This window comes from Miniopterus natalensis, chromosome 4, assembly GCF_054644295.1.
Source record: "Miniopterus natalensis isolate mMinNat1 chromosome 4, mMinNat1.hap1, whole genome shotgun sequence".
Classification (NCBI taxonomy): domain Eukaryota; kingdom Metazoa; phylum Chordata; class Mammalia; order Chiroptera; family Miniopteridae; genus Miniopterus; species Miniopterus natalensis.
In genome coordinates, this window is record NC_142084.1 from 28,060,914 (window position 1) to 28,349,271 (window position 288,358).

At 36.8% G+C, this 288,358-nt stretch overlaps 1 pseudogene; it reads left to right on the forward strand.

Moving 5' to 3' along the window:
* The first annotated feature begins 37,330 nt into the window (after positions 1–37,330).
* On the forward strand, positions 37,331–233,873 carry LOC148093240 (serine/threonine-protein kinase MARK2 pseudogene; annotated as a pseudogene).
* Positions 233,874–288,358: the final 54,485 nt, after the last annotated feature.

A 288,358-nucleotide genomic window follows, 5' to 3' on the forward strand; every position in this document is an offset into this window, starting at 1 on the left:
TCGGTTGAATAAATGAGCTGATAAAATCTAAGTCTTTATCAGTATCTGGATATCAGATGTCCTTCAATCTTAGTAGTAAAAGAAAAAAAATCCTGAACTGATTGCTTGAGACTTTTGATTTCTTTGCTCAATGTTAGTACAGAATATAGCCACTTTATAGTGCACTGAAATTACTCGTGTGTTTTTCTGCATTTTGTCTTTCATTAGGCTTCTGCCTTCATAATAATAGTATGATTTTAGAACCTGACATTTTTAAAGTGCAGAAAGCTATCAATAACTTTTAATATAGTGAGTAAAACACATGGTATAGTTGCATCTTCATCTTACTTATTCATGGTGTATTTCAGCAAATAAAACTAACTTTAATGAGCCACAATTAAGTTTTTGCCTATAATCTTTTCATTTTATTTTATATTTTATTTCATTTCATAGACCTAATTGTTCCCTAGTTATAGAATGCATTATTCACTTGTGAATGAAAGGTAGTTTTACATTACTATGTGCTTTTTCTTTCTCATATTCTTTCACAATATGAAGGACTGACCTGGATTAAAAATAGAAGCAAGCATATTCCCCTATTGTTTCTTTCCCACAGTGTAAACTTTTTCTTAAACAAAGGTCACAAATTGCACCTACTCTACTTTACAGTATTCCTTTATGATCATGTTCACCATCTTATCAAATGGTGGTTCTTGCTTATTTCAGTAATTTCTTGTTGTTGTTTTTTTCTCTACGAATTTTTAAACTTTTGTCTAAACAGGTGAGGCATGCAAATTACCACTATCTCACTGGTAGCCGCTGGTCAAGAAAGGCCTCCAAAGAGAAGAGTATTGATGAAACCCAGTCTTCATGTCAAAACTCAGCTCTACCCCAGGACCTTTCCACAGACACACTCAAGTTCACCACTTTTTATGTACTATTTAAATGAGCTATCTGAGACTTTTTATTTTTTTTAAGATAAAGGAAGGGGGAGAGAGAGAGAGAGAAACATTGATGTGAGAGAGAAACAGAAACATTGATCGGTTGCCTCCTGCACTTACCCAACCAGGGATTGAAACTGCAACCTTGGTATGTACCCTTACATGGAATCGAACCTGCAACCTTTTGGTGTATGGACGATGCTCCCAGCCTGGGTGAGACCCATTTTTAATGTAACACCCATTTGATTATTTGAGAAAAGTAGCCTTAACATTACTTTGGTAGCTTCATCATTCCTGTGATCATTTTTGCCCGTCAGAACTTATGCCCATTTTGAGATCAACAAACGCTAGTTTTGTAAAGCTGTTTAATAATGAGAACAAGTTTAAATGTTATTTCCTCCTCTAATGCAAGCAGAGGTTATGTTTGTTTAGAAAGCTAACATCTGTCCAGATTATACACTCTCACCAGTGCCAGGCCAAAAAACACAGGCCCCAAACCACTTATTCCATAACTCCTTCATTTTCTGACCCATGGCTGTTATTGTAGGAACTGGATCTATTAAGAAATTGCCTCTGGTGCAGTCAGGGAGTATCCTGGCACCTTGTGCAATAATTTGCAAACAGTGGCTTGAGAGAAATGGTATGCAAAAAAAAAAATACATCCCCAACCTTGCCCTTCCTACATTGTCACAGTGAATGTTTGGATGGGCTTGCTTCCAAAAAAATACAAGAAGTATATCTGAGAGCTAGGTGAGGTTGAGAAAACATGCTTAGCAGTTGAAGATGGCATCATGGGAGGCAGTGAGGAGCGTTACCTTTGGTCTGAGGCATCAGGGACACCCGAGGTCAAATCTCAGCTTCTGTATTTAGCATGTGACCTTGAGCAAAATATCATACTCTAAAAAACTCAGCTTCTTGACCCATAAAATGAAATAACAATAGGAACTGCCTCATTAGGTTGTGATGGCTGAGAGAAGATCCTCAATAAGTACTTTTTAAAATTGTTTTTTGAACACGTTTTAATAACGAAAATGTTTATTTACTGCACATAAATGATCTAGCAAATTGCCTGACCATGTTCAATATCTTTTTGTTGTTTCTGTGATTCATTTAATTTCATTTTTTTGTTTTCATGAATCTTTACTTGGTCTTAGGACAAAATGACCAAGGTGAAGTGTGGGTCTTGTTTCAGGGACAGTCGATGCTCCACAGAAGTAGCCACTGTCACTTTAGGGATAGGAATCAGTGTCCAAGGAAGTGTCTTAGTTCATTCAGAAGATGCCCCTCAAAGTAAAAAATAGCCGGGAATAGACCCTCATTTTGATCCCTCTCCTGTGACAGTCAATCTGGAGGATGATGATGGTCCACACAAGTTTATTTCAACTGAGATCCTCTGATGGACGCTTTGGAGCACGGGACATGAACTTCCACAGAGGGTCCAGCTCCGGCTGTTTGGAGAAACCTTTCATACGACTAAGCATTTGCATGGTGTGTGTTCTGATGCCAACTTGTAGCTGTTAAACAGAATATTTAATAATATTCAGTATTTTCATAAAATATGTGACTTTATGTTTTAAAAGACATCCAAAAGTCTAAGCCACAGTCCGAAATATTCTAAGTCAAAGTCTTAGAAAATATACTAACTTGGCAAATTCTAAAGACATAGCTCTTTGAGATTGTAGGAGATATATACAGAGTTCAGAGTCTGTAAATGACAAAAGGACATTGTGATAAAATGAAAATAAGACTGAAAATGAGAATAATAATATAATAGACTGCATTTTATAAGACATAATCAACCCAAGGTTCAAATACTGAAGTTCTTCTTTAAAATATTTTTAATAAGACATGAAAAATAAAGCCTTTTTATTATTGGTAACCTAATGAGATATTTTCTTATCTTCTTAAATTATTTCTGTTACAGTTGCAAGATATATTTCTATGAAGGAGTCCCCCCCCCCCACTTAGTCCTGTGGATTCTATCAACGTTACTTGCTCAGGGTGGAAGAAGCAAAAGCTGTTGGTAGCTTCACTTACTCAAGTCACCTTCCAAGTTCATTGACAAGTCAGATGGGAATTCAGCCCAAGGACTCTGACTCCTATTCTATGTAACTGCTAGATCTTTCTTTTCTTTTTAAAATGTTTTAAAAAAAATATACTCAGACACACAAACCACGACTACCTTAATATTGTTTTATTGCTTCATTTATCTTCCCACGCTCTTCCAGCTCTTAACAATCATTCACGATATTTGGAAAATGTTTCAAAGAGAACACTTCAAAGTATTGTTTTGTGGCTGAACAAAACAATGCCTCCCTGTCTTTTCTTCCTGGGCTATCTTTGACAAAAGTGCTCAAAGATGTATATTCGCACACATAGTAACCTTTACATTCGTAAACCCTCATTCATTCTTCTTTTTTCATGAAAACATTTAAATTTACCTAAACAAGAAGGAAGACTTTTTCTCTGTCTTTAGGATTCATCTATAACAAAAAGGGAAGGAAGACTAAAGATTTAAAATAATGCGACGGTAAAAACATATTTTCTTTTCATAAAAACTTGACTTCAGCCAAGCTTTAAGGACATAAGACAGAGGAGTGCATCACTGTTACTACTTATGAGATCATCTGAAGGCAACACATACACATACTAAATGTACACGCTGGTAGTTTTCAGACTTTTATTTTTGAACTATACTCTCTATGAAACAAAGCTGGCGGATGCCAAAAAGAAGCGAAGTATATGACATATCAATAGGATATTACAACAGCACAGGAAAGGAGAGAGAATGTTAGAGTCAGTTGAGAGTGCTACGGGATTTGAATACTCAGAATGGATTTATGAAGGTCAAAGGGTTGTCAGGGCTGGAGATAAAACAGATTTGGTTTGTCTGACAAAATTTTTTCATTTACTGACAATATAGACACATTGGATGTGAGGGTAAGAACAGAAGGAGAGATATAAAGGCTTACCGATTACAGGACTTTCTTGGGTGGGGGCTCTTTTCAATAAAGTTCTGCCCTTATGTTAATCAGATCCACGTGGAAATACTCAAGACGCAGAGTCACTAAAATGGTCTGCTTTGACTTCCATTCCATGTAAAAATTTCCATTCTCCATGTGATCCATACCATTATTTTCTCTTCTCTACTGACTTGCTGAAGGAAGAGATAATATTCATAAATTACATCCTTATTATCTGATGATTCTTTTCTGCACTGCTTCAGAAGGCTTCAGTCTAATTAACATATTAAATCATAAACAAATAGAGAGGCAAATGCAATGGGAATATGAATTATGGGATGTACTTGGAGAGAGAAAAATTTCAGATTAGATATATCTGTTTTTTGACACTTTAGGCATGCATTTTGGAAAAGTAAAGAGTTATAAGTATAAAATGTAATTTGTTATACATTTTATTTATATACTGTAAGGTTCAACCAAATTGGATTGGGAGGGATAGTCTTACTTGAGAAGGTTGCGTCGGTCTCTCATCCATTCATTTCTCCAACAAACGTTACTGGGACACCTAATATGCTTTAGGTAATGGTCTAGATCCTTGGAGTGAAAGAGGAATTGATTCTCATAAAGCATTTATTCTAGTGGAAGAGGCTGGTAATAAGCAAATTCAAACTTATAATATCTTGTAGTGATCAATGCTATTAAGAAAGGGGTCACATATATGGTGACGGAAGGAGATTTGACTTTGGATGTTGGACAAGCAATGCAATATACAGATGATGTATTATAGAATTGTACACTTGAAACCATTAACCAATGTCACCCCAATAAATTTAATTTATAAAAGAATAGTGAGGTAGGCTCAGGAATAGAGAGAATGGCGCTGGAAGAGGTATGTTAGATGGAAAGGTCAGGCAAGGCCTCTCTGAGGAAGGACTGTTTCAGGAGAGATATGCATGAAGTGAGGAAGGAGCCGTTGAAATATTTAATGGAAGAGTAATCTAAGTACAGGAAAGAAGACTTCAAAAGCATTAAATTGGGGACAAGTTGGCACATTTGAGAAACAAGGAGCTTGGTGTGGTTGGTGCTGAGTGAGAAAAGGAGAGAGTGGAAGAAAAGAAGATGGGAGGAGTAGCCCTGGTGAAAGGTCCAGCAGGATCTATATGCGAGTAAGGCGACTCTTGCATCTGCAGTAAGACAGGAAGCCCCTAGATGTGTTGAGAAAAGTGACAAGCACTCCTAGTGGAATGGAGGCAATGGGGAGGGGTCAGTATGGATGCTGCACACACAGTAGATCTGCATCACAGCTTACGAACCCCAAGCTTAGAGAATTCAAATCTTTTATAATTAGCAGCAAAAAATAAATCCGCCTTTTTCTGTGAAGGAAGGTGCTATCTTTATTATCCTGGACAGTAAAGAAATCTTCCACCCACCTGGGAGAGAGTCACAGTCTTTATTTCCAAAGCTGTGTACTATGCAAATCTTCTGAAAAGATATTATATAGTATATGCAAATATTATATTATATATGTTATATTATATATAATATGATATTTATTATAGAATTACATAGTATATGCAAATATTCTATGCAGAATATTTATGTGCAGAATATTTTTCCCTGAAAAGATAAAGACAAAAGCAGCCACTACCTCTGTTCACACAATATCCAGCAACATGAAGATCATGGAGAACTGCCTCCTAACAAACTCAGGCTTTGGAACTCAACTACTACACCTCTGCTACCTTTCACCTCTGTGATCCTGTGTAAGTTAATGAACCTCTATACCCCTCAGCTCCCTCGATGTAAAATAATAGTACTATTAAGAATTGAACTTGTTGAAGCATCAGAAAAGTGGCAGAATCAAGCTAAATGTTTTAAATATATTAGCTAGTATTATAATTGTGATACATTCATACATCTAAATTCTCTTCATCCATTATAAATTCTATGGCATGATATCCAAGTTATATTTTAAGTGGAAAAACAAAAGCAAAGTGCAAAGCATACAGAGCATTTGTATAAAATAAAAATAATACATAAATATATGTAATACATACCTACAGAACCATGTACATATGTGCATATTTCTTGACTCTCACTAGAAGGATACTCAAGGACTGGTAATCAAGGCTGTCTCCAACGAGAAGGGCTCATGGTGAAGGAAGAGGGTAGAAAGAAATCATACTTTTCTTTCTGTACTCTTTGGTAACTTTTGAACATTGTATTATGTGATGGTATTAAATATTTCAAAAAGTGAATAAACTATACCTGAAGTAAAAAATGTGCTTGCTTATGAGGGAAAATCAATTACTTATATGTTAAGATTTATGGTAAAATAGATATCTGTTATTTAATTTATTTATTTATCCTCACCTGAGGACATGCAGAGAGAGAGAGAGACAAAGAGAGAGAGAGAAGAGAGAGAGACAAGGGAAGGAACCTGAAATCCAAGTATGTGCCCTAACCAACAACCCTTAGGTGCATAGGACAACAGTCAACAAACTGAGCCACTCTGGCTGGACTAGATATCTGTTATTTTAAAACACTCTTATTTTTAATAATGTAGAGTTTTAAATTGACTGTACACAATTTTGAATAAATCTTAAACATCAGGAATATCCAAACCAAAACTGCAATGAGATATCACCTCACACTTATTAGAATAGCTATTTTTAAAAGATAAGAGATAACAAGTGTTGGTGAGGATATGGAGATAAGGGAACCCTTGTGTAGTATTGGTGGGAGTGTAAATTGACACAGCCAATATGTAAAACAGTATGGAGGCTCCTCAAAATAATTATAAATAGAACTACCATATAATCCAGCAATCCCACTTCTGCATATATATCTGAAGGAGATCAAATCACTATTTTGAAGAGATAGCTGCACCCACATGTTCATTGCAGCATTATTTACAATAACCAAGAAATAGAAACAACCTAAGTGTCCATCAGTGGATGAATGGATAAAGAAAATATGACACACACACACACACTGAAACATTATTCAGGCATAAAAAGTAAGGAAATCCTGTCATTCATGACAGCATGGATGAACCCTGAAGGCATTATGCTAAGTGAAATAAGCCAAACAGAGAAAGACAAATACTGTATGATTTCACTTATATGTTGACTAAAAAAGCCAAATTCATAGAAACAGAGAGTAGAATGGTGGTTTCCAGGGGTTGGGAATTGGGAGAAATCAGGAGATGTTGATCAAAGGGTACAAAATGATATAAGATAAATAAGCTCTGGAAATCTAATATACAGCATGGTGACTATACTTAATACTATACTTGAAAGTTGCTAAGAGAGTAAAGTTTAAATGTTCTCACAACAACAAGAAAGGGGTGCGGTAATAGATGTGTTAACTAACCTTACTATGTTAATCATTCTATAATATATATGTGTATCAAATGATCACGTTGTACATCTTCAAGTTACACAATGTTATATGTTAATTATATCTCATTAAAGCTGTGATAAAACGATGATCTTAGATATTGGTACAGGTAAAGAGTAGGATCACAACTGGGGCTGTGTGTTTGGTAGTTTCCAGTGAGATGAACTTGGCTGAATTGATTCAGTGTTTTGGGGTTCTTGTGGATTTAACTTATTAAGCTTCCTTTGAAATTTCAGTCTTGTCCTAACTGCAAAATCTATATGCCAAACAAAACCAGAACCTTTTCTAAGGGTTTATTGAATTTTCTATGTACTTGTGAAGGTTTGTGGTTTTTATCATCGAACCACAAAAAAAAACAAAAAACAGGATTAATACATGTGGGCCATCCAGTGATGGTGAAAACTTCACATTAATTATGGATGAAAGGCTGAGCAGAGCCAAACAAGTTCAGATTAAGTTTGGCAAATTTATTGTTATTTTCCAGAAAACTAGCCAAGTAAAATGTGGGAGAATACCCATCTTCTCTCCCTTTACCACCACATGTTTCCCTTTGCATCTATTGTGACATTGAGATTTTGGCTATTTTGCTCTGGATTTATGGGAATTGGAAAGGAGGCTAATAGGCAGTAAACTCTTGGGCTCTCTTTGTAGACATTCATTCCTAGTGAAGTTCACATTTTGAAATATGCTCTTCCTGATATCTGTCTCTTGTACTAAATCTCACCCTTACAATGTCCCAGATCTTGTGATATGATTTGCTCTGAGAAAAATACTGCTGTTGCCAGATAGCCAAGAACCCTTAATACTGATCTACTACTTCTTAATAGTCACTGCTTGTTCTAAAATATTGCAAAAATATATTTTATTATATTGCAACTTTTAAAAAAAAATCCTCACCTGAGAATATTTTTTCCATTGCTTTTCAGAGAGAGTGGAAGGAAGAGAGAGAAAAACGCCGATGTGAGAGAGACACATCGATTGGTTGCCTCCCGCAGGTGCCCCAACCAGGGCTGGGGATCAAGCCTGCAACCCAGGTATGTGCCCTTGGCCAGAATTGAACCTGGGACCCTTCAGTACATGGGCCAACACTCCAACCACTGAGCCAAACCGTCTAGGGCATACTGCAACTTTTTAATAGACCGAATATCATCTAGAGGTCAGTCTTTAACACCTACACAATGAGATCTATGAATATTGACACTTGAAAACTTGAGTTCAAATCTGGATTTTCACCCCTTTACCTGCTGTGCAGGCTGCCCCTTTGCGAGCATCACTTCTTTTAAAAAACAAAAAGAGCTTATAATAGAATACATATGCACGTTAGAGACGTGGGAGGGAAAAGATCGCACATTCAGTAGGCTTGAAGGAAGAGAATTTAATGAAGGCACCTGTGGGTGGGGTTAAAAGGAAACCAGCCAGGGAGTGAAAAAGCCCAGGTTGGCACCAGCAGAAAGCCACTGCTCTCTTTACACCTGGGGAGGCGAGGGGGGCATGGCTACTGGAAGCCCCAAGAACTGAAGCTGTAGATAAAGGTTGGCCTGTAGGAGCTGAAGAGAGACAATACTATGTGTAAAACGTGAAGGGAAAATCTAACATGGACTCATCTAAGAATTACTTGTAAAGTGAGTTAACTAAATAATCACAGATGGAAAGAGTAAATTTTGTAAAGCTATTGACAGTTGGAAACTGGTGATAATAATAACATTTTTCATTAAAAGGAAAACATAAAAGGAATATTCCCTGGGATTTGTTAAAATATTATAAAATTAAAATTTACAAAAAGTATGATATGACAAACCAATGGAAAAGAATTGATTATTCTGAAACAAAATTAAATGATTAAAAGTAGTTGCCATATGATAAAAACACATACTCACCAAAAAAACCAACCAAACAAACAAACAAAACACTGGGGGGAAATGGATTACTCAATACATTTTGATTAGAGAATTGGTCAACAGTTTGGGGGGGAAAATAGATGCTTATTCCATAATATACACTAGAATAAATAAATGTTAAAGGCAATACAGTAAAGGGTTGGAAACACTGAATTCTGTAAAACCAAAAGAAAAAATATTTATACTGTATAATTGATCTGATCTATATTTGCTATATTTTCATGATGTAAGGTGTCTAAGCACTTTCTAGTTCTCATAATAATCTATTATCCCTTGAGTTATTTAGAAATATATCCTTTCCTTATAATTTTAATGTGATTTTTAAAAATTACCCATTTTTGTTTCTACCTTACTTATGTTCAGGCAGAGAATATGTTTGTATATTAGGCATTTTAAAAAAACTAATTGAAACTTGCTTCATAGACTAGTGAGGGTTAATGTTTACAAATGCTGCCTGCGTGCTTGAAAGGTCTATTCTCCATTGGTAAGGAGAAATGTTTGTTATGCATACTGTTTCAGTAGTTTTAAATTGAGAGGCAAGTTTTTAAAAGATAGTTAGGTAAGAATTAAATTTTGGCATCTTCATTTGTTTAAGCCTATGTTTCAGGGATCTCTTTTACTCAGGCCAAATTAACTTCTTAATTCAAACATTATCTTCTTTTTTCCCCTCTGGGGTTCCTTGTAAATACTGACAGAGTTGTGTTAAAATCTCTTAGTAAGGTGGGAGATCAGTTAATTTCTTCTTGAATGTCTGCCTTCAAGATGTATAGAGTAAATATACTGTATATTTATATATAAATATATATATAGAGAGAGTATATATAAATTTCTACACACCTTGAGGGAATAAAATTTAGAATAGTTTAGCTTCCTGATGAATTGTACCTTTTTTTTATGTAATGAACTTTATTGCTAGTCATAGTTTTTTTTTCTTAAAGTTTTTGTCTTAAATTTTATTTCTTTAAAATAGCTACATGCCCAGCCAGGCATGGCTCAGTAGTTGAGCATTGGCCTAGGATACAGGCAGATCATGGTTCGATTCCCGGTCAGGGCACTTGCTGGGTTGTGGGCTCGATCCCCAGTCGGGGGCGTGCAGGAGGCAGCCGATCAATGACTCTTATCATTGATGTTTCTCTCTCTCTCTCCCTGTCCCTTCCTCTCTCTGAAATCAATAAAGATATATTAAAAATAAACAAATTAAATTAAAATAAAATAAAATAGCTACATAGACTAATAGACTCTTTGTTGTTGATAAGATGTGACTATGTTTTTTCCTTCTTTTACTTTCCACATTTTAGGTACATATATTTTAAATCTCTAAAATTTCTTTAAATTGTATTGAAAAGGATATATAGCCTAATTTTTTTAAAAAGGGTTATTCTGAAAGACATTTTTATGTTTGAACTGCAAAGCTTAGTTTGTTTCCATTTACTGTGATTATTTATGTAGTTGAATGTATTACTCCATTCTTTAGTTTCCATGTGTCTCACTATGTCCATGACTGCTTTTTGCCCCTTGCAGCCTCTTGAGTAATGTATTTTGTTTTCCTCATTTTAATTCTACTTCCTCATAAGTTTAGAAGTTATTCACTTCCTTTCTGTTTTAGTTATTGCCCTTTGTGGCAGATTGTATTACTTTTAAATAATTCTCATCACTCTTTCTTTACCAGTTCTTGCGGAATGCCTGCTTTTGGATTATATACCCTCCATGAACGTCGGTGTTCAATATATGACTTGCTAAATAGCAACTTCAATAGCCAAGGTGTGTATTTGGTAATTCTTTTTTCCTTCTGGCCCATCGTAAGTAAGGAGCCGCTCCTTCAGCCTTGATTTGGAAAGAAGCAGATGTGGAACAAAGACATACTCAAGCCATGAAAGATATAAATGAGAGAGAACTAATTCTTTGCTGTCCTAGTTTGTCACTGCTGTGTATTTTCGTGTAACCTGACTGATCCAGTTTATAAAATTTAACAAATATTATTAACACAGTCTAAAGCTGATCAACATCCATACCATTCTCCCAAACAATACAAGAATCTTAGAATAATTCACATGCTATTTTTGATTTACTTTAGTTAATCTTTTTTTTGATCCTCAAAAGAGAAATGGTTATTTTACATGATCAAAATTTGTTTAGATTTACCCACTTACTTAATATTTTATCTTCTCATTGCTGCCTCTAGCATTGTTTTCCTGCTTTCTCAAGTACATCATCTATGTTCTAGAGTCTAGAAGTTCCTTTGGAGAAGGTCTGTGGTAGTAAGTGTGCACCATTTTTGTTTCTTTTTTTAAAATATATTTTTATCGATTTCAAAGAGAGGAAGGGAGAGGGGAAGAAGGAGAGATAGAAATATCAATGATGAGAGTCATTGACCAGCTGCCTCCTGCACGCCCCCAACCGGGGACCCAGCCCTCAACAGGGGCCTGTGCCCTTACCAGGAATCGAACCGCTATCTCCTGGACCCTGGGTCGATGCTCAACTGCTGAGCCACGCCCAGCAGGGCTTTTTGTTTCTTTGAGTACGTCTTTCTATCACTTTCGCCCTGACAAATAGTTCCACTATACACATAATTCCAGTTTCACAGTTATTCTATCTTGTACATTTACAATGTCCCACAGAAGGTTTTACTGCTGTCTGTTGAGGAGTCAGCAGTTAGTCCAATACATGTTCCCTAGCAGCTGAGCTCTCTTTTCAACCCCAGTTGCCTTTAAGTTCTACTCTGTTTTGCTTCTGATATTTGACTCTGATATGTTTGGGTGCACTCTATTTATTGTTTGGAGTCATGTGCCTCTTGACTCTGAGAATACAAGTGTTCCATAATTCCTGGAAAATTATCAACCATTAAGTCGGAGGGGAGATTGTCTTTTAATTTGAAAATAATATAAGCAGCATCTAGCTCACTGTTCTATATGTAATATATAATAATGAAAGGAAAATAAACAGCTTTAAGCTGTGATGAATAACAGAGATGATCAGTGTTAAGCATGAGGATTTACTTCTATAAAGGCACATCCGAGAGAGCAGCCCTTGTAAAGACTGTCTCTCTAATGAAAGGCAATAGTGAGGCTCAAAAGGCAAAAGCCACCAAGTTTACAAGCTAAGGTGATGGACCATTAGGCAAGTCCTCGCTTTGTTTCAGAAGTGGTTGGTTATATGAGAGCTTGGTTTGGTGCATTGTTGAGCTTGATTCGATTGTTGCTTTGAGAGGATACAGTCTCAGTTTTGCCATCAGATGTTTTTTGTTATTGTTGTTTCTGATCAATTTTCCAGGAAGCAGTAGAGCCCTGACTACTTGAGCTCTACACCCTCTAGGCTAAAGGCCATTTCAAAAGGCTACACATGCTCAAGGCTCAGTGGAAATGTTATCAATGAGAGTAAAACCTCCTGATTCTGTTTTATCCATTCTCTGTCAAATAAAGTATACGATGCTGATTCTGGACCACAGATGATGACCTGCTGGGCAGGAGCTGCATTGACCTTGGTGAATCACAAATGTAGAGACAAGGACATCATCATCTTCAGTATAGTGAGAGTTGATAATTCTAGGGAGAAACAGGGAAAGCAAACCCTATGGAACTTAAAAGTATTTATGTTTGTTCGAGGGAAGAAGATGAGGGTAATGTAAGCCCATATTATTACATTCTTGAGAAAAATGCAAATGAAGAATGGATGACAATAAAATCACCAGTTTTCTTGTGCTTTTTGGCCAAGTTGGCACTGGATTGTTTCCATATTAAAGAAGAAAAGCTAAAGTGCAGAGAGTTAAAGATCCTGCTACTTATTGGCACAAGTGACAATAGCAAATCTATACATTTTCTTTACTAGGTGAATACATGATTGGGTAAAACTTAAATAGCTGTGCACAAAATATCCTGTAATATTAACAAAATAATGTAATTCTGAGTGCATTTGAGAGATGTGGAATTATGTTTTGTTAGTTACTGTAAGTATTTGCTGTAATTCACAGAATCAAAGTTGCATAAATAAATTTCACTCATTGCTGACTTTGGGAAAAAAAAGCAACCCCTCCAAATTAAAAATGTATAGTTTTTTAGGGTATTCTCTCCCTCACGCAACCCTGCTGAATGATTTGAGAGATGGTAACATTTAAGGAAAGTCTAGTTTTTGCCTTTGAGAAATGTCAGAAGTGTAGGCATTTTTTTAAAGAATGGTGTGAATCTGCTTTAGGTCAATAGAGTGCATTTGATTAGAGGGCAAAGAAATAAAAAAACAAAAACAGCCTTTAGAGAGCTTTCCTAGAGTGTTGACTACCCATACTAATCGTCAACACCTCACTGCACACCATTGCCTGGAAAGAAAAACATCCCTCTCTTTCATTTTTCTTCCTTTAAAAGGCCAAACATGCTGTCTTTGGATAGATTTCAATCCTGCTTTAATTCATTAAAAAGTGAAACAAAATCAGCATTTACATCCTTGACAGCTGGCAGGTTTTATGTGTTCTTACTACTCCTGCCAAGTAGCAAAGGTTTCATTCAACTCAGTCACGGATCCTTGGAGAGCTGCAAGTGTGGGGCCCATCAAAAAACGGTGGTAACAATGGCACGGGGACCTGCAGGCCTGGGAGTATTATGCCCATGCACCGGTGTGTAGGAAGTCATAACTTTTTAAAACTTCAAAAAGAAACTACAACAAAAGCTTCGAGATGGTTCAGATCATGGGGAGTATCTGTGCCACCTGAGGTAGAAATGTATCCAAATGTTGTTTACCTTTAATATACTTTCTAGATATCTAAAGGAAAAATTATATTTTTAAGAGAACATGCATAGTAAAAGGAACTTGGGAATTTAATTATCTTCCATTAAAAAATAGAACAGGGAAACTTGTATTGGGTAAATGAAAATAAAACAGGATTGGGAACATAGCAGAATTCTTGGTATTTAAGACACATTTGCTTTGATAAAAAAAAATTGCACTAATTTTCTGTGAGAATGGGGCTGTATTATCAGTAGAGTGTGGATAAGAGAATAAATTTGAGTTTCTTTACATTATTTACTTGTGAAAATAAAAACTGAATTAAAAAACATGCCCATAAGAAAAGACTAGTTGTAAATTAATTAATTATGGTAACGTTTAGATTTCTTTTTCTCTCACTGTAATTTTCTGATGGCTTGAACAGCATCTTGGTTAATTACAATTATCAGTAGCTTTGCTGTGAGAGAGAGATAATACAGGAACACAGTAACTGTTACTTGCATTTCTTAATCAACATTAATTTACACAGACACCACGTGATACTAAAAGAGGCCACGTAGCCTAGTGTTTAAGGATCTACTTTTGAAGTCTGATTTCCAAAATTTCTATCCTGATATTACCTTAGCAGATGTGTGACTTTAGGCCAATTACTTAATCTCTCTAAGCTTCAATATCTTTATTTATAAATGGGAATAAAATAACAGTATCTACTTCACAGTGTGAAGATCAAATAAGGTAATGGTATATAGTGTTTAACCAAGTTACATACATTATAAGCACATTATAAGCATTAAAATGTTAATAATAATTTTTTACCATAATCTAAGGTATATATTTAATTTACTAGTTTCCAGAAGTACCAGCTAAAATAATATATTCAAGTGCTACATTTTAAAGTAGGAGTTTGTCACCCTTGGCCATCAAGGTTAAATGATTTCTAAACTAGAGCTGGATGCCACTGCTTAGCTTTGTTCTTAGTGTATTAGAGTAGAATTAGAATTTTAATTTAGATCCCTAATTGTGGTTTATACTTAAGACTTTTTAACTAAAGGAACTGGGGTAGAAATAACCCTAGAATCAAAGAGCATATGCTCTGCTTATCTTTTAATTTTTGCATTTATATTTTAACACCTAATTTTTAAAAATCAGTGTGTGTGTGTGTGTGTGCGCGCGCGCGCGTATACTCAGCCTATAAGGACAATATCACCACCATTACCAAGGGCATCTGGAAGAGATCCATAGCCACTTTCATAACTGAATTTCAATCCAGCCCAGGAGTATTGCCAAATTATTATGGCTAGCTTTATTAAATTAAACAACAGCTTTAGGCATAAGAAACTATTTACCAATCTTCACTATATTATAAAAAATAGTGTTTTGTCAATCATAGACTGTTTCTATTACTTGACTGGGTCAGTTTCATGTTGTTTCAGTTAGCTATTTTTACATGCCTGTTATTTTCTTATCTTCAGTAGGAGGAATGGCTCAGAGAGGCAACTACAGCCCAGAAAGAGGACTATTTTTGGCTCTAAAACAAAAACACCAGAGGCACTGACTTTTCCAAAATGTAATCATTATGGCATGTGTTCAGCCTCCGGTTGTTTCATTTATTAAGCCAACAAATTCTTAAAACAACAACTTGCTTTTAGAAAAACATCTTGTTGCTTTTTGCCTTGCAAGATACTTTTTTTTTTGCAGATGGTTAAAACAAATTGAATCTGTGGGCTGGTGTCTGCCACTAAAATTAATTTGCAGAAAAACAATGAAGTGACTTCTGGTTGTTAATAATTTTGTGTTCTTATCTCAGTGTGAGAAGATGAGGGACCTATTTTGTTTCCAACCCCTCTATAATGAGAAGTTTAATGGGTAATGAGCTTTGTAATATATATTTTAGATAGCAGGCAAGACCAAGAAACCTTTATCTAGAGATCTGTGAGGCTGCACTTCGTAAGTACTGAAGTTTCTGGACTGACATCAATTTACAAACTTCGACGCACGTGGAAGATATTGGGAAGACAGAGCCACAGAAGATGCCATCGCAACTCTCTTTTGTGAATTGATAAATGTCCCTAATAAATTTAGCTACAATTTTTAAGTCCACTGTTTTATTGGTATGCATTCTTTAAACAAAAGGGACTTGCCATGATAAAAACTTTGGTTCAAAGAAAGATATTTCCACCATCTCAAAGGCAAAATATTTAGTGGTGAAATCTTATTTTATGAAGATATCTTATTACTATATCTTTGTAACAGCACCATTTTTAATAAGTTGTTAAGGTACAATTTTGCAAAATTTAAAACACAACTCTCATACAACTATAAAGTAAACACCTGTCAACAATTTTATTCAACTTATTAGCAAGGGAACCAGTTTGATGATAAGACTGGTTCCAAGAGCCTTTGTGAAGCTGAGTATCTAAAACAACTGAATACAGGACGGTCTGAACAAGATGGCAAGGTCAGACACAGTGCCCACTAATCTCCTAGAGGTCACTCACCCCCAAAAAACTTCCCTAATCTTTGGGGTTATCTTTTATTTTGGATACAATTAGAATTAGTGTGAAAGAATGGGAAGTTCTCTGCTCCATGTAGTCTTAGAAAGAGCTATTCTGATACAGATCAAAGGAAAAAAGGGCCACCACGTTGGAATGGCACTTTAGTTTACAGATAGCTAAGAGATTAAAGGCCCTTTACCTTGTAAAAGATTATTGATTAATTAATTTATTAATTAAATGTCTTTCTTTCCTTGACATTAGAGTGGTAAGTGGACAGACCATTCTTAGAAATAGGACATACTCTTCAACTCCAAATCCCTTAGAAGGTAAAGCTGAAAACAGGAGAAAGACTGGGAAGAAAGAAATAGACCTGTAAAAATGTCTTTGCTAGTATTAGTTTATGGATCAAAATATAAATCTAAGTCCTCCAAAGCCCAGAAGGGCTTTCATGTAACATTAAGAGAAGTAATTCCAGGGACCAAAAATCAAATCACTTAAACAAGCTCAGCTTGAATTATGTGGTAGTAGTTCTTTGTTGTATCTTTGACCAGAATAAGTTAATAATTAATTTCAGAGTAATGTTGTTATTAAATACAAATAACACTAATAGTGAGCACCAGATTTGTGTGGGTATGCATTGGTTTTAACTATTTCTGTATTTCATCTTAGATTCATAAAACTGTCATGTCTAGGTGTCTGATATTTTTAAGAAAGAAGTTCTTATAAAAAATTGGATTCATTTTTCCACAAATTGCATAAAAAGTTGATGATTTTGTAGCTCTTTGAGTTAGCTATTAATAATGCTTTTGAAAATCAGTTATGTCTCAAGAGTTCTATTCTTGGTAAAATAACCCAATAAAAGCTGAATGTGCATAAAGAAAATATAACACTGAAATTTTTAAATTCTGAAATGTTTTTCTAACAGAAATGCTAGCAAACTCATTTTCATTAACACTGTGTGTGATGTATGTTTAATCCCCAAGGTAATATGTTCCTGTCCTATTGGATGATCTGGTTTGGAAAATTGCAAATCTGCTATAAGTTCAGAATTATGTGATATAACCCTATATTGATTTTCTAGGGCTGTCATAACGAAGAACCACAGACTGGGTGAATTCAACAACAATGATTTATTATCTCACAATTTTGGAAGCTACAAGTCTGAGATCATGATGCCAGCAGGTCTAGTTTCTTCTGAGGCCTCTCTGTTTGGCTTATAGATGGTTGTCTTCTTCTTTTGTCTTCAGAGGGTCTTCCTTCTATACATGTATGTATCCTAATTTCCTCTTCTTACAAGGACACCAGTTATATCAGATTAGGGTCTACCTTAATGACCTCACTTCAAATTAGCTACCTTTTAAAAGATATGTGAGATGATAGAAAATATTGGTCTCTGCCCCTGTTCTTGGCACAGGGCTCCTGAAACCCTTGTAATGTCCTGGGTGGTAGGAGTGTGTTTTGCTCTAATGAGGTGACTGGATGGGATCCTGGATGAGGGCTGGTGACTGGAAAGATCAAGCCATGATTAGAAGCTTGGAATTTTCAACCCAGTCCCCCATTCTACTGACAAAGTTGAAGAGCTGGAAATGGAGTTAATGATCAATCATGGCTATGTGATGAAGAATACATAAAAACCTCAACAGTACCAGGTTTGGAGAGCTTCCAGGGAGATGAACACATTCATATACTGGGAGGGTGACACATCCCAATGCCACGGGGACAGGTGCTCCTGCCCTTTGGACCCTCCCAGACCTCACCCTATGTATATCTTCATCTGGCTGCTCATCTGTATCCCTTGTCATATCTTTTAATAAACTGGAAATGGAAGTAAGTATTTCTCTGAGATCTGTGATTCACTATAGAACATTAACTGAACCCAAGGAGGGGAGTCACAAGAACCTCTCATTTGCAGCCACATCAGATAGAAGTTGTGGGTAAACCTAATACTTGTGATTGACATCTGAAGTGGGGGACAATCTCATGAAATTGAGCCCTTAACCTGTGGGATTTGATGCTATCTCCAGGTATAAAATGTCAGAATTAAGTTAAATTGTAGGGTACCTAGCTGGTGTCAGAGAATTGCTTGGTGGTGGAAAACTCTCGCACTTGGTGTCAGAGTGTTATGAGTATAATAGTAGCATAAGAATAAAGGAGAAACAAGACAAGAGGGAGAACTCAGGAGAAAAACACTGGTTTGGTTTTTTTCCTACTCAAGAGACTATCTACAAATATAGTCACATTCTGAGCAACTGGAATTTAGGGCTTCAACATATGAATTTGGGAGGGTACACAATTCAGCCCATAACAGACCTCAAATGTGCCCAACAGCACATTTCAATCTTAAACAGTTCTAATTGAATCAGATTTGGCAAGGAATAACCCAATTCATATTTCCAGACATCTAAAAATGTTTAAATACGTATCACATGTGTTCTGCATCACCTTCTGTCCCTGGTATATGGCAGTTTTAATTATCACTCCTTTGATTTCCAATATTGCTCCATCTAGTTCCACTATTAGCTCTAATAAAGAAGTTAAAAATCACCCTTGCTAATGACTCTCTGTTAAGAATTTAATCACTGAACTTGTACTAAGATTATTTTGAATATTTTTAATCCAAATATACTGAAACATAAAAATCAGTGAATGTTGACAAAATGCCAATTTTTATATGTTTTTTTTCTGACTTTTGTGGTGAGAGACAATAGGGGATAATGAATTTCCAGGGGAAAAATAGAACTCTCACTCTGATAAATACAGGGTACAGAAATCTACCCTTTAAGAAGGTATATAAAACCATAAGTGGTCTAACTGTACTGAAGAGACTCAACTTGGTGGAGTATAACAAACATGAGATTATTTTATGTTTTAACCATTACCACCTTCAAAGTTTTGGAATAAAATCTCTATTCTCTGATGGATAACATTTTGGACAAATTTGATAACTTCTTAGGTAATTTCAATAATCAAAAATTTTGCCTATTCCAATTTATAATGTCAGTATTTTTTGATAAACTGATTTTCTTTCCCCCTGTAGCCAGCAACAAAGAAACCCTAAGTATCCCATAATCTAAAGTGAGTCTCAGACACACTGAGGACTCTCTTCCCCCACCCTCCCTTCTGCTGGCTGGGTCTGAGATGAGGAGGAAGCCTGGTTGGCTCTTTACTCCCTTCCCTGATCCTCACCTTCAAGCACAGGCATATTTGTGCAGAGCACAACTAGTTACCTGCTATTTGGCTCCTTCTGCCTCCTGCTAAATTTCTGTTTCCTCTTGTCTACGGTCAGGGAAGAAGGAGTTCAAAAAAAGGGCATGTCATTCATGTCTTTTCATGCCAAAATGTTGGATCTCTCCTAGGGAGAATGTGTGAGTTCAGAGAACACAGCAAGAAACCCCCCTTAGACACACACACACACACACACACACACACACACACACACACACACACAATATATACAGTCAAGGAAGATCAAGCCTCAGCTAAATCCCTTTCAACTCCTCTCAGCACCTGCCCCTGCTGGTAGATCCATTTGTTCTCTCTTCTTTCTTTGACCCTAGCCAGCATCCTTCTTACTGGGGTTCAGGTAAGGTGGTTAAAGTCCATCTGCCTTCTATAGTATTTGCCCAATGTATGGAAAACTCATGCTTTTTTGCCACGAAAATGGTGGGAGTGGACAGCATTCTACTTCTGCCCCCTTTCTCCTTCCTGAGGTCAGTCTACTCTTATTATTCGTCTTCTAGAGAGGTGTAGGGAAGATGATGAGATTCTTCTGGAGTACCCCCTCGGTTTGGTGGTGTGACCTCCCCCACAGGCTGACACAATCTCCCAAGGCTTCTTACAGATGATAGTCATATAAATGAAGAAAGGGGGGAAAGGAGGTTGATATGCTTGACTGGTAGTCCTAGAAAAGGGATATTAAGTAGTGGCTTTCTTTCTATTATAGAATACTTAGAAAATTTTGTGTCCGGTTTGTGGGTCTAGTTTCCAATTCAGGGCACTTAACATCCTGTGATTGTAGTAAAAGATTCATCTACCTGGAAAGCAACTGCAGTGGAGATGGCCAACCTGCAAGACATTTGATTCTGACCAACTGCTTTGGGATTTCCTTGGAAATCTAACTTTTTAAACAATGGAAAACAAAGCTGAAGAGTGATCCCTCAAAGTATAGTTTCTCAATTAGGAGTTCTAAATATAAGCTTATTTGTAAGGCAGATCTACAGAGATCTACACTGATTTTCATGACACATAGAACTCTGGGCTTATATCCCTGCTTCTTAAATGTGATTTGTGTAATATTAGAAGTCTCTCTATCTATGAAGTTTTGATTTCTCTATACTCAGAATGATAAGAATTCTTGTCTATATGATATTATTTCTAGAATAAAAAAAGACCAAATGGATATATAGCTACAAAATGCTAAGAAATGTGAAAGAGTATTGGTGGTGTTTTTTTTGCTCCCTACCTATTTCAAAACTCATATGTGTATAAAATGGACTCTGCAGAGAAGATAGCTTTGGAAGAAATACAAAGACACCCAACTGCAGTCTTTTTTCTCATAGAGGAGCTGGAAACAGGAATCATGATGACCAATCACATAGACCCTGAACAGGAGAGGAGCTGACTCCTTCGATGGCCCTCACACTGCCTGATGTAAGCATGGGGAGCAGCCACTTCCCTCTGAGCTGGTGCTGAGATTTGATCAGGGAGGTTTTCTGCAGGAGGTAGTACTCAGAATTAGAAACTTGTAATTGCCTTCTCACTCCCAATAGTGTCATCCTGGTCAAGTTACCACAAGTAAGTGAGCATAATGGTATTACTACATTGGGTGGATAAAAAACTTGTAATATGCTGGTGCACAGTATTGTCTGAACTATTACACATTACTAGCTCTTGTACCAACATTATCTGAAGTGCTTTACATGCATGATATCATTTATGTAGTTCTAAGTGTTTTATATACATTATGTGTATTGCATGCCTACATGTACTATATACTTTTTAAGCTAAGTAATAGTTGTAAGGAGGGCTTGAAAAAGCAACATTTGTCTAGTTCTCTGTAAAACTTCTGTACTTTCAATCATGCAGATGGAAAGCCTGGCAACCTCAGGACAGTAAGCAGAGGGGTGGAAGGGCTGCAGACCACAGAACCAGGGTTTTCCTTCTGGCCACATAATTACTGGCATCTGCAGGCACAGTCTTTTGTGTGGGTTTCCTTGGACATACGCTGCATTACTAGTTAACTGATTCCTTTTCAATATTATTCTGCTGGACATGAAGATTGCTCATTTCACTCCCAGTATCTAGTTTCAAGATCAAGGAACCACAATCTCATGGCCAGGATGGAAGATATACTAGCTGTCTCTGAACAGATTATATAAGAATGCCTCTTGATAAACTTCTTTTTAATCTTATATTTATTATATAGTAGACCCTAAAAAGATACTAGACATAACTAAGACCTATGTTTTTCAGGGCACTCTGCAGAACCTAAATATATGTTATGAGAAAAAAAAAAAAGTCCCATGGTCAAAATTATTTGGAAAATATTGGTATATATAAATTAAACAAAATTCTTTAGTAAAACCCTCTTAAAAATCTGTAATATGCCTTCTACATCTACAGGGATGAAACAACACTGAGTTCCCTTCTCACTCACACTTAGTGTGATGTTGGTCAAGTTGCTTCAGTGAATTAGCAAACTGATACTCCTACCTTGGGTAGATGAGAAAACTTGCAATATGTTGGTGCACAATATTATCTTCATGATATGTCCATATTACAGAAAATATAATGTGTGTCTACTTGCCCAAGAACGCTTTTTCACAGAGATTTTCTTGGAAATACTCCATGGAACATACTTTGGGAAATAATTACCTAAGTCTATCATCCTCATTTCTTCAGATGAGGAGACTGAGGTCCAGAAAGATGACCCTGAAAGCACCTGGAGTCCTAATATGAATTTGCATGAAATTTCCCCTTATACTTCCCCTTCCCTCACCACATCAAAATAAACCTCCAGGTGTCCTACATTGCGAGTAGGAGGGCCAGTCCATGCATTGTCTTTTTAAAGTTAACCACAATCTCTCATGGCCCCAATTTTTCGTTATCTCTTCACAGTGGTTAGAAAATCACATTGCAGTGTTTTTGCCTGATGTTTTATTTCTAAACTTAATATAGATGCTATCTACTCTGTAGATAGAAGCCTTTTATTTATTTCTAAATTCACCCATCTGGCACCCGGCCTCAAAATTAATTTGTAAAAGCCTTCTATGAATCTAAGAAATAGAATACCTTCTGAATGTCATTTGGTTTAGTTTAGCTAAATCATAGATTGATGGTTGGGGGTGGGAGGTAGGGTAGAGCATATCTAATAATCAGACTCAACCAGTCCTGCTTAAAGGGATTATTTGGTCTGAATTAGCAGTGTCTGTTACAAAGAGTTCACAGGCTCCTATCACTTGTGAAGCCCAACACCCAGTTTGCTTCTTTATCTAAGTATAACTCCTCATCGCTACTGTTTCCCTTTGTGTGTGTACGTGTTTCTCACATCCTTGACTTTCAGGGAGTAAGACTAACAGAGAGACCAGGAAACAAATATTACACACAATTTATTTCTCCTCTATCTAACATCCTCAAAATATTATCCAAATTATTCTGATACTGAAATGATATCATGATTCTTCGTCTATGGAGAGTTCTCCAGAAAGAACAAAAAATCCTTAAACTCCAGAGACTTCCTGGAAGTTTGTGCCTTAAGCCAATGCACGTGTTTAAGTACCATATTCTCTTGCAGGAACTCTTTCTGGTTACTTTTTCATATTATTTCATTCATCACAATTATCTTGAGAAATGGACAATCTGTATCTGTGACTTTGACAGTATTTCTAAGTTGTGTTAAATCTGATACTTAGCTTTACATCTCCAGGAATAGGCTTCAACATTGCCCTCTGATTACCAACAAACCTGTTCTTGTTTTAATATTTGCTTTTTTTTTTTTTTAAGCTTATTGATTGATTGATTTTGAGAGAGAGAGAGAGAGAGAGAGACATTGATTTGTTGTTCCACTGGGCTTACCGGGAAGACACTCTAACCAACGGAGCTACTCGCCAGGGCTAAATCTGTTGATTTAACAGTTCTATCATTCTTTTCTCACTCAGCTTTTCATTTAATTTTTTTCAATACAGTTGACATTCAATATTATACTCATTTCAGGTTTAACATTTAAAAATTTTTAATTACTATTTTCACTTCCTCCTTTTTCATTATCTTAAGATCTTAATTCTGCCTTCCTAGAATTCCTTTCCTGGACCTCTAGGTTTGGTAGCCATTTGGAGACTGTCAGCCCACATGATCTGAATTTAAGGACTAGAGCCTGCTTGTATAGTTCTGATTGTTCAGAACAGGTAAGCTCCTTTTCTTAAGTGCATGATTCACATACAACATTTTAGTTTTTATACTAAATTGTTTTAAATGTGATATAAATTAATTTTGTTAAGCTATTAAGTCATAAAATTTGTAGAAGAGATAAATTGGACAAGTGTACACATTATATATAGATACATGGCAAATTTTTATAATATAATTTCTTGATATAGATCAGTGATTCCCAGGTTGGGGTGAATTTACCCCAAGGTGATATTTGACAATTTCTACAGATATTTTGGGTTTTCTGATTGGGGAGATACTATTGGCATCTAGTAGAGAGAGGACAGTGATGCTGCTAAATATCCTACAGTGCCTACAGTGCCCTACCACAAAGAATTACCTATCCCCAAAAGTCAATAGTGTCTCTGTTGAGAAATTGTGATTTAGGTAATGAAAGTGCATTGTGAGTTACCTAAATACAGTGGAACGTTTGTTAACATATTACCTTTCTAAATTATACTCAACAGATGAATGGGAAGCCATGGAAGACTAGCATAGCTTGCAAAAGACTTGAATCTTAACTATCAACTAAAGTTTATCTCAAATGTCTAAAATTATATTCTAGAATAGCAAAGGTTAATGGGAATAAAGTAATCTTTCTCTCACTTTTTATTTATATTTTCTTATGCAATCTTTGTTCTTTGACATTTCCTACTTCCTTCAGAATGAGATGGTTTGGCCTTTTGTCTATGACTCATTTGTTCTTAGACATCATTTTTTATTTAAAAGCAGTTTCAACCCTTCCAACCTCAAGCCAATTGTATTGGCAGGTCTTTCCAATGCCTTTAGATAATCCTTGGTACAGACAGCATATTTTCTTTTATGCTGTCTTAAATCCCGGGTTGTAAAGTCCCTATAAATGAATGTTTTCCTTGTGGTGGGAAAATGTCTTATTTAAAAATTGTTTAATAGCCTGCCACTGTCAAAGTATAACATTTAGACACTCAGCCAAGATATTTGTGTTGATGCTAATTCCCTTCTGCTTTTTATAGCTCATGCAGAACTCTCATACAGTTAATATTTTAGTTGTACACTATGGTTCTTCAAGTGAAGCAATTCTTGGAAACAACATGATATCATGAGTCTGTTAAAGCTATTAAGTCATGGCAGCTAGAGTGGAAATGAATACAACAAAAACAATTTATATAGGAATATGTTTCTCAGTGGATCAGTTTCAATATTGCTCCCTGTGGCTGAGTCAAGTTTATCCTAAAGGCCAATGTTTCAGCCATCATCCTCATGAGCATAAATAACACAGTGATGACAGAAGTTGTATTTCCTTCAGTTTTAGGTTTAATATAAGTGCATATCTGAAACTTACTTAACAATAAATAATGCTATAAGAGAAGTTGGGAGGGCTAATATTATGTACCATTATCTCCCAGGAGGTCATTCTCATTTCTTGCTTTTTTCTTCTGGTGATTTCGAATCTTGAGGAAGCTCCTGTCATTCTGGAACACAAGTTTTAGCATAAAATCTAAAGCCTGGTTCTATAATGACTGATGTAACCATGCTGTTCTGCTCTCCAGATGGCTGTGCAGTGCCCTCATGTCCTGTCTGGAGTGCTCAAAGGCTTCGTGAACCACTGAAGCTATTAATGTCTCATGAAGCCAACTGCCCTTTCTACTCCCTGTTCGAATAGTTGCCCAGCTGTCTACTAGATCCTCACCTTTCTTTCCAATGTGCGAACTCCTCAGTTTGTGAGGCATACACAACCTCTTGCACATAGAAGACAGAGGCCCAGAACACTCAGATACTTTTTAAAACCTGGGTGGAATTCAATTTACTCTGTTATAAAAATGCAATTTTACAGCATATATCTGCGTTGATCATAGTGTGGTTTGGAGTGTCAGCAGGGTAAAAAGGGGTTGAGGAGTGATGATAACAAGGAACTTATAACTTTTCAACAAGAGCTTACTGAGGCAGCATGCCGGGCAGAAGGGCGAAGCGTGTTTATTTTGTGATATTTTTTCTTACATGAAGGAAAGAGAAAACTATGATTAAAAGCACTGGCCAGCAGAAGCAGAAGGGAAAGAATGGAGTCAGTTGATCAGAAACTAACTTTAGATGGTCACAAAAAGAATAAGTAGAAAAGCATTAACCTTACTCAAATAGTGCATTTTGAAGTCACCTAATACTTGCCCAATAAAATAACATGCTAACAAGGTGCCCTTGCACATGATTTTTATTATTAGCAGTAATAAGTCATAAAAACTTCTTTATCTGGTTTCATTATTTTCATGACTCATAGAAAAAGTCAGCCAACTGTAATAATCATTAAAAAAGGACATTATCTGTCTTAAATTTTTAATTTTCACTGTAAGCATAAAATACATTGTCATTTATCAACCTTTTAATGTAGAAGAATTTTCCGTGTCCTGAGTAGCTATGTCCTCTATGTGTTCTTCTTGAATCATGAGGATGATGATGATGATCATCTTCTAAGCTATATTCTGGTTACCACAGCTCCCCAAACTGGAGGAAATTGTCAAATCCTGTCCTTCAGCAAAACTCTAAAATATACCCAGATATCAACCACTTCTCAAACCTTCATCTCCAACTCTTTAATCCAAAAAGGATGAGCCTCCTAACTAGCTAGTTTACCTTCAAATTCCCTAACAGAGACTTTGCTAGCATAACCATTTCATCAACTTTTGTTCTGTTTATTTGTTTGTTTGCTTTTGAATAAAAATTACTACTGGCAGAATATGAGAAGGTAGAGGAAGATGTTTACATTATATTCATGTTCAATTTTTAAACTTTCATTTAAACTAATTAAATCGTGTTTGGAAACCTACTGATTTTTCACTATACTTTATTCACAGTTAGCTAGTTTTATACGACAGCTTACTCATCTATATTCATCACCTCCTTACATATTAGTAACATTTGAAAATTAACAGGTCTAGATGGAACACTTATCTGTGTGTGTGTTTAATAGGGATCATGTAGGAAAGATACAATCTTTATATTCACAAATATAAAAGACACAAAAAGAAAAAATACATAAGTTTATAACAAGTAAAAATATCTAAATGTATGCCAATTAAAATCAAAGTTGCTGCTAAATAAACATGAAAGGCTGGTTTCTAAAGACTCTGAAAGAGAATCCAGCATGGAAGAAGAAGGGCTCTGGCTTATGACAACAACTGGGTACCATCAGAGCTGAGCAAGGTTTCAGGCTAAAATTGAGCTATTGGTGGAATTCCTTCTGACTAATCCCCCTGGCAATACATGGATATTGGAATAAAAGGAATCATATAAGTTAACATCATTTCTACATCAATTCTATATCATAGAATGGAAGTCTTCTTGTAGCTGTCCTTGGATGGGAACATGAGACAGACAGGCTCCTGAAAGAATGGTGTCTGTCCTTTGACAAGGGATTCATATCCAAACAATATAAAGAATGTATACAACTCAACACCAAACAAAAAACAGTCCAATTAAAAAATTGGCAGGCGACCTGAACAGACATTTCTCTCAAGAAGACATACAAATAGCCAACAGATACATGAAAAGATGCTCAACATTGCTATTAGGAAAACGCAGATCAAAACTGCAATGAGATCCCACCTCACACCTGTTAGAATGGCCATTATCAGTAAGACAAGCAATAACAAGTGCTGGAGAGGCTGGAGAGAAAACAGGAACCCTCATTCACTGCTGGTGAGAATGCAAACTCGCACAGCCGCTGTGGAAAACAGTATGGAGGCTCCTCAAAAAATTAAGAACAGAGCTACCACATGACCCAGCAACCTTTCTTCTGGGTTATCTACCCCAAATTTTTGAAAACATTTATTCACAAAGATACATGAACCCTTTGTTTGCTGCAGCATTCTTCACAGTGGCCAAGACACGGAAATAACTGATGTCCTTCGGTAGATGATTTGGGTAAAGGAGATGTGGTACGTATATCCAATGGAACACTACTCAGTCACAAGAAAGGATGAAATGCTGCTATTTGAGACAACATGGATGGATCTTGAGAAAATCATGCTAAGCAAACTAAGTCAAACAGGAAAAAGTCAAGAACCATATGACTTCACTCATATGTGGGATATAAAACTGAAAGCAACAAATGAACAAACAAAACACACAGACAATCGGGTAGTCACCAGAGGGGAAGGGGGTAGAAGGAGGGTGAAGAGAGTGAAGAGGGTCTAACGTATGGTAATGAAAGGAGAACAGACTTTGGGTCATGGGCACGCAATGCACTAAACAGATGATGTATCATAGAATTGTACACTTGAAACCTATATAATTTTATCAACCAATGTCATCCCACTAAATTTAATTAAAATAAATGGGTAAAAAAAATGGTGTCTGTCATTTGATACTAATGGAACAAGCTGAGTGTCTCTAAAGATTATGAGGATGCTGCCTGCCACTGAGTCTCAATGAAGACAATCAAGCTCACTAAGAGGTAGAACTGACTGTGACACTTGGTTAGTGGATGTTGTTTTAAGAACCAGGATAGACAGATTTGTAATTAGAAACAGTACCACAAGTTCTGGGGGGCACAGCCAACTACAGAAAACCTGCTCACCTTAGGAACAAAACTGTTTTCAATTAATCAATCTCTTCTTATATGAAAGATTTAAATTTTTTTTCCTTTTTTTAGAGAGAGGAAGTTGGGGGGAGAGGGAGAGAGAGATGAGAGAGAAACATTGATTCTGCTTCTCCCACGTGCCCCAACCTGGGATCAAACCTGCCACCTAAGTATGTGCCCTGACTGGGAATCGGACCTGCCACCCTTAGGTGCGCAGGACAAAAGCTCCAACCAACTGAGCCACACCGGCCAGGGCTGAAACGTTTAATTATTTTACAAAGATTTAATTTGCAGTATTACTGCCACTACTATTACATTTTAAAATATTTAGTGTGAGCTAAGTACTGTTATATTATTGTATACATGCCATTTAGCAATCCACTGAGTTAGGTACCATTATTGTTCCCATTTTGCAGATAAAGAAACGGAGGCTCATAGCTTTTGAGTGATTAGTGCCAGGACCCACGGAAAGGGAATGGTATGGCAGAGATTGATCCAGAGCTCCTGCTCTCATATGACTGTGGCCCTGCAATATCATATTATTTGACAGAATGCGCTCTGGAAGTAAGCTGCTGAGATTCAAATGTTGGCTAAAACTTTTACGGTGTAACCTGGAAAAACTACTTAACCTCTATTATGAACCCTGTTTCCAGAAACATAAAATCGGATTAAAAAACGACTTGCTTTATAGAGCTTCGTAATGCTTAAATAACACAATAAATTTGAAGTGCTTAGAAGAGTCCTTGACATTAAATTATCATTCACTGAGTATTAGCTATTCCTCCCTCAACCCCCACGCCCCACACCACAGGGTTTGTCCTTTAGCCTTCAAGCATGATATTGAGTGGGTGGCTCAATTAGGTCACTTTTATAACCCCCTCTAATCCTGAAATGATATCACAACACTCTCATACCTGTGTTTTTAGATGTCATTCCCTTCTCTTCTTAATGGCATCAATTTCATTTCCTACCAGCTTTCTTGAGATTTTTATCTGATACTGTGAAATGAACTCCTCCTTTTGTCTTTTGTTTTGTTTTACATATTGAAATCTACTTTTACAAACATTTATGGAATTTTTACTTTTTACCAAAAAACATTTTCATATAAGTAAGCTCATATTCTTAATTAACTTTTAAGGTCCTTGAGTCGGATCCATATGGTGGGCTGCCTCTCATTTCACTGAGCACTATTCTGTTTCTGGGAACATGGCTATCACTCAAAAGATATTCATTAAAATTGGTGATTTTGACAAAAAGAAATGACGGTTGATTTTTCTCTAGAAAAGAGATTATCACATTTTATGGGTTAAAAATAAAGAAAAAATATATATTTAGAGAAAAACCATAAGCACAACTTTAAATAATCTTTAGTTATTCATAAGAGGAATATTGTCATTTTTTTCTTTTTCTTTAAATTTAAAAAGAGTACTTTAAAAAGTGTTGTAGATGGTTGTCATTGTTTTTTGTTTGAATGGCTCCATTGAAGATCATGCTGAAAATGCTACTAATCCATATCCATTAAAATCATTTTCTATGAGTTATTTTGATAAATGTTAATGAAAACATGCAGAGTCTCCTGTCACATCTATTAATTAGGAAATAATCGAACATTTATGGCTTGTGCCTTTTTGAGTTTAATTAGATAGTAAATCATTTCCTAATTAGTGTTTCTCAGAGTATAACAGCTATGTGATTACATTAAAACAGTAATGAGTAATTTATTTTAAATTATTTATGTGGTGAGGGGAAAAATACACTTGCAGCTTGAAATAGATTTTTCAGCACCATACACCAATTTAGTAGTAAAAAGCTATGTAGAAAAAATTTGACTTTGGGTTTATCAAGTTCTAATTCAGGATTTTTCAAATTATATTTAATCACCTGTAGATCATTAAATTAAAAAGCAATATGATGGAGGCATTTATCTTGTCATTTTTATTTTTTAATATTTTAAGATATAAAAGGGTCCTTATTACTCTTTAGTTGTGAGATTACTCAGATGGTTCTGAGTAATTTATTAGTCTTGTATCTCTCCTATTTATTATTTTCTAGTAACAATTCTTTTCTAGAATTATAATTATAGGAATGTGAGTTTTGCTTAGTAAGGCAATAAAGCATCATATTTTTCATCTTTTTATCTTTTGTTGTTTTTTAAGGATCATCCTAATTCATTCTCTTTGTTCACATTTCCTTATTTTCACTTTTGGACCATTGTTTCATATTTTTGGTTAAAATTTTTCTTTAATTTACTCAATGTAAGGATTTTAAATTTTAACTCTTTTTTCTATCACAGCTATTTATTTTTAAAGGCAAGAAACCAAAACGTATCTAGAAGTATGAATGTCAAACTTAAAAGTAAAGCTTCATTTGAAATGTATGTTTTATTATATAGTAATAATTTAATTTCCCTTTAATATGTAAAAAACAAAATAAAGCACTAGATAATATATATTTTATTTTTAAAATTAGCACCTGAGCTTTAACGGAGTATAAAAAATTTAATTGTGTATATAAACTTGTTCAATCATTTTCTTTCTGCCAGATTTATAAATGTCTTAGGACATTTCATTAGATATTGTGGTCATAAGCTTTAAAGCTTTATTGACCCACTGTATGCTGCCTATTCTACTAAAATTCAATGAGAAAATCTTGGGATTTAACAATGAGAGAAGTGATGCATATAGAGCAATTAAAACTGTAAAATGAAACTTTCAACAGAATGAAAAAGCAACCTAATGAGTGGGAGAAAATATTTGCAAATCATATATCTGATAAGGGATTAATATCCAAAATATAGAAATAACTTATACAACTTAGTAGCAAAAATCCGATTAAAAAATGGGCAGATGATCTGAAAAAACAGTTTTCTGAAGAAGACATACAGATGGCCAACAGGTACATGAAAGTATGCACAATATCACTAATAACCAGTGAAGTGTAAATCAAAACCTCAGTGAGATATCACTTCATACCAGTTAGAATGGCTGTTACAAAAAAGATAAGAGGTAACAAGTGTTGACAAGAATGTGCAGAAATGGAAACCCTGGTTCATTGCTGAGGGGAATATAAATTGGTGCAGCCAGTGTGGAAAACAGTATGGAGGTTCCTCAAAAAATTATAAATAGAACTACCATATAATCCAGCAATCTAACTTCTGGGTATGTATCTGAAAGAAATGAAACCACTATTTTGGAGAGAGAGCTGCACTCATATGTTCACTGCAGCATTATTTACAATCGCCGTGATACAGATACAACCTACGTGTCCACCAAAGGATGAATGAATAAACAAATAGTGATTTGATATTTATATTTATATATTTAATTTATATAATGGAATGCTATTCAGCTATAAAAAGAATGAACTCCTGCCATTTGTGACATGGATGGACCTTGGAGGCATGATATTAAGTGAAACAAGCCTGACAAAGAAAAATATCGTATGATCTCACTTATATGTGGAATGAAAAAAAAAAGAGAAAAAGAGAAAAAAAGAAAACAATTAAGTTCATAGAAACAGAGAACAGATTAATGGTCACCAGAGGCAGGGCATGGAGTTCGGTGAAATGGGTAAAGGGTACAAACTTCCAGTATACAATAAATAAGTCATGGGGATATAATGAACAGCATGGTGACTGTAGCTAACAAAACTGTATTGCATATTTGAAAGTTGCTAAGAGTACATCTTAAAAGTTCTCAGCACAAGAAAAAAATTATGTAATTATGTACAATGATGGATGTTAATTAGATTTATTGTGGTAATTATTTTGCAATGTATACAAATATTGAATCATTATGTTGTACACCTGAAACTAATATAATGTTGTATGTCAATTATACCTCAATAGAAAAAAACATTACAAAAATTTTCCAAGAAATGTCAAGAACAAGTCATGTTTTAATGTTAAAAAGCAACCTTTTTTCTTTCAAGCTGAAAACATTGCTCTCCTGTTTCGGTGCATACATGTTTTTGACAGCACACTAAAAATGTTCCCTCCTTCTTCCCCCTGCCCGCAAACTCCCCCTTTTTGCTACCAATTTTCTATGCAATTTAGAAAGAGATTGATGCTTGAGGAAGAAACAATAATGCCTTTTGACTTTCTTTTAGGAAGACACTTCTCACTCCATGCAAAACAGGAACTAGAAAGGGTAATCTGAACGGAGATTCCCTCTTCATATGAAACTTCTCCATTTCCCTTTTGAGACCAAGCCCTATTCAAAAGACACTTTGAAATGATGAGAATAGCATTGGCCAAGGAGTATGGTTCTTATGTCATGAATGCCCAGTCAACCACTTCGCTCTACCATAGTGTTATTGAAAAAAGGAAAATGGCTATTTTGCTCCCCCTACAGAGAAAGAATCCTGGGAGAATAGCAACATTTGACTGCCCACTCTTCAACGCTTGGACAGCCATCAATCATGGTGTTTTCAGCGTACAGACCATCTTCCAAAATGCAACAATGCAGACCTTGAACAATCTCTTCAGCAAGTCAGGACCTCAGGAAGGTGGAGAGGCAGAACTCTCAAAGAAGTCTCCCTTGGGAAAGAAGCAGCATGCTTTATTTTTTTCTCGCACATTTTTCCTTGTATGAGAAACCTGCTGAAGGGGAACGCGATCTTATTTCCAGCAGTCTGTCCATGCCAACTCTCTCATTCAACTTCTCGGTCTCATATCCATAATCACACGATCCTCCCTGACAATGATTGTGTCAGCGCGCTCTACATCCTTCCTCAAAGTTGTTACAGGTCAAGCTCGAATTCCCCTTTTGAACTTTGTAATTCTCAAAACAGTCATCCGGATGCTTCCTTAGCAGTAGCTAGGGTTTGATGGATGCATCTCCCTCAGCTCTTATTTCTCCAATTGCTAAATTGTCTGTCTTTCACTATGGTCCTGTGGATTGAGGATTATACTTGTTTTGATCAATTCATGTCCCTCCAACAATAATTTATTCTGGGGGGAAAATGGTTTGCTACTTTTAGACTTAGCCCCTTTGATTCTGTATATAAATTGACCTAAAACATTATTCTGAGGAATCATGCTGTCAGGCTATTTAGTTTGACTCCTCTTTGTCATGTTGGATCTTTTCTATTGTTTCCATAAACAATGGGAGATGAAAACGCTAATGATTTGAAATAGTTTCACTTGAACTTAGATGCCAATCACTCAAAATCCTATTCTTTGCTACAGAGTAAGAGCAAATTGCCTGAAGGACTGTGAAAGAAGGCTAGGGATTCCTGGACACTAGGGGAGGCATTTGGACTTAAGAGGAAGAAAAATTGTGTTCTATTCCCACCTACTCCAGGAGAGGCCCTCTGGAGCCCCTGGATGTTTTAAGGATGCTGTAGTTGGCCCTGAAACTTTCCTACTGTTGCTATTACTCACAAGCACAGGCCAGGGCAGGGATTTCCATTTTTCAATTCCAACCCCACAAAAACAGAATAAACATGTCATGCTAAGGGCACAAGTAGTTGTTTCCTTGGCTGAGGGGTTTGTGTATTACTGTGAGTTAATCAATCTGAGATCTTATGTAAAAACATAAAAACTAATTTGATATTGTTTTTGCTTAATTTTCATATTCAAATAAAGCTCAAGTTGAAAGAGTATTTGGTAGAGAGAATAAATAAGGTAAATTACACTTTTACTTGATTTCCCCCTAAACGGAACGCCCTAGGATGTGTGCATATGTGTGTCTGTCTCCAGGGTATAAGAAAGAGAAGTAATGTAATGTAGCGGTTGTTCTAAGAGGCTGATTTTATGTTTGTGTGAAAGGAAACTGAAGGAAATTATGAAATTCCTTTCCCAGGAGATCTTTAATAGTTTCATGGGTGCAACTGCTGGGATCTTAATGACAAATTCTGCCTGCAGGCAGGGTAATGGATTTTGAAGACCTCTCATGGAATTTTATGTCCCCAAGAGTATGTGTAATTGAGTTCAGGAGTTGAAAGGAATTAGGATTCAAGAAGTATATTCCCTTCAGGTAAGTTAGTTTTCTGACCTCGGATTTGAATTTCTTCATCTGTAAAGTTGGTGTTAGATCAATGATTCTTAACAATTTTTTATTGTCTAACACTGTCCGGGGTGGTGAAGGGGAAGGGGGAGGTCACAACTCTTCTAAAGCCCATCCATTAATTCTCTGGAGTCCATGGGCCTTACCTTAAATACTAAAATTAGTGATTTTTAGGGTTGCATACCATAGTATGATTCCTATATTTAAAACATTTTGAGTGTATTAAAACATGACTGGGACACTTCTGTTCTTAGGAAAGTGATAATCTTGTATGGAAGACAATGTGCACAGATAGAAAAGAGAGAATAACTGCATTTGGTGGGCTCGTCGTGGGCTTCGATGCTCACTGTGCCGGGAGTGGGAGAGACTGAAAGCAGCCGAGTAGACTCAACTCAAGGAAAAACTGTTCTAGGTCGAGGCAAGAAGCACAGGAAAATAAACGGCCAGAAACTCCCGACCGTTTACTGTCAGAAACATCAGACACTTTTTTTTTTTTAACCTAAGGGAAACTTTATTTAGTCTTCTTTTTAAAGCAATGGGGTTTAAAAATGAGTTGAGGTTAAGAGAGAAGAAAGAACATGGTACCTAAGAGTGAGACAGACAGACAGACTGTTATAGAAATAGATTTGTGTGTGTATTAGTCAGGAAGATAAGTTTGATGTATGTATTAGACTTGACATAAGTAACTCCATTTTGTGTGACTGAGTGTAACTGTGAGGCCTGCTGCCACGGTAAGATTAACACTTTGTAGCCCCGGCCTCCAACCAGGCCCCGCGCTCTGTAGGACCCCATAGGACACACTGAAGACGCACCACAACCTTCGACTCAACTGTTAAAAGCAGGGGCTTTTCGGCCACATCCTTGGACGCTTGTCTGCCCTCCACAGACTTGGTCCCCAGCTCGGGGAAGCTGCGCCTGCCTTGCTCTCCCTGCACCTCTCTGCAGTGACCCACCCCAGACCTCCTGAGTGTCTCTCGGCGGATCCTCCGGGGGGCCTGCTGGTGCCGAGAACCATCGGGAACTGGTAAATCAACCCTGTGGGATTTGCTTTATGTACGTGTCTGTCTCCCTTCTTGAACTTGAGTTATTGGCTGGGTCTCATTGAACCAAAGTGTCTCTCACCCTCAGGTGGTATAGCCCCGTATTGGGAGTTAGACCACCTGCGTTTAGGTCTGCAGAGGAACTGGGACAGACACAGAGGGGCCGGCTGCAGGCCAGCCCTTCTCCAGCGGGAACCGGCGGCCCGGAGGCGGTTTCTCTAGCTGTCTGCTCGGGGTCCTCTCCGGCCGTGGGGTGGCCTCCGCTCCCTCGCTGGGCTGGCTCGGGACCAGGCGGCCTCCGCGGCCACCTCGGAGTCGGCTCCGCTCCGGGGGCTCAGGCCCGGCTGTGCGGCCTCCGCGCGCGGCCTGGGGCCATCCCTGGGCGGCGGGCTCATCCGCCGCCTCCGTCTGTTTCTCAAACCGCTTCACCGGGTCCGAGAAGCATCTCCGCCTGGAGGTCAGGTCCGCGGGTAGCTGGTCCTTTGCCCTCAGGACCGTCGGGTCGCGGCTTCCTCAGGCGGCTCCGCTCCGTGACCGGCCTTCCCTGCCTCCGGCTTCTTCCCGAGCCCCACGCCCCTGCTCTCCAGCCGCCGGCGGTCTTTGAGGGGTTCGCCGCTGGCCCGGGGCCCGCTCTGCGGCTGAGCTGGGCCGCGCGGCGCCCTCAGCGAGGCCCCCGCCCGGCACAGGCCGGCGCGGCCCGCTCCACGTCCGGTCGCATCCGGTCACCTGTGCGCCGCGCTCAGGGGGCTCCGGGCTTCCCCTCCCTGGGCCTGGGCAGCGCTTCAGGAGCGGGGCCCCAGCCTGTGTCAGGACTTATCCTCAGGGCGCCCCTTGAATGGGGGTCCCCACTGCTCCATTTAACCCTTGTCACGGTACGGACTCAGCCTCGCTGGGTCCCCGGCTACAGGCGCGCTGAGGAGGGGGAGGCCCCTCGGGAGGAGGAGGCCGCGAAGCAGGAGGAGGCCCCTCGGGAGGAGGAGGAGGCCGCGAAGCAGGGGGAGGCCCCTCGGGAGGAGGAGGAGGCCGCGAAGCAGGGGGAGGCCCCTCGGGAGGAGGAGGAGGCCGCGAAGCAGGGGGAGGCCCCTCGGGAGGAGGAGGAGGCCGCGAAGCAGGGGGAGGCCGCGGAGGACAAGGTGCCGCTGCACCCCAGAATTCGCTGTGCCCCACTCCGCCACCCCGCGGTCCCGTCGCCTGGGACCTGCACCACTGGAGTGTCATCGCTGCCGCCATAAGTGCCACCCGCTCAGAGGTGAGTCCTCCGCGGCCACAGGCCCAGCGGCCTGCCCTGGCGCCGGTCGGGGATTTCTGGGTCTCCTTGAGGGAGGTCGAGGCCGTTCTCTCCCGGTTTCCTTGGTGGGGCGGCGGGCCGCTGCCGGCGCCGTCAGAGAAGCCACATTCCAGCGCCCAGGCCGGCCCCTCAGAGTCGGAAGTTGCGCCATTGGCCCTTCCTAGGACGTGGCCCCTCCGCACCCCCGACGGGCTCCCGGCCGCGTGCTCGGGGCCGGGTTTGCCAGGGGCCTGCTCTGCGAGGCACGTTTTGGCCGTCAAAGCGACAAGTCCCAGCAATGCAGAAAGGGAGCCAGCTGTGCAATTTCCTGGAAGACACCCCCCCCCCCCAGGAGGGTTAATTTAATTGCAGTTAATTTAATTGCAAGGTAACTAGCCAGCGCGTGAGGATGGGGCCTGCTTTTGGACAAGATAATTCTGAATAGACAGGAAAAAGAGTGGAGATGATATACTACGTAGAAATCTTTCTCAGTCAGGGGAAAAGGGCAGCAATGGCGGCCTACCGGGCGGTGGTTTTGCCTGCGGAGTCAGGGAACCCTGTTGGTCTCAAACATTATTGCAAACTGTGGGAGAAATAAAGAGATGCGTTAGAGAAAGCACACAGGTATTAATCAACATAAGGGCGGTATGCCCGTAATTGAGAATTGTGGCAAGAGCCCTCAAGATGATGACGACTTTAGGTGCGGGTGACTCACTGGCGGCGTGACGGCCTGGCCTCAGCTTTGGGACGGTGAGGGCCGCAGTGTGGGTGTGTTAACCGGGCTTTCCAGGAGTGAGCTCTTGAAGTAACGGACCACAGGGAGAAGGCTGAGATGGTTCAAGACGGATTTAAGAAACATGTCCATCACAACACGGATGTTTTACTTGACTTTAGTGCTGCTCTCACACATTCATTTAGAATTTTAGTGTTTAAATTTTCTTCCCTGTAAGACACATTGTTTTCCTCGAATTAAAGCTGGTTATTTAGTTAGCTATTATGTTCCTTCTAACTAAGGTCTTGGAAAAATAGTCATACTCGTTGTAATGGGAATCCCTTCAATTTGTAGTAGTCTGCAAAGTACAAATAAATTAAGTTTTTGTTTTATAGTGAAAGCATTAAGCTACATAAAATGTTATTAGGAGAAACACTACCGGTCCTTAAAGCCACAGAGTTAATTTTTTATATTTATTTATTTTTCACATCGATTGTAAACTGGTGCAAATCCTGCCATATGATAGTTATGTCTAGTTTCTGGTATAAATTGAATATAGTTTTGGGACCAAGGACATACTTCAGGAGATAGCAATTCTGTTCATGTTTGTGTTGAAAATATTCCCATTGATAGAAATATATCTATAATAAAATAACAACATGTCTCTCAAAAACCTATTCTTCAGTGTCTTGAGGACAGACTTCAGCAAGTGTTGTTTATCATGAGATTACCTGTGATAAATACACTCCAATGGGTAGAATTTTCTAAGTGTTTAGATTCTTTTCTCACTATTCCAAGGCATTTTTGACATCTTCATTTTTTTTTTTTTTTTTAAGTACAGATCACTGTTGAGATTAGGTTTTATTAAAAACAGCCAGGGAAACAAATTAGAACCACTTCCAGCTGCTTGTGCTTGCTTATTGAATTCAGACTCTGGTAAATGCATGTGTGCATTGATAAATGAACTCATTCTAAGATTATGTTTCTCCCTATTTGGTGTAGTTCCCTGAGAAGCTATTCCCATATATTTCCTTTAGTGTGTGTGTGTGACACAAAATTAGAAAACCTGGCAGCATTTTTGGATGTATAAGTCCTCCCCTCTCAGATTTGACTTTTAATTGGCCCTCAGGACATTGTGGAAACTGACTATAGTTAGAGGTCTGGATGGGCATGGGTCTTTGGCTAGAGTTTATGTATTAAATTGGGTACCAGATTTCAAAGGAGAGACCAGAACTCCAGAATGCTAGAAGCCAAGGAATGGGGCAGAGACCTAATTTGCTGATGCAAGGAGGGAAAGCTTATCTTGATTGGCTGCATGACTCGATGATAATCCAAAGATGTCATCTTGAGAGGTATTTGGTTGTTTGATAACAAGGTCCCTAAATCCGCATCAGTCAGTGGCACTCTAAGATCAAAACTGATCTGTGTAAACTCTAATCTTGGCTTCTTTCCCATTTTTCAAGTCCTTCCTCAGATGTCACCTTCTCTCTGAGACCATCCCTGCCATCTTATTTCATATGTACATACCCCTACCCAGAACTTTATATTCCCCAAAGCACATGTTGTATCTATCCATTTTAATGTAATAGGATCTCCTGGAAACAGAGAAGTTGAATATCCCTAAGGATGGACCTAACACAGGCCCAGCACTAATGAGGCATTCTTCAAGGACGCACAATTTAAGGCAGGGGTGGGGAACATCTGGCCCACTCATGAGCTGTGAAAGGCCCGTGAAATCATTTGGTCTGGCCCTGCCAAGGCAACTGCAGGTGGGACTCAAAATTCAGTAAATATAGGAGCTTTCTTCATAGCCAAGTTTTAAATTGATAACTTTGTATGGCCCTTGAGTGATGTTATAAATATCCAAATGGCCCTTGGCAGAGAAAAGGTTCCCCACCATGGTTTAAGGGGACACTAAATAACTCAGTAGTCAAGATAGAAAATATTTTAATGCAATAATTGCAAAACATCGTTAATGCAAAATAATACATGCTAAATAAAATATGTGAATATTAGAAGTTCAGAGCAAGAGAAGTTTTCCCACCTGGTCCTGGCTGTTCATGCTACTTATGTCTTGGGGAATTGATGTTACTAATGCATCTGATAAAGATCTGCATGGAGTTTGCCACAAACCCTGTTAGGAGGATAGCAGCGGAAGCTCTGGGTTTTAAGAGCAAAAGCCACTAATTTTTTTGTCAATTATTGTATCTCTCTGTCTCTGAATTTTGGCAATGTCCATCTCTCCCAGTTTAGAGATGGAAATGCCATATACAGGCTTTTCCAGCTTTATTTGCAGCTAGTATTGTATGCACAACTAGGATATATCAATCAGATATTCTCACCCCAGGCTTTAATATAGGATCTAAGCATTGAAAGAAGTAGGTGCCATGCACAGTTTATTTTGCTGTGGGAAGAAGGAACTCTTTAGTTTCCAGGGCCAACAGTAGCTGAAGCTCTAGTGATAAGGTCTGCTCACAGACGGCAGCAGTGGTGACTTTACTGGACAATTCTGAATTATGATGTCAATTCTGAATACATGCATAGCCTCCAAACCTAGTTCTTTGGCCTTCCTGAAAGTTGTATGAGCTACCCTTGTACTTTAATTTCTTGTTTCTGATTAAATTATCAAAAGATTATTTCTGTTACTCACAGTTAAGAGCCTTGACTTATACACCATTGATTGAGTACTGCCAGATGAAGAATAAGTGTAAGTTTTAACCTTTGATAAAGTAGTTTGGCCTATTAAGAGAAAATATATTTACTTTTCCCCCTTAAATTATGCCTGGAAACTTAGGCATTTAACTTATCTTCCTCCTTTCTGTCCATAGTGACTTGTACATGTAATTTGAATTGCATAAATACTGTTGGCTGAATGAACAAGAATGTGACTCATGCCATTAAGTAAAATCACCTTTTAAAATATATCCTAGATCCTTAACTTACCACCTATTCTGTATAAACAAATAAGGAGTAGTGAGTATTTGAGCAAAGTTAGAGTGGTAGCCAGTGTTATAGCACTGAGAAAGTAACCAAGTAACCCAAGACAAGTGGGCATGTATATAAAATAAAAGAAATATATTTCCCTTAGAGGAACAAACCATATATTCAAGTATAGTCTGGACTCTAGGATATCTTTTGAAGCAATAACCAAAGTTCTACAGCATTGAGTCTGAGAAATTCACAATTGTCCCATGTGCACTAAGCATGAGGAAGCTTTGCAAACACCTGGGATTAGTCCCCTCTGGGTCAGGCTCCCTTTCCTTCTACCTGCCTCTAGCAGGTTCCTGTGGGCTTTCTTGATTGTTAAATCTTCCTGGCTTGGCTTTCTGAGTATGGTGTGATTAAAAGGGATAGATGCTAAGAGGAATAAAGGGCAATGGCAGGGTTGTTGGTGGCAAAGGCAAGTTCCTCAGTGGTGAATGAATCTGTGTGTCTGCTGCATTGGTGGCATGTACATTTTGCAATGAGTGAGAAAGCTGCTTGGGGAGTATCCTGAAAATCTTAATGAAGACAGACTATATTGATTTCTGTTTGCTCCTTCATGTTTAGCTGTGGGTTTCAATAGCAACAAAACTTTCTGAGGCTGTGGAAACTGGTTAGTGAAGCTGCTGATCAGGTGCTCCAAGGGAAACAAGCACAAACCTAGTTAATGGTTTCATGTAGCTTCTAACTAAATGTGTTTCTCCTTCAGCATCCTGTTCCTTTACAGGGAATGAAACACCATAGTGCCATGTTATCGATGAGTGTTATCCCCCCCCCCCCTCCCCGGGGAAGAAGAAACTAAAGTTCTGTTAATGCAGCCAGTACCTCAGCAGACTCTGAGCTTTGGAGAAGTGGGAAGGACTTTTAGCCAGCAGTTTTAAGAGCAAAGTGATACACTGCGAGGACAATAACACAAGTGACACATTCAGAGGTGATAAATGTGTCTTTTTGGAAACTCAACCCAAAAAGTAATAGCCCTGGGAGTGGCTCCTACCTACTTCTGACAGAAAAGGCTTTTCCCTTGGATCTACAAATGGCTATCTTCAATCAGCCGTGGTTACTTTTGGCAATGTTTCTGCAGTTGCCACCCCACACCACCCCATCTCCTCAATGACATCAGGTCAACAGCAATACAGGATAATCATTGGAATTCAGAGCTGGCATCAGAGCTGGTAGATCTCCTTGTGTATCCTCTTATCCTTGCCAAAACAATCACATTAGTCCTGTTAACAGCTTGCCAAATCAGCCAGCCTAGTAAACTCTGCTGTCTTAGAAAGGAAATCTAGACATTCATATTGGTTCATATTGTTTTTCCTCCCTCAGTGTGATCTTGGGAACTTTGCCAGGGAGGGTCTGTCTGATGGCTGTCCTCTGATGATGCCATGTGAAGTTTCTAATAAGCTGACATTTCCTGTTGCTCAGCTGCCATGTCTGAAGGCCAAACCAAACAGTGTTTGGACTCTTTGGATCCCAGACTATGTTTTTGTCTCTTTCTCTTCCTTCTCCTGACCCAGTCCTCAGCTCTGTCAACCCTCTGTTTCTCCATCTAGCCTGGGTAGATGTGCAGTACAAAGGTCAGATGGCAGGCACTGCTTTCCTACCAGACTGAACCTGTTGAAAAACCCTTGAGAGTAGAGCCGCCTAGGCTATGATGCTGGGTGGAAACATTGGCTGGAAGGCTTTTCTGTGAGACGGAGGGGCCACTTTCTGAGAAGACAAATGGGAGCATGTCAGTTGGTTAGAGAAAGAGGCAAAAAACTTTTCTGTTTCAAAGATCTTGTGATTATTAATTGAAACATATGAGTAAAGAATAAAAATACTGAAATTAAGAAAGTAAAAGTTGGGGGTAGGAAATTAAGAGGGAAGTTGCCAGCTCAACTGGCCTAAACTCTCATTTGCAGTGTCTCTTACTATATCACAATCAATGGTAGGTTATATCTTCAGACCTAAAAATGAGAGCCCTGTAGAATAATTTTAGAGTTTGAATTTGTTTCTTAAGAATGTGGGTTAATTCATACTAATAAGGCTGTTGAGTTGACTGCCCACCTCCAGAGTGGGCAAATGGCACCTCTGGAGTTGGGCAGGTATGTATGACCTGCACAGCTCTCTGAAGCAGCCTAGTACATGGACACTCTAGGGTCAAGCTGTTAGTATCTTATGTGATATTGACATCACAGGAAAATATTTTGCTCTGTGTGTGGTGGGGCTTGAAATGAGATGATATGTAAAATATAGGGAGAATCTAGGATATGATTTTCATCCAAGATTTTGATGGTAACATACCTACTGTATAATATCTTAGCCAAGGTATCATGACCCTAAAATGTAAGCAACTATTTATCATTTTTCCTCAATACTTTTCACCAAAATACCCCTACATAGGGATATTCAGATTCTTCTAATTCCCTTATTTTGTTTCCTCTATGTTAGTGCTTTCCCAAATGTCAGGAAATGTATTTATTGTTATTGCAGTGAGAAATCAGTATTTTTCTTGAGGATGACCATTTTCTCAGAACTAATAGATCTGACTCCCTCCTCTGTGTGGCTTCATCAGGAAATTTGGGCAGTTTTCTCTAAATTCATAATCTAGTCTGCAGTGGTTCTTCTTTATCTTTTTCTTGTATTGGTTTTGATGGAGTAGCAAACCAAAATGCCTAAAGGGTCCAAGCAAGTATCATAAATTAGCGAAGGAAGTAATCTACAGATAAAAACCATTCAATTCTCAGCATTGGGGTTTGTAAACAGTAGGCAGGGGCAATAGCGAGGGATTCATATTTGGGGAAATATTCTACTCTGACTTCAGAAAGGTATATGGTTAAAAGAATTTAATGGAGAACCCCTTCAAGGAATCTAATCAAAACCAGTTTTGTTCTTGCTTTTAGAAAATGTTTTCTTAGTTCTTACTCAATTTGCATTATACAAATTTATTCTCACTGGTTTTCTTATGTGCATGTTACACTACTGGCCTTTCAAGGCCTTTACATGAACATCTATCCTTTCACCAGGCACTTTACAATGGTAGAAGTACCCATTGGATGGCTGATAAATTACTTAAGCTTGCTCTCTTCTCTAAATAATATTACCTAGAAAATGGGGATTTCAGAACTCATTAACATTTAGGTACTCTTCTAATATAAGTATGAAATCTGTAATCACAGGGATTTTGTTACTTATTTGTTCTCACTGATATAAAATGAAGGTGAATAAGTATAAAAATTAAAGAAATACTTTTGCTTGGGCCATATACAGGGTGGGACAAAAATAGGTTTATAGTTGTGAGTATGTGAAACACAGAGTTTATTCTTGTATTATTATTTATTAATTATTGTATTATTTTCCATACAAATAAGTATAAACCTACTTTTGCCCCACTCTGTGTAATATGATATTACTGAGCTAATCAGAATATATATCATGGCACTTTTGTCACTGTTTATCTTCCTTTGTATTAAAATATGAAATGATATGTCAATAAATAATCAGTGTGGTATTTTCAAGTGAGGAATGTGGAAATCTAAAATCATTGTGTATAGAAAATGCATAAGTAAGTACACTGAACTGGAGCTGGTCAACTTGAGATTAATAAACGTGCAATAAGTGTAAAAACTGAAAAAAGTTATTAAGTAAAATTATACTTTTATCTAAGGTGTTTAAGAGGAAGAAATCTTTATGTGATTATACCCTTTTTTGGGGAAGAGTGAATTCCTGGGAGTTGTCAATGGCTCACCTTACCACAAAAATATCTTTAATGAATAATAATATATTTATTTCTATTTCAAGTACTAAACTTTAAAAATGTATCAGAAGTATTCAGCCTGAAAATGACTAGATAGAGCATAAAAAGTCAGATATAAATAGTGAGAAATTTTGAAGAAGACTTAGCAGCAAGTAAGGATCAAATACTACTTGTTGCGTAAATCATGTTTCATTTGTAGAACTTTGTGAAACACTCTGAAACTCACCTGGTTTCAGTTTCAAATAAACCTGAAACTCAGGGAGGTTCAACAAAAGCGTTGCCAAGTTTCATGAACTTTCATCAAATGTGGGCTTATTTTAGTGTTGTTGTTTTTTAAGTTGGGCTAGTCAATAGTTTTTACCATGTTTAGACTAGATTTCTTTAAAAATGAAAACTTGCAGATGATAGCCAAAGGAAGCTAAAATGCAAACAATCTTATGCTTTTTATCAATATAATCTAGTGAAATCTTTAAAAAAAAATTTCCACTTAAAAAAAAAAATTTAAGTCACTTTTGGCAGAGCAAAAATACCTTAGTTTGCTACTCTGTCTTTTCTGTGTAGAAATCTCACCAGAATTAATAATATCAATGATCCTACCTTTTGTGAAAAATCAATAGGCATGCACATAAGTGCATTTATAGAGCAATGCTATCAATATTTATTATTCAGTTACTTTTTATAATGTGTTACAACTGTTGTATATCATTTAATCCCCACTACAGTTCTCTGTGGTAGGTCCTTGTACAGACAAAAATAAGGTTCAGAAGAGATTAAATAATTTGTCCAATGTCATGCCCCTAATAAATTGCAGAACAAAAAGTTTAACCCAGAGAAAATAACAGAAACAAAACTCTCAACCACTATAATATTGTGGCAGTCACTGCTAGCTACCTACTCCAAATCTATTCTCTCCTTTTTTTCTGAGATTTCGGCAATAATGGCTGAACAGAAAAATAGAAGGAGCTTGGGTGTTTGATAATTTCATTGTTCTATATAGCAGCCTAGTTCTTCCTACTTCTAGATTTCTTATTACCCAAGAAAAGTAAATGCCTTTTCTTATCCAAACTCCATTGTATTAATTTCTAAAGGAGCTAATGATACTGCTTCTCACATTGACCTGTCATAATTATAGGTGTAGAAAAGACAGTCACTCAATGTCCAACACAAAATCTGAATGTATTATTTGCTAAATCAGGCAGTGTTATGTTATACTTTTAAGGCATAGTCTTTCTAAGAAAGAGAGCTGGATCTTACATATAGGCTTGGGAAGCATGATGGACTGATGGACTTTCAGAAGCAGGAGTATTTAGAGACTGGCTAATTATTTAGCTACAAAAATGATTATTTCAGTGAGACTATGGCTGATTAGTTGATTTGTAGAAATATACTTACTTCAGTGATGCTGCCCCAATTTGGCTGACTTTAGAAACAACCAGTTGTCACTGATTAGCTGGCTTTTAGAGGCATGGATACAGAAGTGAGTTTTCATTCATTTGATGGAATATTTAAAAATGTAGTTCTGGTGGTCACTTGTTGCTATGGCAAACATATTTCTTTTTCTTTTTTTATGTTTTTATTGATTTTTAGAGAGAGAGGGAGAGGGATAGAAAGATAGAAACATTGATGAGAGAGAAACATCATCGATTGGCTACCTCCTGCATGCCCCCCACTGGGGATCAAGCCCAAAATGGGGGGGCATGTGTCCTGATTGGAAATGGAACCAGTGACCTCTTGGTTCATGGATCAATGTTCAACTACCGAGCCACACCAGCTGGGCAGGACAGAGATTTCTTATTGTCAATAAGACTGGTTCAGATTGGAGGAAGAGCACCTAGAAGTCACAGTAGTCCTGGAGTTCCTAGACTAGATTTGCGGCATATTTATTCTTATATTTTGAACTTATACCAAAGGCATCCATGTTGTTTTTGTTTGTTTTGTTTTGTTTTTCAGAATGTAAACTACTCTGCACTTTATACTGTTAATGTAAAAAATCATGCTGTTATGTGAATAGATAACTGAAGTGAAAAGAAGCTTTAAAAATGTTTTTTAAGCCCAGCCGGGCTTGGCTCATTGACCTAGGATCCAGGAGATCTCAGCTCTGTTCCCTGTCAGGGCTCATGCTGGGGTTTCGGGCTGGATGCCCAGGGTGTGTGTGCAGGAGGCAGCCGATCAATGACCCTCTCATCATTGATATTTCTATCTTTCTCTCTTCCTCTCTCTGAAATCAATAAAGATATATTTAAAAAAAACCAAATACGTTTTTTAAAAAAACTGGTTTCCAACCAATTGAATTACTTTTATTAAAAAAATAAAATCTCAGATGTTTCTCAATCTCTAACTTACCTAATATATTTTTTGAAAGCTTCAAAAATAAAATGTTTATAGATTATTTGGTCTTAGGATAGAATAAATAAGGAACTGTGATATGCAATGCAAATGGAAATTTGAGATATTTAAGATGATTCAAAAGAGGAAATAAATCAGTCATTAATTTTAGCTCTAATATACAGTTGTTTCTAACGTGAGCAACATATATACTTATTTTCACTTAAATTTATCAATATATAAGCAGTAATTATATAATAATCCATATTTTTAGAATAATTAAATTTAGTGTACAAAATTAACCTAGAAGAAACAATTTTCCACAATATACTTTAGTATAGGATTTCAATTTATGGCTTATTTTTGTCCTTGGAGGTCACTTTGGTATGTATATTGCTTTTAGAAAGAGGAATTTCAAATTGAATAAAATCATTGTTTGAATTTTTAATAAAAGCAAGCATACAGTGTAACATATCAATTTTCTTAGAATAATAAAAGAAGTAAATATTAGGTAAAAATTTAGGTGTATAATCACTAATAATGGCAATACTTCTACATTTGGAAGCATTAAAATATTAATTTAATTGCTAATTAAACAGTCTGAATGCAACATGTTACTTTGTTTCTTTGCTGTGCTATGTCACACTGCTTCTTAAACTAAGTTAACTTAATGAGCAGCCCAGTCATATAAGGTTGTCCACTTACTTTGGTCCTCTGAAATGGATATGTATATTTTTAGGTCAGATGTTCCATTTTCATCCAAATTTCTTCTACTTCAGTTGTAGATAAAGATCATTGTTAATAGCGAAACACTATGAGAATGGCTATAATACAACATGGAGAAAAGCAGAGTGCTAGCATCCCTTGACTCTCCCTGAATAAATATTTGATTAAGTGTGACAGTTGATGGAAACTAGTATTGAAGAGGAAGGAAACTGATTCCTTCATTACATAATTTATTAATTGAAGGCATAAATTGTTTATTGACAGTCTGGTGTTCATAATAAAGATGCCCCAGGCTTGAGTACTATCTACATGGTACATAAAATTTGTCATAATTACAAAAATATTTAATAAGCAATTAATAATTTTGTTCAAATTCAGTTTTCTAATTAAGGTATAGGCAAACAACTGAAATAATGCATAGATTTATATCTTACATAAAAAATTACTAGTTAAAAAAAGTGTTGCTTTGATTTATACTCACTACACTTTTTGGGCAGCATTCATAGATAGGAGGTATATAAGGACATGTGCCGTTTTGAAATCCTGTCCTGTTTTCATTTATCTTTCAATTCCACATAACAAATGGGAATATTTAAGAATATCATATACAGATTTGAATGATTTTAAAATTATTTATTCAAAAAAATTTCTTGGCTTTTTAAAGACGGCATACATAATTTTTTTTAATCCTCACCCAAGGATATTTTTCCCATTGCTTTACAGAGTGTGGAATGGGGTGGGGGAAAGAGAGACATGCAGACAGACAGACATCCATGTGAGAGAGACATATCAATTGGTTGCCTCCTGCACATCAACCTGGGCTGGGGATTGAGCCTGCAAACAAGGTGCCTGCTCTTGGATGGAACTGAACCTCCGATCCTTCAGTCCATGTACAGATGTTCTAACCACTGAGCCAAGGACAAACTTTTACACTGTTAGAACAGCAGACTTTTGTGACTACCTCCAGTTTTAAAACTTGAACATTATGTTAATAACTGTATTGTTGGAACTTTTTCTACTACTGTGAAGATTTAGGATAGGAAGTATATTAAATGGTTAATAAACCATCCATCAGTGGAGCAACTATAGAAATTCACAGCTGCCTGAACATGAGTTCAGTAAGGTTTATAATAAGAAAATTATAGTTATTTACTCAGGAAATGAAACTAGCCAAGTGGCAGGATAGCTCTCAGAAACAGATGCATCGCTTCAATCTGCTATTTATTGCATGTGTGTTTCATTTATCATGGTTTCCTGGTCCCTTTGTAGTTCAACCCTGACAACTGTAAATCAACAGAAAAGATGAGACACCATGGTAAATCAAAGTGAAGAACAATTACTTAAATAAGTGGAAAACACACATGGTATTGTGGTTACCAATAATTTGTATAGCATTTAACAGGAAAATAGTACAGCCTCTGATTGTGCCAAGAGTATCAACAATAGCATTTTTAAAATCATAAGACCATTTAATTAGTTGGCATAAATAAATAGGAGAGTGATTAATGTATGGAAATTATCAATTGCCTTGTGCCTATTACTAAGACTTTTTAAATGAAATTCCTTAATCTTTAAAGCTATTTCTCATTCATTCACTTAATCAGTTCCTGGTTTTGGTTGAAACTTCATCTTTTACTGGTCAGTCCTATCACAGTAATCTTGAGTTTCATTTGGAACCCTATGCTTGGCTAGAGCATTCATCAAAGCTAAAAACATTCTGTTCTTGACACTGATTCAATTGCTTAACCTCTACCCTGGAGGATTTGTATTAAATATAACACTTTTGTGCACTGTGAAATTTCTCTTTGTTTAAACAACACTTGAAGCATATCCTGTATGTAATACACTAAAGGTAAATGGTGGTCAATCATGTGTTCCTGAAGGCTGTAGGTCTGTCAGTCTTCAACTTAATCACAGTTAGTATCTGTACTTCTTTTTATTTTTCTACAAGAGAAGTATTTTGAGCACAGTGCTGGCTCAGTAAAGCTACAGGATGTACTGTGTGGCTTATTTCTCAATTAAGTATGTTGAATACCAGTCAAAACTAAAAAAAAAGTTTCAAATTCTATTATAAAGCATCTTCCCTTTAAGTCCTGAGTTTTATAGCACTAAAATAAGACTTAATAAAAACTCTTTTGACCTGTCATGAGTATCTAACACATATCCTCCTTCCAGGATTTTCCATGTTATTTGACAGGCTTTTTTATACTTTATTTGAGAAATATAATAAGCTTTACAATAGTGCATTTGAAATGAAATCAGTGCAAACACTTGTCTATATAAACTTGACAAGTTCAATTCACTGGAAAAGCTGAAATGTCAACAAGGTCTTGGTCAGAAGGTTATAACATTTCCCTGCTTTAACTATTATTATTATTATTTTATCTCTCTTAGCAACAGATTATGGTTTGTTTAAGCTAAAGAATTCTTTAGGAGGTTGACATCGAGATGATTTAGAGCATAATACGGCTTGTGCTTGTTAAACTACAAAGAATTAATCCCACTAGATTTCACAAATAGCACCTGCTCAAGCCTGCTAGAGTTGTCTGTCTACATGGAATGCATCAGAGCAAAATTTGGCAGGACCGACAGACTGAATTATCAAAAACTCAGAGTGTTTGCTCTAAAAGAAGCCTGCTCTCTTTTTACCAAATGGGCATTTGCTTGGAAATTAACCCTGCATTAGCCAATTTCAAGTGACTAAGTAATCACATGATTTTAAACATTAACATTGTAAGACATACAATGAATAGTATTACTTGTTCTGAGTATCTTAAAATATCTTTTAAGAGGGACATGGAATCTTCTAGAGTAACTATGGATACAAAAATAACAAGTGTATCATTGGGTATAAAAAGTATTAGTCAACTTGGATATAAGAAATTTTGCAGGTTCAGTAAGTAGCTTTTTCTATTACATGTAGTAGATTGGCCTTTCCTCTGTGCAAATTCTCTTGTGTCTCTTCTTATAAGGGCACTAATCCCAACATGATGGCTGCATCCTCATGACTTTATCTACCTCCCAAGGACCCATTTCAAATTACCATTATAATGGTGATTAGAGCTTCAGTGTGAGAATTTGTAGGAGACAAAGGTTTAGTGTGAGAATTTGTAGGAGACAAAGGTTTAGTTCATAATAGTGCATATGTATATATTTAATAGAAATATACAGATTAGAAATACTTAACTTAGCAATGAGAATAGGGCTTTCAAAATATACTAATCTTCATGGTGTTTAATTAAAAATCAGAATGTTTGAACATTTTTCTTATATCATTCATATTTCTTATTATATAAGTGCCAATATTTTTCTCTAGAGTAAATACTGTCTCCTTCTCCTTGAATTTCTTTCACTAACAAATACTCATAGTAATTTTGTAAGGCAAATGATCCAGTTACTGTTAATACTAGAATCAAATATTTTACACGAAAAAGTATATTTTTCTATAGCTTATTATTCCCTGTTTTGTTTCTAGACTCAGAAAAAAATTAAGTGTTATTATTCAAGAATGGCAGATAATATTTGAATTTTCATTTTATTCACTCCTCCTTATGAAAGAGAGGTTAGAAAAGGTGTTGAAACCTTTGCTCGAAATACTATGTAAAGTCTGCATTCTTTGTCACACAGTGTAATTAGTATGTAAAATATGTTGGGAGTGAGCACCTCTAATATGTCAAGCTGCTTTCTGGTGATTTAGTGAACCATATAGTAAAAAGTTTCATTTTTATGTGAGAGGGAAAGTTTTCAGTGCTTTTAATGTTAAACATAAAGATGATTTGCTAACTTGTGGCATAAAAAATCATGTGTCAAATTATATTATGCCAAGTCCATTATCAAATAAAAGATCTTAAAAGTGTAAAAATAGCAATATTATCATAGCAACAGCTTTTTTGGCTTATTTTATATAAAGGTTGTTTATTAGTTATCAGAATCAAGTTTGTTTTAATATTTGTAATTTATGTAATTCCATATACTTGAACTATGGCACATATTTAGGACATTATCAACTTGTGCATAAGACAAGTTGTGGATTCCTGAAAAACAAAACAAAGAAATGCATAAAAAGTAGTCCCAACATGAAAGCACATACTTGCAATATATTACTAATAGGTAAGTACAACCAATCAGGAAATACCTGAGGATATAGATATAATTATTCATGCTATCCAAGAACTCAAATATATTTAAGAGAAGAAATAACTTGGATACAACATTACTACTTTATAAGAAAAAAATTTGTTGATATATAATTCATATACCATGAAACTCACCATTTTGAAGTGTGCAATTCAGAGGTTTGTTTTTAGTATGTTCACACACTTGTGCAACCATTTCTGTCATCTATTTCTAGGACATTTTGTCTGTCATAAATGAGACTCCATATCCATTAGTAGTCACTTCCATTTCCTTCATATATCTGAGATTATCCACTCTCAGGAGCCAAAAAGAGAAATGAACATAGAAAATAAATGGAGTTTAAGAGATCTGTGGAAGGCTGTCAACTGGACCAACATGTATATAATCAGAGTACAGTGGTAAAGGAAAAGAGCAGAAAGAATGTTTGAAAAAATAGTGTCCAGAAACATCCCTTATTGATGAAATATGTAAATCTACACATACGAAGAAGCTCAAAGAACTCCAGGCAAGATAAATTCAGATAGTTCCTCACTGGGATACATTATACTCCAATTGTTGAAAGCCAAAGTGACTGCATCATTTTACTTTCCTACCAGCAATGTATGAGTGTTCTGATTTCTCTACATCCTCACTAATACTTGTTAGTGTCCCTCTTTTTTATTATAGCCATCCTAGTGAGTTTAGAGTGATATCTCATTTAAAACCTTTTTTCATTTCTTTAATGACTAATGATGTTGAACATTTTTGATGTACTAATTAAGTAAACTTCTTAAACTGGCATTTAGAGCCAAACATATCAGTCTTTGATCTAGCTGATGTGAAGATAATTTAAGTAACATTCAATGAGACAGATTTATTTAGCTGCCAAATAGAGTCGAGGATAATTCTTATACCTATCCTGCTGGCCAAGCTGGGCCTTAAACAACTCTGTCCTCATATGAGGACAAGTTGATGGATAACCCCCCCCAAAAAAACTTGCCTGGAGTCTATGAAGAAATCCTACAGAAGAAAGGAAAAGAAACATCAACCAAAGATTCCAAGGGGAAGTATATATTTCTGGAAAAAAGAATTTACTCCAGAGACCAGTACAACATTTCAGAAGCTGTTCTGCATTTTCAGGATGATATAAAAGGGCCTGGGCTCTATAAAGTAAGACTAGGAAACTATAATCTGAGTATCAGTTGGAATGAAAATGTGAAGAAAATGAAGATAATAAATGTAAACATTTTAAGAGTAACAGAATTAAAATCTCCATTTGAGGTAATAAAAAAATGGCACCTCAGGAAATTAGTAAGTGGGAGAACAAACATAAGAAACTTTTCTTGAATTGATTGGAAAGTGAAAAAGATGCAAAATAAGGTAGTTCTGTGGAATCTGAGGAAAGAAACTGGAATCAACAGAAAAATTATAGGCATGGCTAATGCGAAAACTTAGACAACCTTTAAACAACAGTTCAGATGATCCTAACAGATCTCTAGGTCATCACTGAGAATTTTAGTTCCTGGCTTACTATCATTCTCTTCAGTACTACTTCTCTCTTGATTCTTGATTCTTAGAAATTGTAATATTAACATAAATGATATTTCTTATACCCTGGCCTCTAAGTTGCTTATAACTGTCCACTCTAATATTCATAAACCATGATGTAAAATTGCCTAAGTCTGTGGCCTCAGATTTGGGAATCTCACTCTCTGACTTCTCCCTGCCTTGTTCTGGCTCACTCTCTCTAGGATGTATAGGTACAACTCTGCTTCTCCAACAATCTACACTCCATGGGCCTGCTTACATTTTTTCTTCCCTTCTTAGGTATTCACTTTCTTCCTCCTCTGCTTATCTTCTAGTATTAATTATTGTTATCACTCTCCCCACACACCATCAACTCCTGATTCCCCTAAGCTTTTGTCACATTTGCATGGCAAGACCTTTGTTAAATCTAACTCTCTGCTATACCTGTTCAATAGATTGGTTATCATAAGATGTGAAACCATGCTATTGGCCTCAGTTTAAAAGTCATGATACAGAATTGGATTGCCCATAAAGCTATTTTACTATCCTGGCTCTTTCAGTCTTCTAATTGGCCTGAGGACCATTTTATACTTTTCTTCTCAAATCTCCAATAGAGCCTCCACATCTTCAGTTTTAGTTGACCTTAGTACACATTTGACTAAAAAATAAAAATTGAAGTAATCACATGCCCCACCAGCAAATCTTCACACCAACCTGCATTTGCATGTGCTCTGCTTTCCTCCTCTTATAACATATAAACTATTATTCCCATTTAAGACCATCTCCCCACTTGTACAATAGATTCTATTCCCTCTAACTTATTTTAGGTCTATTTCCCAGCAATTTTTCTGTTTCTTATCATTTTCTGCACCCTGATTTTCCCATCTTAGTCAAATCATTCTCACCTGAATACAAATATGTAGTACTTTCCATTTTTAAAACATTCTTTTGTCTCTCCAGCCTACTTTAGCTACCACCCCAGTTATCTGCTTACCTTTACAATAATGTTCTTTGGAAGGGATTTCTATACTCATTTCTCGAATTTTCATGCTCTCTCTCTTTTTTTAATCCTCACCTGAGGATATTTTTTCCATTGCTTTTCAGAGAGAGTAGAAGGGAGAGAGAGAAACATCAGTGTGACAGAGACACATCAATTGGTTGCCTCCCTCACACCCTCCAACTGGGGCCAGGGATTGAGCCTGCAGCCAGGTACATGCCCTTGACTGGAATCGAACTTGAGACCCTTCAGTCTGTGGGCTATGCTCTAACCACTGAGTAAAACCAGCTAGGGCTAGATCAGGTAACTTTAGATCAGGACCTTTGGTCAGGAAAAGACTAGGCAATATTATACATCCACATGCAAAAGAAGTCTCTAAAATTATTTTAAAGGAGAGAAAGAGAGGAGAGAAAAAGATATACATTGATTTGGTTTTCCGCTTATTTATGCATTCATTGGTTGTTTCTTACATGTGCCCTGACCAGAGATCAAACCTGCAACCTTGGTGTAGCAGGATGACACTTTAACCAACTGAGCTACTTGGCCAGGGTCACCCTATGATTTTTTAAAATGCTAGCCAAAATTCTAAGAGCATGAAGAACTTTAGGCCAAAACATGAAATCAGTACTTTAAAAAAATGAAAGCAAACAAAAAAAAAAAAAAAGGAAAGAAAAATCCCCTAAACTTCCACAATTTGAAAAAATATTGACTTGGCCTTCCTTAAGTGCTGTCTTGACCTAAAGTACATCCTGTGACTCATATTCCAATTACTATTACAGTCTTTCTGGTCCAAATTGCTGGGAGGAAGGGAAGTACTGTTATAGGCACTTAAAGTGATGAAATAACCTAGTGTGCAGAACCTTATAAAAGCTGCACCCTGAAAAAGTTGCGTTGTTTCTCATTTTTTTGTTCCTGTTTCACTTTATGATCCCTTCTTGAAAGGAAGGTACTGTCTCTATTTGAAAAAAGATCTAAGAAATAATATTACCAGTGTTGAGGATGTGTTACAGTTGTGTTCCATATACTCATCATGAAGCTGGTTTCGTTTTTTAATGCATTTGTACTAGGTCCTTATTCAAAATGCTCTACATTAACTTCTTGCAAGAAGATAACTGTTATGTCCCTTACTTGCAGAAGACTCAACATTAGTGGATTCAGCAGTTATTTTCTAAGGCTGTTCCTTGCATTAGGCCTGCCACTGGGAAGAAAGCAATATGAGTATGTTGGGTGGAATTTGGAGCTATCCATAGGTAGCAAGACCACATCAACTTTAAAATGCCTTTTGTGAAAAAGAAAAGATGGAAAACTTGATGAGATAAATGTTCACAGAAATGTTTCCAGCCATTTTCAATTTTAGGCAGTCCTTATGATAATCACTTAATTGATAGGTTACAGGTATTACAACATGGATTCTCCCTAGCCCTGTTTTTCTTATTTTTATATTGTAGGTGTGCCTGGTTTTAAGAATTCTGACTGAAAATTATCACAAAAATCACAAAACAAACAAGGAAAGATCTTTATTTTAATAAGAGTTCTTTAAATACATTTATGCATTTAAATATTCAACTTTTAAAAGTTTAATTATATGCAGTTGTTTAGCAAGGTGGTTTTTGCATGGCTCAGTGTGAACCTTAATCCTTTAAACTGGATCTCTTCCATAGTGGTAGCTTGTAGTTAGGTATTTTAAATGAATATTTTCAAAGCATTGTTTCATTTCTTTTTCAGAGCAACTCTTCTGTTACTAGGAAACACTAATTATTCTCTTTTAAACATTATCTTGAATATTTTTTCCATAGTTCTATTAGTTTATTTCTAACTGATTTCATTAAGTCACCAAGAGGCTGTCTGGGATGGATTATTTTATCAAGCAGCAATATGTGGGTTACCACTAATAAAATGATCTTTGGAGTAGAGATAATACTGAACCAGGAGTACAGGTTACCATTTTTGTTTTCAGTGGTGGAGGTCTACTTTAAATTGGGAGTTTGTAGAAATTGAGGAATCAGGAAAGTATATATATGGCTTTTAGCAGTTTTTGTGTGAACTCTCACAGCTTTCTTCAGTGTGGAGGCAGATTCTGTAACTGCTGATCTGTTTTCAAACAAGCGTTTGCAGTCCAAGGAGAGAAGAGAAGCAGATCAAGGATTAGTTGCTGCTATGCTCATGAGTTTTTACAGGCTTATTCTAGACAGGGATATATGCAGTTTCTCTTTTGTCTGAATCAGAACCATCTTGGTCATAACCTTTGTTAGCCAGGTAACAGTAAAGAGGATCTGATTATCTTATTTATTTTTTACAAGTGTAAACGCAACAAAATATAAACTAGTTTGAGTTTATTATTTTAAAAAATCCTAAAGATACATATTTTACATTTGTACAAATAGAATTTCCTTGCCAACATCTCTGGGGGTACTTCTAACTACTGGTAAGACTTTTAATAAACAGTTTTTAAGGGGAAACCACACACAATTTTGCAGGATTTGTGCTGCCTCGCAGAAACTATTCTGCTTTTAGATTCTGAGCCATGCCAGCCCCAGAATGTTCATTCCAGCATGAGAGGGCTGTCATCAAGCATGCTGAGTAAATAAAGGCTAGTTCATTTGCTGTAATAATAGAAAATTTCCTATTATTCTGGCCTTAACAAGGGTGAAATTTTCTCTAAATACATTCAGTGTGCACAGACCTGGAAGTACTATCTCTTCTTAGAAACGAGCTGGAGGCAGGCCAGTGTACACTGGGGGCTAGAATGTCTATAACTAAGAATTTAGGGAATTTAGAAAGAACAGGAAAGTTGGGTGGATGGGACTATAAACACCATTGTTTTTACACACACCAGTGTAGAAAGTGATGATACTTTAACCTCCTAAGCTATACATGAAAATCACTCCATTTGTGAGCAGATGAGAGGGATTTTGTTACACCTTGCCAGTTTGTAATCAAAATGATCTCCCCCAACATAATTGGTGTTTATTATAGATGACTCATGTAAGTTATGATAAAAAGTTATGGCAGACATTGGATCTCTGACTTCTTTGGGACTAAGCGTTAACTGTTTAAACAAGACTCAGCAACTTCAAGTGTAGCTCTTAAGATTTAAGTAGGCCATTGGCCAGGTTGTGAAACTCAGCAGAGCAGCATGTACTTTTTCCTTCCACTTCTTATTTTGTTTTCTTTTCCTTGTTACTACTTTAAATCATTCCATGTCACAGCTTGTTAAGGGTTTCAGGCTAGTTGGTAGGTGTTATATAAATTTAAAAGATTGATGTCTACCCACAGAAGCTTGTCCAAATAACTCCAAAAAGATCATGGTATTCATTAGCTGTCAGCTGTTTGTGTATATATACAGTACTCTGTTGGCTGTAGACCTAAAAGTGTTTGTTTATTTTTAAAAAATTTTTTTATTGATTTATTTTGGGGGAGAGGGAGAGAGAGAGAGAGAGTGAGAGAGTGTGTGTGTGTGTGTGTGAAAGAGAGAGAGATACAGAGACAGAGAGAGAGGCATCAGTTTGTTGTTCCACTTACTGATGCATTCATTGGTCAATTTTTGTATGTGCCCTGACCAGGGATCAAAGCAGAAACCTTGGTGTATGGAGACGATGTGCTAACCAACTGAGCTACCTGGCCAGGGCTAAAAGCATTTATTTTTAATTGATTATTTCTTCCCAGTAATTGTATTCATCTTAGAGGAAGCATTTTGCACTTTAAAATGATATATGCTGGACTTTCTTGTTAATGAATCATGGAAACTGGTCTGCTTTATTTTTATCATGATTTGTTTTCTGACATTGACGGTATTGATAACGAACATTTGTCAGCTAACTCAGTGTGTCAGGCTCTTTCTGAGTGTTTTACACTTTATCAGATTATTTTATGCTCCTTCATCAGGAGTACAGACACTGTCCCTGTGTGCAGCTCTGGAAATGGAGGTGCAGAGAGGCTTGGTAGCCAGTCATTCTGCTAGTAAGTGCTCGTGCCCTGAATGAAACTCATAGAGTGCTCAGTCACGTTCAGGAGGTAACACTCAACTACTTAGAGATATTCTATAGCTATTCCAAGTTTGATTTGATTAAAATACTGGATTATGTGTTGGTAAAAGAGAAAGACCATTAAATCTGTGATAATGACAAATAATAATTACATATTTTCTGCCAGGTATCTTCTAAGTGTTTTATACATATTGCTAATTTAGTTTCCACAGTCCTATGAGATAGGTTCTATTAATATCTCCATTTTACAAAGGAGAAATGAGGCACAGTAAAGTTAAATAACTTGCCCAAAATCACACAGCTAATAAATGGCAGAGCTGGAACTTAGCCAGGCAATTGGCTTGAGTCTGTTGTTTTGACCACTATGCTATATGTTTCTCAAAAGCCACAGAGGCTCTATATCCTCATTTCGAAATTGGGGCTTTCATCCACACTTCTGTATTTACTGCCATTAGCATTTTTTTGTAATGTTAGTGGCTGTGTTTTTATTTTTATATTTCTAGTTTTGATAAAGTCTTTGTCATCTATTAAGCAATCAATAAATATCTAAGTAAACAATATCCATGATATATGTAATATTAGATTGTCAAAAGAGTGTTTATGCATTGAGAAAAATAGCTCTTAAACTGGTGCTGCAGTGAATTATCTAAAATTCTTGTCAAGGAAAATTACTGAATGGCTATATTGCATGTTGGTTTGTTTTTTTTAATGACCCACTTTCTAGTTCTCCTCTTGCTTGTTGTACCTGGATTTTGTATCCTTTTGGGCAGGAAGTATTTAGGAATTCCACTGCCATTGTGAAATCTGGCTGAACCACAGGATCAGAAAATTAGCAGCATCCACCACAGGACACTGACACCAAATGGCAAGTTCAAAAGAAATCCCTTCTCCAGCAAATTGTTTTTGCTTTCGTAATAAATACTTCTCCACTTCCTTTTAAGGGATAACTTTAAAAGCAGAAATTTGAAAATTTCATAAGCTTCATTGTATCAACTTTTTCTAAATAAATTATTTTAGATTGTAAGCAGTGAGAAAGCTTTAGTAAGGCCAGTTTTAAAGACCTAAGACTTTAAGATAGTTTAGATAAGTTTTGAATAAGTGGCCAAATGTTCTGTTCCAGAATTCTGAGCCTGTTAGCAAGGATAATATTATTTAGCTCTTAGATAATTCATTGTAGATAGTAACCATTAATCATTGGTATCCCACCGAGTACTATACAAGTTTTAAGATGATTCGTTTATAAAGGAAAAGATTGAAGTTGAGAGGTGAAGAGAGTATTCAAGGTCATAACATGGATTATTGCTTGAGCCAGAATTTGACCTGTAGCTTTTCCGACTCTTTATCCCTATCATATTCCACAAGCCATGATCTTACTTTTGTGCCAATATTTTTTTAATGTAATTAACCTGAATACACAAAGTCTATTAAACTCTTCTTTCAATGCTCAGATTGTTTATAGGAGACAGTGGAAAGGAGTTATCAGACCTAGGAAGGATTTTTTACTAAAATATTTACTGACTGTAGAATCTTAGGCAAATTTACAATTTTTTCTTGATATTTTCTTTAATATTCTTATCTGTAAAATAAGACTAATATTTTTACCTCATGGGGATTTCTGAGAGTTAAATATAATAATATGTAGATAATTATTGGTAACTGCCATTTTTGTGTGTCTGCTATATGTAAGTCATTTTTGTTCAAATTCTCAGCAGCCAATTTATTTTTAATCTGATTTTATGGATATATTCATTTATTCATTAAATATTTTATTGGATGCCTAGCCATGTATGCTGTCCCATATAATAACAAGCAAAACAAATTTCCTGGTCTCAAAGAGCTCAAAATCTTTGGAGGTGGTGGTGCTTAAAATAGCTAAGGAACTAACTAAATAAATAATTAAAATGTGAGGTATAAATTCCATATGACATAAGTTGAGGGATAAATTCCATGAAGACAAATAAAGCCAGTAAGAGTAAAGGGGAGAGATTTGGATGAGGTTTCATTTTATAGAGGGTGGTGAAAGAAGTTTACATGTAAACATATTTGAGGAGAGATACCAGGCTTTTGTGAGAAATGGCCTTGTGATATTGGGGGTGGGTGCTTTCTAGGTAGAGGAAGCAGAAAATGCAAGATTCCTGGCCTGCTTAGCTTTTTCACCAAGGAAGCCAGTGTGGCTGAAATGAAGCTAGCAAGGAAGGGTAGAGGGATAGCAGATTGTAGATCATGTAGAACTTTTGTAGGTTACGAGATGGATTTTGGATTTCACTCTTAAGACTTAATGACTTTAGAAGGTTTTAAGCAAAAGGGTGACATGATTTGATTTATATTTTTGAAGGCAAAAGCAAGAAGACAGTGTAGAAAGCCATTGCAGTTGAAACATGGTGGCCTGAAATAGAGTGTCAGCAGTGGAGGTCAGATTCAAAATATATTTTGCCATGACCAACTTATAATAAAAGGTCAGTGGATAAGGTTAGAAATGAAAGTATAGATTTTAAACATGTCAACATGTAGATACATTTAAAGTCATGGGATAGATGTGATCTAATACGGAGGAGACATAGAGGGGGAAGCCCTGGAATACTGCAGCTCACCAAGGGGATAGGAAGAAAACCAGCCAAGGAGACTGAGAAGAAGGACACACAAGGTTAGAGCAGGACAAGTGAAGTAATATTATCAGTTGTATCAAATACTGCTGAACAGATGGATAAAATGAGTGATATTTGACCATGTGATTACTCAACATGGTGGTCACATGATGGAGATGTGTAGACTAAAGCCTGGTGGTCTCTCATGTTAACAACTGCATTAGCCTTCACTTTTTCTGTCTCAAATACATTTGCCATTTTGCAGTCAGAATGACTTTTCTAAACATAAATCTAATATTTCTGCTGCTTTAAAAATCCCAGTTACTTTGTATCTTTTTCAGCATAATTATGGAAAGCCTTAAACTGTTTTCTAAAGCTCAACTATATGGGATTCAGTCACACTGTATTGATTTTATTTATTTATTTATTTATTTATTTATTTATTTATTTATTTATTTATTTATTTATTTCTCCCTGCCCCAGGATCTTTGGACAGGAGGGTCCCAATTTCCTTTCCCTTTTCTTCTAGTTACTTCAGATATTAGTCCAATGCTATTCTTTTAATGAATCCTTTCCTGGACACTATGCTAAAAATCCCTTAATACAAACTTGAATAGGACTTTTTTGCACTCCCTCAGAATATTTTACAGGGTTGAAATTTTACATTGTTGTGTGATCATGTAATTAATGAGTGTCTTCCCTAATTGATCTAAAGCTCCATGAGGGCAAGAACTCAGCATGAGTACTTTTCTTAACATGTATCTCCAGCACTAATGCCACAGTGCAATCTAGTTACTCCATAAATATTTGTTAAGTGAGTAAACAAATTCAGCCCAAGTTTTATGATTCTTTTATATCTGGGGATTATATAACTTCTCTTAGAATTCTGAAGATAGTGGCTCTTTGATGGTTCTATAAACATTTACTGTAATTATCTACTAAAACTCCACATTCTAATTGCACTGGTACAATTAAAAATATCTTAGAGAATAACAAACATCCAGCCTTGCCTTCTTCCTAATTGTAAAGTAAAATATTAGAAAGTTATTCAAGAAAAGTGAGTCCTCATGAATGCTAACTTTAGACACAAGCATTGATAATGTGCACAATATATGACTTCTACACAGCTGGGCTAATTGTTAGGGAGCAGAAAGTTTAGGTAAGAACTTAGCTTTCTCAGGATTGCTCCCATTGCTAATCTATCCCCAAGGCTAGCCTTACACTAGGATTCTCTTCTGTTAGATTGTTTTTCATTAATTAAACTTTCTATTTAACAGAAAGGAAATGTGAGGCATTTAAATAGACATACTTGTTAAATATATTGTTTTAGATTAATATAGCACTTTTTTTGTGAAATCCTTTAAGTGCTTTTCAGTTTATGTAAGTATTCATATTATAATCTTCATTTTAAAGAACCAAGTGCCTTGTCAGAAAAGTAACAATAAAACCAAATTATAAAAAGAGGACACTAATACTTATCTAGTATTGTGTATTCAGGTAGACCAGTTTCCTCTAGAAAATAACTATCTGTGATGTTTACCCTTCTCAACCCCATTTTCTTAAGGTTCTCTGCAGAATTTGCTGGGAAGTCAGAGTATTAAATTGTGCTGCAGAATATGTAAGAAGCAGAATCAAAGTATTAGGCAGCTTGCTAGAGTTAAACATACACATTAAAAAACAAAAGTTTGTTTAGTCTTTTCAGTAAATCTTTGTGGGTATTAATTCATTTGATCTTTTACTCATAAATATCATATCTTGTTTGGGGGTTGGGGAAAAGGGAGAAGGAATTCAAATACTTGAGGCAAACTTCTCAGAGTATGTTCCAGGAGAAACCACATACTTCAGGCTACTCAGAAACAGAAAGAATTTGCACTGAATCTGCTACAAAAGAATTTGTTAAAGTAATCACCTTTACTGTTCAGTGATTTCCATAGCAACCACAGATGACTCATACAAAATCAGGTTTTAATGAAAGGAACAGTCAGTTTGCTGTGCCAGATTTTTATGTATCCCTATCTTCTTTCCTGGTATAATTAAAGCCAGATACTGGGTATAACTATGCCTATTGACTATTTAATAAGCATTTCATATGTTATTTCATTTAGCCCATCCAGTAGCCACTACTGTCTTCATTATATGGATCAGGAAAGATTAAGAGAGTTTAAGTAATATGACCAACCTGATACCACAGTAATTGTTAAATTTTGGATTCCAGATTTGCCTAACTCCCAAGTTTTTAATTTTTTCCAGTATTTCATGCTGAAGAAAGCCCCTCTGAGAAGAGGTGTGTTTTTGGTTTGTTTTTTTTTTTTCTGATTATTTTAGTTTAAATGTCACATTTTTTTTCAAGTCACAGTGGAACTAGAATATATATTTTACAAAACAGGATGTATCTAATCTGGGAACTGGGGGTCTTTGGTGATCATTTTCTTATTATCTGTCATCATATTGACTGGTAACCATGAAGTGACATGTGGAATCCAGAGCCCCTACATATGGTTGTTTCTCTTGTGTCTTGCTCAGGGGCACCTAACCAGGTGGGCATGATGAGCTAAAATCCAGGGAACACTCCCCTTGCCATGCTCTGTGTCCTGTCTGGGAACCTTCTGCCTCAGGCCAGAAGAAAGGAAAGGGGACTTTTTCTAATTGGTCTGCACAGACGGGGCAGCTTTTTTGTAATTTTTCCCATTTGTGCCAGAGGAAAGAGCCCCTTCTAGTTTACAGTATGACCTGCCATTTTTAGCAGCAACTTCAGTATAACCTGATACTTTCTTGCATATCAGCATCCTTAAGAGTATGGGATGTTGTGCCAATATGAATCCCCTTGTTTGTGGGGACTCCATGAAATTGGAAAAAACTCATTGACAAGCAGCCAGAAGGTGATAACAAAGGCCAGCAAAGGATAAAGAAGAATTCTCAATAATCTGAAGTCATTATGAGTATACTTCATCATATATTAGGAAGATAAAGCTACAGGTTCTGATATTACAATCAATGAGAATTTCATTAGGTTTTAGATGTTTCATAATGAGAAGCACTCAAAATTACTTTAAAACTCATGCACCTAAGTTTCTTCCAAGGGACCATTTAAATCAATGACTTGAGTTTTGGTGGAAACATATTTTATATCAAGTCATTCTTTAGAGGAAATCAATATAAAAGATGAGTATGCTCCCCAAATAAAGATACTCTATAGCTTAATATATTGGTTATCTGTCCTATTATTAGATATCTGTTAATTTTTCAAAGCGAAACATAAAGCAATGCAGGATGTCAAATTTGTTTTGCAATTTTTTCTAGGCTTTTATTCTATTTTAGAAATCATCAGAAATGCTTATTAGACAAACTGAGGCCTTTTTGTTTGTTTTGAGGTTTTATTATTATTAGTGTCTTTAGTTTGTTACAAAGCAAGAGAAATGAAGGGTTTAAGGAGATAAAACCTAATAATGTAGAGCATGAGTTAGTTGCTTCTTCAATATAGTTATATTTTTCTCATCAGATGACCAAATTTTGATTTCCTGGAAGTGGGTACTTAAGACTGTTTTGAGGAAGAAATTATTCCTTTGAGTGACTCCTGCTTTTGATGCCCTGTCCAGCCTTAGTCTACCATAAAGGAAATAGTGAGGATCATAAACTTGGTGAAGTTTGCTACAAATAACTGATCTTTTCCATGGTGGTACTTTGTTACCTGTGCTGTGTTTTGTGTTTTTCTTTAAGCTAAAATAATATGCCATTGAAAGTTTCGGATAATTTCTGCTGACTCAAGTTCATGGCAATATAAATCATATGTCATAAAGCAAACACATAAATGGCATTCAAAGGGGAAATTGAAGTGATTTCAGAAGCTCATGATAGTCATACTTCCACCAATAGTCTTCAAAGCTTTCACTATTTGACAGGCATCATGAACGTTTGCAGCTACACTTTTTAAAATCAATTGCCTTTGAAGGATTTTCAGAATTCTGAGCCAGTACTAAATGCCAAGGAAATAAACATGGTGGAGGAAATAATGACAGAAAATGCCCTAGGCTGGCAAGGAAGAAAGCCACACAAGTTCAGGAAGCACAGAGGATTCCAAACAATAGGGACCTACTCCAAGACACATCATAATTAAAATGGCAGATGTCAAGGACAAAGAGAAAATATTAAGGGCTGCAAGAGAGAGTCAAGCAGTGACCTACAAGGGAACCCCCATAAGGCTGACAGCTGATTTCTCAACAGAAACTCTTCAGGCCAGAAGGGAGTGGCATGAAGTTCTCAAAGTAATGAAAAGCAAGCACATGCAACCAAGATTACTTTATCCAGCAAGGCTATCATTTAAAATTGAAGGTGAAATGAAGAGCTTCCCTGACAAAAAAAAGGCTAAAGGAGTTCAGTACCACCAAACCAGCACTTCAAGAAATGCTAAAAGGACTGCTTTAAGAAAAAGAAGGAATAGTGAGAGAAAGGTACATCAGCATAAAGGGGGAAAATGGCATTAAATAAGTTGATATCAATAGTAACCTTAAATGTAAATGGAATAAATGGTCCAATCAAAAGACATAGGGTAGCTGAATGGATAAGAAAACAGGACCCAAATATATGCCATCTACAAGAGACCGACCTGAGAGCAAAAGACTCACACAGGCTAAAAGTGAAGGGATGGAGTAAAATATTCCATGCAAATGGAAAGGAAAAGAAAGCTGTAGTAACAATTCTTATTTCTGACAAAATAGACTTCAAAATAAAGACCATAACAAGAGACAAAGATGGTCACTGCATAATACTAAAGGGATCAATCCAACAGGAGGAAATAACCCTTATAAACATTTCTGCACCCAATATAGGAGCACCTAAATATATAAAAAATTTCTTGGGGGACTTTAAAGGGGAGATTGACAGCAACACAATGATAGCGGGCGTCTTTAACACCCCACTGTCAGCATTGGACAGATCATCAAGACAAAAAATCAACAGGGAAACACAGACCTTAAATGACTCCCTAGACCTAATGGATTTAATTGACATTTACAGAGCATTTTATCCCAAAGCAGCAGAATACACATTCTTCTCAAGTGCACATGGAACATTTCGAAAATAGACCACATATTAGGGCACAAGGCAAGTCTCTACAAATACAAGAAGACTGAAATCATATCAAGCATCTTCTTGGATCACAATGCCATGAAACTAGAAATCAACCACTATAAAAAAAACTCAAAAATATTCAAACATGTGGAGGCTAAATAGCATGTTATTAAACAATGAATGGGTTACCAATGAGATCAAGGAAGAAATCAAACACTTCATGGAAAATAATGAAAATGAACAGACAACAACCCAAAATCTATGGGACAGGGCGAAAACACTCTTGAGAGGAAAATTCATAGCATTACAGGTGTATCTCAAGAAACAAGAAAAAGATCTAATGCACCATCTAACACAACAACTAAAAGAACTAGAACGAGAACAACAAGAAAAGCCCCGAGGAAGTAGAAGGAAGGAAATAATAAAAATTAGAGCAGAAATTAATGACATAGGGACTAAAAAAAAAAATACAAAAAAATCAATGAAATCAAGAGCTGGTTCTTTGAAAAGATAAATAAGATTGATGCATCTTTAGCCAGACTCACTAAGAAACAAAGAGAGAGAACCCAAATAAGTAAAATCAGAAATGAAAAAGGCGATATAACAACTGACCCAACAGAAATACAAAGGATTGTAAGAAAATACTATGAGCAACCAAATTGCACAACATGGGGGAAATGGACAAATTCCTAGAAGCATACAACCTTCCAAAACTGAATCAAGAAGAGGCAGAAAACTTGAATAGGCCGATAACAACTAATGAAATTGAAGCAGTAATCAAAAAACTCCCAGCAAACAAAAGCCCTAGACCAGATGGATTTATAGGCGAGTTTTACCGAACGTTCAAAGAAGAATTAACACCTATTCTATTCAAACTATTCCAGAAAATTCAAGAGGAGGGAAAACTCCCAAACTCTTTTTATGAGGCCAACATCATCCTAATCCCCAAACCAGATAAAGACACTACAAAGAAAGAAAATTACAGGCCAATATCCCTGATGAACATAGATGCTAAAATCCTCACTAAAATACTAGCAAACTGGATCCAGCAATACATTAAAAAGATTATACGTCATGACCAAGTGGGATTTATTCTGGGGATGCAAGGCTGGTATGACATCTGCAAATCAATAAATGTGCTACATCACATAAACAAAATGAAGGACAAAAATCATATGATCATATCAGTAGACACAGAAAAAGCATTCGATAAAATCCAGTACCCATTTCTGATAAAAACTCTCAGCAAAGTGGGAATAGAGGGATCATACCTCAACATAATAAAGGCCATATATGACAGCCAACTTCATACTCAGTGGGCAGAAACTAAAACCATTTCCATTAAAAACAGGAACAAGACAGGGATGTCCACTTTCACCACTCTTATTCAACGTAGTACTGGAAGTCCTAGCCACAGCCATCAGACAGGAAGAAAACATAAAAGGTATCCAAATTGGAAAGGAGAAAGTAAAAATGTCATTATTTGCAGATGACATGATATCGTCCTTAGAAAACCCTAAAAAATCCATCAAAGTACTACTAGATTTGATAAATGAATTTGGCAAGGTAGCTGGATACAAAATCAACATCCGGAAATCAATGGCATTCTTATATACCAACAATGAATTTTCAGAGAGAGAAACTAATAAAACAATACCATTTACCATTGCAACTGAAAAAATAAGATACCTAGGAATAAACCAAAGACCTATACTCGGAAAACTACATGACACTGAGAAAAGAAATAGAGGAAGATTTAAACAAGTGGAAGAATATACCATGCTCATGGATTGGAAGAATTAATATCATTAAAATGTCCATACTACCCAAAGCAATTGATAAATTCAATGCAATTCCTATTAAAATACCAACAGCATATTTCACAGACCTAGGACAAATATTTCAAAAATTTATATGGAACTGAAAAAGACCCCTAATAGCTGCAGCCATCTTGAGAAAAACCAACAGAGTGGGAAGGATCACATTACCGGATTTCAAACTGTATTACAAAGCCATTGTAATCAAAACAGCCTGGTATTGGTACAACAACAGGCATATAGATCAGTGGAACAGAACAGAGACCCCAGAAATAGACCCACGCCATTATGGTCAGTTAATATTTGACAAAGGAGGCAAGAGCATCCAGTGGAGTAAAGACAGTCTCTTCAATAAGTGGTGCTGGGAAAATTGGACAGATACATGCAAAAAAATGAAACTAGACCACCAACTTTCACCGTACACAAAAATAAACTCAAAATGGTTAAAAGACTTGAATGTAAGTCATGAAATCATAAAAATTCTGGAAGAAAACATACGCAATAAAGTCACAGACATCCCATGTAGTGGAATTTTCACTGATACATCTCCTAGGGCAAGAAAAACAAAAGAAAAAATAAACATATGGGACTACATCAAACTAAAAAGCTTCTACACAGCAAAAGAAAACAGCCTCGAAATACAAAGGAACCCCACGGTGTGAGAAAACATATTTGCCAAGGATGTATCTGATAAGGGGCTAATTTCCAAAGTGTACAAAGAACTCATAGCACTCAGCAAGAGGAAGACAAACAACCCAATTAAGAAATGGGCAAAGGACCTGAATAGATGCTTCTCCAAAGAGGACACACAGATGGCCAAGAGACACATGAGAAAATGCTCAATGTCGCTAATCATCAGAGAGATGCAAATTAAAACCACAATGAGGTACAACTTCACACCTGTAAGAATGGCTGCCATCAACAAAGCAACAAACAACTCCTGCTGGCGAGGATGTGGAGAAAAGGGAACCCTAGTACACTGCTGGTGGGAAAGCAGACTGGTGCCACCACTGTGGAAAACAGTATGGAAGTTCCTCAAAAAATTAAAAATGGATCTGCCTTTTGACCCAGTGTATCCACTCCTAGGAATGTATCCTAAGAATCCTGAAACACTAATCAGAAAGAATATATGTACCCCTAGGTTCATAGCAGCACAGTTTACAATAGCTAAGATCTGGAAACAGCCCAAGTGCCTATCAGTAGATGAGTGCATAAAAAAGCTCTGGGAACCTGGCCAAGCTTGGCTCAGTGGTTGAGCATCGACCTAGGATCCAGGCGATCGGGGTTCGATTCTCGGTCAGGGCATATGCCTGGGTTGTGGGCTCAACCCCCAGTCAGGGGCATGCAGGAGGCAGCCAATCAATGACTCTGTCATCATTGATGTTTCTGCCTCTTTCTCTCCCTCTCCTTTCCTCTCTCTGAAATCAATAAAGATATATTAAAAAAAAAAAAAAGCTATGCGACATGTATACCATACAATACTATGCAGCTGTAAAGAAGAGGGATCTTATACTCTTTGGGACAGTATGGATGGACCTGGAGAAAATTATGCTAAGTGAAATAAGCCTGGCAGAGAAAGAAAAACATCACATGATTTCGCTTATATGTGGAATCTAAAGAACTTAATAAACATGAACAGAATAGATTCAATGAATGGAAGCATAGATCAGATTGACGAATGTCAGAGGGATGGAGGAGGGTGGGTGGGTGGAGCGGAAGAGAGTAACCAAAGAATTTATATGCATATATGCATATATATGTACAACCCAAGGACACGGACAATGGTGGGGAGAAGGTTTGGAGAGAGGGATGGGATGGGGTGGAACAGATCATTGGGTAGAAAAAGGGACATCTGTAATATTTTAAACAAAAATAAAATTTAAAAAAATAAATAAAAATAAATGCCAAGGAAATAAATTAAGCAAAGAAAAATTGGACACACACAACTCCAAATCTTTGGGACACAATGAAAACAGTCTTGAGAGGAAAATTCATAGCACTACAGGGCTACCTCAAAAAACAAGAAAAACTTCTAATAGACTCTCTAACCCTACAACTTAAAGACTTAGAAAGAGAACAAGAAAAACCCAGAGTAAGTAGAAGGAAGGAAATAATAAAGATCAGAGCAGTAATAAATGACATAGAGACTAAAGAAACAATACAAAAGATCAATGAAACCAAGAACTGGTTCTTTGAAAAGATAAACAAGATTTATGAACCTTTAGCCAGACATCAAGAAACAGAGAGAGAGGGCCCAAATAAACAAAAGTAGAAATGAAAGAGGTGAAGTAACAACTGACCCAACAGAACACAAAGGACTGTAAGAAAATACTATGAACAACTATATGCCACTAATCTGGACAACTTGGATGAAATGGAAAAATTCCTAGAAAAATGCAACCTTCCAAAACTCAGCTGGGAAGAGTTAGACAACCTCAGTAGGCCTATAACTGCTGATGAAGTTGAAGCAGTAATCAAAAACCTCCCAACACACAATAACCCTGGTCTGGACAGCTTCACAGGGGAGTTTTATCAAACATTCAAAGAAGAACTAACACTTATTCTCCTGAAACTATTCCAAAAATTCCAAGAGAAAGGAACATTTCCAAGCTCTTTTTACCAGGCCAGTATCATCCTAATCCCAAAACCAGATAAAGACATGACAAAGAAACAATTACAGGCCAATCTCCCTGATAAACAAGGATGCTAAAATCCTAAACAAAATATTAGCAAATTGGATCCAGCAATATATTAAAAAGATTATACACCATGACCAGTTGGGATTCATTCCAGGGATTCAAGGCTGATACAACATCTGCAAATCAATAAATGTGATATATCACATAAACAAATTGAAAGACAAAAATCACATATCATATTAATAGTCACAGAAAAAGCATTCGATAAAATCCAGTACCCATTTTTGATAAAAATTCCAGCAAAGTGGGACTAAAGGGATCATACCTCAACATAATAAAAGCCATATATGACAAACCTACAGCCAACATCATACTCAATGGGCAAAAACTAAAAGCATTTCCCCTAAGAACAGGAAAGGGTAGTACTGGAAGTCATAGCCACAGCAATCAGATAAGAAGAAAACATAAAAGGCATCCAAATTGGAAAGGAGGAAATAAAACTGTCATTATTTGCAGATGACATGATATTGTACATAGAGAATCCTAAAGACTCCACTAAAGAACTGGATTTAATAAATGAATTCTGCAAGGTAGCAGGATACAAAATTAACACCCAGAAATCGATGGCATTTTAATACACCAATAATGTACTCTCAGAGAAAGTAAAAAAATAATCCAATTTACCATTGCAACTAAAAAATTAAGATACTTAGGAATAAACTTAACCAAGAAGGTAAAAGACCTGTACTCAGAAAATTACAGGACCTTGCAAAAAGAGAGAGGAAGAATAAACACGTAAGTGGAAGAATATACCCTGTTCATGAATTGGAAGAATTAACATAATTGAAATGTCCATACTCTCCAAAGCAATCTATAAATTCAATGCAATCCCTGTTAAAATACCAACAACATATTTCACAGTTCTAGAACAAACACTTCACAAATTTATATGGAACCAAAAAGGACCTTGAATAGCCACGGAAATCTTGAGAAAGAAGAACAAAGTTGGAGGAATCACAATACTAGATACCAAGTTATACTACAAAGCCACTGCAATCAAAACAGCCTGGTACTGGCACAAGAACAGGCATATAGATCAGTGGAACGAACAGAGAACTCAGAAATAGAGCCAAGCCTTTATGCTCAATTAATATTTGACAAAGAGACAAGAGCATACAATGGAGTAAAGACAGTCTCTTCAATAAATGGTGTTGGGAAAGTTGGACAGGTACATGTAAAAAAATGAAACTAGACTAGACCACAAACTTACACCATACACCAGAGTAAACTCACAATGGATAAAAGACTTAAATGTAAGATGTGAAACCATAAAAATTCTAGAAGAAAACATAGGCAGCAATATCTCAGACATCTCTCATAGCAATATGTTTGCTGATACATCTCCTAGGGCAAGAGAAACAAAGGAGAAAATAAACAAATGGGACTACATAAAAATAAAAGGCTCCCGCACAGCAAAAGAAACCATCAACAAAATGAAAAGGGAGCCCATTGTATGGGAGAACATATTTGCCAATGATACATCTGATAAAGGGTTAATATCCAAAATATATAAGGAACTCATACAACTTAACAAAAGGAAGACAATTCAATTAAAAAATGGGCGGAGGACCTAAGTAGACACTTCTCCAAAGAGGACATACAGATGGCCAAGAGACATATGAAAAAATGCTCAAAGTCACTAATCATCAGAGAGATGCAAATTAAAATCACAGTGAGATACCATCTCACACTTGTCAGAATTGCTACCATCAACAAATCAACAATGAACATATGCTGGTGAGGATGTGGAGAAAAGGGAAGCCTAGTACACTGCTAGTGGGAATGCAGACTGGTGCAACCACTATGGAAAACAGTGTGGAGTTTCCTCAGATTAAAAATGGAACTGCCATTTGACCCAGTGATCCCACTTCTAGGAATATAGCCTAAGGAACCTGAAACACCAATCAGAAAGAACTTATGCACCCGTATGTTTATAGCAGCACAATTTACAATAGCTAATATCTGGCAACAGCCCAAGTGCCCATCAGTAGATGAGTGGATAAAAAGCGGTGGCACATTTACACCATGGAGTATTATGCAGCTGTAAGAAAGAAGGATCTCTGACCCTTTGAAACAGCATGGAGGGACCTGGAGAGTATTATGCTAAGTGAAATAAGCCAGTCAGAGAATGACCAGTACCACATGATCTCACTCATATGTGGAATGTAATAAACAAAATAAAATGATGAACAAAATAGATCCAGAGACATAGAAGCATGGAACAGACTGAGGGATCTCAGAGGGAAGGCAGGTAGTGGGTGGGGAGAAATTAATCAAAGAACTTACATGTTTATAAGCATAACCCATGGACACAGACATTGGTATAGGGAAGGGCTGGGGATGGGGTGGATGTGGGGTAGAGGGGATCAATGAGGGGAAAAGGGGGACATCTGCAATACTTTCAACAATAAATATAAATTTAAAAACAGAAAAGAAAAAATGGACAGACTCCCAGGAAAAGTTTCCTAATTGTGAAAACTATTAAAATGTGGAATAAATATTTTCCCAGGGAGAGGATGGATGCCCATATCTGAGGCTTTAAACAATAGGGCTAGACCAGCTTTTAGAGGAGAATTGAGGGCCGAATTCATTACTGGCAAGGAAATGAGCTGGATGACATAATGGGGTTTTTCCCCTCTCCCACACTAATGCTGCTTTGATGTTTTCATTTAAGTGGTAACTTAGTTTCAAAAGCAGATATTTGAATGTTGGGAGTGGACTCAGGTTTCAGTGAAAACCTCACCAGAGAAAGTCAGGGATGAAGGCCACCGTTGATCATGTATTGGACTTACTCTTATATTTGATCATGGAAGACCATTGGACAGCCACCTAATGCATTTTCTGGCACACATCTATTGTAGTTAGACTTCTTTATCTGTATGTCTGTCTTGCTTAGTCTGGACTTCTGCTTATCAAAAGAATACAAATATTGTTCTGACGTTGTTGTTAACCATGGTGTATGCAGCTGTACCCTTTGCATTCATATGAAACTGCCAGCATTCTGTTCTTCCTGCCTGCTCAGTGCATACCTATAAATCCAATGTAGCTGGGTTGAAGGAGCATGCAAGGAGCTCTTCATCATTAAAAATGTGATGAGAGAGATTGAGGTAGATTTGAATTGTCACCATCCATCAAAGCCAGTGAAAAAGCAGCTTCCAGGTGTTACAGTGGGCTCTATTTGATGGTGCTCTTTTCCTCCTTTCATCAGGTACCCAGTGAGAGGAAGTGTAAAGGCTTTGCACATGTAACATTCCCACAATGAATCTCAAGTGAGTGAGTAAAAATGTTGTAAATGAGATTTTATTGAATGTAAAGGCCTATCCTCTGTTTCTAAAAATTGTTTATTTTAATCTCAGTGCTCTTGAGCTTTGTAGCCCCCTTATTTGATTTGTTGTCTTAGGCCAGCTGTAGGTTATGCAGGGGTTCCCAACATTCAGGTTCCCTTATCCTTTTTTGAGTAGATATAAGAATGAAATAGTATTAAGTCGCAAACCTCAGTGTACTTTGTCTTAATTATTCAATAATTAGAATTAGGATTTTAGCAAAAACAGAAGATATTTTTGGCTAGCCCATGTAAAATGAACAAAAAAAGGCTTTTATAATTGAATCATCTATAAAGATATATTATTGTTTGCTTTTTTCCCCCCCGTGAGAATCCTAACATGTGTTTGTTTCTACTGTTACTTGTAACTCAATAGAAACCCAGTAATATACATGAAAAATCTCTGGAATTTTTGAGATGAGCAACTGTTTATCTCATATTCCCTTTCTTACAGTTCCAGGATCAGAATATCTATCACAGAGCAATACAAATAACTGCTAGCACCTAACATATGCCTTTATATGAAGAAATAAACAACAGTCTAGATACAACATGGCTCTCTAGTTGGGAGTAAGGAGAAATATGTAAAACCCTTTATAAAGTCTCAGCTCTCCCAGATCTTTTCATCGTACCACTAAGAATTTCATAACCCACAGACCAAATATAAAATGTGTTGTGTGTTTTTTTCTGGGATGAGTGTTACTCCAGAGTTTGACTTTAAGCCCAGATTATTTCAGACTCCGGTAGATCTGGTAATCTGCCTTTGGGGCAAGAACCAGCCAAAATACTTTTTCTTGTCAACAGGGTTGAAGTTTAGGATAGGAATGTAAATATGTTCAGATAAACTGAGGAAAAAATAAATCATATTGATGAGATGGAATATGGAGCTGCTAGACAGACAAAATGTAAAGACAGATGCTGAGGAAGGATGCAACAGGAAAAAAATACAGATTATTCGGGACAGGGTGGACTTGGAGGAGCTCTCAAGTTATACATTACTTAGAGAAATTATTGCAGTATCTTTACATAATAGAAAAAGGAGCTTATCTGTGTTAAGAAAGACCTGAGTTGAAATCCTGATGCTGTCTCTCACTGGTTGTAGGACATTAGGTTACTTCTGTGCTCCAACCCTCCAATTCTGCACCTATAAATTGAAAATTTTGAGTTCAACACCCCAGCCTATGTTAGCTGTAGACCAACCTTATGGGTTGTAATTAAAAGAGTCAGTGGTGAGTAATACAATGAGACCATTCGTGTTGGAGCATACCCTTTGGTATGAGTCTTATTAGTAATTTCATGAGAGCATAGAATGTGAATAGCATAGTCATGGACTGTAAGGGTGAGACTCAGGATATAAGGCAAGATCCTGACTTTCAAATAGGAACCTGAATGTTGTTTATTTGATTAAACTGGTGTATAGAAAACATTAGCTTCAGTATTATGAGCTCTAATATATAGAAAACAGAATTATAAAGAAATATATTTTGGACTGAATTAGGGAAATACTAAAATGGTGGATTAATAATGTCTTCCAGGACAGTTTCATTTGACAAATGCAATGAAAATTGGCAGTTATGAGACTTTTCTGAGTTAAAAACATCTAAGTTTTCTCCTTAATATATTATTTATGACATTTTTTTCAGCTGATCTTCCAAGCCAGGAAATGTTTATAACATAATTAATTATTATAAAAGGTGGAAATAGGATAGGGTATCCTCACTCATTTTCCAAGCAAGAGATTTCTCAACTGTGTATACCTGTATGCATATAAGTATAGAAACTAGCAAATTAAAATTTTTGTAAATGTCTAGATGTCCCTAGCTTTCAGGAATTTTCAAATGTATCAGTTACCTCATTGAGTTTGAACCAGGTGTCTCAGTTCCAGTGACTTCGCCCTCATTTCCTCCCTGAAGTGCTTTAGGCACGACTGTCCTGCCAGAATGAGGACAGGATGTTACGAATGATGTTCCCCTACAGAGGGGCCATGGTCTGTTTTCTAAGTTAGCTGTTTTGAGAGCTTTAGTAGCATGGACATAAGCTCTAAGAGATATGTTTTGATTATACCTTAATTGTGGTTCTACGGCATCTTCTTTTAGGACTTGGCTCTGATGCAGTTTCAGTGTAAGTTAGGATGAACACAGGGCTTTTTCAAGATAAAACTTGACATTTGTTGTAGTGACACTGAGGTAGGGTTTGTTACATTCCCTTTCCAACTCATAGTCTCAACAATTCTTTTGAAAATTCTCTGGCCTCCTTTCTTTAGTTAGAAACATTTTCCAGCTGGAAGATATATACAGTAACTTTGTGTGTCATTCTGCTGGTTTCTAAACATAATAGTCAGGCCAATGTCTATGATACAGTTTATTTAGTCTTTTTCTTTGAATCTGTATTTTGTTTTGTGCCTGTCTTGCTTCCTAGGTCAGTGGAACAAAAAATGTCCTGGCCAACTGCCATCTGGTCAAACAGCTGCTTTTGGCTTTGGGAACCTGTAAGTGGAACTGAGCAGTAAAAATGGAGCTTACAGCTCCTAACACTTGAACACTGCTTTTGCTCTCAGTAGGTCAGATGAGCCTTAAATGAGGAAAACCAAGTTGAATGCCTTTAATTTTTACATTCCTTATCTGTACTTATATGGCTGCTCCATTAGATACTGTGATGCAGCTCTCCTTAAAATTATTATTACTTTTTGGCATTTTGTAACTTTCTTGTGCCTGACTTATTGATGATTCTTCTTGGGGTTCTCCTAACCTGTCCTCTAAAATGTGCTATAGTCTGCACTTATCCTTCTTTTTTGGTCTCCTATTTAGCTTTGTGCTCTATGTTTTAAGCCAGGGGTTCTCAAACTGGAAGTTACTAGCTTTCAAATATCAGAATCACTTATGAGACGTTATAAATATGGATGTCTGGGCTACTGCTCTGAAAAATCTGGTCAGTTTGGGAGTGGAGACCAGTAACTACGTTTTAAAAATACTTCACAGGTGATTTTTATGTGCTTTAGGTTTGAGAATCACTGCCATCATGAATTACCTTCCAGCCAAATAGGCCAGTGACTTCAGTCTTTATTCTGACTTCTGACTTCAGACTCACCATTCAAGTCTTCTAAAAATCATCTTCACATGAATTATCTATAGTTATTTCAAATTCAGTGTACTCATCAAATTCAGCACACACAACGCGTATGATTCTACCCTATCCCTTCCGTTCATTGTCTATCTCTTCTTTTCCTCCTCTCATAATGCCACCCCCTGGGCCAAGTGCACAGCCTTATTCGTTCGCAGATCCTTACTTTCTTCATTCCTGTTCTTTCCCGTACCTGTGGAATTTTACATGTCAACTTGCATGAGCCACGATGCCCACATATGTGGCCAAACATTATTCTGGTTGTTTCTGCGACACTGCTTTTGGAAGAGATTAACATCAGAATTGGTGAACTTTGAATAAAGCAAATTACCTTCCTAATATTGGTGGCCCTCATTCAATCAGTTGAAAACCTGAATAGAACAAAAAGAATGACCTTCCCCTTGGCAAGGGACAGTTTTATCAGGCAGCCTTTGGACTTGAACTATGACATTGGCTCTTCCCTTGGTCTCTACACTGCTGACCCACTCTGCAGATTTTAGACTTGCCAGCCTCTGTAATCACATGAACCAATTCCTTAAAATAAACCCATATATATCTAATTGACTATTTCTCTAGAGCATCCTGACTAGTATACAAACTAATACACGAACCTGCAAGTACAAAAACTGCAGATCTTTTAAATCTCTATCTTCCTTCCATTTCCATGGTTTCTTCTTAAATTTAGCCTCCATTAACTTTTGCCTGGGATGACCCTCACTGTTTCAGTCTCACTTCCATCCATTGATTTTCCACAGGGCCTTAAACATCATCTTTCTAAATCAGTAAGTCTGTTTATGTTGTTACCCTATTACTTAGAAACCTTGGGTGTTTCACTGTTGCTTTATGAAGGATTAAATTCTAAATCCTTTGCACACAAGGCATTTTATTTCATTTCACATCTATGTTTAAGCATTAGCCCTACTCATTTCCCAACCTCTCTCATCCTGTCCCAAAACACACACACACACACACACACACACACACACACAACTATTTTACACAACCTTTTTATTATCCATCCTGCAACATATAAAAAACATTACATTTCCTTTTATTTCCAAGCCAACCATTTTGCTTTCTTGGGGCGCCAGACATATGAATGGTTTAGCTGTGTTTTATTTATCATTTATTTGGTTACAATGAAAACGTAGAGGAACCTCTCAGTTCTCTGTTCACAGCTGTGATTATAGAAGAATGAAGATCTGAAGCAATGACATTTATAGAACTGTAAGTCACATTCCATTTTCAGAGCCTGAAAAATTGTCAAGATTAAGAAGCTTGATGAAGAGATGTTCATTACTTTTACATGGACATTTGTTTACTTGGTCTACTTAAGTTATCACAAAACTTCTGGGGGTTTCCTAATGGGTCACTCAGATGACTTTATGCTCACACATCACTTTGAGAAAGCAAAGGTTAACAACAGGTGTTACTGATGTGCTACTGATGTGCAGGCTGAAAATGCAATCTTATTTATTTGGAAATCTTTAACTTCTCAAAAAATATGTGAAAAGCTCCCATCTACCCCATCCCAAATGGTTCTGAGCTCCAATTTTGTTTTATTTTAGGACTGTGTATGTTATTGGGATTTATGAGTGTTGCTTCTCTGAAAGAATGGCATATCTTTCAGCTCTAAGTGTGGACTTTAATGGAAAGAGTGTGCTTTTATGGAATAAAACCTCTCTGAAGCCTTGCCTAAGGCTGTTTTCAAACCAGAAACTCCACATTCTGTCTGGAAAATCACTAACAGAGAATCAGACAGAAAGGGAGCAAATCTGTTTTTTAAATTTGCTTTCTGAAACTTCCTGTGCAACTTTTTTGCTAGGAGTCTTATTTCATGGTAGTGGTAGAATATCAGTGATTTGCATTTGGGAAGTTATCCTGTGTTATTTATATCCCACCTCCCTAAGTTATGTGTTAAACAGCTGCATTCTACATAACCATGAAAAGATCTGTCAAAAAGCAAAACCTTTTTACAGATAAAGACTTATAAAACTGCAGTCAAACCTTATTTACCCAGTGAAAGTCATGAGGTGGCTGATGTTCTGAAACAATGCATATTTCTAAATATTTGATATTCATAAGCCTACTAAAATTTCATGAGATGTACCTTTCAAATTAAGCTTAAATTAGGTAATTAAATCTAGCTGCTATTCCCTGACTACAACAGTGGAGAGGTAAGGGAGAAGCTTTGGGTTGTACTGAATTGCTTAACTGATGCAACATGCTATACCTACAGATAACTGAGACACGAGTGTTCGTCAAAGATCTTATTCAGTGTACAATATTTTTAGTTCAAGGAAATTCTGTTTACTCTATACATTCATATCTATTTACTGAGAATTTTAAAATCTTATATTGGTCACAAATCTCCCTTACAGCTAGTTACCCCAGTAAGTTATCAGCCATCTCTGTTCTATTCAGGGAATGACAAGTTCAACAACTCATAAACCTGACCATTCCCATGAAAAATAACTTATCCTCAGAACCTATTGTCACATTAGGTTAACTTATGGTATACAAGTCTAAAGAATATTTATTCACAATCTTAGTTAAATATTAATAATTGGTTGAATTAGGTACAGCTTTTATTTTTACATTATAATGTAACTGACCCATCATATTTGTTGAATGAGTTGAATGAATTTATATAATTATTCAACATAAATATTTTACATCAGTGACAGTTTCTTGTACTCTGTCTCCCATTAATTTGTACATCAAGGGGTAAGAAATGATCTATTTATAAGAATTTAATGGAAATATATGCATTGCCTTTATATTTCTCTACCTCTTACATGTAAACCATGAAATATTTTGGTTGGGTATTTATTTTTTTATTGTTGACACTATTATAGATGTCCCCATTTTGAAAGTTTTTAAAATGTTCATTATAAATGCTTAAGAATCAAGAACCAACCCTATTTATTCATCGTTCATATTACTAGTTGTACATTTTTATGGCAGAGAACTGTAATTTCATCAATGCTTATCATTTCAACTCTCTAGAATGAATTATTTTTAATTATTTAAACATTATTCATAAGCCCACCTGTTCTAGTACATTTGAAAAGGATGTACACTTGAAAAAAATGATGTCTCATAGGTGCATCCAGGGAAATGCTACCCCTGTGAAAGTATTGACTCTCTGGAATTTACCTTTTGCTCACTTACTCACATCTGTATGTTGCTCAATTAATGCCTGCTGCATTGATTTGAATCTCTCAGTTCAACCCTACAGAGAGACATTTCTCCCAGTAATACCAAGTGATGTGTATGTTCTGGAAATTAAATATATTCTATATCTTGTAGTTCATTTTATTGCATTAGTAATAGATGATGTTTTACTCTGTATTTTCTTAGATGTATGGATTTTCATTTCCAATTGTCTATTCTTAAGGCAATTTTGTCCATATGGGTGGCAGGAGTAAGACAACTAATTGACACCTAGTAGTCAAGTTTTTGTGAGAAGATGTTGGACATAAATGATCAAGCAACTTTCCCCCTCTTTCTTGCCTATTTCTCCCTCTGTAAGACTCACAGTCATCATCTTATCCTCAAGCTTCAGATCACTTTTCTTTCAGTGAAGAATTTCCTGATCCATGCAAGTAGAATTATCCATCTAATTTTTGTTTCACCACTAAACTTAAAGAGTAGCCTCATTTTTATACATTTTACTTTTTGTTTGGAAGATTGAAAAAAGAGGACATTCATGAAGTTCTGATATATGCTAATTTCTAGAATCTACTGATATTCCTGAAAAACTGCCTTTAATAGAGTCCTTAATGCCTGTTGAGGCGAAGAAAACCAAAGCATTGCTTCTAAATGCTGAAGGAAGGAGGGAAATGGGGGAGAGGTGCTTGCAGAGAGGGGACAGGATGCAGAGCAGTAGGCCGAGGCTGTCCTAATGGGTAGGATGGATTAGCACCATGTCTGGTACACATATTTGGATGGCCAATCTCTTAAGTAGACATGATGGGGTTAACTTTGTACAAATACTATTACACAATAAATAATTGTAGCTCTAAGTAATAGAATTTCATAAAAAAGTTGCTGTGGAAGGATTCACTCGTTTGTGGACAAGTTCAGGAAAGAAAGAACCTCAGCTTCTCTATCCAGGGTTTTTCAAAGACTACAAAGGTCATAAATAAGTTTGAAAACATGCAGAACGTTAGAGCTCTTTAGATCAGACTAGAGAGCATTACAGTGAGACATGAACTTTTGTTGCTTTCCATACTGGTTGAAGATACTAAGTAGATATTAAGAATGGCAGTGCTTAAAGTGTGGCTTGAATCCCAAAATATATTCCCTTTTTTGGGTCTTTGTTCAGGAGTTTCCTGTGTGTAATCAGTGTACTTCCTACTTTTTAAAATATGTTAAGACAGTGTCCTTGTCTGATTTCAACAATCTGTCTCACACAATTAATAGTAATTTTTATTTCCTACTGCAGAGCCATGGATTACTTTTCCATATCAGTCTCTAATTGAACTGGACATTAAAAACTGATTCTTCTTAAGCCACACAGAACAACGTTGAGAGTTGTTTTGCAGCAAAGCAGCAGTGGTGTTGACTTTATTTATTGTTAAACCACCTTAATGTAAAATTCAGTACAGTCAGTTTCATAAAAATCAGGGCAAGAGCTGCAGACAGACTGTTTGATTCACTCCTGACCACAGGAAATGGACATGCATTTTCAATTCCAACTAAGCATTTTACATCTGCGTGTTATGGTCTTTCCAAAAACCTGACAGAAATGTCATCAATGAGACTAAGAAGAAAATATTTCTGACAGACTTTTTCTTTGGCTTTCCTGGTATTCCATTTGCCAAATTTAGAAAGAAATCTTGCTGTCTTGTGCTCTCCAAACATTTAGGTGTTTTTTTTTGTTTTTGTTTTTTTAAAGAGGAAATCTGGGATCAGTGGCAGAAGATAGGATTGCAAAGTGAGCCGCTGTAATAATCAGCACCAAGTAATAACATATTCCTGGCCATCACCATTACCCAGGGTACCGACTTGGCTCTCATATAATAAGAGAAGTGAAGGGAAAGGTCTTTAACAATATCTAAAATTCCCTTAACTACTTGACATTTAAAATGTCAAGTCTCTATATTTCAGGGCAGAAGTTTAAATTATATATATATATTTATTTTAACTCAGGATACAGTATTGAAAAATTGCTCTTCATCTTAATGAAATGGATCTGGTCCTTTTTAAAAAGGAAACTTGGGTTTCCTGTTATATACTGTGTCTAGGCTCTTTGGGTAAAGTTATTTATTAGTGTAACCACATAGCCACATAGGTGCATTACCAGCAGCCCCTGCCATCAGGCAGCTGCCACACAGCTATTAAGTTTCAGAGCTAGAATGTGAACCCAAGTCTGATTTAACTTTTGACTCTTTCTGCATGATGACTATACTATACTGACCCGAAGGAAAAGGTGAAATAGAGTGCCAAGTTGCACTGTGAGTATTAAATGGCCTATCAACTGAGTCTCCCACATCTCCTCTGTCACACTCCCCATTCACCCAGCCTCCTCATCTATTCATTACTCTGACGCAAAGAATAGGCTTATAAATAGGCACATCAAATTAATTCACCCCTCTGTTTATTTTATAATTGTTTAATATGAATATTTACCACCTACAGAGTGTACTACAAGGAGTAATGCAGACATTAAAAATGATTTGGAAATGCTGGGCAAGTACAGAGCACTCTGAAAGCACAAAGGAAATCCCTTCTACTATGCATCGAGGGGTGGGGCAGGGTGGGAGGTAGATCAGTGCTGCTGAATGAGTTCTAAAGAACAGGAAGGAGTTAGCCAGGTAAAGAAGAAGAAGAAAGGCATAAACATGGGATAGTAAAATAGCACATTGTACCTTTGATAAAGAATATGTAGTGCACCATTTATTATACAGGATAAGAGTTTGAACTGAGAGGTGAGCTGGAGCTTTGTCAATTGTACAGGGATTTTGAATTTTTACCTTGAGGTGATTAATGAGTTTGGTGTGAGAACTTGCCCTTAACTATTCTAAAATATGTGTATGTATCAGCGCCAAAACTATCCTTAAACTATTATGTGAGCCCAACGGTCCATATGTCTTATTCCTGCATTACTTGCGCCATTCCCCTCCTGATGGGACAGAGGGAGAGATAAAGAACAGGTGAATGTAACATCGTTAGTGTTTCAGGTCTAGGCAGACAGCCCTTGGGGGCATGTCTTTCTCGGAAGAAGAATGAATAACAGTTCTCACCTTGAGAACAGGAATTGTGTCGGGTAGCATCATATGAGTCTTTCACTATAAAGAAGGCTTATAATGTGTAAAAATATTAAAAATCAGCCTCAACCTGCTAGATGGTTCCATGGCCCATTTTTATCACCCTTACTTGAACTCTGGTGGCAATAAAATTTCCAATGTAGGGCAGAAATTTCTAGTGATGACCATATATACTGTTGAGAAAACAACACATACATTTTAGGTAAACACACAAAAAGAAGTGAGAAACTTGGAAATATGTAGTGAAATTACATATGCCCTTACCCTTTGATCCAGAAATCTCTCCTCTAAGAATCCAGCTGCAGTAGAGGCTTCTCATTAAATCTAGACCAGCTAGATGAATCATTATCCCAGACTGGAAGAAAACTTCTAACACATTGAGGGGTATAGCTGTGATTTCCATTATTTTAAATGGAGGGGTATAATGATCATATTTGCTTTTTTAGGTGAAATGTTTTAACAGAAGTATGGAAGTAAGAGAGAGTTAGTTTTAGATTAGGGTCAACAGAACTTATCTGTAAAGGGCCAAATAGGGTGACATAAGGTCACTATCACAACTACTCACTTGTGTTGTGTTGTGAAAGCTGACATTTACAATAAGTAAATGATTGCTGTATTTTGCCCATAAGCTGATTCAGAAGAAGGGACAGCAGTTTGCCTCAGTGAGAGATTGTGTTGGAATGAACAATATTGGCAGCCATGGGAGTGAAAAGAAATGGCACACATAGGTGGCTGAATCAAAATGAGTTGGTAATTTATTGATATGGGCTATAAGGGAGAGAAAGGAGCCAAGGATAACAGCCATGATTTTTATTTGGAAAGTTTGGAAGATCAGTGATATTGTGAATCAATGCAAGGTATGCATAAGGAATAGTTGGTTTTGTTAGGGAATATGTTGGACAGGTTAAATTTGAAGTATCTGTGGGGCATACTAAAATTACATAATTTCACTAACAATTGATAATTGTGACGATTTTCATATATTTAAATTATGTAGTTAAATGTATCAAATTAAAAATGAAAAAATCTATCAATATAGAAATCGTTTATATTGGCAAGAGATTTTAGATTGTTAGATGATGTTGCGTACATTAAAAGTGTTTATATAACATTATTCTCATATAGCGATATGACATGAGGAGGAGAGGGTTACACAACTGATTCAAACTGACTGAGAATTATCACTCAAATTGGGACAGGCTGAAAAAGTGGTCCAAGAGACCAAAAGTGACTATAGCCAGAAAAGGAAATGTGGAAGAAAAATGTCTATATATATGAGTGAAGGGAAATAAGATCCCTTTCCTCCACTCTAAATTCACCAAGTTTTATGTACATTATTTTCAAACTTCACAGTTGATGTTATTTTTTGCACTTATATTTTGTTGATGATAAAATTTTGGAGGGTTTAAGTAACTTCTGTGAGTTCTCAAGGCATGTAAGTATAGTGAAGCAGAGATTGAAACTCTCTGATGGAGCCCAAGGTGTGCACTCCTCACCGGAACCACACTGCCGTACTATGACCACCAACCCTCTCTGTCCATCCTGAGGAAAGAACTGAGGGCTGCCTTTATGTGACCCTTAGGTCTTTAACAACTTCAGAAAACTAGGTACTGTAGAAGATCAAATTGAGTACTTGAAACAGGATCAGTGAAGGCAGGCAGCTGGGGCTCATCTGTAGGAGTTCCCTGACCAGCATCAGATTTCAGGTCCTAACAAGACAAATCCAACATTCAAGCAATTCCTCTGTTTCCTATTCCAAGTAAATGTTGCCTCACTCTCATCTTTAATTTCCATCTTGCCCCTATAACCAGCTTCCACTTCCACCTTGCTTTCTAAAGCTCAGTGACCTATTGCTGAGTAATCCTCATGGTCTATAAAAATGTATTTCTCAGTGATACTTGATATTGTTTACTTCTTCTTTGAAGTCTTCTGGATTTCTTACAAATGACATTTACTCCTGTCTTCCAGGGGATTGCTCTTACCTCCTTTCCTGACATATTTTTTCCATTTAGCTATCAAAATGGGGCATCCTGTGAAACCAGGCTCAACCACCTCATTTCTGATATTTTCCACCTTGGTCTCTAATGATCCATGCATTCTTATATGCTCCAAAATCCTCCCCCCAGCCACCCCCACTATGGAGTTTGCTCCAGAGTGGCACATTTGTTCAATTATTGAACACACTTGCACATAATTAGCACTCAGAGTCCATAGTCTACATTAGGGTTCACTCTTGGTGGTGTAGACTCTGTGGGTTTTGACAAATATATCATGACATTTATCGAACATTGTAGCATTCTACAGACTAGTTTCTCTGCCGTAGAAATCTTCTGCCTATTCATGCCTCCCTCTTCCTTAACCTGGCAACCACTAATCATTGTACTGTTTCCATAACTTTGCCTTTCCCAGAATGTTATAGTAGTTAGAAACATACAATATGTAGCCTTTCATATTGGCTTCTTTCACTTAGAATTATGCATTTAAGGTTCCTCCACATCTTTTCACTGCTTGATAGCTCATTTCTTTTTAGTGCTGCATAATATTCTCTTCTCCAGATGTATCACAGTTTATATACTCGTTCACCTCCTGGATATCTCGGTTGCTTCCAAGTTTTGTTAACCATGAACAAAGCTGCTGTAAGTGTGTGTAAGTTTTGTGTGGGCATTAGTTTCCAGTACCAAGGTATGTGATTGCTGTATCATATCAGAGTATGTTCAATTCTTTTTAAACTGCCAAGCTGTCTTACAAAGTGAGCATTGGACATGTTTCTTTAAAATTTCAGTCATTGTCATAATGATTCATTGTTGTTATCTTAGCCTACAATATCCTCAAAGTAGAAAATATTTAATATCCTCCAGTATATAAAGGGTAATATAATAGAAATCATTCCTTTTCTCCACTATATCTATGTACCCTAGGAGGCTTAATGATCAGCCCCTTCTTTTTATTTAAGAAAAACTTAATAGAGGATGAAATTTTAAAAAACTACCAGATTTGGCTGGCTCCCTCCCTGCCTCCCTGCCTCCCTCCCTCCTTTTCTTCCTTACCTGAAGATATTTTTTCTGTTGCTTTTTCAGAGAGAATGGAAGGGAGAGAAAGAGAGAGAAAGGGAGGAGGGAGAGGAGGAGAGAGAGATGTGAGAAAGAGATACCTATGTGAGAGGGACACATCAACTGGTTGCCTCCCACACGTGGCCTGCTGCTGAGGTACCTGCCCTTGGCCAGAATCGAACCTGGGACCCTTTAGTCCAAGGGCTGATGCTCTAGCCACTGAGTCAAACCCGCTAGGGCCAGGTTTGGCTTTGTCATAGTCTCCTCAGCAGAGCTGTAGAGGTGATGAGCAGGAATATTCTGTGTAAATGGCTAAGGGTTAGCTATTCATTTTCACAGGTAATTTATTAAGTATATTTATTGAAGGGGAATTTATATTGACAAAGAAGAGGCCTTATAGAATAGTCATTCTATATAGTCCTGGAAAAAATTATTGAATGTGGCAAATATTTGTTTTTTTTCCTTTTAGATACTGAAATGTATCCCTACATCAGCTGAAGGCAGAGAATGGTTAGACATTCCATTTAATATCTGCATTTATGTGTTTCAAGCTGTGTTTCCAGTTTTAGTGTTTTATATTAAATTAGGAATACAATGGTAAAGTTTATTTCTCATTTCTAATTTGATTTAACTGTTTGTGGTGATAGTAGTGATAATACTCACAATGGCATTAATTTCAAAGAAAATAACTACTCAAGTTCTTCCCATGTTTCTCTAAAAGAAAAATGGCATAGATCCATGTTACAGATTCAGTATAAAGTTCATCCTCAGCTCTGCCATTCATTAAAACACATCTCATTTTCAAAGTCACATTTCATCAACAAATTTAACTTGTTTAACAGCATGCCCAATTCTATCATGCACAGCCATTGTATAGTATAGTCAATTTACATTTAAACATAAATTAATTTTACAAGGATAACTAAAATTTCCCTGTCATTAGAGGCAGATGTAAATTGAGGCAATTGAATCAAAGAGAAAGGAGACACTGGTCTTGTGGCTGTACCATCCCCTTGTCTCCAATAACCCTTCTAACCCTGTTTCATTGGCTTTGAATAATCAAGCTTCAGCATCATGATTGAATTATGATAGTGTTTACTCAGTGCCTATTAAGAATACTAAGAATGAGCGGGTACGGATTTTTTTTAATCTAGTAAAAATATTTATTGAACATGTAGGAAATTGTGCAAGTTCACTGGTAAAAGATCACCAGTGATCAAAATGAGAAAGGATTCCTGTTTTGAGTAGATACATCAAATTTCCAACAGAGGAGAAGAATTGCTATGATATAGAATAAGGGACCAATTCTAAGGATTAGATCTTGCATGGACTTCTTAACAAATTCCCACATTTATCTTCTTCTTGCTGTCTCTGATTGCCTCTAAATAGAGTGACTTGAAGGAGATGCTTGTACCATTGGCCTTGGGGAGGCACATGTACATGCTTTAGGACTTGAGAAGTTAAAGGAGTTGAGGGCCTGGCTGGCTGCTACCCCATGTCAACAAGATGAGCCAACAGATCAGCAACAGCATGTGTGAGGTACAACAGTGCTTGGCCCAACACCAATTTTCAAAGAAAATATGACTTCTGCTTAATTTCTGTCTTCCACATCTTAGACAAATTTTTCTGATGGCCAACTTTAATCTGGACACATTCAGGGAAGGAGATTCTGTGCAGTGTATTTCTAGCTTCGTTGATGTCCTAGAGCACAAAGCCACTACAATGTTTATGTAGTTTGGGGGATATATTAGTAATCAAATAAGCACATAGACATGTAAAAGTGTAACTGGTACAGTATAATGGAAAAGAGGTCCAAAGTGCCCTGAGATAAAAGGAGTTGATTAGTAAGCTAAGTTTAAAAAAGAAAAGGCTTGAACTCGCAACAGAATGACGAGAAAGCTTTTAATAAGCAAATTTAGAGATGAAGAAGCTTTTCAAAAAGTGGGAAGAGTAGGTACAAATGCCTGAGGGAAGATCCACAGCACGTGCCTGAATCTATAGGTAGGATTTAATCTGGACTTCTAAATGTTAAGTTCTGTATAACTACATGTAAATATAGTTACAGACATACATCTATGCATGAGACATATATAAATATTTACAGAAAGATTGAAATCATTCGATTTATAAATAAATTGAAAAGTAGATACACAGTATATACAATGAAAACAACAAATGAGCTGATTTTTGTAAATGTTTAAGTTATTTTAAATTAAGGTTATTTGCTGATCCTTAACCTTTAGAAGCTTGCAATCAATCAACTAACAAAAAGTAAGTCTATCAGAACAAAGCAAATATGTAATAAAATATTTCAGTTCACTCATTTATTTAAAAGTTATTTGCCTGTCTACAAAGTACCAGGTTATTGTGGCAAGAGCTGAGGAAGCAGATATAGTAAAGTATATATCTAGCCAATTGATTCAGAGTTTAAAGTAGAAAGATATATGGAAGTATACACTACAGTATGTTGAAGTTATGTATAAGATAACAGCAGGAGTAGATTTAATAGCAAGGGAATACTATTTAGGAATGATTTAAAGAATGAATTGTTTAGCAGCTGAGCAATCATTAAAGAGTTTCAAGACAAAATGAACTCCACATGCAAATATACTAACGAGTGAATGAACACATTTATTTAGTCCAGAGAATTCTGTGCAGCATGATATTGTTGGAATACAAAGAATGAGTGGAAACAGGCTTGTACAGAGAGAGAACAGGAAGGATCTAATAGAAAAAGCTCATACATATGTTAAGAAATTAAAACTCTTTACTAGAACTAAGAGTGACTAATAAACTTTGACCAGGAAATAAAAATGATTAGATTTGCATGTAAAAAAAAATCACTAAACAGAACTATTTAAATGAGATTAAAGGTGGACAATACCAATATAACAATGGTTCTATCAAGGCTGCTTCTTGATTTCTTACTCTCCAGTCCAATCCTGTAAAAAGATTGGGCTGGATTCTTGCTTCCCTCTCTTGTACATTTTTCCAGTCAACTCAGTTAAGGTCACTTAGTCTTAAGAGTATTGATATTTCTCAAATTTGTAGTATGTAGGTCTAGTTCTCTTCATTTTTTCAGTAAGTTTCTACATTGTGTTCAGCCTAATGCTAGGTGCAGCACACAATGTGGAAGAAAAAATTGAAAAACAAAAAAAAAAATAGCTATGATATGAAGGAAAAAAATAGACTTAAATGACAAATGGAATCTAATATGTAAACTGCAGGATGAGAAAGAGAGAGCCTTGAGAGAAGTGAGAATGACAGTATTTCAGAACCACAACAACAAAATGCACAAATATCCTGTTGCAGTCCAGTTACTAAGAGACTAATGATGCTTCCATTGTGAAGCTAGAAAGGCAGAGCTAAGTCATGCTAAAGAGATGGATTAGATTCTATATACAAGAGGAGCCTTGGCCTGCTGGCTCAGCTGGTTGGAGTGTAGTCCCATGCACTGAAAGGTTGCCGTTTCTATTCTTTGTCAGGGCATATACCTAGGTTGCAGGTTGGATCCCCAGTGGGGGCCATGTACGGGAGGCAACAGTGTTTTTCTTTCTCCCCCTCCCCCTCTCTCCAAATATATATATAATACACACACACACACACACATGTATTCACAAGGGGAAGCCATTGAATTGTTATATTTTTTCATGTAAATAAAATATAGTGGGAGAATTTAAGTTAATGGCTGGTATTTCTACAGCTAAACAACAAATCAGCTTTGTTATTCTTCCCTTTAGATGGAATTTTTGAGAGAAGTGTCTCCTCTGTTTTCTTTCTCCAGCTCAAGAACTTGCACTTTTGGATTTCCCTTTATAGTCAGTCTCCTGTTTATATAGTCAGTAATTAGGTAGTTGAAAAACACGAGCTTTAGACCCCTTCATTTCCATAATCTTTATTAATGAGGTCATACTATGCAACATGAATTATGCTGGATTCCAGGGATGAAGCATTAAATAAACAGAAACCATCCTTGTCCTCAGTGAGCATATTGATTCACATGATGAATGCATATGGACCATGGTACATGTTTTTTCTTTTTGCAAGCTGTGTCTTTAGGCAAGTTGTCTATTGGCTTCATACATAAATATGGGTATTATGATATTTAACTCATAGAAGAATAGAGAATCGGTGTAGTATACATAAAGTACCTAACAGATCCTGTGAAGCAAAGTGTGCACTAAGTAAATATTTCATTAAAATACTTGCTATTGTTAAATACTTGTTTCATACATCTTTAGTGAGTATATAGACTTTAGCCATAATATTAAGTGGCACTGATGTCTCATCCCTCAGCAATTAATAAGTGTGTGTGTGTGTGTGTGTGTGTTGGGAAAAAAGGTGGAAAACTTACCCATTTAGTTTGTGTCACAAAGAGAAAAATAAATATCCCTTAATCATGAGTTCCTGTCTTCAAAATCAGTATGTGTGGTGGATAGACGCTCTAGGTTTGAATCCTGGCTTTTACCATTGACTAGCTTTGGAAATGTATTCAGATTACTTAACTGTTCTTGTTCCAGTTTATCATGTGTAGAAAGAGGATAATGCCTATCTCTTAGGGAGGTTGAAAAAATTAAATTATATAATACATGCAAAGTGCTTAGAGTAGGGCCTGATCTATGCTAAGTACTCAGTCCTCTTATTCCTATTCCTCTAGGATTTTAGTACTGCCTTGTTTTTATTATTTATTACCTGAGACCTGGAGATATACAAAAATTGTATGGAGCCTTTGATGTAGAATGTTAAGAATATATAAAAAAATGTACAAACAAACAAAAAACCAAAACACGTCCTGAGTAAAGACAGATTGTTTCATTGCCATGGGGAAAGACATTAACAGCCAGGTTTTCTACCTGTCTAATAAACCAGTGATGATTCCATAGCCATGGTAACAGCTGAAACTCAGAATTGGATTTAAATCTGTTTAATGGAACAATGACAACTAGCTTTAGTGAATCTACCCCTGAAGGCCAATCAATTAGTAATAACCCCATGCCTTGAAAGTCACCCAGTTGGCAGTCAACTCACTCCAGTGATCATGCTTCTAAGAATGACATTGAACCAATACTGCCTCTGTAACCTACCCAAAATATGAATCTGTAACCAACACAAGGTATGATTCTAAGGCTGATGTAGACCACTCTTGTTCCTGTACAAGAACCGCCTGAAGCAATCTTCTTCCCAAAGCTCTATATAAAATTAGCAGTTTGCATTGCTCAGTGAAGCTATATCCTATCAACATAGCTCTCTTTTACTTAAATCAGCAACAAATCCAGCTCTTTTTTAAGGTTTTGAGTGGGAGTCTCATTCTTTTATAATTATATAATTTTATACAAAATAGTTTTGAAGAACCTGGCTTGACACAGGGTAACCTATGATCTTTAGACCAACAAATATACCCAGTGCCCTTGTACACAGATTTCATTTCTCCTTCAGATTTGCTGCCCAAGTGCAGCTGTTTCAGTAATGGTCTTGTAATATCTAATCTCTTACCAGAATTCAAATTGTCTCAAGTGGCCAAATTTGTGGACTTCTCTAGAGTATAATAACTTGTTCTTTTGAAAGATGGGTAAATATATAAATACTGATAGGTGTTTTATTTAGAGACTATTTTATGACTCTGAAAGGCTATGGCCAAAAGTAGAAAAAAGATTTGCTAGCCAAAGTTACTGACATCAAGGTAGAACCACATTCAAAAAGAAAGAAATACCAATAATAAAGAGATCACTGCTCTAAACTTCCTGCTCTGATTAAGGAGCTTATGTAAGAAACTCTTACAGAACAAAATACAGTTCCCTGGGGAGATTCAAGAATTCCATCATAGGTTCACAGACTTGGCCCCAAAATTTAAAAAGATACAATGGTAATAATATGGATATAAGTATATAATAAAAATATCTGGCCAAACCAAAATGTTTGCCTAGTACCATTAGATAACCTCAAAAGAACGGTTTATAAAATTCTCTTGAGACAGTCCAACACAGTAAACTCTTAATTGTCTGGTTAACTTAGTATTTTTAGAGTAGCATGATCACTAAGTTAACTAAAACAAGTTCCACTTGGGAAATATGAAGCTTAGGAAATAGTTTTGAAGACTCATTAAATATCAATGCAATATGAGGACTTATACTTTTTTGGTAATGGAATTAAAGGTACTATACTTGGCCTCCTGCCATACATAACCAATGGACAAAATATATAAAACAATGGTATTATGATAATAAACAATGTGATGAATAGGACTGTGGTCCTTGGTAGAAGATGGAACATAAAATGCAAGATGTTCTCCCTGTATTTCTTGCTTGGGGCCCCCATAAGCCATTGTGTAGTGAGGGGCAGCTCAAGCAGAGCACAGCAGTCTCACTGGGTTGAGGAGACAGATTAGAGGTTAGGGAGGTTGTAGTAGTGGTAGTTTATACAGTAGAGTCACAGAGACCATAGGTAGTTATGGAAAAAGAGAGTTCAAAAAATCTGTATGGGTTCCCCTTAAGGCTTTAGCTGAATTCTCAGCTGCATATTCGTAGGGTGAGACACCATGAGTCCAGGCAGAAAAAAATGAATATCAGAGTAAGAACAACAACAGTAAGTGCAGCAATTTCCACAGCTTCCAAAGGGTTGGGTCATGATTGAGTTTGACATGGTCAGAATAGAAAGAGCTAAACACCCAGGGCATTCATTAGAGACCCCCAAAAGATGACAATTTGGTGTTAAATTAAAATGGCTAAATTAGTACTAGAGTAACAGGTATTCTAGACCTGCCCTAATAAGGCTTTAAAACAAGTCTGAAAAGGGTCAAATAGATCCACAAGTAACATAATTGCCTGCTAAAACAAAGTTGGAAAAGTATATCATATGAAAACTCAAATATACAGAAAGGAGTAAAAAATTATAAAATAGTAAATATAACAAGAGTTTTATTTTTTAATTTTGTTATGAAACAGCTGTAAAAAGCAAAAATAAATGCAGTGTATTAAGTTTATAAATTTTGTGGATGTAATGACAGTGTCAGCATAAAGAAAAGGAGATAGTTTATGAATATGGTAGACAGTTTCCACATTATAGGTGAAAGATTAAAATATTATTTGAAGACAAACTGTAACAACTTAACAATGCATATTTTAGACTCTAGACTAATCACTTAGATAATAGGACATTATGGTTAATGATCCAATAATGAAGATAAAATGGAATAAAAAAATAGTCCTAAAGTAAGGATAAAAAGAAAACAAAAGGAACAACGAATAAATAGGAAATGTAGAAGAGAAGTAACAGAATGGTATACATAAATCCAATCATATCAATAATTATGTTAAGTATAAATGGTTGAAAATATAAGACCCAACTATATACTGTTTGTAAGAAACATATTTTAAATATAATGACTTAATTGATAGAACAAGACTGAAAATCAGTGAAGATATTAAAGACCTGAGCAATACTATAAAACAACTTGACCTGGTTGAAATTTACAAAATATTCAATTCAACAACAGAGGGATACATGTGCTTTTTAACTACATCTGGAACATTTACCAAGATAGACCATTTACCAAAATAGTGCATCTGGAACATTTACCAAGGATCAAGCAGGCTCTCTTTTTAATGCAGGGGCATAAAAAAAAATCTCAGTATTTAAATAATACTGAGTATATTTTTATACCAAGATAACATTTAATTTGAAAGTGATAAAGGAAAACTTACTCAAATATTTTGACATTGAACAAATACCTGTTTTAACTTCTGACCTAACCATGTCTCTTAAAAGTAACAAATGAATAGGAAATATTTTGAAATGCATGATATTTAATATACAATGAAACAGAATCTGTGATATAAATTAATGGTATCGTTAATTGCTTTTGGTAGAAAAACCTCATAAAATTAAAGACTAAGGTTACAACTTAAATAATGAGAAAAAAAAAAGGGCAAATAAAACCCAAAGTCAAATACAGAAAATAATAAAGAAAAGAGTAGCAATCAATTAACTAAAAATTAGAGAATCTATAGAGAAAATAACCCCAAAGTAGTTCTTTACAAAGATCAGTAAAATTGATAAACCCCTAGGTAGACTGATTATGAGGAATGAAACAGTGAAACTACAGATTCAACAGGCATTAAAAAATAGTGAATATATTATCGTCACTCTTCAGAAGGAGGAGGACTTGCTGCTATACAATATTTTGTTGAGATGTCAAGACTGATTGCCACACTTGCCAAGAAGATATGAACATTTTTATTACTTACATAATGAGACTTTTGGGGGAGAGAAGGACAGGAACCCAAGCTACCTGAAGGTGGTTTGAGAGAGCAGGGAAAGGAGATTGACTTAGGCTTTTTATTATGGTTATGGGATGGGGTTTGGATGAGGGTTCTCTTGTGTAGGCAAAGGCTCTTAGGGTTTAAAACTCCCGTTGGTGTTAAAGGAAGGAGCATGCAGGCTCTTCTGTTGGCTTTCCCAGACATGAGGCAGAAGGGAGAGACAGACTGCTGAGGTTTAAAAGCTGTCAGCACTCAAATATCAAAACAGAATCACACTTTTTATTATAGAATATTATGAACAAATTTATGCCAATAAATGCTATAACTTAGAGTAGACAAATGAAAGATTCAAATAATCAAAACTTACAAAGAAGCAATAGAAAGCCTGAACAATAGTGTGTATATGTATATATAGGCAATCAAATTCTTCTTACAAAGAAAGTCAGCTTCACTGTTGAATTCTATCAGATACTTCAGGAAGAAAGAGTACCATTCTTAGGCAAACTTGTTTAAAAACAAAGGAGAAGAAAATGCTTACCAGTCATTTTTGAGGCCAGAATTCCCATGATTCCAGAAACAGACTGACACATTACAAGAAAACAAATTGCACATCTCATGAACCATAGACACAAAATCATCAACAATATTTTAGCAAAATAAATTAAATACTATTTAAAAAATACTAATAAAATACTATGACAAAGTATGCATATTTCGTTTAAGAAACCAATCAGTATATCCTCTGACTGGGTGGCTCAGCTGGTTGAAGCTTCATTCCATCACTGAAAGGTTGTGGGTTCAATTCCGTCAGGGCACAAACCTAGGTTGCAGGGTTGATCCTCAGTCTGGGTGTGTACGGGAGGCAACCAATCAATGCTCCTCCCTCCCTCCCTCCCTCCCTCCCTCCCTCCCTCCCTCCCTCCCTCCCTCCCTCCCTCCCTCCCTCCCTCCCTCCCTCTCCCCTCCACCCCGTTTCTTCTCTCTCTAAAAATCAATAAAAACATATCCTCTGGTGAGGATTAAAAAAATCAGTCCTGCCCGGCCGGGCGTGGCTCAGTGGTTGAGCATCGACCTGGGATCCAGGCAATCGGGGTTCAATTCCCTGTCAGGGCACATGCCCGGGTTGCGGGCTCGAGCAATGACTCTCTCATCATTGATGTTTCTATCTCTCTCTCTCCCTCTCCTTCCCTCTCTCTGAAATCAATAAAGATATATTTAAAAAAAAAAAATCAATCCTATAATTCTTCATATTACAGAATAAAGGAGAAAACTATGATCATTTCAGTAGATGGAGAGAAAGCATTTGCCAGCTTTCAAAATCCAATTATGATAAGAATTCTTAGGAAACTGGTAATAAAGGGAGCTTCCTAAATGTAATAAAAATCATCTGCCAGAAATTTACAGCTAATAGCATATTTCCTGGAGAAGTACTGAATATTTTCTCCTAAACTCAAGAGTAAGAAGAGGTTGCTCACCCTTATCACTTTGGTTCAACATTGTACTAGAGGTCTTAGCCAGGGTAGTGTAACAAGGAAAAGAAACAATACTAAAAGAAATTTAAAAGGAAAAGTAACCTGTCTTGATATCTACACATTGAAAATCCTAAGAAATATATTTAAAAGCTTTCAGAAATAAGAAGTGAATTTAGTACCGTCAAATAATACAAGGTCAATACAGAACAAATTGTATTTTGTTAAGTATGGATATTGTTAACTATTCATGAATGAAACATAAGTTAAGTAAATGTGCCCCTTTAATTACATTAAAAGATGAAATATTTAGAATAATTTAATAAAATATGTTCAAGATCTGTACATTGCAATCTAAAATACCTTAGTTGAGATAAATTAAAAAGGTCTGTATATAGAAAGAGAGATATCATGTTTATTGATTAGATGACTCAATGTTATTAAGATATTAGTTCCCCTCAAACTAATCTACAGATCTAACAAAATCCCAATTTAAATTCTACCAGGCTTTAAAAACAACAACAAAACTTACAGGTTGATTTTAAATTTATAAGGAACAGAGCTTAAAATAACCAAAATAATGTTGAAAACCAAGAAGGTTGGAGGATTTACACTAGCTGCTTTCAAAATTCCAATAAAGAAGGGTTTCTCAACCTGGACACTTGTGACATTTTGGGCTAGATAATTCCTGTGAGGAACTCTCCTGTGCATGTAGGGTGGTAGTGGCATCCTTGGCCTCTATATAATAGATCCCCCACCCCCTACAGTTGGGACAACTAGAGATGCTTCCAGACATTGCCAACTGTCCCCTGCAGCCTAAATCACCCCAGTTAATGCAAAGTTAAGGCAGTGTGGTTTTAAATAAGGGATAAAAATAAAGATACTTAAAACAAAATAGATAGTGCAGAAAGTTAGGCCATCAGAGTTTATTGAATATTTTTTCAAGGTGTCAAATTAATTGAAGGGAAAAGGATAACCTTTTTAACAAATGATTCCAAAATAACTAGATACCCATATGGAGAAAATACACTTCAACTTTTACTTCATAGCCTACACAAACATGAATTCAAAATAGCTCACATTCCTAAATGTAGTACCTGAAGAAAACATAGGACAAAATATTCATGACAGTCGAATAAGCAAATGTTTTTTAGATCCAATCACTAAGGTGCATACCAAATCAGAAAAACTTCCTAAGTTGTAGTTCATTAAAATTAATGATTTGTGTTATTTTATTTATTTTTAATATAGCTTTATTGATTTCAGAGAGAGGAAAGGAGGGAGAGAGAGACAGATAGATCGAGCCCACAACCCAGGCATGTGCCCTGACTGGGAATCGAACCTCGATCACCTGGATCCTAGGTCCATGCTCAACTGCTGAGCCATGCCCGGCCGGGCAATAATTTGTTTTATTTTAAAGACACTGTTAAGGAAATGAGAAAGCATGCCACAGACTTGGAGAAAATAGTCCGGATACTTACAGGTGACCTAGAACTTGTATCAAGATCATATTTTAAAAATCACAATATTTATGAGTATATATAAAGAATATGTAAAGAACTTACAGTTGAATAAAAAGATAAGTAGCCCCAATTTTTAAAAAGGCAAATGCTTTGAACTTCATAATAGAAACTAACCAAATGGTCAGAATAAAAAGAATGTTTACTATCACTCAAGGAATGACTAATTATAAATACAATAAAATGCCACTATACACATGCTAAAATGGCTCAGATCCAAATGACTGATAATACCAAGTGTCCATGGTTATGTGGGGCAAATGGAATTCTAGTGCATTGTTGGTGGAAAGTAGTACAAGTACTTAGAGAAGCAATTGGACAGTTTCTGATAAAGTTAATGAACATCTTCCATAGGATTCAGTGATTGTATTGCAGGTATTCACCCACAGGTATGAAAATATATATCCAACCAAAGAGTTGTACTGAATATTCTTGGCAGCTTGATTCATAATCGCCCAAACTGAAACAACTCAAATGTTCAACAACATGGGAATGGATGAACACATTGTGTATGTTCATATAAAGGAATATTCCTCAACCATAAATAGGAACAAACTTATACATAATATACCATGTACAAATCTCAAAAACATTGTTTAGCAAAATAAACCAATCACAGGAGTGTGTATATTGCATGATTTCATTTATATGAAAGTCCAGTACTGTAAATGTACTTGTAAAGGGGCACATAAGAACATTTGGGGGTGATAAAGATGTTCTACAACTTCATTTGGATGTTTCTTACTTGGGTGAATACATTTATTGAATCATGTCCTTGTAGATTTTATTGTAAGTAAATTGTATCTCAATAAAGCTATAAAACAAAGAATTAAATGGGAACAAAAATAAATTATTTTTCAAAATTTATATGCAATACATCTTTATAGAGTTTACTTCTCTGGGTTGTAGCCTTAAAATAATTTTTTTGTTCTGTCATTTCTGATTCTTCACAGATTATACCAAAAAAAGGAAAAACTTTTTTTTTCTTTTAATTCTGAGCTGGAGGCATGCTTATTTTGAATTGTAAGCACTGTGTAGGCATTTATATATCTCTTTTAATAATACCAACATTCTCATTTACTTTTTTGATGAAAAGAGCCAATTTCATTGTTCTCATTGTAATTCAAACAATTTGATTTCTTTACACAGGAACTCAGTCCTGATTGAGTTCCACAACAGTAAGTTACATATCTGTATTCTTTTAATTTTTGTTTTTATTTTACTTTATTATTTTTATAAATATATTTTTATTGATATCAGAGAGAGGATGAGAGAGAGATAGAAACATACATGATGAGAGAGAGTCATTGATAGGCTGCCTGCTGCATGTCCCCTACTGGGGACTGAGTCGTCCACCCAGGCATGTGCCCTGACTGAGAATCAAACCGTGACCTTTTGGTTCAGAGGTAGACACTCAACCACTGAGCCACGCCGGCCAGGCTAATTTTTGTTTTTAATCAACTGTTTTTTAAAATGCTACATCAAAATATTTATTTTAATCATAGGTCATTTATAATTACGATGCACACACACACACACACACACACACACACACACACACACACACACACACACACACACAAAGGGTATTCCAAAAAATGTATACACACATTTTGAATAATTATAAAGGCAGTGTTTATTAAAATACAATTTATTTTAATTTAAAAGTTTTCAGCTGTTAAAATGTGTATACATTTTGTGGGACACTATATATTTATATGTGAATTTTTAAATAAAATCTAAATAAGAAATATGTAATAATTATGCGGAAGCAACCTGTGCAGAGCTTGTACTGGAATTCTCTTTTCATTGCTAGAGTTCTACTGCCCTCTGCTGATCCCTACATTCTGTATTGATGGGGAAAGGGAATCTATAGGAACCATGTTACTCTTTGCAAATAAATGCATGAAAACTGAATACAAAAAGAGTAATACTTCTGAATTTTCCCCATCAGTTGATCCGCTATTCTCTGGTTTATCATATCCACTAAAGGAGAAACATGAATCTGTATCGAGTTCAAATTGCATCAGCTGCGGCCTTTGAAAATATGAGGTGACCTTAGAAATTAGATACCTTCTCATTTTATTGAAATCACATTTGAGTCTCCCAAAATTGAAGTGAGTTTATTCAATTAAAGTTAAGTCAGTAGTGAATCCAGGAATAAAATATAAAGTTTGTCTTTATTCAAATGAAGTTTAGCCAAGCTTCTGCTAAATGCGTTATCACACATGGTCCAAATTATTTGCAAAAACCAAAGAGCAGGCAGTGTTATGAGAAATACTTGAATGTAGCAATTTTTTTTAGGTACCCTTAACACTGTATACTGAGGTTTCCTTCTTCCTCCCCTCCCCTCCCCTCCCCTTCTTTTCCCTTTGAGTATCAGAACACTGATTACTGAAGATACTGTTTATAACTGATGTGGATAAAGGTAAAGAGCCTGGACTTTGGCATGAAATGCATATTTTAATCCCATTTCTAACATTAATACACATTATTCTTAGGCAGTTGAAACCTCAATGGTTTCATCAGTAAATTGGAGATGTAAATAATGGCATGATGTCATCAGGGATTGTATTACATAAAATTGTGAGCACTCAATTACATTCATTTAAAAAATAAATATAACAAATTGCATTTGTGCTAGAACTTAAAGTGATAATGTATACAATGGGCTTAGAAAATACTCAGTATACACAGAATTCCATAAAATACAGGTAGTGTTATTACTCCTACTGTGTGGTAATTTTATTCCAAAATATTATACTTATTTCTTATTATGTATTATGGCTGGCCTAACATTTTATATTTAGTATATTTCATAAACTTTCTCCCAAAGCCAAAGTGAAAGCTGTGAAATTTGTAGGTGATAAGATTTAAGGGTATTGAGAACTTTCTCCAGATTAAAATTAGTGCTTCCATCAGTCATATCAATAGTGGATAAAAGTTTTAGTGTATCTTTGGATGAAATACTGACAATTTCATTTTAATGCCAACTTTTACTTGGGAGGAGGAATGCACAAAACTATTATTATCTATTGATGTATTATAGATATGAACCAAGAAAACTAAGGAAAGAAAGGCAGGGAGCAGGGAAGGAATTGGGTACTATATTGCAGCGATGGGTGTGCAGATCCCATCAAGACCTTGGGCTGTAGGTGTGCTCTTTGCTATTGGGGTTTGCTTCTAATAACTTCAGCTGAGATAGTGAGGAAAAAAATATGTTTGTATGCTTGTTATCTACATATCTATAAATATTTATATAGGTAACCATCTGTATCTATATTATTCTAAACATGAGCTCTCTTACTCATGTCTCAAAGTCTAATCCATAGTTACATGGATTATTTTAGTTCCCTTAGCCCCCATTTATCTGTAAACTCTCTCTTCAACAGTGAGAAATCTGGCTCCCACCATCTGCCATTCACTTATTAATCATTCATTTCCAGTATGCATGCATACCAGTACCAGAGTCGTCAACCTGTATTACCATGGGAACAGCTTTATCAACTAGAGTGTAGTGTTTTATGTCCATGCCCTTTTGCCTTAAGTCTTACAGACTCCGTTCATTTCCAGAGTTTCTTAGGTCAGCACCTTTTTCTCTGTTCCCTTCAGTGAGGTTGTTTCATACATTTGTGATACAGTTATATTTTTGCAGTGTAGATCCCATTGTGGGCTCCCCAAACCCCTAAATAATTTCTTTTTAAAAATTTTACAGACATTAAATTTCAGTTTTTATGCTATAAATTTCTGTGGGTTTTGATAAATGCATAATGTCATGTACTCACCACTATGATATCCTACAGAATAATTTCACCACCCCCGAAATCCCCTGTGTTTCACCTTTCAACCCTTCTCAGAACCCCTGGCAACCCCTGACCTTCTATAGCTTTGCTTTTTCCAAAATGTCTATTTGGACATACAGTATATAGCCTTTCCAGACTTTTACTTCTTTCACTTAGCAATGTTTTTATCCTTTGGCTAAATTAACTTTGCACCACTGGTTCTCAATTGGGGTGATTTAGATTGCAGGGGACAGTTGGCAATGCCTGGAAGCTTCTCTGGTTGTCTCAACTGTAGGGGGTGGGGAATTTACTATATAGAGGCCAAGGATGCTGTTACCACCCTACATGCACAGGAAAGTTCCTCACAGGAAAGAATTATCTAGCGCAAAATGTCATAAGTGTCCAGGTTGAGAAACCCTTCTTTATAGGAATTTTTAAAAGGAATTAGGGTAAATTCTCCAACCATGTTAGTTTTCAACATCATTTTGGCTCTTTCCATTCCCTTGTAAATTTAAAATCAATTTGTATGTTTTAAAAAATGCCTGGTAGGATTTAAATTGAGATTTTGTTAAATCTGTAGATGAGTTTGAAGGGAATTGACATCTTGATAACATGATATATCTCTTTCTATATATAGACCTCTTTAATTAATCTCAACTAAGGTATTTTAGCTTGCAATGTATAAGTCTTGAACATATTTTACTAAATTTCACTAAATATTTTATCTTTTTCATGCTATTAGAAGGGCACACTTATGTGACTCGCATTTCATTCATGAATAGTTAACAACATTCATACTTAACAAAATCAATTTGTTCTGTATTGACCTTGCATTATCTGACTTACTAAATTTACTTCTTATATGTAAAAGCTTATAAATATGCACTGAATATGGCACACATTTTTTCTACTCAAATTCCATAGGCCAGAAGTTAGTCACATTTAGGTCAAAGTTGAGAATTGTACTATTTGGTTGTGTAGATTTGTGTCCAGCTAAAACTATATTATTGTAGAAGACAGAGAAAAAGCATATGGGTAGACTGTTAGTGGTGTGCCATGGTCACCCTCTCTGATCATGGAAATAGTCATATTTATTCTTCTTTTCACTCATTCACTGTTTCTCAAGGAACAATCACAAATCCTAGCCAGATAGCTCATGCTATGTTACTTGGGTAATATTCAGAATTCTCCATCAGGACTGAATATGTATTGAACAGTGTATAAAATGACAGGCAATTACCACAGTCCTTGCCTTCCATACTCAGTAGTGAATACAAAATAGGATAGCTGCAAGTTCCAGTTTTGGGAAAGGACAAATGGAAAAAACACAGTCATAACAGTAATGAGATCCTGGGAAGCAGAAATTGTGAAGATTTCCTGTGGAGCCAGGAGAAAGGTTTTGGGTTAGTACCTGTTTCTACTCTCTTGGAAGAACCTCCTTTTCCACTGTCCTTCATAAGAGCTGGGGATCCTTGCTTGTCCATTATCATCTCTATTCACATATAAAGTTTACGCTGGGGTGTATGCATACTAAAGTATGTAAGATAAAATAAGTGTGCCCTTTTAATAGCACGAAAAACATGAAATATTTAGTATAATTTAGTAAAGTATGTTCAAGACATATATTGTAAGCTAAAATGCCTTAGTTGAGATAATTTAAAGAGGTCTATATATAAAGAAAGGTCATGTTCATTGATTAGAAGACTCAAGGTTACTAAGATATCAATTCCCCTCAAACCAATCTACAGACAAAATCTCAATTTAAGTCCTATTAGGCTTTTTTTTTTTTAATTTTTAATTTACAATATGCACAATCTCTTTTTTGCAGGTTGGAGGTGCAGGGATTTCTTTAGAATAAAGTAACTATAAGCTTTTGTAATATAGGCTTCCAATATCTTTATCAATTCAAGTACCTCAAAACCAGTCTATTTGGTTGCATTCAGTTTCATGTGAATTAACTACAGTCAAGGATCTTGTCCAGTCATAGATCTTCAACTTGACCAAATCCTTTTTAGTTACTAACCTCTGCTGCTGGCCCATCTTTTCCCCTCTATTTAATCACAACTACCTAGAGGTTATCTGAAACAGTGGATTGGAAAACAATACTTTCAGTCTAATCTGATCTGGGTGGGTTCCATTGTCTGGCCAAGATCACTGAAGTCAGACAGAAGACCCCCTAAAAAGCCTCAGGCTAAATCTTATCTCATGTTTAGGGTTAGCAGTCTTGGTTTTCTAACATTATGGGGGTCAAAATAGCTTGCCTTTCCTCACGGTTTATTTAGATTGCAGCTTCAGGCAAAGAGAGTCTCCTTTATATGAACATATTTTCCACCATCTCTGTTTGAAACTCATTAGAGTTTTTCTGTTTCTTGTCTAAATGCTATAAACTATCAACCAACATACACGAATATTCTGAATTTTTCTGATGAATTCACTAAAGTATGAACTCTACTGACATTTGCTTTTCTTTCTGCATTATCAGTGGTAACAGTTTTAACAAATTTGGTTAATGGTCATAACATAATAAGGATAACTGGATTTCTATTCAGCAGTTTCTGTATTCTCAACACCTGTTGCTTGCCTGCTAAGCCAGTTGAACACATTCTTGTGCAAATCTTTGCTTTAATTAGACATCAAAGACAATGACTTACGAAAAAGAGATAGGCATTTATTTCCTTCTCATATAATGGTTTAGATGTAGGCAGTTTATCCTGGGTGAGTAGACATCTCTGTCATTCTCAGCAAGGGGCTTCTGTTACTGGGTTTGAGGCAGCTTCTCTGGTTCTCACCAACTTCCAGCCAGTAGGAAAGGAAAGAAACAACAGAGTGCACTTACAACTGTTTCAAGGGCAAGATTCAAAAGTAGCACATATCTCTTTTGTCCATATCCTATTGGCCAGAGTTTAGTCACATTGTTACTGGCATTGGGGTTCTTGGGTTCCCTAAGATAGAAATAAAGAGGAAACCCCAAAGAAATTTCCAGACAGATTTTATTAAGCTTGTGCTCAAGCACAAGAGAGACAGTCCTGAGAGAAACAAGGTTTCAGGCTGCTCCCTGACCAGCTTGAGGGAGAGATTTTTATTGGCTAGGGAGGGGGGCTCATGCAAATTTTGAGTGAAGCATGGAATTTCCACCTTGGGGCTGATGAAGCAAGTGGTTTAAAAGGAGATAAAATTCTGCATTTTTTTGGACAGGTAGTGGGGGTTCGGGAGCTTGTGACATTCTTGTAGCGGGCATTTATCCTGTGTTTCTTCTGGCCATTTGGTGTCCTTGCAGTCCTGAGGCCAGGTCCCCATGTTGTCTCAGCATTACTGCAGCTGGCCACAAAGAAGGCTGAGGAATTTGTTTCTCAGTGGAGTGGACAAGTGCAGAGTTATATCTCTGAGCTTAACCAAAAGCATTCCATAGGGAGGAACCATGGCATATGTAAAAAATAAGTACTGGTGCCAGGAAGCTCTGGTTTGATGCCAGGCATTTCACTTAGATAAAAGTAAACTGTAAGGATTCCTCTCCACTAAATCCTCTAAGGAAAATTTGTATCACAGCTCCTAGATTGGGTAACCAGAAATATTAGCCTATCCTGGCCTCTAAAACCCTTTATTGGATCAGGCTGATAAGATTGCTGTTTTTAGAAATGGCAAATTGAAACAAACTTAACAGGGTTAACCAAGCAAATTCTCTCTCTCCCAATGAAAAATAGAGAATATGCAAGAGTATGATGATGTAGAGAAACCATGTCTGCAGATAGGACTGAACTGATGAAAGGGGCAAAGACAAGAGACCATGCATACCATGGAGAGAGGATGGATGATGCCCAATCTCCAGTTTTCATGAGTCCTGTCTCTATTCTGGGCTTTGTTCCCATGAGATTCCTCTATATCATGCAACGTACATGTGGGTTTTTTTCTTGAGCAATTTAATTTTCTTATCAGCAAATATTCTCTGATTCAAGAGGCACAGTCTAACACAGAAAAAAGTACAGATAAATATTTTAGTTCAGGTACCTAATGCAGTGCCATCAGACGGAACAATTTATCTCAGAAAATCAGAGAAGCTTGTCCTTGAAGGTGAGTGAGACTTTATCAATTGGCATAGAAAAGTCAAGAGGGCCACAGAGTAGGGTGGAATTTTTCGGGTGAGAGCATATTTTTAGAGAAGAAAGTAATTCCCTGTGTTCTGAGTTTTATCTGTTCCATAAATGTCAGCAAACACTGAGAAGTCTATCTTTTTAAAACTCAGAATTTGGTATAGCATGACTTTCAGATTTTTGTCCCAAGGTATTTAGTTACTGGAAGTATCAGAAATGTATTTATTAATATATAGTACAGTGCCAGTATGATGATGAAGGAGGGGATACATGGATATATGTAAAGTTCTACAAGTCCCTAGTCTTTCTAATTTTATTTTGTTTTATGTTAGGTGGGGTATTGTATAGGAAGAAAGAAAACAATATCCTTGGTTTTCCCTAAAAAAGTCCTCTCTGAATTTATTCTAGATGTTTGACCATGTTACTACTTACAGAACAGTGTGGGAAATAATGTATACATTTAAAAATCTGTTTTATGATATTTGTGGTTTGTTTTCCTTAATTAGTAAGAAGAGGATATTCATGTTGGAAATCAGAATAACTTCTGCTTCAAGCAGACAAATATCATTAATTTGCAGGCTGAAGTCAATGAATATCCAATATGACAGACCAGGTGGCCAGATCCCGGGATAAGTTTTAAAAGTACACAAAGTAATATGTGCCTTCCCATCTGGCAGGCTGAAGGACTTGGAAGAGGTGCCAAAGTGGTTATTGGCTTATTGTTAGCCAGAGATCATGGCTGTTTAATGTACCGTATTAACTACAGTTATGTTCAGCTTGATTGTCTTCAAAGACACAACTTGAAACATTAACATGATAATTAAATCTCAGTTTCTGATAACTACTGGGGAAATAGGTTTGTTGCTTAAATACAAAAGAAAATGTGAACATGTTTCAACTTCTTCAAAGTTTGCTTTCAAAAAGATACTTGTTTTTAACCTGGAAAGATGCTGTAAGACTTTTCTTCTGAGCTTCTTGCTAATATATGCAATCACCTACTTAACACCTCCACTTGTCTCTTTCACGTAACATATTTAAAACTGCACTTTTGATCTTACCCACAGCTGATCCAGTGTTTTCCTCATTAATCTCAGTAAACGGTTCCTCCGTGTTCCTACATACATAAGCCAGAAGTCTGCAAATGATCCTTGACACTGGCCTCTCTCTTATATACACATCCTTTCCAACTCCAAAAGCTTGTCTATTTTACCTACAATGCATTTTTCACATTTCTGCACTTTTTTCCTTGTTCATTGCCACCATTTTACTCTAAGCTTTACTTCTTTCCTGGATGAGTGAAATAACTTCCTAATTCTTCCTACTTTTATTCTTGCCAGTCTCAGTCCGATGTATACACAGTTGTCAGAGTATTTTTAAAATGTTTTTGGATCATTTTTATCTCTTACTCAAAGTTTTTGAGTGTCCTCTCATTTCATTAGGACAGAAGACAAAATTCTTTGTCCTGTGTCTTCTGTTCTTACGTACTTCTGGAGACTCTTACTATGCTGCCCCCCTTCCACTCAGTGGTAAACTTAGAGGTCGAGGAGAGTGATGGGAACTTAAGAGCATATCTTGAACAAATTGTTTATAACCAGAACTCCTTTGAAATTCACACCATCAACCTTTCATATCTTCAGCACCTCCCCATTACGGACATTCATAGACTTCCAGTCACTTTGCTATATCAACTGAGAATTTTGGTACTGGCTGTTTTTGGTATTTTTCTGTTTTGGTTTTTATCCTTGGGAAATATAAGTATCCTTGTGGATTTTCCATACACTGTTTTCATATTTCTTGACTTTATAAACACTAATAAATATTATGGGTTTTTCAATTTACTAACTTGTAGCCATAGCTATTTGGTAAAATTTTATCATTTATAATTTTCTCGTGCATTAAATTTTTTTTGTTGTTAATCCTCACCTGAGGATATTTTTTGCATTGCTTTTTTCTTTTTAGAGAGAGTTAGGAGGGAGGGAGGAGAGACAGAGAGAGAAACATCGATATGAAAGAGACACATCGATTGGTTGCTTCCCCTACGTGCCCTGACTGGGGCCAAGATGGAACCTACAACCCAGGTACGTGCCCTTGACCTGGAATTGAACTCACTGTTTGGTGCACGGACTGACGCTCTATTGAGCACTACTGGCCAGGGCTCATGCCTTAAATTTAAAATTTAAATATCCCCATATTCCTTTCTGATATTTCATGCCAGTCCTTCTTTTATTCCTGTTTTATATATCTCGTTAAGTTTTCCAGTTTATAATGCCTCCATTTCTCCTGCTGTTTTAAGCCCCGTTTTAAGATCCTCTTTGCTCACCAACACTGAATCTCATTTACAAAGCTTAAAAACTTCACAGAGACCTTCAGTATTTTGGTAGAAAACAAAAATGTGGACACACATTTCTTCTCTGTTAAGCTTAAACCCTTGGCATGTTACTTGATACTGGCTTATTCCACAGTTTAGCTACTTCTCTTCTCTGCTTGGGCTGCTTATTGCAACAAGGAGAAAATTACCACTAAGAATCTTGGTTTAAACCCTAAGCCAGCCTTGTCCAGTCACTCCTTTCAAGGACCATTCTATACAATCATGATTTTCTTCAGTTTTCCTACCTTTTTCATCTCCTGACTCTCAAAAATAGTATTTTTTTTTCTTTACACTTGTAGAGCCTTGCAAAAAAATTGGCATATAGTAGAGAATCATGAAAATTGTTTGATTTAGTAATTCTCAACCCTGGGTGTGAATTAGAATCATCTGGGAGCTTTTAAAAATACTCATGTCAGGATCCTGTCCCAGAGCAAGTAAATGAAACTATGAGGATGGTGCTCTGAGGATGGGTGTTCTGAAGAAACTCCCAAGTTCTAATGTGCAGCAAGAATTTTTAAAAGCATTGGCCACTGAATACCTCATTGAAACCAGCGCCTTCTGACTGTGAGAGTATGTAAATGACAGTGGCAGACTGCTGTTTAGATATCCATGTTATCCAGCATCCAAGGCTTTGTGAACTACCCAATACTGTAGGTCAGCGACTTTCAACCATTTTCATCTCATGGCACACATAAACTCATTACTGAAATTCTGCGGCACACCAAAAAATATGTTTTTTGCCTCTCTAACAAAAAATAGGTGTAATTTTGACTCATTCACACTGGATGGTTATTGTTGGGCTGGCTGTTTGACAATTGTCTTATCTGACAATTTAAGGGAAAAGAGGTCAGTGCCCCTGACTAAATATTCAGGTATTGCATGTTTTAAAAATTCTTGCAGCACACCAGTGTGCCATGGCATGCCGGGTGAAAATTGCTGCTCTAGGTGAATTAGCATGTTCTCCATAGAGAAATGGTGCTGCATACACACATCTAGTAGTTGATCATCAAAGTGACATCTATAAAACTGCTGAGAAATGCCTTTTCTATTTCTTCCCTGAGGCTTCAGGAAGCCCCACTTACATATTCCTTGAATAAACCTGTTGAAGGTGGGCAGATTGGCAGGCAGATTCTCTTAAATGCTGGTGTTTGAACTTGGCCTAGGCAAGCACTTCTTGTAATTTACTTTCAACTTGGCTGAAAGAAGGTGATTTTATGCCTGGGCTAGGGATGAAGGGAGCTTCTGTTTCCCTCTGGGGACTTACGAAGGATGAGAACATTTTTAGTGTGTGCTTTTTGCCCCCTTCCTTTGAAAATAAATAAAACCACATTGTGTTGTCTCTCCACTCAGTTCAGGTGCACCTCAGTTAAGGCAAGTAGAGCCAGGTAAGCAGTGTGTGCCCCATTCATCCTCTTGCCTGAGGCTTGGAATAAAAGGTGTTACAAAAAGCTTGCTTCCTTTCAGATAACCTATCAATGGCATGCAAATAGAGACTGAAGTTTACTGTAATATTCTTAAATTCATCACAGCTACCTCACATTTTCACATCTTCAGTAGAGAATTAAATCTTAGTTTACTGAGACTTCAGATAAATAATCCGGGCATTTTGTCTAAATTATATACTGCTTTAAAAATTCCCAGTGCTTGGTAAATCAGTGTGTACCAAATATCACAAAGAAACGTAGGAAAATATGAAGAGAGGGTCACTATTTTACCCATCAATATTGAAAGCATTTTAAGGGAATTGTCTAAGGAAAAAAAAGTCATCCTGCTTACCAAATGAAACTTACCAATTTTTATTTTGACTGCTTGTACAGTTCCAGTAGCTAAAAGCAAATTTTATAGAATTTTTTTTATGAAGTAAGAGAATGGCTTTTTGGCTTTTTTCTTATTGTTTAACATATCAGGTTACATTTTGAACTAAAAATGTTATAAACTATTTGAAAATGCCTGAGAACAGTCATGTGTAAGTAAAACCACAGACAGAATATAATTCTACTGCTCAGAAAGGGCACCTTAATATAAATTTCTCCAAACAATTTATTAAATGTGTTGAATAATACTTAATACATATTGTTATGTTAAATAATGTTTAATAAATATTATTGTATTGAATAACATTCAGATATTTTATTTGATATACAATATATATTTCAATTTTATTGATATTGTATTTGATATATATTTATATAAATATTCACATATTTTACAATTATTTAATATTTAAAGTGAACTGATTTTGCTATCATTTCATTTGCTAAATATGTACACATTTCTGAGTATGATGCGTAGTGCATAATAGACTACAAGAAAATATTTTGGATTGACTCTTTAATATCATTAATATAATCTGTGTTTTTGCCTTATAATGTTTTCAATAGTAATTTTTATTTCGGCTTTGCCTTTATATTTTAATTATTATCTATAGTAAAATGGGATGGAAAGATCATTAAGTAAAATTTATAGGTTCGTTAGCAATTAATTTCTGAATTTATACTTTCTATACCTTTTACTTTTTATTCCTACCTGGAAGAATTTTTATGACTATGAATTTTAAAGTGGTAGGGGAAATATGTAAGTAAAAAAAGAAACTCTAATGAGGAAGTGAACTAGTGAAAAAAGAAGGAAATATTTAAGAAAGGGCCTAGAGTGGTAAGCTCTAACTAATTGAAGTATTTTATCTTTTGGTGTTTTGATTTATTTAGTTAGTTACACACTTAATTTAAAAGAAATTTTGTTTCATGATTTTCAGTAAGTGATAATTATATGTTGAAGTAACACTAGGAATGCCACAGTGTGTCAAACATTTTGAAAAGAAGAGAAGGGCTGGGACCACTACCTTGAGCCTCAGTGCATGTCAGCTTCCTCAGTTGGTGGGTAGAGTTTGTGTGTGGTACATGTGAATGAGGTGTGTGGGCTGGGTTCTGGTTCAAACTTAAGGTTACCTCTAGGATATGAGGTTATGCTCCATAGACAGGCCTTAATGGGGTTTTCTGTGTTGGTTCACTTAATTTGGGAAGTTGAAAGTCTACTAAGGATCCTCTGCACCTAACCTTTTTCTGTGATAAGGGTACATAGTATAGTGACTGTGTGGGGTTTGTTAGGTAGATGGACCTCAGAGGTGGTCCTTGTTCCTCAGATGGTATGAGAATATTTTTTCACTAGTCTGAAAGTACTGTGCATATGGCACTGAGATCTTGAGAACCTAAAGAGAGGCCATGTGGCCAGGTAAGGGGGATGCTACAGCAAATTGAGTAAAACAGGACTGAGGGCTAGAGAGAAAGTGTGCACCTCAGCCAATGCAGAACACAGGGTGGCTCAAGTCCTCCCCTGCAGACCTGGTGGTCGTCTCTACAAAAGGATCCTAGAATTTATAGGGAGTGAGGGAGATTCTTAATGGAAAGAAATCAAGTTTCTGATATCTTAGAGAACTGAATGACATTTTCACAATAAGACTAAATGTGGCCCTGGCTTGTGTTGCTCAGTTGGTTCAATTCCTAGTCAGGGCACATACTCAGGTTGCAGGGTGAGTATGGGAGGCAACAGATCAATGTTTCTCTCTCACATCGATGTTTCTCTCTCTCCCTTTCCCTTCCTCTCTCTCTCTAAAATCAATTAAAACACACACACATATCCTTGGGTGATGATTAGAATAAAATTTTAAAAAATAACAATAAGGCTAAATGTGAACTTAGAAAGTTGCATGAGTAACAACAAAAAAAAAACACAAAGCAAAATTTGTTTCACATCTACATATGCAGAATGTTTTTTTTGCATCTGCTGCTGGCTTTCCCAGTCTTCCAGAAATGTCATCACTGGTTAGTGATAAAAAGGATCTGGCAAGTTCATCTCAATCCAGTCAGCACCCATCTATTAAACCAGATATACTAGGGTTGGTTGTCTGATCATAACACTCTTTTTTCCTTTCCTCCTACAATGGCCTATCTTACTCCTTACAACAGACTTATATCTTTTATCTGACATTCTGTTGATATCCACTCCTTTTCTACTTCTCAATATGTCTCTTCTTATTATATTCTTGAAACTGCAATTCAGTGGTATTAAGATGCTAAGAGAGAAGGGAATCAGATCACTTGGATGCTTTTAGCTTTGGTAACTGAATACCTGAATCAACCAGCACATGCATTAAGAAATCTCTTAGCTTATCAGCTTGACATCAGGGTAGGACAGGTTCAGAGTTGGGTGATTTGTTTGCTCACCTGTGTCATCTGGTACCAGCCACTGTCTTCTCCACTATGCATGCAGTTATTAGGTACCAGTGCTGGTCTTCTACCTCATGGTTATAAAATGGTGTCAAAGAGCAATTATAAGTGAGAGTGTCCTCCTGTGATTCACTCTTAAAAGAAAAAAATCTAAACATATCTTTTTTTTTCACTTTGATCTGGTGCCGCGATTTTTAACCAGTGTGCCACGTGTGGCAGGCACACTGATGTGTGCTGCAAGAAATTTTAAAACATGTAATACTGACTGTTTAGTCAGGGGCACTGACTGACTTCTTTTCCCTTAGATAGTCAAGTAAAAAAAAAAAAAAAAAAATGACAAGAGCTAACACAACAATCACCATCCAGTGCAAATGAATCAAAATTATACCTATTTTTTTGTCAGATCGACAAGAAATCTATGTTTTTTTGGTGTGCCGCAGAATTTTAGTAATTAGTTTGTGTGTGCCGTGAGATGAAAAAGTTTGAAAATCACTGATCTGGAATATACATTTTCATTCATGAGATAGTCCAAGTTTAAAAAAAAAAGAATTATTTTGACTAAGAATCAGGGGAAGTACAATGGATGTGGGAAATTAGTTGCAATGATCACCTTAGTGGCACTATTTGTGATTCCCCCTAGGCAGACACTTGAGGATATTGCTGATGGCATATTTCCACTTCACCATAAAGTTGAGGAATTAGCTCAGCAATTTCAAAGAAATATGTGTGTGTGTGTGTGTGTGTGTGTGTGTGTGTGTGTGTGTGTATTTCTTTTCTCTTCAGGTGATCCATAGAGAAGTATACTTCTTTATTAATTTATCCGTTCAATATGTTTGCTTCTAGTACTCTTACCTAAGTGTAGTGGGTAGCATAGAGCTCATACTGTTTACTGAATAGGAATTAAAGTCATAAATTTTGTCCTTGGTAGAACCTATATCTCAATATCAATTATTAATATTATCTAATGTTTGAGAAGAAAATAGAACAAAGTTTTAAAGATCTGTATTTTAATTTCTCATCTGACAGTCCCTCATAATTGCCTGGATTGAGGTTTATTTCAAGTATCTAAAATTACTACATGATTTTACTAAATTTTGGGGGTGTTCTTTTCTTAATTCTCTAATCAGAAAACATAGTTTTAAAACAAAATGTGACTAGGTTATTATTTCCTTATTAATGGAGAATAAGGATAATAAGAATATCTACATAATGTTTAAAACTAAAATAGTATATAATTAAAAATTTTCTGTATCACTTATAAATGACTTAGAGAATGAAGTCTTACTACTCAAAACATAAACCATTTTATTTCTAACTAAATCCATTCTAACTAAATGTCAATGGTATTTAAAGCCTATGAAAGAGTGAATACTATTCCCACAATTAAAAGTAGAATAAAGTATTTCTGTTTCAAATAGTTATCATTGTTATTTATGTGATTAAGTTACAAAGATGGAAAGTTATCTTGAAAATTCCCAGGAGGCAGCAACACCTGAGCAAGTTATTTAAATTTGATACCCAAGTGTTTTAAAAATAAATCCCTAGTCATCACTTTAAAGCTGCTTAGATCAGTTCTCCTTTTCATCTAGAGTTCACTGGAAATCAAAGAAAGGAGGGTCTGACTGGTGGACTTTGAACATTTTCCATACACTTTTATTGTTAATGTATACCTCTGGGACAAATCCCACAAGAGCATCTTCAGATTTAGGTCATTTAAAAATAATGTAATCAGCTCCCTTCTCTTTATGCAACCCTGTCCCCCAACCCACTAATCTCTATAAGCACTATTTATACTCATGCCTTTGCTTGTTATAACTTCTCCATCACCTCTTACATTCATTCTGTAACTTATAATCAATCTCACTGAAGAAACAGTCCACGTACAAGTCTTGTTCCCATCTCTTCATATTTTATTCACAACCTAGCAAAATATTTCTACCTCCTTCACACTATTGAAATTTCTCCCACTAAATCGCCAGAGCCTAATTGTCAAATATAGTGGTTGTTTCTTTGTTTTTATTTAACATTTTTGATATTACATTGCTACTTAAAATATAATTTCCTCTTTCTTTGACTTCATGACGCCATCTTCTCAGGTTTTTCCTCTAATTTCTCCGAAAACCTCCTTCAAGTTATTACCCTCTAGTCAACCTAATGGACAAAACCATTAAATGTTGGATTAGGAACCTAAAGTCTAATATTTTCAAAAATTCATCTTATTTTTCAACCCTGCATTCTATCCTAATATATTGCTTTCTGCTTCTTGGTTCTGTGTCCAGTTCTTAAAGTCAGAATACAGGAAGCCAAACCTGGTTCTTTACTATAGTTAATACTTCATCATGCCTTCTTATTCCCTAAATATTTCTTGATAAGTACCAAATTCAAAAATTATTACTTATTATTGGACTATTAAAATTACCATTATACTTGTTTTTGTCTTCAGTCTCATTTTCTATACTCTGTTTTGCAAATTTACCCATTTAAAAATGGGATTTCATTTTCTTATGTTGAAATAATTATTTATATGTTCCTTTATTAGACCTAAGTGTTATGAATATTATCTTCCTACTAATGGCTTATGTTTCATTTTCTTAATGATGTCTTTGAAAGACACCATTTTTTAAATTGTGCTTTTTGTTGTCTAAGAGGTTATCTCCACCAGAGCCTCAAAAATGTTCTATTTTCTTATATAAGTTTTATAGTTTTAGTTTGTTACATTTAAGTCTGTGATCTGCTCTGACATCATTTCAGTGTGTGTTATGAAGTAAGGGTGTGGGTCTACTCATGAGCTTTCTGTTTGTTCCATGGTACTATGTAGTTACCATTTCACCAATCACAACCATCTTAACTTCAGCTTTATAGTAAGCTTTGAAATCAGGTAGAGAAAATCCTTACTTTGTTCTTTTAAATTGTTGCTTTGTTGCCCTGGCCAGAGTGGCTCAGTTGATTGGAGTGTTGTCCTGTACACCTGAAGGTTGCAGGTTTGAGTCCCTGGTCAGGGCACATGCCAAGTTGTGGGTTGGCCCATGTGGGAGGCAGCCGATTGATGTTTCTCTCTTGCTCTCTATCCCTCCTTCTTTCTCTGAAGTCAATAAAAGCATATCCTCGCGTGAAGATTAAAAAAATGTTGCTTTGTTCTTCTAGTTTCTTTGCATTTCCTTATAAATGTACCATTTACTAACAATGTCAACAAAAATAGGACTGTTTTGTATTTTTTCTGGTATTGCATTAAATCTATAGGTCAGTTTTGGAAGAACTGCCTTAGCAGTATTCAGTGTTTTTGACCTACAGATATGATATATCTCTCCATTTATTTAGGACTTCTTAATTTTCTCTCAGTTATGTTTTTTAGTTTTTAAAAGTGAGTTTCTATAAATAGCTTCTAAATATAATATCCAGCACACAACGATAACCAAACACATGGGGAGACAAGAAAAATAAAGCAAGAGCCAGGAGAATAGGCAGAACCGTAGAGTTTTGCAGAGGCAATATTTGATAAGACAATTAGGGAATGCTTTTTTCTTTTTAAAAAATATGTCTTTATTGATTTCAGAGAGAGAAAAGGAGAGGGAGAGAGAGAGAGAGAAACATCAATGATGAGAGCCATTGTGCGACTGCCTCCCGCTGGGAATTGAGACCACAACCCAGGCATGTGCCCTGACTGAGAATCCAACCACGATCTCCTGGATCATAGGTCAATGCTCAACTGCTGAGCTACGCCGGCCGGGCAGGAATACTCTTTTCAGTACAGTTCCTAGAGACTACAGATAATGGCACTATCAGATACACAGTCTGTAAGAACTATACTTTATGTGTTCAAAGAAGAATAATTCAGGCTTGAAAATTTCACCAGATATTTGGAAACTATAAAAGGTGATATAGCAGATTGGAAGCTGAACCAAACACAAATTCTGGAACTAAACTTGCAACAACCATATTTAAAATACAGCCCGGCGGGTGTGGCCAAGTGGTTGAGCGTCAACCCATGAACCAGAAGGTCATGGTTCGATTCCTGGTCAGGGCACATGCCCAGGTTGCAGGCTCGATCCCCAGTGGGGGGCATGCAGAAAGCAGCAGATCAATGATTCTCTCTCATTATTGATGTTTCTATCTCTCTCTCTCCCTCTCTCTGAAATCAATAAAAACATACTTTTAACATAATAATAACTAATAATAATAAAAAGTAGCCATAATCCCAAAATAAAGTGGGATAATTACTACAGGTAAAAGACAAAAATTACCTAGTTGGATTAAAAAGTCCTAACTAGGTCTCCTCGCCCTCTTGCACAGGAATATAAAATATGTAAAACAGTTAAAACTTAAGGACAGAGAAAGCTTGAAAATCAAAGATTGAAAACACTATCAAACACTATAAAGGAGAAAAATCAAAGTAGTTATATTAATTTAAGACAAAATAGATTTTAAAGTATAGAACATCACTGTATGGTGCTAATAAAGTGAGTTCAGGGGTTAGATATAACTATTCTAATTTCATTTGCACCTAACACATGACCTCAAAATATAAAGTAAAAATAGATCTAAGAGGAGGATTAGACAAATCTTAAATCAGAGTAGACTCTTTTAATAAACTTTGTAATTGATGGAACAATCATACAAAGTACAACAGAGGATATAGGAAGCTTGAGCATTACAATGAACACATTTGGATTAATGCACATTGTAAGTATATACCTTTGACTAGAGAAGATACACTTTTTTCAGGTGCACAGAAGCATTGAAAAATTGACCATATATGGGGGTATAAAGCACATTTAAATAAATTTTTTAAGTTGAAATCATGCAAAATATGTCTTCTGATTACAGTAGTAGTATGCCAAAAAACAATAACAGGAAGATTACTAGAAATTCCAACATTTTTAAAAATTAGGAAATATATTTTTAAATGACCAATTATAAAGAAAGAAATAACAAACGAAATGAGAAAATAATTTGAACCAAAAATTATATTTAAATATTACATTTCAGTACTTGTGGGATGCAGCCAAAGCCAGGTTTTTAGAAAAAGTGTATATTCTTAACTGCATACATTAGAAAAGAAGAAACACTAATAATTAATAATCTAAGCATTTATCTCAAGGAGTCAGAAAAACAATAGCAACTTGAACTCAGAGAAAGTAAAAAGGAGAAAATAATTAAGGTAAAAGCAGAAAAAAATTCCACTGGACAACATATGTACCATAGAGAAGAAAGTAAAACAAACTATTTTCTTTGAATAAAGTAATAACAGTGGTAAATTTCTGATAATACAGATTCAGAAATGAGAATAGACACAAATCACCAATATTATGATTTTTAAAAAAGAGAGTTCTTTTAATCCTTATGATGAAAAAGATGATAAGATTACATAAATAATTTTATAGCAACAAATTTCAAATTTTAGATAAAATGGCAAAGTTCTTAGAGAAGTATTTCTTTTTTTTCTTTTTTTTTGTTATCCTCACCTGAAGATATTTTTTCCATTGTTTTTTCAGAGAGAATGGAAGGGAGACAACGAGGGAGAGGGGGAGAGGGAGAGAGCAAGAGAGAGAGAGGAAGAAGCATCGATGTGAGAGAGAGACATCAATTGATTGTCTCCCCCACTAGCCCTGACCCGGGCCAGGGACTGAGCCTGCAACTGACGTATGTGCCCTTGGCCAGAATCAAACCCAGGACCTTTCAGTCCAAGGGCCGATGCTCTAGCCACTGAGCCAAACCGGCTAGAGTGAGAAGTATTTCTTACTCCATTTAATTTTCTAGCATAATAGAAGTAAAAAGTCTAAGAAGTCTTATAACTACTAAGAGACTGAATTTGTAATTAAAATATTCCCATAGGTAACCTCCAAGCCCAGGTAGTCTTCCAAGGAGTCCTACTAAATATTTAAGAAAGAATTGCCAATTTTACACAAATCTTCCAGAGAATTATGTATATTTAGCATAACCTAGATACCAAATCTGACATGGTATAATTAAGTTAAACATTGTTACAGAGTTAGTAAATAACTAAGGAATGATTCATTCTCAAGTTTTTCTGGTTCCGAAGCTCTTAATTTCATTGCTGTACTGTCTCCCATAGACTATATAGTGTTGATCCGTGGAGAAATATACAGATGAAACTACATGTGCTTAATCCCTCATGTTTCACAGCTAAAGTCAAACTGGCTAAGTGGCTTTGTGCTTCTTAAGAGCAGCAGCTTCACTGTTTCCTACTAAGTTAATAACTCTTTCAACACTAAAATCCATGCCAAAATGAAACCACACACCTGGGACAACTTGAGGTCTAGGGGAGGGTCATGGGAAGGAAACTACTACTTTCATGGGCTTTTGCTCAAAACATCTTATCTCAGGTACATTAGCAGCAGGAATCATTAATGATGAAAACTGTCCTCTCTAGATATGTCCAGCTGCCATTCATATGTACCCATCACTCAACAATTAGTCTCTCTAGGGAAGTGACTTCTCTGGTCTGACTGGAATGCTCTACTCTGTCATTACATGTTCCAAATTCTGAAGTGCTGACATTGTTCAGATGTGATCATTTGGGCTGACATAAGCACTTTCCACTACTTGTAAACTTTTAAGCAGAAATAATGCATTTGAGGTGTGTGGGATTTTTCTCACTGTAATTTTTTTGTCTTGCTCTGGAAAGGAAAGCAGTGTCTCTCATTTTTAAAAATTTATCTTTATTGTTGAAAGCATAACAGATGTCCCTTTTTTCCTCCCATTGACTGTCTCTACCCTGCACACCCCTTTGCCACATTATTGTCTGTGTCTATGGGTTATGAATATATGCATATAAGTTCTTTGGTTATTCTCTTCCCACCCCCCTCCAACCCCCTTCTCTCTGAGATCCCTCAGTCTGATCCATGCTTCTATGTCTCTGGATTTATTTTGTTCATCCATGTATTTTGTTCATTAGATTCCACATATGAGTGAGATCATGTGGTACTTGTCTTTCTCTGACTGGCTTATTTCACTTAACATAATACTCTCCAGATCCCTCCATGCTGTTTCAAAGAGTAAGAGATCCCATTTTTTACAGCTGCATAGTATTTCATGATGTAAGTGTCCCACAGCTTTTTTATTCACTTATCTACTGACGGGCACTTGGTCTGTTTCCAGATCTTAGCTCTTGTAAATAGTGTGCTGTGCACATAGGGGTACATATAATCTTTCTGACTGGTGTTTCGGGATTCTTAGATATATTCCTAGAACTGGGATCACTGCGTCAAATGGCAGTTCCATTTTTAATTTATTGAGGAAATTCCATGCTGTTTTCCATTGTGACTGCACCAGTCTGCATTCCCACCAGCAGTATGCTAGGGTTCCCCTTTCTCCACATCCTCACCAGCACTTGTAGTTTGTTGATTTGTTGATGGGAGCCATTCTGACAGTTGTGAGGTGATACCTCATTTTCATTTTAATTTTCCTTTCTCTGATGGTTAGTGACTTTGAGCATTTTTTCATATGTCTCTTGGCCATCTGTATGTCCTCTTTGGAGAAGTGTCTATTTAGGTCCTTTGCCCACTTTTTAATTGGATTGTTTGTCTTCTTTTTGTTAAATTGTATGAGTTCCTTATATATTTTGGATATTAAACCCTTATCAGATATGTTGTTGGCAGATATGTTCTCCCATACAGTGGGCTCCCTTTTCGCTTTGTTGATGGTTTCTTTTGCTGTGCAGAAGCTTTTTATTTTGATGCAATCCCATTTCTTTATTTTTTCCTTTGTTTCTCTTACCCTAGGAGATGTACCGGCAAACATATTGCTATGAGAGATGTCTGAGATTTTGCTGCCTATGGCTTTTTCTAGGATTTTTATGGTTTCATGACTTACATTTAAGTCTTTTATCCATTTTGAGTTTATTCTTGTATATGGTGTAAGTTGGTGGTCTAGTTTCTTTCTCTGCATGTACCTGTCCAAGTTCCCCAGCACCATTTATTGAAGAGACTGTTTTTATTCCATTGTATGCTCTTGCCTTCTTTGCCAAATATTAATTGAACGTAATGGCTTGGGTAGATTTTTCGGTCCTCTGTTCAGTTCCATTGATACCTGTTGTGCCAGTACCAGGCTGTCTTTTTTTTTTTTTTTTTTTTAAATATCTTTATTGATTTCAGAGAGGAAAGGAGAGGGAGAGAGAGTGATAGAAACATCAATGATGAGAGTGATGAGAGGGTCATTGATCAAGCTTGCAACCAGGCATGTGCCCTGACCGGGAATCGAACCCCAATCGCCTGGATCCTAGGTCGATGCTCAATCGCTGAGCCATGCCCGGCTGGGCCAGGCTGTCTTTTAAAAAAGATGTCTCAAGTCTCTGTGGAGTGGGGAAGCAGAGGAGAGGAAAGAAAGTTGAAAGTAGAGTAGAAGTTAATTTTGTCTCACCGGAGAAGGGGAAGTGGAATGACTAATGTATTAGTGAAGGTGAGTGGCTCTGTGAACACATTTTACATATTATTAGAAGAAGAAAAAAATTAGTTACCAAAGTGAGAAAATGTAGCACCTCTTCACAATAGCTGAGAATATTTCTCATGATCACATCATGCTTCTCTTTGCAGCCTCATCTCCTGCAGCTACCTAAGTTCTATTTAATGTTTCAAATTCATGGAAACAGGGTGTTTCTAACTACCATGTCATTGCTCACAGTTCTCTGTCCCTCTGAACTTCAGCCTTTTCTCCTGCACTCACTAGGCTAGTGTCTGCTTATACTCCAGGTTTAGCTCAGATAGCTCAGCCTTTCTTGACTGCCTCACGATGGGTTTGGTATCCTCCTTGTATTCTGGAAGTTATTGTCTTCACTCTTCCTGCAGTGAGTTTAATGTTTAGTTTAAGGGTCTCTGCTTTGGGATATTATTTATCTTTGCACCTTAACTTGTGGCACCGAGCCTTAGACACACTGTCTACCCAGTAAATATTTGTTAAATTAGTGAATTACTTGCATGACGAAAAGCAATTCTTTTACTTTTCTGGGTACTCATTTTCTTATCTGACATGAAAAGGTCATATAATATCATTTCTAACTTGTCCTTCACCAAAAAATGTCTATTTCTCAGAGTGGAGGTTCTGGTGTGGGCTTCTTACTTAGTTTGATATTGGAAGGAGTCCATCAGTATAAAACTTCACATCAGAAAAGAAAAGAAAAGAAAAAGAAAAGAAAAGAAAAGAAATGAAATGAAATGAAATGAAATAATAAAATAAAATAAAATAATAAAATAAAATAAAATAATAAAATAAAATATAAAAAATAAAAAATAAAATAATAAAATAAAATTATAAAATATAAAATAAAATAAAATAATAAAATAATAAAATGAAATAATAAAATAAAATAGGGAGTGATTTACAATTCTAGACCTCACACTCACTGGAGTGACCCATAAATGGAGACTTTAATAAGTGTGTCCCAAATATTGTAGCTCTCCTGCATCTTTTTGTCAGTAATTGTTTGTGTTATTTTTTAGTATCTTTTTTTGTGTATATGGCTCTATAACTGTGATCTAGTTTTACTTTAATGGAAAACAAAGTCGAGAGGATTTTATAAGCCATATTTTCTTATTTTATGTTAGATTTTATGGTTTTGCGTAAACCCATTATAAAACTGGAATTTAAAAAATCAAAAGCTCCTAAAGTTTCTGAGGTTTTGCCTAGATACCTATTGACACAGGATTTCATTAAATGAAGCTACAATTAAAGACAAAAGCTCTCTGTTTGTTTTTAGAAATTTATACCTAAAGGGAAGATACATCCATATTAAGGTTCAGATTAGATTTGAGTAAATCCTTTGAAAATATTTCTTCAAAAATTAACTTATGTTTTAATACATTTCTACTCCAAAGGAATTGAGTTTCTTACAAACTCATAGTTGTGAAACCAACTCTTCATGAAGCATGAAGAGCTATGCTTTTAATCTTAAGAAATAAATGAGTATAAGGAAAACAGCTTACCGTACCGTTGTTACTTCACCATGGTTACCTCAACAGTATCTTTGGGGGAATGGTACCAGTAAAATCATGAACTAGATGTTTGGTGTCTGACATTGCCAGCCAAAGTGTCCTACCTTGGGCTCTATTTAAATAATAACTGTACCATCAATGCTCTATTTCACTTTGGTGGCAGGGAGGAAAAAACAGTGGATGAAGATTCTGAATATTCCAATATGGCTGCGTTAATTTTTCCCATGTAGATTGGAGCAAGAAGTATAGACACAAGAGCTGGTAGATTCTCAGGAAATGTGTTAAGATGGTGAAATGTGATGGAAAAGTAGGCATTTCACTCCATTGGTAATGGTGATTAGAAGGGACTTCAGGCGGCGAACTCATCACATCTAACGCCTGTCCAGAAGTAGACCAGTGAACTAGCTGCAGTTGATTGCCGGCAAGGAGAAGGGACTGCATGCTCCGTTTACTAGTTAACACCTAGAATTCATTCCATGCATTAGGTAATAGAAGCCCAATGAACTAGGAAATTTTTTCAAACAATGAAGAAATGAGCAGGACAAGAAAATACCTATTAGTTATAGCTAGAATATTTAAATTTAATTTCTCAGGCTAATTTCCATGTAGTTTGCTTTTAAATTAGTTACATTTGAAAATTTTAAAGACCTGTATAACCAGATGATATAGACACTTCAGCCCTTTTCAGAAGCAGGTGTCTTATCTTCCAGTTTGATTTTTCAAATAGGAAACCTTGTTATTTAAAATATCAAACTATCCAATAAACCAAAATAGTAATTTCCTAAGAATAAGACGGAAACACTTTGTAGCAGATTATTCACATTGTCAGACACAGAAATGCTTTTCACAAGCCACTCTCTACTCTCAGAAGTAAACATAGTTACCATGAAAAAGATATGTAAAACACCCTGTTATACTCTGCTTGAGTTGTTATAACAAATTACCATGGAATGGGTGGCTTAAACAACATTTATTTTTCACAGTGCTGGAGGTGGGAAAATCCAAGATCAAGGTGCAGGCAGATTTAACCGACAGAGCTCTCTTCCTGTTTGCAGATAGCTATCTTCTCACTGAATGTTCACATGGCTCTAGTCTCTTTCTCTTCTTATAAAACTAATCCCATCATGAGAGCTCCACCCTCATGATTTAATTATGTCCCTAAGGCCCCATCTCCAAATACCATCATGTTGGGGATTAGAGTTTCAACAGATGAATTTTGGGGCAACACAAACACAGCCTATAAGAGGTATTTCATTATTATAGGTGCCAAATGTTCTAAAAAATATTTGAGAACTATTTTTTTTCAAATGCAGAACATGTTTGATATGTGAAAATAATACAGGCTAAAAATTTCTTGAATCTCCAAATTTTCTAATGTCTCAACTGAATAAAATTTACTTTATTAAATGCAGTAAGTATAACTCAAAATTATAAACTATCCATTGTGATTTTTTAAAATCCATTCTGATCTTAATTAGAGTTAATGCCCACCAGACTCCAGATGGTAGGAGGGCATCTAGTTTTACTCACTAAAAAAAAAAAGTACTGCACCTCAGTCCATCCACAGCCAGAGGTTCATATTTACACATCGTGGACCTATGCACTCACCTCCAGTATTCCAACTGTGAATGAGAAATCTTCAAAATACTGGGCTGCACTGTGTTTCTATATCATGAAAGAAGTCATTTACATTCTGGGATAGATGCCTGCACGAAACCCCCTACATTCAGTGGTGTTCTCCCACAAAAGGAAACGTCTTACGATTCTTGGATTTTTCAGCACATGTTTGGGAGAGGAGAGAGGCTCAACCGCACCTCTTTAAATACTCACCCCATGGTACTTTCCTGCCTAAGAGTTAGACACTAATGGGAGCTAGTACAAACTGTTGGCTCTGAAGTGTGGTGGTGAAAGGTGTGTAACTCCCCCACTCCCAGAGGCCTCTCTTCCCTCTTCTGGTCTCCTTTTTTTCCAGCCCCCAGGCTCATTCCTCTGTATTTGCAGATGTAGGAAATGAAGGAGCAGTGAATTTGGCCCATAAATCAGCTATTAGGACTTGGGCTGGTGCTGACTGCAAACAAACAGGCTGGGGGAAGCCTTAGGGTCAGAAGTTCAAAACCACAAAAGACCCCAAATGTCATGTAGTCCAAACTGTCCTGTTAAAAACCAGAAAAGTGGAGTTCAAATAAGGTTAAGCGCATATCTAAGACCACACAAATTGTAGTAGCAGAGCAGGTCTAGAACACCTTCTCCCTGTATTTTATGGGATGAGGTTTATCCAGAGCTTTGTGCCAGGAGAGTTTTACTCAGATTTCTGCAAGGTCACAGCTCTAGAGGGCCGACAAGTAAGTCCAACGTCCAGTGTTACTGGTTTGGCCAGCTGATCGTTCTTTGAGCAACTATTTATTGAGTGTTTTACAGGGAGTTCCTTTTAGCTGCTACTTCACTGACTTTTGAAGTATGACACCAAAGTTTTGCCAAAGGAGCCAAGTGGGGAGTCGGGATTGGTGGCAGCAATTTATTTAGCAATTTCATTGCTCCGCAAATAAATCGAGAGCAAAGGAATGATGTGTCAACATTTTGGGGCACACATTTATATATAAATATTTTGAAATACATGTTGAGTAGGATTAAAAGTGTTTTTTTCCCTTTTTTTTTTCTTTCAACATTTTAAGTGTGGATATCTAGCCAATATATTTATACTTTAAAATGGCAAAAGAGCTATATGATTCATTTACATTTTAATTGGTCAACATTTATTTGCAAAATGTCAATTTCTTGATCAACTTGTAAACAAAGTAAAACAGAGTGAAGGATGTAATTTTTTTCATTAAACTTATGGGAGTTAAAAACTAAAACCCCTTTATAAAGGAACATGTATTCAGAGCACATAATGTCTCCTTATTGAGAAATATGTCCGGAAGCTCAAATAAGAAGATTGTCTAGCTACAGGAACAACAAAGAGTGAGAACAGGCTACTGTAATGTCTGTTTGTTTAAATGATGTATGTGAATATGCTCAAGATTTGCAGACAAGGAAAACACAGAAAAAAATGGGAAGAAACGACGTAGTTTGATGACTCTGGCATCAGTTTAAAGCACACAAAGTAAAAGAAGCGTTTACTCACATCAGAGGAGGAAGTCATCAGAAGCCACTCTGAGTGCTCTGACTCAGGAGAGAAACTTTCCCACACTCACATCCTTTGACCTTTACCTTGTGGCAAGCAAAACCCCAAATCTGGGAGGATTGGTGAGCTTAAGCCTTCAGAACTTTGGACACTGAGCCAAAATATCTAAAAGCTTGCCCAGCTGGGCAGGAGCATTTGTTAAGCAGATTTCCGTACAAGATTTCCTGATCTTTGTGAGAATTTTCTTTATTTTTTAGTGTCAGGTCACTGCAGTGTCTCTTACCAGATTATCAGAGAGATGACTCTTGCTTGTCATCAAGGTCTCTGCTAAAGTGGTTGACTTCCTTAGGACATCCCTTAACTACTTTATGTAAAGTAACAATGCCTATCCCCACCAATCCCTCTTTATCTCTTGCCCCAGTTTATTTTGTATAATATTTATTACCATAAACATGATTTTTCCTTTTATTTATTTACTTACTACTGTTTGTTTCTCCCTCTTTAGTGAATAGTCCATAAAATCAGCAACTTATTCTATCCTGTGAGCTAGTGAAAAATTAACATGTAGAAGATGAACAATAATTTTTAAAAATCATGAATAAATAAATAAATCATAAGAGAGACCTTGATTGAAAATCACTTAGTACTTGGACTAGGTCTTGGCACATAGTAAATAATCAGTAAATAGTTTAAAAATTAATATTTTCATAACTTTTCACATCATTGTCCTTATATTTAAGTGAATAATACTATTAAAAGTTAATAAATACAACCAAAATTATACTCATTACCTTAAAAATATCTGTGAAGTAGATATTATAATTTTAATTTTATGTGTTGAGGAAACTGAGGTTCAGTTCTCATCATAACATGCTTATCACATTCAGCACAAATGAGTATAATTCATATCAGAATGTTGTGGAATAAATACAGTTATAAAGGTCCAAATGAGAGTGAGACCACATCTTACCAAGGTATTGTGCAACCAGCATCACTAGGGGAGTTGGAGGGAATAAATAGGGCAGGATAACATTGGAGAGAAAAACATTGGGAGTATTCAAGGAAGAGTGAAGGGTCAATTTGGTGGAACTAGCATGCACGTTGAGAAACAGAGGTGAGGCTGGAAGAGTAATCGACATACATGTTAGAGGGCCTAAATGTTTAGTTGACAAGAACATACGTAGCTATGGAGAAAATCAGAGCCCTATGAACTTTTTATACAGTGAAATGACATAATTCAAACTATTCCTTAGAAGCATTTAGAAGATAAACAAAGGTAGCATATTCATAGTGGATTAGAAAGGGAGAGTTTGGAAATAATCTGAAAGAGAGGGACTAGAAGTTAGAGGTCTCACAAATTTCCGTTAATAAGTGTGAGTTATACTTACACTTACTGTAAATAATGGAGATTTACAGTTAGGCCACCATTTTGGGAAACATCCTATTTGGCCTCAGAAAAAGTGTTCCATGACCTAAATTAAATTACTTAGGTACTTCTCGTACTCTAGCACCAGCGTTGTCTTATCTGGTTTCCGTTTCTGAAATGTGCTACCTTGAACCCTCATACTTAGGGTTTCAACACTGGGTCATCCTTTTGAACCAGAACATCCTTCCTGCATCCCAGCATTTTCCCTTGGCTGCACCTCGGACTCCTTACTATCCATAAGCTTTTCCATATCAGTCCCCATGGAAGAGGCTGAGTCAGGCAGAATCACTTCTGAGGGAACTTGAAGTAGAATAATTTAGAGGGACTAAGAGAACATAGACCAGCTCATAAAACAGGAGTTTGCCTAGTAAGAGTTTACCAGCAATTACTAACTTGATGGTTATCAAAACTTTATCATCTATCAGAATCACTGAAAGGGCTTGTTAAAACAGATTGCTGGGTGCCATCCCCCATTGTTTCTGATTTTACTCAGTGATGGGACTGATGCTGCTTCTCTGGGGACCATGTTTTAAGAAAACCATTTCTCTTAACAGAAGTCTGACCTATATCTTCAAAGCTTGCTTTTATTGGTGTCTTTTGGATTTAGTAGTGGAGAACTCAAAGGTTCATATTGTTTTTCAGTGACTATAGATGGCATGAATGGACAAATTCTCAGCCAAAAGCTATATTGAATAAGAATTCATGGTCTTTTAGGAAATATGTTTCTTTACTGTTCATACTTTCAAGAGGTAATAAGGTTAATTCTTGAGTGTCCTTTCTAAATAAAAATTTAACTGTGGCTAGTATCTAGGAATAAGAAGCATATTCATGAGTTAAAATTGTGATTATCATTACATATTCAAAGCTTTCTTAGGTTAAAAGGAACTGTATTTTATGAGTGGTAGCAATGAAAATGTCAGTTGAGGCTTTATTACTACTTTATAACTAAGACTTGAATCTAAGATGTTATTGGCATTCAAATAGCTTACTTTTATTCATGAACAATGATGATTTTATTCATACGAGCTCCAAAATGAATAATTTTCACATTATAAAGGTGAACACAACTATGAATAATCCATCAGTAATCATTCTTTCCTGCTGTGCATGGTGGGATGATTTTTCAGATTGATTCAGACAACATTGGTTTTTGTATATAAAGAGAAAAATATTGAGAAGAGAGCAGTGATAATCAGTTCTTAGTTTCAAAACAGAAAAGTAACCCTGAAGTTTCCCAATACTATCCCCAAAAAGCTCACTGTATGTCATACAATATTTAGGACAATTTTATGTTAGATTATAAGCACTAGTGTATTTTCAACATGTTTTAATTGTCAATTACATTTGTTACTCTAGATCCTTAGTCCATACAGGCTGCTATAACAAAATACTACTGACTGGGTAGTTTATCAACAACAGGAATTTGTTTCTCACAGTTCTGGAGGCTGGAAGTTCAAACTCAGAATGCCAGCATAGTTTGGTGAGGGCCCTCTGCATTGTGTCCTCCCCGGTGGGAGGGGTTAGGGATCTATGTGGGACCTGTTTCATAAGAACACTAATCCCACTCATGAGGGCCTCCTGACTGAATTACCTTCCAAGTACCATCACATTGGGTATTGGGTTTTCAACTTATGAATTTGGGGGGGACACACACATTCAAGCCATATCACCCACTATACACAGTGCACTTTAGGAATTGTGATCATACACACACTTGTCAAATACACTTGTCTGGGCCCTTCTTAATTGTATTTTTTATGCATGTGACTGTGCTTATACTTAACTCAGATTGCAAATATGGCTGCATTCATGATCTAACACACTTAAAATGTCCTGGTCCAATCATAAATGACAGATCATAGGACAAAGGCTCCTTGTATAACTTCCCCCATCATTAAATATTAAAAGTGAACTTACAGGCTAACTGGTAATGGGTGCCTTGAATGTTTAATATAAGTAGATAAGTTAAACAACACCTAATTATCTATCAGTTCATGAGAGTGATAAATATTTCCAGGGTAGTTGTTGAGTTACTTACATATATTAAGTAAAATCATTTGTTTTTACCAATGAAACCTATCAACTAATCAGAGAACTAAAACCCCAGATTTGCTAGTTTGAAATTAAAACTATAAGCTATTATTTCAGACTATTAAAAAGATATCTTCATTAATATTTATATAGCTATTATATATATATGTGTGTGTGTGTGTGTGTGTGTGTGTGTGCATGCATGCATAGCCATGTACACATATACATGTCTCTCTCTGTAGGGATAGATATCGATACATTTCTGCCCTTGTGTAATTTCGTCCCCTTGCATATAGATGGGACCCATGACTTGCTTCTGACAAACAAAATAAGGCAAAAGTGATGGAATGTATGTGACTACACACATAATTATGTTACATAAGATTGTAGCACTTGTCAGACTAGAGTCTCTGTCGCTGGCTTTGAGGAAGGAACATTCCATGAGGCAAGAAACTGCTAGTGGCTTCTAGGAGCTCAAAGGGGTTTCCAGCAAACAGCCAGCAAAAAGTTGAAATTGCTAGTCTTATAATAAAAAAGGAGTGAACTCTGCTAGCAACCTGAGTGAATTTAGAAGCAAATCCCCAGTAGTCCTCAGGTGAGAGCCCAGCCCCAGGCAACACCTTGATTGCAACTGAGCCATTGTGATCAATGTCCTGCATCCACTATAGCTTGGAACCAGCTAACACATGCCCAGGCTCCTGACACATAGAAACTACAAGATAACAAATATGTAAGGTTTTAAGTTGTTATATTTGTGGAAATATTGTTATGCAGCAACAGGTAACTCATACAACTTTTGGTACCTGGAAGTGCGATGCTGTGGAACAAACTAAACTAAAAACTGTAGGAGTTGTTTTGGAACCAGCTGGGTGGAGGCTGGATGGATTTTTAGAAGCCTGATAGAAAAAGTCTAAATGTCCTAGTAAAGACTGTTAGAAGAAATCTGGACTTTAAGGATGGTGTTTGTAAGAACAGTTCGAATATATATTTTCTAATCTGTGACATCAGGATTAGTACCTTCATTTAAAGACTCTGTCATGAAGTAAACAATGGAGACTGTTCATTATTGACGTGTCTTTTTTTCAAGGATGACTAAAACGTTCCTTCTAGTTCAAGAATGATTAAAAAGTACAGCTTTCTGCCCTTGGACAAGGCATACCACCTTAAGCTGAAGTTAGCTTCTCACCTGTAAAGCGAAGCCGTGGTTAGTGGAAGTTGTGACTTTCAGATGGTTCTGGCAGCTGATTTCTCTTTGCAAATGACTGGTGCAGAGTGCAGTAAGTATTGAGAAAGCATTGGGCAACATATCCCTGCCCACTGAGTTCCTTTCAACCTATTCCATGGCCCGAAGGACACTCCTTGGAAACCAGATTAGTAGTGGTTGAGAAACTTTTAAACTGTGTGATTCAAAGTCAGGTGAAATGTCAACTAACTCATTAATGTCTGGAGTCAGAGGACACATACACACACACACCTATGTGTGGATCATTGAATACCTGAGTCAAATGGTCATGGAAAATTAAGTTTGTTAGCTGATTTACCCCAACCTGCAGCAGCTTGAGGAAGCACAGGAGTTAAGAACAAATGACAATTCACAGTGGTTCTGAACCTCAGACGTCAGTCAAGACCTAAATTCTTACCTTAAAAATTTGATCAACAATTTTGGCAAAAACACTTTTTTCTAGGTCTAGAATATGAATCTTGTTACCACATTATGTACCTGGAAGAAATTCCGACAGGTTTATGTGTGACAGTAAGGTCACATATAAAGAGGGGTGTCTATAATTATGTGCTTTGTAGTCAGCTGCTTCCTTTAGGCAGTCTACCCTCAAAATCAATCAAGAAACTCCTCAGGGAGCCGCTTGCTCTCATAACTACTAACTTTCTAATTATGGAATTAAATTATTTTATTATATTGCTGTCAACTCCACTTAAAAAAAATCCCTTCTAAGTCAGAGGGAAAAGCCGTAGAGCTGGGACCAGTACATGCTCATACAAGCCTTGCTTCATAGTTGGTGGACAGGAAAATACCACTCCTGAAACTCTTTGTGCTCTCACCACTACCCTGTCATTTATGTTGATGAGGTCACAGCTAGGCACTTAGTGTGAATTCTATCATCTATCCTCTTAGTTACACTATATGAAACCATTGTTATACATATTTTACACAAGAGGAAACTAAGTCTCAGAGAAAGAAAGTCACATAGCTAGTATGTTACAGAGCTAAGTTTTTTATTAATCACAGTGAAGAAAGCAACAACTAGAAAACGGAAAAAGCAGCTGTGTGCGTGTGTGTTTGTGTGTGCACGCATACACGCGTGTTGTATCTGTGAGTGAGACTTTGGCTGGTTTGATTTATATAATTCCTATGGCTAGGTAAGAGTCTTACTACACTGCATCACATATTCTACTGAAGCTTGAGTTTCAGCCTCCTCGGGTTTATAAGACTGTCTCCTGTAACCAGATTTGGCATTTTTATTTTAAGTATGTTTTTATTGATTTTTAGAGAGAAAGGAAGAGAGAGGGATAGAGATAGAAACATGGACAAGAGAGAAACATCATGGATTGCTGCCTCCTGCGTGCCCCTTACTTGGGATCCAGCCCGCCACCCAGGCATGTGCCCTGACAGGGAATAGAACCATGACCTCTTGGTTCCTGGGTTGACACTCAACCACTGAGTCACACTGGCTGGGCCAGATTTGACATTTTTGTTAATTGATCCTCTAAAGCCAGGGTCAGCAAACTGTAAGTTTTCTGGGAACATAACCATGCCTATTTGTTGAGGTATTGTCTGTGGTGGGTTTTTTACCACAACAACAATGTTGAGCACAAAGACTAAATATTTACTATTTGTTTCTTTACCAAAAAATTATGCCCACCAGCACTCCAGTGGTGGTATTTGTATTTTTCTTGCCATCCTACTCTGGTGTAGTGATTGTGTCTTTATTGGTCTTATCCCTTGAGCTGATTTTAAGTTGCTGGTAGTTACTCTGTATACTTACATATGTGTCCTTTTCAATATCTTCCACAGAACAATAAATATTTGTTGAACTGAGTTAAATTGAATCATCAAAATCTTACAATTTTGCATGTAATCAGGCCCTCCCATATTTTGGGCACAATATTTAAAATGCCTATAGAGCACATGCAGTCACCTTTGGTGGTATTTTGTGTTCTCTATTCAGTCAAATTATTTTATTTTTTAATTTTTAATTTCTATGGCAGTTATTGCAAGCTAACCACTTTAACTCTTACTTTGCCTCACACAGTGTAGAATGGTTGGGAAATGGCCACCCAGACCCTTTGCTGTTGGTATGGCCACATGACAAGGTCTTGCCACTAAATATTTCCACGGCAAGCACTTTTTAAGAAGTTGATATACTCTGTCTTTTCCATTCTGCCACCAGGGTTCACTGGCTCTCTTGGCCATAGGGGGATGGCCCAATTACAGATAGAAAGTGCATGGCCAGGATATTTGCACTGGCTGGCTACACAGGTGAGAATAGTCCTTAGTATATTTATCCTGTGACCCTGGGAGGTTTATTGGTATATTGTTTCAGAACCTAAGCTGCATGACTGAATAATATTTCATAGGCAACTGCTTTTACTTCATTTTTTCCCTGGCAACAATTGGCTGTCCTTTGCGGTAAAACATTCATTAACTCATTAACAGGTCAGAGTTTTTTCCCTTCAAATGACATCAATGTCTCTGGGCTAATGTAAGACTCACATGAGATCTATACAGGAGAAGCAGAGCAGAAGTACTTACAACCCCAAAGATGTGGCTTAATGAATTATCTGCTGCGAGACAGCGCCCTACAGCCCCCAGTGCTCACACGTTACCCAGGACAGCTACTTGTGTACATCTCTCTGTGTGGATATGTATTTGAGTCTGTTGGGCCTCCCCTGAATCCCCAGTAACAGTAGTAGGCCCAGCATCAGGCCGATGGGCACATTTTTTGCCTCTTAGATCTTTTGCTTTCCTTAGTTTCCTTAACCATGAGTGTGTTTAAGTCACATGCTATGACAACGTAATGACGGAAACAGCAAATCCAGTTAAACAAGTTTGCTTTTTCATATGATAGGTGCTATCTACTTATAATATTTTGGCACAAATGATTTATCTTATTTTTACAAAATTAATCAGTTTAAGTCTTTTTCCCCCATTGGCAAAAATAGAATCCTTCTGTATATGCCAAATGATTTTCATTTAACCTGTATTTAATAAGAGACATTCAAATGTGTTTTTTCTTTTGTTTTTTTTTTTAGCTGCAGAACTTTTTTGTTTAAATGAAGAAGTCTCCCAGTATGAGTAAGGGATCAATGTCCATATACTGTGGTTGAAATGGGAGAGCACGAGTAGACTCAGACCTTTTCCCCACTGTCTGTGCAGAGGCCCCACAAAGGCCCGGAGAACCCCAGGTTTATCCACTGGAGTAGAGACTTAAATCAAATCAGTGAAATTTCTATAGGACAGTTGCATATATTTCTTTGGTTTAATATATAGTGTTATACATTTTAAAAAGGAAACACTGGTAGGGTTTATTAAAAAGAAACTGCTTTTAGTTTTAGAAACTTCAAAAAATTTGAGTATCATTTACCAGAAATCCCCAACCTTTATTCACCTTGCCATTGCTTATAGATATAATCAAGACATTTCATTTTGCAGTACTTAACCTTTTTAAAAGCTTTATTTCTAAAAATCCAAATAATTCCTTTAGTCATTGAGGAGAACAAAGTTCTGCTGAACGGTGATCTGATCCAGCAATAGCATTATCCTCTACACATATTAGTTTGGCACATTCTTTACTTTTGAGTAGAAACAGAAATGAAAGTGCTTATAACCATTTCTGAGTTAAAATTATTTAAGTTTATTAAAGCTTCTTTGTCAGTAATATAAAACAGGCACATCTAGAGGAATAGTACTGTATTTCTCATTGACCTTATCACCATTTTTATATCATAAAATATTCATTTTATATAACTTATTTAATTATGTATATGTGCTTATAATCATAAAGGAAATCTTAGCAAGGTACGTGGTTATAGCATGTATTCAGTAAAGGATCAATTTTTCTGTCTTTGTTTATAATAACAGATAATCAGAAGTCTAGAATTTGAAAATAAATTGAGCAGTATAATATTCTGTACCCATAAGAAATCCTTAGTCCTTTAGGGGCCCTTTTCACGGAAATAAAAATGGAAGACTACTTTGCCATCTAGTGGCCGCACTCAGAAATGGAAAAGTTTTTATTGTTTCAAATAGTTGCATTAAATTTTAACAAAATGCTGAATTTTTCTTAAGCAGAGCAACACTTGCTTTCTTTATTGCTTTTGGCAGACATTTTGAGAATTTATTAACATATTAAATAAGGTAATTTTTAAAAAGTAGTTTGGTAAAAATGGGATTTAAGAATTCCAGGATAACTAAAAAGTGTGCAGTGCTGAATGAATGTTTTCAAATACAGAATATCACAAAGTGAGAGCAAGAGAGAAAAAGGAAGGAAGGAGAGAGAAATTGATCTCTTTACTGAATTGTTTAAAAGGGGGAACAAATTAAAAAAGAAGCATTGTTTAGTAAAATTCTAAAGCTTGAACCAGAAGTCCCATGGGCTCAAGGAATAATTCTTTAACATATGGAAAGTTTGGCAAAGGGGAAAATGTCTTTTGGAAGAAGCTGTCTGGGAGGAGGGAGAGAGCAGGGCTGATGGAGAACAGCTGCTGAAGGGAAGCGCTGCTGTGCAATGAATTCTGCAGCCCTGCAGCTGGATAGCATAGCACGCTGGTGGCTGTTTTCCCTCAGTCACCTGAGTTACTGCTTTGTGGTGGGAGAGAGACCCAGAGAGAAAAGTATAATTAAAGGAGAACTTTCGATAAACTGGATATACCCTGTGCATTATCTTGTTAAATGAAATAGTATGCTAGAAAAGAAGACTGTCTAATCACTTCATGTTACACCAATGGAGAGTCATTCTCTGAGTGTTTAAACCCTGTGCCAGCTGCCAAATCAGTCCTTGCTAGGCCTGTCACTTGGGCAGTTTTCAAGGGGCCTCATAGGGCTATACTGTCATGAAGAATGAAGAGATTATTAGGAGAATCAAGCAGTTGGGCATTTTAAAACTTTTGCTAGCGAAACTCATGGTACTAGTAATTATCAGCACATTAGAACAGTTTGCAGTGTGTCAGATAGGAAAGGAGTTCCCCTGTAGTGAGGCAAAGAGGCAAGGGGAGGACCCCTTAGTTTGGGACAGTATTCTTGGGCTGGCCTGCAGTGAGGACACAACTTATTTAGGATTAGTGTCCAAGTCTTAGAAGGGGGTGATAATAATTAGGGAATAAAATAAAATTGGAAGTCCTAGAGTTGGTATATGGAATGAAGAGGACATTTTTTGAGATATAACAGGAAGATGTCCTACTGGTAGGAAAGGGGTACCACCTATCACCTTGCTTTCTCTTATTTATAGCCTTTTGCAAGGAAAAAAAAGTATTTCATGGAGCAGGCAAGATGGAAGAATTTTACAGTAGCACATGGATTTGGGGCCTACAAGTGTGTTGTTTATATAGTGGTGGGGATCTAGATGTCTTGAGCTAGAGGCTTCCAGCTACCTGTGAACTAGAAAGGCAGCCCTGTGGGTAAGCCTGAAGCTGGCAAGCACAGTGGGAGCCCAGAAACCTGTGGTGTTATAGCAGTGTGGCTCCCAGTGTTGTTTTCTACTGCTGGGCCCGATATGGATAGCTGAGCTATGCTGAGCTGTCAGCTTTTCTCTTTCAGAAACTTAAGAGTTGGGATCACTTCCAGCTTGGATCTGAGGCTTTAAGAGGCTGAACCTCCAACATCTAAACTAGGGAACTGTGCTTAGTTTATGGTTTGGCATGTGGACAGAGGAACAGGAAAAGCCAGTCTGCAGAGAAGCAGCAGAGATGAGAGATATTAACAGAAATATTTGAAAAGTTTTATATTATTTGTTCAGTTTGTTTCTATGTCCTAGCCGTATTTCTGCCCTTGAATTTAATTAGATGCCTCTGCGTCCATGTAATGGGACCATCAAGAACCCGCAGGACAGCGCAGCCCAGCCTGTGTGGCTCAGTTGGTTGAGCGTCGTCCAGTGCACTAGGAGGTTGTGAATTCCATTCCCAGTCAGGGCAATATGCCTGGGTTGTGGGCTTGATCCCCAGTAGGGGGTGACAGGAGGCAGCCAATCGATGTTTCCCTCTCATCAAAGTTTCTACCTCTCTTTCCCTTTCCCTTCCTCTCTCTGAAATGAATAAAAACATAGAAGAAGAAAAAAAAGACCCTGCTGCACAGTTCAGAATGAGTGACCTGATCCTGGTCTATGTTTCTGCCTTTGGAGAACTTTCTAACTCTTTGTGATTCTAACCCTCACACTCGCCTTGTGTTTATTTGTTGTATAGAGGAGCCCTGATACTAATGCTTATGGGTTCTCCTGGGAGCTCTTGGCTGGGCCCCCAATCTAGAAGAAGGGCCTGGTGAATAAAGGTGTGATGGTGGGTGGGTGGAGGGAATGCAGTCAGTATCCCAAAGGAAATAATGTCTTCCTGGAATCTGATGCTTGAGTGGGACTACCCAAAAGAATTGATAGAGACTCTGCTAGTTAAAGGGCCCAGCCCAGAGAAGAGAGATTACTGTGTGCTTCAAATAAATGAAAGATTTCCATACTGACAGGGAGACAAAAATAAGGAAAGAGCGAAAAGGAATAAGGCATGAGACAGCCAGTCCTTAATATGGAGGGTCCAAAGAAATGGAGATGGCCCTGGAGGTGGGGCAGAGCAGATGCCAGGTGGAGGGGATTTATGAGGTAGGGAAGGGCAGGGGATATTTGTAATACTTTCAACAATAAAGCTAAAGGAAAAAAAATAAAGGACTCTTACCTTCAAGGCAATGGTAAGGCCTTGAAAACAGCAAGTACTTTCTTTGTGTTATGAACAATTGCTCTTGCTGCAGAATGAATGTAGGGGAGCAGTTAGGAATCTGCTAAAAGGTGGGGGCTCTGCTGATGAAGAGAAATGGAGTGATTCTTAAAAGGTTTATAGGAGATGGGAGTGATGACAGACCTGATGGGAGAGTGAAGAAGAGGGAGTTGCCAGGGGTAAGCTCCAGGCTGAGCTACTCTGTGCACAATAGGATCGGTTCTGGAAGAGCAACTTTATATGTCAGGCTGAAGGTGGTAATGGGGTGGCTTATTGACTAAAGGACAGGTTGCGTGCAGGTTTGAGTATGAGGTGCTGAGGGGCTTCTGAAAGGGAAATGAGATGAACAGGAGGAATATAGAGGCATGTGACTGGACCATCCATGGTGAAGTGGGTGTGTCTCCCACTGGCAAAATTGTGTTGTTTGTGTTTTTCATCTGGAGAGCAGAGCACTGAACCTGGACAAATGCTTGTTCACTTCAGAAAGGGCTTTCAAATGCAAGAGTAGAAATGCAGAAGTATCAGATACACACCAGAGAAAATATTCACTTTATGAATGACTTTTCCCCAGGCTGTGCCTCAAAATATAATTCAGAAACTTCAGACATGATGAACAGAAGAGTTTTACACAGAGTGATCTTGCATTGACAGGAAAGATACACAACCTTGCCCTTTATAAGCCATGGAAGGCTGCCTTCAATGTTTACACATTGATTCCCCTAACAAGGCCAGGAGAAATGGCTCCGTATTGTCATTTTAGGTAGTCATGTTCATATAAAAGAACATATCTGTTACCCATAGTATGTATTTTAACATAGCCATTTAACTGTGCAAATAGCCACACCAAAGTGCTGATATAAAATTAATGTTTTTTAGTTTACTGAAACATTTGCCCATTTCCAGATGTCTCTGTATGTTCAACTTGACTGTCCAAAGTATGCAAATCTATGTATTTATTCTCCATGCTGGGAGAAACGTTGGCCTGGGGAAAAGTGAGGGAGTGGTTCAGAAAGAAGAATTTCCTTAATAACTTCCCATTATTGAGAAAGATTGTTCAATTTTGAGTTTTCCTTTTGAGTATTTTTAATTCAAATTTTAGAAATTTAAATTACTTTAAGTCTGCAATGGATCATCACAAATATTGCTGGCTGATATGGCTCAGTGGTTGAACCAGGACGTCACCGGTTCCGTTCTGTCAGGGCACGTGCCTGGGTTGCTGGCTCCATCCCCAGTAGGGGGCAGCATGCAGGAGGCAACCTATCCATGTGTTGCTTGCACATAGATGTTTCTATCCCTCTCTCTTTCTCTGTTTCTAAAAAATCAATAAAAACATATTAAAATATATATATATGTATATATAAACTGTTATCATTATAGCAATTTAAGTGGCCTGAAGGCATGCCTGCTGTTTATCTTTTAAGTGACAGGCATATAGGGAGGAACTTGGTTTCCATTTATTTAATGCTTTTCATACTTTGATACTCCAGAGGTAAAAAAACAAATTTCTCTTGACATGAAACCTGATTCTGAGAACTCTCTCTGTAGGTACCATGTTTACATTGCTTTATCTCAGGCTTCATATGCCTGTGAAAAAATCAGGTGTGAACGTTGATGCTTCTGTGTGTCACAGTCTTTCCAGTTGAAACTCAGGGAACAAAGAGAGGAGGGAACTAATGTTTATGAAACTTACTATATTCCAGCGACTTTTGTATCTCGAGTTTATTACAGCAGTCCATTTAGCAAGGGGTTTCTAACCCTGTTATAGAGAAGAAGAGTGACTCTCAGAAGGGACATTTGCCTATTTCACACTGCTATGGAAAGTGTAGAAACAAAAGGTTGATCTTTCTGCCTCAACATTCATGCCACTTCCACTCTGCCAGAGGTTTCCAAGTTGGTTCCATGGAGTCCAGGGACATGGGGAAGTGCCCTGGGGCCACCTTGCTCGTAGAATGTGGGGAAGGAAGGCTGCTTGACTAGGTCTTGGTTCTCTGTGTTGATTTCAAGCAGAGCAATTCTGCTTTTAGTTGTCCCACTTATTGGATTCATTAAAATTAGTACTGAGGAAAATGGCTTCTACTACTTAAAACTATTCATAAAGTATTGCACCATAAAGTTAAAGTTCTGAGAAAGGCAGTGGATGATAAAACTAGAGTCATAAGGTAAAGATAACATCAGTTCTGGGTATAGTAATTTGCACATATCACCATTTATATTTAAAATTATTTGTTTTTTTTCTCCAGTGTTCACTGGCAAATCACTTTCCTATCTGTGTTTTTAAGGTGAATATATAGGATTCTGGAATACTGAAGGAGCTTTCTAGATATGTTGGAGAAAGATAATAGATAAAGACAGCTGTGGAGTGTAGATGTAGATGAAATGGAGCCACTTCCCAGAAAAAGATCCGAAAATTACAGGCCAACTAACTGTGGTTCAGAGTAGGGAATGCTTTGAATCCTGATTCTGATTCATGATTCTGATTGGGGACAATTCCTGCTTTAACCTAACTTTTAATATTTTAAAAGCTTTATTTAGGTACAGTAGTCCCCCCACTTATCCACAGTTTCATTCTTTGTGGTTTCAGTTACCCGAGGTCAGCCACAGTCCAAAAATGCTAATTGGAAAATTCCAGAAATAAGCAATTCACAAGTTTTAAATTGCACACTGTTCTGAGTGGTGTGATAAAATCTTGTACCCCATGCTGCGTTCCACCCAGGATGTGAATCATCTGTCCAGCATCCTCTCTGTGTAGATGCTCCTCCACCATTAGTCACTAAGTAGCCATCTGGGTCATCAGGTTGACCCATGTGGTATCGCAGTACTTGTGTTCAAGTCATTCTTGTTTTACTTAATCATGGCCTCAAAGCGCAAGAGCAGTGATGATGGCAATTTTAAAAAAAAATTATCTTTATTGTTGTAAGTATTAGAGATGTCCCCTTTTCTCCCCATTAATCCCTTCTAACCTGCCCCCACCCCCTGTCCCAGGCCTTCACCGAACTATTGTCTGTATCCATGGGTGATGCTGACGATTTGGATACGCCAGAGAGACCTGTGAAGTGTATGTATTGATGTGGACCAAAGTTTTGCCTTTTGGGATACTGATTTTAAGCTGGTTATTAAGAAACAAAAGACTCAAAGAACCTTGACCCTCCTCCCTTTCCTGCCTAAGAGATTCAGATGGAAAGGCCTGATTTAGGAAGAAAATCTTAGGATGTTCTCCTTAGCTTAATTTGAATTGAGTATGGTGGATAGGAAGGCGCCAAGCAGGGGCCTGGTAGCTGGATTACCTTCTGTGTCCCACTGAAGCAAGAATGTACCTGCCACGTATATTCCACTCTGCCTCAACTATCTGTAAATTGCTTCCTTTGAAATCCCATCATTGCCCCTCCCTTTGTCCTTTGTCCAAAAAGACCTATTTACCCAGTTTTGCCTCTTTGAATTTTCATGCTTATGTGAATTCCCCGTGCACAGGTATTAAAATTTGATTTTCTTCTATTAATCTGTCTCTGATTATTAGCCCAGCCAGAAGATCTTAAGAAGGTGAGAGCAAAAGTATTAGTTTTTTAGCCTCCACAGTATGTATAGGAAAAAACATAGTATATATAAGGTTTGGTATCCACCAGAGGTTTTGGAACGTGTCCCTCATGGAAAAGGGGGGAAGACCATATTATTTACTTGATGTTTTGTTATCCCAACTCTACTTCCAAGGAAACTGCTTCCTTTACATCCGCTGCAGAGGGATGCAGCCCAATTATTTCATGAGAAAAATATGATCAGTTTGCTTTGTGGTTTCTGGAACAACAGCATCACTCACCTGGGGGCTTTTTATAAATGCAGATATTCACACTCCACCCATAGACCTACCCACTGGAAACTGTGGGTGGGGCCAGCAGCCTGTGTTCTAATGAGCCCCCAGGTGCTCCTGATGCACCGCAGAGTCTGAGAACCCTGCAGGGGGAGCTGGCCTCTGAGCAGGCTATAGCTCACCTGGATACTGGCCCTGAGAGGGTGGCATCTCCACTCTTGCCACACTTGCCCCTGAGGTGATGATGAGCACAGCTATAGCTTCCTGCATGGGTATGAGAAAACTGGAAATCAACCAGCCGTTAGCAGAAAGAGGCAGAGAAGACGCTTAAAGAGAAGTAAAGACCAAGAGTTAGTAGAGTCACTTCACCTGCATGCTGTGAAAATCCCTGTAGATGAAGGGGTGAGTTTTGTGTTCCTCACTTCCACACATATTCTTACAATAAGCTTCCATTATGTGAGGCACCTCACAACCTACATAGTTTAAAGCATTTCGACTCATGCATTTAGAATCTACCTAGATGGAAGAAAATATATAGTAATTGAGCCAAGCAGATGGAGAAGGGGCAAAGATGCAGTCTTCATTTCTACTCCGAGAAATTAATGATGTTATGTACAGAAAGGTCAGATGAACAAGCTGTCGGATAAAAGGTCTCTTTTGGTACAAATGCCTTCAGCAGAGCAGGTGACCATTGTTACAAGTATTAATACTAACATGTACTAATAAATAATATGTATTGTACACCCCTTGTGCTGGAAGCTGTTGTCTGTACATACATACGTATATAATATCTGGCTTCACATAATAACTCAGACATGTTTGTACTGTTACTGTATTTGTCTTATAGATTTACAGATAATAACATTAAGGTGGAGATAATTTAATTACTTTGCCGAAGGACACGCACGTAACCTGTTACTGAGGGAGGATTTGCAACCTGACGCCAGAGCCTGTACTATCAACTGCAATGCTGTATTGCTCCTTGATGGAAGTTATTAAAATTAATACTCTAGGTTTAAGCATCTATAAATTGCATGTTTGTCTCTATGGCAACCATATTCAAAGCTATGTGTTGGACCCGTTTGAAATCACCATTAACCATGAGAACCACATGGCTCCTGTGTGTCCCACCAGGCATGTGCCTGTGATTATATTGTACATATGACTCTTAAAACCTCCATCACATGAATGCTCAATTCTGGGAGGTCTACTTTTAGTTCATATATGAATCGTTTACATTTGATTTCCTAGTGGTAATCCTGAGCAAAGAGAGGGGAAGGGGAGAAAGTAGGTACTGTCCTCCCCTTTCTAGATCATGAATGGATTCAGAAGTTTTATTGAGGAATAGTGTGAAACCTTGGGAGTCTTTCCTGAAAGGTCTGGGGAAGGCCCTTACCCCGTAAAGACAGGGAGCCATCTCCTGAGTGGATCTGAGAAAGGCATGCCCATCCTAAGCCACATGTGATCAATGCTTTTATGTATTTTTTGTTTATTTTATTATTTTTTAAAATATATCTTTATTGATTTCAGAGAGAGGAAAGGAGAGGGAGAGGGAGATAGAAACATCAGTGATGAGAGAGTCATTGATCGGCTGCCTCCTACACATCCCCAACTGGGGATTGAGCCTGCAACCCGGGCATGTGTCCTGACCAGGAATCAAACCCCGATTACCTGGGTCCTAGGTCGATGCTCAACCACTGAGCCACGGCCGGCCGGGCAGCTTTTATGTATTTTTTTAACACACAGGTGAATTCAAGAGAGAAAAATATATATGAATGTTAATTTTATGTTTTAACTCAAGATTAAAATGGCACAGTGTACACAGAAACTCAGTGGTAAGGCAGGGGCTAGGGGCTGAGTCCTTTTTTTCTTACTGTAGTCGTCACTGATCACCTGTGATACATCAGGTACTACACCTCTACAGAGGATGCAGAAAAACTATCTGCCTCCTCCCATCATTATCCAGGCTTTTACTGATGTGGTTTAGTGCCATTGCTCCACTGGGTTGGCCAGCGAGCAGCTCTGTGCAGGGTGGGCAGCCGTAGAACCACCAGGGCTCTGGAAGTGTAGATTTCCTACACTCTCTTCCTTCTCAGAGCCACATGGCAAGAGCTTGATGACTCCTGCCACCTGGAAGCCCTGCTAGACTGTATACCTCCATTCAGTTCTGGAAAAGTGTGAGGAAGGAGTGTCCTCACTAGAAGTGATGCCCTCCACCTATCCCTGACCTCTACCCTTGGTTGCCCTAGAATGCTCTTTCCATCAATCTATCTCTTTAGTATGAGCTAAAAGTCTGATTTTATTCTAGTCGTAGTCAGAAAAGCTAGGGGGTGTGTTTGTGTGTCTGTCTGTGTGCACTCACAGGCACATGTATATGGGTTTATGAATGAGTGGAAGGGATATCTGTGGGGTGGGGTTGGGAGTGAAGCAATTTAAAGTACAAATGAAAGGAACTGAGGATGAATGTCTGGTTCCTGGCTCAAGATGTTTCTCAGACGGTGTGTAGTGTTTAGAAGCCTCCCTGACACGGCAGGTCACCCGCAGTTTCCTAACATTCTGATCCAGTAGAAATGGGGTGTGCTTTCTCAGTAGGCTGCTGAGTCTGAATCCCTAATTATCCTTTTATTTGTCTGATGAGTAAAATGATCATTTCAAAAACCCTAATTGGCATTTAACAAGTCCCTATTTAATCTAAATGTGAGCCTCATGTAATCACAACTTTTCATATTAAAAAAAAGATATTCTGATGAAATTCGGTGTCTCAAAGAGCAACCAGTTGCAAATAAAAAGCTAGAGAGCTCATAAAGCTGTGATCGTGAGATCACTCTTTGTATAATTTATATTACGGAAGCATTAATTTTTTTCTACATAATATTAGATAGTATGCAGAGTGGTTAGTGGACACCATTTTTAGAAAATGCTATCATATGCATCTCTCTATTTCTGTTTTAAAAAATGATCTAATTTTCTTCCCATTTAACATAAATCAAATAAAAGCATGAAGTTAAGCACGATAGTAAGGTTATATAATTAGAAAAATATGGGAACTACAACTCTAGTGAATAATATTTCTTTAACTATGACAGTTATTATTCTATATTTTAATTAAAACAATTTAAGTAAAAACAATAATGCCATGTAGAACAAGCCAAATGTTAGATTTAAAACCCTGATATCAACTGAGGGAAATGCCACTAGGTGGAGCCCATGGTTTCTAAAAGCTAGAATGTCTCCTCTCAAGCAGTCCTGGGTATAAGTGTTTTCTGCTCTCTTGTTAGGGATGGTGATTAGGCTGATACATCAGACACTCATTTGGCTACTACAATTAGGAAATGGGACTTTGAGGTTGGGCTAATCCATTTTTCTTTTTGTATGAGTGCATAAAAGAATGCAAGTACAGTCACCCCATATCTGGAAATTAACAGTATCTTAAACAGACTTTCTGGAAAAGAATAATCAATAACTTGATAATCTTACAGCAAAGATAATTATGGAGCAGATTTGTTAAAATACAGTTTTCTCTTATTAGTGGGCATCAAATGTCCACTTTAAAAAGAGTTAAAGGTAATTATAACAAGAATATACTATAAAATGTGTAAGTCAGTCATATAGCAAGTAAAAGAAACTCATTTAAAAACTACTTAGATTGCCTTCATCAAGCAGTTGCAACCTGTTCAGTACATTCTGTGAAAACATGTAAATTTGGTATAACTCTAACAGTATACATCTATTCTAAGAGGACAAGTGAATAGCTTTCCGCAGTGATGGTGCAGGTAAGCCCATTAAAAAAGATAAAAATTTTTAAAGGTTTATTGAGGTATAATTGCCACAGACTATATATATTTAAATTGTTTTCTTGCATGCACACACACACACACACACACACACACACACACACACTACAATAGAGCACCAAAGCATTACCACCACAAAAACTGTGAATGTACTGTTCTACATTGAAAGTTTCCTTGTGTTCCTTTGTATCCCTCCTTTTCTCCTTCCCTGCTGTCCCCTCTACTCAGAGAGTCACTGATCTGTTTTCTGTTACTATAAATTAGTTTGCATTGTTTACATGGATTTTGGAGGTGGGGTGTCTGGCTTCTTTCACTCAGAACTGTTTTGCGGTTCGTCCACGTTGTTGCAGGTATCAGCAGTTCCTTTGTGGTTATTGCTGAGTAGTATTCCAAGGTTTGGATATACTGCAGTATGTTTAGTCATTCATCTGCTGGTGGGCACTGTTTTCCCCCCTCAGTTTGGAGTTATTACAAATGAAGCTTCTATGATCATTGATGTTCCAACTTTTAAAAAAAACCCTCACCCTAGAATATTTCCTCCATTGCTTTTCAGAGAGTGTGTGTGTCGGGGGAGAGAGTGAGAGAGAGAGGTGAAGCAGAGAGAGTCTGAGGGCCAATGCTCGAACCACAGCCAAATGGGCTAGCGCTTATGTCCCAATTTTGTGTGGACATGTATATCTTTTGATTGAGTGGAATGGTCACCTGGTAGGTATCTGTTTAACTTACATTAAACTGCCAAGCGGTTTTCCAAAATTGTCATGCTATTCCTCCTTTTATATGTAATAAAGCACATATCTCTATTTTATGAATATTAATAAAAGCAATTAACATTACAAGTTACTTAAGTTAGGGGGTAAAAAGATGCCCTGGCCTTTCTTTTGTTTAATACTGCACAATCATGACCCTGGCCAGTGTGGCTCAGTTGGTTGGGTGTCGTCTGGTGCATTGAAAGGTTGCTGGTTCGATTTCCAGTCAGGGCACATGTCTGAGTTTTAGGCTCGATCACTGGTATGGGACATGCAGGAGGCCCCCAATTGATGTTCAACTCACACATTGATGTTTATCTCTCTCTCTCTCACTGTCCCTTCCTCTGTCTCTAAAAATTAATTTTAAAAAATCTTAAAAGAAAATACTGCATTACCCTGTACTCCATATTGAATTTGTCTCCTGTGTACTGTGGAGGGGCAGAAATAAATCCATCATCACTACCTTTAAAATACTTGAGTACTACAAATAACTTAAACTGTCATTGGACAATTTATGGGAAAGATGAAAAAGCAAATAAGATTTTTGTTTCACCAAAATGCAAACATGATGAAACACCCTAGAATTGTAAGCAGTTTGTGTAGCCTCATAATTTTATCACTTTTAGTTGAATACACATCTCAAAAAAAATTAGAGCAGTTTCTGTTTCAATGTTCCATCCTAAATTCAGGCCATGTGTTTATATTCCATATTGAAAAAAAATCAATTACTGCATTTCCAGCAGAAAATTTTCTCACAGAACTTCTCAGCATATTAACTTCTCCAGTAATGAGAGATCTTGTCGTGCTTGTAGCCTGTCATGGTCTTTACTCAAGTAAGTCAGTCTAGCCACACTGTAAGTTGCACTTAATTATCTTTTGGAAAAAAAATAGCTTTATGTTTTTAAACAAATGAAAGTACACTGTAAGAAAGAAGGTATCAGTTAAATATTTTGAAAGTATTCCATTATTAGCAGTTGTGTGACCTTATATCAACTACGTAATTGTCTTTTGGCATCTGTGACATGAGGATAATGCTTTTGTATACAGTACATCTTTTTTGAGGATTGAGAAAATTAAAACACATAAAGTATTTAGAAAGTACTAGTCATATAGTAAGTATTCAGTAAAATTAGTTTTTATTATTTTTAAAGTTCTCCAAATATATAAGATAGTAGTACACAAGTTTGTATTGAGAAAAACAAAAACATATACAAAGATACCCTTCCTTTCTTTCCTATCTCTTGATTCCTATAAAGAGCATCCCTGTGCTAACCTTAAAATAGTCAGATCTTCTATACGTCTCGAGATTCCCACTGACTAGAACAGTTTCTCAGATTCTCAGAGAACTTTTATGGTTTTTGTTTTTTTTTATGATTTCCTAAGTCAAATGTGATTCCTGACCCACTGTGATTGGTTTGTTCAGTATGCTGCTTTGGTAATTTTTGAAACATAAAGATTATGTAAAATTAACTACATTTAAATTTATTTAATTTAGGATTTACTTAAATGTGTGACTATGTATTACTTTGGCTAGAAAGATGTTCAATACTTTTTCAAAGGCAGAATAAGCCCATGTGTAATAAATTTCTTTCGGTTTCAAACCTATTGAAATGATGGATAAAATTTTGAAGTCCTGCCCGGCCGGGCGTGGCTCAGCAGCTGAGTGTCAACCTAGGATCCAGGCGATGGGGGTCTGATTCCCGGACAGGGCACATGCCCCGGTTGTGGGCTCAATCAATGACTCTCTCATCATTGACGTTTCTGTCTCTCTCCCTCTCCTTTCCTCTCTCTGAAGTCAATAAAGATATGCTTAAAAAAATTTTTTTTTGAAGTCCTAATAATGAAACAAATGAGTTAAAATATTCAAAACAAATGGAAACTCTCTGTGGCCTAAGAACAGATGGGAATTGTAAATAGTTTGTGTTGCCAGGAAAACCCTGTGGTGAGGTGGGCCTCAGTCTGTGTGCCACACAACGCTCATTCTAGCGAGACTCGGGGGCTAGGACCTCAGGCTGGAAGGGGTGTGAGGAGAGGAGGCACCTCACCTGGTGAGAGCCGCTGCAGCCGGGCTCCCTGATCAAAGCTCCTGGGCCAGAAGAATAGCAAGTCCTACAGTTTTTAAAATATAAAGTAACCCAGTGTTAGTATATCATTTTCGTAACTACAGTTGAGTGCCATTGTAAGATGATGTCAGAACAAAGTGAACACCCAAGTGAAGACCATTCCATATTGTGAGAAAGGCAGCCGAGTATGCTGGTGCAGACCACAGACTGGGGAGTCAGACGGTCAGGGTGGAATCCCAGCCCTGCCAGCTCTAATGTGTGACTACTCCCGGCCTCAGTTTCCTCCTCTGTAATATATGACTAATGACAGTGACTACAGCATAGGATTGTTTGTATGAAATAGGGGTGTGCTTACTTAGAATTCAGCAGGTAGCAAAAACTACATAAGGTTTGTTGTTACTAGTGAGAAGTGTGCTCACCCTATAATGTGAAGTGAATCATCATGAAATACTTATTTTTCTACTATCATATTCAATTTTAAATGTCCTCCTTCCAAGTGTTTCTTAGACTTCTTTTCTTACTTTGAACACATATGTGAAGTGCTGACCCTAGATTGAAGTTTCAGCAAATGTAGAACCTGACCTTTCACTGTTAGGTGAGGAAGTTCGTGCATAGCTCTTTACCTTTGGAAAATCTGTTTCTCTTGGATGAAATTCATTAGCCCAGCAAATTGTGAGGCAATGAGAGTGTAAATCCCTGTGTGGGAATTTTTTTCTCCCTAAAACTTGCTTTGCCTATATTCTATATTCTCATGCTTAAGGCAAATCTTAAAAACTTTAGGGAATCTTGGTCAGAAGGGCATAATTGTTGGGTAAAGGGATTGGCCAAAATTCAAGATCTCTTGCATTTTTCTATTTCCCCCCCATACTCCCCTGGCCCTAACCCACCCCACTGTTAACAAGTTTTAAAGCAGTTTAAGCAGTCATTAAATCTTGCTGGGAAATTTTGGGGCCATTCTAAGTCTACAAAAGAAGTTCAGAGCAGGGAACCACTGAACATTTTCTGGCTGACAGAATTCATTGTTTTTGGTCCTGAGCATAAGCTTGGCACAGGAGGAGAAGGTGGGAGGTTCCTCGTCCCTCCATGCTTGAGAATTCATATTCCCTGAAGTGAAGAGAGAAGAGAGCAATATATGACGGCGAGAGTATGAAAGTGCATTCTTTTATGAAATGCTAGTTATAGTTCAAGGATATGTTTTGTGGGTTTTGTTTCAGTATTTTCAAATGGGTCCTGAAAAGTACAGTTTTATTCTAATGATGCACATATGTTTGCACTTGGTATATTGAAAAGATTATTAAGAACATTTGGTTTAAGGGATTGGGGCCTTCAGAAAGACAGTGAGAAGTCCAAGTGGACATTGGATAATTTTATTACGTACTTCAATGAATAAATCTTATTTATGTGAGTTTCACAAGATAGTTAAAAGTACACAAAGCCTTCCCAAGTGCATTTTCTCAAGATTTCTTGAGATCAAATTCCCAATAGCATTTGCTACATTAATGTCCCTTTTCAAGCCAATTTGCCAGGTGTTTCAACTGTTTTTTAGGAAGTCTAATTCACGTGGGGATGTGTGTGAACTCTTCTTTAGCTCTTTCTGTTTAAGATGTGCTAGGATTTGTTTATTTATTATTTCCCCCATTGTTTTTATTGGGATTCTAATAATGTATTTTGGAAAATGAATGTGTCTGGTTTTTCTTCCACAAGCAAATCCTGTTTATGGGTAATTTCTGAGTCATTTTCTCCCATTATCAATAAAGTATATTTTAACATGAGATGGAACAATGGAATAAACTTTTTCCAGAAAATAATTTAGCAGAGTGAATCTTGTTGATCTAAAGTTCAGATTTTTAATTTTTTAATAGTTTATCAGATGATAACTACTTTGTATTTAACTATTAGGCCTTTCAGTAGATATGATAATCCCTAAATATTATTAAAATATTTTCAATATTAAGCAAAATGTACTGATTACTAAGCATCAAGTAATTTCTGAAAGCAGAAGAAACTTATTTCAAGTGTTGGGAAGTTTTTACAACTAACAATAAAAGTGCTTACAACTAAAGATGGAAAGAACGTTTGTCTGAGTGGAGTGATATTCTTGGATTCGAAGTCACAATCACTTTTCCCAGCTGTTTAAATAACTGGCAAAGAACTTAGTGCAGGGTTTAGATAAAAAGAACAAAACATTTATCAAAAGCCTACTATGTCCCAGGCACTGCCAGTTTATACTAGCTCAGTTAATGCCTCTAAATCGTTACATGGCTTGTAAATTATTGTTTCACTGACAACTGTTATGTCCTCTCCTTTTTATTAACTTTGCACTTGCCAAGTCCACTGTCTTCTCTCCATTTTCCTCAGTGTTATTCAAAGACATCATGGTCTTTTCTCCACATTCATGACATCTCAGTTAGCAGCCATTTTCTTCTTCTGGCCTCATCTTAGATGACTTCAGTGTCAATAGTTATCAGACGCTTACTGTTGTTATAAGTACATGACTGCTTGATAGTAAACTCAACTCCATCTCCCAAACCACATCCTTATGCTTGTTATCATCTCTGGAAAAAAGAGAACTGGAAGTTTTACTATGTGCCCACAGCAGGGGTGTGCCGGTTAAGTGTTTAACCAGCTCTCTGGGGGGGGGGGGGGTGTTCATTTGTAACTGCTGCTGATCATCATGGTGTGGCTGATTTCAGTTACCATCGTGATTTCCTTGAATATAGACTTGGGAAGAAATGCTCACACCAGTGTTCTTCAGCTGGGACTAGCAGCTCCTGCACACCACTGGATTACAGATTCATATTTCTATGTTCCTCATGCTTTTTCCCCATGGTTTTCAAACCTCAAGTCTCTTCACTGTTGCTCTCTTTTCTCAGTTGATCATCCTGACTGTCTTGTCTTCTGTATTAAAGCTTATTGGCAATCACTTTATACACAACTCCCAAAAGAATCAAATTCTCCAGACTTTCCCTTTGTACTCTGCATGCCCATCAAAGCTAACCCAGGGTCACCAAGGTCTTATTTCCCCCCAAGTGGCCTACTCCTTTCCCCTGGCAGTAAAGAAGTCTGCAGAAAATCATGTATCTAAACATTAAGATTGTATCTTAATGCACAGCCTCTAAATTCTGGTGAGTCTTTAGTGCTTTTATCATTCCTTTCAGTTATTTTGATCAATTCCCTCAATTACCACCCAACAGTTCTTTCAACCCATTGCCACCCTCTTTAGGTCTATTGCTTTAGATCCATCCTTTGAGCAAAATCCCTCTCCAAGAATGTAGAGCTCATGAATGATGTTTTGTACACTCCTCTCAGCTTTACTTTTGTTCCTACTCACCCCTCCCTACTTTCCGTATGCTGTTTTGAGAAAGAAACACCCCTCTTTCTTTCCAAAACTTAGTCTTTGCCTTTGCTCTTGTGAGGGAATCCCATCTGCGTGCTTTACGTGCCTTATTCACCATGACTCCAACTTCCGCATAATACTTTTCCTTCTCTCATCCTCTTTCCTAAAACCGATGGAAACATTCCCTGCCTTGAAACCAAAGCAAACAAAATCCTTTCCGCAATGTTTTTTTACACAAAATCATCAAATGTCCCTTCCTTCTTTTATTGCCAATCTATAAAGGATTTTTGTACCTTGGATTTTTATTTCCCACATCACCCACTCTTTCCTTCATTCATTGGAACGTAACTCCTATGGGTTTGCAGGACCATAAGCTTCAGCAAGGCTAACAGTATGTCTCATCCTTATCATTTTGCAATATGCTAGGCAATCAATAAATAGTCGATGAATAAATATATGCTATCACCACTCCTGACACTGCCCTCACTTAGGTAATCAATGAATGACTTCTTGTAACTGTCAAAATAACCTTAAAAAAACAACAAACAAACATTTGTATGGTTTTCTGCAGCATATGAGACCCTTCTGAAACCTTTTTCTTCTTAAAACCCTTTTCTTTCTTAATTTCCATGTTCATGTTTTCTCAGTGTCCTTCTGAGTACCTTTTATTTTCCTTTGGGAACTTTTTTCCTACCTGCTTGATAAAGTTTGATGAACTCCAGTGCCCTTTTCTTTCTCAGTTTTATCTTTTCAGTCTGTGGTTTGCTCTTGGCACATATGAAGAATCCATATGTATTAGCTTGTCTATTCATCAATGACACAATCTATATTTTCAAAGCTACATCAGTTAGTATAGTCTGATATTGATATAAGGATTGACAAATAGATCAATGGAACAGAATAAAGAATACATAAATAGATTCACCTATGCAAGGTCAAATAATATTTTACAAAGGCACCCATGCAATTCAGTGGGCAATCTTTTTAAGAAATGATGCTGAATCAACTGTATAATTATATGAAAAAAAATCATTAACCTTGACTCCTACATTAGAACATACAAAATATTAACTCCAGAGAGATTTTAAACATAAAAGGAAAGGCAAATTCTTCTTAAGCAAAATTTTTAAATTATTAAACATAAAAAATTAACTGGGCTTTATACAAATTAAAGACACTTGCTTATCAGAATATATCATTAAGAAACTGAACATGTCTACAGACTATGAGGAAATATTCTCAATATATATTCAAGAAAGGACTCCTACAAATCAATAATAATTAAAAAACAATAACAGTGCCTAAAAGACTTAGATTATTTCAAAAATACAATACATAAATGGCCAATAAGCATATGAAAAGATCATCAGCATCATTAGTCATAATAAATGCAAATTAAAATCATAATGAGCTATTGCTGTACACCCAGTAGAATGGCTAAAATAAAAAAGATAAACACTAAATACTAGATATTGGAGAGGATACAAAGCAACTAATCTTCTCATTCATTGTTTTTCTGAATGTAATATGATACAGTCACTTTGAAAAATATATTGGCAGCTACTTATAAAGTTGAATACGATCCTATATTATAATGTAATAATTCTAGTTACCTACTCAAAAAGAATGAAAATATTTGTCCCTTGAAAAAAATTTGTGTAAGAATATTCACTGCAACTTTACTTAAGATAGCAAGTTTCAGAAACAACCTAAATATCCATCAAGAGGAAAATTAGAAGCTTGGACGTTTAGCTCTATTCCCATTCTCCAGAGAAGAGGCAGGGACTGGAAATGGAGTTAGTGATGGATCATGCCTATGTGATGAAGCCTCCATAAAAATCCCAAAAGTACAGGGTTTGGAGAGCTTCCAGTTGGATGAACACGTGGAATTGAAGAAGGGGAACCTCCCTTTTGTAGCTAATTGGCCAGAAGCACAGGTGACAACCTAGACTTTCAATCAGTACCTGAAGTGGTGGGGAGCAGTCATGTGGGACTGATACTTCTACAGGTAGATAGGATCAGAATTGAGTTAAGTTGTAGAACATCCAGCTGGTGTCACAGAATTGCTTGGTGTAAGTAGAACCTCCAAACATCTGGTTTCAATGTTGTGAGTGTGGCAGTGGTGAGAGAGTAAAGGAAAGACACAAGATAAACCCTGAGTTTTTTTCTTCTCAGTAATAGAATGTATTGCTATTACTTTGGAAAAAAAAACCTGTTACCTGTTAGATCAATTAAGAATAAAAAAAGTTTTAATTTTTACTTCCAGTTATTCTTTCTTTCAGTGCTCTTTCTTTCTTTATGTAGCTGCATGTTTCTGACCTATATCACTTCCCTTCTTACTGAACTTCTTTTGACATTTCTTGCAAGGCAGTTCTACTGGCAACAAATTCCCTCAATTTTTGTTTGAGAAAATCTTTATTTCTTGCTTATTGTTGAAGGAGGATTTTGCAGCATGCAGAATTCTAGGGTAATATTTTTTTCTATTAACATCGTAAAATATTTCACTACACTCTCATATTGCGTGCATAATTTCGGAGAAGTAGAATGTAATTCTTACATTTGTTCCTCTATAGATAAGGTGTTTTCCCCCTCTGGTTTCTTTCAAGAATTTATCTTTGATTTTTTCAGTTTGATTGTAATATAACTAGGTATAGCTTTTTGGCATTTGTCCTGCTTGTTCTCTGAGCTTCCTGGAGCTGTGGTTTGGTGTCTGACATTACTTTGGGGAAATTCTTAGTGACTATTGTTTCAAATATTTCTTCTGTCCCTTTCTCTCTCCTACCTCTGGTATTCCTTTCATGCTTATTTTATACCTTTTGTAGTTGTCCCACAGTTTTTGGATATTCTATTTATTTTATTCCATCTTTTTTCTCTTTGTTGTTCTTCACTTTTGGAGATTACTATGAACATAATTTCATGCTCAGAGATTATGTCCTTGACCACTTTCAGTCCACTAATAACCCCACCAAAGGCATTCTTCATTTCTGTCTGTTTTTTTTTACCTTTATCATTCTTTTTTATTATTTCTTAGTTTTTCATCTCTGTGCTTACATTGCTCTTTTATTTCTTTTTTATTGAATAAGAGTCACATGGAACATGGTGTTTGTTTAAGGTGTACAGCATGTTATCTTGATACAAATATATGTTGTAATATGATTGCCACTGTAGCCTAACTTATGTAATTAGAGTACAATGTTATTGTCTGCATTCATTATACTGTGCCCATCTGTTCTTGTATGCTGTCTACTTTATTCATTAGCATCATTAGCATATTAATCACAGTGGCTTTAAACTCTAGTCTGACAATTTCAACATCCTTGCCATATCTGAGTCTGGTTCTAATGCTTCCTTTGTCTCTTCAAATTGTGTTTTTTGCCTTTTAGTATGCTTTGTAATTTCTTGTTGAATGTTCTACATAGTGTACTAGGTAAATGGAACTCTGTTGAATGGGACTTTAGTGATGTGCTGGTAAGATGTGGAGGGAAGGGAAGCGTTCTGTTGTCCTGTGATTATGTCTCAGTCTTTTAATGAGCCAGTGCCTCTGTTCTGTGAACTTTACAAATGTTTATCAGGTTTCTCCCCCTCCTCCCTTAGGTAGGACAAGATAGCTATAGGGGGCTAGGGTTGGTTATCTTCTTTCCCTGATGTGGAAGATTAGAGTGGACTAAGTTGGGTATTTCACTTTACCCAGGTTGGTTAGGCTCTGGTGAAATAGTTTCTCTGAGGGCTGACCTTATTAAGAAAAACCAATACTCTGGAATACGTATTTCAAAAATGGTTACATTTTGTCTCCCCCTGCTGGAAGCACAAGGGCATTTTCCTCTGATCTTCACTGTGAGAAAAGTGTAGAGCTCCTAGAGGTAAAACTCAGAAAAGCATCTGTGCCATCCTACTACTGGGCCCCCTGGAGTTTGTAGCACTCAGACTTGTCAACACTGAGTCTCCAGTACTTATAAATTACAATTTAGGTTTTTCTACCTTGTTACTGGTTCCTACAAAGGTTTCTCCTCACAAGTTTCTGCTTCAGTTAAGTTGTGATTCTCTGTACTCACCTGTCTCTCTAATTTGAGGGGCAGTGGTTTGTACTGTGACTTCACATCTCTAACACATTTTAAATGAGTTGTTTGTTTTTCAGTTTGCTAATTGTTAGGATGGAGTGAAGACTTCCAAGCTTCTTACATGCTGGATTGGACACTGGAAGAACAAATTCCATTTTTATATAACTGAATTGATATGAGAGTCAGTGAATTTGCTTAACTTGGAAGGACCTAATTTTCAAACTGATATATTAGTTTCCTATTTCTGCTGTAACAGTTTCCCACAAAGGTAGTGGCTTAAAAAAAAAACAAATATATTATCATTTAGAGGTCAGAAGTCAGTAATGGGGCTTACTATGATAAAGTCTAGATGTTGGCAGATTTGCATTCCTTCTGGAGGCCGAGGTGGAGTTCTTTTTCCTTCCTCTTTTCAGCTTCTAGCAGCTGCCTGCATTCCTTGGCTTGTGACCTTATTTTTCCATCTTCAAAGCTACCAATGTTGGTCTGTCTTTGTTAAGTTGCCATCTCTCTGGTTCTCTCAGATGATTTTCTCTTCTACTTTTAACAACCCTTGTGATTACATTGGACTCACTAAGATAATTCAATATCATTTATTTTAATGTCAAATGGTCAGCAACCTTAATTCTATCTAGAACTTTCATTCCCCTTTGACAAATAATATGCATATTCACAGGTTCCAGAGTTTGAGATGTAGACACCTTGGAGTGAGGGCATCATCCTGTCTGCCACACCTGGTGCTCTTGCTTTAAAGGCAGATGGAAGGAGGATGAAGCAGTTTTCTCAGTGTGCATGAAAATATTAAAGGAAAATTATTTGGTTGGGGGAGGCTAGGGTCAGTATTTGAAAATGTGTAAGTATTTTTGGAACAACTTGGGTATATGAATTTACTATTTCAAATATGAATTTTATGATATTTAAATATAACTCAAGTATTTCTACTGAAAATTTAGCGCCCAAAATGAGATGTGCCGTTAAATGTAAAATGTACACTATATTATATATACTGTATTACAAAGACTTGGTATAAAAGAATAATGTGAATTGTTTTATTGTAATGTTATATTAATTGTATTTTGAAATTATTGGACATTTATTGGAGTAAATAAAACATATTGTTAAAGTTAATTTTATTGGTGTCTTTTAACTTTTTCTATTGTAGTTACTAAGAAGGTATATATGCAGCTTGCCTTGTAGTTCTACTGAACAGAATTGATATAGAATTATCACAGTTACATATTTTTTTATATTATTACTAGATCCTCCGCATACTAATTCCACATATAACAGTAAGAGAGCAGGGATGAAGATTGGCTGCAGTGTATTAATGTGCAGGGCACAGCTGGCACACTACTGTTGGCTGCTCTTAAGGAAGGGATGTTAGAAACAGAGTACAAGTACTCAAGTCCACTCCATGTGCCAGTTATTGCCTCTTGGCAGCTGGAATCCATATCTGTTATCTATAATATTTCCTTTACATTGCATAGATTGGAAGGTTAGAAAGTAAATTTTCTGGACTTCTTGGCCACAGGGCTTATGACCGTGATTGAGATTCTGCCAATGAGATGCAACAGTGTGATTTTTTTGAAGGTGCCATTCCCTTTCTTGTGTCGATGGTTTTGGCGGAGGCCATACTCTACGTTCCCTAATTGCCAACTTTCTGGATAGTGGTAGCCATTAAGTTGGTAGCAGTTCCCTGTCATTTCCTGATTTCTGGATGGCAACTGTGGTGCTATTACCTCTGATCTCCCTATGTTTAGCTTTTCCATAAAGGTCATAAGCATTTAATGCTCTGTATAAAGGACTTCTTTGTTAAAATGCCTAGAACGGTTTATATTTCATGCTAAATGCTCCAATACTTCTCTTTTTTTGGATGAGAAAAGGGCTTTCTAGATTTGATTCAAGCTAGAAAAAGAGTCCATGACAGGAGTTGTTAGCTGAGGTATTCTCAATTAGATGTTATTATATTTTTTAAATATTACACTTAGCTAGTATGTTGATGCCAGTTCTCAACATGTTGATTCTGATTTCTGGACCTCAAGGAAATAAAAGATAACATTTACTCACTCAGTTTGTATCTGAAAGGCTCTAAAGTTTTTTTTTGTTTTTGTTTTTGAAGAAAAAATTACATTATTAAAGCTGTTCTTGTATTTCATAGAGCAACTATTGAAGTGTAGAGTTCAGAACCTTAAAGGAGATGGTTGCAATGGTTCTGATAAATTATCACAAGGATTTAAACTAATGTGAAAAAATGTGAATAAAAAGGAAGGACTGGAGCTGAGTGAAATTTTGTAAAATAAATAAATAAATAAATTTTTAATTGATGGAAATTGGGGCTTACTAAGCATGAGTCATTGAGGGAGGGCCAACGTTGAGCCCAAGTTTCCAGGATTCATATTTGGTCAGATGGCAGGTAGGTCAGCAGGAGCAAGAAGAGTGAGAGTGTTTCCACAATTCAGGAGTGGCTTTTATAATGAACTAAGTTTATGGTTGGTTGAGTTTGAGATTCTTATGGAATATTCAATTAGAGATTCTTGGCAGGAGCTGAGAGAGAACACGGAGAACAGAGATGAGTTGATCCTGAGGATCATGTGATTCTGAAGAAGAGTAGGCTTGTAAAAATAAGGGAGTATGGCCAAGGAAAATCTTAGTGTTTTATTTATATTTTTGAATCCAGGTAAACAAACTTAAAAAGGAGGCAGAGAGAACAGTTAGAAAGACAAGAGAATAGGAAATGGATGATCAGATGTTAAAAACAGATTGGGAAAATTTTAAAAGTCAGATAAAACCAAGAGTTGGTGACGACATGGATCAGCAGGAACTACAGATGGGAATATATATTTTACCACCACTTTAGAAAAAATATTACATTACTTAGTAAAGTTGAACATGTACCTTCATGGTCCCATAATTCCACTTCTTTATATATTCTTAAAACACTAAAGACATATGTTTCCAACATTGTTGTAATATTGTAGATATAGCAGCATAGTTTATGATGGCAAAAATCTGGAATCCACTCAACCTTTAACTGTATAAATAAATAAATTGTGCAATACTTACACACAGGAATTATTAAACTTAAGTGAAAATTTTAATGTTATATGACCAATATGGATGATTCTCAATACTAACAGAGAAAACAGGTAGCCACAAAAATAATTCATATGATTCTGCTTTATAAAATTTAAAAATGGCAAAACTAAACAATATATTATTTAGAGATGCATATATATTTAATCAAATTGTTTTTAAGTAGGTGACAAATTTTAGAACTGCTTTAACAATTTTGGTAATATGCACTAGACATATTTTAATTCAAATATATGTAACCTGTGAAGACATTTCAGATATGTAAAGACCCAGAAACCTTGCCCCATGTACTCATTCTTAGGAAATGATTAGAGGAAGTAGTAATGTAATCCAAGATAGATAAAGACATAAGATCCAGGAATGGGTGGATCAACCCAAGAGAATGGTGAAGAGAAAGAAGACTTAGTATAAATGACTGGGAGTTGAGTAAATCTTTAAAACAACCAGAGCAGTTTTTAGCTTAGGGAGGAAGGACAGACACCAGGAAAATAGGAGATTTAGTAAATAGTTAAGTGAGAGAGGTTTCTTAATGATTAGGCAGTGGTTTCAGAGAGAGAGCGAGAGCGAGAGGGAGGAGAGAGAGAGAAGGAGAGGGAGAAAGAGAAGGAGAGGGAGAAGGGGAAGGAGAGAGGAAGGAGGAGGGAGGGTGAGGAGAGAGCAGAGAAGAGAGAAGGAGAGAAAGACAAGTGAAAAAGGGAATTACTGATTAAAGGACAAGTTTATAAAAATAAAAATGGAATCATAGTACAATGCTTGGCTCTGTAGTCAACAATAATGTACAGTTATGATGATATAAATACTGATTGTTTAACTCAGCAAATCAATAGTTATTTAATTATATTGGGGGGTAGGGGAAGTGAGGTTGAAGAGAGAGCTGTATCTCCATCTGGCCTAACAAGGAGTCAGTAGATGAAAGCAAAATTGTTACTTACTAAATACCGATGTAAGGGTATTATTTAGAAATGTGGAAACAGTTACCTGAAGAATCATTTAAAATTATTTCCTCTGGGGAAATTGAGAGATGGGAAGACATAGAGTTTGTGAACATACTTTATTATAAGCCTTTTGGTTCATTAGAAAAATAACTTTGTGTACCAATTTTTGATATTTAAGAAAATTAACTAAAATAAATAAAAGTTGCCCCAATCATAAATTTTTGACTTTATTTCTATTCTGTAAAATCCCACTAATGTAGATTGATCTGTTTGGTAAATAAATGGTATCTATCCTTAAAAATTTACAAGACAGGCATATAAGACAGAATCACAAATAGTGATTTTTTAAAGTGAAATTCACTTTTCCATGGGCTACCAATTTAGAGAACACTCTACTATCCAAGGCTCAGGTCTGCATTAAATATTCCATATAGATGAAGTAAGTGGATGGTAGAACTCCAAAGATATTTCTTAATGAGAGATCTAAGCTTGAATGTTCATTATCTGCCAGAAAAGAGCTACTTTCTTTGAAATCCTCCTTCTTCCACCCTGGTCTCCTTTACAAAAGTATTTCTTTTCCATACAGTTTTTCCATACACTCTTGGTAGTGTGTTGGATTAAATGCTTTAAATGGTTACATTTACTGTTGTTGGTTTGTTGTCATGGTTACAGAAGCAGCAACTACAGCAGGCAGTTAAACTGACTTCATGATATGCCTTTGCTACAAGACCAAAGTTCTAATTTTCCAGTTGTACTTGGATCTGAAATTTGGCTTCACATGCATTCAGTCCATCCCAGGACAAAGTGAAGCCAAGTTTTCATTGTGTATTAAATGGTCCAGTGGTTGACACCCATTTTTCAAACATGGCACACACTTTATGGACTGGAAAATAATAGTACAGTAATAAAACTGTAGGATTTATTTAGATTTTTTCTTCTTTTTTCCTTATTTTATCCCAAACTCTTTTCTTTAGAATTTTGATTTTCCATAGTTTTTCAGTTGCTATCTTTTATTCAATAATGAAAACAAAGATATCTTAAGCTCTGGAAAGGAAAGGTCAGAGATAAGCACTAATCAATCTCTGGTAATTCTTTCCATTTACTTTGTTTGCTCTCTTTTTAAGTTTCTCATCATGAGTCCCTGTTTTTTAAATGAGTTCCATTGACCTTATACAAAGAACTGCTGTTCCTTAACCACAGAAGCTCTGGACATGAGGTAGACAGTTCTGAAGTTGACATAAGGAACTACATCTCCTAAAAAGGTGGTATTGCCATTTCCTATTCCAAGACTTACACACTAATTCTAGTCTCATCTTAGAGGTAACTGCTTGCTACCCTCTAACAGGAAAAGTTGGTTAAACTGTTAAAAATTAAAATACAATTTTCTGTTATGAGAGTAGAGTACAACTAGATCAATTTAGCTTATCTGTTTATACCTACTAGGTGTCAATTTGAATTTGTGACAACAAGGGACCCAAAGTTACTTGAAGCAGTGTATATATGTTCATCACTGTCATGATTGAGTTTCATTGGAAGCAAAATCAGTACATATGCCTGCTAAATTATTTGGTATTTTCACAAAGAAAATAAAACATGTTGCAATTTTTTTATTTTTTTTATTCATGCTTACCAGTAATGTTGGGTTGAAAGCAATAGAGTGATGAGTTTTCTTGAAGATTTGGCTTAGTCATACTAGGTTTTGTCTGATATTTTTTGGGAATATCAGCACTCACGAATGACAAGCAGATGTGTGCTTGTGTATCACACTCAATATTGGAATCCATTTCGGAATTAACACTGCTTCCAAGCTTAAATTGGATGGACATTACAGTCTTAAGTTGAACAACCCCTGTTGAATGAGATGGGGCTGAAGAATAGTGTCATTGCCAGAATGGGGAGGAGTGAGGGAGCCATAGCCATGGTCACCCCTACTCTTTCTCATTAGTTCTATAAGCAGTGGTTAAATTGGACATAGGTCATTAACTTAAAATGCAACATATTAACCAACGAAACTCATCATCTCATGGAGGCATATTTCTCTTTCATTGTTCCTTTCACTGCAAAAGGGACCACCATCCCACAAGTAGTCAGTCTTGAAACCTGGAAGTAATTCTTGATTTTAATTCTCCCTTATATTCTACATCTAATCATTCATCAAATTGGTTTTCCTACCTCAAAATATGTCTGAAATAATATTATTCCTTCTTACGACATCATTACTGAAGTCCAAAGAATTATTACTGTGGAAGGCTTCTAATTACTGTTTCCATGTTTATGCTTGTCCTCACTAATCCATTCTTAACCCAGAAACCAGAGGAATCTGTGGAAATAACAAATCTAATCTTTTCTTTCTATTCTTTAAGCTGTGTAGCAGTTTCACACTGTCTTAAAATATCCAAAATCCGTACAAAACTATACACAGTATTGTCTGTATAGTTTCAGCCTTATCTCATGTCACTTTACCTTTGTCCTTTGTAGTATAAGACATCTGAACCTCTTTCAGATATCAAGCATTATTTACAGAACCTACTGGTTCTGAGATTTTTTGCACGGGAATAAATTCGTACAGGGTGGTATTATGCCTTCTTCTCACCCTATTCCTCATCTTTTTGTGTTAGTTTAAGAGTTAATTACTTATGAAAAACTTCCTCATCCCTGGGCAAGTTTAAATCCCCTTGTTTTAACCTAGTGCCTTGGACCCTGAACCTCTTCTTTCCTGACCTACCTCACACTTTAATTTCCGTACTTCAGTCTCCACACTCTAAACCCCATGTCTACAGAGACTTTATCTATCTTGTTCATATTTGGCCTCTTTATTTCTACTATAAATCCTAGAAGCTGGATAAATATTGATTTAATCAAAATGAATGAAATACACCAGAATGATAAAAAATGTGTAGTAGCAGCTTTTAAAATACTCAGGTCTAGAGATTTCAAAGCAATGGCCAGAAGTGTGGAAGGCACTGTGGGGGCAGTCTGCCTTCCTTTTATCAAAGGCCCTGCTATGTTCTGAAATCTTTCCTAGGCTTCTTGGTATACTCTAGAAAATCCTATATACTAAAACAGAAATGATTAAATAATGCAAATAGAAATACCCTGAAGAATAAACCATAGCATGCTCTGATACTTTTGTCTTCCTTTAAAGATGTGAGGATCTGAGAGAATATATAAAACCCAATCCCTTCCTGTGGTTTTAAGAAAATCCTGAGAACAAAATACATATAACCCTCAGCACATATTTGTAGTCACTCCAAAGTAAATGTTTCTACTATACCTTATGGAAAAAGTGGTTTTGTGACTCTATGCTTTTGAAAATGAGCTAGATTTATTTTCAAAGACAACTTCATTGAGAAATATATATATATATATACTTTAGAAGCAGCATCTTTCTCAAATTCTGTACCCTGGACTAGTATTTTCCTTGAGATGTTTGTAAGTACAAAAAAGGAAACTCTACATCTTTGGGGGATGTGTGGGTTACATTGCACTGTATCATACTTTTAAAAAATTTGAACAACATAGATTAACCTAGATTTTCTGGGGTTTCATTTGTATATTTTTAATGCCTATTAAAATCTAATTCACTCCAAAACCAGCTGGCAAAATTGTAGTGTGATGGGAAAGAGAATGAGTTCTAAACAAACCAGCTTATTAGTCTCTTTCATTCCTCAAATAACCTGCCATCTAGCTTTAGTCATTTATAAAATGACAATAATCACACCTATTGCTTAGTAGTGTAATGAGAGTTTAATGAGATGAGTATACTAGATGAGTATACCAGATTTTCTACTCAAAAAACCCTTATTTGTTCTTCTAAGCTCCAAACCACAGGAGAAAAATTGTTACAAAGCATTTTATATGAAAAATACATAGCAACATTTAGTAATTAATATTTCTTCAAAAGGGAAATTTAATAATTTATATTATTGTAATTGCGATATTTTGTAAATCATTGAATTGCTATGATTTTTACCCCGGGGTAACTTCAAAGTGAAGGTTCCATACAAACTCTGGCTGTTGCCATCAAACATCATATAGCAGAATAGCAAGCAGTCCCAGGCATGTGCGCAAAGAGAAGCTAGCTGGCACTGCAGTCAGAGTTTGGGGGATGCATTTACAGACTAACAAAGCCACTGTGGAAACAGTTACTCTGAACACTCTTTTACATTTACATCACTCTCAGCAGGTCTGCAAATCATAAATGGACTTCAGAGAATGAAAAGTCAGGAATTAGATCAGGTAGAAAATGGGTTTCGAGACAAGTCTAGGTATGGAACTGGAAATGACTGAATTTTTAATTCCTTTTCAAAGTTGTGCCTGCACAGGAACCTGACCTTTATTCCCTCATTACTCCCTGCCCCTCACCCAGTAGCCATCACTTGTGTTTGGTAAAGGAAAATTCAAGCTAAGAGAAAGACTCAAACACAGCAGAGTAAACACAGCATCCTCCACCTAAAGAGTCTCACCTTAGAGAGAACAAGTGATTTTTCCCTAAGAGAACTGTTATCAAATATCTGATAGTTCACAGGCTCTGACTCTAATGAGCCTGACTGGACACAGAAATTATCTGCAGGAGTCTCAGTTATTTAAAGTTTCAATGATTTACCCACGTCCTTTTTTGCTGAATTTATGTTTAAGAAAGAAAAGTCAATGCATAATTTCTCTCTCTTTTTAAAAGGAAAGAAAATAATAATAAAATTTAAGGCTTTGAAAATACATTGTTTAGTCTGGTTAATTTCTAAGATTCACAGATCTGATTACATGTATGTATCTCCATGGCTTCTCAAAGTATAGAACAGTAAATCAGCAAATTGTGAAGATTGTGTATATATAGATATTTGGAATGGGTTTAGAGCCTTTCATTTGATATTAAGGGGAGAGGACACTTGAGGCACAGGAAACATATCCCTGTACCAAGTGTGTTGGAGAAGCAGTTCAGCTGGGCAATGGAATGCTTCAGCTTCTAAAGTTCACATTTGTCTTTAAGAAAGAATCACAAACAACTTAATTTATCTAAACTATATTTCATTTTATGTATTGATTTTTGGTATATGACAGACTCTTATTATTGGGCTAAGTGTAGGATGCTTTTATAATTTTTAAATTTATTCACATATTTAATTACTAATTTAATTATATAATGAATCCCTATGAAACTACTGACCAAACCAGCACTAGAGCCTTATAAATAACTTACTTCAAAGGGCTCCTCTGCTATGCCATTTCTCTATCTTCTCCACTCCCATTATTTATAATATCCAAAAAGTGGGAATAATTAAAATGTTTATTAACTGATGAATAGATAAATAAAATGTTGTTTTATCTATACAATGGAATTTTATTCAGTTCTGTAAAGTAACAAATTGCTGATGCATTGTGCAACATGGATGAACCTTGAAGACATTATGGTAAGTGAAAGAAGCCAGTCACAATGGACAGTGATGGTGAAAGTGTGTGGTTTCTTTTGGGGAGTAATAAACTGTCTTAAGATCACCTGTGCTGATAGATACATGATCCTGTGAATAACTAAAGTCATTGAATCATATATTTTAGAAGTGTGTATTTTATGATATGTAATTTTATCTGAATAAAAATGTCAAAAAATAAAGCAACAGGATAAAATAGCTGTGACTGTTTACCACTCTGTGTGAGAAAACGTTCTAAGATTTTTACCATAGGACTGAGATGGGAGCTGGTTCATTCAGGAAAAGAGAAACTTTCCAGGTATTTCAAATGAAATGGATTTAATATAGGGAGTTGGGTGCACATAAAACTGTTGGAAAGACTAAAGAGGAAAGTGTGAGGCATCTATCATTAGCTTTTAGGTCACAGATGCAGCTGTGGTCCAGAAACTCAGAAAGTTGCTGCCACTAGGGGTCAGGAAAATGCAGAAAATGATGGCCAGCAGCTCAGCTGCCCCCACACTCCCCAAGTAGATGATTGGCAAATGAATAGGTTCCAGCTGTCCTTGTAAGAACTCAGTCTGCCAGAGCCTGTGTATCTCTCACCTCTGGCAAAGGAAAATTGAGTTCTATCGTCTGTCTTTCACATTACATACAAGCTCATTTCATTGGCAGAAAATAACAAATAAATAAATAAATAAATAAATAAATAAATAAATAAATAAATAAATAAATAAAAATAAGGCATTTGTCTAAAGGCCAGCATAGCACAGATGCCAGTGGAACTGTAAATGGTAATTTAATTCCAAATTGAACTGAGGCTTTATTCATCTGAGTTATTCACAACCTCATCAGAGGAGTTTAGAGGCTAATTTTTCTGGAACACAAAAGCCCTAGCTACAATCTACGAATGCCTTGCTCTCATCTTAGAAGAACAAATTTAAATGTCATTAATTTTCCCTGATGATTCAGTTAATGCCAAACAAGTATCCACACTATTCTCAAATCTGTTAGTCATGATTTGCTGTTGTGTTAAGTGGTGTTAGCACCTGCAATAAACTATTCTTTTACTTCCTTTGGATGCTGGGGGGTGTTTGTGTCCCAGCTGCCATCTGGCAGCCATTGCTAAGCCAGTGGCCCCTTTTCTTTTCTCCAATTAGTCATCATAGGGAAGTTCAGTGTTCATATGAATGAGTGTTCATTGCACAAATGAATGAAAAGGAGCTGACTTTGCTCAAAGTCAAAGATATGAAAATAGATGAGATTACTTCCAGAAGAACTGAATAGGATGTAAGAGAAGCTTTAGCTTTACACATAACTTCCCAACTTTCACATAATCACCAAACATTCATGTGTGCAGTTTTATTTCCATTGGCTTTAAGTAATTAATTGGCTCTGAGTCACTTGATTTCTATTTATTTCTTTCCTTCAGTTCCTCATCCCTGTGCCCTCTGACCTTCCTTTTTTATGTGTCTCCTTCCTACTTGGGCATGTTTTCCTTGCCTGTGTGTTTCTAATCTTTAGTAAGTGGATGCTTTTCTCAATAGGATGCTTTTTAGTATTTCCCTGACATTGTTTGACTTCCTATCCAGAGTGTCAGCTTGCATCCTTGTAGCTCATATGCACAATAGAATATACTCTTGGGTGATGTGGAAAGGAAACTCTTGTTTGGTAGGCAGAGCATAAATTCCAGGGTGGTATGGAGGTTAACTAACTGGTGCAGCTTTTGATCCTACCTGTTTATGCCAGAAGGATCATAAGACAAAAGTGAGTGAGGCAGAAGGAAAATCAGAGTGGGCTCTGTTTATGAAGAGGTGTTAATTAATGGTTTTCCCCAAGTAGAGACTGGCATACAGAGCTTTTGATCTTGGCAGATCCTAAGAGTAGGATTGTGAATTAAAGTTTCAGGTTGTAAGCACCCTAACAACAAGGGCTACATCTGTGCATCTGGCTTTGCACAGCGTAGGGTCATGCTTGGGTGGTCACTTAGTAATAACCAGTGACTGCTGCAGTAAAGGGCTTCCAGTTGACTTTAAGACTATAACTGCTGAGGCCAGTATCTGCGATGCTTAGATGATACCCGAGGTTTCTCTTTCTCAGCCTGGGAATAGATGATACTGCCTTTATTTATGTAACAGTTCATTTATGAGATTAACATTGATAAGAATGAGTCCCAGTGAACAAAGTTTTAAAGGTAATAAAGAACACCGAGAAGTCATATGGGGAAGGAAATTAAAGTAATATTATGAGAAAAGATTTTCCAGTTTCTATTAGTTTCTAGAGTAGTTTCTAGTCTAGTCTTCCAACCCTAATTTATTTGTTCATTGCCACATACTGTATTTCATATGTACTTGCCAGTCTCCCCTGCAAAACTGTAAATGACTTGAAGCTGGAAGACTAGATTCATATGCCATGAGATTGACTAGAGAATTTTGACTAGACTGTGTTAAACACAGCCTATGCTAAATGCTAGTCATGGAGCCACGGCAAAGAGCAGAACAGTGACAGGAATTTTGGATAGGTAGTACACATAGTTCAGGCAGGGATTTGGCAAAAGGTAAATCCATAGGAAAGAGGTCCCAGTTTCTTTATTTTCTTCTATCTTCTCACTCTTACGTGCTTCACCTTAACTTCCAATACACTGAACTCTTGAACATAGGTCTTGAAGAATAGATGGGATTTTAATGGGCAGAAACAAAGATGGGGATGTTTTCAGAGGGGAAAACCTGAACAAATGTGGATTATCATTGGCAAAGTAGACTAGAATGGTGAAGGATATTAGAATATGTCACCCCAAAATATGCCTCACACAAAAATTATTTTGAGCTGAAGACAATTAAGCAGCAGCAAATGCAGGTAAAGCTGTCTCTACCCTTTCCTTTTCTGCCTAAAGGCAGGATGTAATTTCCTTCTTCTGGAGACAGACTTAGCAGCCCAGAGGTCCCAAAGGAATCTGTGAACAAACCTTCCTCTCTTAGTTCCCTCCCATATGTTTACCTTCCCACAGTTTGCTCCCTTGGAAGCTTAAAACTGCTTTTATTTCTCTTGTCATTCTCTACAAATTTATTCTTTGTTGAAGATGCTATACAAGCCAGAGTTATGGTTGCCACTTTGAGTTACTTTTGTCAAGATTTCTCCCATGTGATGTATGTGGCACACATTAATAAGCTGTTTGTTTTTGTCTTGTTAATCTGTTGTTGTTGTTGCTAAAAGTCCCAGGTAAAAACCTAGAATGAGTAAAGTTTTGCCTTCCGTACAATGGTCAGAATGCAAGGTATGTAAGAAGAGAAAGAGGTGTAGCCTTGGCAAGGTGGTTTTGGACTGTGTTGTGCATGGGAAGGGCGTGGTAGGGTAGATGTTAAATTCTCAATTGAGGAGCTTAAACTTAATTCAGTATGTAATGAGGAGCCACTAAAGGTTTTAATTGTAGGGAAGTGACTTGATATAAGTTGTGCTTTATGAAGTTTACTCTGGCAGCAGTGTTTACTTATGTCCATTTATTAGCCAGTTATTTTAATAATAAAGAAATATACATTAAATGCTGTGACAGATAAAGAGGATGACATGATAAACCTTCTGCTTTAATGAGACTGCAGTTTAAAGAGCCATCGCAAAATGTATGCTACAGCTCTGCTGCCCAATACAAGTAATATCCTAACTGTATGGAAGGAATTGAGAGGGGGGATAAACTGCTCAGGCCATTTGAAAGACCAATTAGGAGGCTAAAAGAAGAGGCCAAGCAAGAGGAATTTGAAAATTTAAACCAAACAACCTGTAGTCAGAATGGAGAGTGCAAAGAGAAGAGAAGCTGTGAAAGTAAACCCAGGAGGCGTGGCCACTGTTTTGATTGGTGGGGTTATGGAAAGAAGAGTCAAAATAATTGATGTTTTGAAGCCTGTATGAACAGGGTTCATCCATTCATTCTCTCAGTAATTTGGCACATTTTTATATGATCGTAGCCACCTGCCAGCATTATTTTAGTTGATAGGAGAAGGGGATGAATAAACTAGTCCTCACGGGGAAATAATGTGAACAGAGAAATAGTGCTGTATGATCAAAACTGAAAACTAGGAGGAAAGGTTGACTGCAGAAGATTTCACTTATTGTATAATATTTTGAGTTTGAGGAGCTGGTGAACTGTGAGTTTAGGCAGAGAAGAGAGCCAGCAAAATAGGCTGTTATTTGATCAGTGTGAACGGTTCAATCATGAGGCTACATGGGTGCATTAAAGGAGAAGGCACAGAAAGGCCCAAACGGGTTAGCACAGGATCTCAGGAAGCATCTCTACTTAGGAAATGAAACACTGAATAAGAGTCAATGAAGGAGACAAAATGAGGGATGAAAAATTTGAAAACAAAAAAATGAAACAATCAGAGAGCTCATGTTGTTTAATTCGACATCGACTGTGAGAATATAGACGGACAGTCATGGCAGCTATAGGAGAGTAGTTGGTGCAGAACCAGATTGTAAACCAGCCTAGGGTGTTAAAGGAACTAGAGACTTGATAAGACCTTGAGAGAGAGGTAAATTATCAGAAAGTTGTTTTAAGACTAAAAGTCATAAATGGTTACAAGTAGAGCAATAAGAAGTTTTAGAGCCAAGGAGGAGAAAGCAAAGAGAGAAAACAGCTCTTCAGTCAAGGAGCAAATGTGAGGGGCGTGAGGCCGAGCGCACACAGAGCCTGTGCGAGGGAGATGGGAGTCCCTTGCACAGCAGCACATCCAGAGTGCAGAGAGAGGTGGTGATCTCAAGTTCCGGAGCGGTGATGTGAAAGCTGAGGAGACTGCCATCGAATAATCCTGACATTCCTAATAGTTCAGAGGGAGAATGTTGTTCTGATTTGGAAGGTGTTGGGATAAGTTTCTAAATATGAAGAATGAAGACAATTTGGGGAAAAAAAAGAAAATAAAATTATAATTCACCAAGAGATGAATCAAATAATTACTCACCAGCCTAAAGGCTCAGTTGAAACTAGAGAGCATTTATCTGGAATAGGCCAATATGTATGGTTTTATGATTTCCTGTAATAAGCAGTGGCTGCCTGGTGGCAGAGAAAAAGGTCTGGGAGATCCCAACTCCCTTTTCTCATATTCTACCAGTCTTGCTACTGGCAGGGACTAGGGCAATCCATCTGGTGTCAGATGAGAGACAAAGGGTTTTTCTCTTCATGTTCTCCATGGTTTGTTTTGCCGCTTTGATGAAAAGAAGCTGTACGCCAAAGTGAAGAAAGCGAAGCCACCAAAACTGTAAGCCCACTCATCTGTCACTGACAGCGTTTCAGACTTATTCAGCCCAGTTGTCACGCTGGTGAGTGGGGATAGTATTGCCAGAAACCTGAGGAGAAAAGTTCTCAGAAAGTTAAACCAAGTGGGAGTCATTCATTTTCCAAAACATGGAGTGAAATATCTCTCCAAGAGCAGTAGGAGGTCACAACCTTTAGAAACTCTCTCTATTGCATGGCAAGAGCCACTTTTCTAACTCACCCCTGGGGAGCTTGGAAGACATGATGCCAGTCAATGCTGGTTGCTCCTAAAGATATTTCCAGCTCTAGCTTTCTGTTGATTTGCATAATATAAAGATGTTGAGCTTTGATATGCATGATTGTGCCTCGGATTTTAGGCTCAGCTCAGAACTCACCTGGGAACAGGATGAATATCGTCTTTGTCAGAGATGAATGAGTCAAAAATATATAATTCATATAATGACTTAGTTAAGCAGTCCAACAAAATAGGGTTTTTAAAAAAACTTTAACAGATACAATTATGACAACATAAGCCTGAAGGGAGGCACGTAGTCATTGTAATCTATCCACTTAAAATTAGGAGAAACCTCTCAACGAGAATTTTTTAACTATTATAGTCTCCACTTTCGCAATTAATTTTGCTAATGCTCAATTCCTAAGTGAGGCAATATCATTCAAGCTCAGTTCTGTTCTTTCCCAAGCAAAGGGGCTGTTGAAAGGGTGCCGTACTAAAGCAAAGATAGGGCCCCTTTGTGCCTTTTGATGGAGTGAGACAGAATGGCATCAGATTGGGGCTAACTTTAAGCACTATCGCTGCTACATGAGGAGATAAAACAGAAAGCAGTCAGTGTCTCTGAGTTGTTTTGAAGCAGAAGCCTGCACTTGAGCAAGGAATATTTGTAACTGGAACCTCCTGCAGTCTGAACTAAGAACTGCCTTTGGCTGTGAGTAATGAATTCTGTGCCTGAGGTCTGTGTTGTTGCTTCTGTTATCCAATATCTTGGTTCCAAGGCATATGCTGTTGGACTTGGGCACATTTCTAAAAGAATAGTATAGTATAAATTTCTAGAACTGATGGAAACAAGAACAATGAAGGACTGCAGTATGCAGTAGTCTCAACCACCTCCTCAGAAGGGAGGAAAGGGAGCCATCTAATATGTATTAATGACTTTTTATGTATCCAGCTCTTTCTAATATATCATTATAACTTTGCAACTTAAGTATGCTAAGCTCATTTTTAAAATAATGAAACTAAGGCTGTTCAAGAGTCTTGCTCAGTCACACAGCGGGAAGTAGGAAATGCAGTAATTGAACTTGTCGAATTTTTTCTTAGTTTGCCTCAAAGTATGGATGTTAGACCAGGAGCAGTGGCATCCACTTAGCCATTCATTCATTGATTCATTTGTTCAACAAGTATTATACGTATAGAGTACCTAGCACTGACAACAGAGAGACAAAAAGATGAAGACAAATTATCTGACATTAGAAAAATAGGGTAGGCATGCATGAAATAGCTATGTAACACCATGAGGCAATATCCAGTAATTGACAGAATGTAGAATTCAGAGAACTAACTCCTCAAGATTTTGGATGAGAAAGAGATGATGAGATTGTCATGGTTAAACTCCTGGAAAATCCAGGACTCTAGCATGATTTGGAGAGAAGAAAAATATAAAAAGGTGGTGGTGATGCTGGGGTGGTAGTGGGTGTTCAAGGTGGGTAAAAGCCTAGAAAAATACTTTTGATAACTTCCAGAGCAATATCCTGTTTCTTAGATAAGGAAATTGGCACCATGTTTCCAGTGTTCATAGTAGGCAGCTGAAGTATAAAGAGTCTTAGAGTCAGAGTGAGGAGACATTTGGCAAACCCTCCACTTCTTTGTTTGTTGGTACTTGTTGACAAAATCGCTTAAATGATTAAAGGAAATAATCCCTGTCAGGGTTTCCCAGTCTGTCTTTTATGCATGTGCTACCAAAAAGAAAAGTTCTGTTTTCAAGTAAATTTGGAGAACAGTGGGTTAAATTATGTGACTAAGAGATTGTGACTCTCTTAGGAGAGAAATCAGTATGCGCTATACCCCAAACTTATGTGCTTTGGAATTCCTTTATTTGAGGAGACTCTTGTTAACATTTCCTAGGACAAGCATTTCAGAGAGTACAGTCCAAAAATATAGTGATCTATATGATAGTGTCTGGTCACAGAGTAGAGTTCATTAAATCTTAATTTCATTGGATTTTATGCAGACCAGTTATGGTTTATCTTAGATTTCCACGTATCATCATGGAAATGGCACAGTGATATGAACACAAGGCCAGCTATTCTAAAGTCCCACAACTACAGCTCAGCCTTCGCTTTCTCTATATCTTAAAACTTTTGCCAACTTAAATTTTGCGTAAAATGCATCTGTTTCTGAAAGTATTAAGCCTTTTGACATTCTGAAGCCTGAAAGATGTAATGAAATTGCTAAAAACGTATTTCATGACTATTATAATTGATACATATAACCTATCTAGGTTTCATATGCAATAAGTAAATATTACATAGAAAAATTATATACATATGTAAATATATTTTCACATACATACAATATGTTTTACATAGAGAGCCATCTCCAATTGAGTAATGTGATTGGTGGACATAAATAGGACAGGAGTTGTGTATTGTATTTAGTAGTCAACAAATAATTTTCATTCCCACTCTGTGTCAGACACTGGGCAGGCAAGTTTGAAAAACATGAAAGAATATATTCCCACAAGGTATTCATAAGCAAGTATAGGACAGTGATGCCCATGTGTAATAAGTGCTAAGAGAAGGACAAGTGTCTCATGATTATCAAAGGAGGAAGCAATTCTGATGGGGAGGCAAAACAATGGAAAGTTCCATCAAGAAGGCGATTCTCGCCCTGCCACGCGTGGCTCAGCTGTTAAGCATCGACCTAGGATCCAGGCCATCGGGGTTCGATTCCCGGTCAGGGCACATGTCCGGGTTGCAGGCTAGGCAGCTGATCAATGACTCTCTCATCATTGATGTTTCTCTCTCTCTCTTCCTGTCCCTCTCCTTTCCTCTCTCTGAAATCAATAAAGATATTTAAAAAAAAAAAAAAGGGCGATTCTCAAGCTGGGGCTTGAAGGATTATGTGTTCAAGGAAATAAAAAGGGGGGTTTCAGGGAGAAAAATAATAATTTGTAAAAAATACAAAGGTGTCAAAGTTCAAGTTCAGTACAGGAAGAAACAAATCATTGCATTGAGAGAAGAGAATGGGAATAGGAGCAGCAGGAGACTGGGTTGGGCTTTAATGTTGAAGCGAGATTGCAGAGATTATTAGTGACGGGGGAGGAATTAATCCCTTTATTGTGAAGAATATAGGTTGGTATCAGAAAGATTTGGAACAAGGAAAATCTTTATTTTAGAAACATATTTCTGACATCTCATGGAAAAATATATTCTAGGTGAATCAAATATTCCAATATAAAGAATAATACAGTAAAGTATCTATCTATAGAACCCTTAAAATATACTGGGCACATCACAGTATATAATCTGTCCCAGGTACTTCATAGATAATATCTCCTTAAATACTCTCACAAGAGATAGGCATTCTCTTTCCCTTTTTAGACATAGAGTAATGAGCTTAAACTCACATCTTAAAATTACAGAGCAGAATTCAAATCCAAATTTGTGTAAGTCAGTGCTCTTAACAACTCTTCTGTACTACCACCCATTAAAATTACTAAAATAAGTAATAATAAAATAAGTAAAAGGAAATACGGTGAAAGTTTCTTTTGGACTCTTGAGGATTAAAAAGAGACTTTCTAACCATCATATCAAAGTCAGAAAGGAAAATGATTTAGAAAAAAAAGATAAGTTTGATCACATAAACATTAACACCTTCTATATAGAAGAACTATAAACAAGGTAGGAATACAGACAACTAGGAAAACAACTTCCATGACAAAAAAAATTATCTGATGATATATCAATATCAAGCATTTTTAAAAATAAATAAGAAAAATGTGAACTCCCCTAATGGGAAAAGGGCACAGACAACTAGCTTATAGAAGGAGGAATACTATTGGGACTATAGGAATAGACAGGGTGTGAGGGAATCAACACACTCATGTAAAATAGGTTGGGGTGTCACTTTGCACCATCTTTCTGGAGGAAAGTTTGACAGCATGAATCATAATATAAAATGTGTGGTCTTTGACCCAGTCATTTTAAGATATTTAAAAAATAAATAACAGGGTACAGTTGGACAAGTAGAGGCAAAATAATTAAATGGGTTGGGAGAAAAGAGACTTTGTAAGATTAAATCAAAGCCTTATGACTCTGAGAGATCAATCCCATTCAAATGATTTTCTTTTCTTTGAAATGTATTGAGTATCTCTGTGGCCTTTGGTGTTCTTCTGAAATATAACAAGTCTCCAGGGAGAGACAATGGGTATTATAGAGGGCAGTGAGCTGATGAGGGACCTTTGTAAATTTGGCTTGGAGACATGGAATTCAAAGTCATGGCCCCCTTTTCAAATGGGATATGTTACACTATCATAGAACACTAAAAATGTTGAAGACTAAGGATTGTAAAACTGCATGCATTTAAAAGAAAACATTCTCACCTACATTCAAGCTTATTAACCCAAGGTCAGAACTTTGAAATTCAGATTATTGGGTGCATTGGTTTGAATTTTATTATTTAAGGTTATGGGCATTGAGTCTATTAGTATGAACTTGTTCATTCAATACCAGATACTTGGCACTTAATTTCCTAGGTCCAGCACCCAAGCTGCTGATTGAGTAGATATTAGCGTAGCTGGGTCACCTAGATGTTATTGTGAAATTTCAAAATTCTCTCGTCTTTTCTTGAAGACACAACTAAATAAAAAGAGAAGCCAAGAGATCAAAAGTATTTGAACTTGAAAGGGACTAGAGTTTATAACCCCTATGGTGAAGGAGGTTGTGTACCAAAGACATTTAAATAACTGGAAATGTTTCATTCCCTTAAAATGCTATCTCAGTTGTTAAAAAAATAAACACAATGAACATTTCTCTGTAATTTAACATCCTCTTACTGGATCTCTTAACATAACTTTCTCATTCATTTGAATTTCTGCCAGTCACTGTCTTTGGTTCCTTATTATCTTTTCTACTGAACTAGGAGAAACTTCTAATCTTTGCTTTTCTCCAAGAAATGCTAATGCTGCACATTAATTATGTTTCCTTTGTATGGAAGATAGGAAGCAAGGAGCCTGCAGTAAACACTTCTAATTAAAGCTTTACTCCAACAGATAGGAAGCAGCCCTTTCCTGACTATATACCCGGGACAACGTTTATCCATATAGGCTGGTTACTGAAATCTCATCCAGAATCTGCTATAGATGCTGACTTCCTACCTGAATCTCAGATACGATGTTGGGTTTAGACATTTAGATCCAGCCACTACCGAACTGTGTTTGGAAGACAAAAATTAAAATGATAAAATATTAATAAGACCAATGTGTAATATCTTATGTTTTCCTTCAGTATTGATATTTCAATTCTACGATGTCCATTTCAAACAAAACAGTTATATTAGTCAAGGATTACTTCATGGAAACATGATTTAGCTGCTTCTTAATACCAACTACTAACACAGAGCATCAATCCAGATCAGAATCTTAAGAGTTAATTTTGAGAGGTGATGGGGCTGGTTCATTTAAGCTCACCAGCACATGTGGTCAGCTGCCAGGTGACCCTCCTGTTTCTCCTCTTCTTTTCTCCAAATCGCCTTTCACTGGGAGACCCTGTCACTACCAGCTAAATGCCACCACCTTTGCCATCTTTACTAGGCATCATCATTTTTTCTAATAGCATCTGCCATCCAATACTTATTTCCTTCTTCTGTATATGAGCTTGTCTTTGAATCTTTATAACCTTTTTCAGCTTTTATTTCACAGAGGAAATAGTTTCTCTAATTTCACAGAGAATGTGGCAGTTAAAAATGTAATCTATTTCATGGAGGAATTCCTCTTGTTTCCTTCTATTTCCTGCCTCTCATGGTTGTTATTTTTCTTTGCTTCTTGATATATTTTTTTCTTGGCACATCTATTTGTAGGTCCCAGCATTAATGTTTTCTGGCTATTCTGATTATGATGCATGGGAGCTTTATTTCAGGACCACATATTCACTGGCAAAGAGCTGGTCTAGTAGAAAGCTGGAAAATAGACCTCTTGTCTCAGAACACTTCCTCCCTAACTTTACTCTGCAATTTGGAGCAGATTTCTTAGTGCAAGTACATAGATGGATGCCTGGCTTGCAGTAAAGCCCAGGATGCTACAAGTGCTTCATGGGGGGATTTAGTAGTTACTTTCTTTCAGAAACTTTGTAGATTGTTCTCATGTACAATCCCTCCTTTATCCTTCCTCACTAATAGTCTGCTTTGTGCAAAATACTTGTTTGAGTGAATGAATAAACAATGATCCCTTGAGGACAGCAGTTGGATATATTTCTTCCAGACTGGTTCTCTACTACATTTCTCCCAGTCCTTCAGTCTTCATCTGGTTATTTTCTAACATAAGGAAGCACTATAACCTACCCCTACCCAATGTAGAAGTTTTAAATCCCATGTGGTTCAAGTTTAAAACAAAACTTAAAAGAACATGGAGCTACAGCATCATCAAGCACAGGGGAAGCGTTATTTGCCAAGATTTCTACCATTTTGACCGTCTTTTTGGATTTAGGTTTTTAAATGAGCTTCATGAGGCTTTTCTGGGGTCTGGGTTCACTTAGTCCACCAATAAGCATACTAATAATCTAGATCACTAACCTGAAACTTTGAATTTTAATTATATTAATGATTGCTAACATTTATTGAGAGCTTACTATATGCCAGGCACCTGGCAAGTGCTTTATGTGGATTATTTTTATTTAATGCTCACAACAACCCATGAGTAGGCATAACATGGAAAACTGAAATAAATGTCAGAGCTAATAAGTGCTGAAGAGCATGATTCCTACCCAGGCAGTCTGATTAAAGAGAGCACCACAGGAACCCTCATAGTGTGGTACCTTAAAATGTTAAAAAGAAGCAGATTGGCCTTTTCAGTGTTAAGTAACAAATTGTTTTAACAATACCTTGCATAAACTTGTACTAATTTCCCATGCCCACAGTCATTTGTTTAGAGCCCTTTGTTTATGCTTATTAAATTAATTATTATCCCTTTATTAAATTATTTATAAAGCAGTATTTAGACATACCCATCCATCTAGTTGCTAGTTCAATATACATACTCAGGAATAAATGTAACCATTAAATAATCTTTTCTCAATGCTCATTTTTACATCAAGGGAAGTACAGGCAGATAATACAAACAAATCCTTCTTCCTGAACCCCACATTTAATTTGGTTTACTAGTGTAGTCAGGGAATCACATACCTGGGTGCAGTTGAACTCAGAACTACATGGAAAGCAGTGTATCAGGTGCTATGAGAGAAGGAAGCTCTGATATGACTGTCACTGGTGGACTCATTCAATCTAGAAAGATAGGCACATAGACACGGACACACATATGACCCATTGTATTCTGGCACTGAGACTCTCAGGTGTACTTCACGCTGGGAAGGTTCACTGGTGAAGGAAAGGACTTGTGCTTCTGGGAGTTGTATCAGGAAACGTTTTACAGGGGGTGACTTGAGCTGGAATCTGAAGGATGAATAAGAGTATAAAAAGTACAAAGGAAAAATTATTCTAAGACCCATTAGAAAATTTGTCCTTAAACGAGTTAGATTTGCCTACCAAAAAAAAAATAAAAAAATGCCTCTATACGTAGCCACCTTGAGAAAAGTCAGATAAAACATGATTCAAAAATTAATTTATGAATTTTATGAAGAATTTGTTTTTTTATCTGCTCTGAACATTTCTATATTTTCTTTTGATAGAACTTAATTTGAAATGGAAATTAGTGATTCAGAGCACATAGTCTATAACCAGAGGGAGATGGCTTATTGCAATCCTGGCTCTGCTTCTTAGTAGTAATGGGTGAGGTTAAATAAATAACTCTGAACACTGTTGGCATTTTTGGCATTTCACAATGTGTATGAGTATGTGTATTTAATTAGATTACTATTTACCTAGAAGATTTTTTAAATCCTCAAAATAGGGAAATCTTTCTAACCCTACTATGGATAGCAAAGTCTTCAAAAAGTACTTAACATAAGAATGAATGGATGGATGAATGAGTGCATAAATGAACAGAGGGAGAGAAGGAGTGCGTGAATGTGGCAGTATTTGAATTCTGCCCGGTATCCTCCTCAGAAGCTGAAAGCTCCTCTTGGAGTGTTTCTGTAGAGTACAATCAATAATTTATGTTTCGGTCAGTACATATTTCTGTGCTATGAAGACATAATGTTATTCTGATGTTATGAGGATATTTGGACGGATGATCAGAACTACACAAATGTCCTGTTCCATCTGTCCTCTTTTCGAACTCCCTGGGGTTTCACTATAGTTCAATTGTATATATAGAATAATTATATGAACATTTCCTAAAACTTTATATGAATTTAAAAGTAAATTTAAAAGAAAGCAGTGAATGAAAATGAAAGGTGACATTTTGGGACAAAATTAGCTAACATTTTAAAGTGGCATATATCAAAAAAGTGGCATCAACATTAGGACATAGAATCCTGGCAAAAAAATTATTTTCCCCCAAGGAAAAAGCAGAGAATTGCTTTGTGGAGAACATAACTGATACCTGAAAATAATCCTAAAACATTATATTACAACGTTCCCCAAGGAACATTGAAATATTTGGATTTAGTTGTATAACTTTAATGAAGAGGTTACTTCCCTAATTGTGTGTATTGCTTTTATATATTTTTTAAATCCTTACCCAAGGAGTGAGGATATTTTTTCCATTGATTTTAGAGGGAGGGAAGGGAGAGGGAGAAGGAGAGAGAGAGAGAGAGAGAGAAACATTGATGCAACAGGGACACATAGATTGGTTGCCTGTCACACATGCCCCAACATGGGGGCAGAGTTCCGACCTGTAACCCAGGTACGGGCCCTTGACTTGACCAGGAATCAAACCATAGGCCCTCCAGTGCCCAGGCCAGTGCTCTAACCACTTAACCACACTGGCCAGGGCTATATTACCTTAAAAAAAAAAAAATCTTAGATTCCCCTACACACCTCTCTTAATCATGCCGAAAGGAATGAAGTTTAGAATATTCTATGCTACACCAGACAGAAAAATAATAGGAAGGGTATTGACAGGAATGATAGGAAATGGGATTTATACTGAGTATAAGGATGCTTGTAAGAGGACGATTAGAGCAACTATGGGTTCATTTAAGAAGAAAGTAACAGAAGAATTAAGGATTTATGAAAGTTAACCAAATTGAAAGAGTGAAGAATTAGATAAAGTATTTGTAAAGGGGGTGCTGAGTTTAGGAGTGATGAAAGTAGGTTAAGACTTAGGTGGTTATAGAACATTATTTGTTTAATGGGGGTCAAATGTGAAGCCCTGTAAGAAAAGGTCAAGAGTTTTGAGTGTATCTAAGAATCAGGGCTGAAAACAAACTTGCCAAAATGAGAGTAGAAAACAAACTGGATCATTAGTGTTAAGTTTTGCCTAAGATATTCAGTGACCAAGCTAAGCCATGAAATTAACTTATTTGTATAGCATGGGTTCAAAACTTAATAGTGTCTTAGCTGAGTATATTTTGCTACCTAAGAGCACATGCTATGCTGATGACATTTACAACCCTGGGTAATGTATGTGACTATGTCAGTGCTGTATAAGAAGCAATAGTGAATGAGTTCTTAGCAAGGGTAGCATCTTCTACATGCTTTATTTGTAGTATTGCATTTCATCCTCATTACAAATCTATGCAGCAGCACGATTATGTCCCCATTTTGCAGATAAAAACTGAGGAACCAAGAGTAAAACAACCATCCTACGTGACCCAGTGAGTTATTTACAGAGCAAGTTCAATTCCAGGCTGCAGGATTTTAACCTTTAGCACAGTGTTTCATAGGGGTCCCTTGCTAAGGCTAACTCAGAGGTTCTGCTAATTCTCCTTTCATTTTTATGGAATAAGAGATTGCCCTTTGTATATAATGACACTTATTTGTGCACTTGGGCAAATCTGAACTTGAGACTTTCCATGTTTCCTTTCTGAGATAATGCCACCAACTACCCAGTGCCCAGAGCTTGAGAAGCAGCAGTCTTTGTAGATATTTACCTGTAAAATTTTCACATTCTATCAATTACCAAACCCTATATACATCATTTTAGATCTTCTGAATCTATCCACTTCTCTGTTTCTGCTGCTTCAAACTTTGTTCTCACTTGGATTTCTGCAGTAGCTTTTCTGTTTGTTTTTCCTAATTCTTTCTCACCCAACCCCAACATATTATCCACTTTGCAAATGGAGAAATATTTTCAAAATATTGACTTAATGATATATCTCTCTGTTTAAAATCTTTAAATAACTTCTCATGACTTGTTACAAAGACCAGCTTCTCCAGCAATAGTTAGAATAAACTATTTTAGCAAAGATCCTGCCAACTCAGTGACTTAAAGATGAAGTTTATTCCTCTCCCATATAACAGCCCAGGTTGGCCGAGGATCTTCTGGGAGCAGTCATTCAGAGTGGTGCAACCACCTTTATGACATAGCTTCCAAATGCATCTTGCTCTCATCATTGGAGCCCACAAAATGGGGGGTGAGCATATGGAGAAAGCACACCCACTGTCCTAAAACCCTATTTAGGATATAGTGACATTATTTCTACTTGCATTCCATTGGAGAGAAACTCGTTATGTGATCACACTTAATGCAAAGGACACTGGGAAATGTAGTCTCTGGCTGAGCAGCTACACTCTGTTACCCTGGAAAGGAGAGCAAATTGTAGCTCTCTCTTGCCCACCTTTTCCCCAGCTTCATTCTCTACCATCACCCACCTCATTCTCTACTCCAGCCACAAGTTTACATTTGTACATGAGTCCGTTATCTGTGCCGGATTATCTCCTATTCATACTACAGGTGTCAGGTCAAATATTCATCGTCCAGGGAAGCCTTCCATTCCTCGCCTTCAGACTACATCAGTTTAGTGGATTTCTTATAGTTTGACCAATACATGACTCATGTTCCTTTCTCTCGTAGCACTTATCACAGTTTTAATCTTTCTGTTATGTGCATGATTGTTTATTTAGTATATTTCTTTGTTACTAGATTTTAGCTCCTCATAAGCAAGAACCCTGTTGACTTTTGCACACCACTGTATTTCTGCCTAGCAACTGCAACTTACTATTTCAGTACTGTTTTTGAAGTTTCCCTTAGTAGTTTTGTCATATGGCATTGTGTTATTCTTTTTCTTACATTAAATTATCTTTTACCTCTACTTATTCAATAAATATATGTTATTCTACATTGGGTACATGGAGGGTAAGTGTGATGAGAAATGGAAAAACGTGATCCTTGATCCAAAAGTTTTTATTTTGTAGTTGGTGAAAATGCACAAAAAGTCCTTAAATTTAAGACAAAAGAAGAGAGGATTAAATATAATCCTATGTTGCAGAGTAGCATAGGATTAAGTACAGAATGAGTAATACTGTTATAACATGTTCCATAATCTCAGAAGGTCAGATGTGTGAGGGCTGCTGTGCTGATGGAAATCTTCCTGGAGAAAGAAGGGAATGGAGCTCGACCTTCACCTGTAGCTGCAGGAGCAGTGCCCAGACATTTTGAACAGATGTGGGTCTTCAGAGGCACCAGCCAAACACCAAACCTGGAGCCAAGCTGGTCTGATATTTCCCATAAATTCTTATGGATCAGGAAAGTCCTTAGGGAACATCCTCTGACCTGTGACCTCTTCTTGGGTGATGCTCAGCATTTGGACTGGAGACAGGAACTACCAATTGTTCTGGAATGTGCCCAATGAATTACATGTAGAATGGTTGGTGTTCTGTGCTGTTTAGCCCAGAGGCACCAACTATCTTGGCCTTAGTGGAATATAAAATCTTCAAAGTTTAATGGGGATTTTATAGTTTGGCCAGAGTCTGAAGCTCAAAGGAACTTTCATCAATATAAAAATGCCTGAAAATTTTTAGACTTTGTAGGAAGATTTGTGGCCACTGAAGTTGCTAGAGGGTAAGACCCAAAATATTCAACATACAGATGGTGAAAATACAGTCATGCTCATAAGCACAAGGGTGCACCCAAAGGATGAGAAGAAGTAAGTTCTCATCCTGTCAAACCAAGATTTAGCAAATGCATAACTAATTGTGCCTCTTAATAAAGGCTAATCCTGACATAACTTGGTTGGTCACCCTACATTCATCCCCCTGACTCCCCTTTATCTTTCCTGCTAGATTCTGCCTCCCAGATTAGAGGCTGAAAATGCCAAGCACTGCCCACTGGGAAAGCTTGACATGACATGTGACTAGTGCTGACCAACTAGTACTAGAGTGTAGGGAGGCTTTGGGGAAAGCTTTTCTTAGAACAAAAACAGAGCCGTACAAGGCATCAATTCTTTTTCCTTCACTGGAGAGGCCATGTCTGCCTGTGATCATGAGGGGTGATAATGCCAGCACACCGAATATGGCAGGGAATTCAGATAAAAAATGATGATGAAATCAGTGGGCCAAGGATCCATCATCAGGCTGTCCAGCCCCATCTGGCACCCTCTTAATGTGAGATCATAATTGCCCTAATAATTTATGCCACTTTTACTTGGGTGTCCTATTACCTGCAGACCAAAGCATGATACCTGATTATCTAATCAAATGAGAAATCAAATTCAGTTATATAAAAATAAAAGTTAGCATGAGGATGAAAGTGAGGATTTTAAATCTATTTTATGAAACATTTATTTCATATTAATGTGCTTATACATAAGTTAAATCTATCCAGGAAGTACAATGCCAAAACGTCAGAGACTGACAAATACCAATTATAGTTTTGTCATGTATCTGAGCAACTGAAGTAAATATTCCTGTCAAATTTCAGATTCCAGGATTCCAGAGTTAGTCAGTTTTATTCATGAAATACACTAAAATATCCTTGTCAGTCCTTGGGAAATTTAGTTGAAATGTCCTGCCTCTTTATGTTGAATGTAGAAATTTGGCCTCCACAAAACTGGCAAGAAAGTGTCCTGACTACGAAATCTATCAATAACAATGAAGTGAGCCAACCAGTCATGTGCCTTCTTTATGACAATATCCTTATAAATCATATTCTTTATACAATTTGAAAAGGAATCACAAGGACAAATGCCAGTTCAGGTTGCAGGGCCATATAAGGGCCAGTTCAAGAGAGAAACCCTGAAGTTTCAGCTTCAAGCTTTAGGCTCCAACTCTGATCATCAGTTTTGAATTAAAAAACCTATCAAATGCTTCCGTTTAATTCTTTAGATATTAACAGCGAAATTCACATCTTGGGCTCCAGTCTCCAACACAAGAATAAACATTAGCCTTAAAACCTGATCTGCAGGAAAAGGCTGTTAGGTGAAAGAGCCTCAAGGCAATCTTTTCTTTTTCTAAAACTCTGGGCCCTGTAATTTTTCTTCCTACAATGTCTTCTGTCTGAAGTTTAGTCATAAAATCCATTCCCGACAGAGGAGAGAAATGAGGACATAATGGTGTGATCCATGCTTCCTGCCAAGGTCACTAGGTAGGTGATGGAGGCGCTTTGTACCCTGCTGGTTATTGGATTACAGTCTCTGTTTCTGCCCGCATCCACCCAGGAGCCCAGGGCCCTGCCTTTATTTCATGACCTTTGTGTTTACGCTGTTTCTCCCTCTGTGCTGTGCTTTCCTCTGCACTATCAAATATTTCTAATTCCTATCCACAGCCTCTGTGCTTCCTGCCAACTCCCAGAGGCTATCAGGACACTCCTGGCTTCTTTGGCTCTGCAAGCCACACTTCCTGCTCAGCTTTTAACTCTTTCTACATAATATATATGCAGTTACTATGTCACAACCTATGCTGTCTCTTCTAAAGTTGAAAAGCTTTGAAACCATGAGCCATTTATTCTTTCTCTTAACTACCCAAAGCATTTCTTTTGTCACGCAACATCTCTTAACTCATTTAGAGCTGGCCTACTGTCAGTATTTTTCCAATACTATTCATTTCAACGTAGGAAGTTTTCAAGAAGACAGGGCTTTACCTGCTTGTATACTCAAACCTGATGTTTTATTCATTTGGGATGGACTTTTAAAACTGAGTTAATGAGGTTTTTAAAAGTGATTTCAATAATTGTTTTCCTCTTTGCTCCCCTAGAATCTCATTCACTTACCATGCTGCTTGAATTACTGTTTCTTCCTCTCTCGCTCCATTAGAGTGTCCTTTCTTTAACACTTTTATTTTTTTATTTGTTAATTGTAGTTGACATGCAAAATTATATTAGTTTCAGGTGTACAACCCTCCTTTCTGTTCTCTGTATCTATGAGTTTGTTTCTGTTTCATTTTGTTTGTTCATTTGTTTTGTTCTTAGTTTTTAGATTCCACATCTGAGTGGAATCACATGGTATTTGTTTTTCTCTGTCCGACTTATTTCACATACCATAGTATTCTTTAGGTCCATCCATGTTATCACAAATGGCAAGATTTCATTCTTTCTTATAGCTGAGTAATATTTCATATATATACATGTGAAATATAGCTGTGTAATAGCTACATTTCATAGCTGTGTAATCTTTAGCTGTTACTTCTCTGAGCTTCAGTTTTCTCATTAGGAAAATGGAAAATGTGATGATCTGAACTAGTTGTTGAGAGGGTTAATGGTACTGAAATATGTAAAGCACCTGGACGTGGTAGATGATAGATTAGTATCAATTCTCTACTTTTCACCTCTTCATTCCATCTTTTCATGGAGGCTTTTTAAAAAAAAAAAAAAAGCCAGACAGACAACTAACTATAAATACCAGAACTTGATTTTAAAATGGAAAAGGAAAGCTATATTTAAATAATCTATTCCAAATGACTTATTTGTCTGTAGTTAACTTAGGATATTAAGATTATTTATAATATCATATTGGTATTTCATAGGTAAAAAGTGAAATGTATATGTTTATATGTGCATTAAGGTATTATTTCTATTTACAAAGGAATCTGTAAAGCTGAGTAAATTACTTAGTGAAACCAAGGGGGGAATGCACTTTACTTGCATTGGGTGGATGGTTCAGGCAACCAGATTTGTGTGTCATCAGAACAGGTGGTATCTGATGTCATAACTTTGAAGTTCTAGGAAGCCTAGATATTATAAAACAATTTTTGCTCTACATTATTGTTTTAAAGTTTAGCACAGATAATTCCTGTTTTGCTTGTGACAAATGCTATGGATTGACTATTTCAAAGCCATTTGCAGCCTCTTTCTTATCTTCTCTCCTGGAGAAGCTCCAAAGCTAGAGTTCAAACATTTGTGTTCCCACATTTACTCATAGTTATGGATGGCCACGTGACCCAGCTTCATACAAAAAAGATTAACTGGAAGTCACTGGGATTACCTGCTGAGAAACCTTTAAAAGGGGGCATTTATGAAGGGCACTATCCTTTGGCTCTTCTCTTCCCGCTTCTTGCTTTCACCTGGAAAGCAGATGTGAGCTTGTTGAAGCAGAGGCCATCTCTCAACTTTGAGACAACATCTGTGAGGCCCTGCCTGTACATGCTGAGAATAACTGAAGAGAAAAAATGAGCGAGTTCCCTGGAGCACTGCAATACTAATTCCTGACTTCTGGGTTTCCGAGATAAATGACCTCTATTTGTCTAAATCACTGAACAAACATTTGGCTGCTTAAATCTGAATTCAATCCTGATATAAGTTTCTACTTGAACAAGAAGGCAGAAAATGATTTAAAGATTTTTTTGTCGGTTTTATCAAGGGAGGTACGTAACTAGTACCATTCTAGAGGCATCAACATAAAGTCAATTTACTACATAAGTGGATGATTAGAGCATTAGGACTTGCTTCTCTTCCAGATCTGGTTGAGAAAGACTGCACTAAACACTTGCCATATGAAATACTGTCTCTAGACCAAACAGCAGAGGCATCACCTAGGATTCCAGAATCCCCCTCCACCTACAGCAAAGTCTGCATTTTATCTTATCATCCTGGATGATTCATATGTACATAAAGTTTTTTAAGTGAGAGACAAATTGTGATAAATGTGAGATGAGAGGACCATTCCTTCTTTAAAAAAACCTTTATATCTCTATTTCTTGGTACAACGTCTCCATAGAACATAATAAGCCCAACCAAATATTTGATGAGTGAAAATTAACACTAGTTCAGTGTCAATCATTAAATTTCATTATAGATTTGATGATCAGGAATCTAACCATTATTTGCAAAGCAGAGCTTATGGCTATGAGGAAACAAGTAATGGAACAGACATGACATAAAACAGGAAAAGTGGATGAAAAGTTATGAAACTTAGAATGACATAAAGAATAGGCTCTAGAACACTGACATTAAAAGTTTTAAAGAATATGGGCCGCTTCTACCAGGAAGACTTAAGATAAAAAACTAAGAGGTAAGTCATGGAGAGATGCCCTTACCAACATTCACTTTTTGTTTGTTTGTTTGCCTGGAACCATCTTGATTTATCCACTCTAGGTCAGTGATTTTCCTCTGTGGCAGGATGATGGGCCACTTTGCATTCCTGAGGAAAGCTACGAATGTTTTTCAAGGAAAATTCACTTATATACACACACAAACGTGTTTTATACAGTTTCAGGAAGTGCACAGACTCCCTAAAGTCTATTTATCAAAGGTACAGTGGGCTTCAGAAAGGGAGTCCTTCATGGAGTTTGACTTTCTTACATTATCAGTTGGGTAGAACAATGGTCTATTAATTCTAGAAATGGTTCAGAAAAATATATTGAGGTTACCTCCTTACATATCCTAAGTCCCAAATTATTTTTCATTTTAACTTTTGACTGAATGGAGACATGATCCTTCTACTAGATTCTTCCAGTGTTTTTCTTCAGGCCTTTTCTGGCTAATGTGTAAGCCAAGGCCGTGTAAGAGATGAACTTGTAGATAGGCTTAGTTATTGGACTGAGGAACAGTTGGACTCAGGCTCAGATGAAGTGTATCCATCTTCAGATCATACACAAAGATCTGTTAGGGACTTCTTTTTACTATTAGTGAATATGATGTTAGTGAATATGATGTGTTTAATTGTGTTCCCTCGAGAAATATATTGAAGTCCCTCACAATGGGACTTTATTTGTAAATAGGGTTGGATGTGTAATTAGTTAAGATGAAGCCATACTGGAGTAGGATGGGTCCTTAATTCACTGTGACTAGTGTCTTTATAAGAAACACAGAGGTAGACATCGAAGGGGAGAACCTCACATGACAATGAGACCAGAAATTTCAATTAGCTGCAAACAGCTGCAAGCCAAGGAATACCTGGGGTAGGCTACCAGAATCTGGAAGAGTCAAGCAGGGTCCTCTCCTAGAGGTTCAGGAGGGAGCATGGCCCTGCCAAAACCTTAATTTCTGACTTCTACCCTCTAGAACTATAAGAGAATAAATTTCTGTTGTTTTAAGCCATTCCAAGTTTTGGAAATTCTTACAGAAACACTAGGAAACCAATAAAATAGGAAAACCAAATCCTAAATGACAGTAATGTACCTCAAAATGTCTGCCATGATTATTAAGAAAAGCATTTATTCAGCAAGTGTCCCTTCATTGTCATTTTGTGTAAGATAGTTCTGGGATATAAAAGTAAGTACGCCAAAGGTTCTATGTTTAATTTATTAATCATGAGCCTGCTGGCTGTCCCATTAAACATCCTTTAAAGTATGTCTTCTCAAGGGTTTCAATGAGGTCAGAACCACCCTTCATTATTATGGCTGTTATATTCCACATATAAGTGAGATCATGTGATACTTGTCTTTCTCTGTCTGGCTTATTTAGTAGATCCAGAGACATGGAAGCATGGAACAGATGGACAAATCTCAGAGGGAAGAGAGGTAGGGGTGGGGGTGGGAAGAGACTAACCAAAGAACTTATGTGCATATATGCATAACCCATGGACACAGACAATAGTGCAATAGGCTTGGGGATGTGTGTGGGTGGAGGTGGTCAAGGTGGGAAAAGGGGGACGTCTGTAATACTTTCAGCAATGAAGATAAAAAAGCCACACTCTTCATACATACACATATGCAAGTGCATACCTACCATTATTGTAGTAGTCTTATTCTTAGAGAAAATAGAGCCTAATTTTTATTTAAAAGTCAATTAGCCAGTCTGGGTTTTAATTTTTTCATCAATAGAATGGACATAAAATATTAAACATCAAAGTTTTATCTGAGTTCTAAATTTCTGTCAGGTAATAGAGCATAATTGATTGGCAAGTCATTTGCTAGGGTATCATCTAAAATGGACTGCAGATGTTTAACACAAAGAAGAGATAATTCAGGGGGAAAACAGCTCTTTTCAAATAACTAAAGAGTAAATTGGAAGAGTCACTTTTGCATGAGGCTTCCAATGATAGATATGGGGACTGGTAGAGAGAATTGGACTCAATATATGGGACAAGCTGTTAATGATTTTAGCTTAAACAATATATTCTGACCCTTAAATTAACAAATTGTTATAAGACTTGTTCACTTTGAATGTAGACAGTGCTGTATATCAATTATAATTTTTAAAACTGGGGGAAAAGTAAACATTTAAGATCATAAAAAGAAATATTCATCTGGACAGTCATTTGCCAAGTTGGTATGAAGGCATTTCAAACATTCCCAAGTTGGCTGGTTGTTTCCTGGACCATGTTTTCCAAACACCTCAGGATCCAGAAATGTGTATTGGAAAGATCAGTCTGGAGGTAGAAGGCAGTGCAAATCCTGTACCTGTCCCTTAATAACTATGAAAACTTAATTCCTGAATCTTATCTTAATGCCTGTAAAATACAGATATTAATACCTACACTAAAAAATTGTTCTGAATTGCGAGTAAAATAATGTATATAAAGTAGCTAGTCACTAGTCAGCATGTAAAAGATGCTGGGTCTTTTCCTTGATCTGTAATTGTATGTATTTATATTGGCTACTGTTTACTGTGTTGAGTATAAAAATAAACTCCTAAATGTGGCAAGAGACCAATATTAAAGAATATTTTTAAGAAAGTTATTTAGAAAGACAAGTAACACATGTTAATATTACATAATTCTCCAACAGCAAAAAGGAGACGGTCAGAACCAACTACTCACATCTTTTAAGAGCCCAATGCCTCTAAGCCACTAATTTGAGGTAACCCTGGAAAAATCACAGAACTCTCTGACCTCAAACTGTAAAATGGAAAGGATAACACTTACTGTGACACACCTTTCTTACAAGATTATTGCTATGATTAAATAAGATAAAGTATACAATTTTGTAATATATATGCATAGTAGCCTTGACTCTGTTTAATGACAAAGCCATAGTGAGACACTATTTTGTTGCAGGTAAATACTTTTCAACTATAGATGCTATAATTGGAAGAATGTAAGGTGTTCTGAAAAATCTAACAATGATCAGCTCAAGTAAGTTATTTTTATCTATTAAAGCCAAAGATAGCTAGTGACCTTTTTCTACTGCATAGAAGACATTGATAAGATGAGCAGCTCTGGGCAACAAAATGTAATGCTATTCAAGGATATAGTAGCTTCTGCAACTCTTGCAGTGCAAATATCTGGGCAGTAGCAAATGGAAACCAAATAGTAAGAGCAAGAAAAACATTTGCATAATATATGTTCTCCTGAACTTTGAGGATATGTGAAGGCATTGAACCAACTGCAAGAGATTTCAAGTACAAAACAAGGAATTACAGTCTCATGTGGATGGCCGGGGACAAGTGTGAGGTGTAGTTTAATAGGGCACATAGAAACAGACTAAAAGTGGGAGAGACAGAATCAAGGTAAGGAGAAAAGAGTCCCTGGCCTTAGTCAGGGGCCTATCCACAAGTGATACATTTATTTAATCAGTTTCTAAATAAAAAGGAATTGGTTGTAAATATTAGAAATGCAGGTAGAGGTGTGTATGGATTGTGTGTGTGTGTGCAAGCATGCACATTCTTTGTATCACTGGTTCTTAGCCCCATCTAATATTGCTAGAAATCCTGTTCCTACAGCCTTCTGATATTTCCAGGATGTCCCAGGAATGTTTCACTGAACTATACATGAAAAGTCTTCATCTGATTCGTCACCCATTTTTTTCCTGCCCTCTAGAGAAGGCCACTCTTTTCCAGGTCATACTGTGTCTTCTGGCTCTGTTTTCACATGTGCTGGGTATTCCCGCTAATCCTGCTTGCCTTTCTACCTCTACTGCGCAAAATAGCCCCTCCTGGCTGTTACCATGTCCATAGTTGAGCCTCCTCAGGTAATGCCACCCCCATTCCTGTTGGGAGGCCTTGGCACAAGAGCAGTACTAACAGTTCCTCTGCATCTAAAGTGTCGTTTTCAAGGTGGCAAGACAACACTGCTCTCCAGAACCTCCATGTGATAATGTTGTACCATGTTCTGTGTAAGAGCACAGAGAATGTCTCTACCTCCGCCTTTTCCCTCAAAGAACAGAATGATGCAATTCACCAAGTTTGGTTTAGTTCACTTAATGTAACTGAAATGATATGTGTACGTCATAAATAAATCAAGGAGACATCACATAAATTAGGCTCCAATGTGGTGTTGATGTTTTAACGCTAGGAATCACTAAGTAATATAATAGTGTCATATTACTCCCCATATTTATTCCTAACATCATAAACCATGAAAATAAAGTTTATAGTCAGTTCAGAAGCTTTTAATCAATTCAGACCCCATTTCCTAGTGCCACTGGGAGCAGCTGCACCAGCTGTTTAGCAGTTGCAGAGAATTTGACACACTCTGAAGTCACCATGGAATGCTCCATAGCCTTTGGAAATGCATAGCAAAGCCTAAGGAATAAAGATTGTAACCAGCCAAGCTGGACCAAATCAGAGAAGGTCTGTTTGAGAGGCTATGCAAGTACAATTATTTTTAAAAATTTCAAATATGAGTAGCTGGAATATTTAAGATTTAATTTCATATATATATACCACACATGCTAATGATACCATTTTTAATGATTTATTGTGAAATTTTTGAACATAGAGAAAATTTGAAATAATTTTACAGTGAATATCTGTATATCTACCACTTACATTTAACATTTTACTATACTAGCTTTATTACATATCTGTCCAACTATTCATCATTCTATCAGCCCACCAATTTATCTTATTTCCTATATAGTTTTGATAATTTCTTAAATCTACGTAATATGGAAGTGCACAGTTTAGAAGAGTCTAATGTAATTTTTCAGAACATGATTGTTAGTTCCTAATCTGAGAATCATGGGTATTTAACATGGGAAGAGAACTTTAAAGTTACTTTATTATAAGTACCTTGTTTTTTAGCTACAGAAATTTAAAAAAGGCATACTGATTTTAAGAGCACTTAACTAATTAGTGACTAAGTCAAGATTATATTCCTTACTCTTTGTTTTACAAAAGCATGTACTTGGATAGTAAAAGAAAGTTATGAGGTGTTAGTAAGATAAGGAGAATCATTGAAGTGTTCTCTGTTAGAAAACTGAAGTGACTTTAAGTTAATAGACCAATACATAGTTGAATTAGCAGTGAGATTTTAGAAGGAAGTAGAGTTAAGTGAGTTAAGAGGTGAACATCTATGAAAATCCTCCAACTGTGTGATCAGAAGAAAAAAGTCTGCTAAAAACACTCTAATTCTAGTATGTCTTGTGCGTGAGCCCAGTTTCTAAAGTTATGGAATGTCATGGGGATGAAGAATTAAAGGCTGAGTATTGGAAGCAGGGAATTTGAGTGGGAGACAGAGAGCATTGCTGCTTAAATCCAGTTTGACAAACTCACAGACTGTCATAAGAAGCACAGTTTAAAGATCACAGAAGTAATATGTGGCTTAAACGCCCTCTTGAATAAGAGATCCATTGCTGGAGGGGTACTTACAACTGACTTTCATATTACACACCATTAGTCTGTGTCGTTTCCAGGCATGTGCTTACATTTGAGTCCCAACTCTGTTCAGAGAACGAATGTGTAACAGTTTAATCTTTGTTACTTTTATGTTTCCATGTTTGACATAAAATTGTAAAGAAAATTTGAAATCAGTGAGTGAACAATGTTAGAAAATTATTAAAATTTAGAAAATGTAAAGTTATTTGCATTTCAGTTCATACTTCGAAGTCGACAAGGCAGAAAACGCAGGTTTCCTCTCTTTTTTTCTTTCTTCCTCTCACATCTTTTAAAACTTATCATCTCCAGGACTATTTCCTCAGACTCCAGCTGAGAGACTAATATGTTTTCCCTGACACAACAGTTTTACTAATTTAGAGCACTTAAGAACTTACTGGGAAATGTTTTAAATTTAGCTTCTTCAGCCCTACCCTAAAAGAGTCCAGTCTTCTATATTTTTAACAAACTCCCCAAATAGTTCTTCAGGTAATCAGTAATTAAACACTACTGGTATAAAGAATTCCACATTAGAAGTCGAGAGCTCTGTCTTCTAATTCTGGTCTCATAATAATTATCAATTTATTGAGTGACCCTGCATATATGTCCCTGACCTCTGGAATTTATTCCCTGTGTATGCAGTAGATGCCAGACCCACCTAGGGGGATAAACCAAATTTTATTTCTATCGAGTGGAGCTCTTCTCTGGCACTACAATCAATACAATAAAAATGATCTTGTAGGACATTTGCAAGATTTAAAAAAGTCATGTATTTTAGGAACCTAATATAATATCTAATATTATATTAGTAGTGCTCAATAAATGATGGTTATTATTATAATTATAAAAATAATTAATATTATTAAGAAACAGGCATTAAACTCATTTGCTATTCAAGACTGGCCCTATAAAAGAGTGATTAAAGTATGGGTCATCCTCTAAATCTCCATTGATCATAGTTTTATCAGATTACTCACTCAGTTTAGGGTACCATAAATGAGGTGCATGTGGTCTATGTAGAAAAAGCAAAAGATAGCAAAGAAAATGTTTGGGTCAGTAGGCACGGGAGAAAGAGCACAGGAAATGAATACATTTAGCCTCAAAAAGATAAGATGACGGGTCTGTTCATTTCTTTGGTTCTCAATTTCCTCATCTTCAAAGTTGAACTAAAGATTCCTGTTGTCAGAAATGATTGCAATCAGATTCTGCCATGTACTAGTTGTACAAATTTGGCCCAACTAATTTACCTCTCTGAGACTTAATTCCTTAATTGTAAAACATGGGTAATGCTGGGGAATACCTCATAGACAGTGGGAATTCTCGATGCATGATACACCCTTAGCACTCAGTGAATATTAGCTAGTGCCATGGACTCATCTGTTAGTTCCCTAGGACTGCCATAACAAAGTACCACCAACTGGATTGCTTACAACAGACGTTTATGGTCTCATAGTTCTGAAGACTGAAGTCTGAAATCAAGGTGTCAGCTGGGCCCTTTCCCCTCTGAAACCTGAAGGGGAATCCTTCCTTCTTTTTTTCTAGCTTCTTGTGGTTTGCCAGCAACCTTTGCCATTTCTTGGCTTGCTTGTAGCTGCACAGCTCCCATCCCTGCCTTTGCCATCACATGGAGTTCTCCCTTTGTGTCTCTGTCTCCACATGGCCATCTTCTTATGAGGACATCAGTCATGCTACATTGAGGGCCCACTCTGCTCCAGTATGTTTCCATTTAAACTGATTATATCTGCAACCACTCTAGTTCCAAGGAAGGTCACTTTTCCGGTACTAGAGGTTAGGACTTCAACATACCCATAACAATGCATCACTCTCTACTAGGGTTGCGATGAGCACTGCATGAGATAAAACAGAGGCGAGCACTCCGTACGTAAAAATATAAATGTTATCAATAGGTGTGCTTTTTAAAATATATAAAAGCCTTTAGATAGATGAGTAGAAAGTTTTGGAATGAGAAGGAATACCAAATGGAAACACATTTAAACCTAATCCAAAGTGCTTTAAGAGCACTTGATGTTTCTGAAATGACAGAATGTACCCTATAGCTTTCTTCTACTTTGGAAATACCTTGTGGAATGCTGGAGTGGAGATGAGCAGTATGAGGAGATTATGTTGGTCTAGAAAGAGCAAGTAAAACTATAATATTTCAAACTATAAAGTTCATATCTTATTCTACTAACTGCATGTAACAACTAATGAATAATAATGTTTTAGAGGTATATACTGTTTATATCTAATTAGTAGTATAAACAAAATTTATTTTATACTGCAAAGGGTAATAGCACTTCTTCTCTCTCTCTTCTATAAAAATGGGAAAAGTGGTATGAAAATCCCTGCCCGTAAATCCATTGTTAGTAAATAAAAAGGCTGAATTCAAGCCTATCATTTTGAATGAAAACCTGACTGTTTTGCTTCACTTGTTCATCTGTTTTTATTTTTGTTGTTGTTTTGTTCTATTAATTACACACTGATAGTACTAAAAGTTCAGTAGTAGCAACAACAGAGAATATGACCAAGACCCTTAGTGTTGTCTATTGATCAGAACTCCACATGGGAATCTAAGATGATGTATTTGTCATTTCCTTTCTGAACATAAATGTTTTGTAACATTTTTCTGTTCTTACTACATTTTCTAAATCAATATCCAGTTATTAATATATTTATTAATATATATTGATATATATTAATATCGTTATTAATATATATTTTTATAAGGATATATTAATATCCTTATAAGAAAAGGAAATTATTCTGTGATAACAATTAGTTCCATTTTAATATGGGACATATATATATATATATATATATATAAAATATTTTATGTATATACACATATATATGCATATTTATGGAAAGCACTAATTATTTTATTTATGTGCAGCATCCAATTATATATGACTTTGCATTTATTCGAATCCAAACTTAAACTCAAAGGGATACAAGCTGAAATTAGTAAATGTCAGGTGCAGGTAAAGGAAACAGCATATCAACTTAATTCTGCTTGTTCCACTGCATCCCTGGTGAACACTCAACTAGATTTATACCATGATTTTCCTGTAGTGGGCTGACTTACAAAAGATCTTTCCTATACCAAAACAAAAAAATTATGTTCACCTTGGGAAAACATCAAGATCTGTCTCCAGAAGCTATTTCCAGCTGGCCTTCCCTAACCAAATCCCAGTGATAGGACCAAAGACATGTGTTATATGCTAAGATGTAGCAGAAGTCCAAACGTTCAAAGTAACATCTGCAGAAAAATTACAAGCCAACAGAAAACATGTTCATTGTTATTGAAATTTTCTGCTTTTGAATTTTTCTGCTTTAATGTGTATTCTTTATTCATAACCTTTCCAAGGCATTTTCTTTTGGGACTCAAAAGGATGGCTCATATTCCATTTTTTTATTCTCATAAATTATTCTTTAGTTGTCAAAGTCTGAAGTTGTACAATGATGCTTGATTTCCTTTTACACCCACTCACTGAAACCCCTAGTTCCAAAAGGGAACAGCTGGAAAATTTATACACTACACATTTCCCCCATTCCTAAAGAATTGGTTACTGAAACACGGATTGGATTTCTTAAGGCCCATATCTTTGACTACGTGTATGTGATTCAGATAAATACACTTGGCTAAAATGTCAGAGATTAAAGAACATGACTCGGGGAGTCTTAGCTTAGAAGAAATGGGTCAGTTCCTTGGATTTAGTCAATTGTCCTGTCTTCAGATGGGCTTCACCAGTGTTATTCCATCTCCAGTGTTATTCCATCTGACTCACTTTATCTATTTATTTTTTAAAGTTTATTGGGGTGACACTGGTTAACAAAATTCCACAGGTTTCAGGTGCACGATTCTACAACACATCACCTGTGCACTGCATTGTGTGCTCACCCCAAGGCAGGCCTCCGTCCGTCACTGTTTATATTCCTAACCCTCTTCCACTGTACCACCCAGCCCCCCCCCCCCAGCATCTGTCAGCCTGCTCTCTCTCTCTGAGTCTGTCTCGATTTTGCTTGTTAGTTCATATTGTTCATTAGATTCCACATATGAGTGAAATGGTTTTTCACATGGTTTTTTCTCTGACTGGCTTATTTCACTTTAGTTAATTCAACAAGTGTGGACTTTCTGCTCACTGGTTACCAGGAGCTATGGTGACTGCAAAGGTACTACAAGTCATGGTTTCCGTCTTAGGAAACTTAAGATCTCGATAACGGATACTTTCAAGAGTCAAAATGTAAATATCTTGAAATAAACAAACAACAACAACAACAAAAATCCCAATTGTAACCCCTATGTCAAAATGCATGGTACAGAAAATCAATGTCAAAGGAAGACTGATGTTCCCTACTTCTAATCTAAAACTTTAGTGGTCTAAGTGTATTTTTTTATGATCTAAAGCAATCAATAAAACATGTTCTATATAATTCATTAGCTATCTTTACTTAAAAATGCTTCCTTAGCTAAATATTTAATTTATAGACCTATTACAGAAAAAATTTCAGTGTCGAATAATTGGACCAAAAGAACCATTTTAACCCTACATTGAAAAACAAAAAGGATATTTTTCTGCACTTCATACACATGTGTAATGTGTAGGGTGAAAGGAAGAACATAGGCAGGGCTAAATGAGCTCTTCTTGAGTCTGTGATATCTATAGTTTTAAGGCTTTCTGCTGGGTTTTCACTTCTCACTCTAAGAGGACAAGCCTGAGATACAAACCATCTATTTCTTCAACCACATGTTGGCATGTCAGTAATTTAGACTCCTGATTCCTGATGTAAGGGGACTGGTAGAAGTAGATTTGGGAAGTAGCAAGGAAGCCAATTGGTGTCTGGCTGGTTTTTAAAATGAGAGTCTTGCATTTCCTTTCAAAATATCTACAAACTTTAGATATCTGTTTAGTTTTGCCATCTTTAATGTTCTGCTTCATCTATCCTCAATCAAGCCCAAAGTCAGCCTTTTCTATTGTGGTTGGTTCCTGTCAGGTAAGAATGTCAAGTAAGATTGGGATGATCTCTAGAAATCCCATCTCCTTTTTTCATACACACACACACACCCTTTATATGCAAGAGATGACTTTAAAACTTAATTTTTCAGTTTCTCTCCTAATCATTCCTAAAACCTTCCCTAAAGAAAAGAGCTGATACGTTCACTCCCAATAAGATATTAGTGACTGAAAAATCCAAATTCTTTACTGTCCCATCATTAAACTCAAGTTATGCTGCTTTGATACAGGAACCTTGTCTGTTTTACTCACTGCTTTATCTTCAGTGTCTAGGGCAATGAATGGCATTTAATATATGCTCAACAAATGTTTGTTGAATGAATACATGCATTAAAGATAAACTCTTCAACCAAAAGAATTGAACAACTGCAGGCCTCAGGGGAAGTATTTAATTTTTATCTTTTTGTTGTTCCTGAAATACTTCTCTCAAGGCCGCTTCTGATTCTACATAGGGCCATACATTTAGTGTCCTTTTCTGCCAGTGCCTGCCTCCACTCTCCCACAATGATGTTAAAGAGTGGAAATGTTCACCTCTCCCTTGAATCTCTGTGCAGACATTAGAAAGCCTTCTGGGAATACTAGACATGCAGTAGGTGAGGTGAGTTTTAGCAAACACTGAACTGCTAATCCTCTGAGCTCCCTGCCCCACCAAGCCTTGCATCTGCTGAGAATTAGACCCTTAAGCTGCACAGAAGAAACCTCTGTGGGCTTCATGGGATTGACAGAATAAAAGCAACTCTGGGAGCACCTGTATAGTCTTCTAAGTAACTAATTGCACTGCAGAGCAGCACTGAAACGGAGAATGTGGGATTTAAAAATTTGCTTGCTTGTTTGTTTTTCCCAGTGGCTCGTGACTCCAGTGTTGCAGGAGCCTAAAGGAAGGAAATGTTAAGAAACCTTAGTGCCCATCCCCCCAGGTTGTATGAGGACCTTTACCATGGTTGTGTAAGTAGCAGTCAACAGTCATGGGACTGGCAGGCACTGACAAAGCTGTCCTTTATTTCTATCCTCACTTCTGGGGTGGAATTGCCCCACCTGCCCCACTGCAGGACCTCTGAGAAACAAAGATACTGACACCTAAGTTCGGTGTCTTCCAGATCAGATGACAGCCATGTAAACCAAATTGCTTTCCATAACAACTTCTGCTCTTGAGTGTCTATGTATACTTATCCAAAGAGTTAAGCCTCCCACCCAAGCTAGCCCTTAGTCAGGCTCTGGAAATCCCTCCCCCTTCCCTGCTTTGTCTGAGAATTGATAGCAGCTTTTAAATACAACCATTTCACACACACGGAGAGCCTTGAAGTCCTTGGGTGTCTTCGTCCGCTTTTATCAAGGGGAACCCAGCATGTTTGTAAACATAAGGCCTGGAAAGAAGATTCAGGCAAGGACAGCGCGCCTTGGCCCACTGATTTCCTGTTTGTCTCTGACCCAATGTTGCCCTGGCAACTAATGGGGGAATAGTGTCTGAGAGAACAGCATTCCTTTTCCTTAGTGTAAGTCCGGATTTGGCAAGTAAAATACAGTCTTTTAACTGCCTTCTTAATTGCAGAGAGTTCTTCTGTCCCTGTTATTTTCTTCATTCTCTTCCCTCCATTTTCAGAAAAGGAGGAACCGAGCTGGATGGGGATGGGGATGGGGATGGGGATGGGGATGGGGATGGGGATGGGGATGGGGATGGGGATGGGAGAGAGGGAGACAGAAAAGAGAGAGAGAGAAAAGGAGGGAGGGAAGGAGGGAATGAGAGAGTGAGAGAGGTTTGTTTCAGTATTTTGATCTGCTGAGGACTATAATGCATTGAGTTTTTACAGGAGAAACTTGAAAAAGATCACATAGTATTTGCAGATCTGTAATAAATGATATTCACTTCCATATCATAAAAGGTGGCACAGCTGCACAGGTCAGTGTACCTTGCAAGACTTTTATTTATCATATAGACACACCCATCACATAAATCCATTCATTCATCCACTAGACACGTGCTGTGTAGGAAGCACTGTATTGGATGTGCACGTTCTTATTTTATCCCCTTTGAAGTAGAGTGTAACTCACATGGAAACAGAACTCTGAAGAGGTGAGCTCACTTGCCCTTGTTCACATTCTGGCAGGTTCAGGGCCTGTTCTGTTTGAATCCGGTTGGTCTCCACGCTGTGCATTCTCTTCATGTTGAGATGCCTAGTGTCTGAAGTAGTGCAGAGATGCAATGACAGAGATTTTGAGGGGAGTAAGCCAAAATAAGGAGATTATCACTGACAAGTACTTAACTGTCTTGTTCACTGTTCTTTTAATGAGCAGCAGGCAAAAAAAGAAAGAAATTAGTCAGAGACTGGTGATTAATAATGACCTTTTGGAATCTAGCACATTGTTAGTACAAAGAAAGAATAATTAGTAAAATAATCATCTGACCCATTTTTATGTTTATGTTCATACCACAAAAACAATGAGCAAAATCTTATTTGGAGTAGTGATTTTCAGGTCATTAACACTTTATATTTTCCATCTCATGGAAGCCATAATTTAGTAAATGGCAGCCAAAAAGATTTCACCTACATACCATTTTCCTCTTAGTATATGTAATCTCTTTGTCAGAAATCCTCAAACACTAATTGCCTTATATATTCAGACCTTTGATAACTGCTCTTGGTACTTTTTTTTTTACACCATCTCAGGATTACCTTCATATTCTGAAAAGAGTTTGTATTTCTCATTAGGCTAGCTAAATGCTTAAACATTTTATTACACAACTGACCATTTGTTCCACAACCTTAGCTGTTGGTTATACCTTTTAAATATTAAATTTAATTGAAAATTTAGTTTGGGGGACTTAGAATCTGCTAAACTTAAAAAACATGATTGTTCATAATTTTTTTCTTAATATAATTAACATTACCATTTATACTTTATATTGCTACAATACATATATTACTAAAATCAACTCACATCATTAATTACTTATTATATAACCAAAAACTGCCTGTCAGGTTATATTTTAATTTCTACCCATATTAGTACTCTAAATTTTACATAAATCTGTAGTTTCATTGGTATAAATCTGTAGTTTCATTGGTTTGCTAAATTTAGCAGAGACAAATTTACCATAATTTAGCCTTCCACTTAAACAGACTCTTTCTCTGAAGGAGTCCTAGAAATGCTCACAAGGTCCTAATAATTTTTGAGAAATTTGCAATGGTGAGGCATGTTAACTGTAATTGATTAAGACTGCTGTCTCCATCCCGACCTCCCCCTGTGGCAGCCATGTTGGAGCAGCCACAAACATGTTTAAACTCTGGCTACAGAGGATACTTTGAGTTTGGGTTGAGTGGGACACATTTATGTGGTTCATGGTCACTTTAGCGTATAGGTAAGCAATTGCTAGCTGTCCAGATGCAGGTACGGCTTCCAGGAATCCTTTCAATGCTCCTTGTCTCATAGGGATAGAATCAGATATCCTCTGATTGTTGTCAGTTCAAAGAGCATGTGACTACAGTGTATAACATAAAGTACTCTCTGAAAGACATTGGATAGTGGTTTTCTCCTATATTTGACAGCAGTCCTGTAGAACATTATTAGTAATGATGTGTGGAGCTAAGAGAAAATGTCTAAACTATTGAAAAAAAGAGTTGTTTTCATTTATGCTAAAGCAAAGATTAAATTATCTTCCTAATCTCTCTAGAGAAAATATCACAAAATTATTATAATATAAAAGAGTACCCAAAAAAATATTAAGGACAGACAATAAATTAATAAAACTATTATACTTTTTCTGGCATTTTGGTGCTGCTTATATTTGTAATCTTGGAAAAATTTGGAGTTTAATGCTATTCTTCTTTATTTCAAATAAATATTTATGTATAGCTAATTTTGTACTTGCAATTTCATATTATTTTTCCTTTAGGGGTCCCCAGTTGTGTAAGCTTTCATAATAACAAAACTTAGATTCAACCCTGCATGACAGGAAACCAAAATAATTCAACTTATTTACTAAGAAGATGGCATATTTCAAATTAAATTCAGTTACCAAAAATAAAGTTTTGTTTGAATTTTCCCCTCTTTATTTTAATTAGATTTTATCAAGATGAAGAACATTTAAATAGTTGCTCTCCATATGGCAATATTGTTATGTTGATTCATAGCCTGGCAAACTAAATCTAAGCAAATGGTCTAGAAATTTGTGAGGACTGTTTTAAATGATGTCAATGAATTAGATTGCCTACCTTCTCTTCCTTCTAGTCTCTGGTTATGTACTTTGCTAAGTGAGAAAAAAGAGACAAGTTATCTATCTCAAATAGTATACAATAATATGTAGCATATATTTTAAATTAGGACAGGCTTCCAATTTCCCTGTGGTTTAGCTTAAAAAAATATAATGTGGGACCATTGATACCACACCTCACAGGGAAGCTCTGAAGGTTACTAACAATACCAGTAACAAGGCCTTGGAAGAAAAGTGGCCCCTAAGAGTGAGGTGGTATTATACATGATGTATCCTAAGCAAATTGGATTGTTCCAGAAAGGCTGTAAGCCCTTGGTTTCATGAATAATCCTTTCAAAGCAAAGAGATAAACCCTGGAAGTGAAATTACAGCTTGATGAAATGCTTGAAATGACCAAATTTGGAATTCAGACCATTGCCTTCAGAGAGATGGAACAGCTACAACTACCATTTCTTATACCTGTCCAGAATAATGTCTTATTATTCTGTCCATTCTTCATAAGTTGGAGCTTACTGGGCTAAGCAACTTTTTACATAACTTTTGCAGGCATAATATGGTGGCTGCCACCAGATAAAAGTGGGTACTGAATACGTTTTCTTGCACCACTGGTAACAGCCTTGCATTTTTAGTCATTTCTATTTCTTCCCTACCCACTCAATTTCTTTATTAAAATGATGTAACACAGCAGTTAACATTGGAAACATTTACTCATATTACTTATATATTATAAAATGATGATACTGAGAAAAAATTTCAAAGAAGTAAAAATTTTTAATGCACTTTATTTCTTACCAGCCATTGCAAATTTAAATCTTGCTCTAACTCATTCAGGGCATTTTCCTAAATTTAAATTCATTCGCAGACACACTTTGGACTCCCACCATTAGTACTTCGGTGCTTTAGAACAGTCTTGATAGAAACAGCATTCATGGAAAGCTCTCTCTAAATGTATCTGAGAAGTTTTAACTACCACTAACAACTAATCAGAGACATGGCATTAAGTTGCCTACTTGGGACTTTTGATTAGCTCTTACCTCACCTAACTTGGGTTTCCAATTTTTCACAACTTTCTGCTACATGTGGCCTCAGGTAGAAAAGACATGCCCACTTCAGTACGTAAATCTTTTCAGGAGGCAACAACACACTCCAGATTTACCCAAAACTAGCAGAGGGTCTCTTGCTGGCGAGGTGCTTGTTTCCCCTAATTTCTCTACATTTCTAAGAGATTCTTGTCATTTAAAATGACCAACAAGCTTAAAAGCTAATATACACCAAAATGCTTTCTTTCATAAGTTTTTCAGGTTTCTGCTGTTTCAAAACTATTCCTTTCTCTCTGGCACCAACTTATTTCTTTAAGGCATCTTAGATTTTTATCATAGCCTTTACTTTAAAATGACTTGAACAGCATACTAAATTTTTAAAAAGTTTATTGAAGTTTTCTCTCTTAACTGAAGAGCCCATAGTCTAAACAAAAACTCAAATACAAAGCTCCCTTGGTCACCAGAAAAAAATATGTTGCTGGAAATTGTTTAAATTCTACTTATAATGAGACCCATTCCCAACTAAATATAATGAGCATTACTATGGATATTCTGTTATAAAATAGATTTTTTTTTTTTTGGTCTTCCCTGGTACTTATTGTTTTGCCAGCTCTTGGTAAGAGAAACAAAGCTATACATATGGATATAATTTGCTTTGATGCAAATTTCTCTTCTGTTATTTCCCTCACCTCCTGTCTGCAGGTAGCTTTATGGAGCATCCTTGACACTGTTAACTCCGTTTCTCCAAATAAATAGGGTCATTTACTCTGGTTCTGCTCCAATAGCTTGAAAAGTCCCCATTAAAGACCCAGGTATCTTCCTAATTAAAGCAAATACTGAATTTTTAAAGGCCCTTTAGAAAATCCCTCTGATGTGTGACACCGCAGGCAAATCAGCAAAGGGGGTTTCTGCCTAAGCTACCTTGAACTACAAAGGCATTTCTTAGAATGTGAGCCACGCATTTAACTGGTGTAACTTTTCCAAGGAATTCCAGAAGTAACCCTCAGCATCTTGAGGAGGAAAATGATCTTTTACTTATATGAAAAAATCAAAATAGATAAATAAAACCTTATCTTAATTATCCCTGGAAGCTTACGGTACAATATTGTGTTGTACAAAAATCCAGTTTCAAAAGAAAACCCATCCTTAATTGGAAGAAACCTTAGTGTGGATATTGAAAATGGTCTATCCTAAAACTCTCAAAGGGGCACCAACTCAACTGTACTTTTTTATTGATTCAAATTGCCATGACCTCCTGCATGATCCTGGTTATGTTCCCTTCGCAGAGCCAGCCAATTGCTTTTGAATCACCTCCTCCCTTAAGGTGACCATGAATAGTGCCAGACATATATTTCTCTTCAGGATGTTAACAAAAATTCCAGATTCAAAATATGTGCAAGATTTGCCTGCTTTGGAGTTTTTCCTGCAGGCCAGGCCTTGATTACTTTTGCTCTAGCAGTCACAGCCCTACTTAACCTAGAGAGGAGGCGAACGTTCACGTACCATCCCCACACCCTCCTCCCGGCTCACTGTCCTGAGCTGCTCCTTGCACCTCCCCAGCCTTTAGACTCCCACACAGCTGTCTTTTGAACATGAGGACTTGGTTGGAAAAATCTTCAACTGCTCTCAATTTCATATAGAAAAAAGTTCAAAATTCTCAGACTGATGTGCAAATTCTGAATTGGTTTGCCTCTTTCCTGACTGGATCTGTCTCTCAATGTTCTGTTCTTCTCCTGGTACCTAGTACCCTACCCTGCTCTCTCCCACCCTTGCCGCTTGACTCAAGCTGATCTTATAGCCTAAAAGGCCTTTTATTCCATAGATACCCTTCAGGTATCAGTTCATATAATACCTTTCCCAAGTCTCCTTCTCAAATACCTCTACACACAAAAAATCTTTCTCTCCTTCACCTCATATAGCATTTATAAATGTCATGCATTCAGAAAACCTATTGTACGGTGCCTTATGTGGTGGTGTAAACGTATTTCTGTCTTCTGCCCTGTATCACAATCTAGAACACAGAGACTTCTATATCTTAACCATAGCTATAAGATCTTCTAAGACTTTCTTCCAGTACTTACTCATCCAAGGCCTAAAAAAGAGCTTTGTATATAGAATTTAAAAAATATTTGCTACTTAGTTGAATTATCAATGCACAGCTCCTTCTGATGGTAGTTTTTCTATGTATAGATAAAATTTAGGATATATAAGGGATAATTTGATTCGTAAAAAGCACATCTGTGAATAAATATGCTTGGCAAATTTTTTTACTCTCTTCTGATTCCCTTTAAAGTATAAAAGTTTCCTCCCCCAAATGTAGAAGATCTGATAGCTGGGGATGCATTGTACTGATATACTTAAATGCCATTTCTCTTCCATTTTTCTTTATTTCAGAATAATTAAAATAATTGTGACCAAAAAATGCAAACACAGGAGATACCAAAATAAAGAAGATATAAGGGGAAATGCCTTCAGTTCAGTCTGCTGTGGCAAAGCACCATAGACTAGGTGGCTTATAAATAACAGACATTTATTTATCACAGTTCTGGGGACGAGAAGTGTGACATCAGAGTGCCAGCATGGTCAAGCTCTGGTGAGGGCCCTCTTACTATTGTAAACTCTGATTTTTTGTCATTCTCACATGGCAGAGAGCAGGGAGGGGAAGCAAATCCTCCATGGCTCCTGTGGGCACTAACCTGTCAATGAGGGCTCCATCCAATCCTGATTACTTCCCAAAGGTCCCGCCACACAAATTAAGTCTGTCCCCACTTTTATCCCCCATTCCTCCTTCCTAGGGACAGTCTTACCACTTTCTAATGTTTCCTTATCTTCAAGGTCATTTCAAGGACTAACTTTTTTTCTATATTTGTCTTGATAACTGATGTTTTTAGACCCCGTGCAACCAATGACTGCTAGAAAGCAGGAATATTAACTTTCTTAGGGAGCACATGGAGATCACTAGAGGGTAGTCGTCTTAGCTTTTCTGCTTCCTTGAGTTCTTAAATTGTGGTCGGGACTGAGTCCTGCACGCTGCCTGGTATCTGATTAAAATAAGACCTCTGATATCAGAGAAAATGATGAACAGAGAGTTCTGGCACGGGAAACATTTCACACTTCCCCCGGACACTTGGGACTTGCAGTGAGTTATGGCACCTCATCTCTGGGGATTTGACGATACCACCCACTTTAAACAATATCCTTCTCTCCCTTCATAGCACAGGGCTACAATGTAGGACATCACTGTCTTGTCTGAAAAACAGCAGTGATTACTGGGATCAGCTCTGCTTTGTTACAGAATTTACATGAAAGGCTTTAAATATTTAAATTCAGATACAATGGAGGGCTTCTTATAATCACCACATCTGGTTAATAATCATCTAAGAAATGTTGATGACAAAATACATAAAGCCTCTTACTGTTATAATAGTTTATTCTTCTAAATAGTTTGCACAAGAGCACTTCATGGAAAGGAATCAAGACTTTACTTTGAAAGAATAAAGAGAGACTTGAACTTCTTGGTTCTATGAGCTGGCAAAACAAGACATTTAGATACATTCTCCTTCAGCAAGAACTAGGACATTTTGGGGAGAAATCACTTCCTTGAGAATAAGATCAATTTGCAACACTTCAGACTGAATGTAACACTGCAAACGCTGCAAATTTGCCACAAGCAAGGGATCTTTCTCCACATACTTTGGACTATCTTTTATCCATAGTCTGAATGGTGTGCCAAGCATTTATTCAGTATCATTAAATTGATAAATGGTCTTCAAGATATTTTCCATAGTCATTCTGTAAATTCTGCTGAAATAGCCTTTCCCAGAATATACAGCTATGAAAGGTGTTGGAATGCCAGTCAAATTTTAAGATGTAATAAAAAAAAGTTACACACATTTCAAGCTATAATTCTATCTGCCAAAGATAATATCTTTTTACCTTTTCTTTTGGATTTCTTAGTTGTCTTTGCTGAAAGATACATGTATTAAAGCTGTAAAAAACATAATAAACTCAAATCAGAGTGGGGGTATAATGGAATTATGCTTTAAATTTAATAATTGACTGCTCTTCACAGAGTTACCATGGCAAACTACAGAAGCCAGAAAGCTATATTTTTCTATTGTGTTTTGCTGTATTTCCTCCAGTGCAACCTGATTTTTATCAATAGGGTGTTGACATCATTTCCTTTCTAAGTGGTCATTGTTTAACTCTGGTGGAGAGGTACAGGAAGAGTGCAACATATTTATTTATATAAAAGGCTCTAGTCAGGAACACATTTTCTTGGGCACTTTATTTCCCCATTGTCACATGTGAGGTTCTTATGAAAAGATAATTACGGTGTTTTACATCTGACACAAAAGCATGGCTATTTGTTTCTGTTCACGGAGCATTTGTTTACTCTGCGTCACTTTTGATAGACATTGTTTATTTTGAATATTACTCTTTATTCTCCCATAAAATTCAGAAAGATATTTGGACATTAGGATCCCCTGAAATGAAAAAATATAAAAGAAAAACAAAATTCAAATACATTCATAATGTTTAGTGAAGATTGAGTTGTCTTCTGTAATTCAACAGTCTATTCTTAGCATAAATCCAGCTAAAATGGAAAGGATTAAACTCTGAGTTGATCAAAAGATTGGAGGAGGCCTGGGGTTTCAGCTTGACTTAGACGCTGAGTTAGCAGCTAGAATGGAATAATAATGAGAAAGTATATGATTCCCTGAAGTACACGTTAATCCCCTTTTTTCTCTTTTTCAGAAATGGGGTTTGGAAAATAAGGGCAAAATATGATCGTTTGGATCAGCCCAGAGGTTATTTTTCCTATCTTTAATGATAGTGTTGTGTGAGGCATTTCCTTGGGCATTAGTGAGCCTGAGTTTGTTTCATGTAATAATGATGGTAAACGTTTATTGATGCCTACCATGTTCTAATCACTCAAGTACTTCACTTCATCAGTCACTTTACCCTCATAACAAGCCATATCACAGGACAAGGGGCACTGAGTTTCGCCTAAGATCATGCAGCTTGTAGGTCTTAGGGCTGGGATTTCAACCCCGGCAGCCTGACTTCAGAGCCTGCGCTCTTAAAAACTTGCCTAATATGAGACACTACATACCAAGCAGACTTGTTCTCAATTACTGAAAATATGCTTAGGAGAATATAATACAAGCATAGATGTACTCTCATTCCCACTACTACCTCTTCCTTTAAGAAAACAAAATATTTATCTCCAGGGTTACAAGCTTTAGAGACAAGGAGGTGAATCACATAGAGATTTTTCTCCCCTCCATCTCAAAGTCTGGTGATGGAGGGACTACTCTATATAGTTACTTATTGGATTGGGTTGTTTTTAAAACAGTAACTGTGAGTTCACCTAAGATAATAAGTTGAAATAAATTCAAGAATAATTCTTAAATAACTTTATATGTGGCTGACATGAAAATCTTACTTTTATGCAGTAAGCATAAGTGGTGTCCATATAAGATTGCATAATGATGGCTTATTCATATTATTCCTTAAAGAAAAGGTCTATGCCATTTCATCAGGCAAACTGTAATAGCTGACTAACAGGTGGATGGCCATTTTAATCCCCATAGCATCCTAATGAACTTTTCCTTCAGCTCATAGTCTTGATGGCACCATGGGTACTGACAAAGTAGCCCTATTGTGTGAAAAGCATTGTAATGGAATCGGGGGGGGGGGGTTGTGGGAAAACAAAACATAGGCTGGACGATCATGAGGTATTACTATACCGCTTCTCACCTTACAAGCACTGGGAATTTACACTGTGCCCTTATCTGTCAAAATATGGATACATGTCTCTTATCTCGTGGAGTACTTTAAGGACTAAATGAGATGTTATGTAATGCACTTGGTAGTATAGGCAGCCAGCACCGTGTCTGTCAGAGCATGGGCTCCGGTGGCCACGTCTCTTTTGCTCAGCCCCCAGATCTTTCAATATTTATGGCAGCCATGTGGCTGGCTTAGTAGAGTCTCTACGAAGAATACCGGATTCGGCCGGCTATTCCTGGCTTCTGGGGCACATGGTCAAAGGTCCTGTTGGGTGTTTTCTGCACAGATACTGCGTTTATAAGGAGAGCATTTCAAAAGGTTCAGTTAAAGAACTCACGCCAGAGATATCCTGACCTAAGCTCCCCAGCTCATCCTTCTCCTTGTCCGTCGCCACTGAAATCTGCTTTAGAGGTTTCAAACTTCTCATGCCACTGCAGACCCAGAGAGTGAGCCTGTTTCTCTCAGGACCCGGTGTGTGGCGCAGGTGTGCTCACTTCCAAATCATTGTTCTTCTGGCAACATGCATCTGGCAGTATTTGCACGATTGCACACAGCTAAGCAGACCTGATTCACATGTAAGGAAATAGCACAACCACTTTGAACAATCATTCGTATATATATGCACATACACACATATATTTACTGTAGGTTTGCCTTGGGGAGAATTTCAGAGGATTTCTAAGGCACTTCATTGAGCATAACTTTTAAAAATCATCTGGAGACATTTCTCTCATCTCCTGGGTTTAGTTTCTATGACAGGAGCAAAGATTGTGCCTGACCACTAGCCACAAGTTCCAGGCACATGGCCTCTCAGTGCTCTTCTCTTCTACCGCTTCATCTACTCATCATCTACTCATTCATTACTCACAACTGTCTCCTTCCTCTTACTGGGAAATACCATCTCTCCCTGACCCCAATGCTCTTATAGCAAGGAACAGCCAGCCCTCTGTAATTAGGGGCATAGTGTGCTTAGGGGCATCATCTTGTTATGTAGACGTATATTTATGGTTATTATATAATACAACTCTCTCCTACAAGCTCTTAAATATTAAAATGAAAAATAAAACGAGTCAAGTATGTATTTTCGCAGGCAAAAGTCAGGGAAACTCCCCTCACTGACCTGGAGCCACTAAAACCCCACCTGAGCCATTGCTGACAATGAAGTGAAACAGCACAGAGGGCACAGGGTGTAGTCGGGGTCACCAGGGCGTGGCTGGCCACGAGTCAGTACAACTTACTGCATTTCCTCCTTATTTTTTGTTGGTCTTTTTACTCCTTTGTTTCCTCTACTACAGAGATTTTCAACTTTTTTCATCTCATGGCACATATAAACTAATTACTAAAATTCTGTGCACACCAAAATGTATATATTTTTGCCGATCTGACAAAAAAATTAGGTATAATTTTGGTCCATTCACTGGACAGCCATTATTGTGTTGGCTGTTGTAATTCTATTTAACAACCTAAAGAAAAGAGGCCAGTGCCCCTGATAGTCAGGTATTGCATGTTTTACAATTTTCTGTGGCACACCAGTTGAAAATCGCTGCTCTCTTGATTGATTGTGAGATCCTTGGTTGTCTCCCAGGCCTGGTGTTTTACCTAGTGTTTAATGGCCACTAGATAAATGTTCAGAAAAGAATAAATGGATGAACAAAAGCAGAGGTCTATGGAAACTAATTTCTTTTGTGGATAGTACATGGAGAGCAAAAGGAGAAAGAATTGCCCAGGTTTGTAACCCACTAGCCCAAGATGATGGCAGAAGTCTGAGTTGAGTCCTCCCTCTGGATTCCACCTACTCCTGCCCCTTTAAAATCCGTGCTGGGACTGCAGTCCCAGCACAGCCACCTCAATTCATGTCTGAGAACATCTAGGAGACCTTCCTTTGTGGTCTGTTGTTAAGAGTCCAAGGAGGCTAGCAGACCCCATCTGCATGGCTCAGGGCTATAACCCCCTTTGCTGGGCTCTCAGCTGTGAGGACACAGGCTGGGTGGGGAGCCATCATGCCCTCTCTTCTCAGGTGCATGTTCCCTGGAAAGAATGCCAGGTTTCCATCATCTCTCCTGTGAATAAATAGCTCATCTACATGCACATCATACAATGTCAAAAGGCGCACGATTCTGAGTCTCCCACACCTGATCTTCCCCTCTACCTCCACTATCGCCAACTAACACAGGCTCTTTCTTCACACTGAGAGCTGCCAGCTGTGCTTCCCAGCCAGACAGCTGAGGGACGGTGAGAGCTGATTGACAAGATGTGCTGTGGCTGGAGCACCTAGATTGTAAATCCAGTTTTGAAATCACAAAGATGCTTTAATACCATAAACAAACACTATAAACTTTTTAAGAATTCCATCTCCCTTATCTGATTGAGACTGATCCAGGTTATCTCAACAGCTCAAGGGCAATGCATTTTAAATGAAACAAGAGGCAAATCTAGATACCTTATGTAAGCACAAGAAGAGAATTGGAAGGAAAAAAAACATTTGAATGCCTTATCTCACATACAGTCCCTAGAAAAAAGTGTTATTCTCAAAGAAAAATTTTAGGTGACAGAGTAGCCAGTTGATAATTGTGGCTTTTCATAATTTATGTACCAAATTTTGGCTTTAAAAATGCAATGAAATAAATTTTATTGTAAAATTAAGTATAGTTTGAGTCAAGATAAACAGATAAAATTGTGCTCAAAATTGCCTTCCACTGACATCAGAATAAAAATGATATTGAACATTGAATAAACTAATTTGAATTTATAGCATTTCACTTCCAAAAAAGTGTTTTCCTTTTATAGATGAAGTACTAACAGCTGCATATTTCACTGTGATAGACACTGATGCAATTTCAAGGGTTTCTCACCTGGATGCATAGCAGACATGCCTGGCCCATGGAATTCCAAAGAAACAGGTTTTGTGTCTCCCTTATTTTTTCCTAGTCTAAAGTTAATGCTACATTTTATACAAGGGCAGTGGTTCAAAAAATTAACAATTACATACGTTAAAAAAAACAACTGTATGGTAGAATGAAGTGCATCATATAGTCATTATTGAAAAGACAGAATCTAAAAGTCAAGAATTTTTAATTCTAACATAATCATATTTTAATGCAGACCTGCTATGATTCATGGACATTTAGATAGTATATCACTTTCCTAATAAAGTTATAAATCATCAAGTGGACCGCATAAAGAAAACCTATCTAGTTGAAAGAAGAGTTAATAAATCCAAAGGTATTTTTTAAATGTCGATTCAGAGAAATTGTGATCACTTTACATTTGCTAATGCTCATTGGTAGCAGAGGTCATTGTAAGAGCAACTCTGAGCTATACTCAGTGATATGAGTAAGAAGGAAGACAGTTGATCTGCAGTGTAGCTCACTGAGCATTTTAGAGAACTGCTGGTCTCTGGTGCAATACCAAAGTGAGTGGTACAGTCTTGAATAAAATTCACAGAAATAGTCTCAGGAAGTTACGTTGCCTACAAATTCTTAACATAGTATAAAGCACTCCAAAGTACTAAATAACATCTAAGAAATGTGTATATAACATGAGCTCTGTCTATCCAGGAGTCTAAACTTGACCTACCTAATCAGTGCCATAATTCTTTCATTTGATGATAGTTACTTTTCACATTAACTTAATTATTTGCTCTCATCTTCAGGTCTTTTCATCTCTCCTTGTAAGACAGTCTCCCAAACTCATATCCCTGTTTTATTGTGCTTAAGTTAAGTAACTTTATTTACTGTCTAACTATATGACATTCAATGATGCAGTAACTCTCTGGACCAGTATTCCTTTAGGCCACTGCCATAAAACATCAATTGGCTGTTCTATAGCTTCCTGGCAATGTTACTCTTCATCATGATACCCTAGGTGGTACAAGAATATTAATATTTTCATTCCTTCTCCAGCAATATTTTTATTCAGAATGTGTCCTGTTATACTACATCATTGAATATCATACACTTTGTTTAAACTACCCTAGATGTGTTATTCATCAAGGTAGTTACCAAAATGAAAAAATCGTACACTGCAATATTTTTTTTTCAGTCCTTACCTGAGGATATGTTTATTGTTTTTAAAGAGAGGAAGGGGAAGAGAGAGAGAGACAGACAGTCAGAAAGAGAGAAAGAAACATCGATATGAGAGAGAAACATCGATCATTTGCCTCTTGTATGCACTCTGACCGGGAATTGAACTTGCAACCTTCTGGTTGGAGATGATACTCCAACTGACTGAGCCACCTGGCCAGGGTAGTACACTGCAATATTTTGTTATTATTAATAATCATTAAATTCAAAAGTTTCAATTCCTTTTTTTTTTTCTGTTTCCAGTTTATTTCCCACGGAACAATGAGAGCGATCCTCTCTTTTCAGGGTTTTTTCCTTTGTTCCAGAACCATCATGTTCCTCTCATGGGAACTGCTAACTCTGTTTAGTTTCGGCAGTCACAAAATATGTTCCCAGGACCCATGGCCCGTGTACACTGTGAAGTGTCTGCAATTCCCAGCTCAGAAGAAGGCTGCATGCTAACAAGCAGATGCATACAGCTGGCTTTGTAAAAGACTTGGCAAAGTTCGCTCTTTGTTCAGCTTTCTTATGATTAATCCTTACAGGATTTTTCAGAATGTTTTACACTGACCTTATTTTTACAATAACATTTAAATTGAGAAGAAAAGAAATTAAATACATACACATGTTACAAATACAAAAATTATGTTCCAGGGCTTTTTCTTTTTTTTTTTTTAACTTGGGCCATCAAAACCTCAGTGTCACCATTTCTAGAATTAAATATTGCAGATGCTACTTTTAACAGATCGAGTATAATGAGGCATTAAGAAATGTCAGAAATGTTTATTAAAACAAGTGCTCAGTTAATGGAACAAAAAGCAAAAAGTTGATTTGATTTTGGCAGACCAGCTAGACAATATGTGAAAAGGGAAAAAAGCAAACTTTGCAAAGTTTCGATTCGACTCTATACAAAAAGACTAACATGTAACTTTAAATATTATTTTGCTCTAATTTTGTGCTACATCATCAGAAAAATAGCTTTTACTTAAGGATTTATAATCTAATTGGTCATAGCTCAAAGAGACAGAAGGGGGGAAAGAAGGAGAGGAGAAAAGCAAGGAAGGAAAAAAGAAGAGTTAAGTTCAACTAATGTTAAAGTTAATATCTCTAGCAAACACATATGAATATCATATAAAGGCTAAATCCAACAATATTATATATAAATGTATCTATGTGTATGTATGCACACATATAAATGTATATATATACATACATATCTGTATGTATGTATGTGTATAAAATTTTATAAGCAAAAAATATCTTTGGAACAATCATAAATTTATTGTTTTCATTTTTAAGTTATATATATGTGCAATTAAAAACGAGGTTCAATATTCAAAATTAGTCCATGGTATAATTTTTGTCAAAATTATACACAGGAGTTTGAGTCAATTGATTCTACACAATTTTTTATGAAAAAATATTCCATTGAGAAGTTATTCACTAGGAAGGCAACTAAATGGTCATCATTTATAGCAAGCTAGTAGTGTGACAGTTAAAAATTTTCAAAACTATGATCAGGAATATAGTTAGAAAAAAGTAATACATAAGACAGTAAAAGTTAAAGTCACAGGTTCAGCTCAAATGACCTCTCCCCTAAAAGACCCACATTAACAGACTGACCTGCTTCCTCTAAACAAGCATGGCAGTTGGCCTGTACCTCTGCTAGGACACCTGAATCTTCTGGCTCACACTGTAACTATTTATATAACCTCACATGGCTTATGGCCCAATCTTCCAAACAGTCTCTCCTCCTCCGATTGTGTTCCTCTTTAATATGGTGGTTCTCACAATTGTGTGGTGTGCCGAAGTCAGGAAACCATTTACTGGTGAGTCCCCATCTCCACAGTTTTTGTTTCAGTAGTCTGCAGTGGGTCAGGTCCAAGAATTTTCATTTCTAGCAATTTCCCAGGTAATACTCACTCTCCTGGTCTTGAAATATTTGGAGAGCTACTGGTCTAATCTTTTCTCTACCAAGGAGACAGAGAAGGTTTTAAAAACAAGCACCCAAGAGTTCTAATATAAATAGTCTCCACTACCAGGTGCTTCCATTCACACTGCACTTCTCTGCTGCACCCATTTCTTACCAGTCCCCTCCGTCAGGCTCAGAGACACTCAGATTAAACTGTGTTTGAGATTCTTAAATGTAATAAGCTTTCTCTCTCTTCAGGACCTTTATGTATCTTCTTCCTGGAATACTCATTTTTTTCACTACCTGGTTTACTTGTACTCATGTTTCAGATATCAGATATTTCTTCTTTCAGGAAGCCTTTCTGTCTCCATTGGAGGTGTGGTTTCTATGCATTCCATGGTACTTACTCTCTTCCTGTTTTAGCCAAGCAATCCTACATAGCTCCTAACTCAATTATAGAGTCTTTGATGGACAGAGGCTGCATTTGTTGAGTTCACTGCTATCTATACAGGACTTAATATGTACCATCTGCTCAATAAACATTAGTGGAATGAGTGGATAATTTAATGAGTGGATGCCCTGGCCAGCCTATCAGACCGTAAGCTTATAGAATACAGAACTGGGTGTCTGAATCTCTGTCTTGTTCATAGCATCCAGAATAGTTCGTTGCATGTGGTAAGCACTGCATAGTGGTGATTTCACTAAGAGAAGAGATGGATGGATGTCGGAAGGAATGGAGAAAGGTTAGCAGGTGGATGGAAGGGGGAAGCATGGAAATAAGACACACAGTCAAATACCTAGAAGTAGGTACAGGATTTGAAAAAGCTAAATGGAATCTTCTTACAGTTACTGAAACAAATGAACAAACTCTCTGACAGAGATTCACTGAAGCTGGCCCTTTAAAGGAAAGCCATGACATGTATGTATCACGGAGAATTGAAACATACATTTTTGAGGGGTATTCCATCATCTGAAAGTTCAAGATTACAAAGCATTAAACCTTACTAGGAAAGTATCCCTGGAAGATGGGGAGGGAGAGATGTTCCCAACAGAAATAACATCCATATTAATGGAGGAAATGGCGGTATCGCATGACATTTATGTAAGTAAATGCCTAACACAGAATATTCAGATGTTGGCTTCAGCTGTAGCTGCCATCTGGTGGGTCACAGTGTGGGAAAAATGAGAGCAGTGACACAGGGGAATAAATGATGGGCCTGGGAACTGTAAAATCAGAACTCTGTTCTTGATTTTAGCTGCCGAATTGCTATATGAGCTTGAACATGCTGAGTACTTTATTTTCGTCATCAATGAAGTGAGGTTAATAAAATCTTCAATAAGACAACTCAGGGATAAACAAATATTGGTGAAAGCTGAAAGCCCTCTGGACATAATACTATTCGGAGGAAATCTCAAATAGTCCTTTAAAAATATAATAGTTTGTTTCTCCCTAGTCCCAGTTTTTCCCTGTATTCAAGTATGGCTAAACTTCCTGCTATTTTGAGGTTTAATGGAGTCTTGTGTTTCACATAAAACTGTGTTTCCCGAGCTGCTGAGTACAGTGATTATTCTTGCCTTCTGTGAGGAATTCTGCAGATAACAGAAATAATTGGAATTGAGCAGCTGCTAGCTTTCTCATTTTTTTTAAACAATTATGAATGGTTTCATTTTGTGTATTATTTGCTGTTTTTACATTCTCTTTTCCTGCAGCCTAGAACTAAAGACTTTCTGTTATAAAGCTGTAGAGATTCATAATGTAATTAAGGAGCCCCAGAACTTGTAGTTGGCCCAACCTCCCGCAAAGATGGCAGAAAGAAATCATTGAGCAGGAAAGACAGCTTAAGCCAGCAACCATCTCCAAAAATGCAGTACAAAAATGAGGGGAAAGGAAGCCTGGAGAAAAATATTTAGCACACAGGAAAGACAGCCCAAGCCTCAGAGGGGACTGAGCAACAGAAGCAGGCAGAGGCAGCTGATAACATTAATAACCTGAGCTTTCCCATAAACTTCCATCATCTGTATGATTGTCTTAGGCTCCTTGGCGACCTAGCTGGTGAGTCTTGCAGAACATTTACTCTACCTGGCAGAGCTTCTCAGCTGTGACTCTGCTCATGTGGTTCCCACAGCCTGGCATGCCGTTTCTTTCCATTTCCTTTCCCCAGTTTCTTCAGCACCTCGATGGAGATGTCTCAGACCCTTCCCAGGTGAAAATATCTGTTCTGTCCTCATGTCTATAATCGAACAAAAACCTCATGGTATCAAGATTATTTTATCTCTCCAGCCTTATCTGAGCTTCTTGAGAACAGGGATTTCCTTCTCCTTCATGTCTGCACTGTTAGTTCCCTGCCCGGTGTTTCTGCTACATAGTAGGTACTTTATAAATGTTGGGTGGCCTCTCAGCCTTTGGATAGGAGGCCGTTTTTAAAGAGACAGAAATGTGTGACTCATTGCCACCCGACATCATCTAGGGCCACCATCATTACCCAACATAAGACGAAGCACATTTCCGTTTTATTAGGAGCATCCTCTGTATTTATGGAAGCTTGCATACTGCCTCCTTCAGATTCATAAGTAGCTGTTCTCTCCTCATATTACTACAAAGTCAAAGCAATAAAAGCATTTCACGTCACACACTTGGCATTAGATTAGCTCAGTGAGAACATTTTCCATATAAAGATCAATGAAGAAAAATCCAGAGCAATTACTAATTAAATGGAGAGAAAATGTTTTTCTGATTCAGAGCCAATTGATCATTTTTATTGGCAAGATGTTCCAGCATCTCCCTCCACCAAAGTGCCCTGATTTTCAGGGAACTAAAGATGTTCAATTTTTAGAAAGAGCTGGGGTACCCTAATCTAACAGATGAATTTAGGGCAGGGACATGTCTAGTATTTGACTAGTATAGTGCTTTGCTTAGAGTAGTAGGCATTCAACAGACCTTTAAAAATATAAGATCTGAAGACGATAAATGTTTAAAAAAAATCTGTTTTCTCTGTGCTAAAATAGCTTGGGTGATTTCAAATTGATGCTACCAGATACATTCATCCTCCAGCCAAATCACTAATGGCAGTGCACCATGCCAGATGCTGAATGGTAGAAATTATGATGCTATTTGTGAAATGATACCCACCAAATAACACCCTCATTTTTAGGAATAACTAAGTAAACAATAACATAGGCAACTTTACCAAAATTACATCCTATTACAATTTGTCGACAGAAAAGTATAGCTGAGATTTTATTTTCCAGATTTTTCCTACTTTATCATCTCAAAATGCTTTCCATCCTATGCCCGATGCTATCAGGGCCTTAAGGTCTCTTTTAGGTAATGATGAGCAATAGTTTAACTAGATGTCAGCTAACGTCTAAATGAGTTTGTTATCTCTTCCGGGTGTATCTAGAGAAATTCAAATTTCACCAAAACATTTTTAAAGACTCAGTCATGCCTACCCATGTTGGCACTGGTTTCATAGAAAGGTGCTTACTTCATCACGAAGGAGTAGAATGTGCAAGGACAGGTTGGGTTCTGTGGTTGAGGAATGCCTGGAAAGCACATGAGTAGAATGGAGCATCTATATATAAGAGCCATTTTGGTTCTACATCAAGGCCAATGATGAAGATAGTCATCTGCAAATGTTCTTGATCATTCCACACATGGCCAAACTCTGAATGTCTCCTCCAGTTGTTTGCACACACGAGAACTTATATCTTGGAAGGTGATGAATTTGGTACCTAAAGAAATCTATATCTTTGTGTACAATTAATAGTACTAAAATTAGGGGCTGTGAAGCATAAAACAGAACACATGCTCTGAACTTTTGTAAAAAGCATGTATCTCCATGATAAGAACAATTAAAAATCAAATCAAAATAAATACTATTATAATGAATATTCATTATCTTAATATTTATTGAAAAATATTGGACTTTTGACTGGCTGGCGTGGCTCAGCAGTTGAGCATCCACCTAGGATCTAGAAGACTGGGGTTTGATTTCTGGTCAGGGCATATGCCCTTATTGTGGGCTTGATCCCCAGTATGGAACATGCAGGAAGCAGCTGATCAATGACTCTCTCATCATTGATGTTTGATTTCTATGTCTCTCTCTCCCTTTCCCCCCACTCTCTGAAATCAATAAAGATATATTTTTTAAAAAAAAATAAAAGTATTAGACTTTTTCCTAATTATTAAATGATATATTCTAATTTAGAAAATTTTGAAAATACACATAATACTAGGAAGAAAATAGCACTCACTAAGAAATAACCACCGTTAACATTATGTTGTGTGTTATGCTTGCCTTTTTCCTGGTGTAATGAAGCTTCTTACAAAAATTATATATCATACACGCTGCTTAATTCATATAATCTCATATCATATGATACACAGACATGAACAAATATAGCCATAGTCATGTAATTAAATAGTCCTCTATGATGTGATTTGAAGCAAAATAATAAATAGACTTTTTTGTTTAATCTCCATGGAGGGCCATTTAACTGGGTTCCATTTTCCTCTATTATAAACAATGCTATGTAGAACATCTTGTTAAATATTTTCCCTCATTCTTAATTAGCTTCTTAAGGAAAATTTTCAGGACTATAACTTTGGGAGGCCCAGGAAGTGCATACCTTTAAAGATTTTGGTAAATACTGCTAGTTTTCTCTCCAAAAAAGAGGAATGATATGCTCTGTTTTCAGTTTAGGGCTTTCATTTCACTGTTCTTTTTTTCCTTATTTGTGTTTACATTGCATTTAAAATTACCTTTGTTTTTCTTGTTTGTGAGTTGCAAGAAATGGTAGGGAGTTTAAACTTGTTCATGGTATTTAGGTGCTCAGCAAACCTACTCTCCACATATTTGTTAGCTAACTCAAATGAATTCACTTAAAAAATTTTAATCTTAATATGCAAAAGGAAACATAATTAATTTAATTGTAATGTACTGAATATTTGTGCCATTGACATGATTTTATGTATCTATGGCATTTTTGTATTTCTTTTTTTGGAAATTCCTGGGCTGCCCTTTGCCTGTTCATCTATTGGTGCATTCATTTTTTCTTTTTACTGGTTGACAAAGCTTCTGTATATTAATTTTCCTACCCTCTATCCAATAATCATTTTTATTGATTTTCCATTTTCTTTTTAATTATCTTTACAGTATTTTTATGAAAATACAAAATAAAAACAACTTGTTGCTGAGTAATATGCAACTTCCCCATTAATTTTGCTAACATGTATTATTATATACTAGCCATACTTGGTTCCATTTCTGGACTTTATGATCTGTTTTATTTTTGTTTTTATAGTACTATAAAATGGTATCATTTTCTGTTTGTTTATAGAATAGTACTAATCTGCTCTAATGATTTTTAGATTTATCATGTTTTATTATCAGTACGTTTTCCTCACCTTATTACATACTTTAAAAAGTTTGGTTTTCTTGTTCATTATTATTTCAAATAAACTTTTCAATAATTTTATAAAGACCACCATCACCTAAGTCATGTTAAAATGTTGATTTGGATTGTATTAAAGTATGAAATAGTTTAAACAGATTTGATATTTATATAATATAGTCAATCTTTATTTCTGATAAGGCATTATGTTTTTTAGTTTATTCACATAAACTTTTATATCATTTAATAAAGTTTTCAGTCTAGGATTTTTGTAGATTTCAACCAAAGTTTATTATGTGGCATTTCTAGCATAAGACCGAAATAATCTGTGCAGATGCTCAGGATTGTTAACAAAATTAACTACTTCTGATACTGTGAATATGTCGCTGTAAATCCTTTTAATATTTTTGCTAATACCCAACAAGAATTCAAGAGCTACTGGCAAGTCTAATGTGGTTATCACATGTGAAATCCACGTATACAAAAAGGCCATGGAAAGTCCCCTCTTTATAAAAACACTTTTTAAAAGTCATTGAAAAACGACTTGTAGATAAATGTTACATTTTTAATAAAAATTATTTACTTGACAAACATCATTACCAGCCGTTAGGGTTGGTGATGATGCATAAATGTGGATAAGGGCATAACTCTGGATGAGTGTCTAAGGTAAGGGAAGGAGAGAGAAGAACAAGTCAGTGTCTCAGGCACGCGTGCTTAATGCTGTATAGAAGCAAAAGGAAATAATGAGAGTACAGAGGTGGGCTCCCAGGTTAGCCAGATAAGCTAATTTAACCCTTTAAATGTTCTAAGTAGTCCAGACTATTTGGAAAATACTCAATTTACAACAAGAACTGACAAACATAATGTTGCTATCTCAATAAATTTTTTAAAAGAGAGAAAAATTTAATAAGTGGTAAGTAGGATTTTCAGTTTACTTTGGAATCTAATATGCACGGAAATGCTGTTTCAATTAGACCCAAATATGAGAGAATTAGGAAGAAATATATTTGAAGATTTGTGATATCCACTGTACCAAAATTCACAGGAAGGTAGGATTTTACTTTCATTGCTAACCTTGTGATTAGGTTTATCAGTCATAATTAACATCAAAGTTTGACTTACAAATATAACGACGAGAAATGGAGAGGAAAAGGAGGAGGTAGCACTTATCAATTAAGGCAACTGGCCAAACAGAGGAAAGGGAAGATGGGAAAAGATTAATGAGGGATATGTCTGTACTATGAACAATTGCAAAAAAAGAAAGACGTGCCCATTTCTCTCTCTCTGTCTGTCTGTCTGTCTGTCTCTCTCTCTCTCTGTACACACACACACACACACACACACACACACACACACACATGCACTGTCCTCAAACTGGTTGTCTATTAATATTAATAACCCTTTCAATCTAAAGTTTATAAGTGTTTTCACTCATAGATCCTTCATTCTGCCTTTAACTTAGTAAGTAAATATTATTATGACTATTTTAAAAATTTAAAAAGTCAGATTCAAAACAATGTGGCATTGCACATCCAAAGCCCCTTACCTAATAATGGTGGAGTCGGGTCTCAGATCCAGACCTGTGCTCCCAAGTCCGTTGGTTTCTCATCACCTCACAGCAGCCTGCAGTTCTGGAGAACGAGTCTGCAGGTGATAGAAGAACTACATGAGCTTTTAAACTCAGTAAGCCTATTGACCTTTCTCCTGAAGTTAATATTGCTTTACATATTTATAGTGCCTGCTTATATTTTGCACTTAATATTCAAATAACTCCTCAGCACACAATAAAATCTCAAGTGATATGCCATGCTGCTCATTCCACTTTGTACACAGCTAGCTTTGCTTCAGCACCCTGTGAAAAACTAAATTTATTTCAAGGAAAGTATTGCCTAATTGCTGAAATTATTGTAGTATTGATTATTGCCTGATCAGAAAGATACAATTCTTTTGAGAACAGAAATATTTTGACTGTCATTTTGGTCTTCTGATTGATTCCACAGCGTCATAGAAAAAGACTTTAAACTTATTGAAGATAAGGGCCAGATGGAACATTTTGTTCAAATTTCTATCTCTAGTGTGTGGCTCCATACCTGGCACAAAGTAAACACTCCCTAGTTGTTGAATGGGTGGGTATATTAATTAATGACTGATAGAGATCAACAGATAATAATCAAATTATTTTTGCTATTGTAGCTATAAAACATTAGCTATAGTCTGCTCAGAATGGCATTACTCTTTTCTGTGATTATATCCTCTGCACATAAGACAAAAATCCCTGACGTATGGTGAAGTGCTGAGGGAACCCAGAATTTAGGTCTCATTTCCTGACATTTTCACAGGATAAAAAAGTTTTAAGCAACAGCTTTTTCCTTCCTATCTCACTTGGGTTTGGGGGCTTGCTAACTTAAGGTGAATTACTGTTTGTCATAGAAATCTTCCCCAGTTTATACTTCAGTTCAGCACAGGCATAGTATGGCAGAGCCTTAAAGAATCTGCTGCCTAAATCCTCACCCCACTGTCCTAATGCCCTGGTGATTTTAAAATTTATTTTATTGTTGAGAGTACTATAGCTGTCTCCCATTTCCCCCATTTGCCCCCCTCTCCGCACCTCCCACCCCACCCCAAGCCTTCACCTGTCCATGGTTTGTGTGCAAGGGCTATGCACATATACGTCCTTTGGTTAACCTCTTTCCACCCTTCTTGGCTTTCTTTAACTGCCCCATGGCTAAATTGAAAACAAAATATCACAAAACTCTGCCCTGCACTCTATTTTCTCTTTACAATTTCTTTTCTTGCTACCTCGATGCCTATTTTCTTCATCTTTACCAGTAAAAACTGATGAAGAGTCAAAATGATAAAATAAATGAGATTTGCTTTCCTTCTCCATAAACTGCTGGACATTGGGAAATTAGTGTTTGTTGAGTCATGTGATCATAGCTTTGGGAAGCTATAGCTTAGAAATAAATCACTTCTCTAAATGTAATGTGAGGAGATTCTACCCAGAGACGAAATGCCACTCTCAGAACAGCAGAGAGCATGAGGGTGTCTGGGTGAAATCTGTTCAGAATCCTAATGTGTCTGAAAAGCCCGTGTTATTCAGCACCCAAGTGGGTGGCTAACCTGGAAGAAGGATTAAAGCCCGCATTCGAAGCTCTCAGAAATCACCTTCTGGATTTGTCATTGTTGAAAACATTTTCTTTCCAAGCTGTAGTTTGAAAAAGAGGTGGCAAAGAACAAGAAGTACACCATAAATCAAAGCTACAAGCAGGGCGCAAGCTAGAGTCAGGCCATTGTGATAAGAATTTCCCAGCAAAAACCCAGTTTATCAGAATTCAAAGGGACAAATGCAGTCATTACTATGAGCACTTAAAGACAAAATCCTTCTGATTTCTAGATTAGTGCTCTCACTCAGAATCAGACCTATGTGAGAATAAACATCATAACACTCCCAGGAACTCCATTCACATTGTGATGCATGAATAATCCATGAGGGGAAAGAGGTTGGAACTTTGCATCTCAGTGAAGAGCAAAAGTTCTTGTCTGTTTAATCTAAATCCTGTCACTTGCTGAAGGAAATTAACAGAAGCAATTTTCTTCATGTCTACCTACCCCAAAACATAGGAAAACACAACAGTTAAAAAATGAAAGATAGCAAAATCTGCATTTTCTCTCAAATAAATAGAAAAACTGCCACATGCTGCCTGCAGGTTTAGTTTTTATCAAGGGCAGTAAGAACTCCGGGCAGCCTGAGTGGGCAGCAGAGATTCCAGCAACCCTTGACCATGGTCAGAACACAGTTATAGCATTGAAGGTGGAAGGCCACACACAGTAAGTTAGAGAGGGCCTTGGGGACCTGTCTTTCTGTCTGTACCCTGTAATCACCTGTGAAGAGAGACTAATGGAGCCTCCCACTGTTAGACCTGAGCTCTATACACAATACTCTTCTAAACCAGAGACTAGCAAACAGTTTCTGTAAAGAGCCAGATAGTACATTTAGGCTTTGCAACCCAACTAACAGATAGCAGATAACTCTTCTACATAATTTTCTTTCATATATTTGAAACCAGAAGTATATAGCCTTCTTGTTTTCCATGAATCTTCTCTGGGGTAATTATTCCCTGTTTATTTAGGTGTTCGTCTTTTAATATGGCTTCTCTGCCGACCCTTTACCTTCCCCATCACTCTCTCTGGGTAATTGTTAATTTCCCTAGCAAATGTAGAACCCAGAACTGAAATTGTTAATAAGGATAAAACTAAGATTAGGGGTCAACAGATTTTTTTAATACATGGCCAGAGAGTCAATATTTGAGGCTTTGAGGTCCATAAATTTCTGTTGCAATACTCAGTTCTGTTGTAGCATGAAAGCAGCCATAGACAATACGTAAATAAATGAGCATGGCTGTGTTTCAGTAAAACTTGATTTACAAAAACAGACAATGGGTTTTAGTTTGCTAATTCCTTCATTAAATATATGCTTTCAGTCAAGTAAAACTCTTAGATATTTTTTCATATCATGCTTCTAAGTTATAGACATCCATTATTTCTTTCAAAAGAGTTTATTTTTATTCTCATTAAAATATTGTGTGATTAGATTTAGCCCATGCATCTAATGTACCACAGTTGTTTGGATTCTGACTCCATTAGTTATTACAAGTAAAGGCTCCTCTTTTCCACATCCTGCATATCAATAAATCTGTCCTTTCTTTATTCTAATGCAAATTATTGGTAAAAATGTTGAATGGGACAGGACCAAGGAAAGAATCTTTTGCAGTGAAACTCCAAGTTAACAGAAATACATTAATAAATATTTTTTGGGAACCTTTTCTTCAATCAGATATTATGAATTAATTTTACCCCCAGCCCATATTTTCACATCATAATAATAAGTAACTGTCAAATATCTTAATGAACTACAATAACAGTATCTGTATTACTTTTCTGATATTGTAGTTTATTAATGGAACAAAAGGATCTAAATTGAAGCTTTCTTTGTAACTCAATATGAAGTTTCTCAGTAGTCCAGTATGTAAGTTTTTCAGTTTTTCTCACCTATTTAAGGCAAAACTAAGCGCAATGTTTGAAATTTCAAGAAGTCAAATTGCAGCTTATACAGTGAACGAGTTTCTAACATATATATAGGATTGGAATGGATTGTGTCAGAGGAAATGGCTTTTCCACTCGAATGTGTTTAGAAGATGAAAGATAATATTTGAGTATGACTTAGAGAGATTCATGAATCAAATAAACAGTGGAACAGATGACAAACAAGATCATGTCTTTGTCTGAGAGTCATTAATCTAAAAATTTGTTCAGCCAAATAATTATCAAGGACTTATCAAGAAAACAGCCTCTTGTTTCTCTACTGGTGTCTTCTAGCTGGAAGGAAGGTTGAATACACTGCAGATAGCTGCAGCTCATACCTGGCTTTCATTACCAATCCTTTCCATCTACAGCTCCTGAGATTCACTGGCAATGGCCCCAGAAGACAGGATATAGGATGAGATTGAGTTTCTGATAATCTGAAAGTCATGAAATATTTATTTTTGCACAGGAAAAGAGGAAGTGGAATAATTCTTTTACTACTCTTATTAGAAATGTAGCCTTTTAAATTATGCCCTTATTCTAATAGGATTAGTCCTCAAGGATACCAGGTAATCATTCTTTCTACTTCATTTAGAATATTTCCCTGATTATAATTTGTTTCAAGGATATTGCACTATTTTAATTAGTACCACAATTGTCTGAGTTGTGTGTAACATTAAAATGTAAAAGGTTGGCTTATGATTACGTATAAAAATCTAACTTAGACAATTATTTCTCAAAGCCTTTTCATCAAATTCCATTCATTGAGTGAAACGTTTTTTCTAAAATCAAAATAAATAAAAAATAGTCATCTATGCCCTGAAATTATGACAGCATTCAAAATTAACATAGTAACATGACTGAAATGCAATCATGAATATAGTTTTATCAGAATTTCTAATAAAAAATCCCTTTTCTTCAATTACTTGTCTTGTTGAGGATAGCTATTCTAACAGGTGTGAGGTGCTATCTCCTTGTCTTGATTTGCATTTCCCTAATAGCTAGTGAAGTTGAGCATCTTTTCATATGTCTGATGAATGTCTTCTTCAGAGAAACATCTGTTCAGGTTTTCTGCCCATTTTTTAAATTGAATTGCTGGGTTTTGTTGTTGTTGGGCTGTATGAATTCTTTCTTTATTTTGGATATTAACCCCTCATCGGAGGTGTTGTTTGCAAGTATCTTCTCCCATTAGGTCAGTTGCCTTTTTGTTTTGTTGATGGGTTTATTTTGCAGAACTTTTCAGTTTGATATGGTCCCTATTCATTTATTTTTGCTTTTGCTTCCCTTGCCTTTGAGATCAAATTTATAAAATTCCCTCTAAGACCAAGGTTCATAAGTTTGATACCTATGTTTTATTTTGATGTCTTTTTATAGCACCTCTGGCTTTATTTCCCACCCCTCCTTCACCCCAAGCAACCACTAATCTGTACTCCATTTCTATAATTTTTCATCTTAAGAATGTTACATAAATGGAATCATACAGTAGGTAATCTTTTTGAGATTTTTTTCACCTGACATAATTTCTCTGGATATTTATCCAGGTTGTTACATGTATCAGTAGCCCATGGAACATGTATCAGTGTTCATGTTGCATGTATGTTTTTGTGTTGCTGTGTAGTATTTTCGTAGTATTCTACATTATGCATGTCCTACAGCTTGTTAACTCATAAGAATAGTGTCCTTAAGATCCAACCATATTATCACATATGGCTTCATGATATATTTTCAAATCAGGAAGTATGGTACCTCCAGCTATGTTTTTATCTCATAATTGATTTGGCTATTGGGGTCTTTTGTAGTGCCATACAAATTTTAGAATTATTTTTCCCATTTCTTTAAGAAATGTCTTTGGAATTAGGAGGGAGGGGTTCAGGGGGGAGGGATTTTCTGTATATAAAATCATGTAATTTGCAAACTGAGATAATTTCCTTCTTCCTTTCCAATTTGGATGATTTTATTTCTTTTTCTTGTTTAATTGCTCAGGTTAAGGCTTCCACTACTGTGTTAAATAGCAGTGGCGAGATTAGGGAACTTTGCCTTGTTCCTGATTCTAGAGGAAAGCTTTCAGTTTTTACCATTGAGTATGATGTTAGCTATTGTCTTTTTATATACGGCCTTTATTATGTTGAGGTATTTTCTTTCTATTCCTAGTTTCATAAGAGTTTTTTTTTATCAAGAGAGGGTGTTGAATTTTGTCAAATATGCTACCTACATCTATTTAGATAACCGTGATTTTTATTCTTTATTCTGTTGAAGTGGTGTGTTATATTAATTGATACTTGTATATTGAACCATCATTGCATTACAGGGATAAATTTCACTTGGTCATGGTGTATGATCCGTTAAAAATGCTGTTGTATTCAATTTTGCTAGTATGCAAATGATAGTATTTGGCACTGTTATGTCTTCTTGAAGAATTGGCCCCTTTGTACCATTTATCATTATGCAGTGCCCTTCTTTATACCTGATAACCTTCCTTTCTTTGAAGTCTGCTCTTTCTGAAATTGATATAGCTACTACCACTTTCCTTTGACTAGTGTTAGCATGGTATTTTCTCCAACCATTTACCTTTTTCTATATAAGTCTTTATATTTAAAGTGAGTTTCTTGTATATAACATATAGTTGGGTCTTGTTTTTTTGATCTACTCTGACAATCTGTGTTTTTTAATTGCTGCATTTAGACCATTTATATTCAAATTATTATTAACAGAGTTGGATTAATATCTACAATATATTTTACTGTTTTCTATTTCTTACCCTTGTTCTTTGTTCCTATTTTTGTTTTCTGATGTTTTTCTGCTTTGTGTGGTTTTAATTGAGCATTATGTAATTCCATTTTCTCTCCTTTCTTAACATCTCAGTTATACTATTTTACTTTTTAAAGCCATTGCCCTAGAATTTACAATATACATTTACAGCTAATCCAAGTCCACTTTCAAATTACACTGTACAACTTCATGAGTAGTATGAGTCCCTAAAAATAACAAAATAATCTCAGTTCCTCCCTCCTGCTACTTGTATCACTGCTATCATTAATTTAACATATATAAGTATACATAAGCATATATACACACATAAGATACATACATAAACATACATAATTGAATACATTGTTTTTTGGTATTATTTTAAACTGTTACCTGTTACATCAATTAAGAATACATCTCGTAGAGCAAGAGAAAGGAAAAAATAAACATATGGGACTATATCAAACTAAAAAGCTTCTGCACAGCAAAAGAAAACAGCCTCAAAATACAAAGGAACCCCATGGTCTGGGAAAACATATTTGCCAAGGATGAATCTGATAAGGGGCTAATTTCCAAAGTGTACAAAGAACTCATAGCACTCAGCAAGAGGAAGACAAATAACCGAATTAAGAAATGGGCAAAGGACTTAAATAGACAGTTCTCCAAAGAGGACATACAGGTGGCCAAGAGACACATGAGAAAATCCTCGACGTCGCTAATCATCAGAGAGATGCAAATTAAAACCAAAATGAGGTATCACTTCACACCTGTCAGAATGGCTGCCATCAATAAATCAACAAACAACATGTGTGGGGAGGGTGTGGAGAAAGGGGAACCCTAGTACACTGCTGGTGGGAATGCAGACTGGTGCAACCACTATGGAAAACAGTATGGAGGTTCCTCAAAAAATTAAAAATGGAGCTGCCGTTCGACCCAGTGATTCCACTCCTAGGAATGTGTCCTAAGAATCCTGAAACATTCATCAGAAAGGATATATGCACCCCTGTGTTCATAGCAGCACAGTTTACAATAGCTAAGATCTGGAAACAGCCCAAGTGCCCATCAGTAGATGAGTGGATAAAAAAGCTGTGGGACATTTACACCATGGAATACTACGCAGCTGTAAAGAAGGATCTCATACCCTTTGGGACAGTATGGATGGACCTGGAGAATATTATGCTAAGTGAAATAAGCCAGGCAGCAAAAGACAAATATCACATGATCTCGCTTATACGTGGAACCTAAAGAACTTAATAAACTGATGAACAGAATAGATTCAATGACATGGAAGCATAGATGAGACTGATGAATGTCAGAGGGATGGAGGAGGGCGGGTGGGTGGAGGGGGAGAGAGTAACCAAAGAATTTATGTGCATACATACACAACCCAAGGACATGGACAATGGTGGGGAGAGGGACTGGGGAGGGGGAAGGAACAGGGTGGAACGGGTCATTGGGGAGAAAAAGGGACATCTGTAATATTTTAAACAATAATAAAACTTAAAAAAAAAAGAATAAGGAAAACTGTTATTTACTTTCACTTATTCCTTCTTTGACACTTTTCCTTACTTTACATAGATCTAAGTTTCTAACCTTTATTTTCCTTCTTTCTAAAAATCTTAACATTTCTTATAAGACAGGTCCCTCAGGTTTTGTTTGCCTAACAAAGTATTTCTTTTTCCTTCATTTTGAAGGATAATTTCATAGAGTATAGAATTCTAGTTTGATGGTTTTCTCTCAACACTTTAAATATTTCATTTCACTCTTTTCTTGCTTACATGGTTTCTGAAGAGAAGTGTAATGTAATACTTGTCTCTGTTCCTCTATAGGTAAGGTGTGTTTTTTCCTCTGGCTTTTTCAGGATTTTTTTCTTTATCTTTGATTTTCTGTAATTCAAAAATGATATGCTGAGGTGAGGTATTTTTGGACTTTATTCTGCTTGTTGTCCCTTGAGCTTTCTGGATCTTTTGGTTGGTTTCTGACATTAATTTGGGGGAAATTCTGTCACTATTGTTTCAAATATTTATTCTGTTCCTTTCTTTTGCTTCTGGTACTCCCATTATATATATGTTACACCTTTTATAGTTGTCCCAAAGTCCTTGGGGGATAGCTTTTTTTAGCTTTTATTCTCTTTGCTTTCCCGGATTCTATTGATATGTCTTATAGCTCAGAGAATTCTTCCTCACCCATGTCCTGACTACTAATAAACCCATCAGAGGTTCTTCACTTCTGTTACAGTGTTATTGGGTTTTTTTCTTTTTGTTTTTTTCCCTTGACTGTGCTTTTGGTATCATATCCAAAAATTTATTTTTTGAATTCAGTGTCATGAAGCTTTTCCCCTATGTTCTCTTCTAGCAGTTTTATAGTTTCAGGTCTTATGTTTAGATTTTTAATCTATTTTGAATACATTTTTGCATATGGTGTAATGTTAGGATCCAGATTCATTCTTTTGCACATGGATATCCAGGTTTTCCATCACCATTTGTTCAAGAGACTGTCTTCTTCCTATTGAGTGGTCTTGGTACCCTTTTTGAAGATCATTTGACATATTTATGATGATTTCTTTTGGGGAATCTCTATTCTATTTTATTGGCTTATATGTCTATCTGTGCCAGAACCACACTGTTTTCATTAATATAACTTTGTAATGTATTTTGAAATCAGAAAGTGTGAGACTTCCAAATTTTTATTTTATTTTTTTTTTGGCTGTTTGAGGTCTTTTGTTTTTAAGTGCAGCTTTTCTTTTTTCAGAGTAGAGAGACTGGAAGCTGCTTTCATGAAAAGCAGACTGGTTAAATAAGAGGAAGAGGTGCACCCTATGGGTGCTGTGATTCAGTGGAATATGAAAGTGTAGGAATCTACTGGGACAAAAACGGTCAATGCCACTTTAATAAATTCTGCTTCACATATCAGCCTTGGACCTTATGTGTATGAGCTTTTCCTCTGGTTTTTAACTATATGCATTAAAGGGTGTTTTCTCTTTTTCAATTTAGGGATGGTAAGGACTCCATGCTGGATACACAGGCTATACCAAAACTGCTTAAACTTTGGCAGATTTCAATGGGTAATTTGTCCACTGACTTATAAAATGTGTTCTTGCAATATGGTATGCTCTAGGCATGCAGTGGTGGTCACAGTGGTGGCTAATCACACCCAAACCCTGACTTCAAAAGACTTGATTCAGCCTTAGCAAGTTTGGCTCAATGGTTACGACATCGGGCCACAGACTGAAGGATCTTGGGTTCTGTTCCAGCCAAGTGCGTGTACTTCTATTGCAGGCTCAATCCCCAGCCCCAGTCGGGGCACATGTGGGAGGCAACCAATCGATGTGTCTCTCTCATATCAATGTTTCTCTCCTCTCTCTGAAAAGCAATGGAAAAAATGTCCTCGGGCGAGGATTAAAAAAAAAAGACTTGATTCAGCAGCTTTTATGAACATGGACACAGCCTAACATGTGTCACTGTAAGAGACAATTCCACATTTGCCTCTTCAGCTATAGAATGTAATTTCCTCATTTTACAAGGGAATATTCTTTGGTAAGTTTTCATTAAGGTGAAGGGACACTTCCTAATTTTCTGTATAGGAAATTTAAGTACTTTAGGTATGAACTGAGAACAAAACACATGCCATTCTATATTATAACTTTCAACAAGAAGTTTTACTTTAATTGAAATATTTTTTTCCATCCTCTAAAGTCATGAAAGAACCTCTTAAGCTCTGTGTAAGTAGTGTGAGCTGAGCTGTTTGCTGGGAGTGGAAGGAGAACAGACCTGAAGCCACTGTCTGCTGTATGGAAGAAGGGGCTAAACTGCACCAGACCTGCTTTTAAGTCATAGTTGGCTTGAAAATTTGTACTTACTGGAAAATTCTCTGCCTTGGGGTTGCAACTAAATAGATGAAGAAATTTGTTTTATCTAGAGGATATTCATCACCTAGACACAAGGAGTGCTAGTAACCCAGGCAAGCTGAGGCATTAAAGAAAAGGAAGCACCCATCCCCAGCCCCTCCTACAAGCTGCAGACACCAACCCTAACAAATCTGTTTAAACCATCCTGGCCAGACCGGATACCCCCACAGAGCCCAGTTCCATGGGGGAAGGGAAAGCAGCTCAGAACAAGTACATTCAAGGAGTGAGTCCCAAAACAGACCCAACCTCTAGACTGCTTGGAGAGCTGCCCTGGAGGACTTCAGCCGGTTCCCCAGGACCAGGCAGGGACAGCAGCTCACGTTGGCCTGGATCAGAGAACTGCCTGGGAGGCCCAGGATCCACACAAGGGGCCATATCCAACAACATGGGAGCAAAATCCAGTGAGCTCCACAAATAGCAGATCCAAAGGTGTTTTTTGTTTGTTTTTGTTTGCTTTGATTTTTCTCTTTCTTCTCTCCCCCCCCCCACAAATTTTCTCATTTCTATCTTTCATTTTAGTCTATTTTTTTTCTCATTCTCTTTATCTTTAAAAAATTTTTACTTTTAATTCAACTTTTTTCTTCTTTCCTTTGCTCTTTTTCCATTTTTCATTTTCTATTCTATATTTTATTTTATTCAGTGTTACTACTTTTTAAGATTATTATTATTTCATTTATTTTTTTCTATCTTTTATTTTTTATACTCACCCTATTTCTGGTCTCTTCCTTCTTTGTTTTTATACTCTCATTTTTTGTTTGTTTGCTTTATTTCTCCTCTAAGTCTCTTGGTCTTGTGTCTTCTAGTATTCTGTGTGTGTGTGTTTATGCGCATGTATTATTTGTTTGTTTTTTAGTCTTTTTGTTGTGACTGTTGCTTTTATTATTGTTGTGGTTTTTTTCCCTGTTGTTTTTGGTTTTGCCTGGTTTTTGTCTTATTTTGTTCTATCAGCACCTGTATAACAGTTGGCATGATGTGGTTGGGGTTGAGGCTAACAGTCAACAAGCCTGAGGTCTGAGCCGACTCACCAATGGGACAACAACAAGCAACACCCAGATACAACAGGAGAGCCCACGCAAGGGTCATTCCTAGAACACCCAGCTCAGGAGATCAAGGAGACTACACTTCTGGGTCCTACAAGAAGGCCACCACACCAAGACTGGGAGGCAGAGCAATCTTGTTGGATACACAGAAACAAACACAAAGAAACGGTAAAATGGCGAAACAAAGAAACAGCCCCCCCCCCCAAAAAAAACAGGACAAATCTGCAGAAAAAGAGCTAAATGAAATGGAGGCAAGCAATTTATCAGGTATACAGTTCAAGTAATGGTTATAAAGGTGTTCAAACAACTTAATGAGAACTACAAGTAACTTAGTGGAAACTACATCAGCATGAAAATACATATAGAAACCACGAATAAGAACCTATCAAAACCCTGGCTGGCATGGCTCAGTGGTTTGAGCATTGGCCCACACGTTGAAGTGTCATGGTTTCCATTCCTGGTCAAGAGCATGTACCTGGGTTGCAGGTTCCAACCCCAGCCCATGTCGGGGTGCATTCAGGAGGCAACCAATTGATGACTCTCACATTGTTGTTTCTCTCTCTTACTCTCTCCCCCTCTCCCTTTTCTACCACTCTATCTAAACATCAATAGAAAAATACCCTCAGGTGAGGATTTACAAAAAAAGAATTGGAAATGAAGAATGACATAGCTGAAATAAAGAATACCCTGGAGGGAATCAAAAGTAGATTAGAAGAAGCTGAAGCTCCAATCAGCAAAATAGAAGACAAGGTAAAAAAAGTCAATTAGAGAAAGAGAAAGAAAATTACTTAAAAAGCATGAGGACAGCCAGCCGGCATGGCTCAGTTCAGCGGTGAGGATTGACCTATGATCCAGGAGATCATGGTTCGATTCCCAGTCAAGGCGCATGCCCAGCTTGCAGGCTCCATCCCCAGTAGGGAGCGTGCAGGAGACAGCCGATCAATGACTCTCATCGTTGATGTTTCTCTCTCTCTCTCCCTCTCCCTTCCTCTCTCTAAAAAAGCAATAAAAAAATTTTAAAAAAAAGCATGAGGACAATGTAAGGCAACTGTAAGACAACATGAAATGGAGCAACGTCTGTATCACAGATGGTAACAGAGGAAGAAAGTCAGCAAGGGGTAGAGAACTTGTTTGAAAAAATATAGACAGAAAACTTCCCTAATCTGGTGAAGGAAAATGTCATACAAGTTCAGGCAGCACAGAGAGTCCCAATCAAAATGAACAGAAAGAGAACCACAGTAAGTTACATCATAATTAAAGTGGACAACATTAAAGACAAAGAGAATTTTAAGGGCAGCAAGAGAGAGAGAGTTACTTACAAGGGAGCTCCCATAAGGCTGTCAGCTGATTTCTCAACAGAAATAATACATACCAGAAGGGAATGGCATGCATTAGTCAAAGTAATGAAAAGCAAGGATCTGAAATCAAGACTACTCTATCTGGCAAGGATATCATTCAAAATTGAAGGTGAAATAAGAAGCTTCCAAAGTTGTGGTTTCAATTCCTGTCAGGGCATATACAGGAGTCAACCAATGAATGCATAAATAAGTGGAACAACAAATCAATGTGTGTGTATCTTTGTCTACCCACCGTTTTCCCTCTAACTCTAAAATAATAAAAATTTAAAAAATAAAATGTATAAATACCTTGCAGCTTCATTGCAAATCCAAATTCATTGCATCCTTTGGAAAGTCCCACTGGAAGGGTGAATCTTCTTTAATCTTTACAGCAAGGCTCCTACCAGTCAGCCTTTACTCAGCCTCACCAAACACCTAGACTTCAGCCCTTCTCTTTCCTATTTTATCTGCCCACAAACCTGAGTGAGGACAGAACATGAATTTTTAAAATATTTTTTTATGAATCATTTGATTAAGTAGTTGGCCATATTTTCTTTTATTTCCCTAAACTCTTCTATTAATCCAATGAACAAATATTTATTAAACACTTATTTTGTTTCCACTCAATGTGCTAGACATAAGAAACACTATAGTCATGCTCCTCCCTTCATGAGAAGGACAGATAGTAACAAGACTCAGATACACTGTGGTCAGTACTATGAAGATGACAAACGTGATGGGCTGGGTGAGGTGGTTAGGAATGGATGGATCAGGAAGCGCTCTCTAAGCAGGTGATATTTGAACTGAGAACCTGGAGCATGAGAAGAGTCAAACTTTTCATTTTTATTTATTTATGTTTTGGGGCATTTTACAGATTTTTTATTTCTTATAAAGTAAATCTCAGTCTTTAATATCCCACATAAACAAAAAGCTCTTTAAGGTTTTTAAATATTTTTTTTCAGAGTAAAAAGGACATGAGACCAAACAATGAGAAAACCACTGTGGTTTAACCCCAGCCCTGATTGGTCCATTTCTTGCTATGATGTCCTCGTAAGGCGCCATTGTGATGGGATGACAAACCACTCCTATAAAAGGTCCTGGCTGGGCTGAGGTTTTTTCCCGTTATAGCCCAGGAAGCTGATTGGTAGTGACCTGTTGGAGTTGGACTCTTTTGCTTATTTTCTTGTTTTATTTTCATTGTTTCTTCTTTATTTTTATTTTGTTAATTTTTCTGTTTTAATTTTATTTGTCTTCTTTTATATTTTCTTTTTATTTTGTTATTTTTATTTTGTTGGGTTTTTTTTCATTTTGTTATTTTTATTTTGTTTTCTTCTTTATTTTTTTTTGAGTCACAATGTCTGATGACTTTGCAGCCCTCTCTGCCAACCAGGAGTACCATATCGGTATTACAGCCTCCTGCACACCACTGGCAAGGGATCCTTTGCCGAGGTGAGGTTGGCCCGGCACACTTTGACCGGCACTGAGGTGGCTGTGAAAGTTATGAGGCAGCGAGGCTCCTCTAGACTTCGAGAAGTCCAGTGTCTCAAGGAGTTAAATCACCCAAACATCCTAAAGTTGTTTGAGGTGATTACCACTGAGAACAAGCTGTATCTGTTCATGGAGCACGTGAGTGGAGGGGACTTACTTGCTTACTTGGAGAACTGTGGCCCCATGGCGGAGGAGGAAGCCCGAGGTATGTTCCGGCAGCTGCTCTCAGCAGTGCAGTACTGCCACCAGAGGAGCATCGCCCACAGGGACCTCAAGCCCGAGAACATTCTTGTAGACTGTTACATGAATGTTAAGTTAGCCGACTTTGGGCTCGTTAGGCAATCTGCAGATGATAAACTGTGCACCTTCTGTGGCACCGTCTCCTATATGGCCCCAGAGATCTTGGACCACAAACTCTGTGATGGGCGGAAGGCTGATATCTGGAGCATGGGGGCAGTTCTCTATGAGATACTGATGGGGAAAGCGCCATTTGAGTGGGGACACATTTGAAGAGGAGAAGAAGCAGATATTGAGTGGGCACTTCCTTGTTCCATACTTTTTGTCTCTAGACTGTCAGAAAATTTTAACAAAATTAATGACACTTGATCCCAGCCAAAGACCAAGCCTGGAAGATATAAGGAAGGACCCCTGGGTTAGCATTGGCCAGGTGGAGGAACTGAGGCCGTACATTGGGCCCCCCCTGGGTGACTTGGACCCTCAGATTACTGAAAAAATGAAGAATCTGGGGTTTGAGCAGCAGGAGATACAAGAGTCAGTAACAGAAAGAAAGTATAATAATAATATGGGTACATATCTAATCCTAGATAGTATGAAAAACAAGATGGTGGGCCACAGGATCAGAGTAAGGCCCTGCCACTGTACTGACCTCAACATCAGTCTTCCCCCAACCCTGGGTGTTCAGACATCAGGGCGGAAGACAGAATACCCTGCCAGACACCTAGGCAGCAAGGAGGTGAGGATGCCCACTCCCCCAGGCACCCTGAAATCCAGGATGCCCACTCCCCCGAACAGCCTGAAATCCAGGAATACCATTCCTCCAGCCAGCTTGGAGGTAATTCCTTCAAGAAGCATGGAAGCAAGGAAGCCCATTCCCTCAGCTAGCGTGAAGGTGAGGACTACCACGCCCCTATCTGGCCCAGAGTCAAGGACAGCCACCCCCAGCCCAGTCCTCCATTGTGGCCCTGGGGGCTCCCCTACCACCCACAGTAACTGCACCAGCAGTGGTGTTGGGACCCCAGCCTTTTCCTCTGGGCACAGCCAGGGCTGGCAGGGGCTGACTAGGAGGGTCTTCAGTTCTCTCTCAAGATTTATATGCTGCATGCCTTCTGCTAAAAAGAAGCATCTCAAAAGGTCAAGAGTCAAGCCTGTATAATTTTTTAAAATTGTGGATGGCCAGAGGTCTCAAATAGCTGTGGGTGAGAGCTGTGCCAGAAATACATGCTGTGTGCAAGGTGAGAGGACCTGGTCCAGGGGACAATGGAGGTGTACAAACTGCTGAGGAGTTCTCTGCTTGAGGTTGCCATTAAGAGGGTATCCAGCATCTCCATGATCTTCAGAAGCATCTCATCCAAAATACCTGCTGAGCTTGTAGAACTGTCTGAAGCCACTGGGTTCAAGAAGAGAGACTGCCCTTGCTGTGGGTCCACCCCTCGGCCCTCCTCCTGAATGAAACTGCAGAGACTGGACTGTTTTTCCTGGGCCCTTCTCCCTCCCCTGCTCTCCTTTGCTCCCATGTTTGTGGAGGTTCTTATTAAAGTATTTTGTTCTCTCAAATTTTGTAATAAACTTGATGTTCCAGAAAGATGTATTGGATACTCTGTTTTTCATCCTCTGCACAGAATTGGGCTGTGCATCTTGTAGTTTGAGAAGTGTGTGGTGATGTATTACTTGGGCTTTATTACGGGAACTGCAGCAGTAACAAATGTGGTTCCGCAGGGAAAAGGCCACTGCCCAGCATGTGGGCGAGTTCCAGACACCAGGGCACAGCATTGGGTGGAGCAGGCAGAGGTCTCCATTCTCATGCAGCTAACCCCCGGGTGCTCTATGACCTCAGCAGAAATCCTCTGGCTGGCCTCTTGGCTTTGCTCACTTCCCTCTGTGTCGGTGTCCTCCTCAGGTGGACTTTCCCTTCATATAAGTCAGACTTTTAAAGCCCTGGAGGAAGAGTGCTCCAGGCAGAAGGAACACCCAAGCTCAAGAAAGAGCTCAAGTGGGAAAGAACTTGGGTTTTTTGAAGGTGGCCGAAGCGTAGTGAGCTAGCGTGAGAGCAGCAGGTGTTGTGGCTGCAGACGAAGGGCAGAGCTTTGGGCCATGGGAAGGAGTGTGGATTCTATTCTGAGAACAGTGATCAAACTATGAAGGGTTGTAAGCAAGGAAGCAACATTATCTATGTTTTAAAACTAGTACATTGTGGAGAATACCCTTCCTCTGCACACATTTTTATCTCTACATATAAGATTCGCCAGGCAGGGCAGGCTTGCTTATAACCACTGAAAAAATGAGTTGGAAATTGTATGTGTTTTTCCCCACTCTAATCCTTACCACACCAGTTCCCTGAACAGGTAGGAATGCAAATTAATACCTTGTTTTAAAAGGGAAAGGCCTGCCTGCCTCTGTGGAGCTGATCCCTTGTTCTGACATTGCTGATTAGCCGATCTTCCTGCCCTTTTCACTGAGGAAGCTGTGGTGTTCCTTTGATTCCTCTGACCTCCTCCTTCCCTGAGATCCCAACAGCACATGGCATAGATCTGTGTGTGACTCTCATCCCTTTGTATTGTCATCAAGTGGTTCCCTTCCCCTCCTTGCCCTGACCGTCCATTCCTGAGCTCTTTGGGGACTGGAAACTATCTTACCTTTTATTTCCAGTCATTATCACAGAGCCAAGTCCAGAGCAGGTGCTCAGAAAATGATGGACAGGGGAACAACCAACCCGGTGATTATATAGTGGATTGTCCCAAATCAGGACAATTGGAGTGTAAACGGGAATGTGATTAATGACTATGGTGGGACAATAGTGTTCAGTTGGTAAGGGATTTTACTAGGATGTACAGTCTGTAAAGCATTATGAACAAAATTGTGAAGTTCCAATTCTGGAAATCTTTTTTTGTTGTTAATCCTGACCTGAGGATATTTTTTCTATTGATTTTTAGAGTGGAAGGGAATGATTGGGGGGGGGGGGGGGGAGAGAGAGAGGGAGAGAGAGGGAGAGAGAGAGAAATTGATGTAAGAGAGACACGTCGATTGGCTACATCCTGCACACACCTGGGGGAAAATATTCATATGAAATTAATTTAAAGTAACTTAGGAAAGTAAATAGGTGTATATGTTTCTTTCTTTATAATCTTTTTCTCATTTTAAAGATTATGCATGCTTACTGTTAGAATATGATCCCAGAAAATTCATAACATAAAGATAATTTAAAAATAAAAATAAACCTGAATAACACAATTCAGAGAAAAAAACATATAATATGTGAGTTTTTTAATTTAGTAATTTTAGAAATACAAGAATTTTGAATCTCAAAATGTTAGTGCACATGTAAATCTGAATTTACATAAAGGAGGGAAAAGAGATATGGTTTTATTAAAAGCAATTAACAGTGGAATGATTATCATACCTTCCCTTGTGTACTTAAAAGTTTTATTTACTCAAAATTTACTAGTTACAAAATTTACATGTACTAGTTAGCCCCATGCTTATTCAGTAATTTAAGACACTTCTTTACTAAATAAAATTTCATACAATTTCAGTCAGTTATAATGAGATGAGTGAGGCTTCCCTTTGGAAATTGTGCATTTAAATCCCTGCTTTTCTTACTTGCCAGAAACACACACTTTCCAGCTCTTTGCACACTAACCTTTCTGCTATGAAAGAGTAAAAACAGAAGATTGAGCTTTGTACTAATGGTCAGTGAGAGGAAACAGCTTTGGCTCTATTACCCTCCTGAGTCAGTGGGTGTAGGGAGATGATTATTTACTTATAAAAATGGTACAGGTATTGAAAATATCTATTTATTTTTTCCAAAGCAGAACATCAGCATGGTATAACATTATCATCATAAACACAAACAGGCAAGATGGTTAGAAAACAACAGCTACAACAGCAGCAACAATAACAACCACTCCACACCAAGATAACCCACTGTTCCACAATAGCAGCATGTTCCCGTCCTGCCCTAAGGATTTCCCTATTCAGGAGAATGACTGCACCATCACCACATAATAGTAAAAGGATCAATCCAACAGGGACATATAACCCTTGTTAACATATATACACTCAATACAGGAGCACCTAAATTTATTTTAAAAATTGATGAACTTTAAGGGAGATATTGACAGCAATACAGTCATAGTAAGAGACTTTAACACTGCAAGGACATTACTAGATAGATCTTCCAGAGAAAAAATTAACAAGGAAATAGTCACCTTAAATGACACACTAGATGAGTTGGATCTAACTGATATTACAGAACATTTCAGAGTACATATATCACAGTGTATAAAAGTGGCAGAATATACATTCTCTCAAGGGCACGTGGAACATTCTTAAAGACAAATCTTATGTTAGGGCACAAAATAAGCCTTAATGAATTCAAGAAGATTGAAATCATGTCAAGCATCTTCTCAGATTACAATGACATGAAACTAGAAATCAACTACAATAAAAAACTCAAAAACTTCAAACACATGGAGGCTAAATAGCATGTTATTAAACAATAAATGGGTTACCAATGAGAACAGGGTAAAATAAAAAAAATTCCTGGAAACAAATGAAAATGAATACCCAACAACCCAAAATCTATGGCACACAGCAAAAGCAGTCCTGAGAGGAATGTTAATAGCACTACAGCCCTATCTCAGGAAACAAGAAAAATCACTAATAAGTTATCTAACCCTACAACTACAAGAGAGCCCTGCCTGGTTTTTCTCAGTGGTTAGAGTGTCAGCCTGTGGACCGAAGGGTTACGGGTTTGATTCCCGGTCAAGGGCACATACCTCAGTTGCATTAGTCTCAATCTCTGGCCCCAGTCCTGCATGTGCAGGAGGAAGGAAATCAATGTGTCTCTGTCACATTGATGTTTCTCTCTCTTTCTCTCCCCCTAGTCTCTGAAAAGCAATGGAAAAAATATCCTTGGGTGGATTTTAAAAAAAGAAAAAAAAAATACAAAACATCAATGAAACCAAGAGCTGGTTCTTTGAAAAGATAAATAAGATTGATGAACCTTTAGCCAGACTCACCAAGAAACAGAGTGAGAGGACACAAATAAATAAAATCAGAAATGAATGAGGAGATATGACAACTGACCCAACAGAAATACAAAGGATCATAAGAAAATACTATGAGCGACTATATGCCAACATACTGGACAACCGGGGTGAAATGGACAAATTCCTAGAAACAGACAGTCTTCCAAAGCTGAATCAGGAACAATCAAAAAACTTGAATAGGCCAATAACAACTAATGAAATTGAAGCAATAATCAAAAAACTACCAGCAACAAAAGTCCAGGACCAGATGGATTTATAGGTGAGTTTTACCAAGCATTCCAAGAAGAGTTAACACCTCTTCTTCTCAAACATTTCCAGAAAATTCAAGAGGAGGGAAAACTCCCCAGCTCTTTTTATGAGGGTCAGCATCATCCTAATCCCAAAACCAGATAAAGACACTACAAAGAAAGAAAATTACAGGCCAATATCCCTGATGATCACAGATGCTAAAATCCTCAACAAAATACTAGCAAGCCAGATCCAGAAATACATTAAAAAGATCATATACCACAACCACGTGGGATTTATTCTGGGGATGCAAGGCTGGTATAATATTTGCAAATCAATAAATGTGATACATCACATAAATAAAATAAAGGACAAAAATCATATCAATAGTTGCAGAAAAAGCGTTCAACAAAATCCAGCACCCATTTTTGATAAAAACTCTAAGAAAAGTGGAAATAGAGGAAACATACCTCAACATAATAAAGGCCATATATGACAACCTACAGCCAATATTATACTCAGTGGTCAAAAACTAAAACCATTTCCCTTAAAAACAGGAACAAGAGACTGATGAATGTCAGAGGGATGGAGGAGGGCGGGTGGGTGGAGGGGGAGAGAGTAACCAAAGAATTTATGTGCATATATACACAACCCAAGGACATTGACAATGGTGGGGAGAGGGACTGGGGAGGGGGAAGGAATGGAGTGGAACTGGTCATTGGGGAGAAAAAGGGATATCTGTAATATTTTAATAATAAAACTTAAAAAAACAAAACAAAAAAAACCACAGGAACAAGACAGGGGTGTCTGCTTTTACTACTCTTACTCAACGTAGTGCTGGAAGACCTTGCCACAGCCATCAGACAAGAAGAAAACATAAGAGGCATCCAAATTGGAAAGGAGGAAGTAAAACTGTCATTATTTGCAGATGACATGATATTGTACATAGAAAACCCTAAGGACTTCACCAAAGTACTACTGGATTTGATAAATGAATTCAGCAAGGTAGCTGGATACAAAATTAACATCTGAAAATCAACGGCATTTTTATACACCAGCAATGAACTCTCAGAAAGAGAAACAAAAGAACAATACCATTTACCATTGCAACTGAAAAAATAAGATACCTAGGATTAAAGTTAACCAAGGATGTAAAAGACGTGCACTTGGAAAACTACAGGAAACTGAAAAAAGAAATAGAGGAAGATATAAACAAGTGGAAGAATATACCATGCTCATAGATTGGAAGGATTAATATCATTAGCATGTCCATACTACCCAAAACAGTCTATAGATTCAATGCAATTCCTGTTAAAATACCAACAGCATATTTCACAGAGCTAGAACAAATATTCCAAAAATTTATATGGAACCAAAGAAGATCCCGAATTGTCCCAGCAATCTTGAGAAAGAAGAACAAAGTTGGAGGGATCACTTTACCTAATATCAAGCTATACTATAAAGCCACTGTGATCAAAATAGCCTGGTATTGGTACAACAACAGATATATAGATCAATGGAAAAGAACAGAGACCCCAGAAATTGACCCAAGCTATTATGGCCAGTTAATATTTGACAAAGGAGGCAAGAGCATACAATGGAGTAAAAACAGTCTCTTCAATAAACGATGTTGGGAAAATTGGACAGGTATATGCAAAAAAATGAAACTAGATCACCAGCTTACTCCATACACAATAATAAATTCAAAATTATAAAAGATTTGAATGTAAGTCACGAAACCATAAAAATTCTGGAAGAAAACATAGGCAGTAAAGTCACAGACATCTGACATAGTGGAATTTTTACCAATACATCTCCTAGGACAAGAGAAACAAAAGAAAGAATAAACAAATGGGACTATATCAAACTAAAAAGCTTCTGCATAGCAAAAGAAATCAGCCTCAAAATACAAAGGATCCCCACAGTATGGTAGAACATATTTGCCAAGGATGCATCTGATAAGGGGCTAATTTCCAAAGTGTACAAAGAACTCACACAACTCAACAAGAGGAACAAAAAACAATCCAATTAAAAAATGGGCAAAGGACCTGAATAAACACTTCTCCAAAGAGGACATACATGGGAGAAAAAGAGACATCTGTAATATTTTAAACAAAAATAAAATGTAAATAAATAAATAAATAAAGTTAAAATTAAAAAAAAAAAAGACATATAAAAGGCCAAGAGAGGTATGAAAAAATGCTCAATGTCGCTAATCATCAGAGAGATGCAAATTAAAACCACAATGAGGCATCACTTCTCACCTGTCAGAATGGCTGCCATCAACAGGTCAACAAAAGACAAGTGCTGGCGAGGGTGTGGAGAAAGGGGAACCCTGGTACACTGCTGGTGGGAATGCAGACTGGTGCAGTCACTATGGAAACCAGTATGGAGGCTCCTCAAAAGATTAAAAATGGAGCTGCCTTTGACCCAGTGATCCCACTTCTAGGAATATATCCTAAGAATCCTGAAACTAATCACGAAAAACTTATGCACCCCGATGTTCACAGCAGCAGAATTTACAATAGCTAAGATCTGGAAACAGCCCAAGTGCCCATCAGTAGATGAGTGGATAAAAAAGGCTGTGGGACATTTACACCATGGAGTACTAGGCAGCTGTAAAGAAGAAGGATCTTGTACCCTTTGGGACAATATGGATCAGCCTGGAGAATATTATGCTAAGCAAAATAAGCCAGGCAGAGAAAGACAAATATCACATGATCTCACTTACATGTGGAATCTGAAGAACATGATAAAGTGATGAACAAAATAGATCCAGAGACATAGAAGCATGGAGAAATCTGACCAATCTCAGAGGGAAGCTGGAGGTGGATGGGTAGGGAGAGATTAACCAAAGAATTTATATGCATATATGCATAACCCATGGAAACAGACAATAGTGTGATGAAGGCCTGGGGTGGGGAGTGGGGGTGGGGTAGAAGGGGTTAATGGGGAAAAAGGGGGACTTGTAATATTTTTAACAATAAAGATAAAAAAAGAATGAATACTGGCAATTTTTTTAAATCAACTTTTTAGAACTGTAGAAATTACCAAAAACTTGTAACAATCTCTAGCGTGTTTATTTAAGAAAAATGCCTGAATCTGAGTAACAGCAGTGAGCTTTGTAGCGTTTTAATCCTCGCTATTCCTAGCCTCATCTTGGAAATCCCAGGATATCCTTGGAAAACAGCAATCCCACCATCACAGTAATAACTAGCAGTCCAGCAGCCACTAAAAGGGGTAGAATGGAATTAGAGCTCCTTCGAAACCTTATTCCCACATAACTGTCATCCTTTGATCCATCTGGAAGTTCTGTGGAAAATCCCACCCCAAAGCTTGCCTTTGTTTGACCTTAATCTTGGTTCACGCAGTGTGAACAGCCTTTTTTCTTGGAAGCATTTATTGGAGATAATCAGCAGCAATTGTTGAATATCATAGTTGCCTGATGTGACAACAATTGGGGCCAACAACACAGTGACTAAAAAAACTTTAAAAAATACTGGAGAACAAAATGTCTATAGGGGGCTTTTTAAAAAGTTCCAACCTATTCCTGAGAATCTAGAAGGCTACATGTAGGCATAGCTTTGTGTGCATGCCCAGGAAAGATGAAGAAGGCTCTAAGCACTCACCTCTGGCTGACCTTGGGGCCCTGCGTGAGCAGGAAATGAAGACTAAGACAGGGTTGTAAACTGCCTGTCTGAGCATTAAGGGGATGCCCTAACATGCATACAGAGCCACTCAGCAAAATGGGAGCTTTATTGATTTGAGACATTTAAGGAAATCTTTCTCCAGTCATTAGCTGATCAGTAAATTAACCATGAAGAGACTTCAGAGGCTACATCCAACAAAGAATACCAATGTTAAAGAGTTAGTCCAGGAAAGTCACTAGCAAACACATAGCCACAATACCAATAAGTGGCGCCAAAAATGCACTCTGTGAATGGGAGCTTATCTAATTTCCAGAGTTGCCAAATTGTATTATTTAAAATGTCCAATTTTCCAACAAAAATTAGAAGACATGGGGGAAAAACACAAGAAGGTATGGACTATACACAAGAAAAATTAATGATGAGTGAATAGAAACTGTACCTGAGGAAACCAATGCATTGGATCTACTAAACAAATATTTTAGATCATTATTTTAAAAATACTCAAAGAATGGAAGAAAATCATGTCTAAAGAACTAAAGGAAAATATGAGAACAATGTCTCACCAAATTGAGAATAACAATAAATAGATAGAAATTTAAAAAATAGGTCAATTAAGATTATCCAGTTAGAGAATGTCTTAGAGTGTTTGGGCTGGTATTAAAAACACCTCACAGGCTGAGTAGCTTATAAACAATATAAATTTATTTCTTGTTGCTTGAAGACTAGAAGTCTGAGATCAAGGTGCCAGCATGGTCAGGTGAAGGCTCTCTTCCAGTCACAGACTTTTCATTGTATCCTCAAGGGTGGAAGGGGCTAGGGAGCTCTGTGGATATCTTTTATAATTTCATTCATTAGGATTCCATTATCGTGACCTAGGCACCTCCCGAAGGTGCCACCTGCTAATGTGATCACATTGGACATTACAATTTCAGCCTGTGAATTTTGGAGAGATACAAACATTCAGGCCATAGCACTGAGAAACAACATAATCAAAACTGTACAATAGAAATTAACATATTTAACATAACAGAAGACAAGTGATGGGAGAATATAGGATCACAAAAGATCTATATAAAGCAAACAGCTAAATGACATGCATAAATTCTACCTTAGAAGCAATTATGATGCATTAAAATCTTCAGTCAGAAGGTAGAGATAGGAATAGATAAGAGGAAACATAGGTCACCTATATCTTGTCTGCAAGAGACACACTTTAAATTCAAAGCCATAAATAGGTTGAAAATGAAAGGAGAGAAAAGGATATGCCATGCAAGCAGTAATTAGGAGAGAGCTGGAGTGGTTATACTAATATCAGACAAGACAGACTTTATGACAGATTGTTACTAAAGGCAAAGTTGGCTATCTTAATAATAAAATAGTCATCCATCAAGAAGACATAACTATTATAAATATGGGTGCACCTGACAAAGAGGAGACACAGAAACTGACAGAATTGAGCAATTCAACAATCATAGTTGGAAACTTCAAATTTATACTTTCATAATTGATAGGGCAATGAGACATAAGATTAACAAAACAAAAAGAGAGAGAGAGATTTTAAAAGCACTCTAAACCAACTAGACCTAAGCAGCCATCTATAGAACAATCTACTGAACAACAGCAGAATCCATGTTCTTCTCAAGTACGCATAGAACATTTGTAAATCATCTATCTAGTAAGGGAGTAGTCTCCATAATAGGTAAAGTACTCATACAACTCCATAATGAAATTAAAAGTAAGCCAATAAAAAATGGGTGAAGCTTAAAAATAGACATTTCTCCAGAGAAGATGCGCAATGTCCAATAAGCACATGGAAAAGATCTCAACATTATTAGCCACAAGGAAATGCAAATCAAAACCACAAAGAGATACCATCTCATACCCAGTGGAATAACTAGAATAAAGAAGATGGACAATAACAGATGTTAGTGAGGATGTGAAAAATTAGAATACATTGTCAATGGGAATGTAAAATAGTGCAGCAGATTTGGAAAACACTTTGTCAATTCCTCAAAAGTTAAACATAGAGTTATGATGTGATCCAGCAACTCAGTTTCTTAGTACATACCCAAAGGAAATGAAAACATATGTCCACTCAAAAATTTGTGCACAAATATTCACAGCCATATTATTCATAATAGTCATACAGAAAAAATGTTTATCAGCTGATGAGTGGATAAACAAAAGTGGTATATCCATTCAATGGAATATTATTTAGCCACAAAAATAATTTAAGTATTGATAATGCTGCAGCATGGATGAGCATATCATGCAAAGTTAAAGAAGCCACACACACAAAGATCCCATGTTGTATGATTCCACTTATATAAAAGGTGCAGAATAGAAAAATCCATAGAGACAGAAAGATTAGGGGCCTGAGGAAAGCAGAGGAATGGAGAATGCTAATTTATAAAAGGTTTCTTTTCAAGGTGGTCTAAGGTTCTGAAATTATTAGTGACAATGGTTGTACAACTATGAGACTATATTAAAAAGCACTGAATTGTATACTTTACCAGCTCTTTTTTGGTATATGAATTATATTGCAAGAAACAAAAGGAAAAACAATTTTATATGTAAAAGGCCCATACAAGAGGCTGATAGTACAGTCTGAGGCTCCCTACATTGTCAAGTACGTAATTTTGAATCCTTGGGTAGAGCTTGTAGCTCCAGAACCACATAGATTATCAAGCAAATCTGGAGAGAGTGACTTGGATGCTGGTGGAAACAAGGTCCTAAGAGACTGAAAGAGGACATGCAGCCAGAAGCAGCGAAAGGGGTAGGGAGGAAATGTGAGACTGAGACTGGGTTCAGCTATTGAATTCTTTTTCATGGTTTAGTTTTCAGAGCCAATAAAGTCTCCTTTTCCAGTTAAGCCGTTGGGTTGGATTTCTGTCACTTGCTAGTAAAACTCTGGAATAATAGATGTATTTAAAGAAAAACACCACTCCAAATGGCTTAAATAATTATAACACTAAAAATAGTATATTGCGTGGTGATGAGTGAAAGTGAAGATACAAGAGTGTTGTATTTCAATATCATTGGCCAGAAAGTTGTTAATGGATAATTGAAGCTCAAATACTTAATCCAATTTTGAAACTTGAAGAAAAATGTTCGATAGGATCAAAGCTCAGAATGTTCAGGAAGAATATGACTGGGAATGATCAAGCCTGATTGTTATGAGCAACCTGTGCTTGACTAATCTCTCTGTTTTAATGCCGTGAGCAAGCTCTTACATTACTGCTGCTGAATTATTTTATAGGCTGCAGAAGAAAGGAGTCCCAACTTTTTTTACTCAGACAGAATAAAGTAGCCCAAACAGTGGATTTTTTTTCACATATATAAAATTGGCACTTCTATCGGTTTTTTGAGAAATGAAAATTTATTTTTCTGACTTATTTTCTTTACTAAATGTTTTTAAAAATCAGGTATTTTTGCTATTAATAAAATAGTTTAATCTAGTGAAATAATATGAGGAATTTTCATTACATTTTTTCAAATAATATACTTAAGGGGTTATAGTTATCAAATTTATTATTTATCTATTAAAATGTGCCAGAGGAATGTAATTATAAATTATTGACATATAAAATAATTTCCGTTATTCTACAATTAATTTTAAAGGATAAAATAATTAATATAATCGTATGCCTTCAACCCTCCAAGAGGAATCCATAATATCTTAAATCGGCCTGATTAATTTTCTAGTAATAAATGGGCATATAATAACTTCCTATCCCTACCCAAGTAAATAACAAATGAAATGCAACAGATGAGTAAAGTATCTTAGCTGACAAAGGAAAATGCCCAACATATATGACTATTGACTTGATTCTAAATGATCACTAGAATAAGCAGTCACTGACAAGTGAGTAGATTAATGCATAGATACACTCACACACACACACAGGAAACAGAGGAAGACTTGATAAAATTTTAATTAACTATGGAAGTTCTATAGAAGAAAATTGTTGTCCAGAAATATCTGGATTAACTGGATATCCAAATCTAATTCCTAAGAAGATATGTATGTATGTGTTTTAGAGAGAGAGAGACAGAGATAGCAATGGAAAGACAGCTCATAGCTGAGAGCTGCCTGGTATTGTGGACAATTGCTCTGGGCAGTGAGATACATCTTACCTGAAATTTTACAGCAGTCCCCAGGTAACGGCTGACTGGCTAACAAGGACAACTCTGTGGTGCATTCATGTTCCAGAACTGCTTCTGGGGTCAGCCTGAAGCTAAAGGCTGGTTGACTCTAAATCCATGCTCAACTTTCTCCTGCCATCCTGCTTTCCTCCTTTCTTTCTCTTGAGACAATTCTCCCAATAGATCCCTTCCAGAAGCATGCGTTTTTAGACTATGCTTCTAGAGAACCAGTCATAGGAATCATTTTCTGTCTGTCGCCACATCTTTTCTCCCAGTAATAGTGTTAAACGCCTAAAATGTTCATAGTTGGTGCTTGCTCTGCCCAGCCACTGCTTTCTGAGCTCTTACATCCCCTTGGTTGCATCCCTTGAATGCTTTTCCTACAAAAGTGCCTGTATCTTGTGTAGTTTCTTTATCGCCCTGTCTTTGACTTGGCTTTCCCATTTGTCTTGAATTGGGATAGGGAGGGACACTAGCCTGGTGGACCTGGACAGGAAGTTCAGAAATAACTTCATGTCCATTTCTTGGTTTTATTTTTATTATTACTATTATTTTAATCCTTACCAGAAGATATTTTTTCCATCGCTTTTCAGAGAGAGTGGGAGGAGAGAGATAAAAACATCCATGTGAGATGTGTGAGAGACAAACCGATTGGTTGCCTCCAGCATGTGCCCCGACCCTGGCCAGGGATTGAGCCTGCAACCTAGGTACGTGCCCTTGGCTGGAATCGAACCTGGGGCCCTTCAGTCCAAGGGCTTTTGCTCTAACCACTGAGCAAAACCCCCCTGGGCCCAATTCTTGGTTTTAGATCTGGTCTTTTGTGGACATAAAGGATAGGTCCTTAGCAAGTCTCTCAGAAACAAAGAGGGCTCATATAATCTAAAACAGTAAAAGCTGACCCACTCAATCTGTGTCTGGGTCATTTTGCTGAAAGCCAATTCTTCAAAAGCCAGTTCACCAAATAGGCGATCCCCACATGACTAATTTGACAAAATACTTGTTTCTATAACTATTTGGTTTTAATGGGCTGGTTCTCATTTGGTATTCAAAACAGGCCTACAAGCACAAATAGAATATTCCTTATACCATTATTATGAGGCAAAATTCAAAACAGTCAACTAAAATTAAATGCTTAGAAGAAATGAGTAATTTTACAAATTGATCATTTCAAGGATTGTACATGGCTTTTGGGAAATTATTGGCTAATTAACTTACATCTGTTAGATATCTAGGCTACATATTATTAATTTATTTTTGTATTTTTCAATATTTTTGAACCAATTTCCATCCATTCATAATCACTTAAATGTCCTTAATGTTGAAAACATTGGGAGTTAATCCACCCTCAAATAGGTTCAATTTCCTGTCATTTTCTCTAATTATTAATATACAAATAACTTCCAACTTAAATTTTAGTACATCCTGTAAGTAACTACTTGAGAAGTCCAAGATAAATATTTTGCTTTTTGCCTTAAGAATTTTTTTCTCTTAGAGTTGGGAATTGCATTCTTGTCCACTAATGATGGAAATAAAAATTACTACCAACTGTCTTGAAAATAGCTTTGGAACATGTATCAAAAGATTTAAAAAATGATCTTGCCCATTAATACATTAACCCAATTTCTTAAAGAAATAATCACTGAGATATTAACTGCAGCATTTTTATGAAAATTTAAATGTAAATAACACAAGTGGGGCTCATTTCAGATATAGAAGGACTCAGCATTTAAAAATTGCCCTCAAGAATTCAACCTTTCTTTGCCTATAGAATTCTGTTTTGCCTCTTGTTTTTTATATGGTGGCCCCCAAGACAATATTCCTGTCTTCAGTTCACTGACTCAAATTTGTTCACATGCTCTTCCCTGAACAATTCTGTTACCAGGGAGCAGCAGTATCTTGATTAATTTAAACTAAGTAGAATCTATCTCTGGCACATAGAGCAGAAACAGCTCACCCAAGTCATGAATTAAGAGTAAAAGAAAACTGGTGATTAAAAGGAAATTTACCATAAGAGGGAAGAATGTTTTCTTGGTGACAGAAACTGAAGATACTCCCTCAATAATGATTTTTTAAAATGTAATAAATTACTATGTAGACATTAAGTCATATTGTTAAAAAATATTTAATTATATGATAAGAAAGTGGTTAGGATAAAATGTTGCATTTAAAAAACTGGAGGAATAGCCTGAGGCATTTTGACCTGTGAAGAGTTACATGAGCTCAAGCATAATAAAGGAGGGAAAAATCTTTAGAAACAAGACTGGAGAGATAGGCAGAGCCCAGATAATGAATCGTCTTATAGATCATAGTATTCATTTTAGTCTTTTTCAAAATTTAATTAAAGATGACATGACACCATAGGTTTTTTAGCAAGAAGTTTGCATAATATATAAATATTTTTAAAGAATAGTGAGAGGAATGTGTGGAGAATAGACTAGAGGGTAGCAAGTGTAGAAGCAGGAATTTAAAATATCTCTGGGAAAATCAGCACACTTAACCTGTGTAGTTCTACATTTAATCCCTATGCAGTGATCTTACTGCCCGTTATTACTTACGTTCTGCTGTTTGGCATCTACCATGGACACAATTCCTGGAGCATCTTTTTCTGTATGTAATATATTCTAGGCAGTACAGGCTTGTGAAATATTTCTGTGCATGAGCTTCAAGGAAAAGTTCAAGACTGCAAAGATTTTATAAACTTTCTATGTGTTTTGTTAAAACCACATCACTATATTTGAAATTTTTTCTCTTAACAAATGCTTCATTAAATAACAAAGTGATTACATCTTATTAAACAGACCCTTTGGGTCCTAAACTATCAATTCTATAATGTTTGAGAAATTACTGAGCCCAGAGTATATTTATGAGAATGCCATCAAGAGTAGTTTAAAAACATTAGCATTCAAATGAAAATTGACTTGAGTTACAATGTTATCCCTGATGTTTTCTTATGATTCACAAAATTTTTATAGACAGATTCAACATAAAATCACTAAAAAGATAAATAAAACAGTTTGTTTTCCACTGGTTCTCCAAGCACTTAGGTTATTTCTCTGATATTTAAGTATATATACAGTCAACTTTTATACCCCCATTTACAATTTTGAGAGCAAACATAATTGAGATTTTTTCCTAAGTGAAAGGCATTGAGCACTTAATATTTAGCAAAATCCTTTGCAATCGTTATTATTCCTATTTTAAAAACAAAAATGTAGGAAATGAGGAAATTGTTCAGGGTTATCTGCTAATTGGTGGATTTAACCATGTGTATATATATTGACAAATCATCATTTAAAATTTTACTGTTCCTGCTATGGTTTTAAGTATTTTCAGTGAGCATTAAACATCTGTTATTGTCTAACAATAGATTAGATGCTTCTCTTCTGAACTCGTACAGCACTTTATTCAAATCTCTGTCTTCACACTCATTCCACTGCATTTTAACAACTTATTTACTGTCTGTCTCCCTATAAGATCATATTTTTCTTGAGCATAGGGATAGTATCTTGTTTCTTAAGCACATAGTAGACCCTTAATAAATGTTTTCAAATAAATAAATATTTAGCCCTGGCCAGTATTGCTCAGTGGTTTGAACGTTGACCCGTGCACTGAAGGGTCTCGGGCTCAATTCCCAGTCAAGGGCATGTGCCTGGGTTGCAGGTTGGATCCTCACCCTGACTGGGGCACTTGGGGGAGGCAACCAATCAATGTGTCTCTCTCACATCAATGTTTCTCTCTCTCTCTCTCTCCCTCCCTCCCTCCCTCCCTTCCACTCTCTCTAAAAATAAATGGAAAAAATTTCCTGAGGTGAGGATTAACAACAATAACAAATGAATGAATGAATATTTAAAAGTATTTTTCCTTCATAGACGAAGGGAGCAGCAAAGCCTTGTCACTATGGAAAATCTTCAGTGAACTAGAGTAACAGGATTTGCTAGTACACTCCATGGAAAGAAGACTTGGGACTGTATTTCAACACACACACGCGCGGTGGTTTTTGAAACATCACCATTATTGTACTACTCTAAGGAAGCCTCTGTGGGACTGATCTCAGGCACATGGTTTTGAAGGGAAAAAAGTGGGGATGGGGGGGAATGATGTGCCTACAGGCAAATTGGCATCATTTGTCGCTGGATAACATTTCAGCCAGAAGAGACTCAGGATTGTGTTGACATGGCCAAATATTATTTAATGCCACTTGTGGGTATTTCAGAAATTTCATGGAAAATATAGTTCTCAGGTTTCTTATTTAATAGCATGGGTAGTTGCCAGTGATGAGAAAATGCCAAGCCTATTTCAATTTTGAGGTTTCAAAATCTAATTTACTCAAAATAAAATCTTATATTCCTTAAAAATAGTTGCTACTGAAGACTTACAGAAGTGTATTACTTCATACACACATTTATAAAAATAATACTAAAAATGTTATTTACATAAATAATGGTAAAAATTTATTTCAATCTGAGTATTGTTTTGAATATGCAATGAAATTTAGTTTAAATGTGTTTTGGCTCCTTAGGAAAAATAAGATCTGTAGAAAAGGGAAGGTGGATTTGTTATGGGATCCTAGAAAACTCAGGTTTTGAGGCAGAAGGCACAAAATAATTCAGTCAACAAAATATTGCAGAGTAGTGTACTTAAGTTGAACACTTAATAAATTGTTGCATTTGTAATTTAGTCAACATACGCCTTTTAAATACTCACCTGATACTTTGAGGGATCATAGAACTATGTGGTCAGTTTTTCACCTATTGGTGAATTGATTAGATTTCATTTTGATCTGTTAGAATAAAATTGAATAGTTGGCTGTTTATATGGATGTAATATTTTCCTTACATAAAAGCAATCAATCACATCTATTTCTCATACTGCTCCAAGTCAGAAAGAAATCTCATTTAAGGGTAGCCTCTGAGGAAGCTATTGGCACTCAGCCTCTGCCTAACACTCAAATTGCTCTTTCCCATTTATGTTTTATTTCCCCCCTTTCTCCCTTTTCTTCTCTTAGACTTTGGAGGTTTATTTGTCTCTTTGTTTATCTTTTTTACTTCTCTATAGGTTATGATTTCTGGGGTATCTTGGATTAATGTAATTGACTGCTTCCTGTTAAGTATTGTAAACAGCACGGGCTGACAAAATCCTGAAGACATTCAATAGGCAAAGTCTGTACCTGACGTGCTTTAGTTTCCTCAGTGTTTCCATGAGCTGTCAGTTTTGGGGTGGGACCCCATGATTCTCATGTTTTCTGTCCTTTGTCATCCCTGGGAGTTTCTCTGAACTAATCCCACTTACCATGGTTTACAGACAAAGTTTCAGAACAGACCTCTTTGGAGCTGACTGACATGAGCAAAGGCTAGTAAGGAGAAAATTACAGAAGGTAAAGCCAACCCCACAGCTTACTCTCTCTCCCTCCTCCTCCCTCTCCCCTCTCCCCCATAGTTACTCTTCAAGATGCACACAATCCTCATCACCTTTTGTGCAGAGCTGGCCTCAAATTTTCTCTAACCTCATCCTAAAATGAACACCGGTTTAACTAAATAATTTTTGTCAAATCAGGTCACTTTGTCAGAGCAAAAGGTTCCTAGTAGGACACAGTTTCAGGACACAGTTTCCACCCCTAGTTGTTTAATAATGTGTTTACCTCTTATTCCAAGAAAACACACACACACACACACACACACACACACACACACACACACACACTCCTACTTCCTAATATTTTTACGCCAAAGGCAACCTGCCGCTGCAAAGATGAGTAAAGTTTCTTGCCATCCTAAACAATGGTCCGTAATCCCCTAAAATATCAGGGTCACTGGACTGTTTGGAGGGACAGAGATTCTCTGGGTTCTCCTAAGTCCTTTCGTGGCATGTTCGCTCAGCCCCTCGAGGTTACCACACACATCCATCCTCATTTGTTCTGTGGTTCATTCTGTCAGCTGCTGTATGTAGCACCAGCCACAGTCCTGCTTATTGCTACTTTGGCTACTATTGTTTAACGTATTCTAACTGTTGCTTTCTGGAGAGAGAAATATCAGTTTTGGTTTTTAAGACAAAAGGTGCAAAATGGAACATCTCTAAGATAGATGATGTAGCAGTAGACTCTTACTTGCTTTCAAAACTCCTCAGAGCTTCAGTTTGCTTAACTGTAAAAGGATAGTTGTTCTGACAATTAAAAGAAATAATTTTTATTAAAGGCCCCTAGGAAGCTAATATGAAAATGGTCTGTTGTTACTTAGCAAATAATTTTAAATGACTAGTAAATGCAGAGCCCAGTGCTAGCCTTGCTAGCAAGTAGAATAGTAGAAATAAATAAAACCCCTCCTCCACTTATATATTATATTCACACTAGTAGAAGAGACAGAGTACATGAAATTTCTCAAGTATAATACAAGATAAGTGGTAAGAGGAGCTCTTTCAGAGGTACCATAAGCTGCTATGGTAACCAGGGCTCAGAGAGAGTAATATTTTAGGGGATTCTGGGAAGGTTCATGAAGGAGCTAATTTTTTCTCCATATTAAAGGGGAAAGCGTGATGGGGCAGGATAATATATATGACAATTATAACCGACAAGCCAATAATATCAAAATGATAGGAGACCATAGCTGACTGGCTCTAGGCAGCCAACATACTGTCCATTGTTATTTTCAGAATAATATTGAGACTAGCATGAGGGAAAAGATTGAAGGAAAAGAGTGTTCACTCAGAAGGTAGATACACATTGCACTGTTACAGGCTCAACCAGTTTTGATAGAGTTGGTAGAAATTCGATTTCCAAATTTAAAAGACTATTCTTACAGAAATTATTTGCTATAATAAATATCATGCCATTAGGTCATACAGGAGAATAATTAATGAATAAATTAGTGATATTTTTGTGATCATGTGTTTATAATAGATCTATTTCTAGCCTCTGCTCTGTGTCCAAAAACATAATTCAGGCTACCGTGTCCTAACGGAAAATAAATTGCTTTGATTATTTAATTTTCCAATTGCAGAATGTGTACAGAGTGATTTCTTTTTCATTCCTACAGAACTTTTCTTCCAGCTATTTGCTAAGAAGCAATCTCATTTCTGATTCTCTGAAAGCCCCGTCTGACTTATACATCTCCCTTGACAGTCAATCCTTCAGCTTAGACAGTTTGAATCCCACATGTGGAGAAAACGTTTATAAGTGAAAACTGATCTGCCCCTAACCAAACAGAGCAACACAGGCAACATCTTCATAGGCGGAGGGGAGGGCTGGGCCCAGAAAGTGGAGGTGGGGCTCCGGGAGGCTGTTTCTACTCCCGCTGCCTGTCGATTCCAGAATGTACAGGTCATTATCATCGTAGGTCCATGCATCCAGCTTAAATCTGCCCATATGGCATCCACAGGGGAAACCAGACACCCAAAAAGACTATCCTCAATTAAGGATCACTTCGAACTTTGAGGGGAGAGGAAATACTGCCCTCTAAAGTCACACCATTGTCCCAGGGAGGCAGAAGTGTACATGGAGTCAGATATTTGGTTGGGTACAAACCTCTCTTCTTCCCTTTGTGATGTTGGTCAGATTATTTAAAATGTTCGAATCTCAGTGATCTTATATTATTATGGGAATGATATTTCCACCAGTAAAAGAGGGCTGTTGCAAATGGGAAATGGTGTAGTATGTGCAAAGCACTTGGCAGAGCTTCTGGTACAATGAATTTAGGCTAGCATGGTGAAAGCTCTTACAAATATAAATACCCTTTTAATGATGGTGCCTAAATGTAGGAAAGACGGGACAAGAGATGGCTTTGGGAAGTTATCTGGGGAATGACACATGGAGGAACTACCCACTAATACTATTATTGAAGTGGACAGAATTTGTTGGTATTTTACCCAGAAGTAGACGTTGCCATGCTTTAATTTTCGCTTTCTCATCACAAATATTACATCGATTTTTTAAAATAAGCCCTAGTCTTTTAAAATAAATCCTAGTGAAATAAGAGCATCCCTGGCAGTGAGATGTAGAGATGAAGCCAACTTTCTCTTTGACTTTGAGAAAATAACTGTACTCCAGTTTTTTAAATTATGTAGCTACATAACTAATTATAATTAATAAAAATAATTTCACTACTTGAATAAGTTTTGTTATTGTTCTGGGTTAAAATTACGTAGTGTCTCCAAATAGTGATGAGTTATCAAAGGCCTTAGACTTCTCCATGTATTTCCTGCAAAAAAACAACACACACAAAAAAAAACAGTGTGCTCAGATGAAAATGTTAATGCAATCAGCATTAACATCTGAGAGTCTTCATTGAAAATTAGGAGAGACAGTGTGTTGAAATTACATTAACCAGGTATATCTCACTCGTTGCTCAGAAGACATCTCAGGAAAAAAACAGTGACGAGAGACCTGGCTGACTAAAACCCTGAGAGAAATCATGCACAGAGGAAGTGTTCAATTTCCTTTGTTCTGTATGTGTTCTATAAATATTTCATGTATTTATTAAAGCTGTGTTATTTCTGGAAGCCAGCCTTCTCCCTTGTTTAGTTCTTCCCCCATCCTTGAAGGCTGGAAATGTTTGAAATACAGTCTGCATTCCATGTGCATCTTTCCATGTTTTGTTAATAGACAACACATGAAAATAAGAGATGAAAATTTCTTAAGAGAAAGGGAAATATCTAAGATGACTGGGAAGAAAAAAGTCTCACAATACCCGGGGGGTGACCTTGGAGCACTGACATTTATCAAAATTCTGTTGAAAATGTGAGTGGTTCTAATAGAAGTGAGAGTCAGCTTTTTCTTCTCACAGCTCTGTTTGTCTCCTTGGCCCATGTGGCAGGAAAGTCATGGTCGGAGGGGCTTCAGCAGAGAGCTGCCTGCGGGTGGTTCATCACCAGTTGTATTTATTTCAATGCTAAAAGGTCAGGTTTCCTGTTTAAATAGTATGCATCTTTGAGGGCAAGGGACCACTATTGGAAACATCAACAAAACCACCCCGTTTGCTAACAATTTAAACCCAGGAGCTGGAATAATGGAAGGAATCAATAAACCAGAAGTCAACATGAGTTTTCTTCATTTGGGGACCCTGATGACCCCGTTGTTTCAGTTTTGTTTGGGCTGTGAAATGAACAGAAACAACTGGAAACATTCCATCTGGTCTTTGGAGGACACAGGCTGCAGAGTCTCTTTTTCACTCATGAACATCACAGAGGGACTATCTGCTGTCTTATTTCGTCTCAGCATAATACCACATGTGCTCTAGAACGGAGCATTGATAAATTGAAAAGGTGTGATTTGCTTCACATTGGAGGGAGATAGTGCAATACAAAGTGGATACCAAAACCAACACACCCAAATGATAAAGTGCCAAAGTCGATGACGAATTCCATGCTGTAGAAAGGACCTATGCTGATTAATATGTGCCAGCAACGTGATAAGCGTTGGGCATAATTTATCTACCTACAAACAATTTATGAGTCTCCATTTTACTGAGAAGGAAACAGGCTCAGAGGGTGAGACCTTGTCCAAGTTCACAGAGCCGGCACATGTGGAAGCCTGAATTCCAACCTCTGCTTGTCCGATTTGGCACCTAAGCGCTTAGCCACTACACATCCTCCAACTGGAAGTTATATGGCTTTCCTTGTTTAAGAACAAAGCTTGTTCAACCCTTATTACTGGAGTTCTATTAAACATTTGTCTTCACTGATTGACACACCAATATCCTGGAATCATAGAATCGCAGACGCTCCAGGGTATCTAATGCTAGTGTTTCATCCAATGCCCAGTCTTCCCGACTGGGATGCTTTTGTGAATTGAAGAATGTGCTAATAATACTTTGCTAGGAAAACAGATATAAACCAGGACTAGTCTCATAAACTGAATGTTTGTTCATTTTCTTGTAGTTAATCTTGGCCAGTCATCTTACAATTCATGAATTTTTTAGAATTATACCAATATTAAGAACTATAATTTAATGCTTGCTGCCAAGGTCCAGATTTGTCATATGCATTATCACTATCAGCTGCACCAGTTCTTCAGGTAGGAATTATTATCTCCATTTTGCAGATGAGAGAACAGAGCAGACCACGTGAGTTGCAAAAGAGCCTTTAATTATTAACAGGCAAAACTGGGACTCAGTCCCAGGCTTTGAACGTTGCCCGTGGTTGCTGTACTTGAGTGTTTCTAGTTTCCTATTCCCCTGCGGAAAGCTGTCAGCAGATTGCTGTGAAACCTGTTTCTCAACTGCTGTCAAGGGGGAACTTCGGCAGGTAATCCATTTAAAACCTTGTCTGAAGATGGCAGACTAATCAAACACGACTGTCTTCTATCCCCGTCAGTTCTTAGAAATGACGGAACGTAGTTTTTAAAAGGAATAGATCGATATTGTCACTGGCCAACCACAAATAATGCCACTAGAAGAATGAACAGTTTGAGAAATGACGGAAAAATAGAGTCGATGGAATCCGATTTTTAAAAGAGCCACAGCTCACACCGTTTTGGGGAAGGGCCGCTGCAGCGGCGGGAGTGACTCCGGCAGGCGACGCTCGCAGACAAAGGGTGCCGAGCAGAGGGCTCTCGGGCAGTTGTCAGCATGAGGCACTGGGGCTCCATTTGAGAAAAGGGAATAGGCGGCTGCCTCCCCTCTGTGTTTTTGCTGATCCATAGCCGGCGGAGGGTCCCTTCCAGGCGAAGCAGCGAGGGCGTGGCCCCTGGGAAGGAGAGCGGCAGGCCCAGGGGCCGGGGTCTGGCCCTCCGGGCCCAGCTGCCAACAGCGGTGGGACTGCCCTTCCCAGGCGCCTCCCAGCCCGAGGCTGGCTGAGCATCCCGGTTTCCTGTCACCCTGCCCGGAAGGGGGGGGCAGGGAGAAAAGCCTGTCCTGCACTGGAAACCCTGTTCCATGTGCTGCCGTATTGAAGAGCAGACTTTCCTAGACATGCCCAGGAGACTTTCACCTGTAACTCTGTGGCCAGATCTGTGACATGCCACCCCTAGTTTTAGTCAATGGTAGGAAATTCACTTCTAAGATGACATGTTTCTGTATCTAAAACATGCTAGAGTATGACTTACATATTATGTACTTGTGTGATGGTATACTTTTTTGCTTATAAATACTAGACTTTTTATTTATCCCTGTTAATTTTACCTTTTTGCGTTGACTGCTTGCCACAGGTAGAGCGTCTCATGCTTTATAACTCCGCAGCACCGCGTCAGGTCTGTGCTTGATGAGAACTTTCTGTATATGTACATCCAAATCCCTGGCACAAACAACGAGCAAGGCAAGGTCAGGGCAAGAGCCCAGGGTAGTGCACCACCCAAAGCCTTCTCCAGGAGCGAGGGGTCTCATTTCCAGCACTACAGTTAGGAATATTCTTATAAGAATATGTGTATATTGGATTTACATTTTTGTGCTGCTTTTTCTTGTTATAGGAGAGCAACTCCAAAAGCTGAAAATGATGGATTTTATTATGATTTGTGTCCCAAGATACTTATGTGTGTTAGCTTTTATTAGGCAAGGTATTGGGAGAGAGTACTCAGCTCTAAATTGAATTGTAACCTCAAGACCTAGGCTTACCTATTTTATGATAATATTCTACTTCTTTAAACTATAAAATACTTATTAAAAATGAATCTAAATTTTAAAGTCATTTCCCCAATTGCTTGAGAAAAACTGATTGGAACTTCGTACCTACCTGAATCAGAGAAATTCTGTCAATTGGTAAAAGAGCAATCACTGTATCAGTTTTCTTTTCTTTTTTAAATTGGTCAGTTTTGTTTTGTTTTTTAATCCTCACTGGATGGTATTTTTTTCCATTACTTTTCAGAGAGAGTAGAAGGGAGAGAGAGAGAGAGAGAGAAATCGATCAGTTGCCTCTTGCTTGTGCCCCAACTAGGGCAAGCCTGCAACAAAGGTATGTGCCCTTGGCTGGAATCGCACCTGGGACCCTTCAGACCACAGGCAGACGCTCTAACCACTGAGCCAAACCAGCCAGGGCCAGTTATTTTAATATTACCTAGATAATTACCTTATATGTACATTTGGGGTACTTAATATGATGAATTGGTTGGACACTTTATTTTGTTTAATCCTCATGAACACAATGAAACAAATAACTCAGTGAGATAAAGTAATTTATCTAGAGTCACACAACTTGTGAGGGAAAAACTGGGGTCTGAACTGAGGCAGACTGACACCAGAACAGTTACAATTAGTCAATCAACCATTGGCCCTTTCTTTACATTATTTCTGTTAATCTTCAGAACAATCACATTGGGATTTTGTTATTGGTTTTGCTTTTCCAGTGTTTAAGAGACTTTCTCTGTTGGAAGAGTTCTGCACCCTCTGAGTCCTGGTGGGGACAAGGCAGCGTCCTTGGTCTGGAGTTTCTGAACAAGCCAGGAGATCTCTTTCCAGCCTTTCTGCAGCCTCCCTCCTGACTTCCCTGCTCACCCTCAGCCTCCCCAGAGACTGCCTTAGGATGTGAAGCTTTGTCCCTCTTTCTCTGGGATTATAGCATTCATGGTGGCTGCTGAGGACACTGATGGTGGCAGAGGTGGAAGATGTATGCAAGTTATAATGGTATAAATTTACAAGTTTAGAGTTGGGGTTTGGTGGCAGCAGCAGCGATATGCTCATCAGCATGGTCTTGAGCATTGCTTCTGGCTGCTTAGTCTTGAGTCTGATATTCCAGCACCTCCAATATTTCTGTGTGTCACCCAACATTATTTTAATAAACAGAAGACTCTATTTAGAGTATTAGTTGAGAGCACAGGCCCTGATCTGCCACTTCCTTGCTGTGTGACCTTGGGTAAGGAACTCTGTCCCTGTGTGCTTGTTTCCTCATCTGGGTCAGGGAATAATAAGAATTTGGGGACACAATGAGTGTGTGGTATTTTGAAGACTCTGCGGCATGTAGGAAGTGCTTCATAATTGCCCTTCTATATTATTAAACTAATTTTCTCAATCAGGCAAAGTATGTTTCTTACAACTAAGAACTATCACTGATAATTATTAATAGTTCTAGGTTTTATGTGAAAACTGAAGGTCAGAAGAGTTATACTTATGGCTATAAATTTAGAGAAAAGTGTATGCAAGAATTTTAGAATAAAATTTACATCTATCTGAACTCCAAACTTAGTTCAGGTTTTTGCATTTTCCTACTTAAAATAGGATGGCTTATTTTATCAAATAGAAGTGTCCTCCTTCGAATGCAGTTGATGAATAGAGAAAAGGGTTTGACTAGAAAAATTTCTTTTAACTTTATCATTATTACATCGAGGAGACCTACCAGACTGAAATTCCAACCTCCAATTAAACTGCAAGAAAAATGTGTCTGTGTATATAAGATATAGCATGAACCTAATAACTTAATAATTCTGTTTATTAAAACTGTCTAGAAGTTAATCCTATTATAGCTATCTAGTGCCCTGGAAGCAGAGATTACTAAAGGAGAATGTGTGCAGTTTTTCTTTAAAAAAATTTATTTTCTTCCATCTCATTTTCTCAGCTTCAGGATTCAGTAAGCTGCAAATCTCCACTTTCTTTCAGATCCCAGATGTAGCAAGGTTAGCAGAAACTCTCGATATAAGGGCCTGTCTTTTCCTCTTACACCCACCAGGCAGAATTTCACCTCTCTGGCTGTGTCTGAAAAAAACAAACGTGTGTGTTCCAAACAAAACAGGGAAGCATTTCACATCTGAGCCAAGCTGCTTTTGCTACAGTAGAAAACTTTGTACCTCATCAAGGAAATCATCAGAAAGGGGACAGTCATTTTCAGCCTGATGCTTTCCTTTGTACAAGCCCAGCCTCAAAGGAATGTATTTATCTTTCTGAAAGGATTTTATAAATTTTTTTCATGTCTCCAAAGCTAAACGTGAAGGATGAGAAACCCAGGAAATAGTCTCTGATAGTACACATTGAAATTGCATCATTTACATACTTTAATGCAGAGCTAATCACCGAGCATCATACACCAAATGTTTTTAAATTGTTTATTTTAGAAATTGGGGCATAGTTTTATTCTTTTGTGTTCCAAATTCACCTTCTAATTTTAACAGAATATCAAAATATAGCATTTCCATGCCTATCTAATTGTTTGTAACTTTGAACATGTTTTAAATTGGTATACATATTGTTATTTTAAATTCCTTCTATTGTCTCATATTTTTCATTTATTCTTTTTATTTTTATTTTTTCTAATCCTCACCCAAGGATATGTTTTTTTCATTGATTCTAGAGAGAGAGGAAAGGAGAGAGAAAAAAGCATTGACGTGAGAGAGAAACATCAATCAGCTGCCTTCCATATGTACTCTGACCGGGGATTGAACCTGCACCCTGTGCCCTGACCAGGAATCAAACCCACGACCCTTTGGTGCACTGGATAACGCTCTAACCACTTAGCCACACAGCCAGGGCTATTTTTCATTTATTCTTATAATCACCAGTAAGATCATACATTTGATGACCAAAGCTGATAAATGTACAGCTTATTCAACCAACCTAATATAAATTATTTAAAATATTAATCCTCATAAAGCTACTGTAAAATACATTGTGCAATATATGATTAAGTAATATTCCTAAAATAGAATCTTTAGTCTCTTTTATGACCTTGAAGAGTAACTTTGTTGCTTGCAGTGTGTTTAAAATATATAAAAGTGCTTTTCTATTGCTTTTCTCATTTCATTCTAACAACTGTGTAAGCTGTATGTAGACTGTTTTATTGTTACGTTACCACTTGAGAAGCTAATGCCTAAAGGGGTTACCCTGCATTCCTCTACCAGGGGGTGCGTGTGGGGGCTGGGGCCGAAGCAGACAAGCAATACATGGCGGAGCCGGGACTTGAATTCATTATCCTGAGGTGTGTGTCCTGGGTCCTGGCTGTGACAGCCATCCCTCCCATTCGCTCACTGCGCTCATGTGGGAGTTTCCAAGTGAATTCAGTTGTTTTATCTCAGGAAACTTGCCCTGCTGCCAGTGTTGCAGCAGAAGACACCCTGCTGTCTCAGCCCCACCTGGAGACAAGCCCCCGTCCCAGGAACATTAGCAGCCAGTATACGTTTGTTTGTTTGTTTGTTTGTTTGTTTGCTTGCTTGTTTGTTTTCCTAGCTCCTCTCCCAGTGCCTTGGAGAATGGAGTGCATGGCACAGTGCTGGCAACGAGTCCATGTCCAGTATCTGACTGTTAAATGAGGAAGTGATGCCTGGACATGCTTGTAATCTCTTGGAAAACATACTCAACTAAGATCCAAAATGTTTGCTAGAGGCTCAGGGGACCCTCCCAAGGCCTGTTTCACAGTGGAATTCCTTCTGTCCCGGTGGCAGTTTTCTCATATGTAAATGAGGGGCTAGACAGAGACGGTTGGATAAGTTCTAGTGTTTGCGATTGTCACGCGGCAGTTACTGAGCCCTGGTCAATGTCTCAGTTACACTAGAGGTCATCACTCTTCTTTCCTTCAGGTGCCAGGCATTTTGTTTGTTGTTGGTTTGTTTTTTCCACATTGCTCTTTCCCCTAAGCCGTGAGGAGCTTACTTTAGTGACCTCGGTCTCTGTGTTTGTGGAGAACCTTGAGAAGTAAAAACCTTCCATCTATTTAGATCAGCTCTTATTACTTTTTTTTTTTTTTAATATATCTTTATTGATTTCAGAGAGAGGAAAGGAGAGGGAGAGAGAGAAATAGAAACATCAATGTTGAGAGAGCCATTGATCAAGCCTACAACCCGAGCATGTGCCCTGACCGGGAATCGAACCCCAATCGCCTGGATCCTAGGTTGACTCTCAACCGCTGAGCCACGCCCGGCAGGGCTGTTATTACTTTTTAAAAATGGATACTGAAGGCTAATTTGTAAGGCGGGGTTTACCTGACTCAGTGAAATAATTTCTGTACCAGAAGACTGATATTTTATTAAAAGGTGGTATTTTAAAAATGGACTTTCTGATCTTGGTACTGCTTCTGAGTTTAAAACAAAACAACCAATGACCTGAAACAAACTTAATATTACGATGAAGGATGTCACTTTTTGCCCTTGTTTAAGGAAAGCCCATACTAATGCCCTGTATGTAGCATAAGCGCGTAAGAGAGGTTGCTTTCCTGTTAGGCCATGAAGGTGAGGAATTGCTTCTGTGTTTTGAATGGCTTCAATATAGACATTGAGCACAACAGCATGGGAGTTGAGTAGGATTTCCCATATAACTTTAGGATGAATCTGACACTGTTGTCTGGCAGATGGGTACAGAGATGACAGGGATGATTTCTTATTCCTGGCAATAATGGTTTTCTTTGCATGTCTCTTTACCCCTATAAAACAGCCAGGATTATACTTCCTGAATTTATGTTCCTGGAGGTTGAAGAGGGGACGGGGGGATAAATGGTGATGGAAGGAGACTTGAATTGAGGTGGTGAACACACAGTACAGTATACAGATGATGTATTATAGAGTTGTACCCCTGAAAACTGTATCATTTTATTAATCAACGTCATCCCAATAAATTCAATAGAAAAGAAAAAAAAGTGGATCTTATGTGAAATACCAATTTTTAAAAAAATATCTTTATTGATTTCAGAGAGAGGAAGGGAGAGGGAGAGAGAGAAACATCAATGATGAGAGAGTCATTGACCGGCTGCCTCCTGCACGCCCCCGACTGGGGATCGAGCCCGCAACCCAGGCATGTGTCCTGCCCGGGAATCGAACCGCCGTCTCCTGGATCTTAGGTTGATGCTCAACTGCTGAGCCACGCCTGGCCAGGCAGAAATACCAAATTTTAAGTTTATGTTTATATTTTCCTTTCACAGAATCTTCAGAAAGAAAACATATAAACATTTTTCAGAAGAAAAACATGGGATCAGAAATTATTTCCTTCCTTAAGGAAGAAAACAACAATCAACAAATTACCTAGACTTATGACAGCCGAGGATAGAAGGTAAGGAGCTTCAAAATGACATAGAACATACCCATCTATTATGAGGTACACATTTAGATCATTTATACTAATTTGAAAAGTTGTTTTAAATGATTACATATAGTCATGAAATGATAGCTATTTGTCCAATATGAAAATTAGTTATGATTTACATATTGATTTTCTGATACACAAAACCTTTCTAGGCTCCAGTTTTCTCATCTATAACATAAAACCTTGAACCAGGTCACCTGTTTACTCCTTTCTAGTTCCAAACTATAGTCCAAACTATAGTGTTTTATCTCTCCTCCAAAAGAGGCAAGATAATTACAAGTAAGTTATTTTCTTTGACAGTGTCTGAAGTGCTTCCTTGAGAGTGTCTCATGTATTCTTGAAAACCTCATGAAGCTTGTCATTCATATAATAATCAGCAAATATTAATGGTACATTAATTATGTACTGGACACTGTAAGCTGTAAAAGACCTAAAGAAAAAGAAATGCTTAATAACTTTAAGGAGTATACAATCTAATTTGAGAGACAATGGATACAGAAAGTCAACTAACAGCCTACAATTATTAGGTAATTGATGTCATGAGGGAGTTAATGAGTACTGTCTGATTTAATTATACCTGCAACTAGAGCTGAGCTCATAGGTGAGCTATTTGGAGCTGAATAGAACTAGGGATTCTTACAGAAAAGTGATTTGATCTGTGTCTTGGAGGATGGAGAGAATTTGAATAGATGAAGGGAGGAGCCATGGCAATTACAGCTACTACACTTAGAGCTTTGGAGTATGATGGGTGCTTTTGCACAGTAATTTGGCAAGATATTATGACAAGTATTCTCCTTCCTGTTTCAAATGGAAAAAACAGAACTCTAAGAACCAAAACTCATATTCTGGTCTTTTGATTTCCAAGCTTCTGTTCTTACCTCTACTTTAACTGGAATCCTGAAATAGTATTATTTTTAAATTCTATTCTTTTACTTTGGGAAGGGCTTAGAGCATTAATTAGTATTCAAATTGCTACCTCTTATTTGCGTTATCTTTTTCATATGAAAAACTATATTGGAATGAAAGGTGATGGGAATTATTCTTACCTAACATAAGAGGAAGCTAAAGCCAGTGAAGTTGTAGGTAAGGATCAAAACCAGGAATGTGGAAAATGCAATGCATTGTTTGACTATGAATTTTGTCTTAAACAGTTTATAGAAGGAAAAACTTCCAGAAAGGTTGATAGCACAGCTTCTCTTTCACATATGGACGGTTATTATCCTTTTGACCCCAAAGAGTTCATGAACCTTTATAAATTCTTAACATGCACACGGGAACTAATGTTACCTAACTAGGAACTCTAATTGCTATTATTTGGAAATCAATGAGTAGTTTTTAAGTGCTAGCCTGTGCCAGGTTTCAAGCCCACTGCTCTCATGTCATCAAGAAAAATCAAGGGTGGAATATTTTTTTATAATTATTTATCCACATGTGCTGTAATTACTTGGAAATTTCCATTTTAAACATCAGCTATGCAGTAGAAAGAGGAAAAAATCCTTTAAATAACAGACCAGTTCTCTCTTACATCATTTAGGAATTCTAAAGGTCAGATTTCTGGTGGAGTGTCTGCCTTCCTCCCGGAAGACAAAGTGTAGGTCCAGAGGAGGATGTGTGGCAGCTATTGTTTACATTTACAGGAAAATACAAGGGAGGGGGTTTATGAAATCAATAGCTGAACTCCCTGAAAGCCCTAATGAGGGACTAATGAAATTTCCAGGCATCTCCTCAATCAAAAGAAACAAGGGAAGTGTCACGTGGACATCAAAAACCAGCTTCTACATCCTTGAAGTGGTTTTCTTAAAAAGAACACAAAGCAGGAGATGAGGGGAGCTGGAGAAGTAGGCAGTGAAATTCCTGTGGAAGCATGCGATCCATTTTAACCGTTCCAGGTGTTGATGATGCCAACTTTCATAACATGTTCCTTCTCTGATACTAAAAATTCCATAATGTACTCTTATAATTTCACATTGAAGAATTTGTTCATAGTACAAATTTTCTTAATCAAATCAACAGTTTCTTTCTCTAATAGAAAACACATCTTGTTCTATCGTCATATCAATGAAAGTTTTCATCAAGTCAATGTTTAATCAAATGGTAAAGAAGGCCCAGCACAAAGTGGATAAGCCAAGGAGAAAGGGCATTGTGTTCAAGGAGCTTTTCAATACTCCACTTTTTGTTTAGCAGCCCAGAATTTGGTATACAGGACCTCAGCTTTAATATTTTACAATGGGCAGAAATAAGAATAGGGTCTCCTTTTCTGTGCAGCTGTACCAGAATTATGGGGCAATCCTTACACACTCATGCTAGCGTGAAAAGAGACCTTTTTCAATAAAGAACCTTTCACACTGAGTGTTCCGCCTCTCTTTGCAAAACATACTTGAGTGTCAATAGGAATTTTTGAATAGACTAAATAGATTTCTCCCTCCATATACTTCAGCAGTGCTGCCTGAACAATTTATTTGCCTTTGGCAGCAGTTCTCAAACTTGCTGGTCTCAGCACCCTTGTATATTATTGAACATCCCCAAAGAGCTTGAGTTTATGTGGATTATATCTGTCAATATTTAGCATGTTATAAGTTAAAAGAGAAACAGTAATTTAAAATAATTTTTAAAACCCACTATAAGTAAATATAACATAGTTTTGTGGAAAATACCTATATGTTCCAAAACAAAAAAAGAATATTTGGCAAGAATAGTGACTTTTTTTGAAACATATTGTTTTGATCGAAGTATATGAAGAAAATATGGCCTCCTATGGAATTTCAATTGGAAAAGGAAGGTATATTCTAACCCCCTTTTAAGATCATTGCATACAGTCTTCTTTGCGACTTCCCCAGTACTTGGCAGGTGGTGACTGCTTAAAGGTTAGTTGCACTGTGAACTCTGTAATCATGTCAGTCAACTTTCTAAACTCTGTCACATTAAAACCCATTAGTCTAACTTGTACTTTAAATGACTGTTTTACTATATATGATTTTGTTACATTATATATGTCATATGGAAAATGTACTGAGTTATGCAGATCTTCCTGATGTTGACACATTTCATTATACATTATTAGGAAATTGTTTATTAATATTATCACCAGCCTCACCAGGAAAGTCTTCATGTGTTGGAAGCTGTGGAGCTCACAGGGATGAATTCAAGTTCTAAATTTCACTTCATAGCTTGAATTTCATCACTGGCAACAACTGTGAGTTTTTTCTTTGAAGTGACTGGCTCCCATCCTTCATTTTTGAGAAAGTATCCACCAGAAACACATATATAAGTCTGAATAATCATAGTTCGTCTTCCTGTCATTCATTCAAGGAAAAATAGTGTTCTAGGGAAAAAGCACCTAGTTTTTAAGATAGGACTTGAACTTGTGCAACTGTTTCTTCATATGCACCCAACAGAAGTGTGCTTTATACATTCCCCAACTTTATCACACAAATATTTAAAAATCACGTTTTCATGGATGAAGATTCAATGGAAATTCATCCCATGTGCTGTTTCATCAAAGACTTCCTTAAAGGAAACTGACATTTTTAAAAAATTGTGACTGTGTGAGAAGACTAACACAATGACAGCAGTGCTAATTGGTACCACTGCCTTGATTTGCCCTGAGGCACAGCACTTTAACACATCATTGTGTTTTCACCATCGGTGCAAATATCAACACAGTTAAATAGGAAAATAGTGCCATCATATGACTGTGTAAGTAGTTTTCAACTCAGTTTTGAGAGTGTCTCAGGAGCTCCTAGAGGTTTCCAGATTATACTTTTGAGTTTGCTGATTTATAACATGAAAAGATTATAATTTCAAACCTTACCATTCAATGTTCATTCAAGGAAGTATACGAATTAAACATGAGTTAGGAGTTTTCTGTTTATACCTACACATAGATATATAATACCTACATTAAAACAGCTCATAAAATTGCATAAGAATTGAAAATTTTATGAGCCTAAATGCAGCTAGACTTACTTAAGAATGGATATATCCATTTATTATTTTATTAGGATGATTTTTATCTACAGATAATACTTCCTGAATTTTTTCCTGAAGGTTATAAAAAATACAGCACAAAAAAAGTATTATTCAGGACACTCATGGTGGCTCATATTAGAGAGTTAAATAAAATATTATTCAATACTAATTAAACATAATTGCTTTAGATACTAACTGAATATCTGGAAAAGCTAACTCATTCCATATTAAAGATATTATATCTGATTTTCAGTTATCAATGAGAACTTGTTTCATAGTCTCATTTTAGTTCATTCATTCAACAATATTTTGAGGCTGGTAGAAGGGAGTGTGGTTGGTGCACAAAGATAAGGTACAACCTCTTTTTACTGCTATATAGTGTTAGATATAATTTAAGATGCTAGTTTGCTATCATTAAATTCAACTACAAAGAACTCTGGAATTACAGAAGCAGAGCAACTGACGTAATTCCACGTAGAGAATCAGAAACAGCTGCCCAGAAGAAGATAAACTTGGAGTTGGTTCTTGAAAGACAAGTAATTAAAATAATAATAACCATCATTTCACTTATTATGTGCTAGGCCCTGTTCCAGGCAGTCTACACGTATTCAGTCAGTCCTCATAACAACTCAATGAGTAGGAATAATTATTATCCCCGTTTTACAGATGATGAGTCTCAGTTACAAGTGGTTAAAAATCCTGCTCATGCTCAAATGGCAAAGGAATATTTGAAACCATATTTCAACCCAAACAGTCCAGCTGTAGAGCTTGTGCTTTTGGTCACTGCACTGCTCTGGAATCTGAAAGCACACGGAATGCTTGCTGAGTGTGGGGATTTATGTATTCTACGTTAACCCCTATCGTGTGTGCGGGAGACAAGGGCCTGCTAACGAGAACTCTCTAGAGCCTGGTGGGAGCGCACGGTGTTCTGCTCTCTTTCCGCTCTGAAGCAGGGAGCAGTTGCAGTCAACTTCCTCCGGAGGGAGAGGTGCAGAGATGGAGGGATCGCAAATGCTCGGCTTGAGGAGATACTTAAAGGTTGAGAATAGCCACAGCATTGTGTGCAGGAAGGAAATAGCTCCTTATAAATACAGCTTCAAACCTTACGCTCGCGGTGGTTCAACTCCACATTGCTGTTTATCTCTTCCCAGCAGATCTCAGAAGTTGAGATACAAGAAAACGTTTGAATTGGTCCAGGGTTAACAATAATATACAGTTTTAGGATATTTTCAAAGGAGTAGCTAAAATCACGGACTTTGAGGTTTAGACTGAATAGAAAAAGTCTTGACAGAGAAAATGAATAGTTCTGATATTTTATTTCTGACTTTTTTACCTATGAGAAGGACGTTCAGTTTGGAAATAGCAGAATCACATTGCTGAAAAGATATGGAAGCCCAAGCTGACTGGGAGACTGCCGCGAGTGCTTAGAGAGTCTCACGGAATCCGTGCTGCCTGTTCCACGGAGGAACACAGAATTAGAATCAGTTCGTATCAGTCTGAGCGCCTGTGTTGCAATGCCAGTTTTTTTGATAGTGGACAAATTATTTAAGCTTTCTGTGCCTGTACTTCCCTGTCTATAAAGTGAAGATGATAGCTGTAATTTAACTCAGTGTTCTTGTAAGGATTCACTGAGTTAAACCAAGAGATGCACAGATCAGTACTTGTCCAAAATAAGTACTTGAGTGCCATAAAAGAAAAATTGATAAATCAGGCTTCATCAAAATTAAGAATTTTGCTGTTTGAAAAACCCTGTTATTTTTTAAAAAATATATATCTTTATTAATTTCTGAGAGAGGAAGGGGGAGGGAGAGAGAGAGATAGAAACATCAATGATGAGAGAGTCATTGATCAGCTGCCTCCTGCACCCCCCCCCCCCCCCGGGGATGGAGCCCACAACCTGGGTATGTGCCCTGACCGGGAATTGAACTGGGATCTTCTGGATCCTAGGTCGATGCTTAACCGCCGAGCCATGCCAGCCAGGCAAGACCCTGTTATTCTTAACAGGGTTTGTCTTAAAAAAAGAAGCCACAGGATGGGAGAAAATACATGTAAATTATGTAGCTGATAAAGGATTTATATCCAGAATACATAAGAGCCCGCAAATCTCAATAATAAAGATACAAATATATAATAGTTAATATATGCAAAGAAATATATGTGTATATCTATAAATAAATGGGTATAATATTTGAAAAACATTTAGACTTGTCAATGATAAATTAGCACATGAAAAGATACTCAACATGATCAGTGATTGAGGAAATACAAATGAAACCACAAGAAGATATCACTATGCACCTATTAAATAGCTAAAAAAATAAAAAAGAAAAGAAAAGGTCATTACCAGAGGGAAATGGGGGTAGGGGAGGCAGGAGAGAGTAAATGGGGGATAAGCGGTGATGGAAAGAGACATGATTTGGGGTGGTGAACACACGATGATGTATTATAGAACTGTACAACTTAAAGCTACGTAATTTTATTAACGAATATAACCCCAATAAATTAATTGTAAAAAAAGGAGAGAAAGGAAGGCGCGGACAGTATACTTCGTGTACTGGAAAGGATGAAGAGCATTCCATTGCTGTTTGGAAAGCAAGGTGGTACAGAAACGTCAGCAGTTTATTTTAAAATGAAATATGCCATTATCTGTGACCCAGTAATATTGTTCTTAGTTATTTACCCAGTGAAATGAAAACTTGTGTTCACATGGACATCTGCATGTTTGTAGCAGCTTTATTTATAGACACAAACTGGGAACAGCCCAAACATTCTTTGACTTATGAGTGGATACATGGCCTGTGGAACATACATGTACCTCACCACTGCTCACTAGTGAAAAGGAACAAACTATTAATACTAGCAACAACATGGATAAATCTCAAACGCTTCAGAGTAAGAGAAAGCAGCCAGGTTCAGAAGGCCACATGCTGTCTGGTGGCACTTATATGACATTCTGGAAAAGGCAAACCTATGATAATATAAAACTGATGAGTGGTGCCAGGATCTGAAAGTGAGTGGAAGCACAAGAGGGAAATTGTGTAGTGAGTGTAATTCTTCTATATCTTGATTTTGGTGATGATTACCTGACTCTATTTATCAAAACTCATGGAACTATGCACTAAAAATATTGAATTTTACTGTATGTAAATTATACCTCAGTTTTTAAAAATCAAAAAAGGAACCACTATCACAACTACCAAACTCTCTACTACATGGGACAATCTAAATAAATCTACATAGTGAAATTTTTTATCAAAATATATTATTCCTTAATCTTCTATTATGTAAAACTAGAGGGTTTGTTTTGGTAATTCTAACCCAGAACCTTGGTCTTTGTTAAAGTGCTGAGACAAAAAGCTGTTCGCCTGGCTTAAATACCATTAATGTGATTATGGAAACAACAAATGTTGAATGTCATATTTTTTGTTGAATAACTTTTTAAGAATAAAAACTGTTAAAGTTGTACCTTTTAAGGTAAAACTGTCCCCAGGACTAGAAGCATTCCACACAGAGGTTAGACACTTTGTTGGGATCCTCTTTAAGGACCTGTACTCTTTAGCAATATGTTTATTAATTAGGTATTTTTCACCCCTCCTCTATACTTTTCCAGAACAGTCCTAGCCAATGGCTATATCAACCTTATGCTCAAACTTATTTTACTTAGAAGAAGAAAAAAAAATGCCTATACTAATAAAAATCACATTTTTTTGTGGTGCCTATTATTTTACTGTGATGAAAAGATCACAAAATAACATTTGTGTCATTTATTTTAATTAAAATGAGTTAGGCATATAGGACTTTAATAGTGGGGGAAATATGGAGAAATAGAAGCAATATTTCGGACTAAACCTTCACTGAATGTGGCATCTGTCTTCTGTCCAGCACAAACAGCACTTCTTACTTCTTAAAAAGTAACTTCACTTTTTAACATCTTATCACGTATTCTGGTGTTGTTGAGTCACAACGCAACTCAAAAATTAATAGGGCATTTGGACAAAACGTAGTGGAAAAGTGGTGCTTAATGTAACTCCACTTATCTATACATGATCAAGATTAATTTCTCATGAAGCAGGTTGAGAAATTATGCTGCAGAAGAGGAACTTGGTTTATGACCTTAGTTTCAGTCATTCTTCATAATAAAAAGACACATTTAAAGTCTGAGCCATGGGTTATCTCCCATCCCTAAGAAATTAGAGCAGTGGTGTGAACGGTATCAGTTGATTTAGCCTTAAGAAGGCTGAGCCTGGCAACTTTTTATTTAGGAGAAAATAACTCTTTTATGGATTATAGGAGAAAACTCACATACACACACTAAAATGTTACAGAAAACTTTTAAGAGTTGAAATGGGGTTGCAATAAATTACACTGAATTTTTGGATCAATTTTTTTTTTGCCCAGTTTTGAAGTATCATCTATCCTGAAGCTTACTAGCTTCAGAAGAAAAAAAAGTGCATGCACAAGGTATATCTTTTTGGATGACAGAAAAAGTAGGGCCTATAACTTGGATGCAAAAAATACCTTGTGTGATTTATCATTCATTGAGAAAAATAGTGCACCATCTAGCCTGAGATTTCAAATAACCAAGCAGAGTTTTAAGAGAACTGAAAAATAAAATGCCAACTTTATTAAATTAGATAGATAGATGATGATAGATATATGATAGATAGATGATAGATGATTGATAGATAGATAGATGATAGATAGATAGATAGATAGATAGATAGATAGATAGATAGATAGATAGATAGATAGATAGATAAATAGATAGATAGATAATAGTAGTAAAGGTAAGTTTGAGCCTATGGATATAAGATTAAGATATCTCACTGGTGATACTTTTCAATAGCCAATTAATAACTAGTTAAAATATCAAAAGTAAGTTTTTTTGTGGTATTTGAAGAGATTTCTAGCTTTCTTCTTTTCTTTAAGTTTCTTAAACAGTATAAGCAAAAGAAACTTTTCATCATTCTGGATACTAAGCCAGCTTCTAAACATCTCTGCTCTCCCTGCCTAAAGAGCAGCTGGAAATGACCTGAAGAGGACGTGACTGCCATTTCTGTGGTCTGCCCTTTCTCTGAGGCAAATCTTAGACACATTGCATTAATAAATAAGAAAATTTGGATTGTCATTGGTCCCAAGAAGTCTTTTGGTTTCCATTAATTACCAATAAAGTATCCTTCCCTGAGGAAGACTCATCCCCAATAATCTCCTCCTGTTTCTTTTCTTGCCCAACCCTGTGCTGTCTTCCTTACAATCTCCCGGGTTACAGAGACGGAAGCTGCAAGACTGCTCCTTCTGACTGTAGACGACAAAGCGAAGTCATCTTTGGTATCTCCAAAAGGCATTTGCCAGCAGTCTTGAAAATCTAATAGAAGTAGTAGTAATCTTTTTGAATTTTTAAAAAAATTTTTTGCTGGAATTACATCAACTCAGAGTGATTGTCCTAATACTAGAAGACTGGATTGGCAGTAAAAGGACTTACCTTTGAAAAGAAGGGTGAGGAAACTCAGTTTAATCAAATAAAGCATTTTATTAGGTAGGCCAGATCTTCCCACATATGGAGTAACAAAATAAGAAAATAATCACTGATGGTGAAAAGCTTGGGAGCCACGTATTAGGCCGCCTTCCTCCTCCGAAGAGGCGACGGCAGGAGATGGAAGAATGTTGGTCAGAGAGGGTTAAGACAGGAAACCAAACTTCTATGCCTTTAATTCAACAGGCTTATGAAAAACTTAGCCTGCACTATTATATTTATAAAGTTTGTTGAATTATTATCTCACATTTGACAAAAATCAGCAAAGGGCTTAATTATATTAGTTATTTTTAAGGAGTTTAAGGCTTTTAGTATAATTTGGGTGTTTCAGTTGCATCTGTGTGATGGAGTCAGTGCCATTTTGTAAGTTACAGATAGGTTGGAAATGTCATTAATCAAATAATCTAAAATGTATTTTATATAAGGTAAAATGACATTTGCATATATTTTCGGCAGAAGTGGAGTATGTTGTCAGCAATTATACATTATATATTTTCTTTTAACTTCAAAAATAAACAATATGCATATGTTTTTGTGACTTAGGCTTTTAAATATTTTCTTTTTCTCAAAGAAAGCTAAAATACATGTTAGCAATATTTTTAACATCTTCACTGATGTAAAACCAACTTTCAATAAACCACACGTTTAAAGTATAAACTTTTATAAGTTTTGCTACATGTATCTCACCATGATTATTCTATAGCTCTCCGAAATCCCTCCTACCCGCTAGTTCTTGTGCTATCTCCAAGTAAACACTGATTGGCTTCAGGACCGGCTGCACAATTTGCAGGACCCAGTGCAAAATAAAAATCTGAGATCCCTTGAGCTTTGTGCTGGGGTATAATTATTTTACAAGTTTCATTCCTTTGAGTCTTGCTTTTAAGCTTTGTTAGGTGGGACCAGAGCTCCATTTATTCTAAGGTTAAGCTTCTGCTGCTACTGAGGCAAGACCCTTCTTTATACTGTAACCGATGCCTCTGGTTTTCAAAGTTTCCTGCTCTGTTTGTTGAACAGCCCTATGTGAACTGTGGCCGCTGTTTCTCACAGTTCTGTCGGGTGGCTCTTTTCTTGGCCTCAGACAGTTTTCTCACGTGCATGTGCTGAGCAGTACTCAACTGAATGCTCAAAGGGGGCCCTCTGCAGATCTCTGAGATTCTTTTTTTATGACGTTTCTCCTGTCTGGCACTCTGCCCTGGGATCTCCAGGTCCAAGGGCGTCTCTACTTGTCTTCAGATCAGGAGACTACCATGCTCTGCCTGGGTTCTTCCTCCTTGTGCTGTGGCTGGAAACTTTCTCCCTGTGGTAAGGGAGGGCAATCGGAGAACTCATGCCACCGTTTCCCAGCTCTCAGAGATGGCTCTCCTTCTTTTTCTGATGACGAACGTCTTACGTGCCGTCGTTTTACATATTTTGTCTGTTTTCTTAGTTGTTTCAAGCAGGAAGATATATCAGGTCCCTGCTACCTCATCTTGATTAGAAGCTGAAGTTCAGGCAATCTTGACTTTTTAATTCATAAATAAATTTTTTGTTGTTTCTTAATTTACTAATAAATGTATGGCTGAAATTATAGCTATGGTTTCTTAAGCTTGCAAAACTTAACTGAATTCATGAAATTTTAAGTTTATTATTTTTATTGTCTGTCTTGCCTTTCTTTGTTGGGAACAAACCTTATTGTTTAGCATAGTCTTCTGACTAAATGCATTGCTATTACCAGAGAGTGTGTTAGAAAGGCTTCATTCAGACCTACTGAATAAAAACCTCACTTCAACAAGATCCCCAGATTGGACATGTTAAACTTCAGGAAGCATGGCACTATGGGGTACATCTTCAGGAGGCACCTAGATCTCTTTTAGTTCCTTGATGAGAGTTCCCAGTCAAGGCGAAGGACCTTAACTTTATCCACCAGGGCACTGCTCTTGGAATCCAGCCATTATGCCCTTGCTTTCCAGCTATGACAATCTCTAGATGTGTGAATTTGGGTAAGTTAATTTTTAGACCCAATTTCTTCACCCACAAAGGAGAATGAATAACACCTACTTCACAGGAAGGTTATAAAATCAAATTAGATGTTACATCTGGTATCTGGCACTTAATAACTTCTAAACAAATGGCAATTATGATGATTATTAGATTGTTATCCTGTAAGTTTTTGGGAGGAAAAGGTCATGCCAAATTTCTCTGCATTCCTTACACCAAAGAGTAGATACTTAATAAAGGTTGGTTGATTGATTGTAATGACATTTTAGTACTTCTCTAAGTAATTAAGATAAGAAGTCAAAGTTAATGAAACAATTTCTAAAGAGTAGATTGTATGACTCACTGAGCAGTCATAATCATTGAAGGAAAAATTAGACTCCCATCCCTGTTCACACTGCAGGACAGAATGTGTTCAACCACTGATCTCCAACGTTCATCAAGGCAAACTTCACATCAAATTAATCTCATCCACTTCTTGTTTCATTTTAGCAACAAAGTCACTCTGCCTTACTGAATTTTTTTATTAAATACTCCTGCCAAACCTAAGTTGAATGTTCAATGGTCCTCATTATAGGGCCACAATTCACTTTAATTATATTGTCCAAATTATTTTTTTTGAGAAAATGACAATCTAAATAAGAGAGAAAGGAAATTTACCCCAACACATAGTGACTCATGTGTTGGTCTTTAAATGCAAAGATGACATTACAGCCCTGCAATTTCTGAGACAATTATTTAAAGATTTTGTTCCTAGACTTCCCTTCTCTCATCCAATTTTGATGAAATATTGGAGCTAATATACTAGCCCTCTCTCGGGTTGTCTCCTTTTTTGAGAAATTATGGAAAACTACACATATAATGGAACCATAGTGAACTGAAACAGTGATTACAACCACAGTAAGAGAACAATGTAACAAATGGGCATTTTAGGTCAGAGAAGGAATTTCATAAGCATTGTTCAAAATGGGCATTTTAGGTCAGAGAAGGAATTTCATAAGCATTGTTCAAAAGCTATGTACAAAATAACATGCAAGAGATATCAAAGTGATTTCTTAAAGTAATGTAACCTTTGAAGTTATTTTCTAAAAGCAAATACCATTATAAAATTATTTTAAGGTTATAATGGACTTACTTAATTGAAATATAAGTAAAAACTATATCTTCTAATTGATGTTGGGACTGTTTTTCATTTGAGAAGTTGTTGGCTTTGAAAAAAATCATATATAAAATGTATTGTCTTTAAAAGAATTGATTGGCAAAATAATTAATAGCTATCATTTATATATGAAAATTGCTCTCCCATAAATTTGAAAATCACATGACCCAAATGACTTAAATAACTAGGATCCAGCAGCCAGACTGCTCAGGTTTAATTACGGTACTTCCACCAACCTCTGGAGCCTTGGCTTTTTTTTTTTTTCTGTGCCATAGTTTGCTCATTTGTAAAAATTTGGATAATAGTAGTAATACTTTTCTCATTGGGTTGCTCTAATGATTAATAGAATTACAATATGGAAAGAACTTTGAACAGTCGTTGGAATATAGCACATACCAGATAATTATTAGCCAGTATTATTATTACAAAGTATACAGTTCTGCCTATACTGAAAAAGATGTTTATAAGGACATACCTATGTTCTGCTTAATGTCCCTTACATTTCCAATTGATAGACAGTCTTAAATCTCAATAAAATTTAAAAATACTCAACAACATGATTAGAAATGTGAAAAGACTGATACTGAAGATGGGAAATTTGGGTAGTTATTAAAAGCATAGGTTGGAAATTCATACAGCTTATCAAAAAGAAGACAAACAATCCAATTAAAAAATAGGCAAAGGACCTAAGTAGACACTTCTCCAAAGTGGACATACACACGGCCAAGAGACAAATGAAAAAATGCTCAAAGTCACTAATCATTACAGAGATGCAAATTAAAACAACATTGAGATATTTCCTAGAAGTGGGATATTTCCCACTTCTAGGAAAATATCCTAAGAAACCCAAACCACCAATCAAAAAGAACTTATGCACCCCTGTGTTCATAGCAGCACAATTCACAATAGCTAAGATCTAGAAACAGCCCAAGTGCCCATCAGTAGATGAGTAGATAAAAAGCTATGGTACATTTACACTATGGAATACTATGCAGCTATAAAAAAAGAAGGATATCTTACCCTTTGGGGCAGCATGGAGGGAACTGAGAGTATTATGCTAAGCAAAATAAGCCGGTCAGAGAAAGACAAGTACTACATGATCTCACTCATATATGAAATCTAATGAACAAAATAAACTGATGAACAAAATAGATCCAGAGACATAGAAGCATGGAACAGACTGAGGGATCTCAGAGGGCAGGCGGGGTTGGGGGAGTGGGTGGGGAGAGATTAATCAAAGAACTTATATGTTTATCAGCATAACCCATGGACACACACAATAGTGTAGAGAAGGCCTGGTGTGGGGCAGATGCCAGGTGGAGGGGATCAGTGGGGGGAAAAAGGGGGACATCTGCAATACTTTCAAAAATAAAGATTATTTTTTTTTAAAAAAAGCACAGGTTGGAAATCTGTCAGGTTGAGTATGAAATTAATAAGTTTATTAGATGTGGCTGAAAGGCAGGTGTTCAATAAATACTTCTTGATAATAGTAGGCTGTGAATTTTTTTCTACTTTAGGATGTTTTCTACTTTAGTTATTGTATGTTGCCATTGAATATTTACCAAATTACTGAATGAAGGAAATAGGGAATCAAGCACCGAAAGAAATGACTGACTTAATAAAACAAGAATCATTAGTGCTGATGGATATTAGGTTTAATTTTATATATTTTTTCTTGAGCCCAAAAAATCAGATTTGTGTATGTGTGTGTATATGTATGTTTTCACTTTCATCTTTGAAAATTGTCACTAGAATACAGCCTCAAGCTATTTTTTTATTGTTTCCTTCTCAGGTCTGTGAAAGTCTTTAACTTAGTTACCACTCTGCTTTACATCTTCCAATGACTTACTACTTTTGTTCACAATTGTTTAGTTGTCTAAACGTGTAGAAACAGGAACTTGGGAGCTAGGTTTTCCTGCTGTCTTCAGGAACATAAATACTTGAATTGGAAGGAAGACGCTATTCATTCATAATTGTTCGTTGCTGGGTCCAATATGCCGGTGAAAACATTCTCATTTTGCTTTTTTGAAAGGTTTTTGTATGAGGTTTGTTTGTTCTGTTAGAAACGTTAAGGGATGCCTGCATATGTAGAAGGATTGTAAAAAGAGAAAAGAATAATTCACAGTTTTATAAATACAAAGTTCAAGAAATTATATTATTTTAGATTACATGTGTAACTTGGGGAGAATAAATGAAAGACTAAGGCGCAAAGGGCAGCAAGTCATACTTACTGATCACTTGAGCCACGGTTCTTTATAAGGCGCCCAGGGGAAATTGTGAAAAGGAGTTCTGCCTTTTCCATTTTCTCTTGGCCTTTTAGTTTCTTTTCTTTGTGAAGTATGTGTACTTACATGCTATCTGAATAGGCCAAGGCCATCAATAACACTAATGTTAATAACTAGATAATTCACCATTGCGAACAGTCTGCCACTCATAGCTATCTTGGCCCTTAGCCTTCACCTTTTCTTACAGCTCTAGATCACTAGAAGACTCGGATGTAGGATATGTGTTCACTAGGCTTTTGTTTTAGTGTTTGCATGTATTGCCTCTATTTTTAAGAAAATACAAGTAAGCAAAAATAGTAAAATCAACAATAATTATACTTGGTTAACATTGCAAAATATGTCATTTCCAACTGTTTCCAAGCCCATGCATACAATAAATGAATGAGGTTTGAATAAATGAGAAATTAGAAACAGAAAGAGAAAGCACCTGATTTTCCTTCAACAACAAACTCTGATCATCTCCTAATGCCAGTAAATATAGAAATATATTATCATTATGATATACTGTTAATGGTAAAAAAAATCACACATTTTCTGAACTGCAGTGCGCTACCTCTCACTCATAATTGGGTTTTGATTGATTGATTGCATATGAAATATGCAGTTTTATAGGCCTTTTCTAATATTAAATACAGAAATGACTCAAAACCCCAAATATTTACACTCTTTCTTCATTGAATTCATAGAACTGGAGATTTTTATTATCCAGTCCAAGAATCAGAAAACATTTTCTGCAAAGGGCCAGATAGTAAACATTCTAGTTATACAGCCCGTGTGCGAATTCTTGACTCTCCTCTTGTAGTTCAGAAACAGCCAAAGCGAGCATGGCTTTGTTTCAGTAAAATTTTATATACAAAAATTGACAGCGAGAGGATTTGGCTAGTTTTACCACGACCCTCACTTTGCTGGTAAAACCAAGCCCTTGAAAGCTTCAAGAACTTCTCTTAAGGTCTCAAAGCTAGTTAAAGACTAACAGCTACGAGGATACATGTCTATAAAACCCTAGTCCAGTGTTCCCTCTACATCCTGAAATACTAGCTTTGATTTTTTTTGCCCTTCCCCAATTCTAATGGTATGCTATTAAAAACCCACTAGAACTGTACATTTTTATTTCTCATATTTGATTCATGAATTCTGTTTTCAAAATATACTTACATATACTTCTCAACGTCTCCCCTGTTACCACCGTGCTCCGAATCACCCTAATTAGTCACGTGGATATCTGCTATCTCTGCATCAGCCTTTGACCTCTTCTGTCTAATTTTGACAGAGAAACAAGAGTGATCCTTTACCAGATGAGTCAGGGCTCTCCTAAACTGAATCAGTCTCTATCGTTGCGCTCAGGCTCTCCAGGAGCAGGCCTTCTATTGCCTCTGATGTTGTCTCTGTTCCAGCTTCCTTAATTTATCCACAGCAACCTGGCTGGTCACCTGGCTCTTCCCCCAAACACTCAGGCACGCCTTCCTCAAGGGCAGATAGCCACAGCTCCCATTTTCTCACTCCAGAGGGGAATTCAAATGCCACGTTCTCATTCGGGTCTTTTCTGGCTGCCATATCTAAGTTGCAACACCTCTCACACATATCATGCACACACACACAAACACTTTGTATCTCCTCCCCTCTTGCTTAATTTTTCCTCTTTGCACTTATATCAGTGCTTTTTTAGATGTTTATCTCCCCACCCACCAGATTATAAGGTGTGTGAGCGCAGAGATTTTCATGTTTTATTCATCACTTATCCCCAACACTTAAACCAGTGTGTGGCATACAGTGATTGCACAGTCATAATTGTATAGTGAGTGAATGAATATGAAAGTCGGGTTGATTCATAACTAACCTTGAGTGCTGAGCATACTGAATTTAAAGTTCAAAGTAATTTTATGCCTGTTTCCCTTAATGGTCTTAGAAAGAGTTGGGTTTGAAACAACTATATATTTATGTATCTGGAAAGGTGAGGGAATGGGGCTGTGGATATCTGTTCTTGAGGCAGGCCTGCCTGAGGGTTTGAGAGTGACCAGGGTCGCTGAGGCAGAGTTAAGGAGACTGTGACAGAAGATGAAGATCGTGGAGAGCCCTAATGCAATGATAAAGATATATTCAATATATATAATACTTATAATATTTGAAAAAAGTCTCCAATGTCAGCTATTCCTTCCTTTAAAATAATTGAAATGGTAAGGATGATAGAATGGCAAATTCATTCTGGATTTCCAATAAACTTGAACCCTTGAACACACATACATAATCCTTAAGAAAACTGTTATCTGAGAAGCAGAGCCTTACTCCTTAACTTTTGAAGCTACATTTGTGCAGATCTAACATTAAAGATGAGTTTAAGGGATATAGGAATCTTGAACTTAGCTTTGTAAAATAGATTCCTGAAACGTGAACTAAAACATCCCACTAACCCAAACACAAGCTGGACTTTGGGAGGAAGGGAGGGAGGAGTGCTATAGAATCGGCCCTGCAGTCTCATGCCCTGGGTGTTGTGCCACATTTAATTTTGAAGGCATTTTCTGGCATCCCTCTCAGGTTCTTCCACACACCATATTTACATTAATTACACTAAGAGACATAATTATAACTCATGGCTAATTTGTTTTTAAAAAGAAGAGAAGGAGCTCACAACAAGAAGCATGTTAAAAATAACACTGAGAATATAATTTAAGTATTAGACTTAAACCACTTAGTGTCAAAATACAGGCTTCCATCCTAAGCAGTTTTAAATCTACATCATAAAACATGACTTGATTTGCCTGAGCAATGAAAGACTAAATTTTCACAGGAAAGGACCCTTAAAAAATGAATCAGTGTTTTGCTATGTTGTATTTATGGAAAACAGTTTACTGCATTTGAGTGTTTTCTAACTATACAATTGCACTTATGAAAAAGATTCGTCCTTGATTATGTGATACTCATTCCAAAATAAACTAGTCAACAGCTTTCCTCATATTAACAGGTGAATTTTCAGATATGGAAATAGAATAGTTTTGCACCAGATGTACTATACAAAAATACCGTAGTTCTGGATGTTTTAAAAGTTGCTCAAGATTTTGAAGTTTTTAACAAAATATATAAAATATAAAATAAATTTTTAACTTTAAACTCATTTAGTTAGAAATTTTTTAAATCTTGGCTTAAATGTCATTGTGCTTAAATGTCATGTAAATGTTTATGGAGGTTAGAGTGCTCAGTTTATTTTTAATTTATCAAGATTTTATATTTTCACATTTAACATTAAAAAATAATTAGCAAGGTTTATTTTCTTGTTTATGAGATCCAGAATAAGGGACTCAGAGTCCCAAGCGATCAGTGATGAGAAACATTACATCAGTTGAAGGTATGTGTTAAAAATTACAGATAGTGTGGGGGGGAATTTTAAAGACAAACTTAAAAACATTCTTAACTGAGATGCAATGGTAATAAAGGCACACGGCTTGAATTCAAAGTTATTAGGTTACAAAATACAATAAAGGTCAACTAAATAAAGGCCAAAGGTTTCTTACCATGACCCCACATGGGACGGGTGAAAACATTTTGTGTGAAAGTGAACATTCTCAAAGCCATACAGCCGGGAGGAGTGGGCGTTGGAGGTGACAGTGGCTGAGAGCGCTGCCCCCGTGTCTGCTCTGCACAGCCCCCTCCGGGTAGCCAGACGCTGTTCGAAGGAGATACACTTGATTGATCTAAGGATAAATGTATCTCCCCCCGCACACCTGTCATTGATTCATTTAGGTATTAGTTTGTGTCCCAATTCTGACCAAGGAGATACGGGAAAAAATTTCCTGCAGCTTTCTGGAAGTATTTTTCCTTAAATATAACAATGAGAAGCCATGTACTTTCTCCCACTGTCCACAAAGCAAAGAGGCTCAGACGCTGTTGCCATTGGCAACATAACCATAAGGTCATACAGAATTAGGATAAAACCAGCATCGCAGCTAAACAGAGCAAAAGGCAAAAAAAGAATCTAGAATCATTAGGAGTTGAACTGAAGAACCAACTGATCCTAAAGCCAGGCCTACTTCTGGAGTACTAGTTATGTGTTTTTACTGCTTAAGTCAATTTGATTTGTGTATTACTTGCAGTTTTAGGCATTGTAACTAATACAGAACTTGATACTTGACTGACTCAAGGATAGAACTAAGCATGAGTTTGCTACAGCTATAGCCCATGAAAGAGAAAATCATAGTAACAATTTCAAAATGTCTCAAACCTGTAAAATAAAGCATCCTGTTGTGGAGACAGCCCTGGAAAGCTACTTAAAGCAACAGCTGCCATTTGATCCTTAAGTGATCAACTCTGTGACTACCTCTTACCTGGGATTTAGGATGCAGATTCAACCTCTAATCTAGATTGTATTGAGAATTTCAGTTTAAATTTTGAACTCTGCTTGGAAACCTCATTGCAGATCAGCCAGAAGATTATGGTAGTCAGCTAATCTGCAGAAGTTTACAGCTGACTCCTGTAGTTCATGCTAAGCAGGCAGTCATTTTCCAAATGTGATAAAATCAATTACATTAAACATAGCTCTGCAGGTTATTATATTCTCATACCCAAAGTACACCAACTTCCTCTCTAATTTTTCTGATTTTCATAGCAGGAAAATGCTAAAAGTATATTGTCCTCTTAAGAAGTGTACCTGGTTGTTACTAAGAGCAACCTGTTCTTTCTATTTTGGGCAGCAACCAAAATAAATGGTTCTACAACACTGCATTTGCTATTTTGTTTTGCCTTATGTACAAGGCATAAATTTCAATATATGGCTATAATATAATTTCTATTAAATGTAAGTCTTATAATGGCTTCTTTAAGGAAGTGTTATAAATTTGTTCTTGGCCCAAATTTGAAAATATGTTGCTTTCAGAGTGAATAAAAATGCATTTTTATTAAGACGTGTTCAAGTGTTTTTATGAATACAAATGTCTTCAAAAATTGCTCCATTTCTAAAGCGGATATTGTTTGAGTGCAGAAAAGTATATAGCCACAGTGGGACATGATTAACAAGTGCAAATTTAGAGTAATTTAAGTCTAATTAAATTAAAACAATAATAATTAAAGGCAATAAGAAATTAAACTTCTAAGCAATTTCAGTTACATCCCTTCCACTTGTGTTCCATATCACAAACCAAATTAGTCCCTACATTTTCTGTTATAAAGTAAAAGGTGACAAAAAATTAGTGATACCTGCTTTCAACAATCCAAATATCAGGATAACAAAGAATCCCCTTAAAATGAACTGTTTATTTTCATAAATAAAAATATTTATTTTATACACACATTCATATTTCAGTGACTGGAATTGAACATATTTCTATTTACTTTATCTGAAAAATAGATTATTGAAGGCCAAATTAACAGAAATTACTGTGCATAAGAAAAGTCAACCAAAGCATGGAATTAAATTTGTTCTCATTATATAGCTCCTAGTTTATATATATATATATGTGTGTGTGTGTGTGTGTGTGTGTGTGTGTGTGTGTGTGTGTGTGTGTGTATATATATGTATTTTACTCTCACGACACTGAATATGGGACTTCACTAAATCTCAGAATTTATACTGTATATCACTCATGCACTTTTTAAAATACCTGGACATTGTCTCTCTTCCATTAAAATAAATTTTTATAAAAATCTATATTATCAGTGCTATTATCTCCAGTTCCATTAAACACAGGAAAAAATCACCTGAAGAGCTTTTTTGCATTGTAATATTTACCTCTAATGTGTAGAAACACAGATTCTATAAATATGAAAAATGTTAACAATGAACAATTTTATATTGCCTTTTTAAAAATCAGTTTAAAGTAGCTTTTTTCATATATCGAAAATTAATTTACATTAAGAAAATAGATATACAGGTAAAAATCCAATGAAACAACCCAAATTTTATGGGGCATTATTTATCATATTGCTAAAACTTATAAGAATAAAAATAGTGATTTTCTTATATGCAAGGCCAATGTTATTTACTCAGCCTCATGTGCTGTGTCTCGTTCTGCCAGTATTCTTTATGAGTTTCATCCATCATCTCCCACAGGGACACCCGTACTTCACCTGCAAAAAGGGTGGCTGGAAGTGCTCGTGTTATCTAGCTAGTTGCTCCCGGTGAAACAAATTACTTCCTACTGTTATCAAATCTATATTTACCACAACAATATCACACACTAAACACATGATTGAAGCAGTTTTAGAGTTGCACACATGTATTTCCAACCATATCAACAAATCAAGTGCACTACTTAATCATTAGACATTTGTTAAAACCAAAAACATATGGGTACTGTGGAAAAATATGCATAATTGAAAACATCAACCATTTGTGGGACAATGGATATAAAGAGACTTTGGAAAAGAAAAAGGAATTAGGTGTCCAATAAGCATATAAAAAGATGTTCAATCTCATTCTGTTAAGAAGTAAAATAACCTCCAATATTAGCAAAAATTTTAAAACTTTACATAATATTGAGTATTGGTCAGAATATTGGGCAAAAGGCAACACATACTGTTGGTGGGAGTCAAAACCGGTGCCACATTGGGGCAGACTTTTGACTATATAGTTAAAATAGTAGAGATTCCTTTACCATGTGTCTCTGCAAAGAAATCTTTGCAAAATTATACCTAAATGCATGTAACAATTATACTCATTTCAAAATTATTTGAAATAGCAAAAAATAAACAAAAAAGGCAAAACAGCTGGTTAAATTTTGTCTTCTTTAATGTCTCCCTTCCTTCCTTGAGTGTAAGGCTTTACCTTCCCTCCTTTGTGTCAGGTAGAATATAAAAGCACAAGGAGTCTTTGCAGGGTTTTAGTAGTGGCCTAATTTTTTTTATTTTGAATTTTTTAATTTTGAAAAGATCACCGTGGCTATAGTTTGCATAACAGATTTGAGGAAGCTGGTAATGTCAGTGAGACAGAAATAATGGACATGGGCAGAGCAGTTATACAAAATCAAACCATGGGAACTGCAGATAATAAAAAGAAAGAAGTAGATTCTCTGTGTTGATTTGTACAAAGGACCACACTGTATTAAAGCTTAACGGCCTAGAATAAATACACATAGATGCATTGAAAATATACAAGCATTTCTTTTCAGGAAGGATAACAACAATTTTAATACTAACTACTTTTAGTGAATGGATGTAAAAATTAAAGAAACTGGAAAAAGATAGATATTTTATTTTAGTTTCAAATATTTCTATATTGTTTACATTCTTACATTGTTTTTGTATAACTTAGTACTTTTTAAACAGAATTAACTAGTTTGAGATTATAGACCCTTTGTTTTCTTTATATATTATAAATTAATTATAATTACCATTTAACAATTTTTCCCTTTTTATTGAATTTATGGGGGTGACCCTGGTTAACAAAATTATACAGGTTTCAGGTGCACAATACTATAACACATCATCTATACACTGTATTGTGTGTTCAACACCCCAAGTCAAGTCTCTGTCCATCAGTCCATCACCATTTATGCCCCCCATATTTGAGGTTTGCCTTGTCTCTTGAGGTTGGCCTGTATTGCTAAAAAGGTTCCTCTTAAGTACGTCTTTGGCTGTATCCCAAATATTTAGGTATGCTATATTTTCTTTTTCATTTGTCTCCACATATGTTTGTTTATTTTTTAAATATCTTTTTTGACCCAATTGTTGTTCAGTAGCATGTTGTCTAATCTCGACATATTTGTGACTTTTTTCAGCTTTCTTCTTGTTTTTTTTTATTTGATTTCTAGTTTCATAGTACTGTGGTTGGAAAAGATGCTTGATATGATTTCAGTCTTCTTAAGTTTATTGAGACTTGTTTCGTGTCCCCACATAAGGTCTATCCTTATGAATATTCCTTGTGCACTTGAGAATAATGCATGTTCTGTTGCTTTTGGATGGGATGTTCTGTAACTATCAAGTCTATCTGGTACATGCCATTTAAGGCCAACGTTTCCTTGTTGACTCTCTGTCTGGATAATCTTTCTGTTGGTGTAAGTGGCATAGAAGGTCTCCTACTATTATTGTTATTCTCTCTGATTCTCCCTTTAGACCTGTTAATAAAAAGAATAAGGCCATCTGCAAGAATCTTTATGATTTCATTTTTTTACTATTCTAACGTTAATTTCCTACAATATTTGTTCTTTTATGATTGGCTAATTAGCTTAGTATGTCTTCGACTTTCATGCATGTCCTAGCCTGTGTCAGAGTTACTGCCTTCTTAAGGCTGAGTAGCATTCCGTTGTACATGTAGAGCACATTGTGTTTATCTACTCACCACTGATGGACGCTTGGGTGGCTTTCACTTTCCGGCCCTTGTGAATAATACTGCTGAGAACACGAATGTATCTGTCCGAGTCCCCACTTCTACTTTTTTGGGTATATGTCCAGCAGTGGAATCACTGGATCGTGTGACAACTCTTTGACTAAATTTTTGAGGAATCTAATGGTCAAAAAGGTGAATTTTGTATTATGTGCATTTTACCACAACAAAACAGAAAAATAACTAGTTTCAGCTTCATATAAAGATTCTTGTCTCATGGAAAGCTCCCAAACTCTGTGCATCAGAGAATCCTGACTACTGAACTAGCTAGTCTAACCCTGCAGTTCATCCACGATCTGAATTAGCTCCTCTGCCCTGACGTGTACATCTTTCAGCTCCATAATGTTTGCAGTACATCAGCCCTGCTCTTCAACAGCATGTGTGTCCTAGTGCACATACAGCTGTTGTTGACACAGACGAGGGTTCCACCTCCGCAGTTCCAGGCAGTTTGCTACTGTCCGTTGGGTGTTTTCAGGTTCAAAATAGTTTAGGATTCAGAAAGCCTGAATCCAATTTCTGTCTCTGTCATTTACTCAAATTGTGAATTTTCAAAAAGTCGTTTAACATTTTTGAGCCACTATTTCTGCTCATTTGTTCATTTTTTTAATGTGTTGAATCCAACAATTTTCCAGGATTTATGCCTAGTTCTAAAAATGCAAAGATATCATAACATACCTCCTCTGTCAAAATGTTTACAGTTACTAGGGCAAAAATAGCTGCCTAATACCCTTCACAGGGATCAAATAGAAGAATTTTAAAAAGTAATCCATGAAAAGGGGCTTGTATATTTTCAAGCATTAAATGCATGAGGTGTGATTAATATTATTCACACTGACGCCCTGTCACACTTGGGATACTCTCCAATCCACATAAGAAATTGGAGAAGTAGGTTTTAACTATAAAGTAAAATGATAGCATTCTTTAATTTTGCAGCAAAAAAACCTACAAAACTATAACTAATAGTTTATATTCTTATTAAAAAATATCTAACTCAATTTAAAATGACTTACCCAAATTCTTGTTGCCTTTCCACGAGTCATACTTATATTTACTGATGACTCTCAAGGTGTATTGACATAAAAGGAAGAGCTGCATAGCTATCTCTTTCTTCAATTAAAAATTAAAATAACAATTAGAGAAAATAATAGAGGGAATATTCCTTGTTTTAGGAGGACATTCAACATGTCCGAAGACATCCTATAGGCATCCATATATAAGTACTACCTTAACTGACCTCATCTATCAAAGAGCTGAATAAGTGGGATGTTTGATGATAATGTTGATGGAATCAGCCAAGATTTCTCATTCTTTATTAATTTCTATTAAATAAATTTCCTTGTCTGTTTTTTCTCTGCAGTCCTAGGCAAATGGGAATATTAGTCTCATGGTTAATCTTCACTAGCAAATCGCAATTAGATATCTTAGCCTCAGCTACTGTTATCTTAGCCTCAGCTACTCTGTTAAACAATGCAAAAATAAGCCAGCTCTGGCCAGCAATAAAATACACGTTAGTAGTGACCGATGTTAAAATTTATCCTA